The 204,459-nt window shown below is 43.4% G+C and overlaps 3 protein-coding genes and 1 long non-coding RNA gene across 14 annotated transcripts; 2 read left to right on the plus strand and 2 right to left on the minus strand.

Annotated features, from left to right (window-relative positions):
* Positions 1 to 9,471: 9,471 nt before the first annotated feature.
* STMN3 (stathmin 3) lies at positions 9,472 to 35,195 on the minus strand. Its single transcript, XM_020812435.3, has 5 exons — positions 34,617 to 35,195; positions 18,105 to 18,200; positions 16,558 to 16,733; positions 14,980 to 15,171; positions 9,472 to 13,927 (listed from the first exon to the last, which is right to left on the minus strand). The coding sequence occupies exons 1-5, from the start codon at positions 34,633 to 34,635 to the stop codon at positions 13,868 to 13,870; spliced, it is 543 nt and encodes a 180-aa protein (XP_020668094.1). The 5' UTR covers positions 34,636 to 35,195; the 3' UTR covers positions 9,472 to 13,867.
* An 8,192-nt stretch (positions 35,196 to 43,387) lies between these two features.
* On the plus strand, positions 43,388 to 138,833 carry RTEL1 (regulator of telomere elongation helicase 1). Of its 11 annotated transcripts, none has more exons than XM_078391966.1 (37): positions 43,388 to 43,501; positions 46,456 to 46,587; positions 51,789 to 51,987; positions 52,926 to 53,019; positions 53,387 to 53,468; positions 55,263 to 55,323; positions 59,240 to 59,315; positions 60,126 to 60,210; positions 62,541 to 62,606; positions 64,610 to 64,763; positions 66,925 to 66,963; positions 68,061 to 68,139; positions 69,279 to 69,376; positions 71,896 to 71,951; positions 80,750 to 80,824; positions 82,109 to 82,190; positions 84,259 to 84,391; positions 86,532 to 86,645; positions 89,731 to 89,771; positions 90,456 to 90,541; positions 93,148 to 93,225; positions 99,356 to 99,370; positions 100,575 to 100,652; positions 101,670 to 101,813; positions 102,649 to 102,764; positions 104,910 to 105,033; positions 107,062 to 107,212; positions 116,357 to 116,505; positions 117,632 to 117,727; positions 119,457 to 119,667; positions 120,844 to 120,981; positions 124,936 to 125,049; positions 125,833 to 126,078; positions 127,773 to 127,970; positions 131,680 to 131,814; positions 133,982 to 134,085; positions 137,848 to 138,833. In XM_078391966.1, the coding sequence occupies exons 2-37, from the start codon at positions 46,486 to 46,488 to the stop codon at positions 137,926 to 137,928; spliced, it is 3,900 nt and encodes a 1,299-aa protein (XP_078248092.1). In that variant the 5' UTR covers positions 43,388 to 43,501; positions 46,456 to 46,485; the 3' UTR covers positions 137,929 to 138,833. The 11 variants fall into 11 exon arrangements, with proteins under 11 accessions (XP_078248092.1, XP_078248091.1, XP_078248095.1 ...); XM_078391965.1 differs by having other exon boundaries at positions 43,452 to 43,582; XM_078391969.1 differs by having other exon boundaries at positions 43,452 to 43,582; positions 125,836 to 126,078.
* LOC144588689 (uncharacterized) lies at positions 120,397 to 125,641 on the minus strand. Its single transcript, XR_013544349.1, has 3 exons — positions 125,501 to 125,641; positions 123,734 to 123,799; positions 120,397 to 120,539 (listed from the first exon to the last, which is right to left on the minus strand). It is a non-coding gene; the product is annotated as an uncharacterized LOC144588689 (long non-coding RNA).
* Positions 138,834 to 146,668: 7,835 nt separating the features above from the next.
* Positions 146,669 to 166,137, plus strand: TNFRSF6B (TNF receptor superfamily member 6b). The gene is made up of 5 exons (XM_072996682.2): positions 146,669 to 146,742; positions 153,181 to 153,324; positions 158,459 to 158,834; positions 164,123 to 164,320; positions 165,709 to 166,137. Exons 2-5 carry the CDS (start codon positions 153,277 to 153,279, stop codon positions 165,993 to 165,995), a joined length of 909 nt encoding a protein of 302 aa, XP_072852783.2. The 5' UTR covers positions 146,669 to 146,742; positions 153,181 to 153,276; the 3' UTR covers positions 165,996 to 166,137.
* Positions 166,138 to 204,459: the final 38,322 nt, after the last annotated feature.

Below are 204,459 nucleotides of genomic sequence, written 5' to 3' on the forward strand. Positions count from 1 at the left end.
CGCGCGCGTCCGAGAGGCTTGTCGGGAGCGCGAGCGCGCTAGGCAAGTGCTTCCTTCCCCGTCGAGAGCGCGCGGGGGAAGTTTTCAGGTCGTGCTGGCTGCGACGTGATTTATCCAGCGCGGCCGAAAACGTCATTTTTTATTTTATTTGTTTATTTATTTATTCACTCGTTTATTTTAATTTTATTTATTTATGTTAATTTTATTCATTCACGATAATGTGATTTGTTTATTTTAATTTATTCATGCATGATAGATTTATTAAATATTTTGTTTATTCATGATAATTGTATTTACTTATTTATTTGATTGATTGATTGATGATCAATTGATTGAGATACCGCCTATCTAGCCAAGGGCCACTCCGGGCGGTTCACAACATAAATTATAAACAATAAGCAAACCTCAAACCCTACAAGATAAACCAAAATTTCAACATTAGTAGAAAAAAAAAACCTGAAGCAGAATAAAAAAATAGCATACAAAAACATTTGAATATTTTAAAAGGTGGCATTGTGGTCTTAATAAGATGGTAATTTCACTAGGTTCAGTTGATGAATTGCAGTATAAGGCCCATCAGAATTGCCAGGTATTTATTTATTAGTTCCTTTGATTTATATACTGCCCCATTAGTGCTGTAGGGCTCTTCTGGGTGGTTTACATACAGTTAAAACAAATTACACTGGGTGGGGAGGCTAAATACCGCACTGTTACAAAAGCGTAATCTAAAAAAGTAACAACCGATGCGCAAACCAGTTTTCAGAGTGAAACAGGACTGGAGGTCTTTTAAGAGCTTAACATGGATTATTGTGTGTTCCGGGGTTGCTGTTCACAAAGGTTGTGAAAAATTTTGTGCCTCACACAGATCTTTAGTAAATACTACCATGGCCAATTAAAGTGACCCATGAGTATACAGATATGGGCAATTTATAATTACACAGTTAATATTGAAATAATAATTAACTTATATTTTGTCAGTCACCCTAACAAAGCTCTCAGAGGGAAATAAATTTAATTAGTCTTAAAATTGCAACTATCATTGTGTTCTGTTTTTGTTTTAGTTTTTGCTCAAACAGATGAATGTGTCTAGGTTATGGAAGGCCACTCAGTACTGTATATTTTTAAGTAATTGACAACGTCTGGGGTTTATTTGTTTTATGCTTTAGAAATTGCACCTGCACTGTATTATTGGAAGTGTGCAGATTCGTGGTTTTGGATTGCAACTCACAAAGATGAAAAAAGTAAATATCTCAATGAAAATGAAGGCTAGAATTGTGTTAGAGAAAAACTGTAAATTGGTGATCCCATAAGCAGATGCATGCTAATTCTGAAATCAGACCCTGCTAAGGGGAGGGGGAAGCTTCTTGCACAGTCTACTGTTTCCATACGGTTTTCCCCAACAAGATTCTGAACAAAGTGTGTTGAGTTCCATTTACTAAAGGCTTTAAAAACTTCAACTTGTATGGAAGCATGCCACAAAGTGTTCACCATACTTCACATTTTGTTACCTTGTATTTTAAATAGATCATCAGATCTAATCAGTGACCAGAATCAGGGAGATAGGAAGCACTTAAATGACTTTTAACTAAGTGTTACTGATGCTAGCTGATAGCATCATCACCTTGCACCACAAAACTTTACACAAGGAAGATTTTGCCCAATATCTCTCAGCAAGTTGTTAGCACCTTCTAGCGGTGAGAGGTTCCCTCTCATACCTTTTTTTTTGTTGTTGCCAAGAACAGGAATTCTGTAACGGCTAAACGTTTTCTTTTATCAAACTCTGAAGAAGCACAAACACAAGAAAACGTGAACCAAAGAATTTCAGAAATGATGTGAATGGGCAAAGTTCTCTGGAAAACAACAACACTGTGCTGACAAATCAGTGACATTGATTTCATTGCAAAGGAGGTTTTTCTAATTACAATTTATTTTGGAGTTTGAACATTATCATAGCTCTTCTTATTTAACTATATATTAATTTCTGTGCCACCCTTGTCCTGTGGGGGGGGGGAGGACCTAAGATGGCATGTGGAGGTCAATATATGGCTGAAATAAGAAGGTTCTCTTATGTGTCTAATTTCTAATTACACCATATATGTAGAAAGTGAACCTGTTATGTGTGTGGGCACAGGCTCAGGCTGTTGGTGGACTGAAAAAGTCTTGGTAGAGTTTTACCAGCATGTGCCTCTTGCAGACTGTGCCCCCTTTAATTTCTATTATACACGTGACAGTCATAACAAAATAATAAATTGTTCCCACTACTGTCACCGCAGGTCCCAGGGCATTGAGAAGCACAGAGCCGAACAGTGTTGTGCCAAGCAGAGAATGTCACAGTGGTGATGCCTCTTTTTTGCTGGTAGAGCTCAGGTGCTTCCCAAGGATCCCAGCCAATGAAGGGAATACAGTATATACAGACTCTGACAGCATTATTAAGGTCAGGGAGGATTTACTCATCGGATGAGCTATAGACTGTAGGTCATCCCAGGTGGTGGTGGGGAAGATATATTTAATTAATATCCCATGCATGCAAGACCAACTGAGAGTGGGCAAGACAACACAGGTTTATTCTCCTTGGTAGTCCTTGAGAATAATACAGGACCACCTCCTTTGGGGGAGTGTAAAAGTCCAGCTGTACGACTTTTCGTATCCTTAGGGGATGTGAGGAATGTTCATGAATCTATTTCAGCCCTGCGTGAATGCTAAGAGTGGTTGCAGAGGGACTATCTTCTGGACTGCCACTGCACTTCAGCCATGACAAGTATAGGAGTTTGTTAATGCAAACCATGGAAAAGCCAGTGGTTGGGGGCAGAGGAGTTTGACAAGGAGGCCTGTGGAGGCTTAGGAAACTATTACTTCCAATCACACCTGACTTTGGGCAGCAGCAGTGTCATATCGACTGGAAGCCAAAGGCAAGGGATGCCCAGGGTGGAAATGGCTGTGATGATGATCAAAGGAGTTGAACTGCAGAGTGGAAGGCAACAAAACACCACCATTATATATATACAGTATATTATGGCTTGACAGAAAGCTTTTCATGCGGACTTCGTATATGTTGAAAGATTAGTTGAGTACTGGGTGATAATGTTAGGTGACTTGATTGGCCAGCAGCAGGAGGACAGGGTGACTTCATGTGAAATCATGAATTTGCTCCTATTTCCTTAGACACAGAAATTAAGGTGAGAGATAGCACTACGGTGTGTGTACTTCCAACTTGCCAATTTGGCCCAACTATTTATTTTCTTAAAATGCTAGGCTCTGTTTTCTGAACAGAGCAACAATATGCCTTCTTTTCATTTCTTCATAACCCCACTATCAGTTAAGTTTGGTATGGGAAATCTGTTTTCCTGAAACATGTTGTTTTTCATAGTGTTGTAGCTAGTTGGAACCAACCAACTCTTCATATCAACACTTGGATCACTTAGGTCACAGACATCAGAAAAGAAACTATTGTATTTTGGCAAAATACTCCATCTTTACTAAGGGATGGCGTTTTCTGGGTTCATGCTACCATAAACATGTAGAATGCACTCCTCCGTTTTTGTTTTCCTAATAACACATAATTAAAAGTTTAAAACTGTTCTCTCCCAGAAGTTGTATATGTGATCTAAAACCCAATTTTCTATTCAAGCTGCTAAAATGTTTTTCCTAATTTGGACTGTGTTAGATGGGTAGGTCAGTGAGTTAGGTATCTGGCTGTGAAGTGAAAGGTTGGGAGTTTGATTTCCCACTGCATGTCCCAGAAGAGCCAGCCTGTGTAGTCCTGGGCAAGCTGCACAGTCCTAGAGTTCCCCCATAGGAAAGGAATGGTAAACTACCTCTGAATACTCTAGAAGTAGTATTCTAGAAAAGGAAGATCTATTACCATATACTACCATATTGGAAGGGGATCCTCATATGGGTCCCATGCCAAACAAAGCAGCACAACCTTGGTGTGCAAGAAGTAGGTCCTTTGCTTACCCATGCTCTCTGCAACAGTTCTGTTGATTTATGGATGGCTGTGCACACAAGTGATGAAAGGGCATCCGTTGTGCTGTGCTGCTGCCATATGTCCATATCCAAAATTGGACCTCAACACAAAGAATATATACACAAGGATGTGAAGGGTGTGTAGCTTTGATACCCTCCCAAGGCATCAGGACTAAATCCAGAGCATTCCTCCAATTTTTCACCCTTTTTAGGTTGAAGAGAGGCCTCGGAAGGAAGTCTTAGGACACACAAATAACTGAACAAATTAGGGCATGCCAGCAAGTTTAACTTGATTCATGGCAGCCTATTAGAAGGAATCTACCAGCTAGTCATCTGAAGGCCTTGGAGGAAAACCACTTGGAAGACACTGCAAAGAGATCAGCATTATTAGATATTAATGAAAGCGGAGAGTTGTGGTTTCATACCAAGTTTATTTCTTAATTTCCTCATTAATCACTTCTTTTGCACAACAACAACTTCAAGTTGACAATGAAATGCATATGGTAAATTTAAAGGAATCAGATGAGGCTCTTCAAGAGTGTGAAAGGTCCATTCATGACACCATGACACTTACTTTCCTGTCTGTTTGCAAAAGACAGTGGTTACACGCTCTGCATCCCAAGAAGTGAACCTTGTGCAAGGCCAACAACATTCAGCCAGACTATCAGGAGAGAACAGGAGGGCAATATTAGGGAGAAAACTGAAACATATTCAGGGTTCAACATCTGTACAGCTGTTCTGAAAACATCCCATAAGCCATCTTCTCTTTTACACAAGGTGGAGGCACCTGTTTGAGAATTTATAGAATTCTGATGTACTGCTTCTCATACATTCCCTCAAAAAGAACATACAGTACCTCCGTTCTGTATACAAAAGTGCTACACTGCAACTCAGTCCCAACCAAATTTGCTCTTTATTCCTTTTGGTTTGAATAGAACCTAGTTCTGAAGATTGTAGCCTTAATAACAGGAAGCTTAAATGGCAGATGCCCCAGACATCTGCTAGCTACCGTATGAACTCCAGCAATCTTGCATCCTTTCTTTGTATACATCACTGATCTCTCCAGCATCCAGTGGTCACCATTCTCTTTCTATTTCATTCTGTGTATGGCTAGGGAGCCTCAATATTAATTGTTTTTTCCGCTAAGGGTGGAAAGCATTGCTTATTAGTGGGCTTCAATGTGGGATCATCTGTACAATAATGTCAGTAGCACCATAGACAGCCCATTCCTTTGTCTTTTGAGTGTGCCACATGTGCATCTTTAAATGTTATTTTTTGCTTATATGTTCTTCTTTGAATGCCTGCAGACCCATAGTCTTGCTAGGTCCCTGTGATAGCAAAGGAGGCTTGTGGAGTGGAGCCAGTTATCACTGGCAAACAAGGAAATACTGAGAAGTAAGGGAAGTATATTAAAGGAGCACCAGAAACATCCTATGTGCTATGGGCACAGCTTTGGGTAATGACCACTTAATACTGGAAGTTTAGGTGGCTCAAGATGTTCCCCTGCTTGGACTACAAACCACCGGTGGCTGGAAGAGGACATTTTGGGTAGACTGTTATGTTTAGAGATGGGGACAAATAAAAAAAATGGCAATTTGTTTTGATCCGTTATTCATCAAGGTTAACGGATCAACAAATACAAATATACAAATATTCTTCAACGGATTGATCTGTCGATTCATCTGCACTTTAAACTGCTATAAACTGGATCCTAAGCACCTAGAGACACCATATTTGCATGGAGGCTTTCTCAGAAGCGCACAGCCAGCCACCCCAACAGTCTACCCCCACACCCCTTTCCTTTCCCTACCTTAGCCCCCACCCCACTCCCACCAACAAATGTGACTTCATTTAGGGTAGGGAAGCTGCAGCCGCCATCTTTGCAAAGGGCAGCCGGTCTCCATTTTTACATGTGTAGCTCCGAGGCCAAAAGACCTCGGCAGCAGCGATTAAGGTAAGAAGGTGGGGGTGGGGGTGGGGTGGCATGGGGTCTAAGGTAGGGAAGGAAAGGGGGTGGGTGGTAGGCTGTGGCCTTGGGTGGCTGTGTGGGGTGGTGGCTGCCTTTCTGCCTTTCCAGTAGGCAAAATGGTGTTTTGTTTTTTAAATACGAAGGATGAATAAAAATTGGTAAATATTTGTCCCTTTGTATTCGTGGGGTCCTCTGGAACCTACAAATATGGATGGACAAATATTTTAACAAATTGACTGTATTCGTTGGAAAAAGCGATCCATTTTTATATTCGTCCCCATCTCTAGTTATGTTCTTAACATTTGAAATTAAAGTGTCCCGTATGCTTTTAGCAGTGCAGCTAGGTCATTTTAGAATCTGGTTCAGAGATTTTAGGAAGCTCCCTTTTGATATAGTTTTAACTATGAAACACACAGTTGACATTTTTTATCTCCCTGCATTCCACTTGCGACACTCTTCTTTGCAACTCTCATCCTCACGTTAAATAAAATAACCATAACAAGACTACTACCAGCCTGAATTAAAATACAGTAGTCCACTGAGCATTTACCGTTTTGCATTTTAAATTCACTTGTGTCATAAACACTATCATCGCTACAGATTTTTTTAAAATTGCCTCTGCTGTTCTGATTGCTTACACACATTTACTTGGGAATAAGCACTGTTTGGCTGTAAAAAAGAATGATCTTATGTTTTAATTAAATAATAATGTTAATGATCAGTTATCTGTAGCCATGCATGACTTTCAAGTGTCTTGTAAAAGGAGGAGAAATATTGTTGGCATGATCGGCACCAGCCTCAGCATGCCCATTTCTCTGCTCTTCACCTGTTCCTTTCCGGGTGGTCATGCAGGGAGTTTTTGGGCTGGAGTCCCTAAAGTTTGAACCCTAGCCATGTCACTGTATGCATGGACAAAGACTGTCAGCTTTCAGATTTAAGCTTGTTTTACTCTTAAAGTAAACCAGAATTACGTGTTCAGACTAGGATTGGAAATGCACCACTGTAGCCATTTGCTTGAAACTGAGAAGAAAAAGGTTTGCAACTAACTGAAAAATTTGTCCTCAAAGCAGGTTCCTCTGATGTGCATATGTAAGTATGGCAACCAAATGTTGAAAATGTGCTGAACCAATCTCAGATGCCTAAGCACTGTTTATGCCTTTTCTTTTGCAACCAAAATAAACTAGATTCTCCCTTCCTCCTGCATTAATTTTTGTTGCTGGTATAATTTGGCTCATCACATCTCAACACAAAAAAGCATATCAACAGGACTTCTAAGTATATGAAAAGCTAACATTGAATCTAGACATGTGTATGGTGAAGTCTTTCCAGGTTTGCCACAGGAAAGAAAACCAAAAATTACACCATTGCAAGCTGCGATGTAATGTACGCAAGATACTGTTCTCACCCCTGGTACTCATTTTATTATCCAACAGTCAGCCAGCATTTTGAGGCATCCACACAAGTATACTTGATTTTCATTGGACTGATTTTCCCCTCAAATATTTTGTATAAATTTAGCAAACCTTGGGGTTAGCTCACACTTGCTGATGTCTCTCTGTTACATATTGCTTGTGCACCTTTGGCTACATAAGGAGCAGTACACAGAGAAATGAGTTTGGTATTAGCTGCAAGGTGCAAAGCACAGAAGCACTTACAAAGGGAATGGTACAGAAAGGAAATGGAGGGATAGCAAAAAAAAAAAAAGCCTAGTTGTAACACAAACCACGTCATTATCGGCAGTCCTCTAGGAAAAACATGAACTTAACCATGGATTTGTGTACTGTAAATGAGCCTTCTTTGTCATTTATTAAATTGGGTGTTTGCCTGTTGATGTGCCCCACTCCAATTTTCATTCTAAAATGAGTACAATCTCCTTAAGCACACGTTTTAATTTAAATTAATTAATAAACATATCCAGTGGTATTTTAAAAAGCAAGTTTTTATGCACCCACTGATGCTGGAGAAATCCATTCCCCAGTGTCTGCCATATATTCAGTTGTACAGCCCCTGATACATTCGGTAATTTCTTTCAGACACTGCTACTATGTCAGAAATACATGACTGGTCAAAACTCCCTCCTGATAACATGTTCTTTTTCTTTTCCTGATAACATCCGCATCCCCTGAGCGCACCTTTTCTTGGATAGGCCTGCTAATTTTTCAAACACAGAAAGACTTAAGGCAAAGAAAATAAAAGATTCCATTCCTTATATCTAAGTGAGCACCGTGGGCTGCCTAAAGGCTAGTCCTAGTTAATCATTGGATTGAAATGCAACAGGATGACTTCCGTGTGTATATAGATGAGTCTCCCCCACCTACTGCTTCTGCTGATGGTAGCTGTAATCCAGCAACAGCCAGGGCCACCACAACGTAGCTGCCCTGACGAAGTGAAATCATACAGATCAGTCCTTAGACTGAACCATATGTTGTTTCCTGGGATTAACTGTGCCCCCCGCCCCCGTATAGAATCACGGTTTAAGTCTTCCAATATTTATTTCTGTCCTCAGAAGGTCAAATATTCAGTGAATTGATGCCCCCAATCAAGACTGTGATGATGCATCATCATGCAACATGCATGCTTTGGAAGTGGTGCATGGATGCCAAAGATCCAAGGGGACCTCCGGGGGGAAGCAGTCACAGAAACACAGGCTTGGCAACTGCAGGTGGAGGAACTGGAGAGATCACCAACAAACACTTGCTTTTGCTTTCTGTTCTATAAAAAGTCAGGCTGGATCATCTAGTCTAGGAGGCTGCCAGTTCCCTCTTCAGGAAATTTCCACCACTCAACTATTTTCCTCCCACCATGGCTAGATCAGATTCTCTCCATTTCTACCCAACAAACTGCTAAATCCTGCCTTCCTTTTCTTCTTGATTTTTATTAATGCTCTTAGTTGTTCTCAGCTACTCCAATAAGCAACAAGGCCAGTACTGTACAGGCATCTCATTTTTGCTACAGGCCTGGTCTTGCTGTCCTCAAGGTGGGATACGTGTGCGAGGGGTGTACCAGCCAGGTTGCAGGTTCTGGCCTACGTGACCGAATGCTGTGTTATGCATTCATGCATGCATACAGGCATTTTAACCTAGTTTTTTTTTAATGAAATGCTGGTTTTCTGTATGCAGAAACCAATTCTTTATGGAGGAGCATTCCAGCACTAACCTGAAGCCCGCAATGGTACAACTCAGACACAAGTTTGCCATCTCAGGGAAAACTAGGTCTTATTCCACCTGAGCCATGCCTGCCTCTAGAAATGCTTCATCCCCCCCTCCCAATGGATAAGTCCCAGAATATATGCTGCTGTTGAGCCTGTACTCATGAGTATGACCTTTCTGGTTGTCATTGTTATTATAATCAATATCAGCCATCGTAATCATAGTACTAAAAAAACAAAATTTACAGCAGGTCAGATTTACACACCAATCAAACACTCAGCACCACAGCAAGTAAGACATTATTAACACCTGGCAGGTATTTCCGCTTGTCCTGCCAAAGGACGTGGGAACTGACCTCTGCCACCACTTCTTATACACAAACTCTTATTTTTTTCCTTTAAATTTCCTTAAATAATTTTATTTAAACATTTTAAAATGCATTATCACTACTGTAATGGATGGGATGATTCTGCGTGATAGACAGCTGCTTATCTAGGACAGATGCTATTTAGAAACAGATTCATTAGCTACATTCAAGCCTGATTCTTCTTTCATCCCTACCTGTTGCTTCTATCAGTCCTAGTTTCCTTCTGAGTTTCTTAACAAACATTTCTGTTTGACTTGGGGGCTCCATTCTTTGGATACAAAGCTTTCTGACGATGGTTGTAAGTTTTTTGGGCTGTTTGGTTGTGTTCTTAGGTTTTCCTTATAGCCCGAAAAACCTACAACAACCATTGGATCCTGGCCACGAAAGCCTTCAAGAATACAAAGCTTTCCGCAGATGTCCTCCTACTCTTAAGTGGGAGCCAGGATATGTGATGGGGAGGACACGATTCCAACTGACTTCCAGCCAATTTTTGTCTTGATTGGGGTCAGCTGGTTGTGTTGACTCAGCTGGATCTTTACCCACCCACCATATCCACTTGCTATATTGCCTAATAGTTTACCCAATTTCTTCCATACTTTCCTTGAACTTTCTGTTTTAAGCACAGCATTCACTTTCCTGCCCTGTTGCCCAGCTAATTTTAACAGTTGAAATCAGACTACATTGTTTGTCAGTTCCACCTGGAAGGGTCACAGAGAAGCTGTACTCTATACAGTTGTAAATAACACCCCAATACTGTGCAGTCCTTGCCTGCCCCATTTCTTAACTGCAGAGAATAACCAGACAGTGGCCAGAGTCCTACTGGTGTTTCACATAAGGTTTGCAGAATGAACCATGGCTAATTGACAAAGCGTTGGGGCACATGCCAGATCAAATGACAGAGATGTGCCCTGGCACCTCATCCGTTAGTCATAATCATCTGCAGCAAGACACAAACATTGCATGGACACCAGTAGGATTCTGGCCAACATAGCTTGCCAAGCCAAAAAGGTGATATGGCTAATACTGGGAGGGAAATGGGGAGGGAAACTGGTGTTACTGAAACCATAGGTCTCTGCAGAATGGCATCATGGCCCATTAAAACCCTAACGCTTATGTTTGAGAAGTCACCATTCCGATCTGGCCAGGGAGCCATTAACACTAAGAATTATAGATGCAAGAGAACTTAAGAAAGGAGATACAAGAAAAAGAGCAGGAGATACTAAATTAGTACTGAGTAATACCTATACCTCCATGGGGTCACGAAGAGTTGGACACAATGACTAAACAACAACAAAATAGCTATACCAGTACTGAGTAATATCAATGGAAGATGTTAATATATACTCCTGTGGGGGCTGGTATTGGAACAGATTTTGAATCTCCCCAATTCAGGACTTAACATAACCCCAATAGAGCCTTCTAGAGACAATCACTCTCTGCTAACCAGCACAGTAACATTGTGAATAAATGGGGTTCCATGAGATAGCATGGGAGAACGCCATTGGAGCTGGTTGAAGGGGGCTCTCCAGGTGTCAAACCCTGGGACCCATTCTGTAGCAGGCTAGAGTAAAGCTCACTTTCCATGTCTTTGGTGCATTGCTGAGAGAGAGCCAAGAAAGCCCCTTCTGGGGATACAAAGAAGTCTTAATTAATTAATTATTGTCAAGTGAAAAGTGAATAGCTCCCAGGCTATTGAATAGACTTTGTAATGTATTAATAGGACTGAAAAAATTACAAGGCTAGCAAAGCTGCTAAGCCTAACATGTGGCCTGCTTTGCTTCTAGAGGGTCCCCGTGTCTGTTTCTGGTATCTCAACTGAGATGACAGTGATCATTTCACCTTTGCACTAACTACACTGAACCTTTTGTGATAACGGCAGTCACGCTAGGACCTTTTCTCTGGAGCATAAGTCAAAAAACAGTGCTGTTGCATGTTTAGCTGATGCCCCCGCCCTGTGGTGCAGTGGAGTGCTGCAGCCAAAACTCTGCTCACAGCTTGGGTTCAATCCCAGGTAGCTGACTTGAGGTTCACTCAGCCTTCCACCCTTCTGAGGTCAGTAAATTGAGTATCCAGTTTGCTGGGGTGGGGGAGAGCAATGTGTAACTTGCATAATGAAATTGTAAACCACCCAGAGAGTGCTTTGAGTGGTGTGGGGCAGTATATAAGCAGCACACTCTTGGTGGGGGAGGACCACGAATAGAGGATGTGTAATGCATTTACCTAAAAGTTGCCAGGTAGCAGCCAATTTAATGTACATCCTTGATCTAATAAAAAATAAACAGCACTGTGGCATGAGAGTATGCTCCTTATCTGTGCCAGTCTCTGTCCTTCTTACGGGGCACTGGCAAAAAGGACCAGATTGAGTGTAAATAGCCATTTTAGTTTCTGGCTTCACGTCTGTGGAATCTTACTCTTCAGGATGGGAAGTCCTGCAGGGTAAGGACCTGGATGTCTCATTGACCAAAGCAGACCTGACTGAGAAGACCAAAAACAAAACAAAACAAAACAAAAACCACAGATGCTGAGAAAGGAAAGCTGGGCTAGGAGGCAGACCCACCTGGATTCAATAGGAGTTGCTTTTACAGAAACATCTCCAGAGCTGGGCTTCACAAAAGCCAAACCATCTCGCTCAACATCTCCTGGCCAGCAGTTCTGTTTCTGTCCAGTTCCTCCAGGTTTTATGCCACCTGGGGGGAATCAGCATCTGCTCAGCCAAAGCAACCTGTATTATTATTATTATTTCTACAGTACAGGCAGGCCTATGTCCCAAGCACTTTTACTTTCTCAGTAGTTAAACAGATAGGTTTCTTACTGTTGTTCTGAATGCTCTCTTTTGTTATAATAATTTTCCTTTTAATTCTTTCATTGTGACTCAGTGGTGAAATAACAAATATTATCTGGCTGACACAGCAGATTGTTCCATGCATGTATTTTGTCATTTAAACATGGATAGTTCCTAAAAATAGAGTGTGAATTGGTTTAAACAGAATTTTCAGCTATCCAGGTGAACACTCCTGCCACTTACACCTGCTACTTTGGTGCATAATAGCAATCAGATATTCTGTGGCTTCTACCCTTTTATCACTGCAGCTTCATAAATCAATGCAAGATGCACACATTCCAGTACATTACAATTCTCTATTTATTTATTTCAAGCGGTTTCTTCCCTACATGTTTGAAGCTGTGACTATCAGAGTTTCTTTTTTAAAAGGCTCCTGCTTGCTTTGTTTTTAAAGAGAGACCCATAAACGTTACTCGCGTCCATCCCTTGAAATACTTCTCACAAGGTGCTGCTTACTATCCCCACTGGCAGTGTTTAACTAGAGCCTTCCAGGCTCTTGTGCAGGCATGCAATTTTCCTATGACCTTCGTGACCAAATCGAACTGGTGTCTGAAATGTCGAGATGCTTTTTTTTTTTAACAAGATGAAACCTGGGTGTTGCCATCAAATCTAGAACTGTAAGAGCTGGAGGAGACCCCCAGGGTCATCAAACACAGCTCCCCGTTGAAGCAAGGGGGATCCCCGAGCCCTGAAGAGATATTCATCCTAAAGGAACATGTAATTCTATAGCTATGATGATGCCTAAGGCAAAACAGAGCAGCGGATCATGCTTGCTGTGCTTCTCTTTTTTTTATGTGTGGCCTATTTGCTAAAGTCTCTTGTCCGCTAGAAATCAGTCAGTAGAAGAGAAAACAAACTAAGCTGCAAAAAGGCATTTTCCAACCAAGTCCCTCAAGCCTTCCAAGTCCCTCCTTCAGATCCTGAGAAAGCAGAGGGTCTCTTTGGGCCCATTACACTGTGGCCGGCCGGGATTGGCCATGGAAACGATGCTCAGTGCAGCCAATGGTTTGAGCCTATGGATGCAAGACACTTGTTTGCAAACACACAGTTGTCCTCATTCTACACTTCCATTGTACACTCAAAACAAACATAGGTGTATACCTAAAAAAGACGTGGTGGGTGAATCATCCTGATTGCCTTCTTTGACAAGGAAGTGCTCCTCTTGGTCCAATCCTATATCCTTCCTTGACCTGGGAGGAAAGATGCAGGAGCAGCAGGTGGTTCTTAGAGAACAACGCCGCTGAACGCATCCTATTCGTGGTCTTAATTCTTGTGCACTAGTTTAAGATTATTATTTTTTCTGAACAATAGCCCAAAGAGAAGCTGGTTTATGGATTCTATAGTTAATGTGTGTGTTAATTGCTATTCTGCTGAGAGAGGTTCATCTGAACCCCTCCACAAATTAAGGATACAGAGAGGGGAGAGAGATGTAGCTTGCTATACGGGAGGGAAGAAAGAGTAGGGGAAACAAAAATGGAGAAATTCGATGTTGCCTTATCTAGATTTAAAAAAAAAGTGTTGGGATTTGTTTGTTAGTTGTTAGGAAGCAGGTGCTAGTTGTGTAGAAAAGCCCTTTATCCAGAAATCTCTTCCCGTTGCTCCTTGTTTCTGCGCACCTCAGCTGCATGCAGTTCCTGAAAGACATGGAAATGATACCAGTTGTGAACGCTACTTAGAGTAGGGATAGATGAACTGATGGGCCAGGAGTTCCAGCAGATTTATAACTATAAATACTGAGGCTCCAAGACTTTGGCCATCTCATGAGAAGAGAAGACTCCCTGGAAAAGACCCTGATGTTGGGAAAGTGTGAAGGCAAGAGGAGAAGGGGACGACGGAGGACGAGATGGTTGGAGAGTGTCATCGAAGCGACCAACATGAATCTGACCCAACTCTGGGAGGCCGTGGAAGACAGGAGGGCCTGGTGTGCTCTGGTCCACAGGGTCACGAAGAGTCAGACATGACTTAACGACTAAACAAACAACAATAGGATCAGGCACTTCATGACCTTTTGTCGTTTGTGAGGGAAGAAATATAAATTTTGCAACAATTCAGCAGCAGATTAATTCCACTGAAATCTAAATTCAGTGTGCCTGATTCTAGGTTAGATCCATGATTGAATGGCCAATGGCTGTGCTTTTTTAAAGGACAGCTACCACTGGGGGTGTGGGAATCAAGGTATGGGAATCAGCACGGAGAGGGAAAGAGTTTAATGCTCTCTTCCTGTGCTGTATTCTTTTCCAAATTATTCCCTCCCAGAGAGGATAAGGCTTCCATCATAGTACCAATATGTTTTGCCTTGTGGGCCAGACAGCATCTCTGGGGAAAAGGGGAAGAGCTTCAGCTTAGAAAAATGGTGCAGAGTGGGAAACGTAACACCAGAAGGAAAGGATTTTTACAATCCCTTCTCTCTCCTATCCTATGGAATTTGCCTTTCAAAAGCCAACCGAAGATCTAATCAGAGATCCTCTGCTGTCTCGTGTAGTGTTTTTAACTGGGTCCAGTGTGTTCAGGGTGTGTGGCAGCTGCAGCAAGAACCTATTTTGTTAACCCTATTAAGACCTGAGAGCGGGAGTCCACTGAGTATCAGCTGTTCCGTGAGCTGAACTGGTTGCGTTATTCATATCACAAGTAACATTGGGCATGTGTGACTCTGGGGTTTGGTTAGGTGAGAGTTTCTAGCACTTGCCTTCTCGCGGAGTCGCTCCCTCAAAGCAGCTAGGTGAGCTTCGCGGATCTCCTTGCTCAGCTCCATCTTGTAGTTGAGTTTCTCCTCAGCCAGCCGGCTGAAGTTGTTATTCTCCTCCAAGGCCTTGTGAAGCACCTCCCGCTCATGCTCCCGCTTCTCGGCCAGCTGCTTCAGGACTTGGGCCTCCTGGCTCTACAAGGAACACAACAAACCAGAGGACCTTATGCAGCCTGTCCGTAGCCAATTCTTTGTCCCTCTGTCATAGGAAAAATCTAGGCATCCTTTCCCCAATGGATTCTCGAGCTTGGTGAGTTCAGTTCATCATCATGCCTGTCTGCCCTTTATGACAGACGCCCTTGTCCTCACCTTGAAAAACGCACAAGGAGTCTTGCGCGGCTGCGATGCCATCACCGGAGACAGGCCTTACATTCTTTTAAACAATAGGTCCCCCAATTCCCCTCAAACGTCTCTTATAGCTGCACGTTAAACCAAGATCTTTAGCCTCCTAATAAAACATAGGACATCTAGAAAGTTGTTCCCTATCAATGAACTCAATCATATTACTTTCTAGATTTTCTTTTAAATTATTACTGAGCTGCTTCTTCCCAAGCAGGTTCACACTTTATTTTCCTCCCTGGCTATTGTGATTACTTATGAGTCAACTGCAAAGGAAGAGGTTAGTGTTGCATCATCCAGTCACCGTTTTGCTGATAGACTTAGTGTTCATGACAACCATAAAGCTGTCTGGTAAAACAGTAATCACTTTAAATGCTTAAGACTAGATATGGGCTATTCACAGCACCACAGGTGCCACGGAGGCCCATTTCCGCCCCTGCCCCCCCCCCCCCCCAGAACTAGCCAGCCAGCCACACTTTGCTGCGCAGTGACTGGCTCCCTCATCATTGTTCTTGCATCAGTTGCAGAATACGCCTAGCCAACCCCTTCGGCATGGAGGTGGGATGGGGAGTCTCCCCACTCAGCCAGTGACTGGTTGGCTGTCTGGGGAGGCAGAGAAGAGCTGGTTGAGTTCCTTCTAGGATTGGCACAATGGCAGAGCCGAGCAATGTACGGTGAACAGTGCTCACCAAGTGAATTGGCTGGTTCTGGTGGGGAGGAAATTGGCCTCTGTGGTGCCATGATTCATACCCCCAGGGATGCAAATACAAATAGCCCATGTCTTACTTAGACCAAAACCTTATTGCAAGATACTACACATGTGACAGCATGGTTTTCACGACTTGTTGGTTGTCACTTGCATGCCTAGATTACAAGGTGGATGGCAGATGGCAGGTAAAATGCCTCTTATTGCTTATATGCTATTTATACAATCATGTGCTATGATTAGATTCTGGCTTTAATGTTACTGATTGAATATTAGTAATAAGTATGATTTTGACTGACTACTCCTCCAGTGGCATTTGCTTTTGCTTATACACAAAGTTCTGGAAATCTGAATGGCAATGTTCCAAAGATTTTTCCCAAAGCACCGTGTGATTTTAGTTCTGGCTTAGGCTCCAAAGCTCAGTTCGAGGAAGGCTCTAGACCAACTGGTGAGCCATTCTGTGGCCATCCCATTACCTTCCTCCTCTCTTCTGCAGCCTCCAACCTCTTCTGCAGCTCTTCCAGGGAGAGGTCCCTCTTCTTTGGGGGAGAGGAGAGGACAGGGCTCTCGGGAGACAAGTCAGAAGGTGACTTCAGAATCACTTCAAAGCTCTGACCAGAAGCCCTCTTGTCCAGCTGCTTGACCTCCATATCTGCACAGAAGAAATGAATCACAGTGTCAGTTCTAAGTATGGTTGTGTCATGCCCATTGCTGGTGCATAACTTTAAAAAAAAACACTGGTTTCTGGAACATATTCTAATAGTTCTCCAGACTGCCTTCTCACTTTCACTCTCCTTTCTGTGTGCAGAATTTTCTCTAGAAATATTAGGATTTGTGTATGTAAGTGCAGATTTGTTTGTAAGCATCAAGCCTAGTTCCTGATATGCAGCTGTAAGTAGCAGGATGTAATCTGATGGTATAAGGTATCAACTAAGGTGTGCGTCTCTGTGTTGTGCAATTGACTCACTAAATCCCCATGGATTCAATGGGCTCATTTCTAGTATGATTCACTACATTAAACAACAGGATTTGGGCCAAGAAATCACTATTGGTCTTACTGCTCCTTTAAAGGTCTCTCCTTTCCTCGGCCCTACATACTGCTACTATAAAGCTATGCATTTGACATGTGAAACCCATACAGTTTGAGAATAGTGAAAAGGCAGTTTTCAGTGCCACACAAAGGCTGCCTTCCTAAGGATATCCTACTAAAATACCATTGACTTCACTGGAATTTAAGCAGAATTATAATTAAATCACATGTAATTTGTGTGACTTGATTACTCCCTGGTAACTTGAAAGCAGATAAAATAACTTTAATCACTTATTTTTTTAAATTTGTTTCTCCTCTTCCTTTTTCAACAAAAAAAGTAAAGGAACAAAAGCTATATAAAAAGTTCAAGTGAAATCAATGCAGGCCCATGGAAGGAGCCTCAGGCCCCCACTCCGTTTGCTAAGCTGCAGAATGAATGGCCATTGGTGGTGGGAAACTGTGAAGGAAAGGGTTGGTGGTTGGATCAGGCAGGATAAGGGAATGGACCTTGCGCTCCCGTAAAGCGGCGACTAACCACTTAAGGTCAACTGAAAAACCTCAAAGCACCGTGAAGTGGCCTGTGTGTGTGGTTTTGTTCTGTATTAGAGCATTAACATGTGCAAGCCACCACTTCCTGCTACGGTCATCAAAGGGTGGACATGGATTTATGACCCAGTCCTGATCTGAACCACCAAATGTGAAAGCACTTCAAGCCAGTGGGAAAAGACAAGAGAAATTCCAGATGCTGAGAAAATAACTTCTTATTCCAAACTCAACTGTAATCCTAATTTGAAGACAAGATTATGGGCAAGAATCAACTGTAATCCTAATTTGAAGCTCAACTGTAATCCTAATTTGATGACAAGATTAAGGGCAAGAATCTTTAAAAAGGACACGAGATACCTTCTCCAGTATGAAACGGGATTGTGTATTTCTAGGCAACAGTAGTGAACTTGACGGCACTGGTTTTCTGCAGGTCTTTGTCTCACTTACCTCCATATTGGTAGATGGTGTTTGGGTGTGGCTGGGTGTGGAAGCAGGAGCAGATCAGTGACAGAAGGGACAACTCCTTCATTTTCTCTTTGTAAGCTGGAAAGACAGAGCCAAAAACGGATAAATTGAAAGGTCTAATTGTAACACTGTTATTTTCAAAGGAGAAAGGTGAAATGTTCCCCCTCTCATGCCTGTGTCTTCTGTAGGGCTTTTTTCTAGAGCTTTTTCCACCGTCTCAGAAAAGGATTGGTTTGGTTCGGGTTGGGTTTTTGGTCTGCACCATAAAGCAAAGTTCTAAAGATAGCTTTAATATAATGATAATCATATGCTGCCAAATCAATTTTGGCTTACGATGACCCTTTCCAGGGTTTTCCAGGTCAAGAATATTCAAAAGTAGTTTACCATTCCTTTATTTCAAGGGTGCCCTGGGACTGTGCAGCTTGCCCAGGGTCACACAGGCTGGCTTTACTTGCAAGAGGCACAGTGGGGAATCAAACCTCCAACAGTTACAGCCAGATACCTAAACCTATCAGAGGGCAAGAATTTGAAACCCTCACCAGCACATCTACGAGCAGAGCTTGTCCCTCGTAGGAAGAATAGTTTCTTGTAAGTCACAAGTGAGAAAAATAAAAGTTCTTCTATGTATATCAATGGAGCTTGTTCCCAGGACATTCCTAAGAGATTGTACCTTTTAGCATTTGTTTCGTAGACTGTGGTATTTGGTCCTTTTCTTCCTTATAACTTTCTGTCCTTTGTTCATGTGGTCTTCCTGGTGTTGCCTCTTCTAGCCAAAGTACAATATGCTTCCCCCCCCCTCCAATTTTTCTTTCCTTATACAAATCTAGCTGCTGTTGAATTGTGTGTCCTAAAGAATACAACGCTGAAGCAGCCCTGCAACTGGCAGAAAAGAGATTTGTCCAAGACAATCCATCTGCTTTCATCAATCCAGCCATCAGGACCTGGGTGGCTTCCCAGGTAGCCACTTGCCAGGATTGATTAATAGTTCTTCTTGGCTCCCTGCAGTTGCTGGCGTCACCCCATGAACTGCCATGTGAGAGATGGGACAGGATTGCTTTTGAATTTCTCTCCAACATAAGGCTAGAGGTATTTGTTTTACCCTTCCTCATAAAACGGAAACAAGGGAAAATGAAATGAAAAGAAGGCATTGCAAACGTGAGAACGAGGGTAGGGGGTCAATAAGTAATTCACATACAAATTAGATCTGGGTTACATGATCTGTGTAAAAGCCACTTCTGCCTGGTTTGGTCCTCTGCCCCTTTAGGAAGATATTATAAGGGGACATCATAATTAAGAACCTTTCCACTTTGTCATACACACAGACACACAAACCCCAAGGTAAGGGTTCTACGCTGCCATGGAAAGAAATCAAGGCATTGACTAATCCCCTTCGCATTGGCCTTAATGGAGCAAGGTGGGATTCAGCCACATGGAAGTGCTTCCCATATATCTCAGGCAATGTAAAAAGTGGCCCATGGTTCCCCCCCAAATTAAAGTCCATCCCCATTTACTGTGTGACTATCCTGTAAAGTGGAAACAGTAACCTGAATGTGCACGCATGTGTGTGCAGGAAGGACTGGCAAGGTTCTAATGAAAAGTGTTTTGCAGATTAGATTAGATTAGATTAGGCATCCTTCAGTCTCGAGAGACTATGGTAACATGCTCTGTATGGAGGACTTGGAATAGCGTCTAGTGTGGCTGAAAAGGCCAATTCGAGAGTGACCCTCCCTTCCACACTGAAGACAAATATAGTCTGTCCCCTGTCCTGCTCCCTGATTTGGCTGGACTGCCTCTTTGCCTCGGCCTGCTGGACAAGGGTCTCTTCAAATTGGGAAAACCATGTAACTTTAGATTGTATTGTCATATAGGTAAAGGTAAGGGTTCCCCTTGACATTTAGTTCAGACGTGCCCAACTCTAGGGCATGGTGTTCATCCCCGTTTCCAAGCCGTAAAGCCAGCGTTTGTCCATAGACAGTTTCCGTGGTCACGTGGCCAGCGTGACTAGACACGGAACACTGTGACCTTCGCACCGTGGTGGTACCTATTTATCTACTTGCATTTACATGCTTTTGAACTGCTAGGTTGGCAGGAGCTGGGACAAGCGACAGGAGCTCACTCCGTTGCGTGGATTTGATCTTACGACTGCTTGGTCTTCTGACTTTGCAGCACAGAGGCTTCTGTGGTTTAACCCGTCCCTTATTTATTGTCATATAGTGCAAGAGTAATCTTTATGAATGGAACTGTTAAGCAGAGACAGTGTCCTGTTGATTGGGTGGTGAAAATAATAGGGGGACATCACCCCTTATCTCTTAAACTGGCAATGAACCAGAGCTCTGGTTGGCTGTACCACCTTGCCGTTGCCTTGTCTCTGCTGCTTCTAAAATATTCATGACTAAACTGCTCACCGACAAGATACTTAGTGAAGTAAATCAATTAAGCAACAAAATGTATGGCATATGCTTAGAAATCTTGTACGAATTGCTCCAAAGATAACACAGGAAGCCGCAAAAAGCCAACGTGAGTGTCAGAAAACTGCAGATGTAACACATATGACAAATTTCAGAAGCACAGGAAACCCAAGCTTTGCTTTGACTGTTTGATCTCTCTCAGTTTTAAAAGGCATTCCACTCACCTGGACCTGTGTGTAGACTATAAATCCCTCTTGCCAATTTGCCCCCTTCCATTTTTTTGTGTTAATATCTGTCATTAAAAAAAGGGCATCTGAGCCTTTCTCTGTTTTGTCATTTATGAATTCAAGACAAGATATCAAATGTATCTTCCAGCCAATGGATGTTCTTAATGCCATTGGGACTGAACTTAATAAAAGTGATCTAAACCTCTCAGAAGAAATCTCCCAGCTCTGTGAGTTCATTCACACAGCACTTGCAAGTAGGCATTTATCTTATTTATTAAATCTACAGATGTCTGAGTGATATATAGAAAAATATGAAGGGAACAATAAAGTGTAATCAGAACAATACAACATTGCACATTTGACCCTGGCATTTGCAGTTAGAGGCAATAGATGAAAAACCGATCATGAAAAGCTGGGCTCAGCATCCTCTGCTGATTCAGCCTCTTATTGGGGGTTGCTTTCTAAAGGCTCCACCAAGTATCACCCAGCAATTTCATCATCTTAGCTGTGCTTGCTGGAACAGCCTTTCCTCTCACCCTCAACCTGAATCCCCCTGCTCCAGAAACCCCCCTGCTCCATCCATCTGGAGACAAATGCAAGCCAGCTGCTGTCAGCAGGCTAATGAGAGGAGAAAAGTGGGAGTGTACATCCTCTGGCACTTGAGACCCAATGGCTCCATCTTGGCGCCAGTGATCACAAGCAATTAGCTGCCTCCAGACAATGTGCATCACGGGGAAGGGAGGACCAGGTCTTTGGGTTTCAGATGTATCTGAGAGTCAGGAAGAAGCCACAGGGGAAGAAATTTGGAGGAGACTCTGCCTTGAACTCATCTCCTTGCAATTAAATGAAGTTGTAGCTGAGTCTCCCAGCTGGAGTCCATGTTTTGCCTCCAAGCAACTCAGTGAAACTGGAAAAGGGATTGAAAGAGACCGTCTTTACCCAGAGCTGATTTTCTAGAGCCACCTGCTGTTCACTACTCCCGCTGTTCTGCAATTTTTCTTCTCTCCCCCCCCCCCCCAAAATATAAGGCTGGCATCTCCTCAGACACATCACTTCTTGCACAAAACCATTTCAGTCCGCTGCTACTGGAATTTCTCTTTTGAAGAGCTAAAGGGTACAGATGAAGGAGCTGTCCTTTCAGCACTACTTTGGCCTGTATTAGCTCACAAGCCAGCCAGGCAGCCCATAGAAGATTTTACACTTAATGATTAAAAAAAAAATCTTTGCATATATATTTGTTTAAAATGACTGATATCCTGCTTTTCGCTAAGGGAGGCAAAAAAAGGCTGTCATTAGAAATTGTGCCTTTTGGGTGCTGATCCCTTCCTTATAGAATGGGATCCTGGCAGATGTACACCAGACCTCCTCCCTCCCATCTTTTAAGACACTGGTTCTTAACCTTGGGTTACTCAGGAGTTTTGGACTGCAACTCCCAGAAGCCTTCGCCACCAACTGTGCTGGCTGGGGTTTCTGGGAGTTGCAGTTCAAAAACATCCGAGTAACAAAGGTTAAGAACCACTGTTTTAAGAGGTGGTGTGTTTCAAGAGGCCTTCAAAGATATCCTCACCTGAGTCAAATTTGTATTTATACCCTGTTTCACTATCATTTGGGCTTTTTAATTATTCACTATTTAGTTTTTTACATGTATAAAGACTACATTGATTTTGGCTTATTTCTAATACAGTACATCTTGCATGCCGTATTAGCAAGACTGAGGGTCATGATACAAACTACAGAAGGATCCTAGAAAATTCATGTGTGTAAATCTTTTTAGATTCTGATTCTATATGTAACATATCTGTTCTATTTCTTTGCTCTCTTCATAGTTAAATTAAGCCTATGCCTATTAATAGGCAAAGAAGGCAAACCAATATTAAACTGAAGAGGATGTGAGAGGCTGCCATTTCTAAACCTGGCCAGCTTCTGCTGGCCAGAGTTATTTATTTATTGAATTTATATCTCGCCCATCTAGACATCGTGTACTCTGGGTGGCTTACAACAAAGTAGAATTAAAACAATTCAAACACTCAATACAACCACAATTTAAGCATAGTAATAATAGTGTAGCTCAAGATGGAAAAGCAATGAAATGAAAAAGTAAAGACAGAAAATTAAAATAAGAAGTAAAGCTCAAGTACTGACAATGGGGAAGGCCTGCCTGAAGAGCCAGGTCTTAAGCTGACTCTTGAGAGTTAATTAGGGGTTCTTTGATTTTCTATCTTGCGTTTGGACTTTAAAATTATTATTATTTCTTGTTGAATTTACATTAATGGGGGGGGGGAGAAAATCATGCAAGTTCTAGTTATGCAACAAGACACGATAGCTCCCAAGCTTCTCCTGACCTGTGTCCAACACATGTTATTTTTACCGCCAAATACTTCAGAAAAACTATAAATGTGACACATCCCCACAGGTGTAGCTTTCTGGGGTTCTTGTAGAGGGATGGGTCCTACCCCATCAGTGAAGCCCTTCTGTTGATGGAGGAACCTTCTGCAAGACCCTACTACTCAACAGAGGCCGACCGAGTCCTATGGCTGCAATCCAAGGAATCCTCAATCAGTCAGTATAAGACCATCACATTTGAGTAAATGTATGTTACTTTCCCTCAAGTCAGAACTGACTAAGGAACTCTAATAGGACTTCCAAGGTAAGTGAGATATTTAAGGAGTGGTCTTACCAATGCCATCCCTCCCCATCACCACGAAGTTTCCATGACCAAGTGGGGATTCAAACCAAGGTCTTCTGAGTTCTAGTCTGACACTCTATTGAGTACACCAGTGGTTCCCAACCTTCTGTAAGCCAGGTGTTGCTGGACTGCAAGTCCCAGAAACCCTGGCCAGCAAAGCTGATGGTGAAGGCTTCTGCGAACTGCAGTCTAAGAACACCTGGGTGACCCAAGACTGCGAACCACTGCACTACACCGTGCTCAGTATCCGCATATGAGTAAATATTCATATAATTGACACATATGTTTTCCTGGGTTTTAAGTATCTAATACTAATTCTTTAAAACATAATCCTCCACTTGCTAGCCTTCCTTTATAATCTTTCGTCTTCCCTTTAACACCGCTTTTAAATTTATATAATTCCATTATTGAACAAACTTGCTAATCTGCTTTAACGGAGCCTATAAACGCTTCCTAAAGCATATTAGCTTTGGAGAGGGGTATCTGAAAAGATCTTTCACATAGGGCTACTTCCAAATCCTTTGCCATCAATATGTAAGGATAATGGTTTGATTCTTACTATTTCAAGTTGATTCACTATCAATTTATCCCACTGCCCGAAGGAATTCTCCCTGTAGCAAATTATAAATGGAAGGCACAATCCTTTCTCAAGACCTTTTTGGCATTCTGTCCTTGCTTTAGAATTTAAGCTGCTATGCTGTGCAGGGTTGGCAAGAAGTAAATCCTATTAAAGCCAGTGGCTGAAATCTCTAGTATATAGTAGGCCCATTGAATCAATAGAATGTGCAAAAGTATTGACTCACCAAATCCCCATTGATTCCGTGGACCTACTCTTGTTGTGACTTACTACATATTACTGCCACTGTGACTATTTCAAGGTAAAAATATAAAACTGGGCTGCCAATGGCGTTCAGATCAAGACATAAAATGGAATGTCATTGAAACTGTATTTAAATGGTTGATTAGAATTATCCATAGCAGTCTCTGATTGGTATTAAGCCTAAGGCACAACTTTCTTCTTTCTTTTAGCAGATGCCCTCATACATGTCCTGACCTACCACTACAAGAGGTTGGATGTCTTTTGAATAACTGCCGTGATAGTTATTCAAAAGACAGATTCTTAGAGATGCCCTCCTGGCTTTCTAGCATCTTTCCCACCCTCAGAGGCAGACTGACCAGCCAGCATCAAGACAGTGAGCCTGCTTCTTAAAGTCTTTTCCAATTACTGTGCACTAAAGGGAACTTGCTGAATTAGCTGCAGCTATGTGATAAGGTGGGAAGGTCACAGCGTTCTGTGTCTAGTTGCGCTGGCCACAGGACCACGGAAACTGTCTACGGACAAAACCCTGGTTCTGCGGCTTGGAAACCGGGATGGGCACTGCGCCCTAGTGTCGGACACGACTAGACTAAATGTCAAGGGGAACCTTTACCATTACCTATGTGATAAGGTCTGGTCATATGCTTGGTACAGAACTAGACACGTGATCAGACCTCACCTCACAGCTGCAGCTGCTTACTTAATTTGTTTTGCTTGGAGATTTGAACAGAAGACTGAGCTAGAACTGATGGGAATTGTAGTCCAACTACATGTCCCCTTTACCTGTTTCAGGATTGTGTCCTAGGCACAATTAGCAAGAGGGACATACTGTAGCTTCTGAAAAGGGTGAGATATTTCTTCATTCTGAGATCAACTTCAAAACTATTAGCATTGAGAACCCTGAACATTTCAGCCAAATTAGAGGCCAAGCCCAAAGAAAGGATAGGACTGGGCGAGTACTGTCAGCCACAAACTTTAGAGCCACAGAACTAGCCCACCAGGAAAAAAAAACAGAAGTCCTGCTGAAGAACCACTTTGGTGCTGACCCTAGAAACAGGCCATGGTACAATAGATAAGAGGAGCAGTTCCAAAACGTTCCAGTAGCATGTCCCCATTTTGATCTTTGCCTTTCCACCTCTCCTTTACCATTTACTCAATCCCTACTTTTTTAAAAAAATCATAATTTAAAATTAAAGGTCTATACAGAAAGATAATTCTCAAAAAATGAATTAAAAATAAGCACTTTTTTTCTTGATAAACCCAGCCTTGGCAACAACATCTAGCACAGAATTTTGTTTAAGCTGAGAGTAATATACTTCTTCTCACAATCTCCCTTGAAATATCTTCACATTCCCCAGATTATGAACCAGTGGCTCAGAGCCCTTCTGATATGACAGAATCAAGGTAGAGCAATGGAAACGCTATGCGGGCTGTGTAGTGATCTTTGATTGTTAGTTGAAAAGAGATTGATCAAAGCAGTCTCAGGGGAGAACTCATTTAGGCTTCACTTTGTCTTCAGACTGATGGGCGTAGTAAGGACCACCTAGGAAGCTTATGTGATCTTACAACTGATTCCCTAAGTAACCTACAGAATACTCTTGCCTTGCTAAGAAATCAGTGAAGAAAACAACCCACAAACAGCTGACTCCAAAATGCAAGCAAGGTAATCAACATAAATTGTTAGCAAAGGGGCTTTGTTTGGTCCTAGAAGCTGCTGGCCAGGGGACTCATTTAAATTTGTAAATTTCAGCACCTAAAAACATCTCTCCCCTTCGGGATCATATGTATGTGTTATTTCCCCTGCTGCTGAAGCATTTGAGGCAGAATGAAAGCACAGAAAATAGATAGGATTTCTATCATAGCATTCTAGGATTCTCTGATAGAGATCTTGGCTCAGAGTCATCAAGCAGACAGTGGAAGACAAGATAATTCAGGACAGGCTCCTGAGAGAACACCTTGCAGCCATTCATGGAACCATTGCTGTCACAAGAGTGAAAAGTCTATTCTGGAGGAAATGCTAGAAGCCAAAAAGTAGTTCAACTTAATTATACTCTCCATTTAAACTAAGATCAGCTCGCGGAAGTCTAGGTTGTCGAGAGCCCCTACACAACTAGCTGCCCCTGTGTGTATTTTACCCATCTGTGGGGCTGCTTTGTAGGTTGCAAATTTGATGACTGCCACAATATTTGCCCCCTTTCTTCCATCTCTTAAGTCTTTGCCAAGCCACTCCACATCTTTTGGAAATATGAATAATATCAGGAAACAAATGATGCAAAATAAGTCAACGCATATCACATTTCTGTCTCTAAAATCTGAGAGGGTTTCCTGCCATATAGAATGTTCCTCTTTGCTTATACCTAAAAACCTCTCCATTACATCAACACAATAATACATCAGCCCTATTCAGTCGTGCTGTACTCTCTGGAACCATCAACATGGTTACAGGAGAGAAGGTAGCCAGCGCTCGCACCTTGTAGCCTTGCTCGTGCAAACAGTAATTACACCTGAAGAGAAGCTTCCTGTGCGAGCAGGAATGTCTTCTCTTTGTACATTTGATGCTCATGTGATCAAAGCAACAAGGGCGTGGGAAGACTAGGTTTACCCTGTAAGTGATATTTATGGATTACTGAACTGAGCAGGCTTCTGAGAGGCCAAAGTGGTAAACCTGATTTCACCACCATCAGCCTCCAACTGACCACGTGCTTCCCCCCCCCCCTTTTACGTTTCCTTCTTTTAAATCTATTTTTCTATCTGCCCGTTGTTATTTTAGTATAAGAGCCACTGTTTCTTTGTACTCTAAAAAGCATTAGGAACAAACGTGACAGCCAGTACATAAAACTAGGCTGTAAGGGATCAAGATATGAGTGTATTTTAACTTGAGGCCTAATCTACTGAGTGCCTCTATCGATCAGATCCAATGGCAGCTGAGAAAAATGCACACCACTTCTGTACGATGGAATAAATCATTTTATTTGTGATGATTAATTGATGCAAGAGCCAAAAGAAGTTGTTTTTAACCCCCTTGTCTTCACTTGGGGGGGGGGTTCCCTTCACTGCAAAGCATTGTCCCTGTGGCTATGATTCACAGACACCTGTGCACCCCCAGCCCCGTGACAAAGACCCACAACAAAATTGTCAATCGAGATATTCCATGTGATCTTAGATGCACCCGGGGGTTCCTAGGCTAGTTAAACAAAGCAGTCAGACTGGAGGTTCTTTTGCGAGCTCAGACCTGAACACCCAGCAGGGTAAAGACGTCGTCGACACAGCTCGTCTGATAGCTGATTAGATCTATACTTGGCCATCTATTTTCTAATCTATGCTAACAGCAAAGCTATCTCCCTTTCATGTCCATGACAGACGGTGACATGGCGTGGGTGAATATTTCATGTCCTTGTTTTCCTTCACACCGGTTCTAGCTATGGAATTAGAGACTGAAAGACTGCCAATCCAGTTTGACATTTCAAATGTAAACCAAATGATTGAATTTGCTCATGCTATTTGTAACTGCACTAAAAAGAGAAAGGCGTAACATTTTTTTAAAAAAGGTATAAATGCACTAGATGCTTCAGCTGACATTAAAAGATCCAAACCAATAATACTATAATGTTTAGGATATACCACAGGGACGCTTTTCTGTCATTGTTTTTTTTTTTCCTGAGGAATTTCTGATAGCAAAATGGCACGTATTTTGCAAATAAGGAGTCATGAATTTGGGGGCCTTGAAATGTTTTTACACTTCAACTCCCAGATGCCCCAGCATGAGCAGAGATAAGGGATTATGGGAGTTGTAGTAGTTTGAAGGCTCAGGGTTTACTACCCCAATATAACTAATACCACACTTACAGCATTTTACCTGGAGCTTATTAAGAGTTATCTTGGACAGGACAGACATTTAATATGGTCACATGACAACTAGTTCAGGAGACTACTGCCACCACTGAATGAGAAAAAAAGAAAGAAATTTGAGCACTTCTCCCTAGAGTTTTTTCCCCAGAACCTTGTGTACATAGAAACAATATGCAGGACCCTCACCTAGGGCCACAAGGTATATCTATATAAAGAAACTTATTCTTATCCCCCAGACAGATAATTTTCTATCTACTGCTATGGAAATGGCATTCATGTACAATAACACATGTCAGGGATTAGCAAACCCCTGCAGGGGTGGAAAACTAATTTACCCTACCCCATACTGCTTGGGTCAAAGGCAGGGCCAAGCCCACTTTCCAAAACATTATATATACATCTACACACATACGTGGATTATCATACAATAATTGCAGTGCCTTTTCTGAGAATGCCTTTTGCCTTTCAAGGAGCTTTCAAAAATCCCCGGAGACACGCTGAGGAGTGACATGGAAAGGCTAGATGTACGTGCTAAAGGCTCATGCATACTAACTAGGATCTCAAGTTCTCTCTCCTGTCCCCCTGTACGAACCCAGAAGCATAGTCGTAGGAGGGAGCTGGAAATAGGGAAGGAACTCATCAGAAAGAAAGAGCAATGTCACAACCTTTTCAATCCATCGTTTGATTAAAAATCCTCCCAATGAGCTTCAGTTTAAAGCCCCTTTCACTTCTTAAAAGGCAGGCAAATGTATTGCTTGTATTTCTTTAAAATCATATGTCAGTCAACATGAATAAGACAATGCCCTCTCTTTGTATTTGGAAACACCAACAATGTGAAGAGGTGACAGCTGGGAATTATTTGGAATGGTGCTTTGGACAGATCAGGGTCCCATTATGCAGTGTGCTTTTCTTTTGATTCTGGAAAGAGGAAGCATGAGATCCCTTCCTGTTCAGCTTGGTGAAGTTCATACCCAGCATCTCTGCCTTAAGGGGAGAATCTGATCATGGACAAAGATAGAGAGGGTCCAGGAGACAGAAGTTGCAGGATGGAAGATTGATGAATCTACAAAGCATCAACATTATTTGGAGAAGCACAGAAAAGAGGGGATGGAATAGTTTTTTTGGCCTTTTTTTTAAGGAATAAAGACAACTATGAAAAGAACTGCTATTTATACAGCATGTCACTAGCCACAAAGAGCAAAGAAATACTTGAAAACAGTAGAAATGGGAAAGGCATTCAGCTGGAATTCATTTACTGAAAAACATGCTTCTTAATAGTCCAGATGTTTCAAAAGCCTACAGACCTTTCAAAGGCAATGAACAGTGTTTTCAAGAAAGAAGAAAATACTCAGTAATCTCAATCTGTAACTATTCCTTAAGCAGTGAGAAGAATCTGCTAGCCTTGCCTTTCACGTTTAATGGTTTAACATCTTTGTCAAGGTGGGCAACACATGGACTGTCAGTCACAAACACCCCACTTATGGGGTCCCTATCACTGAACTTTCTGCCATCTAATAAAAGCATTGCTACTCACATTTCTCACCCACACATCAAGTTGCTTGATAACGCAACTGGGAATGCAAATTACAGGTTGTTAACTAGCAGCAATTTGCTGCCGCAATTTATGCAGATACCGATCCTAGGGTAAAGCCACGGCTGGTTTCTGATCAATATCTTTTCACTGGCAGAACCAGGATTTGTCCATGTAGAAGTAAGTTCTTTGCATGCATGTGTTGGTTTTCCAGGCAGAAGACTAGTGATTTATTCCCTGGAAAATACAGTTAATTTATCACTACTAATATGATTGCTCACTGGAAGGACAGATCCTGAAGTGGAGGCTCCAATACTCTGGCCATCTCATGAGAAGAGAAGACTCCCTGGAAAAGACCCTGATGTTGGGAAAGGGTGAGGGCAAGAGGAGAAGGGGACGATGGAGGACAAGATGGATAAACAGTGTCATCGAAGCGACCAACATGACTTTGACCCAACTCTGGGAGGCCGTGGAAGACAGGAGGGCCTGGCGTGCTCTGGTCCATGGGGTCATGAAGAGTCGGACATGACTGAACAACTAAACAACAATATGATTGAGTCAGAAGTTTTTGGGCATGCAACTTTATCACCCCATATGACAGGTTGTGCCTGACAAAATTCCTTTTCTACTTCTAAAGGTGAAGGAATACTATATGTATGTATGAGAGAGACAGATACTCTGAAAGGGAGAGATGCTATGGTACTATGGTTTTTTAGAGTTGGGTACACTGGGATTTATATAGGGCCCAGCTGATGAAGGACTGATCAGGAAGTCTAATTTGCCAGAAGAGACCAAGAATTTTAAAACAGGTGTGGAGTGTGGGGAAACCTCAAATAAAACTGAGTGTAGAATCCATTAGGGAACTGGACAGCAGAAGAAATAAGAATATCTGCCACAGAATTCTTGTGTTTTCTCAAGCAATCCAGCCTATCTCTGAAAGTATTACTAGGAACTCCAAGCTAATTGTAGAGAAGATCAGAGCCCCTATGGAGTATGGGCAGGAACCTACACGGATTATTTGTCAATTAGGATGATGCAGAACAATTCCATATAGCACAGACAGGTCTCCAGCTGTGACATACAGTGTGGATTGAATATTTCCCATCCACACCTTCCTTGCAACCAGCTGGACAGAGATTCCTTAGACTACCATCAAGTATACCATGATTTACCTTTCCTTGTTCAAAAAGAGGCAGCCTATGATATCTCTGTGTGTGTGTGTGTGTGTGTGTGTGTGTGTGTGTGTGTGTGTGTCTCTCTCTCTCTCTCTCTCTCTCTCTCGATAAATACAAACATGTCTGTTCCTATATGGGAATATACAGGAAGATACAGCAATATATAAGAAGATGAAGAGCCGGCTGGAAAAGTCATTGGATGTCTAGGTCCAATGTCTCTTTTCCCACTTTCTTTCTGAAACTAAGAGGTTTGGGGAAGTGAATGGGTTTGTTACAGCTGGAGCTCAGCCTCGGTTGGTCCTTGCAGACTTCTGTTCTACCATCCTGGCAGGTCTTCATGCCCTTCCTTTCGTGTCATCTACAAATCAGCCATGTACCATCTGATACAGTAAGATCCCTGGGGCATGGCTGGTGAGTTCTTGCCAAATACAAATAAATAAACCTGTATCTTGACAGAGAGACTAGAAGAATTTTGATTGTCGCCCTCGCTGCTGTTGCAAGAACGGATGAATACGTAGCTCAGTGGTTTAGACGTCTGGGTGCAGAGCTAGAGGTTGAGATTCCCCACCGCACCTCCTTGACAGGGGCTAGACTTGATGATTCATAGCGTCCCTTCGAGCTTCTAAGATGATGATGATGATTAATGCCATTATGAACTGTCAGACCTAAATGAAACCTGTGTGTGAACCCTTTGATGCATTCAGATGGAAAACCAGGATGTGGAACCTATTGTCAGATATTTGAACCTCCTTCACCTCTAACCTGCTCTGACTACCACTTACTTTTTAAACCTCCTTATGTATTTTTAAATGTATTTTGTGCCTATTTTGAATTTTTATGTTGAGTTGGGTTACGATTAATGCTGTTATTTTTATGTTGTAAAGGGCCCAGAGTGGCCTTTGGCCAGATGGGAGGCATAAAAATAAAATAAAATATATATTTCAGGAGAAATGTTGGAACCCAGTTATGCGGGTCCCCTGTGGTTCCTTCCCTCCTCTTCAGTCTTAATTTCTTAATCTAAACAGAAACCTACATTATATACAGTTATCCTGAAAGCTGCCTCTATGGGGAAATAGGTACTGTATGTTAAAAATCAAATAAATAATTATTTGTACCCCATCGGTTTATTTTGCCCATCAACTGTTTTAAAATATTTAAGAATGTCTCTCCCCTTCCTTTCCAACTTCCAAAAAACTTTCCAGTCTACACTCTTAACACTGATAGCAGTTTACAGGAACCAGAAAAGGCTCCTCCTACCACAGAGGATGTGTGCTTGGAAAGTCTTTCTCCTCCTCTGAATGCCACATATCAACGCCATCTTCAGTACGGCCAAAATATTCAGTATTTATAGGCATGGGGACGCTTCCTGAGTTTCTCAGATAATTGCTGACTCAGTGCACAGCCAGGATACCCAGTAGCTTTTCAAGAGCCAAATGTACAATTTGCCAAATGGATGGGCCAGCTGGAAGAACAGAAGGGTCCATTACAGAAGAAAAGTCCCAGAGGACTTGCAATACACCACTGCGTTGTATAATCCTCAGGAAAGGTCACAGCTATCCATTCCACATCCAAATACTAAATGGCCAAATCACTTTGTGGGGCAGCTTTGCATGGCCCACTTGGGACGAATACTCAGGAAGGTCTAGCCTACCTATGCAGGACTGTCTGGCATTGCGTGCAAGATCTCTGCCTGGACAGAATCCTTTGGCACATCTCAGCCACCACTGCAGCTCTGCCTCCACTGAGCATGTGCTGTTCTTTCCCTTGCTAGTTAAGTGGGAACAATACAGGGAAGCAAGAACAGGGCTCGGAGAACATGCTTTTCTTTTTCAGGTGCAGATTTTTTTTTATTCATTTGTTTTCAGTCTGAATTAGATCTTCAGAAAGCTTCTGTCACAGATGTAGAGGAAGACCCTTCTGGCTGCTCTCCAGCCCCCCTTTTTTTCAGTAAGAAGAGTGAAGGAACAAGGAGGTAGGAAGGAGTGGTTAGTTGAGAAACGCATTTACTGCCTAGAGAAAAAAAAATGTCCCCCCCCCCACCAGCTCTGTGGTTTGTAGGCTTACAACCAGGGACAGCTACCTGTCTCAAGAAGACTTCACTGGAGATGGCTCCATTCTAATCCTGCTCTTTTGTCTTCCTCACTCTCTTTCTTATTTCTGTCATACTCCTGTCATCCTGCAATCCATGTTATTCGGAACTAGTCTTATGCCAAATTTAATCCAATTGGAAAGCAAAGAGGATTGGAGTTAAAAAAGACCTCTGAGAACAGCTGCGCAGCTTTAAAGGTCCCTTCCTATTGTCAGGAAATTGAAATTTATTGTTGGTGGGGGTTAAAGGGAGAAAGTACCATATTGTTTCCGAGCACCATATGGGAAAAGCACCTGGTACCCAGACGTGTCCCTCCCCCCCCCACTCCTTCCCAGCAGGGTCTGTCAGCCTTTGCCTTCATTGCCAAGAAGCCCGAGCAACCCTTGTATTTCCATTTATATGCTGTAGACAAATTCTACATTAATAATTAATAATTAATTAATAATAAGATGGGGGTCACATATTTCTGAGGGGGGTTGAGAGAGAGTTCTCCAGCCTTACTGTTATTTTTGCTGCTTTTCATTCCTTTAAACAGAATGTTTTTTTTTTAATTTTAAGCAGGGGGCAAGCATCTTTTACGTCAACTTTCTGGCAGATCTCTCCTCTCATGCAAAGCTTATTTTGAACCGCCCCAAACATACAGGCAGGCAGACAGTCACATACATGGTCTCCTTGTATTTTAAAGGGCAGAAGCCCAGAGAAGAAATTGCAGATGTCACTGAGATGGGCAAACACAGTGAAAACAGCAGGAGAAGCCGATCTTAGTCATAGGGTATTTGATGCATTTATGCATTCTGTATGAAAACCATTCACTCCCCTTCCCCTCTTTTCCCCCCACCTAGGACAACACCCTCTGCCCCCCCCAACTGTGCCTGAATTTACAAAAGGTTCCCAGACTGACAGTGTGGGGTCTTCAAAATCCTCATGGGCAACCTCTTGTCTAGATTTTTTTAAAATCACCACTAACTCATTTCTTCCCCAATGATATCCATAGGGCCCCTGCTTCAGCCACGACAACAAGGGGAAAGATGCAGCAAGATGATGCTCAGGAACTAGAAAGCCACGGCAGCCACACAGAAAGCACACCAGCCTGCTGCTACACACAGCGAGCAAAGCTGTCCACACACCCCTCCAGACAGGCCCCGAGATCTGGGAGGGCAACAGGGTGCAGCGATGCAGTGGTGTCATAGCCCCTGCAGGAAAGGATGGTTTTAACAGCATTGGTTTTCTTTCAGCGCCATGGAGGGACCACTCCCTCTAAAGCAGCTTCTGGTTGTCAAACCTGCCCAGATTCTTTCTGCTAACCCAGAAGTCTGGTAATTTTTATATAATATGCTTGATTCTTTGCCCTTTTCTCTTTTCATCCTTTCTGCTATTGCCAGTTTGCAGTTAGAGAAAATTGGGGTTTAACCACGATAATCATGATGAGGATCATTCGAAATAGTGGCTCTCCCCATCCCACCCCATTTGGGCAAATGAGTCTGAAATCACCTAGAAAATGGAGAAGGTATTATTGGACATCCACCTATCCAAGAAGCAAGCAAGCATTCAAAAGGTGGAGAAGAGACAATGACACTTGTGTGTATAGCTTTGCCGGAAAGCCCCACCTTGAAAAAAGAAGGAGCAGGTCCTGGTTTCCAATGGACCATTCCGAATCCACTCATTCTCAGCCGAATAGCTGCTTTAGAAAGAAAAAGCATTGGTGGTTTTACCTGAGACGGTGCTGGCCATGATGGTGAGATGGGTAGCGAAGAAGAGACTGCAAGGGAAAAAGACAGAGAGGCGGAAGGCTGGCTTTCCTTGCTGGAGTGCTGCAATGCTGTGGAAGAGGAGGAAGGTCTGACTCAGCTCTAGGGGGCTGTGGCTATCCGAGAAGGGAGGAGAGAAAGAGCGATAGGAAGGGGGGGGGATGAGAAGGGGTGTGGGAAAAGAGAAAAAAGCTCGAAAGGCAGAAAAGCTTTCCAGATCACAGTATCAATTGGCTTCCGAGGGTTTCTTTTGATATCAGAATCTTTTCCAGCATCAGAGCGCTAGAAATGTACAGCCTGTGTGTGATGGGCAAAGGCAGAATGCCAGCAGACACACCCAAAGCGGGAGACTCGCCTCCCTCCTTTTTCTTCTCTGGCGTAATCTAGCTGTCTGGTGCTGTATCTTTTATTCCCATGAGTTGGAAACAAAATGAGAAAAGAGACTGCAAACCCTATTTTTGTTGGTTTGCAAGATTTAAAGAAGGATGAAAGCCAGGTGACTTGAAAGCCGCACCTGGTCTTGAGCTACACCTGGCATGAAAATGGCAGCTACTGAGTTACTCTGCCCTGTCACTACCATTTCCCTGTTTCAACCACAAGCAGAGCCATTCACAACCCGGTGCGACTACAGTACTGTATTGCAACTGAATTTAGCCCCACAGATTTTCACACTTGAATATACCAATAGGTCTCCAGCCATCACTACTTTGGAAAATATGTCCTTGTTTTTGAAACCAAAAGACAAATTCAAGTTGCTGCTGGAATTTGAGCATCATTTATTTATTTATGTTGTTTAGCCGTTTAGTCGTGTCCAACTCTTCATGACCCCATGGACCAGAGCACACCAGGCCCTCCTGTCTTCCACTGCCTCCCGGAGTTGGGTCAAATTCATGTTGGTAGCTTCGATGACCCTGTTCAGCCATCTCATCCTCTGTCGTCCCCTTCTCCTCTTGCCTTCACTCTTTCCCAACATCAGGGTCTTTTCCAGGGAGTCTTCTCATGAGATGGCCAAAGTATTGGAGCCTCCGCTTCAAGATCTGTCCTTCCAGTGAGCACTCAGGGTTGATTTCCTTCAAAATGGATAGGTTTGTTCTCCTTGCAGTCCAGGAGACTCTCAAAAGTCTCCTCCAGCACCACAATTCAAAAGCATCAATTCTTCGGCAGTCAGCCTTCTTTATGGTCCAGCTCTCACTTCCATACATAGCTACTGGAAAAACCATAGCTTTGACTATGCGGACCTTTGTCAGCAAGATGCTATCTAGGTTTGTCATCACTTTCCCACCAAGAGGCAGGCGTCTTTGAATTTCGTGGCTGCTGTCACCATCTGCAGTGATCATGGAGCCAAGGAAAGTAAAATCTGTCACTACTGCCATATCTTCCCCTTCGATTTGCCAGGAGGTGATGGGACCAATGGCCACTATCTTTTTTTTTTTTTAATGTGGGGCTTTAGACGATTTTTGTGCTCTCTTCTTTTACCCTCATTACAAGCTTCTTTAATTTCTGCCATCAGAGTGCTATCATCTGCATAAATAATTAATTTATACTTAAATTTATATTTTAAAAAGCCAAGACATTCAGTTCTTCAAAAAAGCTTCTGATTTATGGATGTGGGATATTGTTCTTCTGTATCCAAGATTCAAAATGCCAGGGAATGGCCCAATATTGCTGCACATTACCGTGGCCGCGTTGGCAGCAGGAAAAAAGCTGCCCAGTGTTCCATAGCCAAGGGCAGCCTGAATGCTGACGACACCCATGGCCGCAGTCAAGATGGTCTATGGGATGCCCTCTTGTGTTCACTACCATTCACAAAGAGACACCAAGGAGGGGAATCTGACTCTTTTTTTATTAGTTAACCACTTCTCACCCAAACACAAAGCAATTGTTAGGGATGTTTTCAAGTGCTTCTGCAAGTGCTTCTCTAAAAATGTTCTTGGAGTATGTATTTATTGAAAATCCGTGATAACAGTGCTCATCCTTGTATTCCTCTTTTCACCTCTATGCCTTCTGCCACCTCATCTTCTGCTTTCACTGTGGCCATTGCTACTGTGGTGAATCTCCCTTGTGGTGATTCTCAACCACCCTGTCTCATGATCAAATGACCAGAACTCCCTAGATAGTTTCCAACTGTCAAAAACTACTTTTCACTGTTGTCACAGCTTCTTATGCAGGACCTGCAAAAATATCTTCTGCTCATCCTTCAAGAGAGACATCTTAGATCAGTGAGAGACAAAGAAAAGTATTTCCCAGCTCCTACATAGAATGGGCAATCTAGTTACAGTAATTATTTGTAATCCCCCTTTGAACTCAGCAGGGAATGGAGAAAGCAAAGGTAACAAAAGGCAGAATCCTCCTCAATCATGCCCTGAGGATAAAACAGGTTGTCAGGACAGGACCTTTAGAGTGCCTATCAATCTCAAAGCAGGACAGGATGGGATAGGAAAATATCTGTTCTAAAAGTCAGAATGCAGCTGGTTCAGGAAACCTTATCAAGTCCAATCAAATCTTTGATTAGAAGCTCCAAATGTTCCTTCATCGTTATTGATGCAGGTTGCCAATTATACAAATTTCTCTGGAACCAAGATCTGTATTTACCAACAACATCATCAGCTTTCTCTGTTGGACTTTGTCAAAGGCTTTGTCATAGTTATTAAAGCTAAGAGAAATACTATGACACAAGCTTTTAAAATGATTTAAGCCTTATGCTTCAGATGCTTAGAATAAAACATCAGGCTTGGCTGGGAATTTAGAAGGCAGGAAGAGACTATAGATTGGGATCTAACATCTCTACATAATGGTGGTTGCAGTCTGGATAACTGGTGCTATTTAATCACCATATTCCAAGCAGCTTTCTGTGTAAAGAGCAGAGTATGCCAAATAAACTGAATTAGGCTTAGATCGAATCATTTCATGCAATGATCAGTAACTTTAGGACTATTGAAAGCTAACCTATAATAGGAACACTTCAAAGGAATTTTAAAGCTCCAATATCATCACTTCTTTAAGCACACTACAAATGATGTCTCCAGTAGAAGTGATGTAGCCCCACCAAAACAGGCTTGTGTCTTATGGTCTACAAGTGTGTAACTACTGATACAGAAATGTGGAAAATACTCCCTAGGAGTTAATGGAATAAACATATAGCAGCTGAAATCCAGTAGTTAAATCTCAGCTAAAGGAGACCCACTGAGTTATGTCTATCCTCTTGATCTCCTTGAAAGATATGCAAGCTGAAGATATCATTAAATAAATAACCTCCAAGAAATATAGTCATGTCTTGAAAACTTTAGGCATTTCTCACTTCTCACTCTTGCTAAGTATATGAAAGCCAACTACTACTGGCCACATTAAATGACCTCTGTCTAGTAGTACGATATCTGCATTCAGCATAAGTGACATGTAACTGACAGAAAAAGCAATTATTTCTATAATTATCTCAATATGCACCAAACACAGTTTCCATGAAACACAACAGAATCACATCCTCCTCTCTGTTTTCCTTAGCACATGCCTTTTCTCCTTGAATTTGTGGCTAGCAAAGGAGGACACGTTTTCTTTCTACTTAAGGAAAGTAGCATCTGTTCCCATTTTTGCCTGCCTTGTTTCTCTGGATGTAAGCCAACTGTGAAGGGCTAGAACAAGAAGCCAGATTGGGGGTTGGTGATGGAGCTGAGGTAGACTGCACCCAATGCAGCTAACATGGCCCTGGTAAAGGACCAGATAAAATCTGAGAAGATACAGATGGAGACTGACATCACATGAGGAGTACAAGTCTGATGGAAAATGACATTTTTGAAAGAACAACATTAAGCACACAGCAAACCACATAACACAACAAACATCACATAAACTCTATTTTTGTGGAGCAGTGGTGAAACCACAGCACTGCAGTCAAGACTAGGCTCATGACCTGAGTTCTGATCCCGACAGGCTCAGCTTGTTGGCTCAAGGCTGACTCAACCTTCCATTCTTCCAAGGTCAGTAAACTGAGTCCCCAGCTCACTGGGGTGGGCGGGCAACGTGTAGCCTGCATAATTAAATTGTAAATCACCCAGAGATTGCTTTAAGCACTATTGGGGTGGTACTTAAGCTGCACACCTTGCTTTAAATGCAAACACTAAAGATTTAAAAAATCTCTTTTAAATCACTTTAAATTTTAAATCTCTTATTCAAATAACCATGCTCTGGGATCATCTATTCCACAGTCGGCAACAAGGTCCAGACCGTCTCCAAGGTAAATGTAATATACGATTACTCAGAAAGTTCCTTTGTGCCTGAGTCTAGAGGATGTGGGACGCAATCAGACCACATCTTGGGTGTCCCTAACATCCTTAGGCACCCTATGCCACCCCAGTTCTTTGGTCTTTAGGACACATAAAGGGACTTTTTCAGTAGAAAGGTCTTTTTTTTTTTAAATAAATAAAGTGTTTTCAGCATAGACAGGGATGCAAATGCAGGTGCAGTCTTCCAAGTCCAGCAGTGGCTGGCTGAGACCCTTGAATCTTTGAAGGCTGCTCACCCTGATTTATTATTTTATCATATAATCCAGTACTGAGAAAGACTTACTTCCCAGCAAACGTGCCCAGGGTTGGGCTTTTTGAGAAGGGTTAACTTAATGGAGAATGAACAACTTTGAACTTGCAGCGAAACAGACAGAAAAATCAAACTGTGCTTGATACAGTCTTTGAACAGCAAATATACAGTCAAAGGGAAGAACCTACCCAATGCTGAGTCATATAAGAAGCTACAGAAAGAGCAGATTCTGAGTCATTGTATTTGCTGTTTCCTCTAGTAACCTTCCTGGGTCCCCCTTTTGTTGCTGGAACTGCTTTTGTCTTAATCACTGCATAACTGTTGTAAGGAAGACTGAAAGGTTCAGCCAAAAAACAGAAAGGGACAACCAAACCTAGCCTGTCCATACAATGACATTTGGTGTGATGTGTGGCTGGTGCTTAAAAGGTCCTTAGTTTCAGTACAATCTTTTTTAACTCTTGGTACCTGCCTGGGAGGAAGGTAGAACAATGACCTGTTTTGCATCTCAAAAAATTGTCCCAAGCCCTGTGCCAGAAAGATATGGGTCCAGCTCTTAAAGGGATCAATAATTTTAAGTAGAAACAGAAGTAGACTAGGTCTTCTTTTTCTGTGCCAAAAAGTGCTACCAGGAAACAATACACCATAAATGCTTGCTTTAGGTTTTTCTGGCTGTTTAGCCATGTTCTAGAGGTTTTCCTTCTTAACGTTTCACCAGTCTCTGTGGCTGGCATCTTCAGAGGACAGAACTCTGTGATCTGGTATAGTGTGTGGGATAGTAGAGTATTTGTAGCTGTGGGATCAGCTTTTTGTCCTTTTCAGGAGATTGGGTGATTATGGTGATCAGGGTGTTTTTTTGGTGTTGTTGTTATGGGTGTATTGTGATAAGGACGGATATGATCTGTCACTTTGATTAATGCGTCGTTAGCTAGTCTTTTGTGTGCAGTGATCACCAGTCCGTGTGGATCAATGTGATCCTTGTGTTATCACTGCACACAAAGGACTAACTAACAACATCCATCAATCACAGTGACAAATCAGACCCCTTATCACAACAATACATCTATAACAAAAAACACCCTGATCACAGTCATCACCCAATCTCCTGAAAAGGACAAAAAGCTGATCCCACAGCTATAAATACTCAACTATCCCATACACTACACCAGAACACAGAGTTCTAACTCCTGTCCTCTGAAGATGCCAGCCAGAGAGACTGGTGAAACGTTAGGAAGAAAAACTCCAGAACACAGCCAAACAGCCCAAAAAACCTACAACTAAAGGACTCCCACCACCATGAAAAAACACGGGAAGTAGCAGTTACCGGTTATAAGTCTTTCCTCGATTGGCATATAGAATGACACCAGGGGCTACTTCTGACGTTGGGAGAGGTCATTGCACCTCACTAGGTAGCTTGCCTGCCTAAAGCTGGGCAGTCCCCAGCCAGTAAGGTGCTACCTCGCCACAGTCTGTTAACCTCACAGTGTGTGTGGGGTTTAGGGTGAAAGCCGACAAGCAGATGGATAACCCTGCACCATGCAACAATCATAAGAAAACTTCTGCCCTAAAGTTGGGTACCTGGAATGTTAGCGTGTATACATTACTGAAAGAGCGATGTCTACGTTGGCTTGGGCATGTCATGAGCATGGCTGATGGTTGGATTCCAAAAATATCTCCTGTATGGAGAATTAGTGCAGGGAAAGCACCCCAGAGGGAGACCACAGCTGTGATACAAGGATATTTGCAAGCGGGATCTGAAAGCCTTAGGAAAGGACCTCAAGAGATGGGAAACCTTGACCTCTGAACGTTCAGCCTGGAGGCAGGCGGTGCATCATGGCCTCTCCCATTTTGAAGAGACCCTTGTCAGCAGGCCAAGGCAAAGAGGCAGTCCCGAAAGAACACAACCAGGGAGCTGGACGGGGGACAGACTGTGTTTGTCTCCAGTGTGGAAGGGATGGCCACTCTCGAACTGGCCTTCTCAGCTACACCAGACGCTGTTCCAAGTCCTCCATACAGAGCATGTGACCATAGTCTCTCGAGACTGAAGGATGCCTAACTGTTGAAGATGTACCATATCTGTTCTTTTCTCTGAGCAAGAAGTCACATTTCTGCAGGATAGAAATGCAAAGATGTTTTTCTCCACTCAGGCCCTTTCCCACCTCTATCCTGTCTAACGGATCTCCCTGATCTACGCTCTGTTCAACATGTAGCAAGGCTGGATGGCTAAGGGGCTTGATCCCAAGAGAAGCCCAGAAGGAGAGAACTAGAAATCGTGCCTTCTTGGTGGTGGCCCCTCGCCTCTGGAACACCTTGCCCCTGGAGATTCACCTAGCAGCCTTGCTGGGTGTTTTTAAGAACAAGCTGAAGACTTGGTTCTTCAGGCAGGCCTTCCCCCCCTTCCATTTCTTAATTTCCTAAGTCTTACCATCTTGGTCTTTGCTTATCTCTATGTTGTCTGATATTGTTTTAAATTGTGTTTTATATTCAAAATGTAAGCCGCCCAGAGTAGATTCATCGAATCTAGATGGGTGGGGTAAAAGCCGGAAAAATAGATAAATAAATAGTGTAGTTTAAACACTTGGTGCATGCGTATCCTTGTTTGTTTCACTCCTTCCCACTTATTTTCAAATAAGGACTTCAAACAGAATTTAGTTATGCCATCTGTTGTGGTGACTAGTATATAATATACTGCTACTTGCTGAATTTGTTTCTGGAACATACAGCATTGCTTGACTGACAGAACAGTAGCTGTCTTGCTCAGGTATTACACCTTATAACTTGTGGCTCACCCATTTCTTGTAGAATGATCCATAATTTCTTGTAGAATGATCAATGATTTTCCATGATCCACAGTTAAAGGCTTTGCTGTAATTTATAAAGCACAAACTATTTTCTTCTGAACTTCTCCTCTACTCCTCAATCGTCATTTAGTTGCATCCGACTCTTCGTGACCCCATGGACCAGAGCATGCCAGGCCCTCCTGTCTTCCACTGCCTCCCGGAGTTGGGTCAAATTCATGTTGGTTGCTTCGCAGACACTGTCCAACCATCTCGTCCTCTGCCATCCCCTTCTCCTCTTGCCTTCACACTTTCCCAACATCAAAGTCTTTTCCAAGGAGTCTTCTCTAGCCAATGTATATTTAGCCAATAGCCAATGTATATTTGCAATATGATCTCTAGTGCGTCTTCAGCTTCTGAATCCCGCTTGAATACCTGGTATTTCTTCCTCCATACATGGGGAACAATTTTTGTTGTTAGATCTTGAGTATCACTGTGCTGCATGAGATGTTAATGCAATAGTTCCATAGTCACTGCACTCCTAGTGTCTCCTTTCTTTGGGATAGAAATATGTATTGAATTTTTTCATTCTTTTGTTATCCATATTCATTGGTGCATTCTTATTTAGGTAGACTCTATCTCTGCAGCTTGAAATAACTCTTTAGGCATCCTAGTCATTTCTGGTGATTTATTTCTTACAAACGCTTTGACATCAGCTTTTACTACACTTTCTAGAATTTTAAGTTAATCAAAAAGACTTGTTTGAAGGAATCTGTCCTTTCCGCTTCTCTTCTGCAATCTTTCTTTCCTGTATTCCAATTCCCTCTTGTCTTTACTGAATCCTGATCTGATAAGTCTGTCTTGATCTTTTACCATTCCTCTTGCAGGATATACTTTAGTAATGCAAATCTGTTCTTTATACGGTCTTTACAGTCTTCAGGAATGTTACACTTATCCTATTATGACTTCCTTGTTCTTTAGCTTGACTTTTAACTTTTGATATTAACACTTTGTGACCTGTACTTGGTGGCCCACGGAATCCATATGACTAAAATGTCCAGCTGCCTCTTGTGGAGCTAATTCCGACCCACTTCACGGGGGCCTTTAGAAGAATGGAATTAGTATACAGTACAGGAAGAGCTATGAACCCCACCCAAAGTGATAAAAGGGAAGGCAGTTGGTTTTTTGGACTGCTCTGAGGGAGGCCATCCTCCTCCATCTCCAAGCTTTATGTATTTCTGAGTGGAATGAAGGCGGGACCCCTAGGGCCCGGCGACTCCTTGGTTGCCATGGTAACGGCAGCGCAGGAGGCCAGGCCCACTACGAGGAACCATAGGGCCGAAGAAGTGTTCCGAGCGCGCCTTCTTTTTTTCCCCGTTGCCGTGGCAACGCCGCGCCCTCGCGAGATGTAGCCGCGGAGCGGGGGGGGGGAATTCTCGCGCATGTGCGTGCGCGGGCGGCAGCGGCGGCTTAACCAATGGGGTGCTAGGGTCGAGGTCGCCTGACATTGCGGGCGGGATCTGTGAACGCTAGAGCGTTGGTGAGGTGAGCCTTTTTCTTCAGACCGAGGCTTGAGGCCTAACATTCCGCCTCAGCGGCGGGAGACCCGTCGTCTCTGCATCGGAGGTGTGTGTGTGTGGGGAGCCCTTAAGCGGCGTCGGGAGCGGCGGTATGTCTTTTCCCGGAGGCCTCTCCCTCGCTCCCAACCCGGCTTTCTCCAGGGGCTGCCCCGGGGGATTCTGGGAATCGTAGTCCGAAGCCCCTGGACGGGGTGGGTGGTTTGGAGCAAGCCAGGGCAGGGGGGTGTTCTCTTCCCTAGGTTGCTGGACTCTAGCTCCCATCCGTCTCCGCCGTCGATTCTCTTGACTGGGGTTGATGGGACATGTGCTTCGAGAAAAGACCTGGCCGAGGCTCCCCTCGCCCTGCGACTCCCCCCCCCACTCTTCCCTGTCGTTGGCAGCTCCTTGTCCTTTGGCAGGGAGTTCCGCAGGTTCGGTCCCTCGAGCGCAGCTGCTGCCTGGCGCCAGCTTTTGCTGGGTTTAATGGAATACCTTTGCCGTTCCAGTTGTGCCTCGCTGGACTCGACCGTTTCTGGACCGGGCACCTTTGTTCTTGATTGATTGATTGATTGATATATTTGATTTGAGATTTGATTTGACTTGAGATTAGATTTGATTTGAAATTTGATTTGATATGTGGTTCGATTTGATTTTTATCCTGCCCATCTGGTGTATGCGACCACTCTGAATCTTTGAATCCCAGGAGGAAAAAGGGACAGACTTTTTTTTTAACTGGATTGCGTTCTTGCTTTTTTATTTAATTTTGGCCAAATAAAAGTAAAATATTCTAAGAGCAAACACTGTGCTCCCTACTTATTGTATAATAGTACATCATTGTCACGTATTAATAAGGTTAAAGCATTTTTCTTCCTCGCCTTATCTTCCTTTAATAATCTAAACGAAGTATAGGCACACCTTGAGTGTAGGATTTTCATTACTGCTTTACAATCCACTAGAATCAAGCACAGAGAAGGCATAAACAAAGTGAGGATTAAAGAATTCTGAACCCAGGAGTTTGCTTTAAGTACCAGCACGGAATGGAACTCAAAAGTCAAACAGTCAAATCCTGATTTTCCTTCCTTGCTTTTTTTCTTAAAGCACTGAAGAGATTAAAAGCAGATAGATACTTATTTCATTGTTCTAATTGTTACACAATTGGAAGTCAGAAATCTTTGCTGATCTGCTGCAAATAGTTTAGATCCATGGTGGTTGTGGGTTTTCCACACTGTTTGGCCATGTTCTTAAGGTTTTCCTAACGTTTCGCCAGTCTCTGGCTGGCATCTTCAGAGTACAGGAGCTAGAACTCTGTCTGTGTTCTGGTATCGTGTGTAGGATAGTTGAGTACTTTATTTGTAGCTGTGGGATCAGTTTCTTGTCCTTTTCAGGAGATTGGGTGATTATGGTGATCAGGGCGTTTTTTGTTGTGGGTGTATTGTGATAAGGAGGAGAGATTATCTGTCACTGTGATTGATGGGTGTTGTTAGCTGGTCTTTTGTGTGCAATGATCAGGGTCCTTGTGGCTGGGTAGAGTTTATTGACCATTTGCAGGTTGTACAGTGGTGCCTCGCTTAACAAGTGCACCGTTTAATGACGAAGCCACATAGCAGTGAGTTTTTCTCCAATAGGAACGTATTAAATGGAGTTTAATGCGTTGCTATGGGTTCCCCCCGCATAGCGACGAATCCGGATAGCGACGATTTATCCGGAACTGATTATCGTCGCTATGCGGGGCACCACTGTACTTTTCAGTGCTGGGAGCCAGGCTTTGTTGAGTTTTAGACTTTTTTCGTTCTTGTTGAAGCTGTGCTGATGTTTGTGGATTTCAATGGCTTCTCTGTGCAGTTTAACATAATGATTGCTGCTGTTGTCCAGTACTTCTGTGTTTTGAAATAGGATTTCATATCCTGCTTGTTTTAGGACATGTTCAGCTACTGCCGATTTTTCTGGTTGTTTTAGTCTGCAGTGTCTCTCATGTTCTTTGATTCTGGTGTGAATGCTGCGTTTGTGGTTCCAATGTATACCTGGCCACAACTGCAAGGTATCCAGTGTACTCCTGCAGTGGTGAGGGGGTCCTTTTGCCTTTTGCTGACTGTAACATTTGTTGTATTTTTGTGGTGGGCTTGAATACTGTTTATAGGTTGTGTTTTTTCAAACGTTTCCCAGTGCGGTCTGTGACCCCTTTGATGTATGACAAAATATTTTATTTGTGGGTGGCTGTTTTTCCTCTTCAGTTTGGTGTTTGATGTCTTGGTTTGATGTCTCTTATTTTATTTTATTTATTTATTTATTGGACTTATATACCGCCCCATAGCGCTACAAGCACTCTCCGGGCGGTTTACAATTTTAATTATAAAGGCTACACATTGTGATTTCATTCTTGGAGTAGTCATTTGCCTGTAGGGCCCAATTCAGATGACTGAGTTCAGTGCTGAGAAACTGAGTTCCGATTTGCACAGTCTACCAGTGTTTTGATTATGCCTGTTTTTTTGGCGTGGGTTTTTGTATAGGTACCGGTCTGTGTAGGTGGGTTTTCTGTTGACCTTGTGTCCCAATAGGAGGTCAGTTTTGTGTATGACCATGACATCTAAGTTTAGATCCACCTTCTTTTAACCTACCAGAATATATGTACAAGGAATAGATACAACAACAACAAATTGATTGAGGTCAGAAAAATAGCTTTAATCCTTCTAAATGCTCAGACAAAACTGTGGGCTTGAGGGGTTCTGGGAGTTTTAGTGTCCCAAAAATGCCATTTCCAGGGTTTGGTTACAATCTACAAGACATAATGGGTTTCCTTCTTTTTAACAAAGGGAGGTTTGAATTCTTCAAGAAGTATCAGACTCCCAAGTAGGAATTGCGAGAGGAAGTTTGACAACAGTATCTTTGTTGGTATTTTTTTTTAAAAGCCATTTTCTTATGGAAGAATACTCTTGATTTCAGGTTCTGGAGTCCTGACATGTCAGATGAAATATGCCCAAAATACAATTAAACGGCATCACTGTGGATTTTCCATTTCAGCCTTACAAATGTCAGGAAGAATATATGTCCAAAGTGCTGGAGTGCCTGCAAAAGGTAAATATTCTAGGAAATCACAGGTACTACCCTGTTTCCTTGAAAATAAGATCTAGCCTGAAAATAAGCCCTAGTATGATTTTTCAAGATGCTTGTAATATAAGCCCTACACCAAAAGTAAGCCCTAGTTAAGTGAAACCTCACCCTCCACCATTATGCAGCAACCAGAAGATGATAAGACTGTAAAATAAAACATCCCCTGAAAATAAGCCCTACTGGGATTTTTGGAGCAAAAATTAATACAAGACACTGTCTTATTTTCGAGGAAACACGGTATTGATGTAACAGCTTCTACCAACAGAAGGATTCCTGATTCCTATTCCTGCCCTGACTACAACCGCCAAATACCCACTGTAGAGAGCTAGGAAAACTTCTAGATCTGGTTTATAGGGTGTCATGGAGAGAAGTGGTTGTGGAAAGGACTGTAGCACTGGATGTAACCCCAGTCATTTTTTTTTGTGGGGGGGAGTGTGTATCAGAAGAAAGAGAAAACACAGGGCTCATAATGCTAACCATGCTGAAATAACCATGGGTCAGCTTTTAGTTTTTCTAACCTAAATGTTTTGATGCCTCCCTAAGGTTGTTTTCTTGCATACATCAGCTAAGTTCACAGATGTGTTCTTAATAATATGCTATTGATAATATCCATAGGCTCAGTATAGCACTGTGTTACTGCTGACCAAGCTCTTTATTTGAAAACATTGGATGTTTGAAATTTATTGACTAATACACTATTTTAAAAAGGCCTCTTTTTCCCAGTGTGTGTTCAGTTTTGGCTTCAAAAGAATTCTATGCTAGCTTTTCACAGTGGATGGCATTATTCTGTCTGCCTGTGGAGAGGATACAATGATAGCACATACAGTGGGCCCTCGAGTTACGAACGGCCCTAGTTACGAACATTTCGGGTTACGAATCCGATCTCGTTGCAAGTAGTAAACCCTACTTGCGAACGCAGATCGGGTTACGAACCCAAAAGGCAGGGAGAAAGGACGGGAAATTTGAATTTCCTGCCCTTCCTCCCTGCCTTTGGAGCTTTCAAAAGGCTTCCTCTGATATCGGAGGAAGCCTTCTGAAACCTCTGAAGCCAAAAAGGCAGGGAGAAAGCGCGTGAAGTTCGAACTTCCTGCACTTTCTCCCTGCCTTTTTTGCTTCAGAGAGCTCCAAAGCTGCCCATCGCGGTGGCGGGGACCCCCAGGGAGGTCTCGCAGGGCTTGCACGCCACCATGGGAGACCTCCCTGGGGGTCCTCACCGCCGCGATCGTTGCCTTCAGAGGTTTCAAAGGGCTTTCCCCGACATCAGAGGAAGCCCTTTGAAAGCTCCAAAGGCAGCGGAGGGCCGGGAGGCTAGATAGCCTGGGCGCCTGGCCGCTCGCCCCCGCCGTGTGGAACCAGCGGAGGGCCGGGAGGCTAGAGCAGTCTGGGCCCCTGGCCGCTCGCCCCTGGCCGCACGGAGCCAGCAGAGCGCTGGGAGGCTTCGGACTGGTAAGTCCTTTTTTTAAAAAAAAACTTTTCTGTGTGGGTTTTGGAGGGTGGGTTTGGACTGGGGGGGGTTATGTGTCTGTGGTTTGTGTGTGTGTGTGTGTTGTGTGTGTGTGTTTTGCAGTCCCATCGTGGGACTTGCTCTTTTTATTTTTATTTTTTTGTTTGTTTGTTTTTTGAAATGCTGGAACGGATTTATTCCGTTCCCATGCATTTCAATGGGAAATGGTAGATCGACTTGCGAACTTTCCGAGGTACGAAGTCCTCCCAGAACGGATTAAGTTCGTAAGTCGAGGGCCCACTGTATGTGCATACTTGTGACCTGTTTGACTCATAATATTATGGAAAGATTACAGTACCAGTCTTTTAATTGAACAGGCTCCTTTTTGTGTTTTTCATGTTAAATGGAAATCCTGTTGCGTTTGTAACTGATTTTGCTCTTCCTCCACATGTTGGAATATCTGTTTCTCCTTTGTGTCTAATGTGTTAGTATCAAGTTGTGCTTAGAAATATGAAGTGTTATGAATTAGTAACATCCATGCCAGCTTACTCATGAAATGTATTCATGAAGGCTTTCACGGCCGGGATCTAATGCTTGTTGTGGGTTTTTCGGGCTCTTTGGCCGTGTTCTGAAGGTTGTTCTTCCTAACATTTTGCCATTCTCTGTGGCTGGCATCTTCAGAGGACAGCACTCTGTGTCTGGTGTATTAGGCGGGGAGTGGAGTATTTATGGCTGTGAGATGGGCTTTTGTCTTTTTCTGTAAATGGGTGATCAGTGTGTCTTGTTGTGGGTGTATTCTTGTGATAAGAAGGAGAGATTATCTGTCACTGTGGTTGATGGGTATATATTGGAACCACAAAACGAAGCATCCACACCAGAATCAAAGAACATGAGAGACACTGCAGACTAAAACAACCAGAAAAATCTGCAGTACCTGAACATGCCCTAAAACAAACTGGACATGAAATTCTGTTTCAAAATACCGAAATACTGGGCAACACCAGCAATCATTACGTCAGACTGCACAGGGAAGCCATTGAAATCCACAAGCACCAGCAGAACTTCAACAAAAAAGAGGAAAGTTGGAAACTCAACAAAACTTGGCTCCCAGCTCTCAAAAATACAGCGTGCAAAAGGTCAACAAACTCTATTCACTCACAAGGACCGGGGATCACTACACACAAAAGGCCAGCTAATGATACCCATCAACCACAGTGACAGATAATCTCTCCTCCTTATCACAACAATACACCCACAACAAGACACACTAATCACCCATCTACAGAAAAAGACAAAAGCCCATCTCACAGCCATAAATACTCCACTCCCAAGCCTACTACACCAGAGCACGGAGTGCTGTCCTCTGAAGATGCCGGCCACAGAGACTGGTGAAACGTTTGGAAGAACAACGTTCAGAACACGGCCAAAGAGCCCGAAAACGCCAGAACAACTATTACTCATGAAAATTGGTGCCAGTGAACAAGCCCAGCATAAAATTAATAAATGTACTTATAATGATGATTTTAGAAAGCTAAAAGAAGCATACTTCTAAACTTTTTGCAAAGATTACTGAATTAAAGTAGTCTGAAAAAATGTAATGTAAGCAATGGCTGTTGATTAAATATAATTCAGGTTGCAGTCTTACGTACAATCACTTGGAAGGAAGCTGCATCTGTATCTGTTTCCCAAAATGCATAGGAATAGTGGAATGTGTTTATTAATAAGATCTGCATAAATGCATAAAAAGAAAAAAAACATGTTTTATAGAGGAAAATATTTGTATACCTGTATATGTATCTGTTTTGTACTGGCCCAGTAAAGGATACTGTGTTCTTTTTCTTGGGTTTTAATGGTATTTTTATACTGTTCAGAACAGATGCATTTTGGACATATGAAACTTGCTTAACACTTCCTGAAAAGAGATTGTTTTGCAAATTTTCCTACTGTCAGTGCCAGACTATATGCGTTAGAGGTTTTTTTTTTGTAGAGAAGTGGGTGGATGGATTTTCTCCTATGCTTCTTGTTGAGGAAAAAGGAGAAAGAAGGAACTGAGTGGCCCTTATGTTCACTCAGTCTGTTTCTCAGTTTTAAAACCTGAGACAATGGGCAAAATCCTGTTGACACCAATGTAATGTAAATGTGCTGGATGTTGAGCCCCCCAACAAAGAATTGTGCACTTGAATTGTGTAATCAGTTGTGCAGCCCAAGTACAACCTATTGTGCATTGGGCTGACAGAAGTGCTTCGTGGATAGCATTTCTACCTTGGTACTATTTTAATTGCTGGTTGCCGATTGTGATAGAGCTGGGGAATAACTTCAGAATATTCAACTTACAGCAGAGTTTTAAAATAGCATTGACCCCCCAAAAATCTCTAGCTAATTTCATCCTAATGCCTTATGCAAATTAAACCAGATATAGAAAACTGGAAATAACAGTTCTTTAAGCTGTCTTAATCTGACTCTACTGTTCTCAGGTACAGTGGGGTCTCTACTTAAGAACGTCCCTACTTAAGAACAATCCAACTTAAGAACAGTTCCATTTGCTAAATTTTGCTTCTACTTGAGAACAGAAATCCAAGATAAGAACAGGAAAAAAAAACCTTTCCTGCTCTTTTTTTAACAGGTCATCTTAGGTTAAAAAAAATTCTCCCCCTAGTGGTAGAGTACGTATTAACCAGCTTTGCATTAGTTCCTATGGGAACTAATGCTTCAATGTACGAACGCACCTCTACATAACAAAAAAACAGCCAGAACGGATTAATTGGTTTTCAGTCCATTCCTATGGGAAATTTTGCTTCAACTTAAGAACGTTTCAACTTAAGAACACCATTCCAAAACGGATTAAGTTCTTAAGCAGAGGTTCCACTGTAGTTTCTATGGACGGAAAAGAGCAGATACGGATTAAATGGTTTTCAATGCATTCCTATGGGAAATGCAGATTCAACATAAGAACTTTTCAACTTGAGAACCACCTTCCAATACGGATTAAGTTCTTAAGTAGAGACCCCACTGTATTGTGCGTGTTTCATTCTGTGTATAATGGTAGCTTTTAGAATCTTGGACTCTTTGATTCTCTCATTTTTCTCTTGAGTGAGAAGTTATGCTATCACTACATATTTAGAAGCTGTCACTGCTTTCCTGTTACAATTGATCTCAACCATATCTGTTACCTTGGTCTTCTCAGGTAGGTCTTCCAGTCAGGGAGCATCCAGACAGTTTATGGCAGAGGCCTGTTTGTTTCTGGTGAGGTGGATGCAGCCTCTTTGAAGAAATATTTGTCAGTCATTGGTCACCAGGGTGAATATTCAGTTTTTCACTTATACTTTGGCCATCTGATGAGAAGAGAAGACTCCCTGGTTAAAAAAAACCTGATGTTGGGAAAGGGTGAGGGCAAGAGGAGAAGCAGACGACAGAAGACGAGATGGTTGGACAGCATCATCGAAGCGACCAACATGAATTTGACCCAACTCCAGGAAGCAGTGGAAGACAGGAGGGCCTGGCGTGCTCTGGTCCATGGGGTCACGAAGAGTCGGACATGACTAAACAACAATCTTAAGGCAGCCATTTTAGTCTATTCAGCAAAATGATCAAAGAATCCATTCATGTCTCAAAGACTAGTATATTTTATTTGACATAAATGTTCATGGACTGCAAAGCACTTAATAATATATTTCCCAGATATTGCTCTTTTCTTCTTCTTTTTTTTTCATCCTCTTTCCAGCAAGTGAATGGGATTTTGGAGAGTCCCACGGGCACCGGGAAGACTTTATGCCTCCTTTGTTCGACCTTGGCTTGGCGGGAGCACTTCAGAGATGCAATCTCTGCACAGAAGATCGCCCAGAGACTAGGTGGAGCAGAACTTTTCTCTGACCGACCACTGTCGTCTTGGGGTAACACAGCCCCAGGGACTGATGCCTCGGGTAAGTTGTGTGGCTTGTGTTTCCACATATGTTGCCTTACATTGACTTGGTGAGCCATGGAAACATGTATGAGTTCTCAGAGTGGGCTGTTTGATTGAAGCAGAGTGTGATCAGTGGCTGGATGCCGCTCCTTCTTGATTTCACAGCTGTGAGCATTCAGAGAGTTTCATGGTTCAGGAACGGGTGACTCATTGAAAACATTGCTGGCTGTCCTGACGAGTTACCTTAAGATGAGATAGAATCAGAGAGTAGGAGGAGGTCTTGGAAACCCTAGCTCAGTGGTCCCGACCCTTTTTACCCCGCGGATCGGCTGGGGAAGGCGGGGCACCCCTTGCGCTCATGCGCAGGCACAAAGGTGTGCGCACATGCTTGTGTGCATGCACGAAGGGCATCACAGTGCTTGTGCGGGTATGCACACTCTTGTGCACATGTGCAAATGGTGGTGCGACGCTCATGCAGGCGCGTGCCCTTATGTGCATGCGCAAAGGGTGGCACAGTGCTCGTGTGGGCGCATGCTTGCACACGGGCGCAGACAGCTTGTGTGTGTGGGAGTGCATGCACAGGTGGGTGTGGAGGTCTCTCTCCGTGGGCCGGTCGGGCTCAGGCCTCGGACTGGCACCAGGCTGTGGCCTGGGGGTTGGGGGCCTCTGCCTTAGTTTACATTTAGTGGAAGAAGGGCTTCTTTACTTAGGAACCTTACAGTTTATAAGGGCATCGACTTTTTCTGCCATTTATGACTACATTTGTACAGGTGCAGTAAAAATAAGCACTTTCAGTGTTTCCTGTAGGTAAGCAGTTGAGTTGTAAAATCCCCCTCTGCCTCCAGAGGGTGAGTTGTTACCATAGCACCAGCAGGAGAAAAGCAGACTGATGATATATTTAGTACTAAATCAGAACTAATTCAAAGCCCACCCCCACTTTCTCTCTCCACTTGACAGCTTATTACAGTGACATTCCCAAAATAATTTATGCCTCAAGAACTCATTCTCAGCTTACGCAGGTCATCAGTGAATTAAAGAACACAGTATACAGGTAAAGAACATTTAAAATATTGCTGCTCATTCCAAATCTGAAAGAATTTGCGATTTATAGATACCTCGTCCTCTCATTTTCAGTGATGTCTTCGTTTCTGGCAGCATTTTGAGAATGCTGATTAGCAGCTCTGTCTGACCTTTGCCACCATTGCGGGGAAAGTGTTACTTTCACAGAACATAAATGTCTTTAATGCTAAAAATGGCAAATGTTGTAATACCACCCTTGTTCCTCTTTTTCACTGCTCTTTTTTTCATATTTGCCATGCTTATTGTAATATGGCAATGTATATTTTTGGCAACATTTTCTTGGCTGGTATTTATCTGTTAAATGAGGGGTTCTTCATTCCTGTTTCTTATTTAAATAGGCCCAAAGTATGTGTGCTCGGTTCCAGAGAGCAGCTGTGCATCCACCCAGAAGTTAAAAGGCAAGACAGTAACCATATGCAGGTAAAAAAATGAATAAACTCAATAGCACGCGCACAGTGTCAATTGCTAAGTGAAAACTGGGGCCCAGTTCAAAGTGCTGGTCTTTATCTTTTGGACCCTTGGTGGGCGTCTTGTTTCCATGTATGCTTTTGCATCTTTTAAATGCTTTGGTGGAGGCCTTATTTAAGAACTACCTCTACTCTAAAATGAGGTTGTGGCCATTGGAGAGAGAGCACTTGTTTTACTGGCACTCCCAATTATGCACTTTTTCTGGCACTTAATCTTGTTATTCTCTGCATTCCAGGAAATACCTTTTTCTTATGCATTTTATTCATAATTGGAATTGAATTGGTTAGCTTTTACCTGGTTTTTCTATCTTGTAGTCTTGTATTTTTATGATATTTTCTATATTGCATTTTTAAATGATCTTTTATTGAAGGACAATATATAATAGGGATGCCGGTCCTTGTTTTTCTTGTTCTCATATACGAGAAGAAGCTACTGCAAAATTTTGCTTCTCACCTGCAGTAAAGCAAGGCATTTTCTTCAGGTCTAGACTGGAGTTTTCATTTGGGCAAGAATGATTTTGTGAAGTAGTGCTAATTGTGGAAAGCTGCTGTAGGTGCTGCCATGTTGCACATACTTTAAAATTCAGAAACATTGGGTGGGTTATTTGCATTTTTGATCAATCAACAGGTCTTTTTAAGCTAGCCCTATGTGTGCATTCTTAGGTTCAAAAGGGAAAAGATACCAGTTTTTGTGAACCACAGCACCCTTGAAGGAAAAAAAGCATGCATTGGCAGAAATCCTGTTGCTTAACATAGTATATTACGCTAGTGTACTCCCACTGGATTTGGTAAGTCAACTCTTCTGTAAATTCCATTGATTCAAATGGGGCTACCCTAGTTACAACTTAACTTTAGCACAGTACATTGCAACTAGAGTACGCTGAATTGACTCAATGGAATTTACAGAGGAGTTGACGCATCAGATCCCCACTAACCCAATGAGCCTGCTCTAATTTGACCTACTATGCTAAGCGACATGATTTCGGACTCGTGATAGAGACAAGAAAACTCTCAGGAGTGAACAAACTCTTAAGACACTGTTTTGGTAGTTAAGGTGCTCTCTGACAATTAGGACATTAGTGAAGTTTAATCACATTCCTAGCATGTAATATATTCACCAAATAAAACATGGATAAATAAAACCCACTAAATAAAATATGAATAAATGAGCTTGTTTTTCACATCATCTCAAGTGGATGGTTTATTGGTAAGGGTGGGTGGTGGGCATGTGCTACCTTATTTTGTGTACCCATTGCATCTGCTCTTGGAAGAGATAAAATCTGCTAGAGGCAAAAGCAATTATCCAAGAGGGAATGGCAATGTTTGTTATGGAGCAGTTACATCAAGCCATGTAGTTCTCGCCGTTTGCATGATCATCTTGCCCTTTCTTCTGGGTTAGATGTATTCTGTCCATTTTGTGTGCCATTAGAGGTTTTTTTTTAATGACCAAATAAGACTGCTGTCTGCTTCCTATCTGTGGACTGTTCCTCCACACACTCCTACCTTTTTCTCATACCTAGTTCTCACCTGATATCCTCAACTGGGACTTATTTGTAGTGGTGTTTTATATTATGTCGGTGATGAACATGGCATTTTAAAACAGGGAGTCAAATCCTTGCTGCCCAAAGCTTGCAGACTAAATTTCGGGAAAATAAAGGGATAAATTTGAGCAAGTGGGGTTGTGTGCATATTTTGCTTTGTTATCTTGTGTGATGAATTATACATTTGGTTATACATTGCCTTGCAGATTCACATGTGTCGTATGAAAGTAACAACTCGCACGTGCTATTTCTATAGTAATGTGGAAGGTATGAATAAATGTCTGTGAAAGGAGATGAAATGACTCCTGACTCACATCAGGCAGCCTTTATATATGACTTTGTTTTGCCCATTTAAATGTTAGTCTTTCTTCTTGGTATGTTTACCAGGCCTGCTGATCCAGCCATAATAATGTTATTTTGGTGGGCTTGTAGACGTCATTAACAAATTTAGTTTGTGCACCCCACTTACCTTTGGAAGTTCTTATATGTGCTTTGTCTTCAGGTTCTTTATTTTGTTTGATGTTCCCTAATGTATCTACTGGATAGTTGTTCTAGCTTGCTAGTCAGAATAACATGGACCATTTTGTCCAAAGCTTTGCTGAAGCCAAGATATATTACTCTGGTGGGGTTCATGTTTGACTGCTGAGGCTCCTCCCAATTCCAGAGCCATAGATGAAGAGTTGTTGTTGTTTAGTTGTTAAGTTGTGTCCGACTCTTCGTGACCCCATGGACAAGAGCACACCAGGCCCTCCTGTCTTCCATGGCCTCCCGGAGTTGGGTCAAATTCATGTTGGTAGCTTCAGTGACCCTGTCCAACCATCTCATCCTCTGTCATTCTCTTCTCCTCTTGCCTTCACACTTTCCCAACATTAGGGTCTTTTCCAGGGAGTCTTCTCATGAGAGGGTCAAAGTATTGGAGCCTCAGCTTCAAGATCTGTCCTTTTAGTGAGCACTCAGGGTTGATTTGAAATGCAACCCATCTAGGAGAAGGAAAACTCTGATTTCAAACCTCCACTGCCTTGTGGCTATATCCACTCGTGGAAAAGGCTTCAGGAGTTAACCTAAAGGCAAAATCCGGAGCTGGAGTCCCGAAGGCAGTTTCGTTCTGCCAACTCCTGCGACGTTGCTGGAACCAATTGTATTGGCTCTTGCCTTTCCATTGGACCATTTCAGCAATGTGGAGAGGGGGGATTTGCTCCTTGGGTAACAGCCTATCCTCCTTATTACTTTACCCAGGCTTCATGCTCTGGAGAGGACATTCCTCAATTTAGAGCATGTTACCATGGTCTCTCGAGACTGAAGGATGCCTATGAGGGTTGATTTCCTTCAGAATGGATAGGTTTGTTCTCTTTGCAGTCCAGGGGACTCGTCAAGAGTTTCCTCCAGCACCACAGTTCAAAAGCATCAATTCTTCGGTGGTCAGCCTTCTCTATGGTCCAGATGAAGAGTACTCAGGTTTAACAAGAATATCTTTGTTTAACAAAAGAAGCGCTGGCTCCACCACCTCTTGTATGGATTCCTCTTATAACATCAACAGATGGGACTTGTACAAACTGTCCTTAACAACATCAAAAGCCATCCCTTCAACTGTTGGAGAACTCCACCAAACCTCTGCTTGTCGGTGGGAAGATGGAGGGATTGGCATCTAGCTTCACTCAGGCTGCCATAGCAGGGTATGGTGCCCAGGCTCCTTCTAAAGTTGGTTCTTTTCATGGTCTTTCCCCTTTTGTTTCTCCAATCCCTAGGGAACTCCCCCTCTTCCCCTCTGCCACTCCCGCCATCCTCTTTGGATATTTTTTACCAGCAGCTAGAATCCTTCTCTCTCTCTCTCTGGCTTTCCCTCTTCCCTTAGTTCTCCCTCCCCCACGCACACTATGAAAGTTTACCTGGGGGTTGTCTTTGCGCCTCCACTTCCTCCCAAGGAATCATCAACTTAACTAGCTCTCATGACCAGGGCCCCCTCTTTCTCTACCCACGCCCAGCCCTCGGTTAACTGCTGGGTCTCTCTTTTTGGCTCCCTTGTCTCCTCAGCATCTTCCTCCTCCTTCCTCTTGACTCCTCCTTGTACAGTGGTGTCTCGCATTATGACGTTAATTCGTTCCAGTGAAATCGCTGTAGAACGACAGTGTTGTACAGTGGTGCCTTGCATAGCGATTGCCTCGTTTAACGATGTATTCGCGTAGCGATGAGGTTTCTGGAGCGATTTTGCGCTCCGTTTAACGATGTTCCCTATGGGGAAAATTTGCGTAGCGATGTTCGGGACCGTGCCTTGCTTAGCGATGACAGTTTTAGGTCCCCTGTTTTGCTTAGCGGTGTTATGTTTTTGCAATTTTAAGTGTGTCTTAAAAGGTTCAAAAATGGTTTTAAATGCTTGGAATCGTTAGTGCACCTTCTAAAATGTGTGCAAACTTAATTTGGCTTTGTTCTGATTCTTCATTAATTTTTGGTGAATTTTTCCCCCCATTGAAATGCATTGAACACGATTTTGAGAGCTCGTCTTGCGAGGCACCACTGTATATCTTCCTCTTCCCATTCTTTCTTCTCACTGAGCAATACCTTCCTTCGTTGTTGGCTCCATTCCTGGGCTTTCTTCCTTTGGTCCCTGGCTGCAGGCTCTTGTTGGTGTTTCCTTTCCCAGGCTCTCGGGAGCCTCTCAGCTTTCCGCCCACTCCCAGCCTTCCGCTTGTGGGGGTGACTTCAATTTGATAGCCAGGATCCCTGCCTCTCTGGGGGACCTCATGCTCTCATAGCTCTCCACTTCTGGGGGAAGAGGACGGCACACCCACTGGGAGGGTAGCCTGCCTGCCTGCCTCTTTTCTCACAATGATGTCCTTACAACATTTCTACAATATTCTCTACCAGGGTGTTACTTGATTGTTAAAAAAATTAGATAAGGTTAGTGTGAGGATTCAGTATTTTGCTCCAACACTTTGTCAATGAACGCACCCACTCTCCTCGGTTTAGAAATGGGGATAACATTTATTGGGGTATTCAACAACAGTCCAGTGTCAACAAAAGCATTCCAGACATTCTCCTCTTTTGACAACAGGTCTGAAGGGGGGTTGTTTCCAATCATCTGTTTTGAAAGGGTTTTTACCCTGGCTGTTCCAGGGCCCGGGCCACTCTGGTGGGGAGTCAGCATTCAGTAGTAATCCCTCTTCTCCTTCCAGTAGGGGGATTGTATCTTCCTCTCGAACGTCCACCCAGTCATACTCCCTGGGGGGGTTCCCCAGTCTCCCACAGGACTCCAGGAATCCCCTTTGCTGATCCTCCCAAATCCTCCATTCTAGCCTTTCCTTTCAATCTCTTTCACCTCTCTCTCTTTCCTCTTGTCAGCTTCTTCCTCCATTCCTTAGTTTCTCGTTCTCCCCTATATGAAGGTTTGAGGCTTAACTCACGCTGCCTCCGTGCGTCTGCTTCTTCCTTGGGGACCCACAGTTTCCCTGTCTTTCCGGTCCATGGATTTTCTACTCCAGAAATGGGCAAAGTGCGGCCCGAAGGCTACATACGGCCCGCAAGCCGCTTCTGTCCGGCCCGAGGACAGTTTTGAACATCAAAACCATTTTTGTCTAAAGTTGATCAGTTGCTTATCTTTAACATATTGCAAAAAAACCTCTTTAGTATTTGTGAAGATTAACAAGTTTAAAATAAAAACAAAAATAACATCACTGTTTCATTTTATTTTTAAGTAAAGTTGGTTTGACCCCCAAACATAGTTCAGATTTTTATGTGCCCCCCCCAAGAAATTAATTGCCCACCCCTTGGCTACCCAGATCCACTCCCGGCCTACTGGCAACTCTCCTTCCTCCTTCTATATATCCCCCAGTCCCTCCTCCACTATCTCCTGTCTTTTTTCTCCCGTGCCCACCAAAGTAATCCTGGGTTCTGCAATCATGAGTCCATTCAAACTTCCCTCCAAATTCCCCGGGTCATGTCCAGGAGGTCTCATCTTCCGGGGTGGGGGAACTGGTGGGGTCTGGCTCTCTTTCTCAGCGGTTGGTGGGAGGGACAGTACTCCCGAGAGAGGGTCTCTCTCTCCCCCCCCCCCTTCTTACAGTTAGTCTGGCAGGATTTGTTTTTGAGAATTCGCCGTTGGCTCCTGATCGTCATTGCATTGTTTTCAAGGTGCTTGCTGACTGGCTGCTTTATAATTTATATAATATCGCTTTTGTTCTCCACGTAGAGAAAAGCACAGAGAAAGAGCTAATAAACCCCATCATGGATATAGAAGATCTTGTTAAAAATGGAAGTAAACACAGGTAACTATTCTCCTCCAGTCTGTATAGCTGTAGAGGAGAGCCTCAAAAGAAAGCAGGCTTAGTGCTGAACTGAAATGGAGAAAATCCACCACCCCCTTCAAAAAAAAAATCACTTTCAGAATTTAAAGGTGGGACTCCTGTTTTGGTGACTTGGTATTTTGGGGGGATGTGTTGTAAGAAGACGATGTTCCCTATGGGGAAAATTCACATAGCGATGTTCGGGACCTTGCCTCGCTTAGCGATGACAATTTTAGGTCCCCTGTTTTGCTTAGCGATATGGTTTTTGGTTTTTAGAATGATCAGACCAAATCCATGCCTCCCGTAATTTCTAAACAGTGAACAATTCATCTTTGCCCCATTAAACACCTGATTAACAAAACAGATATTTGTTTCATGGGTAATAAAACAAATGGGTAATGATGGAAGAACTGATGGATGAGCCTGCTTCCTTTCAGTGCTTCATTGCAGAGAGGCCTCTTTCCGTTCAGGCTTTGCTTCTGTCTTGTGATTACTTCCTTGACTGGAAGTTTGGTCCATGTAGATGCAACTGAGTATTTTACAGCTTTGCCTTCCTACAGCATTTCTGCCCATATCTGTTTTGTGGGAATTGCATTGTGAAAGATTTGTTCTCAGCATTCTCTTTTATTAAAGGGAACAGAAGAGGGCCCCTGTAAATGCACGAGCTGATCTGCCTTTAAAATCTCATAGGCCAGTGGGAAGCTGACAAGAAACCCTTATTAAAACCCTCATTAAAAATGACCCAGGATCTAATGCATTGCGTGTATATTTTTTCTCTTTGTATTTAAACAGAGTTTGCCCTTATTATCTCTCCCGGACTTTGAAGCAGCAAGCAGATATCATTTTTATGCCTTATAACTATTTGCTGGACTCAAAGGTACGTGGTGTATATTTTTAAAAAAATATTTGAGTCTGTTTTACTGCGTATTTTAAAAGGATTTTAACGGCTGCGGCTGTAAAGGGAAAATACTTAGCATGTCAGGCAATGACATTACAAACTTAAACACTTACTGCACGGGGGAAAATATGGATATGTGTGGTGTTTCATTCAGAACAATTTACACTAATTTTTCTCTAGCATTTTGATTTCTGAGAACTGGAAATGTTTTTGTATTGTATTTCTTTTCTAGAAAGAGTAAGGTATTTTTTCAGTAGCATTCATCTAGCAATTAAGAAAATTTGTGTTTTGTTTACCAACTGATACTGAAAGTAATTGTGTAGCAGTTCTTGTTTAATTTCATCCTTCCAAATATGTTAAATATTGTATTCTTGAAGGCTTTCTTGGCCAGGATCCAATGGTTGTTGTGGGTTTTCTGGACTGTTTAAGAACATGGCCAAACAGCCTGGAAAACCCACAACAACCATGTTAAATAAATATTCTTTGGATTGTTGAGCCGTCCAGTGGGCTCCGCATACAGGGGAGAGTTCTGGTAGTTGCAGTTTATTTCAATCCAGAAATATCTCACCTGCTATAGTTCTCTTTTCTGTGACTATCAAGTAAAGCCACTTGATCCTGTTTCCTGTTCTGAGTCCAGCAATGTCGGCATAGTAGGTTTGAGGGACAGGGAAGTTAAAAGCCATGGACCTTTACCAAATAATAATGTTATTAAGTTGTTTAAGATCTGAATAATTCACTGTTTTAACTTTGATGTAGTGTTTTAATGATGTAAACTGTTTTTGGTCCTTTCTTAGAAGAAAGGCAGGGTGAAATAATTTAAACAAATAAATGCTGAAGGAAGTACTAACAACTACCTGAGGCCTCATCTCAGGATACACTGAGATGATACTGGTATACACCTGGTATCTTTTTGAGGCCTAGGAAGCTGTTCTTTCATAATCACCGCAGCATCTCATTACCAGATTGTGTGCTTCATATTAATAGGTACTTGGATATAAGTGATATGGATTAAAAGAATAGGTGTGTTTTCCTTCATTTATAATCTGGGTTTTTTATTCTTAGTTCCATATAAAACAAATAATGAGGAGAGATTGGTTCAGGCAATCAAACACGATTTTCTGCCGTATTTCCCCGATAATAAGGCAGGGTCTTACATTAATTTTAGCTCCAAAAATGCATTAGGGCTTATTTTCAGGGGATGTTTATTTTTTTTCCCTGTACAACCATCTACATTTATTCAAATACAGTCATGTCCTCTTCTTCTGGTTCCTGCACAATGGTGGAGGGCGAGGTTTCACTTAACTGGGGCTTATTATTTTTTTGAATAGGGCTTACATTCTGAGCATCCTGACCTTATTTTCAGGTTAGGTCTTATTTTGGGGGAAACAGGGTATTTATCTGTATTCCCTAAATAAAAAAGTCCTGTTTGAACCAATCTCTCCTTGCTATTTGTTCTATGTGGAACTAAGAACAGAAAAGGGATGTGGTGGCGCTACGGGTTAAACCGCCGGAGCCTCTGAGTTGCAAGGTCAAAGACCAGCTGTTGTAAGATTGAAATCCACGTGACAGAGGGAGCTCCCGTTGATCGTCCCAGCTTCTGCCAACCTAGCCGTTTGAAAGCATATAAAAATGCAAGTCGATAAATAGGTACCACCTTGGTGGGAAGGTAACAGCATTCCGTGCCTAAGTCGCGCTGGCCATATAACCATGGAAAACGGTCTACGGACAAACGATGGCTCTATGGCTTGGAAACGGGGATGAGCACCGCCCCCTAGAGTCAGACACAACCGGATTAAATGTCAAGGGGAACCTTTACCTTTAAGAATAGAAAGCCCATATTGCTAATGAAGGAAAATGCACTCATGTCATGGGAAATTGCACTTTATTAGAGTTTTATTTACAATGTCACAGAACACCTGAATTATTTGTGATACCAGTCTTGGGGCAAAGGAGGCTCTAGCTAGGACAGAATAAAAGGAACAGCCCCAAAATATTTGAAAGGAAGTTTTGGGAAGGGGGTGGTTCTTGCAGTTTAATACCTTCCCGAGTGGCACCAAAGTATAGTGGCAAGGATTTTAGATGTAAAAAAAGGTCCTTCAAGTGGTGCCTGTGACAGCCTGAGGTGTGTGTGTCGCCCAGCTGGCATAAAAATTGGTGGAAAGATCAATGGCTACTCGGCCCAAAATGTTACTTGTGCCACCTGTCAGATGGCCCTGTCACAGAAGGCGCTTCCAGGTATTTGCAAATAATGAAGAATGAAGTGTCCCTCTTGCTCCACTGCCTCTCTTTCTTTCTCTCTCTCTCAACAGAGTCGAAGAGCTCACAACATAGATTTAAAGGGAACTGTAGTCATACTTGACGAAGCTCACAATGTGGTAAGTAAAACCACAGCCGATGATTCTCCTTCTTTTTTTACTTTTAGCCCCACCTCCATGTTAGAATTCTAATAATTCTAGCTGGTTGCTTCAAAAAAAGAATCACTGGTGTCAAAAAGTTGGAGACTCAACTTTGAGTCAAACAGAATGTAAATATTCAGAACAAAAACGACGACGACGAGGGGTCAGAGGTATGGCTTCTTCACAGAGGGAAATGCATTTTTTACTCCATTGCCATGTGGAATTTGCATAGCTTCCTGTCATCATTCAGTGGTCTGTGAGGTCTATCTGTTAAAGAAATTCCCAACCTTATGGGCTTCTGTAGTTCTTAAGGCACATCACTGTTTATCGGCTGTGTTTGACCTTATTGCCCACAAAGTCTACATTGAAGGCTCTTGGACTACCTAGGTGCACAGTCTAATTTGATTTGCGTCATCTATTGAGGTCATCTTTAGCATACTGTGTTTTTTCAGGTTTTATTGCTGCCTGCAGAAGGCAGAAAGCTAGCAGTCACACAGGTAAGAGCTGAAGGAGGCGGCCAGGCAGTTCTGTTGGAGCAGAGATCTGGGCTTCTTCCAGACAACTTGTCTTGCTTCCAAATTGGCTGTCCCTGGTGCTGTTTTACAAGGTCACTGGAAATATGCATAGTCCAGTTTACAGAGCAGATCATTTTCATTCTAACTTGCATTAGGTAATTAAGCATTTTTCATCTTTCCCTATCATTGTTAGTTCTTGCTCATATCTTCTTTGTTTAAACAGTTACTTGAAAATTATTATCATTTTGAAAATTAGCATTATTATAGGTTGTTTTTAGTTTTAGAGAATAATGTGTACTCTTGGAAAACATATCAGCACGTAGTAAACACAAAGTGGACACGTTGCATGGTTTCTCATTTTCTCTAGTTCTGGTAACTACCCTCTGGAAATACCTATACTGTAGATCTGTGTTTCTGGGATTTTTAATTTACTATTTTTAGCCAGCAGATGAGTGAATCAGTGGATTCTGATCCTCCCAGATTTATTTATTTTTTATTTTATTAGTTTTATTTATATGCTGCATTTTTCCCAACAAGGGACCCAAAGTGGCTCGCAGCATTAAAATTCACACAATTTAAAGACACAGTAAGTTAAATATTGAAAGTTAAATTAAACAAAATAAAATAAAATAAAATTAAAGGATTAAAACATGCAAACATGAAAAAGATTAAAATTATCTGCTAAAATGGGGTTCAGGGATTCAGTTGTAACTCTTAAAAGCCTGCCTGAAGAGATGGGTCTTTAGTTTTTTTCGGAAGGATAAAAGGGAAGGGGCCATCCTGATCTCCCGAGGGAGAGCGTTCCATCGCCTGGGAGCGGCCACCGAGAAGGCCCTCTCCCGTGTTCCCATCAGTTGTGCTGGCAATGGGACCGAGAGGAGCGTCTCCTCTGCTGATCTTAAGCGCCGAGAAGGCGCATATAGGGAGATACGGTCCTTCAGGTAGCCAAGCTGTAGAGGGCTTTATAGGTCATGACCAGCACTTTGAATTGGGCTCAGAAACGGACTGGTAGCCAGTGCAGTTCTTGTAACAGGTGCGTCATAGGCTCCCTGTCGCTGGCCCCAGTCAGTCGTCTGGCTGCAAAGTTTTGCACCAGCTCAGGTTTCCGGACTGTCTTCAAAGGCAGCCCCTTATACAGTAATCCAAACGGGATGTAACTGAGGCATGTGTCACTGTAGCCAAGTCCGACATGTCAAGGAGTGGGCCCAGCTGGCACACCAGCTTTAGCTGTGCAAATGCACTTCTGGCCACCACCGAGACCTGGGCATGCAAGCTTAGGGATGAATCCAGGAGTAGACCGAAGCTGCAGATCTGAGTTTTCAGGGGGAGTGTAACTCCCTCCAGCGCAGGTAGTATTCCTATTCTCTCATCCAATTGGTTTTGTGTGTCAGTGCTATATTGACAGTACGTGTGCTGGTGCTGTTAATATTCTAAAATACAAATGCGATGTTTTGTTTTCTTTGTTAGGAGAGATTATGCGAAGAGATGGCATCATTTGACTTGACTCCTTACGACTTGGCTTCAGCAGTAGATGCCATCAACATTGTCTTGGAAGAACAAACCAAAAAAGTTCAGCAGAATGAATTCACCCTTCAGTTCGGCACAGAGCAAGGAAACTCGGGTAGATTGTCTGAATCCATCAGTAGTGGATAGAGTACAGGGAAGATTTTATCGGCTGCTTGCTCTGGATGTGATGCTGTGGTTCTTCAGTTAATCTTTAGGAAGATTGGTTTGATTGCTAGGCAGTTGATAAATTAGGGACACCGAGCAAAATCCTCTTGGTGCCTCTTTTTTATAAGCCCCTGTAGAAAGAGAAGAGAGAGGATGAAAACACAGAAGTGCTTTATAGTAACGTAGTTTGGGGTAATGCTGGTGAGGTTTTTGCAGAGCAGTGTGCTAGAGTTTTCTGGAAGAGCACTGTGTGTACTTTAAGGTAAATGAAAAACTAAAATATTGCCCCTAAAATCAAATGTATTATACTGTTTCTCAATCAGCCCATGTAATGTTGATTTTTATGACTTGGGTTTTTAAAAATTGGATGTGAAAAGTTTTTTGGAGGGGCAGGTAAGGAGGAGGAGATGTTAGAATGAAATGAAAAAGAACAGGATGTTCTCCCCCCCTTCCCATGCTGTTTTATTCATTTTAAAATGCACACATGTTCACATGCCAAACAGAGGAAAAGTGGATAAACAATGTGAATTTGTCCTCTCAGTCCAGTGCTTACCCTTCTCCAACCCACCCCTGGCAGAAGGGATAACAGGCCCCCTTTTCTCTCTGCTACCTCATTTTTTAAGAGGAAGAACAGGGGTCTTGCATCCTGGTGGGCTGTTGAAACAATCCCATCCCAAAATCTCTACCTGTTGTTCGCCAAAGAGCAGGCCATAAATCAGAGGTATAATAAACCCTCTAGAGCAGAGGTCCCCAACCTCCCGGTCTGCGGCCCAGTGCCGGTCCGTGGCCTGAGCTGGACCAGGCTGTGGAGACAGATCTCCCCCCCAGCCCCGCACGCACTCCCCCCGCACAGCCCCTTTGCACATGACAGTGCTCCTGAGCGCTGCCCTGCCCTTTGCACATGCGTGTGAGTGCCCGCACGAGTGCCGCACCGCCCTTTGTGCACGAGCACACCCATCTGCACGAGCACCCTCCCACTCCTTCGCACATGTGCACGAGTGCGGGGCGGGTGCCTCGCCTTCCCCAACTGGTCAGCGGGGTTAAAAAGGTTGGGGACCCCTGCTCTAGAGGGAGGCAGGCTTCTATTGTTCGTGTCATCCTTTGCGGTCCTTTTGATGACAAAAGTAGAGAGAACGGTACGGGCTGTAGACAGAAGGTTCCCGGTGGGGGCGAGCGATTTGGGGAAAGAGGAAGGAAAGGTACTGGTGTGCACCAGGAAATTGGGCCCCATGTGTTAGGGTGTTATATCGGACGAAAGGGCCAGAACCCTGTTTGTCTCACGGAGACCACCCAGATTCTTCTGGGAAATCCTCTCCCCATGGTTCCTTTCTAGTTCCTCTATTAAGTGACATCCTACCTGCGGCTGTGTTGGACCTTATGAAGGAGTGATCTTCCCACATGTCTTTCGATTAAAGCCTTGCTCCTCTCTTGCTAGCTTTAGCTTCCTTATTTTCTTTATTTACAAAAAACATGAGAAGATTACACAGTGATCTTTGGAGGGGAACTGACAGTAGAGCTGTCATAGGGCACCTTTTGAAGGGCCTGCATCGGTATACCAGCTGCTGATTGTCTGACCACTTAACAGCCAGGACTTAGTGGATTTCACCCTTCGTGAAGTATCCTGAGCCATCGTATACGGCTCCTTCGTACTTCATCTCAGCTGCCCCCTCTGCCAGGGTCTGCCAATCAACGGCAGTTCTAGTTTTGCATGCTGTTGTTCACCTTCCAAGCTGTTCGCTGAGAGTGAGTCATTGGCCCACTGGTCTTGAAGACCATGTGCGGTCTAAGTGAAATGGTGGTTTTCTCCTCTGATGAGCACAAAGTCTGGGGGCCAAGTCTGTAAATTCCCCATCACAGTGCTTTGCACCCTCCTGTGCCCTCTTTCCTCCCTCTGCTGCTAAGATCCTAGAATATGAAAATAAAACCCAGGAAGCACGCTGCTGGGGGCACGCTTGGGTTGTAGTTTGAAAAAATACATTAGTGTGTGCTTTGATACTCACTTCCACATGGATGCCTGAAAGTGTGAGGAGGAAATATTGGACAGCCGGGAGGACAGGGACCCGGCCTAAGATTAGAATGAATACAAATTAAGTTTTTTTTCCCTGAAACAGGTCTAAACATGGAGCTTGAAGACATAGCAAAGATAAAGAGTAAGTATTAGTTTCACCTTTTTCTGTAGAGCAGTTTTACAACGGGCTTTGGGAACGAGTCACTTGATGTTCAACTGGGAGGGTTGTGTAGCTGATGACTTTTCTATATGTCGGGTTTCATCTGATTGATGCCTTGTTTGTGCCGCTTAAATTAAGTGTCAGCTGAGACAGTAACTGAAAACTGAGTCTGGAACACTGTTCAAAGAGCCCAAACGGAGGCGTTTGGCGGCTTCTTTCATGCATTTATGGAAATAAAATGTACAAGCATGGATGTAGATTCCTAAACAGTAGCTTGAGTGAAACATCCATGGTGGATGAGAACGATTAGCCAATTTGCTGGTACCTTGTTGAATACCAAGGAGGCTTCATGTTTATGTATCCTGAGCTAGGGAGCTTATCTTCGTTTGCATATTTTAATTGCCTTTAAATGTAATTTGCATATCATTTTTATAACTCTAGCAGATGGCAAACCACAGGTCGACTTCAGCTCTGCTTGGTCTGTAGTGTTCTTATTGAAAAATGCGTTGCCCACAAATACAAGCATCTTTCATCATCTCTTGGAAAGGCCCTTCGTGTGACAATTAGCAAACATACAGAGATCGGACTTCGTGTTGCTTGTTAGTGAACCTTCTTTCATATGCCCTTTAATTTTTTAATTAAGTTTATCAGTGTCCTCACCCATGAGAACTAGAAATTACCATTTAAAATTCCTTAAACAAGGATTGGCTATTCCCGCCCCCCCAAAAAATACTAGCAAGCCAGTCAGAAACTCAAGAATTTCTTTGTGTTTTCCACTCCTAGTTTGCATGACTCCTTTGACCATTTTAAAGATTTGGTGGGGTAAGAGATTTGAGCTGTAATTTAGTTTATTCGCTCCCCCCCCAAAAAAAAATTCTATCCTACTTTTCAACAACCAAGCCTCCAAGATAGCCTTGCAGCATAAATGGAGCAGTTCAGCCGACCCATCACTTCGCTTCCGGAATTGGATCCACAGAACATTTTGGCCAGAAAATCTTTCAAAACAATGGCCCTCCCGTTATGGTGATTTTACCAGCCACATCTGTGCTCCCCTCACTTTCTCTTTGTTTGCCTTAAAGGGATTCTTCTTCAACTGGAAAATGAAATAGATGCTGTAGAGCTACCACCAACAGGAAGTGGACTTACTAAAGATGGAATGTATGTTCCAGGGATTGTAACAGTTCTCTTGAGTTCACGTTTTTTTAAAAAAATTATTATTGTGTGTTTGTTTTCAGACATTTGTGGTGCTGCTTGTCTTTTGTAGTACCGTTGGACCATGGTATTCATGAGGAATTATTTCCCCCCCTCCCCGCGAATGCCAAAAAATGCAGAAGTATATAGAACACTATAAATTGTGTTGTCCCTTGCTCCCTCTAGTGGCCAGTTCTGGTAAATACACCCTGGAAATGCTAGTTAATCCATGTTTATGAGGTTTTTTTATTTTAATATTTTCAGATAGTGAATAAGTGAATCATCAGATACTGATTCTGTGAATACTATGGTCCTACTATACTGTTTGTGTTGAAGATGGGAGGGGAGTGCCTGTGGGTGCAAATAGCCGGCTATTCTTCAGTTGTTGTTCATGCAAACAAGCAGTTGAGTTGCAGACAAAGGAAATTTCAAGTTGCAAAGGTTTTTCCAAGCAACAGGGAAGAGGATTAGACTTGGACCAATGAGGTTTGTTTTAACACTTCTGTTCAGCTATGGCATTCACTGAGTGACCTTAGCTGGACATTATACAGGGCTCCGGAAAGAATAGTGCTTAAACTAGGAGTCAGATTTCTCCTCGGTCATGAAATACCTTTTGCCATCACTTCACCTGTCCCACACAATTACTAAGATGTTGTAGAGGAGAGCATGTGTGGAGTAAATGTGAGATATAGGTGTAACAGAATTATGAACCTCCCCACTGTAGCAGGAAGGATCCTTCCTTGAAAGAAGTGTTGAAAATGTTTATCATATAATAAAACTAAGTCCCTTGACTTCAGTCAAGTTGCCACGTCTCGTATAGGAATTTTGGTTTTGAATTTAAAAAGTAAATTAGCCCTCATCCTTATGGAGACTTAAAAATCTAGCTGCTAGCTTTTCCTCTACAGTTCTGAGAGTGCGATAAGCCGTTGGTCCAACTCACTGTACTCTGGGAGATTAAAAGTTGAAGTATACCTGACAGATAGCTGGTTTATAACCTGTGCTTGAAAACCTCCATGTCTGAATGTTTAGAGTGAACCCATTTTCTTGCAGTTTTAATCCAGCTGTTTGAGTTACTGAAGATCAGGTGTTCTTCTTTGCCTTTACAGCTACATATTTGAACTGTTCGCAAAGGCTCAGATCACCTACCAAACCCAAAGTTCTCTCCTCGATTCGCTGGAACAAATTGTGCAATATTTAACAGGCCGTAAGTGTATTCTTCATTGTTTGGAAAAAATTGTGAGGCATGAGAAAGTTTGGAAATAATATTGTATTTTGAGAGAATGCAGGGTTACGTTATCTGTAACGAATAGGAATGAATTTCCTTTAAAGCAGGGGTAGGCGAGTGTGGTTGTGACTTGCAGCATCCTTTCCACTGCTTTGGATGAAGCTGATGGTAGTTGTAGTCCAGCTAGATCTGGAGGGCATACTTGCCCACTGCTGCCGTAAAGGATCATGTGCGCTCTCTGAGTTGCTAACTGATCCATCTTTGTCATTGGAGGCTGAGGTCAACCTTTGTGACTTGAGATCCCCTTGATCCGTTTGAGCAGGTATGCCAGCTGTAACCCCCCTGGAGTGAAACAACCCGGCTGTAGTCACTACTGTTGTAATAGCCTCCCGTTCAATTGACTGCAAGATGTGATCCATGGGTCCGCTTTTAAAGTCAGCTGAGAAAATGCAGTTGATCCAAAATGAGGATTAGTTGAAGAATTAACTGAGACTAGGCAGTTGCACCATAAGATGTCTGCTTTATTAGCTGAATCAGCTCCTGGACCACTTCAGTTATGAATTTAAAGTAACCTTTTACCTTTAAAATGCCTAAGAACTTAGGATCAGCTTACCTGAGAGATCACATTAATTTTTGTATACCTAATGTGGGAATGGGCAGATCAGAAGTTTTCAAGGGCCATTATTTAGGCTTTCCAGCATCTTGAAATTTGCACTTCCTGAGAAAATAGCTAAAGTCTGAGTGGTGTGACCAAATTGGCTAATTAATTCTTAATGTTGAACCCCAATAGCTAAATAGAAATTTTCATAGGTTACAATGATTAATTTGCTGTGCTTTTATTACCTTTTATTTTAAGACATAATAAGTTTGCAACAAGGTTTTGTTAAGGTTTCTCATTTAAATCAAAGCTTTAACAAAGGCTTTAATATGTTAAAGATTTTAAAAAGCAACAGAACTGTTGCTTTAATGGCTTCCCCCGTTAAAGGACTCTGATGCAGCTTTCTGGTCAGTCTTGCAGCTTCTATATGTTTAGTGTGGTTTCACTTACTTCATAGTTAAAGGTAGACTACCACTTTTGGTTTTTGTTAAATGTCCCTGTCCCTGTCCGTTAGTATCTTAATTGTATGGAAGCTTTCAGTTGCTATATTCATTTCCCAGGATGTGGCTCCTCTGTTGATTGGGTTGTTTCTGTTAGTTCCAGAAGTCTCATTCCAGGAAATAAACATGGAGATGGGTAATTAACAGAAAAGCCACAAATTGCAGCATTGATGCTTTTGTCTTTAAAAAGCCTTGGGAGGCCACTGAGAACGGCTTGGAGGGTTGGCTGTAGCTTGCAGGCCAGAATTCTGACCCAAGAGAATCATAATCCTCTTCCAAGGGACCTCTTTGTACCCAAAGGTCTTTCTGTGGTCTGAAATTTCACTGCAGGGTTTCTTGTTTTCATCCTGCTGGATCTGAATCTCTGTTAAAGCAACAGGCCTTGTACCTTTGTGAGTTCCCCTGGCCACCTTGTTTTTGCTTTTTCCAACACCTTTTCTGTCTACCCCATGTTGTTCAAAGAGTGGTGATTAGACCTGGATGCAGAATTTCAAGTGTACTTTGCATCATAGCTTTTGTAGAATGGCTGTGTGATATGGGTAGGTTTTTGTTTGGATACATTTCTTAATCAATCTCCAATATGAAATGTTGCTTTTTTCCTATTAGGTTGACATTTTCAACAACCTGTCCATAATAATAGCATCCCCTTTCTGGCTAGTTTAGATGCCATGAACATCTGTTGGGAAGTTGGGATTACATCCACCCTCTGCCTCTGCATAACTTTATGCTTGTTTACATTGAACCACATTAGTCATTTTAATATGTACCATGTTTCCCCGAAGACAAGACAGGGTATATTAATTTTTGCTTCAAAAATGCTTTATACAGTCATGTCATCTTCTTCCGGTTGCTGCCCAGTGGTGGAGGGCGGGGTTTGCCTTCACTGGGGCTTATTTTTTGGGGTAGGGCTTATATTACGAGCATCCTGAAAAATCATACTAGGGCTTGTTTTCAGGTTAGGTCTAATTTTAGGGGAAACAGTGTATTCCCCCAATTTGAAGGAATCTCTCTGAACTTCTGCAAATCCTTTTCATCCGTCTGAAAGATACGGTTGATCAGAAAACCTGGCAGCCTCTATGTTTACCAGAAATCCAAACTTTTTGCAGACATTCATCCCCAATACAGATCCTTATACTAAAGCATATTTGCCAGTATTTGTGAACTTGAAATTAATATTCAACTTTGTTGGCATCTAAAACACCTCACAAATATTGCACATCTGTAGATGACAGAGGCGAGATATATTGTCTTCTGACAGCAATTTGTGGAAATGTGAAATTGATATTTCTGTATGAAAATGTACATGGAGCAAATTTCTTATTCACCCCTAATTGACACACATCAAAACGTTTTATCACTCATATTTACTTCTCTCCCTCTTGTTTGTTCTCCCTCTCTAGGTACTGGGATATTCACCAACACGGCTGGGTTGCATAAATTAACAGACATAATCCAGGTAAATGTTTGCTGCTTCCCGTCTTGCAGAATGAGGGCCTGATCCAGCAGGGCTCTTACGTTCTCATGCTGTTCCGAGAGTAGCACAGACTCAGGGTTAATTTCTGAAGCTCCGTCATGGGATTCTGAAAGTACCTTCCTGAAGCTCAGGCTGTAAATGTGGGGGAAGGTGGCTATTAAGAGAGACTGGGATGGTTAAAATTAAAAGTTCTGGTGTGATCCCATATTCAGCCTGCTGAAGTGTGCAGCTAGGATAGAGTAGGCCTACCTGAACAAAGGACCTGTTGTAGCTGTGTAATGACATGACATACAGTATACAGTGGTACCTCGCTAGACGACCTAGTAAAACGACGAATCCGCATGGCGATGAGGTTTTGTGATCGCTATAGTGATTCACAAAACAGTGATTCCAATGGGGGATTTTCGCTGGACGATGATTTGGTCCGTGCTTCACGGACCGTTTATTCGCAAGACGACGATTTTTACAGCTGATCGGCGGCTTCGTAAAATGGCTTCCCTGTGTTTTCGGGACCCATGCTTCGCAGGATAGCCATTTTAACAGCTGATCGGCACTTGCAAAATGGCTTCCCTATGGGCAATCTTCACGGGACAACGATGTATTTTCTCCATTGGAACATATTAAATGGGATTCAACGCATTCCAATGGGAAAACAGATTTTGCATGACGATGATTTCGCTAAACAGTGATTTCTATGGAACGGATTATCATCGTCATGCGGGGCACCACTGTATATATTTACACAATATAATGATAGAGTTAGTGGTATTAAAGAGTTAGTCACTTGTGGTCACATGTGCCCTGATGACACATGACAGTTGCTTTCCAAAAGACCAATACATTGTTTTACTTGAGTTATTCTGAGGATTTATCGCAATCCAATGACCTTCCAGCTACTCTTTATTTCTCTAACCTGTTTCTGGACTTTAAAAGCAAATTGGAACATATAGAATTAAGGATTTATTTGAATCAGGGCAACCAACTGCTGTTAGACAAACAGAAGAGAAGACAAGGCAAATAAGAAACCAGTTGGCTACAAATAAAGCAAATAAGGAGCTTTGCAATACAGTTATATAAAAAATCTGGCCCTATAAGACCATTAACAGAATTTGAACAACACCGTGTACTGAAAAGATAAAAATAAAAGGATAGGATTGACGTCATTAGTATATAAATGTGTCATTGAGAAAGAACATGGTGAGGGCAGGGGAGGCAAAGCATTTTGCCAAATGAATTTAAACATTAATATACCTGAAGAGGTTTGGACAGGAATATGAAATAAATATCCATATAAATTAATATCAGCTAAAACAAACGGTTCTGAAAGTTGTTCACAGATGGCATCTGTATGCTATGAAGCTACATAAAATCAACGGGGATATATCAGATAAGTGCTGGAGGCTGTCTAAAAATGTCCCCAATTAATTGAGCAGCAGATCTTTTATTTTTTTGGATTACAGGTATTTAAAATAATTGCAAAGAGGTGTGCTTTGTTCCAAGTAAAAGAGAAAAGGGAATGCTTATCTAAGATGATGCAGGACATGTGCCCATTATATAAAAAGAGTATCGTTTCTTAGTGAAATTGTGGCTTTTCTGCGTGCAAAGGTCTGCACATATAATTGACGAAGATTTCTGTCATAGATTGATAGCCATACCGCATAAAATTTCCACTGGGTGGTGCTGTTCATCCTGCCTTATGCACAGTCCTATGTTCAGGTGTGCAGTTGTAGAATAGAAAGCCACCGTACACTTCTAAGCATGAGTGTATATTTGGGCTTTTTATTCTTTTCAGTTATGATTCCCACCAGGGTGACTTCAGCTTGGCTTTTCCCTGCTTCTTTACCTCTCTATGCAAATAGAAATCTTAGAAGCCAGACCAATTTTGTGCATATTTGGTAGTTGTTAATAAAGGCTTCAAAACCTGGTGTAGGAGCTAGTACAATGCTAGGACTCAGTGAATCGTAGTTCAATTCCCCACGGGGCTGTGGAAACTCCCTGAGGAGTGGCAATGTTAAACCACTCCTTGAATATCTCACAGACATACCTTGAAAAATTTACCGTGTTTCCTCGAAAATAAGACAGGGTCTTATATTAATTTTTGCTCCAAAAAACACATTAGGGCTTATTTTCAGGGGATGCTTTATTCCCCCCCCCCCATGTACGACAATCAACGTTTATTCAAATACAGTCCTGTCATCATCTTCTGGTTGCTGCCCAAGCGTGGAGGGCGGGGTTTCACTTAACTAGGGCTTATTTTAGGGGTAGGGCTTATATTACGAGCATCCTGAAAAACCATACTAGGGCTTATTTTCAGGTTAGGTCTTATTTTCAGGGAAACAGGGTATTAGGGTTGTTGTAAGTAAGAAGCAATTTGATGAGGGCACACAGTAATAAATAAAGATATCACCTAGCCATAGGTTTAGAAAGAAATCAAACCATCAAGATGAACAATGAAAATTAAAGTAGAAATGAAGCACCTCTTTTTGTTGGAACACGCAATTTGGAATTCAGAATTTGAAGTAGGAATTACAGTGGTGCCTTGCTTGACAAGGATAATCCGTTCCAGCAAAATCGCTGTAGAACGAAATCGCCATCAAGCGAAAGTAAAAAGCCCATTGAAATGCATTAAAACCCGGTTAATGCATTCCAATGGGCGAAATACCTCAGCGTCCAGTGAATATCCTCCATAGGGCGGCCATTTTCCGGTGCCTGTAATGTGAGGAATCCATCCTAAAACACAGCAGGGAGCCATTTTGCACAGCGCGTGGCCATTTTGAAAACCCGACGATCAGCTGTTTTGATCATCGTTAAGCGAAAAATCGGTTCCTGAAGCAGGGAACCGATCATCGTGAAACAAAAAAACCCCATTCAATCATCATTTTGCGATCGCAATAGCGATCACAAAAACTAGTTGTCAAGCGATTTCCTCATCTAACAAGGTAAATATCAAGCGGGGCACCACTGTACAGCACTTCAGACTCGTAATTTTAATAATTTGGGATTTTCAGAGATACATAACGATTGCAATCAATATGAAGACTATGTTGTCATTATTTTCCTGTTTAAAACACACACACAAACAGACAAGACATTTTTAAAGGATTCCCTGTGTCCTCCAACATCGAAAAGAGTGCACGCCAATAGCCAGTAATGTGAAGTTTCAGGAAATTGTAATAGGCATAGTGATTGAATCCTAAACAGTAGGAATACCAGCAGGAAATGCCAACAGCACTGGGGAAGCAGAGGAAAGATCACACTGGTGAAAAGATCTGACAGGTTACCAAGAGTGATTAAACCCTCTGACCATGATTCTTCCCCCCCCCCAACCTATATATGAACAGACAAACGTTACAGGCACCACTTTCAACACATTGTAGGTGACTATGAGGCTCTAAGAAAGAAGGTGAAGGATTTGGGGATACAGTTAGTTAATTCATCACAAAATGAATAACCAGCTGCACAGACAGTGTGCTTGGAAAAGATGCCATTTCTTGGACTGTGGTCAGTAGTTTGATGAAGATGGACTTCTAGACAGAGATGAGTTATACAGTGGTGCCTCGCATAACGTTTGCTTCGTTTAACGTTTTTTTCGCTTAATGTTTATTTTTTCAGAGTCAGATTGTGCTTCGTATAACGTTTTTCCCTATGGGCGATTTTCACATAGCGATTTTGGGACCATGCTTCGCTTAACGTTTTTGGTTTTAGGTCCCCTGCTTCTCTTAACGATGTTCATTTTTTCAATTACAAAAGTGTCTTAACATGTTGAAAAACGGTTTTAAATGCTTGGAATCGTTAGTGCACCTTCTAAAATGTGTGCATACTTAATTTGGCGTTGATCTGACTTTTCGTTAATTTTTTGTGAATTTTTTTCTGCCCCATAGGAAACAATGGAGCTGTCAGATTTTGACAGCTGTCAAAAGTTGGGGGGAAAAAATCACCATAAATTAACGAAAAGTCAGATCAAAGCCAAATTAACTTTTGCATCCGTTTTAGAGGGTGCAGAAGCTAATCCAAGCATTTAAAACCATTTTTGACCCTTTTATGACACACTTAAATTTGCAAAAATTGACTTCGCAAAGCCATTGAAATGTATTGAGTCGGCTTCAATACATTCCAATGGAGGAAACATTGTATCATTTAACAATGTTTCCTATGTCGTTTTTTCGCTTAAGGACGCCAATCCGTGCCTATTGGAACGGATTAACCGGTTTCCAATGCATTCCTATGGGAAATGGTGTTTCGCATAAAGTTTTTTTCGCATAAGGTTTTTTTTTGGGAACCAATTAAAAACGTTATGCGAGGCACCACTGTATCTCATAGGGGTGGGAAGAACAGGCTTGTTAACTGCCTCACAAGTTTCCTCAAAGGAGTTTTTAGCTGACAGGGCTACTATTTCAGAGCGCAAAAGAACACCAAGTACTAGGAACAATCAGATCTATGGTATGATGGTGTTGTGATGTGGAAAGCCACCAGCAAGCAGGAAAAAAAATACAGGGAAGAAGCTGGAAGGAATCGCCAATTGGAGCAGATGTTTCTAAAGCAGTGCACGGAAACAAATGAGGTGGACATGTGTTGGGGGAGAATATGATTTAATAGGCATGCCTTCAATCTGGTAGAATGAAGATCATGAATGGAATGTAGTAACTGAAGGTGTGATGTGTTCCAGAGGAACACTGCTGCTTAGTTCTAAGACAACAAATGTCTGTAACCAGAAGTAAGAGTCTATCAAGAATTGAGTAAGAGTGGACTCACAGATAGGAGTCTGGAGACAAGCTGTAAATCATGTCCATACAAGTCTGATGGCAGAGAGGGAGCAAACAGGAGCAGATTTTCTTTTGGAGTCTCCTCGTAATGAGGGTGAAAGAGGAGAGTGCAAAAAACGGTCTGAAGCTCAACATAAAAAAACCCAGTAGTCACAAAATTAAGAGACACTTGCTTCTTGGGAGGAAAGCTATGACAAACCTCGACAGCATCTTAAAAAGCAGAGACATCACCTTGCCGACAAAAGTCCGAATAGTCAAAGCTATGGTTTTTCCTGTAGTGTTGTATGGAAGTGAGAGCTGGACCATAAAGAAGGCTGACCACCGATGAAATGATGCTTTGGAATTGTGGTGCTGGAGGAGACTCTTGAGAGTCCCCTGGACTGCAAGGAAAAACAAACCTGTCAATTCTGAAGGAGTGCTCACTGGAAGGACAGATCCTGAAGCTGAGGCTCCAGTACTTTGGCCATCTCATGAGAAGAGAAGACTCCCTGGAAAAGTCCCTGATGTTGGGAAAGAGTGAAGGCAAGAGGAGAAGGGGACGACAGAGGATGAGATGGTTGGACAGTGTCATTGAAGCAACCCACATGAATTTGACCCAACTCCGGGAGGCAGTGGAAGACAGGAGGGCCTGGCGTGCTCTGGTCCATGGGGTCATGAAGAGTCAGACGCAACTTAACGGCTAAACAACTACAAATCAAAATGCCAAGCATTGCAGACAAAGAAAGAGAATAGTAATAGGAGACTTCAGCTACTCTAGTGTTGTTTTCAATCAAACTCTAGGAAGGACCTATGATTCAACATTTTGCTTGCTGACCATTTCCTTTTACAGAAGGTGGGAGAAGCAAGACCAGGAAGAACTGTCTTGGACCTCATTCATAGGGAAGACGTGGCAATGAGGTTGAAGGAATGGGACCCTTGGGTGGGAGTAACCGTGTCCTCTTGCATTCATTGTACAGAAGATGGGGGAAACTAAGTGTAGCGAGACATGCCCTCTGAGCTTTAGGAAAGCAGATTTCAATGAACTTAAGTCATTTTGGGGGGAAAAGTATTTGTTGTTGTTTAGTCATTAAGTCGTGTCCGACTCTTCGTGACCCCATGGACCAGAGCACTCCAGGCCCTCCTGTCTTCCACTGTCTCTTGGAGTTGGGTCAAATTCATGTTGGTAGCTTCGATGACACTGTCCAACCATCTCATCCTCTGTCGTCCCCTTCTCCTCTTGCCTTCACACTTTCCCAACATCAGGGTCTGGGAGAAAGGTATAGTTTTAAATAAATAAATAAACTTGAAGAAATCACAAGATCAGGAAAAAAATCAAATAATCCAATCGAATTGAGTCCACAGTGAATGGCCACCTTTTAAAAGGGGAGATGTTGAAGTCACAAATGCATACAGTTGACACGGAGAAAAAAAAGGGGGAGACCTCTAAATAACCTGTGGGTCGCATAGGGAGCTCTCACATGAATGGGAGAGGAGCAGGTATCAAAAACGGCAAGGGGAGCAAATTTCCAAAGGAAAGTGAAAAGGAGTAGCTGGTATTTTTAAGAAGAAGGTTACGCTCAGAACAAACTCAGACTTGCAAAAGACTGTTTTTATTATTATTTATTTTAAAATTACACCCCCCCAAAAAAAACCACCATCACACACACAAAAAAGCCAAATAGATAACAAACATTTTATATAAAAGTTATCTATTGACAACATCACCTACATAATGAACAATATAACAGAATGTGCTCCACTCCCCCCCCCTTGACCATTTGGATATATAATAATTTTGTACACCATGCAGAGTCTCCTATCCCTTTCAGATTCTTGCAGTGGTGCACCATCTTTCTCAATAATAATAATAATAATAATAATAATAATAATAATAATAATAATAATAATAATAATAATAATAATAATAATAATAATAATAATAATAATAATAATAATAATAATTACAAAAAAAAACAACCTTAGCACTGCAGAGCTGGAAGGGCCCGCCCCTGTCAAGGAGGCACAAGTGGGGAATTGAACTCCCAACCTCGGCTTCCACAGCCAGAGATCTAAGCCACTGATCTATACAGCAGTTATTAATACAAGAGGGCACAATTGAAAGTGTTGGTTTTAACCTGTAAAGCCCGAAATGGGTCCAAGCTATCTCAAAGACTGTATCTCCCATTATGGGCTGGCACAGAAGTTAAGACTCTCAGGAGAGACCTTTCTCTCCATCCTGCCACCTTCACAGGAGCATCTGATGGGAACTCAGGAGAGGGCCTTCTCTGTGGCTGCTCCCAAACTCTGGAACTCCCTCCCACTGGAGGCCAGGCTGACCCATCTTTGCTGTCCTTCCGCAAGCAGGCAAAGACCTTTCTCTTCAGGCAAGCCTTCCCTGAGTGTGATTTTTTTTAGATGGATTGTTATACATTGCAGCTTTGACTGAGTTTTTAGTATTACTTATGTTCACTGTGTCTCAGGGTGGTGCGTGTTTGTTCCTTTTTAGTATTCACACATTTATTCTTTTAGCTTTAATATTGCCTTTTAATGATGTAAGCTGCCTTTTACGTAATACTCAGTGTTCTTAGCTTTAAATATTATCTTTTGATGATGTAAACCAATGTTGCATACTCATTGTTTTTCAGCTTTAAGTATTATTTTTCAATGATGTAGGTTGCCTTGAGTCCTTTTAAAGGAAGCAGGCGGAGTAAAAATATTTTAAACAAACATGAGTCAACCGTGATGCAGCAAGAAGGCCATTCTAGACTTAATCAACAAAAGTGTCCTGATTTAAGGGATGTAATAGTACCACTGTGTTATGCTTTGATCAGACCTGGAACATACTGTGTTCGGTGGTGAGCACCTTAGTTTAAGAAGGGGTTTACCAAGCCCTACCTACGTGGAATGAGTGAGAGAAGGTGGGCTTGCTTAGCCATGAAAACGAAAGACTTGACAGGTGATAGGACAGCTGTCTTCGGAGATCTGAACGTCTGGGGTGTGGATGATGCAGCGAGCGTCGGATACGATTCTTCAGCTGTGTAGGGCTTTGGGCTGGCTGGCTATTCAGATCTTTTCAACCTCTGCAGTTCTGTCGTTCTATGAACGCTTGAAGGGGATGGTGGGGAGAGTTCCTTAGGCTTTCCAAAACAGGAAGTTCCATTGCCCGGGTGCCAAACCTGGAAAGGCTCCACCTCCTGAACCTTTCATGGCCCCAGAACGAAGGACGGGATCTCTGATGAGTACAGTAGCAGGCAGATCATTGGGAAGTCTGTTACAACCACTCTCCGGGGGTAAAACCATGGCCCTCACCCAGTCACTCACTCCTTTATTTCAAGCCTTCTCTCTTATGAACTAAAGACAGCCCCCCCCCCCCCCGGTAGCTCTTCCCTTTTCCCTTTTTAAAACCTTTGCAACTACCTGGTGAGGCTGAGAGGCGGCATCTTATGTAGATGTATTTATGGTCTTGTGCATTGTTATGTAAGAGCAATCCCATTTACTTCAGTTTTAATTTCACGGAAATGGCTATGATATGTAAAAGAGCATATAAAGGGCAACATTTTTTTTAAAAAAAAATTGGATACAAGAATAATCCATAGATTTGGATCTTCTAGTCTAAAAATTAGAATAAACAGCATTAAGGCATCTGCTTTTTCTACAGATAGTGGCAAAAGGAATGTAAAATAACATTTATATTAATAGCCTGATAACAAGAATTATGTTTTAATTCTATGCGCCCCTAAGTTTGCAGAGAATAATAGGAGCATGTTGGCAAAATGAGAGTTAGAATACCAGTAGATTCTTCACTTGTGTCCTTTTATCCTGGGCTGTGCTTTAACTTGGTTAATAAGTTGGCAGCCATGAAAAGGAACTGGAAAATCTAGGAAAAATGTGCTCTGTGTTGACATGTTGTTTCTTCCTCTTTTTTGTGGAGATGGCCTTCAGACGTGTAATCCATCTTAGGTAACTTGCCAAGAACTCTTAACTGTGATTTTTCTCACTTCCAGTTTGCACTTTTCTCCCCTCCCCCTTTGCCTTTAGACTGTTTTTAATTTTGGTCTATCGGAAGGAACGTCTAACTCCACGCCAGACTTCTCGGTGTCAAAATATTATAAGGTATATATTCTTCATATTGTTCTGAGGGAGATTTTCTCTGTGGCAAAGAGGCTTTTAGCTAAAAAAATTAAATAAAGAATTATATTTACAGCCCCATTTGTAAAATATTAATATTAGCATAATTTTTAATTCATTGTTCCTGCATGGCAGGGCGTTGGACTCGATGGCCCCTGTGGTCTCCTCCAACTCTGTGATTCTATGATTCTATTGTATTTTACTGATACCTGTGGCATGATAGTACTGTTGCTCTAATGCAGTGTATTAACAAATTTTAAAAAATTGCAGTGATCCTTTGATTATGCAATAGAGATTCACTTACTTGCTGTGGTGCTTTGGGGTACTGGGAAGTCATGGTTATGAATTATTTGCAAATCCTCATGATAAAATGGGAGTAAGTTGATCAGGTGCTGCGAAACTAGGTTAGCATGAATTCACGGCGTTTTAATTTAGCAATGTCAAATCAATGCACTGCCAAAATATGACAAATGCTTTTGCTTGGACTAATACAGTGGTGCCTCGCATAACAGGCGCCCCATTTAACGACAAATCCGTATAGCGACGATGTTTTTGCAATCGCTTTTGCGATCGCATAACAATGTTTCCTATGGGGGAAAATCGCTTTGCAACGATCGGTAAGCTGTTTCGCTTACCGATTTTCACATAGCGATGATTTTCCCCAGCTGATCGGCGGTTCCAAAATGGCCGCCGGGTAAAACGGGGACGGATTCCTCGCTTACCGGGCAACTAAAATGGCCGCCATATGGAGGATTTTCGCTTAAAAGGTAAGTTTTAAGCCCATAGGAACGCATTGAAGGGGTTTCAGTGCATTCATATGGGCTTTTTTATTTCGCAAAGCGACGAATCCGTATAGCGACGATTTTTGCTGCACGGATTATCGTCGCTTTGTGGGGCACCACTGTAGTTCCGTTTTGTGTTGATCTGCTTAACAGTCACTTCTAGGAACATCTTGTGCATTTTTATTCATTAAATAGAAATTAAAGCCCTCTAGTGTTACTTGTGGTGCACTGAGAGTTGCCTTGTATAGACTCAGATCCCTTGGGTGGTTTTGCCCAATATCGTTCTGACCATCAGGAACCCGTCAAGAGTTTCAAGCAAGGGTCTTCCCTTGCCATACTTGAAGAGTCGTAGCATGCCCCAGCTAGTGTTCCCTTCCACATATTAAGTAAGTGCTTAGATCCTGAAATCAGATGAAATCATTGTGTCCTGGGTGATAGGTGTCCTGTTCTTTGCCTTCATCCTTACAAAAGTGAACTGTTTGTGTAGGTCCACATCCATCCAGATGTTAATGGTCAAAAAAAGAAGCAGAGGACAGACCTGTGGAATGCCTCGGTAACTAAAAAACAAGGTAATGGAGTCAAGGTGTCCCTCATTTCGCTTAGGTCTTTTAAACCAGTTTTCTTCAGCTGCTTTTTTCCCCAGCTTTTGATGAGCAAGTTTTTCAGACCAGCTGTCTCCCAGAGGAGGAGCAGTCTGGTCTTCCTTCCAGCTAGTTTGTGTGAAACCACTGATGATTCAGTGATTGCATCTCTGATATTGTGGTTGGAAGACTCGATTCTGTGTTCGTGTGGGGCAAGGACTGTGGATAAGATGTTAAGACGGGTGCTAAAGAATAGAGATGAATTTGTTTGCTAGCTGCATTATCTTCATCTCCAAAATTTTCCACAGTAATTGCCCAAAGTAATTCTAAGAAAAGAATATTTATTTTACCCATGCCAAGTTACAATGAGGAGAAAAATCACGTACAGTACAGTATATGTACTTCACTGTGTAAATAGCATGGCTTGATCTTCATTTTCAGGAAACTCTTGCAGAAAAGCTGCACAGCATATGTGCTTTTCTGGAAGGGAAATATTTTTATTTGGTATTGTTTAGAAATTATGTGGATGCTGCAGAAAACAATGTACGTAATTTATACGACTTGCGTACAATATTACTGAGAATGGAAATAAGAAAGGCATTGCTTACAATCTCAGTTTCCCAGTCCTCCCTCCATCTTGCAAATTCAATCCATTAATTTGACTCCAACCCTCATGAATAGCAAAAACCGAGCTTGCTTCATCTTCTGTGTGACATCCCTTCGGATACTTGAAAATAGCTATTTGGTCTCCTCCTGTCAACCTTCTCTTCTTTGGGCTAAACAACTAGTTTGCGCAACTGTTCTTGATACGGCTTGGGTTCTTTATCCTTTTCCATGTTGGTTATCATCCTATGGACATGCTTCAGCTGGTTGATATCCTCCTTAAATCGTGTTGCTGTGAACCAGACACAGTATTCCAGATGAAATCTGGCCGAAGCAAAATAGGCAGTTCTATTAACTTCCTTTGATCTGTACGTGACAGTTCTGTTGATCCAGCCTTTGCTTTTTTGCTCTTGGATCACACTGTTAAACTCATGACCTACTTTTACTCTGAGAGCCTTTTCAAATACACATGCAAATCCAGATGTCACCCATCCTGTATTTGTACACTTGAGTTTTTCCAAGTTCTGGAGAAAGAAGGATGTGCAAAAGTAGTGGCCTCTGAGAATGATTCTCCTCTAAAATATGTGCCTTGCTTCATTGCAAGACTGTAGGAGGGAGAATAAAGTGGCATTCCAGTGATGTTTCAGACAAGAGGCCTGGAGGGGTACCCAAAAAAGGTTAGGGTTGTCTGTATTTTTTCTGGAAGATGCTAAAAGAGTTATATTTTTGATTGACTAAAACCAAAAGGCCTCATTTGCTGGTGGGGTCCATGTAAGTCTAATGTATCACTCTAGACCAGTGGTTCCCAACCTTTTTTTCACTTGTGTACCCCTTGGTAGCTAATTTCTAGAAATGCTACCTTTCATATTAGCCAGCACCAACACATTGGGGACATGGGTGGCACTGTGGGTTAAACCACTGAAGCCTCTGTGCTGCAAGGTCGGTAGACCAGCCATCGTAAGATTGAATCCACACGACGGAGTGAGCTCCCATCGCTTGTCCCAGCTCCCGCCAACCTAGCCCGCCAACCTAGCCATTCGAAAGCATGTAAAATGTGAGTCGATAAATAGGTACCACCTCGGTGGGGAGGAGCACTTTCCAATATTTTCCCTAATGGAGAACTCACAACTGTCTTCACAGATGATGTTCAGATAAGTAGCCTATCCTGTAACAATGTTTAAGTATGTTGATCTTTTTTTTCTCTCAAACCATCAACAATACCATGCATTTTGTTAAGAACTTGGGAACCACAGTGCGTTTACGAGCTTCTAATTTCTCCTGAGAAGAAGACTGAGCAGCAAGATCAATCGAAAAATGGTAGGGTGTTTGAGGTGAGGATGCCTTCAATAGCTGACCACAAGGAAGTGGAATATTTTGTGGCACAGCGTGGTCTTTGATGAAACCCCTGAAGAGCAAGTTTTTTAACCTTCTACTTACTCTGTTTGACATACAGGGAAAATCTTGAGCTACTGGTGTTTCAGCCCTGGATACAATATGCATGAACTGGTTCGTCACGGAGTCCGGACAATCATTCTTACCAGTGGGACACTCTCCCCTCTTTCATCTTTTACTCTGGAAATGCAGATGTAAGTTTCCTTCCTTCGTGCTTATGAAAAGAAACTCGGCAGTTAGAGCACAGTATGGGACAAAGGTTCAGATAAAGTACGAGGTTACACCAAAAAAAAGTGGAATTCTCAGTACAGTGGTGCCCCGCATGATGACGATAATCCGTTCCGTTAAAATCGCTGTACAGCAAAATTGTCATCATGCAAAAAAACCCCATTGGAATGCATTGAAAACCGGTTAATGCATTCCAGTGGGGAAATACCTCATTGTCCAGCGAATATTGGCCATAGAGAACCGCCGATCAGCTGTTTAAAATCGCTGTTTTGCGAAGCTTCTGTCCGTAAAATAGCCATTTTGCAAAAGGAAGCCAGCCATTTTGCAAAGGGAAGCCATTTTGCGGAGCCGGAAAAATCATTGTTTTGCGAACAAACAGTTCGTGAAGCAAGGACCTAATCAACGTAAAGCAAAAAAACCCCATAGGAAACATCATTTTGCAATTGCAAAAAAAGTCATCGTCAAGCGATTTTGTCATTTAGCAGGGTAAGCGTCTAGCGGGGCACCACTGTACATGTTTACTGAAGAAATCTAAACAGTTGTCCTCCGATCTTGCATGTCATGCAATACAAGCAGAGCCTGGGGTTATCCTCTGGGATCCATTTCCTTACACGGAGACATGCTATTGTAGAAGTCCTCTTTTGAATGATTTGTTTGCAGTTGAGCTGCGATGGTTTTGTATTTGTCATGGGTTCAGGTATTGGCAGGATGCTGCTTGAGCAACGGGCTCAAATAATAGTTATTTAACTTCTCTGGTACGTTTTCTCGTTTGAGTGGTTAAATGGAAGCAGAAATCAACCACACATGGAAATTCCCTGTATTATGAGTGGGGGATGTTCTGTTAACGGAAACTGTGGTGTGACCGAAAGCTCACTCTTCAAACTGTGTCCCATGGTGGGATCTGACTTTTTTGCTTCGGCTTGCAAATGTTACTTGTGCAGGCTTCATTATTGTGACGTGGTAACATCGTTCCGTGTCTAAGTCGCACTGGCCATGTGACCACGGAAGATTGTCTTCGGACAAACGCTGGCTCTATGGCTTGGAAACGCGGATGAGCACCGCCCCCTAGAGTCGAACACGACTGGACAAAAATTGTCAAGGGAAACCTTTACTTTTACTTTACATTATTGTGAGGAAATTATGCATCTCTTTTCAGATGTTTTTAGATCAGTTGTTTCAAGGATATATGCCCATGTGTGCCTGGATAGCTTTTTTCAAATACTTTCAAATGATAGTCATACTTTGAGCAGGCTCTGTTCTTCCTCATCCCAGAGTGCAGGACACCTAATAATGGGCTTAAGCTACAGGAAGCCAGATTTCAGATGAATATCAGGAAAAACTTCTCAGCTCTTACAGCAGTACAACCATGGAACCAATGACCTCAGGAGGTGGTGAGCACTCCAGTGCTGGAAGCATTCGAGAGAAAATTGAGAGAAAACCATCTGTCAGATCTGCTTTGATTTGGATTCCTGCCTTGAGCAGGGGGTTGGACTCAAAGGCCCTTCCAGTTCAGTTACCCTGTGATTATATAACTTTCTCAATTTGGTAGCAAGTCTGCTGTTGCATTTTTTAGAAATTAACAAGTCAGGCTGTATTCCTATGATCCTGGATGACTGGAAGTAGAATATAGGCATCTAGATCTCTTTAATGGAGAAAGGCCATTTATAACAGTAGGAACAAGTGCAGGATGCTTAGGCGAGAACAGCGGTCTCTGTGTGAGAATAGGAGACACATTTATCAAATGGGAAGCTAACTTGGCTGGAGATATGAACAAAGTTGGTGTCTTCCAGAGAAAGAGCTGTTTGCACAACTAAGTTTCTTTCTGACTATTGCAAAAAAAAAAAAAACTAGTAAGAGGTATTTATTTATTTATTTATTCTGTTTATATCCCGCCTATCTGGTCGTTATGACCACTCTAGGTACTGTATCTGTCATCCCTGTGTGTAGTGTAAATCGTAGATTTCAGAGGTCAATTGCCAAGGAATATCTGCATAAACATTCTAGCTGCTACTGGATTATGGTCTTGCTGCTCAGAGTTAAGCTGTGGCCCATACAGAATTGACAAGTTGATAACCTTTTGGTGTCTTTTTTTCCCCTTCTCCTTAGACCTTTCCCAGTTTGTCTGGAAAACCCTCATGTTATTGATAAACACCAGATTTGGGTGGGGGTAATCCCTAAAGGACCTGATGGAGGTTTGCTGAGTTCGACCTATGAAAAAAGGTGATTCCTTGCATGCAAATATGCCATCTCTGCCTCCCTCCCTCCTTTCCTCCCTCTCTCTTTGTTTTCTCCTCTTGCACATTTATTCTGTTGCACTAAGGACACACACTCAAGACATTCCTCCTCCTCCTTTTGCGGGTGTGTAGCAGCCGTGCTGATATGCATTAGAAAGCCAAGGTTTTCTAAGATGGGAATCTTAGACAGGGATGTTGGCAAGTCTTTGGCAAGTCTTGAGTCCCTAATAAAAACAAGCTTTTTCCACCCCCCAGGGAAAAAAAGGGAAGGGTGGATGGGTTCCGTGTTGGGAGTTGAGTCACAGTCATTGGGAGAAGTGAAATGAAGCCCCTTGTTAGAGAGCCTTACTCAGAGTGTTATATACCTGTGTTATAAGCAGATACAGTGGTGCCTCGCTAGACAGTAACCCCGCATGACAGTTTTTTCGCTAGTCATTGACTTTTTTCAATCACTATAGCGATTCGCAAAACAGTGATTCCTATGGGGGAATTTCGCTGGACAATGTTTGGTCCCTGCTTCGCAAACCAATTTTCGTAAACAATTTTGACAGCTTCCTCCGTGCTCACAAAACGGGTGTTTTCAGGACCTAAGCTTCACAAGACAGCAATTTAAACAGCTGATTGACGGTTCGCAAAGCGGCTTTCCTATGGCCGATCTTCGCTACACAACGACGATTCTTCCCCATTGGAACACATTAAACAGGTTTCAGTGCATTCCGTGGGGAGATGCTTTTCGCTAGACGATGATTTCGCTAAACAACGATTTCAGTGGAACGGATTATCATCATCTAGCAAGGCACCACTGTATTACAAACCTGTCATCAGACGTTATTGACAAATTAATTATTGGTTAATTTCAGATTTTAAATTCAGAATGTTCCCTTCTAAATTAGTTTGTTTGGTTGAAAACGTGAATGCATTTTTATGCACATTTCTCCTAATGTAGACATTTTTATACTTAGCTGTACCTCATTACACACTCTTCATGGGGTATCATTTTGTTATTTTGATAACGTTCATTTTTGTGTTCACTTTCACCTAATATTTATGCACACATTTTTTATGGGAGAACAACTGCATCACAAAATTTGGAAATATGTGTATTTGAAAGGATAACAGTGTTTCAGCTCTCATATTCTTCAAAAATGCAAAATGTTATCGTTTGTATCAAAAGGTAAACCAGTTTTTTTTCTTCCCTTTCTCCAGTCTTTATTGCTGTCCCACGACTGTGAAACAAACAGTGTTGTTGAAATAGGGATGGTAGCTTATTTGTTTATTTTGTTTATATGCTGCTTTTCTAGCAAGACTGGGACCCAAGGTGGCTTACAATACAGCTAAAAAGCAGTAGAGAATTAAAATACAAACTGGAGGCAAAAATTGACAAAATGGAGGCTGTCCTATTTTAGATACATCATGAGAAGGCAAGATTCACTGGAAAAGGCAAGAATGCAGGAAAAGTTGAAGGCAGCAGGAAAAGAGGAAGATTACTTACGAGGTGGATTGACTTCATAAAGGAAGCCACAAGCCTGAGTTTACAAGAGCTGAGCCGGGGGGTGTTCTGGACAGGACCTTTTGGAGGTCACCCTAAGTCAGAGGTGACTTGATGGCATGTAACCACCATGCCATCAAGTCTTGTTTAGTCGTTAATTAAAACAAGTTAACTAATGACTAAACAACTTGTTTAGTTAAGTCGTGTCAGACTCTTCGTGACTCCATGGACCAGAGCAGGCCAGGCCGTCCTGTCTTCAACAAGGTTACAGACTTTAAAATAGAATTACATTCATTATATTGTGAAAATACAGCGAATATTAAAGCCCTTTAAAATCATTTAAAAGAAATTGAAAACATCTGGAGTATATAAAACCACATGAGTCATTTGAGGCCATTTAATTGTAAGTAAGCTGCTTTTTTCTGATTGCAGACAGTCGCCCGTTGCTTTGCGAACAGTGGCCAGAATCCAACTGGTTATTTATGTCAGTGTAAGCACAGTGGCATGAATCACAGCAACAAATAACTGCTTATTAACAAGTTACACCTTGTGTTCCTCTTTGTCTCATATGTTAGTCCTGTGTGTTTATTACCTGGGGACCATTTGCTGCTGCTGCTTATCCTATGGAACTCATGCTGGTATAAATAAACAGTAGGATTCTGGCCACGATGAAACATTTTGTGGTGGATATCATTATAAGATCTTCCTGCCTCTTTCCCAACAACAAGAAGCTGGCAAAACGTCTCTTGAGTCCTCCTTTTTCTGTTCATGGCTAGCAGTACGCTAGATGTTATACAGAATGTTAAAAGTGGAAGGGATTGCAATTGTAATTTAATTAGTAGGTGCCATATGACATAAGTACCTTCCTTAGTGGGACGTCTTCAAACAGACGCAAAATTTCATGTTATTAATTGATGGGTTTTCTTGGGATCACATGAACAGGGGACTGGAAACCAAGCCCTAGGAGGAAAGACTGAAAGAACTGGGCTTATTTAGCCTTGAGAAAAGAAGACCGAGGGGTGATAGGATAGCACTTTTCAAAAACTTGAATGGTAGTTGTAGAGAAAAGGGACAGGATCCATTCTTGATCATCCCAGAGTGCAGGACACATAATGGGTTCAAGCTATAGGAAGCCATATTTAGGCTGAATATCAGGAAAAACTTATGTTTTGCAGTTAGTTATACAATGAGATTTTATCTCCACTGCCAGAGATCAAGGGGTCCATTCCACAGAATTCAGTAAACATGTATCGTCTTGAAAGATGAGACACACACAGCATTGATTCTCCCAACACTGTGTTTTTGTTGTTGTTTAATGACTCTGATTTTTACTGTTTTATGGACTTGCCAACATGCTTTCCAAATACAATATGGCAGCATTTTTAAAAACAATAGCAGGAACCTGTTTTTTCTGTGAATCAGTTTTACACGAACAGCTAGACAAACACCAGGAAGAGAATGAGGAATGGTGGTTGTCATGCCCAAGGGTAGAACATGATAAACATCTTTTTTAAATTACATTCGTGGAAAATCTTAGCTACTTCCCGAAACACTGAGGATTTTTGTTTGTTTTAAATTGCAGATTTTCACAAGAATGCCTCTCTTCTCTTGGGAAAACTATAGGTAAGACAGAAAGCTCTTATGTTACAATTATGTCTTAAAGACCATAAGAAAGCGGGCAAATTCCAAGTTGGAGACAACTGGGAGCTGAAGCAATAGAATAGACAAAGGTCACACACAAGGGTGATGGGGGGGAACACTGGATAGACACTACAACAGAGCTTGACATGGCAACAAGCAGCCAGAAATTTAGGAGACTCCTGAAAAGACTGGACAGTGATCAAAACTAAACAATTCTGTATGCAAATATAAACCCCAGGCAAATAGCACGCCAGCTGCTTCTGGTAGAGAAGAACAACCAATGCATAATCAAAACATAAAAGGTTAGTTCACAGTGAATTCAATGAACTTTCTACTGCCTTCATATTGGCAGAGCTGGAGGAAGCCATAAAATGATGCAGGAATGGCAAAGCAGCCGGACTCAGGGATGTCCAAATCAAGCAAATTAAACAGTTGGGGCAAAAGGCAAAGAAATGGCTCCTCCAGCGCTTTAGTAACTGCAAGACGAGCAAACGGATTCCAGAAATATAGTAGAAGATGAATATAATCTCTGTACTGAAACCAGGCATTGAACCATTAGACCCCAAAGTTATAGGCCTGTCTCCCTACTACAAAGTGTTTGAATCAATATTGAAGTCAGGATGAACTGGGTTTTTATATAATATATGTGTTTATGTTCTGTTCCAGGAAATCTTGTTCGTATCGTACCACATGGGCTACTTGTCTTCTTCCCATCATATCCTGTCATGGACAAAACTCTGGAATATTGGCGAGTAGGTTTCCATTTGGGAGATCATATAAGATCTTATTTTGCACTTAGATTATTTAGTTGACATATCAGAGCCGTAAGCATTACTCGGTTTGGTTGCCATACATAAATCCTTTCCAGACAGCTATATTAGCAATAGATAAAAGAGTGTGGTATAGCGAATGGAGTGACAGACTAGGACTCGGGAGGCCTGAGTTCGAATCGCCACTCAGCTGTGGAAACTCAATGGAACTGGTGAAACCGCTCCTTAAATATCTCACTTCCCTTGAAAGCCCTATTAGGGTCCCTAAAATTTGGTTCCAACTTGATGTCATATAATAACAATATGTGCATTGGAGCTGGGATGGAAGGCTGTGCCCACTTTGAACCAGCGATCTGCGCCTGTTGGGATTGAAGTCAGATCGTGAGCAGAGTTTTGACTGCAGTACTGCAGTTTAACTATTGCACCACAAGGCCCAGGCGCATTGATAATTCATGTTTTCTGCTTCCAAAGAAAGGGGGGGAACTGACTGGGGATTTGGCTTAACTGTGGACTGAGTTGTGAGTTGGTCCCGGTTCCTGTTCCTGCAGCAGCGTAAGAGCTTCTTTTCGTGTGATCTCAGTCCAGCTGTTCTGGTTCTTTACTGCAGAAGAAACCTTGTGGAGCAAACGTAACACAGTTTCCATTGATAAACTTCTGTGGTCCAGTTTGGGGCCTCACCACGCACAAAGCTGCCATGCCATGGTAACAATATGTGAATTCATCCCAGGAGTACAGAACAGGAAAATATCCTACATCCATTTTAATCTCTTCTGCACACTAGTCAAATCTCTAAACTCACGAGTTTCAGCCTGACCTTCCCCCGCCGCCCATTGAAAAACATGAGTGGTTTTTTTGAAAGAAAAAGGTAAATTGCATTTTCAGAAGCCTCTGGGGTGGCGGCGATTCACCTTTGGAACCAACTAAAGCCCTTCCCCCTTGCATCCTTTAAACATAAAAACACATTTTTTAAATCAAACCAGAGATGTATATCTGCCTGTTTCTGGCTTTTTTATCTTGTGTGTGGGAGGATGCTTGGTGTAGTCCTTGGGGAATGAAATGGGGTTCTGGATCCTTGGAACCGGCCTCCCCTAGCGTACAAGTTGAACTGTCAATTGAAACTCAATGCCTGGGTATTCTTGCGAGAAAGGACTTCCTTTCTCACAACTGCTTGTTGTTTTCTGGCTGCCTGAAAAGGAATACACATTGGTTGGGGGAAAATGCAGATTGCTTTGCTTACACTTGTGACCGATAGGAATAGGGAATAGGGATTTTACCCGTGTTGGATGGGATTCTGTTCCCCCTGGAATCTCAAGTTTTCTGGCTTCCGCACGCTCCTGGATTATTTTCTGAGCCTCCCTGCCTAAGTTTCAGTAGTGGCCAGGAGTGCATTTGCAGTTAAAGCGGGTGCGCCTGATGCGGCCGTCCCTTGAGACATCTGACTTGGCCCTGATGATGCCTCCCATGCTTACCTCCTGCTGGGATTCCTGTGATAAGCTTTACGCAGGGCGGTTTGGAAACATCAGCTGATTTACAATGCTGCAGCCAGGTTGGAGGGAACATGTATGTCTGTGCACACTGCCCGCCGCGCACGGAGCCCGCTTCTCCAACCGGTTGGGGACCAATGATCTAAAGCAATGGTCCCCAACCTTTTTGGAACCGCAGCTCAGTTTGGGGGGGGCGGGTTCTGTGTGCCGGTGCGGGGGCACCCCTGCGCTCACAGTTGGGCATGTTGCACTCACACGCATGGGCGCGCCCTCTGCAAGCCTAAGACGCCCACCGCCATCTAAAACAGAGGTCTTCAACCCCCGGTCCATGGCCTGAGCTGGACCGGGCCGTGGAGACCGACCTCCCCACCCTACCCCTGCATGCACTCCCCCCCTGCACAGCCCGTTTGTGCCTACGCACCCCCATGACTGCTGTGCCACCCTTTGCGCTTGCGCATAAGCATGTGCGTGCCCACACGAGCAGCCCCTGCTCCTTCGCGCATGTGCAGGGGGTACCCCGCCTTCCCCAGCTGGTCTGCGGGGCTAAAAATGTTGGGGACCGCTGATCTAAAGGACTGTATCACTCCATATTAGCATGTCCTGTTTCAAAGCCTTTGGGGAATTTTTTTCTTGGTCGTACTGCCTTCACAGGCCCGTATGGTGTAGATGCCATTTCACTGCCTGCTTCCAGCCTATGGAACTCCCTTCCATAGGAGACTAGGATGGCTCCTTTCCTGCTCTCCTTCCATCATCAGGCAAAGACTGTTCTTTTAAAGTTTGTTTTTGATGTATGAACTGTTGCTCAAGTTGGTATTTTAAAGGGAGAGAAAAAATTTAAATTCTCTTAAGACATAAGACATAAGACATAAGAAATTTATTTGTCATTGCGCTCACAAGTGGGTGCAACGAAATGAGGGAATTTTATTTAGTACCTTTAAATAATGACTATGCTTAGTTGTTTTCAGTAGTGTACTTTGCTGTATTGGTAAGTGGTAAGTGTCCTTGGGTCCCTCTGGAAGGAGAAAGATGGGGTAGAAAATAAATAAACTAGTAAGTAAATAAAATCATAAGTGTTTTCTTCACATATTCTGTCTGCTTTCACAGGAGCATGATTTTGCAGGAAAAATAGAGGCAGTGAAACCATTGTTTGTGGAACCAAGAAACAAAGGAACATTCACAGAGGTTTGTAAGACTTTACACAATGTTAAACAGGGTTTCTTTCTGCAGCATGTCACATCAGTCCCCCCCCCCCATAGTTGCTTCCAATTGCCGGAATTCCCTTTGTATTGGCTCAGTGTAACTTTTATGTTGGTCAGTACTTGTAAGATTAAAAAAAGTCATCCAAACACTCAGCAAAATTGCTCTTTCTTCCTCCTTGCTTAACCATTTTTGTTCCCTGAAATAATGTTTCAGGCAATAATAGAAACAGAGCACATGGCTCTGTTTAGTGTTTACATTACGATAAACTCTGTTTCCGTAAAAATAAGACCTAACCTGAAAATAAAACCTAGTATGATTTTTTCAGGATGCTCGTAATATAAGCCCAACCCCCAAAATAAGACCCAGTTAAGTGAAATCCTGCCCTCCACCATTGGGCAGCAACCAGAAGAAGATTACATGACTGTATTTGAATAAATGTAGATGGTTGTACGTTGACTACACTGCTATACTGTAGTGATTGAGTACACTCCTGTACTGCAGTGAGTCCTGGACCCTTTTGTGCACGGCAGGAGAGGAAGCTGAACACTTTCCATATGTGTTGTCTCCGATGCATTTTTGGTATCGCCTGGCAAGACAAAGTTCCTAGAATGAGCTGGAATTTTTAGCATGTATACATTACTGAAACAGCGCCATCTACGTTGGCTTGGGCATGTCATGAGAATGGCTGATGGTCGGATTCCAAAATATCTCCTATATGGAGAATTAGTGCAGGGAAATTGCCCCAGAGGGAGACCACAGCTGCGATACAAGGAGATCTGCAAGTGGGACCTGAAGGCCTTAGGAATGGACTTCAACAGATGAGAAACCCTGACATCTGAGCGTTCAGCCTGGAGGCAGGCGGTGCATCACGGCCTCTCCCATTTTAAGAGACCCTTTTCCAGCAGGCCGAGGCAAAGAGGCAGTCCTGAAACCAGCAAAATCAGGGAGCTGGACAGGGGACAGACTGAATTTGTCTTCAGTGTGGAAGGGATGGTCACTCTTGAATTGGCCTTCTCAGCCACACTAGATGATGTTCCAAGTCCTCCATTTAGAGCACGTTACCATTTAGTCCGTCACTATTTCAGTAATGTATACATGCTAAAAATTCCAGCATGTTACCATAGTCTCTTGAGATCATTGTACTCTGTTGCTTTAAAATCTGTTTTTAGTATTGATTTTATTTACCATTTTTAATATGATATTTCTTTGATGCTTTTTAAGTATTTGTATGCTTACTGTTTTTATCTCCTGTATGGAGATAAAACTTTGTCCATTTAAATGAAGCCTTTTTAAGAAGAAAAGTGGGGTTAAAATATTTTGAATAAATAAAATGTATAACAGAATAGTTACTGTATGAGTGACATTTAAAATTCTTTATCACTTGTGTCCAGAATATTTGAAGGATCACATATCTGTATGAGAGTCTCTCCTGGGATTCAGAACCTTGAGGAAGGCTGTTCTCTTGTTACACAAAATATTTGAATTTATGTATATATCATGATATATGATGTGGTGTGGTGGATAGAGTGATAGATTAGGACTCAGGAGGTCTTGAGTTCAAATCTCTGCTTAGCCTTGAAAACTCACTGGGGGTGTAGAGCTGGTAAATCTCTCATTCTCCTCTTATAAATAATAATAACCATATGTTGCCAAGTCAGTTCTGGCCTATGGCAACCCTTTTCAGAGTTTTCCAGGTAGAGAATATTCAGAAGTGGTTTAACGTTTACCTGTTAGGGTTGCTAAATCAGTTCTGACTTGGTAGGTAAAGGTAAAGTTTACCCTTGACATTTAGTCCAGTTGTGTCCAACTCTAGGGCACAGTGCTCATCCCCATCTCCATACCGTAGAGCCAGAGTTTGTCCGTAGACAGCTTCTTTGGTCACGTGGCCAGCATGACTAGACACAGAACGCTGTGATCTTCCCACCGAGATGATACCTATTTATCTACTTGCATTTGCATGCTTTCGAACTGCTAGGTTGGCAGGAACTGGGACAAGCGACGGGAGCTCACTCCGTCGTGTGGATTCTATCTTACGACTGCTGGTCTTCTGACCCTGCAGCACAGAAGCTTCTGCATTTAACCCGCAGCGCCACCATGTCCCTAAATGACTTGGCGGCACATGACAAATACTCCACCTTTCTGTAAGCCAACTTAGATCCCTAACAGACAGTAAAAGGGACAAGAATAGTTAGGGATGGTGAAGCAGTGGGAAAACTCTGACATCCTGTGATATATGGCAGCCTATGAATGAATGAATCGGAGGAAAAGTGGATCAGCATTCACAGCGTTCATTCAACTGTCATGCCCTGATATATTTCATTTCTCTTGTGCTCTGGCTTCGTTCAAGGCAGGCTACTGAAAAGTCGCTATTGCATAGTCTCAGTTAAAGTGTTTTTCTGGAATGGGTTCTTAAATGCCAAACAAGGGGACCGGTGAAGGTTCCCTCGGCCACAAGAGTGGGATCTCCGCCTCTTGGAGAGCAGTGGCGGGATTCCCTACCCACAGGTCATCTGTAAACTAGGACTTTGGCGAGGGGGGACGACACTCTCAAGGTCGCAGATGCGGCCGTGGTGGGACTTGGATTTAAGGAAGTGGGGGGCAAACTGGAGAGGAGGGCTGTTGGGCAGACATCGTAGACTGGGAGGCATGCCAGGCCCAGGAGGTGCCGCCACTACGGGTGGGAGACAATCCTGAGACGTGATCCTGAGACCGGCTACTAGATTGAGCGGCTTGTGCCACCAGAGTCCGTCGAGACCAAGCCAGGCTTGCTGCTGGCAGACAAAGCCCCAAAGGCAGGCTGCCTGAATGGAGGAACCCTACAGTCAACTTCCCTCCTGGTCCTGAGAGGGTCAAGCTCCCATTCCTCCCCATCCTACGCTTCGCTAGGTGAGAGATGTGCCAGCTGGGGCAGGGCAGAGTTTGGCGACGCCTCTCAGGAAGACTACCCCACGCACAGACTGGTGGCTGCAAGCCGGGTCTACGAGGCTTTTGCGGAGAAGGAGCTTTTGCCACCTGCTTCCAAGGGCACTTAGCTGCCCTGCAGCACCCTCTGGCTAGCCCACCTAAGAGGGGTCCTGGACTTCAGAGAGGAGGCAGAGCTCCAGAGGAGAAGACCAGGATTCTTCCTTTAGTCTTTTTATCCAAGAAGAAGAGTTGCACAAACAGAAACAGATGCTGACATTTTGAGTCTCCAGATGACTTCAATTGCACATAACCTTGTCAGCATCGCTGCTCAGCTCACTCCAGGAATTCTGTGAGCCAGTCCAGGCTGGTGGAGCAACCAGGAAGACTTTGCTCATTAATTGAATACAGCTGGGCTAGCCAGGAGCATCTCCAGCCGAGCAGCAAGCTGTGTAGAAACAGGGCGTCTGTGTTAGTTGCCTTGACCATATCTCTGGCTAGAAAGCTAGAATGTAAATATTGTAATACTATTTACAGAGTCACAGGGCAGTCATTTGGAGGAGATTATGAATCCCCCCATGATGGGGATGTATAATCTCCAGGCTTCAAACAAAGGTATGCCAGATGCAGGGGGGGGGATCAAGAGACAGGGATCTTGTGGGCTCCCAGAGGCATCTGGTGGAGCTACTTGTGAGATACAAGGAGCTGGACTAGAGGGGCCCTTGGCCTGATCCAGCCAACAGGGCCCTTCTTATGAGGAGGCAGCTCATATTATTATCATTACCATCATCGTCTCAGAACTGCAGAGCTGGAAGGGATCCTAATAATAATTGAGTCCAGCCCCTGCCAAGGAGGCACAGTGGGGAATCGAACTCCCAACCTCTGGCTCCCAAACCACTGAGCTGTGCAGTAGTTCAGTTTAGATGGAAATGATCTCAGCATCTTCTGTGGCAGTGTACATGATCTTTCCAGTGCAGCTAGATGAGCTGTGTAGATTGGTGTCATCTGTAATACGCTGCACAATGTTCTGTGGTTTGGATCGGTTTTTCTCGAAGTTTCAGATTTGACTCAGAGTGAGTAATGTGGATTACCTCCTTAGTTACAAGTGCCCAGTATCACCACGTTCTTGATCAAAGCAACTGAGCAGCTGGTCCCACACATCTGCCCAAGTGCCCTGTGGGACGCTTGGCTCAAAACCTGTTTCTTTTGAGACAGGAGAATTTCAAAGTGGGTTTGGGATGTGGGGTGCTGTAAAGGTAGTTGCAAATGAGATAAATGCATTCCATTGGCTAATGTAATTCTTTGGAGCTCTCTCCCTATGTAGGTGGGGACTCCTCACATTTCCATATATTTTGTTAGGCATGTGATGAGATGGGTTTTTAAGTTAAAATCTTTTAAAGGCATATGGGTTTTGTAATTATGAAGTGAGCCAGAGAGGTTCCATTTTGTTTCTTTGTATATAGTATCTGTGCTATGCTGACAAGTTGTTTTCTAGGCGAGCAGAGAGAATGTTATTCTGAAGGCCTGAGAAAGGACTCTGTGTGATTAGATAGATGGGAATTGTTGTGACTCTTTGAGAAACCACCGTAACCCAAATAACATCTGCTGTGTATGAGAAAGAATTCATGTGATGTAACAGGACTGTTTGCCTAGTAACGAACTCTGATTGGATGACATCGTGGGAAGGTGCATTAGGCCCTTGCCAGTTACTCTTGAAAAAGGAACTTTTTACCTATGGACATTGTCTTTCCATGACCGACCTTTCAGTGTTTCGTCACCTACACTTCAGCCATTTGGGACTTACCCTGATGTCTTGAGAGAGAGTTTGGTGGCCTACCTACATGGACTGGTTTCTATGCTTTGCTGGATTACTTTTGGACTTATGGGATTTTTCCTAAGGACTATGCATGGACTATTTTCTATGGACTGTTACCTATGGAATATTCTTTATGGACTTCTTTTCTTGGAATACTCCATATGGACTATGCTCTTGTAATTTAGTAAGGACTATGGTATATTTACTGGATTTTTCTTTTCTAAGGACTATGGGACATATAATGGATTTTTACTTTTGTTTAGGGGTTTTTATTCTATAGTATCACTGAGGACTATAGCCTTTTTATAACGAACTTGGATTATTTTGGTTTTTACTAATGATTTCTTGTTCTGGAACTGTTTTGATTCTTTTTAATGTCTTTTTGTATTTTTAATAAGGTTTTGGAACTCTTTTATATTTTTCATGTTTTCTTTGCCTCACTACATCTGTGTAACTAAACAGCACAATGCTAGTTTATTTGTTTTGGTTTAATTTGGCTTAGTAACATGCTTTTTCTTTAATAAAATAAAGATTATAAAACTCATTTGGTTTCCTGAACAGTACACTTGTCATAGGGTCATCTGAGAGTGCTGCCTCGGCCTAGCTTACTTAGAGTCCTGTCAGTGGTGCAAGTTAAGTCTAAGGACTACAAAGCCCACTTGACCTTTTCACAATAATATCTGAGAGTACCAGGGTGTTCTTATGTGGGCAGACCTGCGAGAAGGAGTGTTGTAGTATGGCTGGCTGAATTGGACTCTTTCAGCCCATTTTAGCATGTGCAGACTCCTGATTGCTCTCTGTCCAAGCTTACACGTGTGTTTTCGGACCCGTGTTCGTCACAAGGCACACAAAGATTTCTCCATCTTCTGGGCCTTTTTAAAACAACTGATAAAAAAGTTCATGTCTGCATTCCATGACTAATAGGAGAGTTCGTTAAGAAAAAAAGGTGCATGCATTTTTTATTAAAATATACGAAAAGGCGTACGATTATCAAAATTAAAACAAGATAAACAGCAAGGGCTGCAATCATACGTGTACGCCTCTTGAAGTAAGCCACATCGGAGTAAGCATGGCTAGAATGGTACTGTAACAGTGCAATGCACCCTTAAAAAATTCACAGCTTTTAAAAAATTAGTTTAATAAATTTCAAGGGGTTGAAAGTGATTTGGGCATTTGACCTTTGACCTTGTTAAGCAGACAGGTGTGTCTGTTTAACAAGGTCACTTACTGAAATCTGTGAAACATTCTTGTTTAAAGACAACATCTCAACAACCATTAAGTTGCATGTATTTGTATTTAATATACGGCTACTGGAGGCACCCTTTTTTTTAAGAGGAAGGTGTTTCCAGTATAATGAATTCTCTTCTTCTGCTCGTTTCCAAATGCTTCCAAAAGACAGGGATACCAAGGGTGAGGCTTCCTTTACTTGCTTGCTTTACACTACAACTCTCTTTGTCCGTTATTCATGCTGTCTTTCCAGTGAGATCATCTGAGTGTGTTCAAGGAAATATAGTGCATCATTGCAAATAATTTTATTTACAGACATAACAACTGCATCCTATGTGTGTAACTTTGCGTGGCATGAGCTGATGATGTAACATGTATTTTAAATTAATTAAATGCTTCCTGTTCCCCACCTTTGAGATTCTGAGGCTCCCAAGGGCATCCTTTTGATCTGGGGAAGCAAACCTTTGGGAGTCTCAGGACTGGGGAATGTGGGAGCCTTTGATTGCCAAAAAAAGCAGTTAGTTCGCCACCCATAGTCCTGATCCCCATGGTGGCAATTCAGCAGCAGTTTGTGGCAAATAACTCCCCACCCCATGGCTTCCAGAGAATTTCCCAGGGCAAAAGGGAGCTCTAAGGAACATCAGAACCTCAAAAGGGGGTTGGAGGGATGGGAAGGATTTAATTAAAATTAATTTTGCTAGCATCAGCTGATGATGTTATCAGCTCGCACCATACTAAACTCTGTGAAAAGAGTTTGGACTATTATGTTAAAAATATGTATTCAGCAACCAAATTGATCCATAAATAATACCATCTTTTTTCTATTCCATTGAAATCCTAATGTTTTTTTTTTCCACATCTTCATGACTTGCATTTCATTTTTCTTCATTACTGTCATTTGTCTCGTCTTGAACACAATTGGTCAGAACATAAGAGGTCTGAAAAAATGAATGCTTTGTTTTCTATTCCATGGAAATTGATGTCATTAAGTGCTACCCCATGAGGTTTCTCTTAAGAAAGGATTATTCATTTAGTTAATCCCCACACACTGGGATTTTAAAACAGAGACTGTAGACTATAGACTGTGCCGGTTTTGGGATAGTTACATCCCCAGCAAAAATTGGGAATTTGTGGGGAGGGGGTATAACCAGCCCCATGTCCAAAGGGATATTTGCATATGCAGAATCAAGTGTAATTGCCCCAGATGCAAAGAGCAAGAAAACACAAGATAGAATAAATTCAAATAAAATCAGATGGAAATAAGTCCTTTGAGCACAAGATCCCACTTGATGCATAATAAATAGAAACCTGGAGTCATAGTTACTGCGTATGTCATTAAAAGCAGAACACACACATCTGTATTCATGGATCAAAGTTTTTCTCCTAGGTAATAGATGCCTATTATGAGAAGATTGCCTGTCCCAAATCTAATGGTGCTGTTTTCACGGCGGTGTGTCGTGGAAAGGTATGTTTCTGAAAACTAGGATCTGTACATAAGATATTTGCTGTTGATTAATGGGACAAATTGTAAATGTTTCAGTATTTGCCAACCTTTCTTTTAAACGGAGAACATTCCCATAGAAAGCCAGTGGCAAAACTGGCCACTGCTCCACTACATTGCTTACTCTGGAGCAAGGCATTGTTGACATTATGAATGTTCTCATCATTGCCAGCAGGAAAGGGAGCATCTCAAAGCGAAGAAGAACCAAACATTGCTGTTCTTTCTGGTGTGGATCGTGTGACCTTACTTCCTGCTTTCTCTCTGCTACTACCTCTCTTACGATCTTCGTTACTGCTTCTATTTTTCATTTATTTTAAATCTCACCTTGTTTTCATATGATTTATTTTTATGAGTATCTGCCATTCTGAAAACCTCATTTTGGGGCAGAAGAGTTGCATACAACTGTTGTGGCCAGAATCCTGTTGCTTGCATCTGCCTGCATAATGCCACTGACATAAATCTCAGCAGCCAATTGCCACAAGTTAAGAAGCCGGCATAGGCACTTCTTCTTCGTGGCCTCTGTAAATCACACTCTGGGTGATCCGCACATGTGCGGAACTTTGTCGAAATAATTCTAGAATTTCTGCGATCAGAAAAAGACACATTAGTACATGCCCTTTCCCCCGGTATATGTACCTTGACTTCAAGGGCTCTTCCTTCAGCATGAGAACGGGTTACATTCAGTCTATTCCTAGGCAGTAAACAAAAAGCTGCTGCTGCAGTTCTTCGGAGTGCCAATCCGTGAATGTGTGCCCACCCCGAAGTATCACGGAGGCAGCTCTTTTATTTACTGGCTAGGACTGGACAAAGTGTTATGATCTTTATTACTGAGCAACAGGATTTCAGCCAATATAAATCAAGATATAATAAGTTTCTCTGTGGAGATGCAGGATAAACGGGGAGAGAAGGATGCATGCTGAGTCGTGCAGCAATTTGTTTCTGCCAGGAACCCATGTCACTGACCGGATTGTTTATCTCCAGGCCAGTGAAGGGTTGGACTTTGCTGACAGAAACGGACGGGGTGTCATCATCACCGGCCTCCCTTTTCCTCCTCGCATGGACCCCAGAGTCATTTTAAAGATGCAGTTCTTGGACGAGATGAAAGCAAAAAGTGCGGGTGGACAGGTAATGACCAAAAATCATAACAGATTGCTTGAATGCTTCTTCTTCTTCTTCGTCTTCTTATTTATTCTATTTACACCCCACCTATCTGGTCATTGCGACCACTCTAGGCGGCCTTGTAGGGTTTTTTTGTGAATTCTTCTTGTCCCTCGTAGGGTTTTGTTTTTTTTTTTGTGAATTCCCCACCCCACCCCAATAACTTCTTGAATGATCATTAGTGTGGCTGAAAGTTTCCAAAATTGGCAGGATTATTTATACGAGGATTGCTAGAAATGTGGTTTGGGTCCATTAAAATATAATCAGATTTATTTGTTCGAAGCTGGCAGCAGACCAGACGTAAAGCGGTGCTAACCCATTATCTATTTATGCATATCTTTTGTTTACCTTGGAGGGTCAGATGAACACACCGCTGTGTTTTGATCAGTAATTTGTTACAAATTTTACTTCGGAATAATCCGTCCGTAGACCCAGTATTAAGGAAGCCTCTCTCTGCCCGTTAAGTATGTAAAGATGATTAAATAAATATCTCAAACAGGTACATCAGAGATTATTGTAAAATGGGTTTATTGTGGTTTGACTTTGATTTTGTAACACAAAAATCCTCTGATCCATTGTTGATTTTTTACTGACTGTAAACTGAAAGCATAATATATGCCCTGATGGCAGACAGCTAAGGGACTATAAGTACGTATGCTTTGCTAATCTATTTTCAGGCCACATCGTTCTTTAAAGGGCAGCATTCAATTTTGGTCCTTAAAAGTGGGGAGGGGTTGGGCTCAAAGCTGTGAAAAAGGGAACCCTTCAAATAAAAAACAAAACACTGTCTTCCCCCCATCAGTATTTATCTGGGAACCACTGGTACAAACAGCAGGCTTCTCGCGCAGTAAACCAGGCCATAGGCAGAGTCATCCGGCACCGACAGGACTATGGTGCCATCTTCCTCTGTGACCACAGGTAACTATCCTTCATGTTTGATTAAAATTTCTAGAGTGAACTCCCTTCTCTTCCTTCTGCTTGAATCCTTTGCACCCAATGCCGCTTCCTTGCTTTCCTGCCTGAGATGTTATGCCTGGAAAAGTAACTTTGTTTGTGTTCTTTCTTTGCGACATGTTATCTGCATGCCAAGGAAATTGCAATCACAGCAGTTCAGGTGTACTAAAAGTTTGTAATCATTACATTTTTCACATGTAAACATCTGTGCTGAAGGGGAAGATTGCTGTGTGGTCAGGCTAATTATTGAAGTTCCTTGTACAACTAGTATTCTTCTTTACAAGTGATTTGGTCCACATGCAAATAAGTACCTTGACAGAATACAGTGGTGCCTCGCTTAACGAGCGCACCGTATAACGACGAATCCGCATAGCGATCCCATTTTCGGGATCGCTAATGCGGAGGCATAGCGTCAGCCCCGATGGGCAAAACTCGCATAGCGGAGATCAGTAAGCGTTTCGCTTACCGATCTTCGCTTTGGGACGCCCGCAGATCAGCTGTTCGGCGGTTTCAAAATGGCCGCCAGACGCCTAAAATGGCCGCGCCCAGCGTTTTCGCGCCCTCGGTAAGCGAGGGGAGGGCGCGAAAATGGCTGCCGGACCCTGAAACTTCACTAAAGGGTGAGTTTTGTGCCCATTTGGAACGCATTAAACGATGTTTAGCGAAGTTTTCACATAGCGAAGCTTAATCCGGAACGGATTAACCTCGCTATGCGGGGCACCACTGTACTCATAATGCAAATCACTGATAGCGCAAGAGGTGAATGGCCAAAATCGTATTGCTTAATGTAGTAATTTGCACTAGAGTTTGCTCACTGAGGCAATGCGGATTTTGTCAGTCAACTCCAAATGGGCCCACTCTAGTAGTGATTTGTGCTAAAATAAGCAGCCACTGGAGTAAACCCATTTGAGTCAATGGAACGTATGGAGGTGATTTACTAAATCTCCATTGATTCAGTGCACTTACTGTAGTGTAATTTACTATACTAAGCAACAGGATTTGGGCCAATATTTGTCATTTGTTCTCATGTACTGCCATCTAGTAGAGTAATTGGTACATGGCTCATAACTTGATTTCGCAGGTTTCAACTTAGAATTTATAAACATATGAGAAAGGCAACTTGTGACCCATGAGATTCATTTTACGTGTACAAACTGCCAAGTCACAGCTCTTCCGTCCTATACTTTTCCCTTTAGTCAGAATCTAGTTGGGTTCTTATGGGAAGAAGCCCATCAGAGAATCCCAAAGCTAGGAGATCTCCCTTTGTGCCCTGTGTATCTGCTGCAGAGGATTCAAAAACCCTTCCAGACATTATTCTGAGTTCTGCAGAGAGGCAGGGGAGAGAGAGAGAAGGAGAACATCAAAGATAGCTTTGTGGTTTAGGCATCTGGCTGCAAAGCCAGCGGTTGGGAGTTCAATTCCCCACTTTGTCAGGGAACTTGATGATTCACAGGCTCCCTTCCAGCTCTGTAGTTCTAAAATGATGATGATTCTGCTGTGAGTGCATTGTGGCTGCAGGGAGGAGATTCCCTCCTCTGATATTGGCTGATGGGACTGCTTCTGCAAGGTCAAGGATTCAATAGGATCCTAGCTCACACTGAAGTACATTGGTGAGTTTCCAAAGTGCTACAATATTTTGCACATACACAACACGATACTGATGATTTCTGATAATCTCTAACTATTGACTATCCTGCCTGGGGCTTATACCCTGTTTCCCCGAAAATGAGATCTAACCTGAAAATAAGCCCTAGTGTGATTTTTCAGGATGCTCGTCATAGAAGCCCTACCCCAAAAATAAGCCCCAGTTCAGTGAAACCCTGCCCTCCACCCTTGTGCAGCAACCAGAAGATGACATGACTGTATGTGAATTAATGTAGATGGTTGTATATGAAAAAAATAAAATAAAACATCCCCTGAAAATAAGCCCTAATGCATTTCTGGAGCAAAAATTAATATAAGACCCTGTCTTATTTTCGGGGAAACACGGTAGTAGTCCGAGACAAAAACTTCTCTAGGCACCAGATTGCCTACCCTCGTCTATGCAATACCATCTTCCTAGAAATGGCATTTGTAACAAAGCTGGTTCTTGTTTTCAATTCACAACAGGTTCATGAATATAGATACAAGAGCCCAGTTACCTTCCTGGGTCCGACCTTACGTCAAGATTTATGAGAATTTTGGACATGTAGTCAGAGAGGTGTCTCATTTCTTCCGTACTGCACAAAATTGCGTAGGTATCAAGCAGTGATATATGAAAGCTCGTAGTTTCATGGCTGACTCCAGGGTACCATACTGGCAGTGTTTCTGAGCAAACAGCCTGCTTTTCACAGATTGCTATTGGGGTCCAAGATGCTTTGTTCTTAGTAGCTCCTCTTGGTTCATAAACAGATATTCATAAAAGTGTGGCATCTTTAAGAGGAAATGATTTATGGTAGTATAAACAATCCAGGTAGTGTGCATGCCATAATGTTTCTGTTAAAGGTGCTGTATAATTCTTTGCTGTTTTGGTGCAAAGACGTTAAATCAATTGCTCCCTCTTGGAAAATAACAAAGTAAACCCCCATCCATTGGATTTAACTTGTAAAGTCATGGAACTTTTTTGCAGTAAATAAATAAATAAGGCCCCTCCAGTTTTGACTCTACTGATTTCCAAAGAATTGGACAAGTATCAGAGTACCAGCCGCTACTAATGGCACATGAGAACTGCTTTTAAAAAATTATATCTCTGTGTGTTTCTTTATTAGTTCCTTGTCATCACGTTAATGTTTATTGTCTCATTTTCTTGCCTCTGGGTATATCCTGGAACTCAAAGAAAACAGGAAAAATTGGAAGACAAAAGTTGGTGAGACTTCTTGGCCTCTCGCCAAAAAAGAAAAGCTAAAGTATAGGGGATGGGTACACAATTTAGGGATTAGGATTCAAGAGGCCTGGTTTCGAACCTCCGCTTAGCCATGGAGCTCACTGGCGGTGTGGAACATTCCTTAACTACCTCACTTACCTTGAAAACCCTATTAGGTTCACTGTAAATCAGTTCTGACTTGCTAGCACATAACAACAAAGTATGGGTGAGATTAGAATGTATAAATAAAATTATAGAGTATGGAATGAGTGAATTATGTTTTTTCTCTGAAGTCTGACAGTATTAGAACTTGAACTTCAAAGGAAATTACTGATGGTAGGTGAAGGATCTTCCTCTTAACATGGTGGGTGGCTTTGAGTGTTGGGGAAGCTGAAAGCAACACTGTCAGGAGGCTAGTCTGGACTTGTAAGAGGGTCAACCAAGAGTGAAACCAAACTAAGATGCATCCACCTTTCTCTAGACTAGTGGTCACTTCAGTAGAAGATAATAGTTCCAGTGATATTGGTGGCAGAGAAACTCCTGAAGGGCAGCTACTGGGTGGTGGCATGAGGAGTGGAAGATGAAAGTAGTGGATGATCTTTCACAAACAGTGGCAGAGAAACTCAAGCTAACCGAAAAACCCACAACAACCATTGACAGTGACTATTTCGACACATTATGAGAACACAAGATTCACTAGGAAAAAAAAACAGTAATGCTGAGAAAAGTTGGAGGGAGTCGGAAGAGTGCCAAATATAAGATGGGTTGGCTCAGTAAACAAAGCCATGGCTTTACATATGCAAAACCTGCGGAGTGCTTTTAATGTGAGGACGTTTTGAAGGTTGCTAAATCATAACCTTGCCATGCTTCAGAAGTGACTTGACAACACATAAAAACAAGGTGAAAGATGAACAACAGGCATTATGCATTAGTAATTTACGACATTCGTATCTGCTGATTGTGGAGATGACTTTCTAGCTTAGAATGGTTAGCCAAATATACAGAGGATAGGTTAGTTTAATAGCTACTGGATGTGGTGGCTTAGTAAAACATTCACATTGATGGTTGCTATCCAAGCCTGTAGCTTTCTAGAAACATTTGTTGGGCACAGGATGTTCCAGTGGGTGGATTATTTTTAAATTTGATTCCGCAGAAACTTTTGTATTTCTTAAATGTTAACAATAAAGTAGTCACAGGATTTGTTTCCTTATTTAGGAACTTTTTGGACATAATAGCGTGGAAGAGAGATATCTGGGCTCTGCTGCTGTTGCTAGTAATGTGTTAACTGCTCTAAACTTTATTTGGCATCGTTACTACATTTGGATGGGAATGGTTTTCCACCCGGAAGAGATCGTTCCTGAAATTAATCATTTGGTGTAGCCCTTTAAGAGGTTTTTAACACTCCCGTTCTGTCTACAGATGCCTGCTCCACCAATTCGGGATCCCTCTTGTGCTGCTAATAGAGAAGAAGACAACGTTACGCCTTCTGCTTCACATGAGCATTTCCTTCCTGTATCAAAAGCCAGCAATTTAGATGACCATGTTCCTAGTTTGAAAAGGAAGAGAACTGGTATGTAGGCCTCTTTTCCTACAAGGAAAAAATAAACCTTGGTATCCTCTCCTCTCTTAAAGAACCTGAAAGGCTCTGCCTGCCTTGGTGTCCCAAAATTTCAGCCAAATGAATTAGTTTTTCTAGGGGTTGCTGTCTTGCTTTCAAATGCAACTACCAGGAAATTTCCTCCATTGAAACTTGGTTCAAAAAACACTAAAAATTCATGTATTCGATTTACATGCCATCCCTCTAGTGCAGGGGTCCCCAACCCCTGGTCCGTGGCCCGGTGCCGATCCGTGGGCTTCCCAGGACTGGGCCGTGGAGACGGATTGCCACCTCCCCCCGCACGCATGAACGGTGGGCATGTCGCGCTTGTGAGGTGTCACACTCGTGGGGGGGCGTGTGCCGCCTCCCCGTGCACGGAGCCCACCCCTCCCAACTGGTCCGCAGCTCCAAAAAGGTTGGGGACCGCTGCTCCAGTGGATGCACTACAAATTAAAAACTTAGAACCTCACACAACCCCAAGAGTGATCTTGTGGTTCAACAATATAGATGTAAAATTAAAAGAAAAGCACAAGAAGAGGGAAAAATTTTAAAATTCTTATTACGGGCATCAGGGGAACAAGTTCCTGAAGGCAGCTTGGCATGTTTCTTTCTGTACTAATTTCCTGAAGGTTAGGAGGGAAGGAGCCTGGCATACCTCAGTCGGGAGCCAACACCAAGAAGGCCTGATTCCTTGTTGCCTTTTTGACCTCCTTTGATGTGGCCATTTTTAGCAACTTGGATTGCGAGGAGCAGGTGAAACAGGAAGCAGTTTTCCATGAAAGACATTCCAAAAAATCTTGAAGTCCTAAACCGTGAAGGGCTTTGTGAGTTGTAATCGGCACCTTGAATTGAGCATGGAAACTGACATGGAGTTAGTACAGGTGAGCCAAGACTGGGGATCTAAGGTCAAATGTACTCATCCCAGAAATCAGTCTGGCTGCCGCATTTTCGACCTGCTGAAGTTTCCGCACTGTTTTCAAGGGCAGCCCTATGTAGAGAGCATTACAGTAGTCTGTTTTTGAGATTACCAATGCATGAATCACTGTTACTAAGCATTTCATATTCAGGTAGGGGTGCAACTGGGCAATCAACTGAAGTTGATAAAAGGCACTTTTGGCCACAGCCAATATCTGAGCCTCTATAGAGAGTGCTCGGTCTAGGTGTATTCCCCAAAAACTGATAACTTGGACTTGATCCATCAAGACTTGATGGACTTGATCCATCAAGTCCTACATCAACTGGGTTTTCCCCCCAGAAAAAACAAGGAGTCTTATGGCACCTTAGAGACTTAAATTCTATTTTTTATATTTTTATATGTTTCGTAGCCTACTTACTGATCTACAACGTCCAAATGCATCTAAAGAAGTGGGCGCCAGTCGCTGGACGATGATGGGGATCCATTCTTGGAGATTTCCCTCACCTTGGCAGTATTTAGTGGTCTCAATGGCTAGGAGAGGTCCCCCCCCTTTGGTCAGGGTTGGCTGGTTCCTCATTGGTTGTGTCCGTACTGGAAGAAAACGGATGTACCTTCAGTTACACACGTCCTTCTCACTTCCAGACTAGATTATGGTCATGAAAGACAGCAGGGAAACTTTTTTTTTTAAATACAGAAGTCAACTGTCAGGATATTCTAGGGGCTTGACATGGATATCATATTATATCATCTCAGTACCAGTTGTGTAGGTTGGCTTTCGATTCCTAGGCTCAGTTCGAAGTTTTTCTCTGACCTTTAAACTGCTGAATGAGTTCAGAGCACCTGTTTTTGAAAGATTGTCTCTGCCCCTATGAAGCCACCAGGTCCCCGTGCTTGTCCTCAGAGACCTTGCTGGCCCCCCTCCTGTGAACTGTCAAATTGTCAGGCTGTAAATACAGAGCTTCGGACAGTTTTTGGTATTGTTTTCCTTTGAGAGTTGCATGTGGTCCCAAGAAATTTAAGCAGATTTTTGAAACTGTTCTTGTTTCATGCAACTTTGTATTGACTGCTTTATTTGGTTCCATGTTTTATTTCTGCTGTTTCAGTTGTTGATTTATAATTTAGTAATCGATAAACTTCAATGAGAGGCAAAGTAGCTGCCAATAAAGAGCGTGATCCGTAAATTAGAACACAGAATTGCTAACTTTTTCCCCATCACGCCCCCTTCTTGATTTTTTAAATTTCAAATGAAGAGTGACCCGTGGGCCATAGTTTGGAGACCCCTGAGCTAGAGGTATGCAGATCTTGTATTCTGGACAAGAACTCTCAGAATCGTGGAGGGTTGTAGACTGAAAACTACTTTGTACACCTCTAGAGTGAGCATAACAATATGCTAAATCCATCCATAACTGAGCAGGCTTCTGACAAAATCCTCCACCTCCCACAGATCAAACGGTTTGGAACCTCGCTACCTAACCTCGCTACCCATCTAGTGGCAAGGCCACTAGATGGTGTAGTATTATAATATAATAATTAAATGTGTAATAAATTATGGGTGGCTTCCACATGCCATTATGACCATCTGCTTTAAAAGTAACATCTCAAGCTCCGCGTCTGCTGTAGTAAGTTACTAAAGAGTAGCTGTGTTAGTCTTAGCATCTTGACACAATGACATAGAGAGAAATGGAAAGAGCGTGAGAGAGAAGGAAATGTGATGTTTGAGTAACAGTTGCTCTTCTTCGTGGTCTCTGTGAATGCAGACGAATGGGTTAGTTCTGCGCCTGCGTTGTTTTGTTGTGAGGTTTCACGGATCAAAATCCCCTTTTTCAGACACATGGAATGGTTATACCATATCGTCTATATTTACACATGGTGGTGGGGCCATGACTTGATGAGGATACAAACAACAGACAAAACTAACAATGTGTTATTAACACAGGAGTGGAATCCTTAAGATGTTAAAAAGACAGGGCAAAAAGATCAAGAGAAGTTGAGAGGTACCAAAGGATCTGGAGCCAGTGGGACAACGGGATTTGAGCGGGGGAGCCTGTGATACTAGCTATATTGCACAACTTAGTCCTGCTTTTGATTTTCTAGCACTGTCTACTGCATGGAGGCATGTTTTTTGTGTTCCCAAGCATAGGAGATTTCTCTCCATGTGAGGAGATGAGCAAAAGTGATGACAGGCTTGTGCTGTCTCCTTGCGGTTTTATTAAGCCTGCGGGGCTAACATCTGAACACGATTATTTTCAGCAACAACCACCTAATTTAGGTACGTCCCTGCTGTCATCCTAAGAAGTCCTTGTGACAAACCCAGACCTACTGGGATATGTCACACAGTTACACTAAGCTGCCACCAACCATTCCCTGTAAGAAGTCACACAGACCAGGGATGGATTTTTAAACAATAAAAAGAATAAGGTTTATTTAAATACTCACAGGGATAATAAAATGATCAGGTGAATAACATAAAGTAACGTGGCTTACTTTCACTCATACATGCATACAGTTTGGTTCACACAGAACCCTTAACTTGAAGCACAGACCCTGAACCTATCAGTTCTGGCTAACCCACAGACACCTGAACCTATCAGGTTGGTACTCTGACACACAGTAGTACCCTGTCTGACACACAGACTCCCACAACAGCTTCTTCTTCCCAGCTGCTGCTTCGTCACAACCCAGTGTCTCCCAGCTTCTCTCAGTGTGACCTCTTCACCACACAGGCATCACATATTTATACAGTACAGCCCCTCCTCCTGATGTCCCGCCTTCCACTCCCCATAGGATGGAACTTTCCCTCCAAACCCATGACAGACAGGTAACATCAGTGCTGTATGTAACACCTCCCCTCTTTATAAGTTGTTTTGTAGGGGGAAAGCTAACGTGCTTTTCACCAAAAAACAACCTGGGTAAAATACACAACAACAATTATACATTCAATACCATATAATACTCACTTATACTTACATTCTAAGTTAACCATAGCAATTTAGGCATTTAAACATTTACCATATACATTACATCAATTTACCTTTATTCATACAAACCAAATTCAAAAAACAGGTACATTTAACTTTTGTCATCATTATATACACATAGTCCATGTTTCTTTCGCCGTCTTCATTCTTCAGGTCTTCTTGATAAGGCGTCAGCAACACAGTTCACTGACCCTCTGACCACCTTCACTTCAAAGTCATAGTCCTGTAGGTTTAAAGCCCACCTCATAAGTTTGCTATTGTGGGTTTTCATTGTCTTTAACCATTGCAATGGTGAATGGTCAGTACACAGAATAAAATGTCTTCCCCAGATGTAAGGCTTGGCCTTCTGGATCGCGTAGACTATGGCCAAACACTCCTTCTCCACGGTTGCCAAATGTCTCTCACCTTTTTGAAGTTTCCTACTCAGGTAGGACACTGGATGCTGGTCACCATTCTCATCCTCCTGGCACAGAACTGCTCCTACGCCGCTGTTAGACGCATCGGTGTAGATGATGAACTCCTGGTCGAAGTCTGGAGCCCGCAGGACTGGATAGTTGATTAACGCCTCCTTCAACCTCTGGAACGCCGCCTCACAGTCGCTGGTCCACGGGATGCGGTCATCAGCCGTCTTCCTCGTCAGATCGGTCAGCGGAGCCGCAATCTCGCTAAACCTCGGGATGAACTTTCTGTAGTAGCCCACCAACCCAAGAAATGATTTGACTTTTTTCTTGGTGTTGGGTCTAGGCCAATCACGAACAGCTTCTATTTTGGCCTCCAGGGGTTTTATCATTCCTCCCCCTACCATGTGACCCAAGTATTTTATTTCTGGGCTACCCAGCTGACACTTGCTGGCCTTTACGGTTAGCCCTGCTGCACTTAACCTCTGCAGCACTAACTCCAGGTGTATCAGGTGATCTTCCCAGGTATTACTGAAGATCCCTATGTCGTCAATGTAGGCCACTGTAAAGTCACTGAGCCCTGCCAAGGTCTGGTCCATCAGCCTTTGGAATGTGGCTGGTGCATTTCTGAGACCAAAGCTCAGGACTCGAAACTCATAGAGACCAAAAGGGCTGCAAAAGGCAGTCTTTTCTTGATCCCTGGGATCAATTCTTAATTGCCAATATCCCTTTACCAGGTCCAATGATGAGATGAACCGACAACCCCCTATGGTTTCAATCAGGTTGTCTAGCCTGGGCATTGGGTAGGCATCAGGAGTGGTTACACGGTTTAACTTCCTGTAATCGACACAAAACCTAATGCTCCCATCAGGCTTGTCCACAAGGACTATCGGAGAGGACCAAGGACTAGAAGAGGGGACGATTATGTTCTCCCTCAGCATTTCGTCCAGCTCCTTCCGCACCTTGTCCCTATAGGGTCCCGTTACTCGGTATGGGGATACTGCCTGCGGGGGTGCATCCCCTGTGTGGATCCGATGCATCACTCCCTTCACTATCCCCGGCTTGTTGGAAAACACCTGTTGATATTTACTAAGCAGCATTTTTAGTTCTTGCTGCTGGTCTTGGGTGAGTGCAGGACTGATCTTTACCTCCTCTGGGTTGTATTTTACTTCCCCTCTACCCTCCCAGAAGGGTAATTCAGCTTCCTCACTCTCAGCTGCTTTTATCGCGAATAAAACCCTCTGTTCCCCTCGGTAGTAGGGTTTTAGGGCATTCACATGAACCACCCTCCTTGCTTGGTTCTCCTCCTGCTCTATTAGGTAGTTCAGGTCTGACATCTTGGAAATGACCCTATATGGTCCTGCCCATTTGAGCTGCAGTTTATTCTCTCTGCAGGGCCTAAGCCAAAGCACCTCCTCCCCTGGGTCAAAGTGCCTCTCTCTAGCTTTGTGGTCATACCAAGTTTTCTGTCTGACCTTCTGAGCTTGCAGGTTTTCTGCTGCCAGCTCTAGATTTCTCCTTAGGTCATTCATCAAGGTGTCTATGTATGTCACAACGTCTTGTGGGTCATCCTGGGTGACCTGCTCCCAAATTTGTTTGATCAAATCAAGGGGCCCTTTCACCCCTAAGTGTGCAGCAAACATGTCAGAGTGCCCCCTTTGTAAGATCATGGGGCGATACTTTTCAGGTACCACCAGCTGACTTCTGATCCCATCTCCCCCTTTTGAGATATTCCTCAGGGTTTCTCTATATAAAACCCCCTTTTTCTCCAGAAATCTCACTGGGGTTTCAGGTGTTAGCTGGGCGTCAGTCACCTGTTCAAAACACTTTTGGAGAGTGGCGTCTGCCTTTTGCTCCTGTCCAAATCTGCTGTCTGTGGTTAAGGTTTCCACCACAGCTTCTGAACTCCCCTCTGCTTCCGTCTCTGGCTCATCATTACCCCCCTGAACTGTCCCTGTGGTGGCTTGTGAGCGTGTGATCACTAGCACCCTTTTCACATGTTCAGCCAGGTCATTTCCCACGAGCACGGCTGCTGGCAGAGTCGATGAAATCGCTAGCCGCCAAACTCCCCTCCAGCCTTGAAAGTTGACAGGTACCTCTGCTACTGGCAGAGAGATTACCTGCCCCTCAATCCCTGCCACCTTCATGCTCTCATTTGGGATTATAAGCTCCCTAGGAATAATATCTGGATGGCACAGGGTTACCTGGGAACAAGTGTCCCGCAGCCCCCTATACTGACGGTCAAGTATTCCTACGTCCACCCCTGCTGTCTCAAACAACTGAGAATCTGTTTTCACCAGCAAGCAGCGCTTTACCTCTATAAGAGGACCATTTTCCTCAGCCTGATCAGCAGCGGTAGCTGTTCCAGACTGAGTAGCCATGGCAACAGGCTCCCTCAGTGACACTGAGCCTTGCTCTTTCTGGACACAGAACACAGCTTTTGGCTTGGTCCCACTAGCATTCTGAGGCACCATTCCTTTTAGCTGCTTTAATTTCTCACACTCTGAGATTAGATGACCCTTTCCCTGACAGAAATAACATTTTCTGGTGTATTTTGATTCTCTCTCATCTTGTTTTGGTTTTCCCTCCAAAATCTGAGGTCTTAGTTTCATGTCTGAGGGCTTCCCTTCACCATGGGCCCCTCCCCCTTGCTGGCTTTTCCCTGGTCCCTGAGAGTACTTGCTGTAGGTTTCTTTGGGTTTACCTACAGATTTCCCCTCACCCAAGGGCTTTCTTATTTGGGAAATAAAATCTGCGATCTCTGCGGCTGCTGCCACAGATTTCGGTTTCCTTTCCCTCACCTGGAATTTCAATTCCCCCTGCAGGACTGAATAGAACTGTTCCAGTGCTATCAAGTCTTTAAGCTGCTCATAGGTCTCTGTCCCCTCCTGCGATAGCCATTTCTCAAGCAGCCTCACCAATTGGGCCCCCACTTGGGTAAAAGTCTGCTCTGGCTTCTTGGTGAGGGACCTGAATCTTTGTCTCAGCTGCTCTGCATTTATCCCATGTCTGGCAAACACCAGTTTTTTAAATTCTGCAAAATCTTTCATCAGTTCCTCAGGCATCTCGGCATAAACCTCAGCCAGGCTACCACTGATTAAAGACCGCATGATGGTCATCTTCTCAGTTTCCCTCACTGAGAAGTCCACAAACGCTCTTTCCACTAAGGAAAAGAACACCTCAGGACAATCTCCCTTGTGGTACACAGGGAATTTCTTCAGGTCAGCTTTAGACAGTTGGCCTCCCTCAGAATCCCTATTATTATTATTGTTCTGATTCATCAGTTCCAGTTTTTTTAATTCAAACGCCATTTTCTCTCTCTGCAATTCCAATTCAATTCTCTGTCTCTCTAATCTTTCTTCCTTCTCCATTCTCTCTCTCTCTCTCTCTAATTCAAATTGCCGCTGTTTCTCTCTTTCCCTTTCTTCTCTTTCCCTTTCCTCCATTTCAAATTGCCTCATCCTCAGTTCATGCTGTTGGGCTAGGAGTATTTTTCTGAGTTCCGGGTCTTGCTCTCCTGTGCTGTCACCTTGCACTGAGCCAAATTCCTCCTCAGAACCTTGGTCAATCTGGGGGTCTTTCACTTCACTCATTTCTGCTACTTGGCTTCGAGTCAAGGGCATAACCCCCCCTCAGAACAGGCTGCTTTAAAAAGTCAAGCCTCAAAATAAAACGACCACTTTTTTCCTCTTGCCTCAGAACCAGCTTTCCCTAGGCTGCTGTTCTTCAGCACTTAACTTGCAACAGTATCGAGTCAGAGCCTACCCCCCTCTGCTGGGCCTCTCAGCTGGCAAGCTAGCTCACTGTTGCTACGCAGTTTTGCCTCAGCTTTTTCCCGCCAAAACTAGGCTGCCTCAGAGCACCTTAATCTAAGTCTCCCCAGTTGGCACGTTCTTCCACTAGCGCACCTCCCCGTGAGGTACACCTAGAAGATTACCTACGCGCCTCAGACTGTCCCTGACTAGACCCCCCTTGCTCTGGGCACACTTGCCAAGGCTTTGCTGGACCACTGGACAACTGGACCAGTCGTATCCCACACGCTGGACACCAATCAATGTGACAAACCCAGACCTACTGGGATATGTCACACAGTTACACTAAGCTGCCACCAACCATTCCCTGTAAGAAGTCACACAGACCAGGGATGGATTTTTAAACAATAAAAAGAATAAGATTTATTTAAATACACACAGGGATAATAAAATGATCAGGTGAATAACATAAAGTAACGTGGCTTACTTTCACTCATACATGCATACAGTTTGGTTCACACAGAACCCTTAACTTGAAGCACAGACCCTGAACCTATCAGTTCTGGCTAACCCACAGACACCTGAACCTATCAGGTTGGTACTCTGACACACAGTAGTACCCTGTCTGACACACAGACTCCCACAACAGCTTCTTCTTCCCAGCTGCTGCTTCGTCACAACCCAGTGTCTCCCAGCTTCTCTCAGTGTGACCTCTTCACCACACAGGCATCACATATTTATACAGTACAGCCCCTCCTCCTGATGTCCCGCCTTCCACTCCCCATAGGATGGAACTTTCCCTCCAAACCCATGACAGACAGGTAACATCAGTGCTGTATGTAACAGTCCTAAGCAGAAATAAATTCTCGAACGCTTTCATGGCCGGGATTTGATGGTTGTTGTGGGTTTTTCGGGGCTCTGTGGCCGTGTTCTGAAGGTTGTTCTTCCTAAGGAAGAACAACTTTCAGAACACGGCCAAAGAGCCCCGAAAAACCCACAACAACCACCGGAAAGAAATGAGTTAGAACATTCCACATGTATGTTTTAAATGTTATTATTCCGTCTTTTGTCAGACAACGGAGTGACCAACCTGTGTACAGAGTATGGTCAGGTTCCGACCACCTCCAGAAGGCAGCCTGCTAGTCTCTTGGATGCGCTAGAAAACAACGAGAAGAATGTAGGAGAGGCAGGTGAGGAAGACAGCTTGCCAGGAGAAGAAAAGGTATGGACACACTATTTAACAGGCGTTTTTGATACCTCAGATATCTGAAAAGCTGCTCTGTGGAATATGGAGGAAACTGTTTTCTGCTGCTCCAAAGGGTAGAACTTGAATCTATGGATTCAAATAACAAGAAAGTGCGAGAGGAGGTCGCTGTGTTGATCTCTGTTAGCGTATCAGGCCAAAAACAAAACGGAAAATTAAAGAGGGCAAAAATGTTGTGGCGCCTTAAAGAGTAATTGCTATATTATAATGTGAGCTTACATTTGAGGAAGTGGACATAATCCACAAAAGCTCATATTAAAACATAGCAGTTAATCTTTAAGGTGCCAAAATGTTTCTGTCTTTTGTTTTTTAATGATTTTTAAATTAAATTTGATTTGTTTACATACAAAAAATCCCCCAAAACAAAACAGTAGTACATCCCTCACCCCAGGAACCATCCGTTAAGACAGTACATAGCTATATTTTACAATAACATTTCCTTCATCTTTTTTTTAAAATACATATATACATATATTCTTGACCTGGCTTTTGCTCTTTACCTTTATTCAATACGGCATTTATAAAGTCAGTTTGAAGAAGTGACTTGCATGAGTAGCGAAATGGTTCAAATTAACAAGGAAGAAGTCTAGTTGCCATGACTCAACTTCCAGATAACACATTTCATAGTATTCCAAACTATATTTGTATTACTACCTCCATTTTCATTGATCTGCCATATTTCAATGTATTTGCGAAGGCTTTCACGGCCGGGATCTGATGGTTGTTGTGGGGTTTTTGGGCTCTTTGGCCGCGTTCTGAAGGTTGTTCTTCCTGACCTTTCGCCAGTCTCTGTGGCCGGCATCTTCAGACGACTGGAGTAGGAACACTGTCCTTGCTCTGTTGCTGTTTGTTGGATAGTTGAGTATTTATAGCTGTGGGAACAGCCTTTATGTTTTTTTTCAGGAGATAGGTTGATCAGTATGTTTTTGTTGTGATCAGGGGGGAGAGATTATCTGTCACTGTGGTTGATGGGTGTCGGTCATTGCACAAAGAAAGACCAGCTAACGACAGAATACTTGCCTTTGTTACAGAAAATTATCCAAAAGGAAGCAAGGATACTGTGTCAACTCTGTTATCTTTACAGGCAAAACGTTTGTCAACTCTGTCTCTTCAATATGAGAAAAAACTGATGGATGGGCAGAAAGGAGGCAGGAAGAAAATCAAGATATTGAGCACTCTGGTACGTTGTGCTGGAGCATAGAAAGAAAGGTTATATTTGAGATCCATGCATCTTGTGTGCTGCTGTTTAAAAGTCTTAGGTACTGTGCATCCTAGCAATATTTTTAGGTATCACACAAGCCAAGTCTTCTCTAATATATAGACTTCTCTTTCTCAGTGTCTGGGAAATGTAGAGTGAATCAGGTTCCGGGGTGCACTAGGGAATGGTCTTTACAACCCAAAGGTCATGGCAGAACCCCATGTTCCATGTACCGAGATGGCCACATTTAAGCACTAACATACCTAGTTTAAAAAATAATTATAAAGTCACCTCTGATTTGGAGAAAACTCTTGACAAGACTGCCACCACAGTAGTCAGCACCTGCCTTGCTGAATAAGTAGATTAACCTGATAAAGAGCAGATTTGTATATTTTTTCCAGAAAGAGGTAAAAGGGACTCATTCCTTAATACTAGGTTAAAAACAGTTCTCTCTCTTTGCCCTTAGAAGTAAAATGCATATGATGGTGGAGCTCCTTCTCGCTTGCTTGCTCACCCCACCCCACCCCCAAACACACACATACATGAATGCATATACAGTACAGTATTTTTTTTTCCTGGGCATGTAGATGTACATGACCTGAATTTTAAAAAAACAGCTCATCAGCATATACTGTTTTCTTTTTCTTTATTCACTAAAAGAGGCTCCAGTCTTAAGTTTGCAAGACCTGAATGAGAGATGCTAATGACGGGACCTTTCAGAAGTCACTAATTCATGAGATCACCACAAACTGTATCAGAAGACATTTGATGGCACAGAGCAATGGCATAAATGTTACTTCTGGAGATCATTAAGGAACTGTGGAGCATACAATGGATTGTGCTTAGACATGTTATTTAGTAGGCATATGAGAGAGCATTAGAAGCAAAATTCTGGAGTTTTTGTCCAGTCCTTGAAGGTACCATTCAGAGAAGGCATAATCCCTCCAAGGACAGACATATAAAAAAAGGACAGAAATTATTCCCATGTCATTTTATTTGGGAATATAACAGGGAACTGTTAGCACAGCCTGTGTTAATTTTAGTTCCATACTACGTACCACAAAATTTGCAAAAAAATATATGGCTTAGAAATAACTTTTCTACTGTAAAAAATGGAGATGGGAGAAGCGGTCAGTTCGTTAATTTCCCTGTAAGATGATTGAAGCTGTTGTAGCTTAATGAGTGCTAGTAGTCCTACATCTTCCAGAGGTGAAAGTATTTCTAAAGGCATTTTAAAAAAGTGAGGATCTGGAAGAAATTGCAGCAGGTGGTGGAAATGAGGGGCTCCCCCTCCCCACATTACTTCCCCACCATCACTCTACCAATGACTATATTGTTGGGGGGAAAATAGCATTGACCAGATCCCCTACATGAATCTTTATGGCTGGCGTTATTGCAGTGGGGAGAAGCGTAGTCGATAGGTGGTGCTCAGTGATCTAGATGCTGCTCATGGGCCAGTGATAGAGTGATATCACTGGCCCATGAGCAGCACCTAGATTCTAGAAGACACACATGATCTGTTCTCCTTTCTCTGGGTAGCTTCAGAAAAGGGAATCATCAGCCGGTCTTTGTCCCCATATCAACTGTTGTGGAAAAGGGCTTTAGTTTAGCACAATGCACTACAAGAGGTCTCTGTAAAAGAATTTTCTCACAGATCTTGCGCTGTACACTCTCCCTCCCTCTCTCCCCCCCCCTCTCTTTTGAATTACAGCAGACTGGCAAGGCGCCAGATCCCTCTGAACCAAAAAAAGCAAGGGCTGCATCTTTTATTGCAACGGTGAAACAGTCCCTAAGTCAGCTTAATTTCGACACATTCTCACGAGCCCTGCAGCAATACAAGAACACAAATGACTTCAATGCGATGTTCTCTCAAATGAGCACTCTTTTTGCAGAAGACCAGGAAAAGCATGTCTTGTTGCGAGGTATGGTAGCCATCTGAACATCTCGTCTAAGAGTTTGTTGCACTTCTTGCAAAAATTGCTACTGTTCATAAAAGGGTACCGTTTTCGTCTTGTGTTGTTGTTTAGTCATTTAGTCGTGTCCAACTCTTCGTGACCCCATGGACCAGAGCACACCAGGCCCTCCTGTCTTCCACGGCCTCCCGGAGTTGGGTCAAAGTCATGTTGGTCGCTTCAATGACACTGTTGCTTCGATGGTTGCTTCTTAGCAGCATTTTATTTTATTTGTGAAGGGTTATAAAGAAGCAGATGATATTAGGAAAGTGTGAAGGCAAGAGGAGAAGGGGATGACAGAGGACGAGATGGTTGGACAGTATCACCGAAGCGACCAACATGGATTTGACCCGATTCCAGGAGGCAGTGGAAGACAGGAGGGCCTGGCATGCTCTGGTCCATGGGGTCACGAAGAGTCGGACACGACTAGACAACAACATACAGAAGCAGAACTCTTGGTTTAGCTGCTTTGACATCTATTAAAATGTATTTCTTGAACTGTACAACTTTGAAAGTTGGTGACCAGGATTGTCATCTTGTTACAGGGAAAATGAAAGTTAGGCTTAATTTGAGGTGAATTATTAGTTCTTGATCATGGTGTCCATATATGCAGTTCAGCACCTGCACAGACCTCGCTTTGGAAAGTTCCAGAGCCTCAGAAATAAAAGTGGCTCTCTTATCTATACTGCATGTTCACAGCCCTGCTTTCCTCCTTTTTTGTCTGATGCTGCAACAGCACACACAGAGGACTGCTCTGGAGCCTCAGCCTCATATTTGTCATTATCCCAATAGGTTTTCTGCCTTTCCTTTTTTTTTTCTTCCTCCTCCTTTTCTTCTTTTACCTATTTTTTTTTAAAAAAGAGGGGAATGGGGGGAGAGAGAGTTATTTAAGTAACGTTTGAGGGGACCCTCCCCCCAAACCCGGCTTTGCCGCTCCCTTTTCCCCGATGATTTATGGCTGCTGCTTTGATGAAGGAGTGTCCACTTGTGGCAAGAAGATCCCACCATCGGACAGGCAAGAGTGGTGATCCATGTATGCTTGGGGGAAAGTGGTAACTGAAATAATGCCCCCTGTGAAGTACTGTATATTTGATAGTATAAATTGCCACTCTGGAGTTCACCCTTCTTTTTCTTTCACTTTGCCAGAGTTTTACCAGTTTGTGCGGCCACAGCATAAAAAACAATTTGATGAAGCCTGCTGTTCTCTGACTGGAGTGGGCTGCGGGTATAAACCAGAGCACAGCCTTCTGCGAGAGGAGAGATTGTTGCTGGCCAAGAATGCTGGTGAGAAACAGCTGTACTTCAAGGAGCGCGCAGACATCTTTCTAAATATATTTCCTGGTCAAGACAAATAAGACCTGTGTTGGCTGGGAAATTCTGGCAGCTGTCGTCTCAGAAAAGGGCAGATCCCGAAGATGCATTGTTAAGACCTTAGTGGAAGTGGGTGATTGCAGCTGTCACTCAAGCTTGCAGGGCTTTTTAACAAACTAAGTGCACTGCGTAGAGGGGCCGGATTGAAAGTGAACTTCGTAACATCGGAAGCATGATGTATGGGGCCTTCCTGGAGATTCCAGAGGGAACCTTTCAGACGTTGCTGCTTTCAAACGGATCCGTTAAGTGTCTGGCTGTGCATCCAACTACTTTTTAAAAAAAATCTCCCTAAGTACAACATGACCCGTTAAATAGGAGAACATTTATTTATGTGGGGCAAAAGCTGTTGGCTTTTAGATATAATAAATACAGTGGTGCCCCGCATAACGAGCAATTCGTTTAATGACGAATCTGCATAGCGATGTGTTTCTTGCGATCGCCAAAGCGATCAAATAACGATGTTTTTAATGGCAAAACACAGCATTGCGGTGATCGGTAAGCGTTTCGCTTACCGATTTTCGCATTGCGATGTTTTTTCTAACAGCTGATCGCCGGTTCCAAAATGGCCACCGGGTTAAATAAATGGCCGCCTGCTGTGTTTTCGCACCCTTTCCTCGCTTACCGGGCAGCGAAAATGGCAGCCGCATGGAGGATCTTCGCATAACGGTGAGGTTTTTGCCCATAGGAACGCATTAAACGTGTTTTAATGCATTCCTATGGGCTTCTTTGCCCCGCATAGCGACGAATCCATATAGCGACAATTTTTTTGGAACGGATTATCGTCGCTATGCGGGGCACCACTGTAAGCTATAACCTATGACTTAGTAGAATTTATGTGCAGCCACTGGAAATGTTTTTTAAAAATCACTTTTGTAAAGTAATAAATAACTTTTATTAATTTTTATATATTATGTGGATCTCAGCTCCTGCCAGCCTAGCAGTTCAAAAGCATGTAAATGTGAGTGGGAAGGTCACGGCATTCCGTGTCTAGTCATGCTGGCCACATGACCACGGAAACTGTCTACAGACAAACGCTGGCTCTACGGCTTGGAAACAGGGATGAGCACCGTGCCCTAGAGTCAGACACGACGGGACTAAATGTCAAGGGGAACCTTTACCTTTACCTATGTGGGTCCCTCTCACAGTAGCTGACATTGGACCCTGTCTGACAGTCTCCTGGCTAACACTGGCTTTTATAGCAGCTTGGCTAATGACAGATACAATCTGATGGGTTAAAGTCACATTCCATGCTAATAACACATTCTACTCTTAGCAAACACTATAAACATTCACATGCACACATATATACAATCTGTGTTGCAAAAACACATGTAGCAACAAAAGCAAGCCCTAGGGAAGCCTCAGAAGAAAGAACAGGGATGGGAGGTGTTTGATTAATTTAAATTAAATGTTATTGGTGGAAACTAATGACATTATCAGCTTCCGCCATATAAATTTACACCAATAGGATCTTGCCCGTTTTCTGCTATTCTTAGAGAAAATCCCTTCCAGGTTACTTTTCACTGGTGTTTAGCTCCCATGAATTTACATTAGGGTTTTGGGCAAAGCCGGTAGTGATTGGGGTAACGTACTTGTTGAACAAACCCAGAGGAGAGGAAGTTGTGAGTTCTTGTAGCTGGTTTAACAGGAAACGAGGTGGTCTTTTGAGTCCTTAGCTAAGCTTGCTGATTAAATAAAATCAGTACTAAAAACATATTTAAAAGCAACAGATTACTCAATCCATTTACAAACACCCTCTTAGACCACCAGTCATTAAGGGAAAGAATTTAAGGTAAGCATCTTTACTTTCTGAAGGGTAGCATTCCATGGAAGGACCTTGATTTGTTTTTAGATAGAGAGATAACCAGACAGGCCAATGAACTGACTCCTTGCTATGCTGATACTCTTTGTGTTGTTGTTGTTTTGGTCGGGTAGTGGTGGTGGTTATGCTGTTTCTTATTTTCTCTCCGGAAGGCTTAAAGTTATACACAATACAGTACAGTAGTTTTATCAAAATGGTTTTTCAAAAAAGAAAAGTTTCCATGCGCAAGGGTATTTCCTACTGTGATTGCTCAACTGTTCTCTCTGCAACATTTTTGGGCAATACCCCATAGGCGAATCCTCTTTCACTTAGCACTATAAGTGGATACTGCTTTTGATAGAAAAGGCCTGTATAATGTATCTAATCTCCAGGTCAGTGTTTCGACAACCTACTGTGAAATTTTCTCTTTGGATGGCAAGAATCCTGTTAGTTAACACTGCTTCGTTGGCATAAATTTTAGCAGTGAACTGTTGTGAGTTAAGAAGCTGGTGTAAGCATTTGCTGTAGCACACCAGTTGTATGACTCGGTGGAGTTAGGTAAAGGTAAAAGTTTCTCTTGACATTTAGTCCAGTCGTGTCTGACTCTAGGGCGCGGGGCTCATCCCCGTTTCCAAGCCATAGAGCCAGTGTTTTGTCCGAAGACAATCTTCCGTGGTCACGTGGCCAGCACGACTTGTTCTGAATATTTACATTCTGTTTGACTCAAAGTTGAGTCTCCAACTTTTTGACACCAGTGATTCTTTTTTTGAAGCAACCAGCTAGAATTATTAGAATTCTAACATGGATGTGGGGCTAAAAAAAAAGAAAAAAAGAAGGAGAATCATCGGCTGTGGTTTTACTTACCACATTGTGAGCTTCGTCAAGTATGACTACAGCTCCCTTTAAATCTATGTTGTGAGCTCTTCGACTCTGTTGAGAGAGAAAGAAAGAGAGGCAGTGGAGCAAGACGGATACTTCATTCTTCATTATTTGCAAATACCTGGAAGCGCCTTCTGTGACAGGGCCATCCGACCGGCGGCACAAGTAACATTTTGGGCCGAGTAGCCATTGGTCTTTCCACCAATTTTTATGTCACAGGCACCACTTGAAGGACCTTTTTTTACATCTAAAATCCTTGCCACTATACTTTGGTGCCACTCGGGAAGGTATTAAACTGCAAGAACCACCCCCTTCCCAAAACTTCCTTTCAAATATTTTGGGGCTGTTCCCTTTATTCTGTCCTAGCTAGAGCCTCCTTTGCCCCAAGACTGGTATAGCAAATAATTCAGGTGTTCTGTGACATTGTAAATAAAACTCTAATAAAGTGCAATTTCCCATGACATGAGTGCATTTTCCTTCATTAGCAATATGGGCTTTCTATTCTTAAAGGTAAAGGTTCCCCTTGACATTTAATACGGTTGTGTCTGACTCTAGGGGGCGGTGTTCATCCCCGTCTCCAAGCCGTAGAGCCAGGATTTTGTCCGTAGACCATTTCCGTGGTCACGTGGCCAGCATGACTAGACACTGAATGCCGTGACCTTCCCACCGTGGTGGTACCTATTTATCGACTTGCATTTTTATATGCTTTCAAACGGCTAGGTTGGCAGAAGCTGGGACTATCAACGGGAGCTCCCTCTGTCACGTGGATTTCAATCTTACAACAGCTGGTCTTTGACCTTGCAACTCAGAGGCTCCGGCGGTTTAACCCGCAGCGCCACCACGTCCCTCTTGGAGTTACACCAGCATAATTAGTTAAGGCTGAGATGCCATCATACCTTGGGTACATTGTGAGAAAAGAAGACTGACTGGAAGAAACAATAATGCTGGGGGAAGTTGAAGGCAGTAGTGGAAGTGGCAGAGGCAGGTGTGTGTGTGTGTGTGTGTGTTTTAAATAAGCTCTCCATGAATCAACCAATATATTCGTTATTTGTCACTTCGTGAGGGCAATTTCATACTTCGGGACGACTTGCCAAAATGTTGAGTTGTCCCCATCTCTATGGGGATTCTGGGCCAAGCTCTCTCGCTTCCACTTAATCAGTATCTGGTTCTGTTCCCTTTTATCACAGAGAAGGAATCTGAGAGGCAAACCACCTTTTCAGAGAGTTCCTCTAAGCAGCTTGACTCTCAGCAGCACTTGAACAAAGGAGGGTCCCACCTAACTTCTGTGTCAGATGCCAGAGGTACGTTTGCGTCATCCAACAAGTGACGTACCAACACTAATAACGGAGATCAGGGTATAGAAGCTTTCTGTTTCTGAACATCACAGAACAAGATGCGTTATGAAAGACATGTTGTATAGTCCCTGTAGAAAAAAAAGTACACCCTCTTTGTATTCTATGGTTTTGCACATCAGGACACAATAAAAATTATGTAAAATATTTTTTTAAATAAATCATGACACGTTGTAATATGTCACGTGTTGTTGTTCATCTGAGGTTGTATTTACCTAATTTTCAGACCCGCTGAGGACCAGATGATTTTTATTATGTCTTGATACGGAAAACTGTAGAATTCAAAGAGGGTGTACTTTCTTTTTCACATGACTATCCATACCGTCATCCTCATGTAGTCCAAACATTGGCACCTACAAAAGAGAGCACTTGTAAGCATTCAGCAACAGGTTATTCTTACCATGTTGGCCTTCCGTGTAGTCTCTCTTTTTAAAAAAATGCTTTATGCGTCAATTCTCGTGTTCAGCAGAGACACAGTTCAACACTGGTCCATGTTTTGATGTCCTGTGCTGCTCCCAGTTGACAATGGATGATACGCTGTCACCATCGGCACCGGGTTTTCTGACATCATACTCCTCCTTCTGAAAGAGAGACAGCGGTTGTGAAACGTAATCAGTCTTTGCTCTCCATTTAAGTGTTCCAAAGAAGTTGCAGCAGAACACAATGGCTTAAAGGGGGGGGCTTGCCTCTTCGTTGTGTCCTTGCGTGCCCTAATTTCTGGGTTTTTCTTAGAAGGAAGCCAGGCATGCATAACCAGTGAACCTTTTGAAAAGCCATCCAGCTCTCTAAAGGAGAAACACAACCAGATAATCCTGTCAGCCTACTTGAACGACCTCAGGAAGTGTCTGGATAAAAACAGCTACAGCAGCTTCCTTTCGGCCCTCTCCACGTACAAGAAGACAGACGACTACGATGCCATGGTTTCCGTCGTGGCAGCCCTCACCACAGAGAAGCCAGAACACTTCCATCTCCTGCAAAGCAAGTACCTGCCTGTTGTTTTTCATGGGGCTTCGCTGGCTTGTGCCATTGTGCTCTCCTTATTCATGTGCTTCTGTCCGAGGCAGGGTTCACAGTTGCTTAACAGTTTTACCGTAGTTGCCCTCCCTGAGAACCAGCACAGCAGCCACGGCTGAATTTTGTAGGGACAAAAGGATATCAGAAGGTATTCAACCCATACTTGATTCAGAGCTTTGTGTGTTTTGGGGGTGGGGGGGCAGCAAGTCCTAAGGTTCTCTCTTGCATCCTCACCCAAAAATGTGTCTGTGAAGGCAACAGGAACAAAGAAGGACCTCCTCCCAACGACCTTAAAACCTGTGTAGGCTAGTCTAGAAAGAAAGGTTCCTTCAGACGTTGGCTTCCCTTTGAAGATGACTTCCTTTTGTGCTTAATGAAAAGCCGTTGGAGTCCCAATTTAGCTGAGGTTGCCCGCAGGACCAAGGGGATTTCTCTTCTCTCGGGGGTTTACGTGTGTGTGTGTGAGGGGGGGGGAATCTTTCCATGCACAGAAAACTGATTCTGCAGTTTTCTATATGAATATTCTGCTCAAAACCATGAATGGAACAAAACACTACAAACTTGACTAGAACCCTGCCAGAACATATTTTTAAGAGGTTATGGTTTCCTTTGTGGTCTACAAGTGGCCAGCAATTTGAGTGGCGTTCTAAGCCACATTTCTCTTGCTTGTGTTCCTTCTATCAAAGGTTGGACGGGCATCATCATGCCTCGGCCGCCCTTGGTGGCGCCAGCCCCAAGCAAGAGTCCTGTGCTGCCTCCAAACTGGTCTTCAGCAAAGATGATGCAGTTAGATATTCTGCTCCTGACAGGGGAGGGTTTTTCAAGAATTCCAACTCATAGATACGGAAGAGCAGCCAAACCCCACAAATAGTGTGTTTTTGAGGAATAGTTTTGTTTTGCTCAGGGGTTCCTGAGGAATTTGAGCTTTTATTTCTGCAGGGCCCTCCTGGGGATATTTCTTCCATTTCCTCACTGCTGGTTCCTTTTCTTCTGGACATGCTCTCTAGTCACAAGGTTGCCTATAAAGCCAATTTAGCCGTTCTTAAGCATTCTGCAATTTCTAGGAATCTGGCCTGGAATCCGGGGTTATGCCTTGCCTACTCATGCCGAAAGATCTTGAGCCCTGCTCTCTGGAGATAGGAGTCCATGGGTTAATCCACTCCTCTCCCACAACTTGAACAGCTGGAAAATCCACAGCTCTGACTCTTTTCTGAAAGGGGGTTATCTCTGGCTCCACCATACCGTGGCACTTTTCTGTGAGCCTCCACGATCTCTCTTGTGGCATTCCTTATAGCAGAGGAGGGCAGCACACACTGTGTTTTCCTTGTGCCTTCTCCATGGTTCCTTTCCCTACACCAAGTGGCTACTGAAGAACATGGCAGGCCACCTTGTACTGAGCTGGACTTTGTGTCCATCTAGCTGGAAGGCGGCAGGAAAGGAGGAAAACCACATATGAGATGGATTGACTCAGTAAAGGAAACCATGGTCTTGAGTTTGCGGGAACTGGGCAGATCTATTAACGATGGGACCTTTTGGAGGTTACTTCTTCATGGGGCCACCCTAAGTCAGAGGGGGGGGGGGCTTAACAGCGCATAACCGCAACATAACAAGCCAGCTTTTAACTCTGTACATGTTGTGATGGTTGTTTCCGCTTTCAGGGTTCTCTCTGTTTGTGCGTCCCCACCACAAGGAGCGATTCAGACAGATGTGCAAACAGCTGACTGGAACGGGTTGCCCCAGGGAAAGCGAGGAGGTTCTGTTGCCCGCCCAGGAGGGAGGCTCTGTGGCCGCGGGGGGTTCACACCACCCTGAGAAAGAAAGCCAAACTGGGGACGAAGTGACTGCAGAAACCCCAGGTTTGTGACCCTTCCTTCCTTAGAATGTTCACGCTGACCTGACCGTGTCAGTCTCTCTCAATTTGAGGGTGTGAGTGTGATGCAGTGAGCCAGCGACATGGACAAACCAGCCTCCAAGCATGTTCTGTACTTGCCCCGATAGATCACTGGCCCTCTCTCTTTCTGAATGATGGAGCCCTAGAAACACTGCAGATACGGAAACGGGCTTTGAGAGATGGGTTCAGTCCCTACAATGAAGTAGCCTTTCTTTTGCCCCCTCAAACAAGTCTTTGAACTCCCGACTAGAGACCGGGGGGATATCCGTATAGGAATGTCTCCGTGCAGCTGGACTTAACAAGGGTCCAGCCCCTGGGGCCGTCCGCTCACGCCTCCGGTGGCGGTGGCCTCTATCATCCTTCCCATCGCACCCGGACCACCGCTTTCCTCCCACTTGGCTGGCCACTCAGCGGCCGTGCAGGGAAACCCGTCCTCCTTACCCCAATGCCTGGAGTGGCCAGCCGAGCAGGAAAAGAGCGGTGCTCTCGGAGTGATTGGGACGATGAGCAAGGCTGACGCTTCCCCACTGGAGACATGAGTGGGGCCGGATCCTCACTGAGTCTAGCTGCGCGGGGATCTTCATATACGAATACCCCCATCTCCGCTCTTGACTCCTTGACGGGAATTCCAGTCCCCGTTAGCAGCTCTACAGAATACAAATCATCACTTTCCCTCCGCTCTCAGATCCAGCTTCCTTTCCTCAGGCAGGGATTTTTACTGGCAGGAAGCTCCCTTTCTGTTGGAAGACAGCCTGGCAAGGATTTATTTTCAGTCAGAGACCTGAAGAGAGATGCTTCCTGAAATAAGGTGTTGACGTTTAATAATTAAAAGGCATGAGTTAGATATTCCATCTTTTCTGCCTTAACATGCTTTTCTGGAAGTGGTGTGTAGGAGGGCTGCATTTGAAAGATGGTGATTTTTAGCTCACCTGTCCAGCCACCACTTTTCTCTGGTTAAATTTTGCAAATGAGGCAGTGAAACAACACGGTGGGAATCTCACCCGGAAGGACTGTAGGGAAATGGTCCTGTTCTCCCTGTTCTTCTCCAAAGACTTCTGTGGCTTCCCTGCAGGAGCTCTGTCCTTCACGGACCTCTCGGTGAATAGCACACCATGTTGCTAATCGGGAGTAGGAGTTAATGAAGGTTAAAAACATGTAAAAATGAAGCATTTCCGCATGTATCTTGTGTGTTTCCTGTTCTTGGCGTACACCTCACACATTCATCATAGGCATCCTTCAGTCTCGAGAGACTATGGTAGTGTGCTCTGTATGGAAGACTTAGAACAGCGTCTAGTGTTTTGACGCTGTATGCGAAGCTGGAGTGTCTTCTCCAGAGTATGAAGCCTGGGTAAAATAATATGGAGGATAGGCTGTTACCCAACCAGCAAATCCCCCCTCTCCACGTCACTGAAATAGTCCAGTGGAAAGGCAAGAGCAACGTCGCAGGAGCTGCCAGAATGACACAAACTGCCTCTGGGACTCCAGCTCCGGATTTTGCCTCAAGGTTAACTCCTGAAGCTTTTTCCATCAGTGGATATAGCCACAAGACAGTGGAGGTTTGGAATCAGAGTTTTCCTTCTCTTAGATGGGCTGCCTTCCGGGGCTGAATGAGTCCCACCTACCCGGCTAAGCTCACACATTAAACATTATTAAAATGATATAACCTTATTTTGAGCCACAACACTATGATGAACAGTTTGGATATGCAGTGCAGATAATCACCATTACTGATTATTATATTTTCTCTGGAACTAGTTCCTGTCAGGTACTAGTTCCTCTCTATTGGCACTGGTTAAGCCTCACCTTGAGTCTTGCATCCGGATCTGGACACCACACTTCAAGAAGGATGTTAACAAACTGGAACAAGTTCAGAGGAGGGCAAGAAGGATGATGATCAGGGGGCTGGAAACCAAGCCTTAGGAGGAAAGGCTGAAAGAATTGGGCCTGTCTAGCCTTGAGAAGAGAAGACAGAGGGATGATAGGATAGCACTTTTCTAATATTTGAAAGGCTGTCCTTACAGAGGAGGGGCAAGATCTTGATCTTCCCAGAGTGCAGGACACACAACAATGGGCTCAAGTTAAAGGAAGACAGATTTCGGTTGAATATCAGGAAAAACTTCCTAACTGTTAGAGTGGTATGACAATGGAACCAACGACCTCGAGGGGTGGCAAGTGATCCAACCCTGGAGGCATTCGAGAGAAACTTAGCCACCTGGCAGATCTCCTTTGATTTGTCTTCCTGCATTGAGCAGGGGGTTGGACTTCATGGTTTTATAGGCCCCTTCCAACTTCACGATTCTGTGATTCTATGAATCCTGATCTCTTCTCTCCTAAAAGAGAACAACGTATCCTTTTGACTTCCCGGGGGGGGATGCACGCCCATCCTCCCTGACCAGTTTTGCCTGATGGCGAGGAAGCGTGATGGGCGTTGGCTTAGCCAGAAACCCTTACCAAGGACGTTTCCAGGAAATCCAGTGCACCTTCTGCTTCCTAGCCTTTGCAGACAGATTGCTGCCGATAGATTCCCTCCTCTGCTTTCTGAACATCTACATGACAAATCCTAGAACAGACCAGCAAAGGGCAGAACAGCATCAGGCCAGCTGAAAGAACAGGACGAGAAGTCTCATGCTGGACAGAATGGTTTTGATAATGGCTCGCAGGCAAATAATTAATTTTATAAGCCATTGAGTGAAAAGCTCCATGACAAGCTGTAAATATATAAACAAGAGATAACACTATTAAAGAGGATACATACAGAGAAACAGATGAAATCATCAAACACTCTTGCTGTATGTAGAACTATAGGCAAAATGGAAACTCCCTTTAATACTCCCAAAGAATCACAATAACATTAAATTTTTCAGTCACTGTAAAATTTACTATATAATCTAGTTAAACCTGTGTAGGTGCATGCCCCCATCCCCTCATATACAAGTTAATAATCCCTCTCCCTTTAAGGAATCACTTATCCCAGGCAGAAAGACTGACGTGACTGATCTGAACTTCCTTCATATAGGTCTGTGTACATCCTTGTAATTTAATACTAAAGGTAAAGGTTCCCCTTGACAATTTTTGTCCAGTCGTTTTTGACTCTAGGGGGCGGTGCTCATCCCCGTTTCCAAGCCATAGAGCCAGCGTTTTGTCCGAAGACAATCTTCCGTGGTCACATGGCCAGTGCGACTTAGACACGGAATGCTGTTACCTTCCCACCGAGGTGGTCCCTATTAATCTACTTGCATTTGCATGCTTTCGAGCTGCTAGGTTGGCGGGAGCTGGGACAAGCAATAGGCGCTCACTCCGTCAGGTGGATTCGATCTTACGACTGCTGGTCTTCTGACCCTACAGCACAGGCTTCTGCGGTTTAGCCCACAGCGCCACCACGTCCCTACACAATTTGATACTGGTGAAGACCTATTTCATCTCAAACAGTTACGAAACCTATAGACCAGCTGTTCCCAACCTTGGGTCCGCAAATGATCTTGGACTAAATCCACTGCTATAAACAGTTACTAACATGTTATTTTACAGAACACTGTGATTTTTGAATTGTGGTCTGCTGTTCGTAGCGCCTAGGGTTATCTCAATATATAAATAACATGAAATAAATAAGATAGAATAACCTATCTTCATAATGGTGTGTTGTTTGAGATGTGTTTTCGGTATATTGTCTGCAGACCTCCATGAGAGTGGGACGCTACAGACTATAGTCTCTCCTGGAAGCAGCTTGAAATCACAGAAGACTATAGGTAGTTCCAGCACTTTACGAGCAGTCACAAGTTCTGATACTGTACCTATCTCACCAGTCGGTGGTAAGTATGTATGTAGGTATTTATGTATTATGTATATATCAAATGGAAAATCTTCTTTCTAAACAAGGGAAGCTTCACCTGTACAAAAAATATATTATGGATGCTGTAACTCAATAGTCGACTGCCTGTTTTAATTCAGTGAATTCATGGTTGAGCATCTCTAGCTCAAAGATTTCAAAGAGCAGGACTAGGAAATATTTTTCTGCCTAAGATTTTAGAATACGGCTGTTAGTCAGTGTAGCACAGTTGTAAAACTGATGTGCGAATGACCAGCGTGTCGCATCTTCAAGCTAGAAAGTATTCCAGACTTAATAATAATTGCATGCTGTCAAGTTGATCCCGATTTAGGGTGACTCAGGGATCGCCCTTCAGCCCAGCTTTTGTTTTCACTCACTGGGGGGGGGGGTGTCACAAAACAGGACATAGAGTGACTCTTCATTTTATAAAGTTTTATAAGAATAAATGTTGCTGCTTTCAAAAGCAGCGAATCACTAAAACACACACACACAGTATTTACGTAAAAGGAGTTTTACTGACTAACGAAACAGTTGCTCTTTAGTCTACATGATCAGGAAATGTTCTAGCTATTGTAATGCTAGACCCGATGACTATCTATTGGACTTCAAAGTCCACCTTCTCTCTCTTCCCTCCCAGCCCTTTCTGGGGTTTCCAAGGTAATGGATACACAGAAGTATTTCACCATTCCCTTCTTGACGCACCCTGTAATTGTGCCATTTGCTGTGACTACACAGCTTGGCTCTCCTCCTCCTTGGGGGAATCAAACTCCCATCCTCTGGCTCCACAGCCATAGACCTAAACTACTGAGCTACCCAGCCAGGTGTACTCCAGCTTTACGATCTTCTGTGGTTCCTTTCTTTAGCTTCTCTCTGCCCACGTTTTCCTTTCATGGCGCAGTGGTTAAATCGCTGTACTGCAGCTAAAAAACTGTGCTCACGACCTGGGGTTCAAATCCCAGGTAGCCGGCTCAAGGTTGACTCAGCCTTCCATCCTTCCGAGGTCGGTAAAATGAGTACCCAGCTTGCTGGGGGGGGGCAATGTGTAGCCTGTATAATTAAAACTGTAAACCGCCCGGAGAGTGCTTGTAGCGCTATGGGGCGGTATATAAGTCCAATAAATAAATAAATAAATAAATAAACCACCCATCTCTGATTTTGTGTCTTCCCATTCCTTGTTTGCTTCAAAAAAATTTTCTTAAAACAACTTGATGTTCAGGTTGCTCTTCAGGAGCAAAAATATATTGTATTTTTTTAAATCTTGGTTAAGGTGCGAGTCATCTCAGTTTAAAAAACAGACACCGAAAGGGAAGGGTGTAGGAGGAAGAGATGAAGATGAAAGAGTGAGATAAATTCTTTGAAGAATGCGAATGAAACAGTGAACAGTAAGTGGGTATGGACAGCCACCTTGAGTGGCATTGATGTCCCCTTACTGGTATTTTCCTTTGAATAATTCAGGTATTGACAACTAGTGACCCTTGAAATGTTCTTGAGCTTCGCCAACATGAGGGATCATTTAAATCAAAGCACGAAAACCTCTAGAAGGCTATCGTGACCCACCTCCATAATAGCGGCTGTCAACCTTTGCTCAGCGGTTCCCAACCTTGGGTCATCCGGGTGTTCTTGGACTGCAACTCCCAGAAATCCTGACCAGCACAGCTGGTGGCGAAGGCTTCTGGGAGTCTTAGTCCAAGAACATCTGGCGAGCCAAAGATTGGGAACTACCACTTTAGCGGATGGAAGAAACCACTGTGCCTTTTCCCCTTGGCGTCTGCCACTGGCCAGGCATTTGGCTGGTGGGACCACGCGTTCCTTCTGATCAGGAAGTGGGGGGACTGCTGCCCCTTCTCGAGCCCAGTAGGTCAGGCCAGAGGATGCTCGGATGTTCTTGCTGGGAAGTGAGAAGGACAGTGCCTGAGTGGCTTTTGGTCACCTTGACTAGTGGCGAAGGACAGTGTGCTTTCTCTTAGGCAGTCCCAAGGCAGCTGTAGTATTTCTGCCTATTAGGACTTGCCTTTTCGGTTCTCACGCAAGTTATTTGTGGAAGAAAGCAACACAGGAACTATAAAAAGACTCTTCAAGGTCCAAAGGTCAATCTTTCTCTGAAGGCGAGTGTTCTTTCCCTCTCTCCCCTTGTGTCTTTCCCGTATCAGGAGGATTCCAGTGTGTTGAATGCCAGTCTGAGTGGGGTGTGCCTTTTAAGTGCCAGCGCTGTGCCTTCACTTGTTGCAAAACATGCTGGGAAAATCTTTTAAAGGTTGGCATAAAGTTTTGTTTCCCAAATTGTGGATGCTTTTTTCTCGGTTTTGTTTTCTTCTTCCCTCAAGACACAGATAATCTTTTCACCAAGTATAAGAGGGTAATTTAACAGATGACGTTGATCTATTCAAAATACGACTTTGCAGAGAAAGGCAATAAATAGTTTCCCATGTTTCTAGCACCGTTTTTTTTTCTTGGTTTGATTCAAACTTACATGTTACATTTGCTGACTTCCCTTCCCCCCCCCAAAAAAAATGTAATAAAGAAATTTTGGAATGAAGGAATTTGAGTAAACTCTGCACAGATCAGCTCCATGTCCATCTATAGAGAATTGAATGAGCTAAGTGACAAACGTTGGCTTTTCTGGTCTCATTCTCTTCTGTGAGTGCTGTCAGCATTCCACGCATGAAACAGAGCTGGTGCAATCCTCTGCTCACATCAGAGCAAGTCATGGGTACATTGTTAAAATCTGGCTTATTGTGATATGTGACTCTTTGTGAACAAGCCATGGTTTATCAGCCAGCCAGAAATTGCAATCTGAATCCATTTTTTCTTATTGAATAACAAAATCTGAATTATTTCATCTGTGGCTTGTTATGACATTTGAATCTTTAGCCACAGTATGTTCCTGGCTTATTCCCCCTGCTCCCTACCTGAAAGGAGAAAGTGACAAAAGTGGGAAGAGGAAAACAAACCGGAATAAAAAAAGAAGTTATGATTTCTTCGATTGTTTCTTGTATAAACCATAATTATCCTGGGTGGGAATGTGCCTAATGTAAACTAAGGCATTCAACAAATTTTTACTCAGTTCATTATCAACCATATATAATCAGATATTTCCTAAAAATAGAAAAAAAATTACAATGCACAATATTTTGTCGCGATTATATCTGTTATGTCATCAAAGCAACCCACATGACTTTGACCCAACTCTGGGAGGCAGTGGAAGACAGAAGGGCCTGGCGTGCTCTGGTCCATGGGGTCATGAAGAGTCAGACATGACTTAACGACTAAACAACAACAAATATCTGCTATACTTTGAACATGTGCATGTAAACATGTACTAGTAGAAACGTTTTAAGCAGATTCAAGAAAGAATGTGGGTCCCTGGAGAGAACTGGTGCAAACTTAACAGAAGTCAGTGCTCTTCCTTTGCCTCTGGATGCAAAAGTCAAGACAGGTCAAACTTAATTTAGAATAATACTCTGTATTTACATATGTAACTTAGACAGCTTAGCTTCAGCATAAAGGCTTAACATAACAGCATCACATGATCACATAACAGCATATTCATATACAGTAAACAGTTACTCACAACCCAGTATTGCACAACAACATGAATACAGTGGTGCCTTGCTAGACGATGATAATCCGTTCCACTGAAATCGCTGTTTAACAAAATCATTGTCTAGCGAAAAGCATTTCCCCATTGGAATGCACTGAAACCTGTTTCATGTGTTCCAATGGGGAAGAATCATCGTTGTCTAGCGAAGATCGGCCATAGGAAAGCCGCTTTGTGAACCGTCGATCAGTTGTTTAAATCACTGTCTTGCGAAGCTTAGGTCCCAAAAACACTTGTTTTGCGAGCACAGAGGAAGCTGTCAAAATCGTCATCTAGCGAAAATCAGTTTGCGAAGCAGGGACCAAACATTGTCCAGCAAAATTCCCCCATAGGAATCACTGTTTTGCGAATCGCTATGGCGATCGCAAAAAGCCAATGTCTAGCAAAAAAACCTGTCATGCGGGGTAACTGTCTAGCTAGGCACCACTGTACTCCTATACAAGAGCAGCAAAGAAATGCTCTCCCAGAGCTACCTTTATACAGAGGAAAAGCCTCTGTAGTCAGCAACACCTGGCGACAGCTTCTGACTCTGCCTGTTAACCAGCAACAGGTGTATGCTTGCACTTTACATACAGTCTTCATTACATACTTTACTTTCATGAGTACATTTCATACGTTCAAGACTTTAATTTACAATATAGTGACCTGCTCCATTATAAATATCTTGACGTATTTTAGTAGATATTTTTACCAGACCTGCTAGACGATTGACAAAAATGTAGTATCAAGCCTTGTTTCTGTACTGGGATGTTTTCATTAAATCATTAGGTGCTTTCCATTTTATCATTTGTATTGTTTGGCTTGTGGCCTGGGGCTACAACGATAAGCTCACAACTTGCTTACAATGACAGTTGTTGAACCGCATCAGATAGCAAAAGGAAACCAGTAAATTGACCTTGGAAAATTCGCAAGCAGGGTATGAGGACCTTGGCCACCCTATGTGACCCTTCCTTCCCACTGCATTTATTTATCATGACTAGCCATTGCTATAAGAGCCGTCCTCTATGAATTTTTATCTATTGTTGTAATTCTGGTTGGTTCCCAAACAGAAGGGGGAAAGAATACCAAGGGACTTCCCTCTTAGGGGGTTGGACTTGATAGCCTTATGGGCCCCCTTCCAACTTAACAATTCTATGACTCTGTGACCATTAAATCTCCATAAGCTGAAACATTTTTTTTTTGCGATAGGCATCATTAAGAGTTCATGATTTCTCAACGAAAACCTGCAGATTTTTGAATTTCAGATAATTTTTTTAAATGAGTTTTGATAGATACCATTCAAATTCAGTTTTCAAGAAAAAAACTATTTTGTATTTTAAATCTTTTTCAACCAAATTTTGGATCAGGGCGAAAGGAGAGATGAGCAGCATGACGGTTCCTCAAAAATGAAAAAGGGGGTGTGAGGCCCAAACATTTCAAAACTATTCTTCTGATATAAAGTGGCCTAAGGCAAGAAGATTCCACTGTCCAAGCAAGGGCATGGCATGGCATAAGCGTACTGTTAAAATATTTTATATGAGCAGCTAATCACTAAATAAGTCACCTTCAGCTATTAGTGTGTTCTGTTTCTGCTTGGCCTGCCAGTGCACCCTTCTTTTCTACAGCTCGCCTACGCTCACACACTCTTTATTCCTCCCCAACCGTACTCTGAGTCTTGCAACCTGTGCCCTTCAGATCCGCTTTGTAGTGTAACATTTTTTCCTTATAGCAAAAACATTTAGTTGTTTGAGAACATGTTGCTTCTGACTCAGACATAACGGGAAAGGGATGGGTTACAGTGTCAGAACACCTCCAACCTAGAAGAATCACAGAGTTCACCTGTTAACTTATTACTCTCTTCAGATAATTTTGCTTCCTTGTTTCCTAGACAGGGACTGCATAAAGGAAGCAGGATCCTGGAAATCAAGCTGTTACTGTAACTTGGGTTCCCCCCCCCACAAAATTAACCATGCATTTCTGTTCCTTGAACAAGCTTTGGATTTCCTCTTATTGCATCTTATCTTTCTTCTATGAACTTATGTCCATTCCAAAGGAGCCATCTGCGGAGGCCCTGTTTTCCTTGGGCCTCTGATGTGAAAGGCAGGGGATTCTGCCACTTATCCTTGCTTCAATCTCTGTCGAAATCAGGGAGACTGCCAGTGACTTGTTTAGCGCCCCATTTAGCTTAGCCTTTGGCTCTTTAACATTCTAGGCAAAACCATGAAAACAATTGGGCGTCATAGGATGCTGTTTCAGAGGCAGAGCATAGGATCGCAACCACATTTCTGGGAGCCACTGGTATTGTGTCTCAATAGCTGGAGGGGAGGTGGTGAGGGACAAATCGCTCTTAAAGATGCGCTTTAGAAGAGTTGCCTGCAGGAAAAGAGGAACGTCTGCCCATGTGCTATCTTCCTGTTGTTTTCTGTTCGTCTCTCCCAGTTTGCCAAGAAGTGCCCGAGATGCCAAGCTGATACCAAGAGGAGACATTTAGCCCTGTCTTATTGGCCAGATCCACACTGAAAGATCTTCACAGGGAGAGCACCAGTCACTTATCCAGGGAGACATTACTCATGGCTCACACGTGGGACAGAAGCAAGGCATGCTTTTTTCTTCTTCCCTGGGGTTCTTTGTCTTCCTTGTGTGGCTTTCTTTTTTGGCAAAACATGGTCATCGTCAGATCTTCCGAGAGGAGCAGCATGGTTTCCAAGATTATAATTACCCAGATATTTTGGAACGGGGACTTGGCACAGCCGTTACACTTCGCTTGTTCATCAAGGGAGCTGAATGGACTCCTCTAGGCTCTGTTCAAGCCAAAATGAGCCATTATTGAATCATCCAGCAGTGTGCATATTTATGAGTATCAGTATTGTACAAAAAGTCATTCCTAAATCATTTCGGACTGTACTGCCCTTGGACAGTTGTTGTTTTTATGCTTTCTTTATAAAAACTTGCCTTCAGCCTGCTTTCTGGGAAATGAGGTTTTAAGCAACTGAGAAAACGGAAGTTGGCTACCTGCTGTTTAGATGGTTTTGCTGATATTGAGATCAAGGTGACTCTGGCCAGTTCTCATCCGGGCCAAGCCTCCGGTGATCAGATGAATTTACTTCCATTCCTCTTGGGATCTTTTGTGTTCTTAACATCGAAAAAGAAGAAAAGAGATTATGTTCTGCCTACATTTTCTGATGCTTCCATTTTCAAAAGGATGTCTTAACAGTAACAGTTTTGTTGCAGTGAATTGATGAGCGCGCAATTGAAGTCAATCAGATCAAGAGACTAGTAGTCCTTTTACATTTTCATACCCTACCCTTTGTTTTCTTTGCGAAATTAAAATTCTTTGCTAAAATAAAATAAAAATGCCATTTTCTAAAAGTGGATAATATTTAGGATAAATTTATATAAATAAAAAAGTTTTTGCATTTGTAGAATGATTGTCATTTTGTAAATTTGTATACATATTGGTAGCAAATGTTGTAATGATGCATTGATACGAGAGAGTAAATCTGCCTCCTTAGAACTGCGATGCAAATGATTTGTGTTCTAAGAGTTTGTTTCAACTGGATGGCATAGATTGAGATCTTGGACACTGCAGTTGCAGGTAAGTAAATTGTGATCATGAGGGCATGTAAACAGTGGTTCTTATGTCACCTGGGAAATGAAACATATGGGAGTGAGGCATATGAATTTTGCAACATATGTAGAAGACAAGATATATATTTTCAAACATCTGACTGATGGTTGTCATCCACTGATCTTGGAAGATGGCATACGCTTCCACACATGTCATTTCTTGACTGGAATTTGCTACTGCAAAAATGTGGACAGTTTAGACAAATGGATGGAAAGCAGTGTCTCCCAGTAGCAGTTGCATGGGGACACGGAGAGAGATCTGTTGCATTTATATCTTCCTTGCGGTCTCCCTTTGGCATCTCCTCCTCTCCATAGGCCTTGGTATGATCAAGACTTTCAAAGTAAGTGAGATATTAAGGATTGGCTTTGCCAGTTCTCCGGTGAGTTTCCATGGCAATACCATATGAAAACCCAATCTCTGCTTGCTTAAAATAGGCCACGCTCTTAGATTGTTGATTTAATCCTGCACAGAAGTCAAAGCTTTGGAAACAAAGAGTTGCAGATAACTAATCACTTGAATCTCTCTTTTGAAGTTGCTCAGGCATAACTAAAGTTACATCTAGAACTTAACAAGGATTAGTCACTCCTTGTATAGCGTAGCCGTACAAAGGTGTACAGTTACTTCTGTAGTTATGGGGAGTGGTTTTACTAAATGTTAGAGGATGAGTATCGCCTGGTTCAAGTGCTAGTTTGTGCTGCACCTCACGGGACTGCCTTGTGCTCTGTTGTGGGCATTGGATTATGACAGAGTGGACAGGAAGGAGCGTCCTTTGTACCACAGATCAATGGGTTGAAATATTCAGGTGGTACAGTATTTTTGAATGGCTAAAAAGGAATGTTTAGTTGTTCTTACTAGGTAGAAAAATGATGGGTTAACATGATTGTTTTTTAATTGTAAGTTTTCATGCAACTAACTACTTTTGGGGCCATGAGACTGAAAGTGTAACTTGGGACCGGGCAGTAACTTGAGATGGCCTGGGTACCCATGATCTGCGCACCATCCCAACTACGAGAGGTGGCGCCACCCCCTTCTGCCAAAATTGGAAGCAACCGGAAGCCTGCTTCTCATTTAAAAAATAAACCAAACATTTTTTAAAATGTGAAAGATATTTGTGTTGTTGGTGGGTGTTAGTTAAAAGGAGAATCACAGTTCATGGAGGTAAACTTTCTGTGTTTTAGGGCGGGATGGGCGGGCCACAAAAATGAGCGGGAGGTGGCGTGTGGCTCCTGAATTGGTCGTCTGTCGTGTGACTTAATGCCCTCTTAAAAAGCAACTTTCTGCACTGTAATATTCAGGGCATAGGTCATGTATTCCCAAAATTCAATTCCACTTTTTTCTTGAGGATGTGGATTTTCCAGGACAAAGGAGAGTTCCACTCATTTTAATGGAAAGCTGCAGAAAATGAAAGAGCTCATTGTCTGGTGCTAAAAAAGCATAGACAAGTCTTAGGGAAAGAACTTTACCAACGTCACATTTCTGAAGCCCTCCTTCAGTCTCCATGCACTTAATGACACGTAGGAGCCTGTAGGATGGTACCTGAATAAAGGTGTATGAAGAGCAACATTCCCTCTCAGCTGCGCGGGTGCACGGCTGTGCAACACGGCATCGGTGTCACACACCCACAGCCCGTCTTCCTGCCCATTGGGTTCTGGTTGTGGCCGGACCTCTACGTGGGCAGGGCAAGTGTCCCCACCTAGCTTTGGTGAAAACTTAGAGGGAATGTTAAGAGAAATATCAGGCCCACTTGACTGGAGTGTCAAAAATGCGAATGGTCTCCTTTTAATTTTTATGACAGAATGCATTTTTGCTTCTGTGATCCTGCCTCATAAAGTTAATTAACCTTTCTGTTTGATTTGAAATAGTTGGGCTATCTAGTGAAAGCGCTCGGATGTAGTCTATGCTGCCTTTTTGCAGGACACACACCATAAAACCCGAAATATTACGACTGGTGGTTGGAAGACTTTACATCAAATGTTTCAGTTCTTTGAAACAAGGGGACGCTTGTAGTCCAACGTGGCTAGACAGTCAAATAATGGCACTCTTCCTATTTATTCCCTAATCCCCCCCCCCTTACGTGTTCAGCTTTAGGTGTCTGAGATGGTCTACTGAACAAAATAATATCTACAACTAAGAGATCCCTTTTTTCTTTTTACTTGCAACACTATACAGTGCAATGAAGTAAATAATAGTTGCAGGAAATAATTGTTATGAATGGGAAGACAATGCCATACCTCTAGTCCTGTTTTAATTATGATTGCTGTTCTGGCTCACCCTGTTATGACGAAATTTCCGGTAAACCCGTGGCTTAAAAATCCATGACTTATTTATAATTTGATGTTTGCTTAAAATCGGTCAGCCATAGACCAGCTTTTCTTTGCATGCCACAAAAATGATTGGTTTCAAGCTCAAAATTAGTCATGTTACTGTCAGTAACAGAGCATCCTTTTCCTGTACCCTCACTGACCGAAATCCTGTTGCTTAGTGGAGTGAATCACTAGTGGTCAGACTTTGGGGCTCCTTCCTACAGGAAGAGCAGGCTGGCCCCATCCTTGCTGTCCTTCCTCAAGCAGGTGAAGACCCTTCTCTTCAGGGGCTGGCTACCTGAGTGTGGTTTTTTTAATGGATGGTTAACTGCTTTGAATATGTTTCTCGCATTGCTTTAGTTGACCATTTCTTAGTGTGGTATTTATTTGATCCTTTTAGTATTTGTTTTTAGTTTTAAATATTGGCTTTTATTGATGTAAGCTGCCTTGGGTTCTTGTAAAGGAGAAAGGTGGGGTAAACAAACCAACAGCACAGATAAACATGGTTGCATCTTCTAAAAATCCCTACGTTTCGTTGTTTCAAATGTCCAGTTGCTGCTTACTTTAGCATATTGGGTCAAATGGATTAGAGCTATTTGGATTAATGAAAGTGATGGAGGTTTTGACTTTCCCAATTTCCACGGATTCCATGTACCTACTCTGGTGCCACTTACTACATTGCACAACTGGATTTCTGCCACACTAACCCTGTAAAAACCTAACACACCTGGTTTTGAGAGAGAAATACACACATATACTTTAATGGGGCGCTCTTTGTACACATGGTTTATGAGCAGATAAAGAATCAAGATTAATTTATTGCTACTAGTTTATTTTCTGCTTTATGTACTATAATTTGTCCTCTTTCTAACACATTTGGGTATTATGATGTGAGTTGCCTTGAATATTTACATTGGCAATGCAGATTTTTAAAATAAATGAAAGCAGTAATCATCACGCATGACAGTCAAGATCTGTGACTATTTGCACAAATATAGCTGTATTATATCTAATCTATATACTACCCCATTGAGGAGACCAGAGTGATTCTCCTTCCCATCTTCCTCCTTTCTTTACAACACCTTGATTTGAACTATTCATGTCTTGTGGCTTACCAAACTGGGCCCTCTTCTGAGGATGAAGGCACTTTATTATTTTATTATATATATGTTTACCCTTCTTTTCGGGTAATAAATTGCTTCCCTAGATTAGCTCACATATCTTTTTAAAAGGGGGTGTTTTCTGCTGCTATCAGCCTTAGAAACAGATTCATAGAAAGCACATCTAATAGAAGGTACATCTAACAGAAGTCAGAGCTGAAATCTGCCCTCCCGCCCGCCGGTGACTGACATAAAACAGCTGACTAATGTGAATGAAGCTGAATCCTAAAGTATCCTGTGAAAATTTGCAGATGTGATTTTTTTTTCCTTATGTATTTGAAATGCATTATGTATTCTGCCTTCAAGAGAGTGAAGTCCAGTAAAAAAAATAAAGAATGACAAGGTTTTCCTACGCCCGATGATTCAAACTTTCAAACGAAATGCTGCTTTTCGGTCAAGGGCAGGATAGCCAAGCCTGGCCCATTCAACTTGCTTTTTTGTAGCATGATTAAGCATGATGATATCCCTTTTGGTTGTGTCTGTCCTCCGCTTTGGCACTGGACCCACAGCCAGCCTGGCAGAGAAGCAGATGTTGCCCAGCCAAACCATTTGGAGAGGGAAAGTGAAGTGAAGTGGCGTCCGTGAACCATCTTGAGGGCCAAAGGGATGACTCAGCTAAATTTACAGTTTTGTGCAATTTTAATGCAAGACTCAGGAGGTCAGCATAATACATTCTTTTGTAAGCATGCACAGAATTCCCCAGCGGAGGGACCTCGTGGCGCAATGGTTAAAATGCGGTACTGCAGCCAAAACTGCTCACGATCTGGGTTCAATCCCAGGTAGCCGGCTCAAGGTTCACTCAACCTTCCATCCTTCCAAGCTCGGTAAAATAAGTACCCAGCTTGCTGGGGGGGGGGCACAAGGGGCAATGTGTAGCCAGCATAATAAACTTGTAAACTGCCCAGAGAGTGTTTGAAGTGCTATGGGGTGGTAGATAAACAGCACGCTTTGCTTTTTGCTTTGAAGTTCTAACTGACATAAGTCTTCTAGAGCAGTGGTTCTTAACGTGGGCAATAATGCCCCCCAGGGGGTGATTTCATTTTTCAGGGGGGCGGTAGAACGAAAAGGGGCAGTGTGGGGGCGCTGGAGCAGAAGGAGGGCGGTAGGGGGGCGCTGGAGCAAGCCAAACCTGTGAAGATGGCTGCAGCCTTTTTACATTGTGCATGAATATATATTTTCCTCCAATTTTAATTTAGTTTCAGACTTTTTGTCTTGAAATTTTTAGTTCTTGCATTTGTTTTTATGCCCTTTTTATATTTCTTTTTGCATCTTAAAATCCATTTGCAACTAAATCATTAAATGTTACTTTTTGGGGGGCATTTCATTTTCTTGGAATTTAATTTTGTTTTCAGGGGTCATTGGATTTAAGTGTCTTAAATAAATAAATAAATAAATAAATAAATAAATAAATAAATAAATAAATAAATAAATAAATAAATAAATAAATAAATAAATAAGATATCATCACCACGGGGAGGGGGGCGATGATAACTTCCTCAATGGCTCAAGAGGGCGTTTCTTTCAAAAGGGTTAAGAACCACTGTTCTAGAGCATAGAGCACTGTGTTATCAAAATAGATTAGAAACATCTGTCATGATTCATGTCACCAGCTTTGCATCAAACCGGTATATGTGGTAACCAGCTGGTCACATGATCTGGGTTAAAAACCATGAGATATAAACCAGGCAAGACAGAATATTTTGTCAGATGAATCACCACATCATTAATCACCAGATTAATCACCAAGAAGAAGATGTGCTTCTTGGTACTGGGAGTAGAGTGAGAATACAAACATAGTATAACAAAGTGGTTCCAAATTAAACCAACTTAATTAACAAGGATACAAACAGTTAAAAATGAAAAAAAAAAAAGGTTTAAACTACTGGCAATATTGCTCTCAGCTTCTCTGCGACACACAAATATTAAGATGTGCTGCCAAGAGAGAGACCCATCTGGCTCCAAAGAGTTCTTTTTTTGTTTCCAGAAAGAATTGAAGCTTGCTTTGCTTTAGGCAGCCTCCATTATTTGTCTTGCTGGTGGTTCACGATACCCTCAAAGCTCTCCTTCGGCACCACATTCTGAATGGAGTGACCACTGGCGTAAACAGACCACTTGTTGAATCAGTATTATTTCTATCCTGAAGATACAATGGAATAAAGCAGGCACTTTTTGCAAACAAGGCATGTGTCTTTTCTCCCACCGGGCTTGGGAGTCCCTCTTGCGGCTTCTTACATGAACAGCCTCTCCCTGAAGGGCTGGCGCATAGCCTGATGAAGCGGGATTTTTGCCACGAAGGTTTGTAATTCGTTTCATTTTCTTAGAGGTCCAATAGAGGTATCAACCTACTGTTACAATTATCTCTCTGAATGTTTCTTGCTGATACTGCTTTAAAGGCTTAAAAAAGGATGAGAGGAAGTCTGTCCATGATACAGCTGTCAGTGCAAATGTTCGGAAAATGACATTTGGATATGTCGAAATACGAATTTTACTTCTTTCCCTTCTTGCGGAAATGCTTTGCTCATAATCTGTCCTCATTTCAGTGACACATTTGGCAAAATTGTTGGCTATGGGATCAAGGTCAGGCTTGGCTTTGGCCAGGGTGTATGTCCAGCATTTTTAATCAATGTTTCAGAAGGAATTCTTAACATATGTGCTGATGACTAAAAATAAATAAATATAATTTAAAAAAACTGACAGCTGGGAGAAATAACTAACATGACCAGAGTCAGAAACCATTGAGATAAAGATCATAGTGAGGAATATTCAGTAGAGATTAAACAAAACGTATTTCTGCTTTATGGGGGCATTTCACAAAGGAATGGTGAAAGAATGCCAGTTATCTGAATTAGGAAAGGTATCTGCAATATGACTTCCAGGACTGTTGTAAATTGCAAGCTGACATAACTAAGCAGCAACATGTCACTGCAAAACAAGTAATTAATTGGCACACAGTTTAGGGGTCATTGCTAGACCAAGTGTTCGAACATCTCATTTGTAATCATGCCACTTTATCCCGAACTGACAAGAGTTGGGCACCGCATTCAGTTCTAGACGCCACAGATTTAAGGAAGACCGAACCAGTTCAGAGAAGTATGATAAATGAAAATCATGACTACAGACATTCGCAACGTTAATACCGAGAAAGAATGAATTGAAAATGTTAAAAGAATTTGCATACCTTGGTTCAGTCGTTAATCATCTATCCACAAGGTGACTGGATCTAAGAAATCAGAAGACCCAGACTCGGAAGGGCAGCAGTGCAGGAACCGGAAAAATCATCAAGTGGAAAGATGTATCCCTGGAGACCCGTTCAAAGATCATCCAGAGTATTGTATTCCCAATTGCTATGTACAGGTGTGGACAGTCAAGATGTCTGACAGGGCAAAAAAACTGATTTGCTCTAAATATAGAATCATTGAATCACTGAATTGGAAAGGGCTTACAAGGCCATTGATTCCAACGCTGTGGTCAAGGCAGGATTCCAAATCAAAGGAGATCTGACAGAGGGTGGTCCCATTTCCTCTCCAACGCCTGGCGCTGAAGGAGAGCTTTCTGAACATCCATGACCTGCGGAGCCGACAAACAAGTGGGTTCTAGATCAAAACAAGCCTGAAAGATCTCTGGAGGTTTCATAAAAAAAAATGATGGCACAGAGGCTCTCCTCACTTTGGGCACCTCGTGAGAAAGCAGGGTTCCCTCAAAAAGCTGGAAGGCAGCAGGAAAAGAGGAAGACCCCCAACGTGCGTTGGATTGACCCCCATAAGAGTGATCGGAGCCCTGAGTTTCAAGAGCTGAGCAGAGCCACTGAGGGACAGAACTTTTGCTGGGGGGAAGAGGGACCCCCCCCAGGTTGGCGCCCCAGTTCAGTGAAACCCCTGCCCTCCACCCTTGTGCAGCAACCATAAGATAATGACATGTAGTCATCCTTCAGTCTCCAGAGACTATGGCAAGGTGCTCTGAAGATGACATGACTGTATTTGAATAAATATAGGTTGTTGTACGGGGGGGGGGAATGCCCTGAAAATAAGCCCTACTGCGTTCTTTGGAGCAAAAAACAACAGAAGACCCTTTCCTTGGTTTCGGGAAACGGGTAGTTTGCAGTCACCCAGTTGGGTGGGGCTTGAAACCGTCCTATAAAGGGGAGCCGGCGAGGCCCGGGCCAGGAAGAGCAGGCGCCCCAGCCAAAAGGAGGAAAGGGGAGGAGCGGTCCCCGCCACCGCCGCCAATGCCCCCAGCGAGCGAGGTAAGGGATCCTCCGGCGGGTGGCGGTGCCGGCCGCGTGCTGGGAGCAGCGCTGGCACCAGCCCCGCCGCCGGACGCGGGCGCTCGCCTCCCGGCCACAGGCGCTCGCCGGCTGCGGCTGGAACTTTGGGGGGGGGGGGCGGCTTCCAAATTCCTGGCCAGCTGCTCTAGAGGCGCCTCGCTTCAGCTCCCGGCAGCGGCGGAGGTGGCGAAGCCGGTGCTGAGGCTGAAGCGGGGGGGGGGGGCGGTCGTCTGCACGCGCGCGACCCGGGGATCCGCGGACACGTGTGTCGGGGAGCGTCCGAGGAGGGAGCCGCGTCGGTCGCCTGTGGCCGGCAGATCGGGCAACACCCGAAGGGGCGGAACGATGCGGAAAGGCAAAACCCGGTGGCACTTTAAAGGCTTACAGTATATATTCTATATACGCTATCTATAATATATTGTTATATATACTGTTCTATTTTAACGTGGGCTTCGGTCGCGTCCGTGAAAGCTTACATTAAAGTCTTGACCGTTCGGCTAGAAGGTGCGCCCACTTTCCGCCTGTCTCTTTCGTTCCGTTTTTTCGGATTTGCGCCTTTGGGATGCGGCTTCTGCCTCTCAATAGCGCGGCTCCTTACGCAGAATAATACTAGAACGCCTCCATTAAAATGGTAGAGTTGGTTTTTAAGGCGCCCCCCTGTTTTGGGTTTTCTTTTTGTTTCTTGGGATTTTGCCGCATCTGCGTGCCTTGGGAGGGTGGCTTCTAAATAATTCTAGGAAGCGGCTTGGCTTTTCAGAAACATGCAAAAAAAATCATCCGCGTCTCTTCCTTGGCTACGGGGCGGGTCTTGGCGTTGGCACGCCGCCTTGTCTCTGAAGGTCCCGCAGGACAATCTGGCGGCGGAGCGACGCCCTTGCGTGCACCTGCGACCGAGAGGCTCAGGTGCTTTCAGGTGCTTGGACGGAGTCCCTTGTCAAAGCGGGGGGGGGGGGTCTATCTTATCGCAGTCGTTGTGCCTTTTATTTCCTCCCGCGACCCGCGTTGTCGATCCTCTGCTTCCCTCCCTGGGAGTGAGCGGGGAAGGAAAGGTGGCAAGAGTCCTGGGAAGTGGGGGGGGGGGAGGAAAAACAAGTAGAGTCTCCGTCAAGTCGCTGGGATGAGTTAAGTCCGACTTGACAACGAGTCCCAGAGACTCGAGTCTCCCTCCCTGGATGATTGAGTCCTTTGAAAATCACGAAAGGTGTCACAAGAAGGGAGAAGGTTCAGGACCTTTTTTGGGGGGGGATACAGAATCGATGGTCTTGACTTCAGCTCTCTAAACAAAGAACCCAGCAGTTACACCATGAACTCCTTCCACAGAAGCATGTGGCGACAGAGCCATCATCACGCTAGCAGAAGAAGAGCCAAGCAGGGCTGTTGAGATGGCTCATCCCTACGATCGCCATACGTTGGAGGAGACTTCACAGGACGTAACAACAATAGAAGAGATTAAGTGGTACCCTAGCTAAGGGGAAAGAGTTCGAAATAAATGCATAGACACTCCAAAGAGGTGCCCCCTGTTTGGGTTCTTCCAGGACAGGGTAGGTTCGGCTATCCATGGTACCCTACACTTTGCATTTTTTTTCTTCAAAATCTGCAGCTTCGCAGCTTGTCCTCCATCCTCCTTGGCCTCACTCTGGTTCCTGATGTTCACATCTACAGCTGGAGTTTTGAGCACCAGAAACTTGTGGGTTTTTTAAAGTAAGAAACTTTAAAAAGCCAGTTTACCCAATACAAGACTGCACACTGATGAAATATGATCATGAAATACACACATTCCTCCTAGACTGAAATCTTGCCACTGAAACCATGTGGATGCTACTGTTAATACTGGTAATACTCCCTTCATTACTCTTGGGCATGTCGTGAGAATGGCTGATGGTTGGATTCCAAAAGATCTCCTGTATGGAGAATTAGTGCAGGGAAAGCGCCCCAGAGGGAAACCACAGCTGCAATACAAGAATATCTGTAAGCGGGATCTGAAGGCCTTGGGAATGGACCTCAAGAGATGGGAAACCCTGAACTCTGAGCGTTCAGCCTGGAGGCAGGCGTTACATCACGGCCTCTCCCAATTTGAAGAGACCCTTGTCCAGCAGGCCGAGGCAAAGAGGCAGTCCTGAAAGCAGCAAAATCAGGGAGCTGGACGGGGTACAGACTGTATTTGTCTTCAGTGTGGAAGGGATTGTATTACTCTCGAGTTGGCCTTCTCAGCCACACTACTCTTGGGGAGTTTCCTGTCACCTTGGCACGGAATTTGGTTGAAGCTCTGGTTGATCTCTGGAATGGGGAAACAGTCAGGGCTGTGGACACCATCGCTCCGAAGTGCGCACTCCCACAAAGCGAGTCAAACTGGCCCCCTGGTTGATTGGGGAGCTGGTGGTGATGAAACGAGTGGGACGCAGACTAGAGCAACAATGGTGGAAAACTTGAGAGTGAATCCGACCAAACACAGGCTAGACCCCTTTGGGAGGCCTGTTCCCTGGCAGTGGTGGAAGTGAATACAGTAAGTCCCTTTTTTTGCTGCCACTATTGCATCTGCACCGAGTCACTCAGCAGAATTCTTCCGAGTGGTCAGTGGCCTGTTACATCACGGCCCACAGGACGGTAACGCTGACCACTTGGTAGCTCGCTGTGAAATATTTGCCCAACACATTGCAGGCAAAATTGCTCAGATCCGCTCTGACTTGGATGCTGTAGAGGTCCTGCAGAGGTAACTATAGCTCCTGCTTGTCCTGTGTTGATGAATAAGTTCCAGTTTTTGTAGCCTGATGAGTTGGAACAGGGTCCTTGGACCGGTGAAGGCAACCCCTTGTCTCCTAGACCCTTGCCCATCCTGGGTCATAAAAGATGCCAGAGAGAGATTGGCCGAGGGATCCAAGGGAGAGGAAATGCCTCCTTGCAGCAGGGTAGGATCCCAGCTTGCTTGAAGGAGGCAGCAGTAAGATGATTATTGGGGAAAAAACCCTCCTTGGACCCCACAGTATTGGATAACTGCCGACTAGTCTCTAATGTCCCATTTTTGGGCAACGTGCTGAAGCAGGTTGTGGCTTCTCAGCTCCAGGGATTCCTGGAGGAGATGGATTATCTAGATCCACTTCAGTCTGGCTTCAGACCTGGTTATGAGTTGGCTTGGGTCGCTTTGGTAGATGACTCACACTAAGAACTGGACAGGGGGAGTGTGTCCCTGTTGGTTCTGGTGGACCTCTCAGCGACGTTCAGTACCAGCTACCATGGTATCATTTGGGACCATTTCTCATTCAGGACGGGTCTGGGAGGCACTTTAAAAGAGATCCTCTGGTTCTTCCTGGAGGAGGGAAGCCAGCGGATGGTGTTGGGTAGTGGTGCTGGAGGACCCATGCTTGACACCCTGGCTCTTGGGGTGTAATGTCCCCCAATGGTTCGGTTTTGTCTCCTGTGCGATTTAACATCTGCATGAAACTGCTGGGAGAGATTGTCTGGAGTTTTGGGGTTCGGTTTCACCAGGACGTGGATGACACCCAACTCTCTCTCTCTCTTTTTCCTTGCCATCTAAATCAGAGGATGCTCTGCTCCAGTGTCTAGTGTCAGTCATGGACAGGATGAGGACAAATAAGCTGATACGTAATCCGGACAAGACGGAGGTGCTCCTGGGTCAGTCGAAAGGCAGATCAAGGAATAGAGCACGCCGGCTGTGCTGGATGGAGATGCTACCCCCTCTGAGAACACTGGTGTGCAGCTTGGGGGCGCTCCTGGATTCGTCTCTGAGCCCGCTTGCCCAGTTTTTACTGGTGACCACGCGTGCCTTTGCACAATGAACACTCGTGCGACCGCTGTGCCTGTTTCTTGAGAGGTCTGATTCGGCCACAGTGACACATGTCATAGTTACATCTGAATTGCTATTACACACTCAATGTGGGGTTGCCTCTGGAAATTGTTTGGAAACTTCCGAGGATCCAAATTGCTGCCACTAGATTGCTTACTGGGGCTAGTCACAGGGATCACACAAATCCCCCCTTTTTCAGCAGCTCCACTGGCTGCCGATCAGTTTATAGGTTAAAACCAGTACTATTTGAAGTGCTGGTTTTAACCTATAAGGCCCTAAAGGGTCTGGGTCCAAGTTTTCTCAAAGACCGTATCTCCCATGATGAGCTGACTCAGGTGTTAAGATCATCAGGAGAGACCTTTCTCTCAGTCCCACCACCTTCACAGGTACATTTAGTGAGTATACGGGAGAGAGCCTTCTCTGTGGCTGCTCCCGGACTTTGGAACTGCATTCCACTGGAGGCCAGGCTGGCCCCATCTTGACTCTCCTTTTGCAAGCAGGCAAAGACCTGTCTCTTCAGGCAACTATGAAACCGCTCCCCCAATCCAGATGGAAAAGATGTGTTGTGTAACTCATTATAGTAATGTTTTTTAAAATCACACAATGTTTTCACATCATCTCTTTCTATTCAGACTTTAGCACGCCGATGTAATTAAAAACTTGTTTACCGCAAACCGTAGTCATAGATTTTAACAACTGGCGTCACCGTAAATGGAATGCTTCGTGCTCTTTGACTGTGTTGGAGTCTTACTGGAACCCTCAAAAGAAAAACAAAATGTGTTACAAGATTTTATTACATAAGGAGCTGTTAGCATACAAGGAGAAGAAGGAAGTGTGAATTGTGATGACGGAAATCCAGATTTTATCTTGGTCAAGAACTCTGCCTGCAACACCTTGAATCCTAGGGTGAAGTGGTGCCCAACCACGGATGCTCAAATACATCTGCAATTCATTCTGTTCCAATCCCTTCTACCTAACTCTCAGAGATATTGGGACAGCGTTGTTAAAATTCGTGAAAGATTGTCACGAGGAAGAGAAGCAGCCTCTCTGCTCGCTGGAGGCATTCAATCGAAAGAACTGGACCTGTTTAGCCTTGAGAAAAGAAGACAGAGGGGAGATAGGAGACGACTTCTCAAAGACATGGAAGGTAGCCAGCCATATAGAGGAGGGGCAGGATCCGTTCTCGATCATCCCAGAGTGCAGGACACATCATCATGGGCTCAAGCTACAGATTTCAGCTGAATAGCAGGGAAAACATCTCAGCAGCTAGAGCAGTACAAACATGGAGCCCATGTCGTCCCGCAGTGGTGAGCACTCCCAGGCTGGAGGCATTCAAGAAGAAAAAAATTACACCACCCTCTGTCCGATCTGCTTTGATTTGGATTCCTGCCTTGACCGCGAGGTTGGACTCGATGGCCTTAGAGGCCCCCTTCCAGCTCCATGGTTCTATAATTTGGATTTGTTAAATAAGAGGGAGTGAGGGAGAAAAAGAGATACGCTCAAAGCACAGCCACCGCTGGGTGATTTATTACACATTCCAGTTAGACCCTGGCGCTTTTTGGTTGCTCCTTAAGCATATACATAAAATACACAGGTATGGGGAGCATGGGAATGTGCTCCATAATCACTTCCAATGCCCTCCTGTATGGAGAGGACAGATTTAGCACACGGAACCCCTTCTCAAGTATTCATTAGACACAGCTGAAGGACTGCATTTAGGTCTAATATCTAAATCAAGAGACGAAGACGAAGATCACCTCCGCTATCGTATTTATAATGACTATGTATGGATAGGAAAGCTGGACAATAAAGTCAAAGTTGATAGGAACAAAAATATTTGTTTGAAATGTGGTGCTGGAGGAGAGCTTTACAGATCCCCTGGATGGCCACAAAGATGAATAAGTGGGCCCTAGATCAAATCAAGCCTGAACTTTCTCTGGAGGCAAAAATGTTATCCTACTTTGGGCACCTCCTAAGAAGGCAGGATCCCCTGGAAAAGACTATATCATGTTGAGGAAGGTGGAAGGCAGCAGGAAAAGAGGAAGACCCAATACGAGATGGGCTGACTTCCTAAAGGAAGCCATAGGCTTCCAAGAGTATGCCAAGAGCTAAGCGGGGCTGTTAAGGAGAGGATGTTTGGGGGATTACTCAATTATGGGTTTGCCACAAGTCGGGGCGACTTGATAGCACATAACATGGACAAATAAACTCGATGGCATTCTTCTCTGACTATGCAAGAATGCTGTGAGGTTTTGCCACATGTGGAGAAGGGATCACACAAGTGTCTCCCCCCCCCCCCCCAGGGCTGCGTCTTCCGTGATCAGACACGAGACCATTTGCACAACTGGGGCATGACCGAGCGCATAACAGTGAGCTCACACAATAGCATGCTCTTCTGTGCTCGAGGACTCCGACGGGATTCTAGGCTAGGTAGTTTATGTCATGGGGTTTTGACGAAATTATTTTACATGCACGTCCAGTAATGTTGAGTGAAAGTAAAAACCAGCAAACCAACAAACCAAACTTAGCCAGTGGCTATAAAGATCTTCTAGCGCTTTGTACAAGGTGATTTGTTAAGAGTAATAATAACTCAGCTCTTTGTTTATTTGCCGCAGAACTGCAGACAGAAGATTTGAAAATTCTTCACCGGATGAGCCACACAGTTGGAGGCCAAGCAAGAGACGGAGCGATACATTAAAACACTCAGCAATATGATATCCATTTATAAACGGATGTCCCTCCGGACAAACTTATCAACGGTAATATTCTCAGCCACTTTTGTTTCTGGGTTGAGGACGTCTGCGAACCTAAATAAGCTTGAATGGTACAGAAAGATTTGGTGGAATTATTGAACTCTCTATCCCATGGTGTAGCGGAGCCAGGGCTCACAGGATCAACGTTTCTGGGAGTTTTTGCATGACCGGGATTATGATATTAATCACACATACCCCAGATGTCCTTGTTCCCTTTGAGCTACAATAGTTCAGTGTCACTCACAGAGAAATGGTTTTCTCTAGCAACAGCATGTTATTGAATGTCATCTCTGTTGTAATGCAAAGTATTTCAGGATGCCTTGAAAGAGCCATCCGGAGTCATAATCTTTACAAAAGAACCGCCCCTTAATTCTTAATGTGCACCAGTCCAGTGGCCTGCGCAACCGGACATTTCTTATAAGGTGGGGATGTCACAGTCAGCAGCTGCACCTCCAGAGTTCCTACACTCGATACTACTGAGTCTTTAGTCTGCAAAAGGGGTACATCTGTCAAAAATTATATATTTTGACAGCTCTCTCTATCTTTCTCTTTCTCTCTCTGGGTTCAGAAGAGATTTGCCATTAAAAGCCGGTTGGCTGCTTATGTAAGAGAGGGTAACCACAGAGGAAGACCGGTTTCCTCGGTCTGTGCTTGTGGGCTTTTAGAGGCGCACGGATGGCTGTAGTTTAAATAAAACAAGCAAACAAAAAACTTCTGGATTTGGGGGAAAAGCTAATTCTCTATTAAATTAAAGTCAAGAGGGAGGGGGCACAATTTGTTCTAGAAGGGAATTGCGCCACACGAAAATGCAGTGGCCAAGTGGGTGTGGGTGTGTCATATCCACCCCCTATTTTAGATATCCCCTCCCTTTGCTCATCATCAGCTGTTGATTGTTGCACTTTGAAACGCCCCACACAGAGTGTGATCTGTTCTGATAATCTGTGCCAGCCCTTTTAAGAAAAACAAGACCAACTCAAGAGCGCTGCTAATTTTCACTTGTGATGAGGAATATTCTAGTGGCTGTCAGTTCCCAAGGCAGCGGATGGTATGTAGTTAGAAATGAGGAACCTCAATATGCTGAACCGTAGAAGACCAAAAAAAAATTAAAAAAAATGCAGTAACTTGCTCAGAATATTTATGAAGCTTGGAAAAAACCCTGCGGGCAACCACACTGGGTTTCTGGATCTGTTCTAAACTAACACTACAAAATGCGGTAACTTCAAAGTCTTTTTTTTTCCTTTGGCGTGGCATTTCTGTGCTCATCTGGCTTGTTTTAGCTGGAGATGGAACTTGTTAAAATGACCTTTTTAAAAAAAATCAATCCCAGCTGTTTTAGTAGACTAAAAACCACCAAGATTCTGGAAAAGATATCAAACCCAGAATCATCTCAGTCATTTATGAATACAGAGTTTATAGAGATTGCTAGATAGCTCAGTGGTGTTGGCCTCTGGAGCCAGAGGCTGGCAAGATTATTATTCTTTTATTGCTTTGTATTTATACTTTAGGAACACGAGGAGTGACGACTTTTCAGTTATTAGCTCAACAATTAATGGTCCATTTAGCTTTGAAGTTCAACACTAAGATCTTTCCCACAGCTTGGAAAAGTTACTTTTTTTAATACAACTATTGGCCTCGCTACCGGGAAATTCTAGGAGATGTCCTTTAAAAGCAACTTCTCTGAGCTCTCTGAGGTCTTCCAACAAACGGATGAATTGGCGGAGTTAACTCTTTGTTAAAAATGAATAGATGGTTTTGCTTTATCTTGAATTAAACCATTCCTCTGTCTTTCCCCAAATGATCTTGGGGAAACCCATTAGCTCCTGGGTTTTGACGGATGACCAACCCTCAGATCCTTTTTTAACTTGCAATACTGATTACAACAGAGTGATGTGGCTTTGTCACTCTGAACCCTTCCAAAAAGTGAACAGCCCACGGGAAATGGAGCAGAGGAAAAGACCAGAGAGTTTCTCAAAGCGAAAAAGCGATTTATTTTGAGCTCAGAAATCACAAGTGCAATTGTGAGTGCTCAAAAAGCAGGGGATCTGGAACAAAGGATGGCTAGCTTTCTTATATGATATTCAGTCCTAAACTTACATAAAGGCAAAATCTCACTCCTCTCATTTCTTATTCCTTGAGAGGCTTTCTACTGTTCATTAAGGTGTCTGCAGTATATTCGCTTGATGCATCACATTATCAAGCTAATTAGCGCAGTGGGCTGCCTTATCAGAAACAGACGTCCTCTGGATGTCTCTGTCTCATCTTCTAAGATATTGTTGTTGTTGTTTAGTCGTTAAGTTGTGTCCGACTCTTCGTGACCCCATGGACCAGAGCACGCCAGGCCCTCCTGTCTTCCACTGCCTCCCAGAGTTGGGTCAGATTCATGTTCATAGCTTCGATGACACTCTCCAATCATCTCATCCTCTGTTGTCCCCTTCTCCTCTTGCCTTCACATTTTCCCAACATCAGGGTCTTTTCCAGGGAGTCTTCTCTTCTCATGAGATGGCCAAGAGGATTGGAGCCTGAGCTTCAGGATCTGTCCTTCCAGTGAGCACTCAGGGTTGATTTCTATTTCTAAGATATAGAACCAATTAAAAACAGTTTCAGCCGGGCTCAGAAAAGCCAAAAAAGCCAACTGGGCGAGGAGTCAAAGCGTTGGTGTTTAGCTAAGGTAAAGGTAAAGGTTCCCCTTGACAATTTTTGTCCAGTCGTGTTCGACTCTAGGGGGCGGTACTCATCCCCATTTCCAAGCCATAGAGCCAGCGTTTTGTCCGAAGACAATCTTCCGTGGTCACATGGCCAGTGCGACTTAGACACGGAACGCTGTTACCTTCCCACCGAGGTGGTCCCTATTGATCTACTTGCATTTGCATGCTTTCGAACCGCTAGGTTGGCGGGAGCGCTAGGCTGGCAGTTTAGCTAGCTTAGAGCTAATGGCTAAAGCCTTATATATTTTGTACGTCTTATTCACTTCCCAGCTTGGTAGGGAATCCTATGGAATGTAGACACGTTGGAATGTTCAGCCAAGTTTTGGTTTTTTTTAAAAAAATAAAGATTATTTGGATGAGCTTGGTCTAGGAGATCTTTCAACTGTGCCCTTAGTTCATTAGTCAAGGGAGATGGACCTTAATTGTTACCACACAGTTTTAATTGGTAGGACTTTTGGCTCTCAGCCTTTGTTATTTTAGAGCAGGAGTGGGTTTTGCATGGTCCACGGCTCTCCTGTGAACATTCAGCATGCATTTTCCCCTGAAAACCCCTTGAAACCTCTAGGAGGTGTGGGAAGGACTTTCCCCCCCATGTTCAGTGGTTGCTCCTAAATCCCTCCAAAGAGGTTTTTTCCCCCCCCAAACTGCCACTAGAGTTTTTAAAACACCAGTTTTATAAGGAAAAAAATTGAGGGAGTTGAATCATGGCGGGAGACACAGGTCCCAAACCTCGCTGGGTCATCTGCAGTAGATTTCCAAAGACTTCTGTCTCGTACTTTGTTTTAAAACTGCAAATCGACCAGCCCGTCAACCTGCCCCAGGTTCCAGGCATTGTTACTGCTTTCACCCTGAGGTTCAGGAGAAATGAAACAGAAACCTTTCAGATTAAACAGATTTATTTCACTGTGAACTTCCCTGAGTCACAGTCCAATTCTTTGAACACAGCTGAATGTGTCACAAAAGCTGGAGATAAATGGGTTAGTCTTAAAGGTGCCACTGTTTTAGCTTTGACTGAACAAGACGTACCCAGGCCTCTCTTTGAAAACTCCGACTCATTTGGGTTTCACTCTGTGAGATCAGCGTATCCGATGATTGTCAGCTGGTTGCTGTCTGAGCTGTATTCACTTTGATATAGATTTTCTTCAACAGAAGTACAGTCTCCAGATCCCATAACGTGCTAGGTAAAGGTAAAGGTTCCCCTTGATAATTTTTGTCCAGTCGTGTTTGAGTCTAGGAGGCGGTGCTCATCCCCGTTTCCAAGCCATAGAGCCAGCGTTTTGTCCAAAGACAATCTTCCGTGGTCACATGGCCAGTGTGACTTAGACACGGAATGCTGTTACTTTCCCACCGAAGTCGTCCCTATTTATCTACTCGCATTTGCATGCTTTCGAACCGCTAGGTTGGCGGGAGCTGGGACAAGCGACGGGAGCTCACTCCGTCGAGTGGATTCGATCTTACGACTGCTTGGTCTTCTGACCCTGCAGCACAGGCTTCTGCGGTTTAGCCCACAGCGCCACCACGTCCCTGAATAAGGTGTTTCTTCTCCTCTATTCAGCACCGATTAGGTCTCACCTTGAGTCTTGTGTCCAGTTCTGGACCCCACATTTCAAGGATGCTGACAAATTGGGACAAGTTCAGAGGAGGGTGACGAGGAGTATCAGGGGGCTGGAAAGCAAGCCCAGTGAGGAAATACTGGAAGAACTGGACATGTTTAGCCTTGAGAAAAGAAGACGGAGGAGAGACAGGAGAGCACTTTTCAAAGACTTGAAAGGTTGTCCTACAGAGGAGGGGCAGGATTTGATCTTGATCATCCCAGAGTGCAGGACACGCAACAGTGGGCTCAAGTTACAGGAAACCAGATTTCAGTTGAAGATCAGGAAAAACTTAACTGTTAGAGAAGTATGACGGTGGAACCAGTTGCCATGGGAGGTGGTGAGTGCTCCAACACTGGAGAAATTTAGCCAACCACATTGCAGATCTGCTTTGATTTGGATTCCTGCCTTGATCAGGGGGTTGGACTCGATCGCCTTTTAGAGGACCCTTCCAACGCCATGATTCTAGGATTCTAAGCCAGCTCATAGGGCAGGAGCCGGTGTCTGTCTGGAATGGGTTCCATATCTTAAGTCACCATGTTACAGATGGTTCCACCAGGACTTGGAAACATTTATTTTTTGGTCTTCACCTCCCAGTATCCCTTGCTGACTGGGGGAACTTTGGCAATTGTAGTCCAAAAAAAGAGAGGAAGATTTCCAAATGCTAAGCTCCACCTTTTGAATTGCCATTTTCCAGGATCCCCTCCATCACTAAGAGGGACACTAGCCAGGCGATTCTGGGGGGTTGTAGTCTGCAAAATAGCTCCCAGGCTTTAAGGGAGTCTGGGCAATCCAGGTGGCCGGAGCGTTTCCTCACTCGTTTTTTTTTCTTTTCCCCTCCAGTGGATGGTTTTCAGCCTCCCTCTCTTGAGTTTGCCCGGCATTCTCTCACAGCCCACCTACAAATGGAAAGATCACCAGACCAACGAGATACACGAGTGCCAGCAGTGCCCGCCGGGGACGCACGTGGCCGAGCCCTGCACCGCGGGGAAGCAGACCGTTTGCAAGCCGTGTCCCGAGAACTACTACACAGAGTTCTGGAATTACCTCGACAGCTGCCTCTACTGCAACATGTTCTGCAACAGCCTGGAAGAGGAGGCCCGGCCGTGCAACAGGACACACAACCGGGAGTGTCAATGCAAGCCGGGCTACCACGTTGAGTGGGACTTCTGCCAGAGGCACTCGAAGTGTCCTCTGGGAAGCCGAGTCATGGCTGTGGGTACGTATGGTTGTAGCAGGGGTCATCTGAGAACTGAACTCTTGGGCTCATGGGTTCTGGTGACCAGGCTCAGCCCTAACTTTTTTCTTTCTGAGTTGTCTTGTGGAGGTTACGTTTGGTATGAGCTGCTCTGCGTGTCGTTCTTCGAATCAAGCATGGGCCACCTGCAGCCTCCAGGCAAAATGGCTCAAGGAGATTTTTTTTTGAGCAATATTTTGGGCAATACATATTGCTCAAATATATATATATATATATATATATATATATATATATATATATATATATATATATATATATATATATATATATATATATATATATATATATATATATATATATATATATATATATATATATATATATATATATATATATATATATATATATATATTGCTCAAAAAATATATATATATTGCTCAGAAACAAAATCCCCTTGAGCAATTTTGCCGTGTTGTCAGGGTGGGCCCATAGCCTCATGCGTTCCTCCTTATTTTATTTTATTTTATTTTTAATTTGGGCATTTGGAAGCAAAACGGCCTTCTCCAGCCTTTTTCTTAAATAAAAAACCAAAAATACTGCTCTTTTTCAGAGTCTGGGAGTTGCCCAAGGTCCAGGGTTGGAGCACAAGACGTCTGGAGAACACCCATCTCTCCCTTGAAGGTTCATGTGCTCCATCTCTGAAACTAAAGAGTCAGAATCTTTTGTTGGGCAAGTAGATGCATCTTGAGGTGGGTCAGGATGTGTGGAAACTCCTGAGCATGAATGGGAAGGTTCTGTAATGCACCGTCTGCTCCTGCACACAATCATTTTGCACTGGTGATAATAGAGTGTTGGACTGCTGGAGAACTCAGTGGTTTAGGTGTCTGACTTTGGAGCAAGAGGTTGGGAGTTCAATTCCCCACTTATGCCTCTTTGACAGAGGCTGGACTTGATGATCCAGAGGGTCTCTTCCAGCTCCGCACCTCAAAGATTGTTGTTGTTTAGTTGTTAAATCATGTCTGACTCTTCGTGGCCCCATGGACCAGAGCACGCCAGGCCCTCCTGTCTTCCACTGCCTCCCAGAGTTGGGTCCAATTCATGTTGGTCACTTCGGTGACCCTGTCCATCCATCCCATCCTCTGATGTCCCCTTCTCCTCTTGCCTTCACACTTTCCCAACATCAGGGTCTTTTCCAGGGAGTCTTTTCTTCTCTTCTCATGAGGTGGCCAAAGTATTGGAGCCTCCACTTCAGGATCTGTCCTTCCAGTGAGCACTCAGGGTTGAGTTCAAAGATTATGATGATGATAATGATGAGTACACAGACTTGCACTTAGATGTTCTTGAGATGAAAGAGTCAGCCTTTTCTGGGTTTTATAACTGTATGAGAGACAAGTAGAATACATTGATTAGAGCTTAGGAACACACCTTTTTGAGACCAGGATCCTAGCATGGCTACTGCTGTCCTGGCTGGGGGATTCTGGAGCTTGTAGTCCACCTGCCCCCCCCAAAAAACCCTACAAACACTTCCAAGCTGCGCACTGATAGTGTCACAAAAGAAACACCTAGGAATGGTCAGTGAGTAGCTGCTGATTTTGAAACAAACAAGCAGGTGGAAAGTGCACTAGGATTCTTAGCAGCTACCGCCTTTCCCTTAAGACGCATCGTTCATGCTGCAAATATTTCAGAGGAAAGGAAGGAAATGGACGCTACTAGTGCTCGTGGTGCTGATCTGATGATTGCTTTTGATTTTCTAGGGCTGATTAATGGTGTACTGAGATTTCCATCTGAGGCCGAATCCTGGCCATTTCCCCCCTCAGTTGTCATCACCTCCTTCCGTTAGCCTGCAGGAGAACCGGCGGCAGTCCCAGGCTGGTCCCAAGAGTGCATAGCTTTGAGAACTGTCTCCACTTTCACTGGTGCTTTTGCTTTGCTTTCATGGCTGGGGAATTCCCTCACTTCCTGCACTCCGGATAAAAGGAGAAGGCTGTGTATTACTCTCCAAGGCAATGGTAGATTAGCAGACACCTAGAGGTTTAGATTCAGATCTTGGCTCGGGTACTGACTCCCACCCCGGGCAACTCAGAAAATTCCCCAGGGACGCAAGGGGTCTGAAATTAACAAACAAGTTTCCTTTGAGATCAGCTGCTGTGATCTGAAGATGCAGGCTGCTGTCTGCAAGAGTTTTTAGCCAAATAAAAGCTGCAGCCTTTGAGACGCCACAAGACTCTTTTGCTGGTTGTTGGAAGCTCAGGATTCCACGCCCTTTCTTTCCAAACTCAGTAGCACTATGCTCCGCTTCACAACGGTTTCTGGTGAAGCTCTGCAGGTGGAAGAGAGAACTCGGGGCCTTAGAAGCACGGATGTTGGCCAGTCTTTGGGTTCAAGCCTCAGATCTGAGCCCGAATCCTGGGTGCCAAGTCCTGACTCCCAAGCCCTGATTCTGATTCCCTGTTAAAAACAAGCTTTCCCCCCTCAGATAAATGGGGGGGGCAGGCAGGTTTCGAGTCTGAGTATTAAAAAAACTTGAGTGGAGTCACAGGTGTGACTTAAGTCTCACTTGACATCGTGTCCCACAGCTCAAATTCCCATCCCTTCTTAGAGGTGCTTCAGAACTGTTTGTGACAGATACACACAAGGAAACCCACAGGCGGTCAGTCCTCTCCGCACAGCCATCTCTGTTGCACCTGCAAATCAGTGGCCGCAATTTCCATTCAGCCGCATCTCTAGTAAGCAGCAACCCTCATGTTTTGTGATGTGCTCGTTAGATTGGCCACTGGTCCCATCACCTCCTGGCAAGTAGAAGGGGAAGATCTGGAGGCAGTGACAGATTTTACTTTCTTGGGCTCCATGATCACTGCAGAGGGTGACAGCAGCCATGAAATTAAAAGACGCCTGCTTCTTGGGAGGAAATCAATGACAAACCTAGACAGCATCTTAAAAAGCAGAGACCTCACCTTGCCAACAAAGGTCTGCATAATCAAAGCTATGGTTTTTCCAGTGTATGGAAGTGAGAACTGGACCAAAAAGAAGGCTGACTGCCAAAGAATGGATGCTGTTCAATTGTGGTGCTGGAGGAGACTCTTGAGAGTCCCCTGGACTGCGAGGAGAACAAACCTATCCATTCTGAAGGAAATCCACCCTGAGTGCTCACTAGAAGGACAGATCCTGAAGCGGAGGCTCGAATCCTTTGGCCATCTGATGAGAAGACTCCCTGGAAAAAAACTCGATGTTAGGAAAGTGCGATGGCAAGAGGAGAAGGGGACGACCGAGGACGAGATGGCTGGACAGGGTCATCGAAGCAACCAACATGAATTTGACACAACTCTGGGAGGCAATGGAAGACAGGAGGGCCTGGCGTGCTCTGGTCCATGGGGTCACAAAGAGTTGGACACGACTTAACGACGAAATACACACACACAAAAAGGTGGATTGCATTTGGTTGACATGAATTGAATTCTTTGTCCTGCCCCAAAGCAGAGGGCTGCTAATTTCAGAAACCCTTATGCCTGCATGGATGGGAGGCTTTATTAAGTGAACAGACACAATGCAGTATTTATCAGCCAGACCATCAAATGGGCTTGACTTGCAAGTTGGATGACTGGTGTTTGCACACCTGTGATGCTCCCTTTCTCAAAGGGCACATGTGTTTGTCAAGATCCTAAGTGGCGTATCAATTGTAATGCAGAACTGGTGCACCAAGAGGTAATTCTTACCCTTTAAAACAATGGAATGTGTTTGTAGAGTTATTAATATTATCCTATTTACTGAGCTGGTAACGTACTCCAGTGCTAACTTGCAGAAAGTGTACAATCAGATTCATCAAAGCCCTGTTATCTGCTTCAATGGCCATGGGTCAACCTTACCGTTGACAAGAGACCTGATCTGCTATGCTAGCAAGGCTCATGGAAAGTTTTTATCAGATTCTATTGAAAGTAACCTGCAAACAATGCAAAATTAGCCAACAGTTGATGGAAACAGATTACAAGTATAAATAATAATCATCATGGGCTCTCAAGTCAGTTCTGATGTATAGCAACACCTTTCAGGGTTTTCCGGGAAGACCGTGCTCAGAAGTGGTTTTCCCTTCCCTTCTTCTGGGAATAGGCAGCTGGCCCAAGGCCACACAGGCTGGCTCTACTCACAGGAGGCACAGTGGGGGGGGGGATCAAACTCCTAGCCTCTACCTAAACCACTGAGCTATCCAGCCAGCACGAGTATAAACAGCAGTCCTGGAATGTTAGCAGCCAGGGTGGGAGGCGTACCTATATTGGGAAGAGACTGAGCTGGGGGTAAGAATTTATTTTGTAAATTTATGTCAGTATGATTTTGGGGGGGGGGTGTTATGCATTTGATTTGCCAATTTCAGTCATTCTGTTGCGGCTTATTAACGGAGAATTATTAACACAGAATTCCGAAGGGTTTCACCGTAGCCAAGTTGATATGAGTCCATGTCTGATATATTGTATTTAAACCTGTATCTATACATTTCTAAGAAAGAGTCACAGTTTTCAGTGTATTTTTAAAATAAAAAAGGCGGCCATCAGGTTTTTTTGTTTTTTTGTTTTTAAAAGAAAATTGGGCTATCAGTCTGGGGGGGATAACTTGAAAGATCTCGAAATGAAGAAGCAAGAAAGTTAGAGTAAGGGTGCAAATTTTCATCCTGGTTTGTACCGGAATGAACTCTTCATTGGGATAATGCCAGCTGTGAAGAACACGGGCTTCCAGTTTTCTGCTTAGAGGTTCTTCTAAGTTCTGTACGACTCTTTAGGGAAGCCTGGAGTGTTAGATTCTCTAATTTGACAGGTGAATCACAGAGAAGGCATATTCTACTTTGACCCTCTTGCCCGCCTTACAAAACTGCAGTTCCTTGATCTTTCTTTGGAGCCGTATCCTTAGGAAGACTGGAGCGTTAGGGGAGTAAGCGGGGCACAGCGTTACTGCCCTCCCCACTTGAGCTATCCTGCTGTCTCTGTTGAAACAAGATGCAGTTGCTCACCCAGCTGGCTTTTGGTCGTCATCCCCTCTGGCAGCAAAATATCTTGGGCCGCTTCAGCTTTGGAGAGGAAAGAGCAGTAATGGCCAGACACGGCAAGTACTCAGTGGAGCCGATCAAAGAGTGTTCAGCATCGATGAGGCAGCCGTTCCCCCAAGGAAAGCTTTGATCATTATTATGGTTAGATCTGGCAAAGCCATTGCAATATGTGGCTCATTTTATACAGTGCCCAGCGTTGTGCGCCTGACTCTCGTTGGCCTGGATAGAGAGGCTTCGCTTTGCTGACGCCCGTCTGTCCTGGTTATGTCTCATATAGGCAACCCTCGTGAAGATACCAAATGTACGCTGTGCCCAGCCGGGACCTTCTCCTACTTGGTTTCCAGCACCGAGCCGTGCCGGGTGCACCAGAACTGCTCTGCGCAAGGCCTGGAGGTCAACGTCCCCGGGAACCGGTTTCACGACACCTTCTGCACCTCTTGCAAGCTCAACCAAGAAGACGGAGGAGACAGACCAGGTGAGTCCTTGAGCCCCAGGTGCGTGGGGTTCGTAACACCTTTGGAAAGGGCACACATCTCGTTTCGGGCCTTCGCTGAAATCCTGCCCAACTCTGATGTTGTGAGGATGCTGAGGGCTCTCTGCTGGACTGCCCCGCGTCCTTCACAGAATAGAAATCTCCCACCATCACTTCCTTCAAGAACTCTGGCCGTCAAAATAAAACTTGATTCCTGACCGCTTCCGGCAACGAATAGGGGATTGTATCACTGGATTTCCCACACAGAAACCATCATCCCTACACATAGAAAACTAACATGTCAGGGAGCAAGGCCCTCTCCTTGTCTTAACCCTGCTATCCTAGCTTTCTGTGTGCAGGGAATGGGTATATGGAGTGTGCCATTGCACGAGCCTTCACCTGCAGTCGGAAGGGGTCCACCAGAGGAGATGTGGTGAGGGCTAGTCCTATGGCAGTAATAAGTTATAGATTTGTAATATAGATGCCTCTTGGGGTGTGTGTTTTAACATGTAATTTGATTGGCCTGAGACAGAAATGCGGTTCTCTTCCAGTCCATATAGGAGAAGCAACCCTGTGTGTTGTTCTTCCTGTGTTGTTCTTCCTGTGGATGCTAAACAGCAGACCCAGAAGAGAGGACAGCTTTGCCATTAGAACCGGAGCTGCCTTATGCAGTAAAAGATGTCTGAGAATCCTCTAGTGCTCTTTTGCCACTTTGCCAGTTGCAAATTAGGTTGCTGATGCCGGGTGATTGCTCACGCCAAGGTGTGCGCTGCAATATACACCTTGAGTGGGCCATCACAGGCCATTTTAAAAAACAGTTGGATCTGCGGAGTGACAGCCTCCTACCTTCTAATTGTGAAGCTGCTGGCTGGCACCAGAGACCAGCAGGACAACCTTTTTTTAAAGGCGGAAGCCTCACAATCTCTACCCTATGAGACATGTCATGAGTTGTGTCTTTTGTTGTGTAATTAGATTATCTATGGATTTTTAAACTATTCTCTCTCTCTCTCTCTCTCTCTCTCTCTCTCTCTCTTTCTCTTTCTGTCTTGGAAGCCACTATGAAAAAAAAAATTTTGTTTGAATAAAAGCTCAGATATTAAATGCTTACGAATTTAAATTCTGGTCTAGTACCCCTGGTTTTTAAATAGGCACTCAGGATGGCAACCTAGAGAATCAGGAGGAGTTGGAAGAGATCATCTTATCCACTGGTTCTTAACCTTGGGTTACTCAGGAGTTTTGGACTGCAACTCCCAGAAGCCTTCACCACCAACTGTGCTGACTGGGGTTTCTGGGAGTTGCAGTTCAAAAGCATCTGAGTAACAAAGGTTAAGAACCACTGATCTTATCCACAGTCACCCTCTCATCCTCTATTGTTGTTTTGCCTTGTCCAGGAATGGAGGTCTGCCAGGAGGCCCTCATTGACTTCGTCCCTTACGAAATCAAGTCCATCAGAAGGTTGAACCGCTTGAAGCGGATCATCAGCAGAAGCCTCCCCTCCGGCATGAACCAGAAGACGAGTTACGAGGAGCTCCAGGTGGAACTTCATCGCTACCTCACCCGGCTTAAGGACACCGAAGGGGCAGATTCTGTGTTTAAGAAGCTCTGGGGAGCCATCGGACGTATGAGCCTCCAACACTTGCAAGAAAAGATTAAGAAGCGTTTCCCAATAGGGTTATGAGATTAGCAGTGCAATCCTAGGCATTTCTACTCAGAAGTAAGTCTCACCTGATTGAGTGGATTCCACGGCCAAGTGGCTCAGTTCTCTGGCTATGGAGCCAGAGGTGGGGAGTTCAAATTCCCCACGGTGTCTCTTGAGAGAAGAGCCAGCTTTGGGCATGCGGCACAACAGTCCTGGAGCACCCCCCTGGAAGAAAGGGATGTGGGAACTCACTTCTGAGTATTTTTAACCTGGAAAACCCTGAAAGGGGTCTCTATAAATCAGACTCGACTCGACGATGAAGATAACGATGACGATGTATAGGATTGCAGACATAGCATTTCTGTGTTATTTATTAAAATATCGCAGAGATAAAATGTAAATGAAGTAGAGTACATTAATATATAAATATACTATATTAATATACTAAATATACTAATATTTGGATTGCTGCCTCAAGCATTAGAATTGATAGCATTATAGTCCTCTTGCAATTCCATTACTACATGATTCTACGAAATACCTCTGAGAAAACAAGAAATGAACTTCAGGGCTGCTCAGGAACTTTTATTTGTTCCCCTTCTGATCTGGAATGAAACTCGTTTGAATGGGTATATGCTGCCTGAACTTGGAAAAGTTACTTGTTTGGTCTACAGCTTCCAGAATCCCCCAGCTAGGAAGCCTGCTTGTTTGTTTTGTTTTGTTTTTTTAATTTCCCTTTATTATCTTGAAACGAAAGTTATAAAGAAAATGAAAAACAGAACATGGAAATGTTTTGGAGTGGTGGGTTTTTTGCACCACGACTATGGTCAAATTGGCTAGGGGATTCTGGGATATGTGGTCCAAAACCTGGTGCTTTTCATTCTGTCCCTTTGAAGACCACAAAGGGGAAATTTAAGAAGGAAGAAACCACTATAAAAATCTGGGATACTAATTTTTTTTTTTAAAAAAACTGAATTTACTGTCACCCATACAAACCTGAACGTTTAAAATTTAAAATATTTCGGCACATTGTTTACAAAAAGGATATATTAAAAGGCAGAGAGTCATGAACACCCTCCATGAAGTATCCTAGCCACAAGTGACAGATGAGTTTCAACCTTGCAAGATTTTTCAGTGGCAAAAGAGGAGAGGGTGTGTGTGTGTGTGTTATCAGGTTCACAGTAAGTAGACCTAAACCCAAACACACATAAATAAGAGGTCATGTTCTTGAAATAACTAGTATCACATTTCCATTACTCTATGTACAAGGTTTTCATGCAGTGCAATATTTTGGGATAATCTGCTATGGTAACACCATGGAAGGGGGAAAAAGGGTGATCAATCTGTAATTCTGAATTTTCTGTGAATGTGTATGCCCGCAATTTCACGGACCTCCTGACATTGAGGGAGTTTTTTTAGCATTGAAAAAAAGACCACAAGTTTGACATTCCTCATAGAGACACAGAAATCTCCCTAGTCTTAAGAACTGTGTTCTGAGTTGGACCAAATAGCCAAACTCATCCTTCCCAGGCCAATGTTTGTAGCCTGAGCGCTGGAATGGGTTAATTTTTTCCACCAACCAAAAACTGAGATTCTTGGAAAGTTGTTCATTTTATTTTTATTTTTTTATTATGTCAGAACGGCTCCTGTGTTTACAACACAGAGACGCCACTGACTGCCTTATCTACACTCCTACAGAGCCCTGGCAGGCACACAATGCTCGTAAAAGTTGCAACACCGATAAAACCCAGTATGTTTCTTCCATTAAGACATGATGGGCATTTTCCTACCACCACCCTCCCCCTTTTCCAGCAAATCAGGAATCTTTGCACTGGTGCTTTGCAAGTACAGCAGAGCTGCTCTTAGTTATTTAGAGCAGGGGTTCCCAAGCATGGGTCCCCAGAGGGTCTTGGACTACAACTCCCAGAAGCCTTCACCATTGGCTGTGCTGCCCATGATTTCTGGGAGTTGTAGTCCAAGAACTTCTGGGGAAACCACCGCTTGAGAGGAACGGGGTGTGAACGGGGACATGGAAGGTGAGGAGAGGGTAGGTTCTTTCCGTCTGGGTTAAAGCCCTTGCCAGAATTCTCCACCTGCACCCCAAATTTCTTTTGTCCTAGAGAGCCGAGGCAGCCACTCATCATCCTTTCCATCCTAGGCTGCACCGGGGGGTCAGCTGCCTGCAAGAGGCGCTGACATGCAAACCAGAGACAGAACTTTCCACCTTCTGCTCCAGAACTTGGGAGTCTTTCCTTCTAGGGGGAACTGCACCTCCAAGGATTCTGGGAATCCTGGAATTCTAGGGGATTCTGGGAATTGTAGTCCAGAAAGATACGTTTTCGCTGTTCTGAAGCATAACTACGGAGCCCAGGCTAGCGCCGCCTTCTTGGCTGATAACTTGGTTCTAATTCTTGGCTCCTTGTCCGACTTCTCCTCTCTGCTACGAACACAGATCCTGATGGCCTGTGGTTAGGTGGTTAAGGGGCTCGCTCCGATGCCTTGTAACTAAGCTGTGAGCAACATAACATTGTAGGTCAACTTTACGCCATTGACTGTGTTATAATTCTTGCTGTCCCACTCCAGGCTGAAGGCCAGATAAGTTTTTTTTTTTTTTTTTTGCATTGCACGTTACAGAAGAGGAGAGCTTTATTGAGCCAGTCTAAACACGGAGGCGGGTTGATGCTGTGTTTGTGAAAATATGTCGTTCTATGGTTAGAGTGTATATTTTCTATACCAGATCATAAAGTCCTTGTTTTACAATGGAATTTTGTATGTTTTTAAACCACAATTTCTACTTACCAAAAATCATTAAAGTTATTTCAGTATTCTTATATATGGGTCTGCCTTCTCTTTTCACGTTAGCGGGTGCCGGCTCTTGCGCTGTATCAATTCCCTAGCAGGAAAAAGAAGACAGTGTTCAAATAATAAGAAAACACAGTTCTCATGTGAATCGGTGTGACATACTTTTCCACATGTGTGTTTCAGTTCTAATAAGTCACATCTGATTTATGTTGGCCCTAGTAGAGTTGTCAAGGTATGTAAGATGATCAAGGAATGGTTTTGCCAGGGCTTCTCCTTAGTGAGTTTCCATGGTTGAGCAGAAATTTGAACCCAGGTCTCGCGAGTCTTACTTACTTACTTACTTACTGACTTACTTGTCTGTCTGTCTGTCTGTTTAAAATACATTTATCCCACCTTTCTCCTTAAAAGGACCCAATGTGGCCTACATTATTAAATGACAACATTAAAGCTATCACAAGTGCATATATACTTAAAAAAACATCAGCAACACCAAAACACATTCAAAGCAGTTAAGACACAACAATCCATTTGAAAACCCCACTCAGGTAATCAGTCTCTCAGGTGACCTGGAGATAGAGGGCTTCGCCTGTTTGCGGAAGGACAGCAAAGATGGGATCAGCTTGGTTTCTAGTGGGAGGGAGTTCCAAAGTCTGGGAGCAGAAACAGAGAAGGCCCCCTCCCATGACCCCAATAAACTCACCTGTGAAGATAGCAGGACTGAGAAAAAGCCCTCTCTATCCACTATACCACATGCTTGCTGTTATATCGTGATACCTCAGCTAGTTTTGTGTAGGCTAGATACACAATTTTGCCACAACTTCCCCCAAACAGTCTTCATTACCAGAGGTCTGCTGGGGATCTAAAGTTACAGAAGTACAGAAACCGCAGTTGGAGAGCTTTGTGGCATTGCATCGATGTATGACAGAATCTGTTTGTTTCTACTTGGATGTTATTAATTATGGGGATGGGGAATGCCTTGGGAGGATGACGTAATCTTTGTAAGCCACTGTATGTCGCAATTTCCAGATGTGCTTGACTTGTTTATGTCATCAATGTCCACCTGGCTTTTGAAATGGGACATTTCTGAGGTTGCTTGCCGTTTAGACGTAAAACCAAAATCCAAGAATAATCACTTGTAGAATAAGCAGAAGGGAACCCTTAAAGCTACAGCTGTGAATCGGCGGGTTAGGCTGGTCAAGAAGTCCTAAACTAGTGCATCCAATCAGTCGAACAGAGGAGGAGTCATCCTTGCTGGGTCAGGTGCCACCACAGAGAAGGTCCACACCATTGCTGATCTCCTCGTTTCTGGTGGTGGAACCCTCAGAAGAGGGTTTCTGGTCTGAGGCTTTACACCCGTGGCCATGTGGGAGAAGGCAAGTCTTCCCTCACTAAGCCCACTGTGTTATGTACCTCTTGTCATCTGTCTTGGTCAAAGGTTGGGCGGTATGAAGCAACCTCCAGCTGAGCTACTTGAAGAAACTGGAAAGAGAGAGAAAGATTAGAAGAGTGGTTGAAGAGAAATGGGGGGGGGGGGATACCCAACACGTGGTCCCATCCATGTCCCCCTCAACTTTCAGTGGGGGTTGATAACCCATGAGGCTCACTATTTGTTGATAGGATGATGAAAGCATCACAGGGAGAGTACTGTACATGCCACGGACGTGGAAAGCTCCAACGGCGACACCTATACAAATGGATGAAGGGTTTTTGAGGTAAAGGGAGAAGCATAAAACTATTATTTTGGCAAAGCATGTCGGGGTCAAGAACCTTAACTAGAAAGAAGAGGGATTCATGGAGATACTGAACTGACCAGTGAAAAATACCGTGAAGGAAAGTGCATTGGTTTCTATGTTCAACAATATACTGTAATTTTTACTTAACCACAATCAGATATTGCTCATATATTACAATTACATATAGGTACACATATGTAGGTGTTTATAAAGAGAGCTCTGTTCTTATGAAATTCTTATAATGCTGACTTTTCTTTTGCTTATCTGTCTGTGAAAATGATGAAAGCCATTGCTTTCTTAGATAAACTCTCAGAACTTTGGGTAACCTCCCAACAGTTTCCCCAGCTTGACTCTCTGGTTCATGATCTTTATCTATGGAGTGCGTGAATTCCTTCCCAGAGAAGGATGGGTTGCTTCTTATAATTAAGAGCCTAAGAAGATCCCTGTTGGATCAGGCCAAGGGCCCCTCTAGTCCAGCTCCCTGTATCTCACCATGGCCTCACCAGATGCCTCTGGGAGCCCACGAGAGACCTGTCTCCTGATCCCCCTCCCCTCTATCTGGCATTTTGAGTTCCCTTCCTTTTAAGCTTAGAGATTATACATCCCCATCATGGCTTGTAACCTGTGATGGACTTTTCCTCCAGAAATCTGTCCCATCCCCTTTTCATCTAGGCCAGGTGCCATCACCACATCCTGTGGCAAGGAGTTCCACAGTCTAACAACACGCTGGGTCAAGAAAGATTTTCTTTGGTCTGTTCTCACTCTCCCAACACTCCATTGGAGTGGATGTCCCCCGGTTCTAGTATTTTGTGAGAGGGAAGAGAGCTTCCCTTTATCCACTTTATCCACCCCCTGCATAATTTTAGACCTCTCAACCGTGTTCCCCCGTCAGGCTCCTTTTCTCTAGACTAAAGAGCCCCAAACACTGTCGCCTTTCCTCATCAGGGAGGTGCCCCAGCCCAGTTCTCATTTGAGTCGCTCTGTTTCTGCACCTTTTCCAGTTCCACGATGTCTTTTATGAGATGTAGCGACCAGAACTGTATACCAGAACTGTAATTATTATTGCTGCAAAGCTAATACATGGAAGGTGTTATGTAAACACAAGTAAACATTGTTCTATGCAAGATTCTTATCAATTGTAGTTACACACAGGACACTTTTAAGTCCCTTAGTAAAGGAAGAACTGTAACACAGCCTCAGCTTCATAGGAACATTGAAACAACAGGAAATACTCTATACAACAGCTCTGAAGGTGTTCAGAGTAAGTTTTTCTTTCACTTTATTTGTGAGAAAATAATGGTTGAGAACCCGATATAAAACAATATGTTTAGATAAGCTTTCCATGTATTCATTTTGAAGCTGTAGTAATTATAAAAAACAGCACACCCTTCTATGGGAAGAAATACGTAGCTTTTCTTGATAAAGATAATGAAAGAGAGACTCAGAACCGTGAAATTTTTGGGTGGTTATCCAACTTGCTGGATGTTTATTGAAACTTGCGTAATAAGGAAGCAACAGCAGGGATCACTTATGAAGGAACAAGATAAGCAAAAGAAAAGAATGTGTTATATCCTCTTTATAAGAACTGAGCTTTATTTATTTATTCCTACATATGCGCAACTAGCTGTAATACAAGTGCTGTTTGACTGTGGTCAAGTTAAAATAATGTTGATGAACAAAGAAACTAAAGCGTTTGCATTCACTGTATATTTTACTGGTCTGTCGAGGGGTCAAGAAACCTGGCCCATTCCAGGGAGAGAAGAAATCTGCTGATGCATGCCTCAGGAGATAGTCTCCAGGAATTGAAAAGGCTAGAGACCTCTAACTGTCCTACAGAGAAATACAAGCTATTTCAGGCCCACCTGGAATCCCCATCTGAACAGCCCTTGCTCAGATCAACCTCACTTCCTCTAGGCATTCAAGCCCTCCCCTTCTAGCACAGTAGAAATCTGGATGGGGAAAAACTTTGCCTGGGAACTGAAGTCCTGATGTCACCTTGACCCCAGTGAGAAAGTGCCATTTGACTTTTGTTGTTGTTTAGACATTAAACTCACAAACTTAGGACTATAGGTGGGAAAGCAGTATTGGAAAATCACTCCTCTGTCCCTTGGCTGTGCATCGGATATAGCAAAAACAGCGCAGTAATTACCTTCTGCGGGTAGCTCTCTGGGTAATTTGGAGGGGTTTTCAAACTCCTGATTGTAGAAAGACTGTTCCTCCTAAAAAAAACAATGGCTGAAAAAAAAAAAAAACCAAGACTGGGGAGCCGGGGCAAAGGAACCAGATGGGTTTCATCACAGTCTGACCTCCACCGGAGCTATCCAAAGTGCTGAAAGTTACCCTCAGAATAAACAATCTAGCTTGGAGTGGATTTCTGGAACCACCAAAATTGGAGTCAGTGGCTACCACTGGCTTCAAGTCCTTAACAGCTTGGGTCCAAGCTATCTCAGAGACCATATCTCCCTTGATGAGCTTACCTTAGACTAGATTAGGCATCCTTCAGTCTTGATAGACTATGGTAACGTGCTCTGTATGGAGGTCTTGGAACAGCGTCTAGTGTGGCTGAGAAGGCCAATTTGAGAGGGACCATCCCTTCCAAGCTGAAGACAACTACAATCTGTCCCCTGTCCAGCTCACTGGTTTTGTTGGTTTCGGGACAGCCTCTTTGCCTCGGCCTGCTGGACAAGGGTCTCTTCAAATTGGGAGAGGCCGTGATGCACCGCCTGCCTCCAGGCTGGACGCTCAGATGTCAGGGTTTCCCATCTGTGGAGATCCATTCCTAAGGCCTTCAGATCCCACTTGCAGATCTCCTTGTATTACAGCCTTTTCCCTCTGTCCCACTATCCTTACAGGGGCGCTTGGTGGAGACATGGGAGAGGGCCTTCTCTGTCGCTGCTCCCAGACTATGGAACTCCCTCCCACAGAATGCAAATAATCTTTGCTCTCCTTCCTGAAAGCAGGTGAAGATTTTTCTCTTCAGGCAGGCTTTTCCTTAGTGATAGACTGTCTAGGAGAGGTTTATAAAATGGGATGGTTTGTATTTTGTTGCTTCTAAATCTAGTTTAGTAATGCTTTACATTCTTAACATAATGTTATGAATGCATTGAATAATTAGCTGTTTTTCACTTTCATGTCGTGTTTTCATGATGCAAGCCACCTTGAGTCCTTTCTTGGGACAAAGACAGCATACAAATATTTTAAATAAAATAAAATAAACAGATCTTCTTGTGAGAAGGCTTGTAAGGTGAATTCTGCAGCTGAGCACAGATTTGTGGGTGGGTTCAATGCTCAAAAATGGCAGCTATGTGGTGTCTCTGGATCGGGAGAGAGGTAAGGGAAAAAATCAAGAAAACTAGCAGAAAGGGAGGAAAGAGCACTCAAGTCATTTTACAGATCTAAAATTGGCTGGTTCCTTTCCCCCCCCCTCTCTTTTTTCTTCTGCTCAAAGAAGTCTATTAGGCGTGATGTTGACCTCTGATCTTGAGGTTGGCAGATGTAAATAGCAAGAGGGTGGAATTGTAAGCATTGCATGCTCAAACGATGCAAACTAATCAAAACTGCAACGATCCTGTCTGGTAACTGGATGAGTCAGCATGACTTAGCACAGAAAAACTAAGCTTAGAAACTTCTGTATTATGTATTTCCATCTAGAGTACTAGAAAGTAAATATCAGGGTTTGCCAGTCGCTAATCAAGCGTGTCCTTCCAACAAGGTGGAGAATTGAAAGTCCTGATCATGTGCTCTCAAAGTGCTCCTTCTATCAAGATATTCAGAAGGATCTCCTCCAGTTCATGGTGGCAACCATTTCAAGGGAGGTCCAGAGAATTTTACGTTGTGCTCTTACTCTCAGACAAGAAATCTGATATAACTAAAGCAGTGGCGAAGTTTTGTGTGGCAGCAACGGAGTGTCGCTCTTCCTTCCTTGCACTGATTAAAGCCATGCCAGATGTTTCGTAATGGCGTGTATTGGCCACTTTATATGCCACACTACTTAGGATGATGAGATCGGAAGCGGTACGAAGTTTACTGAATTGATTTATTGATCTCCTCAGTCCTGTGAAACAATGGAGATTCTATAAAATTTAGTCATATTGTAACAGGCTGTATATTTTTATTGTAGTTTCATGTTATATAATAATAATAATATTTGAATATATCTGCTGGAGACTGTAATAAAGATCAGAAACATAAAACCTCTGTATTAGTGTGGATTCTGATGCTTGGAAAACTTCAGTTTTTTTCCAGTGTATAATAAATGTTGAGTGTCCAAAGGTAACACACGAACCTCTCACTGAAAGGTGGGGACGAAGGGGGATTCCACCACCTGAATAAGCAGACGATGTCCCATTTTTATTTTTAAGGAAGTCCCTCTGCTCTGTATACCAACTTAAGCTCAGCAGCTGGGATCCGTTTGGGTTAAGTTGTCATTCCTTATGAAATGAATTTCCCCGGTAGTTTATGTCTTCACGGCTCATAGAGGGATGGGAGACTACTCTCTCTAACCAAAGCCAACTTCTTCCTGGCATTTCAGAGAATCCCACGAAGATGGCTTGGTCTGGCACACTCTTAAGAGCAGAAGGAGAGGAACCACCAAGCCACGTGTCATCCACGCTCTGCCATCGTTCCTCCATAATGATGTGACACTCTTCATTTTTTTCAAGCCACCTTCAGCTCTGTTTAGGACAATGGTGGGGTAAAAGGATTTTAAATAGAGAGAGAGAGAGAGAACAAGAAACCGGGCCTTCTTGGCAGTGGCCCCTCACCTTTAGAACAGTCTCCCTTCAGAGATCTGTCTGGCTCCCTCACTGGGTGTTTTCAAGAGCAAACTTAAGACCTGGCTCTTTAGGCAGGCCTTCCCTCCTGTCATCACTTGAATATTTTTCCCCATCTTGAACTACATTACTACTGGGAAGGGAAGGGAAGGGAAGGGGAAGGGGAAGGGAGGGAGGACAGAGAAACAAGGAAGGAAGGAAGGAGCTGACAATAGATAGAAGGAAGGAAGGAAGGAAGGAAAGAAGGAAAAGGTAGATGGAGGGAGCAAGGAAGGAAGGAAGGAAGGAAGGAAGGAAGGAAGGAAGGAAGGAAGGAAGGAAGGAAGGAAGGAAGGAAGGAAGGAAGGAAGGAAGGAAGGAAGGAAGGAAGGAAGGAAGAGCTAAATAGAGGGAGCGAGGAAGGAAGGAAGGAAGGAAAGAAGGGAGGGATAGAGGGAGGAAGAGGTAGATGGAGGGAGTGAGGAAGGAAGGAAGGAAGGACGGAAGGAGATAATGATGGATAGAAGGAAGAAAGGAAGGAAAAAAGGAAGGAAGGACAGAGAAACAAGGAAGGAAGGAGCTGATGATGGATAGAAGGAAGGAAGGGAGGATGGAGATGATGATAGATAGAAGGAAGCAAGCAAGCAAGGAAGGAAGCCAGCCAGCCAGCCAGCCTGGATCATGGGACAGTCCCATTGAAATATCTGCCAAAGGGGTTAAGATTAAGAGGAATGGGCTAAATGCCAAAGTTAAGTTGACGGTTGGAGTTTTGGTCACTCCCCTGTCTAAGTTAATAAGCCCACCTGTTTTCAAGCATCCCATGTGGCCTGTCTGGGATTCTAATATGGAGGGCAGGAATTTGGGGCTACCTGGAGCCATTAGGGACAACTGCAGCCATTAGGGACATCTGAAGGCGTGCACAAAAAGTTTTTAAGAATAAAAAATTCTTTTAGAGGTGCAGTGGAGCATGATGTTCCCATCATGTGACGTAAGGCCCAGTCCCCAACATGTCCATGGCACAGTCAAAACCTCTCCACACACTGGGTGAAGAAAAAGGCAAAAAAGGATGCAATTCGGGCATGTGTGATGAGCGATTACATGCCTGTTTGCAGCTAGTCCGCAGTGAACACGTGTTCTCCAGATTATTGCGAAGGTGCAGTTCCAGTAGGAACTAATCATCAAGTCTTACACGATTGGATGGTGGGGCAAATACGGAAAAAATCTGTGCTGAACGTGGTACTTTCAGCTGGACAAATGCAGTGCTGGATAAGCCACCCATTGATGAAGCTTTACAGCTGCTTTTGGACGGGTGCCTTTCTTCCGCCATAATTGTTTTGTACCGGCTTGACGGAGACTTCTGAATAACTCATTGGCTGCATTTTGCACCCTTTCAACAAAAAGATGGCCTTTGAGCTCTGAGTCATGGATTACTGAAAGCTTCTTTGCTTCTGGCCCAATTCATTGTTTGCTACCGTTTCTTTCCAATAGCTGCTTTTTCTCATCATGTTTACTGGGGGATTTTTTTCCCATTTAGTCAGAACCTGTGACAACCTAATAAAACAAGATAGGTGTGTGTATTCACTTTGGAGCCACATACGTGATTAAAGGTGTCCAGCATTTTGTCTAGTATTTCCTAAAAGTTGATCGGGCCTCCCAGGGGTTTCCCACAGCCAGTGATCAAAGTCACACAGGTTCGACGATCTTCAAAGGCAATTCATTGTTCTGCAAGGTGAGTGACCACGCTCTGAGTCACCTTGGGAGTGTTTCTGGTTCTTGGCTTCATGTTTCCTCTCGAAAAGCCTTCACGGTTTGCAGGAAAACCATACTTACAAAGGTTTCTTCATAAAACATCTCAGCTGACGGCTTGCTTTGGTATGCATGCATCGTTGAAGGCTTTCTTGTGGAAATTGTATGACCACCCGCTTGAGTTTCAGCCCTTCTTTGTTTGCTTGTTTGGTGGGCGTTCTCTGTGGCTCTTGAAAATTGGCCTCACAGCTCACCAAAGTTGCTAATCTTTCCTCGGGCATTGTGGTGTGAAGGACAAAGAGCATCTTTCACGCTCCCCTGTGCACAGTTTAGCTTCTGTTCTAGTTGCAAGTCATTTGTGAACGTTTTCATTATGTAATTCTGCAGAATAAAGGAGAACACATGGGTTACAAGCCAAACGACGTGTCTCCAGGTTTATGGATGTACGCTGGCATTTATATACCCTACTCGTCATGTATCACTGACTTTATCTGCATTCTTCATCCGGCTAGTATAATCCTGATTATACTGGTAAAAGAACTGGTATTTGAACTATGTTTAGCTGCAATTGCACCGATGTAAAAAAAAAAAAAAAGATCACACAATGAAGTCTCTCCTGGACTTGTGTTATTCTCTTTGGAAGTGTGTCATTTAACCTTCTCCTGGTTGGGTCATTTAATTTAGCTCAGGGGCAATGCCCCGAATTGCCCGGTGTGCCATGATCCCCCACCATCAATTGCTCCCCGCCTGACCACCCTCGGCCACCCTGCTCCTTGTCCCTTGTCCCCTCGCTCTCCCTACCCGATCATGCCTGCCTCTTTGGGTAACCAGCAGAAGGGGGAGCGCTAATGTGGCAGTAGTAACAAGAACCAGGAGGAGCAGGGAAGGAAGGAGGGATGAACAGATGCAGGGAGCATGAGAGAAAGGGGAGGAGGAGGCCATTCCAGTGCAGGCTTGGAGGAGCAAAGAGCTGTTTTTGGCCAACAAAATGCATCAGAGGCACAGATCTTCATGGATCCCATGATGTTGATATAGGACCATACCCTATGAAACACCAGTCATAGGAACCATGGTTGTTGTGGGTTTTTCAGGCTCTTTGGCCGTGTTCTGAAGGTTGTTCTTCCTAATGTTTCACCAGTCTCTGTGGCCAGCATCTTCAGAGGACAGGAGTAGCACTCTGTGCTCTGGTGCAGTTTGTTTGGGAATTGAGTATTTATAGCTGTGGGATCAGCTTTTGTCCTTTTAAGGAGATGGGTGATTATGGTGATCAGTGTGTTTTTGTTGTGGATATATTATGGGATTATGGAACCATCTCTGTCCACCAATTGGACAGCAGTTTGGTGGTGATCTCATTTGAAACTCATCCGTGTGTTTGCCCTGCTGTAAAGCCAGGCACCCTTGATTTCTGTGGTGTATTCTGTGGGTCCAAGTGGGAACAGCTGGAGCATCCTTAAAGGGGGAGAAGCACAAGCCGTTTAGCCCATTTTCTCCCTCCTTCACCTCACCACAACTGTCCGGGCGAGTGGCCAGTGTGAGGGCAGAGCAGGGAAGCCTCAAATGGGACGATTTGAAAAGCCCATGTAGCCCCCTACAATGGAGCTTAAGAAGTCATTAAAAGTTTTCCCCAAAGAAGCAGAATGAAAATGCAATGCTTTAGCCACTATATGAAGGAGAGGCAGAAAACAGCAGGCGGCGACTCATGGCCTCATGCCTGTCACAGGACTTTCAAACTGCAGCAGAAAAGCACCTGTGCATGTCACGGCCCTAGCTGACGTCCGCCCTCTTTGCAATATATGTTTAACCTTCTCTCTAAATTTAACATTTTCTGTTTAACACACCCTGTTCTTGGTTCCCTTAATTTTTTTTAAATAACACATTCAACACATTCCTTATGCGAATAAAGGTCAAGGGCCTGATGGTTCCAGGTTTCCTAATATCTAACATGGCAAGCTAAGACAAAACAGTGCTCCTTATGCTAGGCATTTCTTAACAATGTTGGAAAGCCAGGTTAAAAGCTTGTCCAGATGGGGCAACTGGGGGGCGTCTGGTTTGCCTTTAAAAGGCTCGTGACTTCAGTATGATCTGTTTTAATCTCTCACTTGATCAGTATTTATTCTACCATGAGAAGGGTCTGGACAGCTCTTTGGATCATTGGTTTACTTGTGAGTAAGGTTTACCCACTTTACCCACAAGCAAGCTGACAGCAGTGGTCCCAGGGATAAAGGCAGAAGGGGAAATATTGGGGTGAAGCCTGGGGGGGGAAGGGAGGCAGTGGGTTACTTTGTTCCGGCACTGATTTATTAGTCCCTGAGCTAGGTTTCTCTCCCACCCCTTCCCTACCCCTGGATTTCCAGAAACATTGTCTGGGCAAATGCTTGACATTCAATATTATTATTATTACTTCTCAAAAGGAGTCTCATTCTTACTCTTGTTGAAAGCAAACGGAGTAGCTCTCAGCAGCTTCTTGCTGCTAATCAGTGCATGATGATGAAAGCGACCATTAACTCATGTTATGAAGTACTCAGGATATGTGCGAGTGTTTAACTATGTGGAGAAAAACAATTATCTGGGAAGCCCTCAGCACACTTGTCATTATGCCTCTATGTCTGTATTTTTGTGGCCGTCTTTCTCATGCACTCACCCCCTACGAGCCTGCAGACTATGGTCACTGTGTTGTTAATAATTGTTTGTACGCAGAAATGTGACATGGGTCTTAGATGTTGTATGTATGTATGTATGTATGTATGTATGTATGTATGTATGTATGTATGTATGTATGTATGTATGTATGTATGTATGTATGTATGCATGCATGCATGCATGCATGCATGCATGCATGCATACATACATACATACATACATACATACATACATACATACATACATACATACATACATACATACATACATACAACATCTAAGACCCATGTCACATTTCTGCGTACAAACAATTATTAACAACACAGTGACCGTAGTCTGCATGCATGTATGTATGTATGTATGTATGTACTTCTTCATGGATTGCTGCCTTGTCGTGGCGAAGGGGCTTGAGTAACTCAGAGAAACTATGGGCTATGCCGTGCAGGGACACCCAAGACGGACAGGACATAGTGGAGAGTTCCGACTAAACGCAATCCACCTGGAGTAGGAAATGGCAAGCCACTCCAGTATCTTTGCCAAGAACGCCCCATGATCAGAAACAAAAGGCTAAAAGATATGACGCTGGAAGATGGGCCCCTCAGGTCGGAAGGCGTCCAACATGCTACTGAGGAAGAGCGGAGGACAAGTACAAGTAGCTCCAGAGCTAATGAAGTGGTTGGGCCAAAGCCGAAAGGACGCTCAGCTGTGGACGTGCCTGGAAGTGAAAGGAAAATCCAATGCTGCAAAGAAAAATACTGCATAGGAACCTGGAATGTAAGATCTATGAACATTGGGAAGCTGGAGGTGGTCAAACAGGAGATGGCAAGAATAAACATCGACATCCTGGGCATCAGTGAACTAAAATGGACAGGAATGGGTGAATTCAGCTCAGATGATTATCATATCTACTATTGTGGACAAGAATCCCGTAGAAGGAATGGAGTAGCCCTCATAGTCAACAAAAGAGTGGGAAAAGCTGTAATGGGATACAATCTCAAAAATGATAGAATGATGTCAATACGAATCCAAGGCAGACCATTCAACATCACAATAATCCAAGTTTATGCACCAACCAGCACTGCTGAGGAGACTGAAATTGAACAATTCTATGAAGATTTACAACACCTTCTAGAACTGACACCAAAGAAAGATGTTCTTCTCATTCTAGGGGACTGGAATGCTAAAGTAGGGAGCCAAGAGATAAAAGGAACAACAGGGAAGTTTGGCCTTGGAGTTCAGAACAAAGCAGGACAAAGGCTAATAGAGTTTTGTCAAGAGAATAAGCTGGTCATCACAAACACTCTTTTCCAACAACACAAGAGGCGACTCTATACATGGAAATCACCAGATGGGCAATATCGAAATCAGATTGATTATATTCTCTGCAGCCAAAGATGGAGAAGCTCTATACAGTCAGCAAAAACAAGACCTGGAGCTGACTGCGGTTCTGATCATCAGCTTCTCATAGCAAAATTCAAGCTTAGACTGAAGAGAGTAGGAAAAACCACTGGGCCACTCAGGTATAATCTAAACCAAATCCCTTATGAATACACAGTGGAAGTAAAGAACAGATTTAAGGAACTAGATTTGGTGGACAGAGTGCCTGAAGAACTTTGGATAGAGGCTCGTAACATTGTCCAGGAGGCAGCAACGAAAACCATCCCAAAGAAAAGGAAATGCAAGAAAGCAAAGTGGCTGTCCAACGAGGCCTTAGAAATAGCAGAGAGGAGAAGGGAAGCAAAATGCAAGGGAGATAGGGAAAGTTACAGAAACTTGAATTCAGACTTCCAAAGAATAGCAAGGAGAGACAAGAGGGCCTTCTTAAATGAACAATGCAAAGAAATAGAGGAAGATAACAGAAAAGGAAAGACCAGAGATCTGTTCAGGAAAATTTGAGATATTAGAGGAACATTTTGCGCAAAGATGAACATGATAAAAGACAAAAATGGGAGGGACCTAACAGAAGCAGAAGACGTCAAGAAGAGGTGGCAAGAATACACAGAGGAATTATATCAGAAAGATGTGGATATCCCGGACAACCCAGACAATGTAGTTGCTGACCTTGAGCCAGACATCCTGGAGAGCGAAGTCAAGTGGGCCTTAGAAAGCCTGGCTAACAACAAGGCCAGTGGAGGTGATGGCATTCCAGTTGAACTATTTAAAATCTTAAAAGATGATGCTGTTAAGGTGCTACATTCAATATGCCAGCAAGTTTGGAAAACTCAACAGTGGCCAGAGGATTGGAAAAGATCAGTCTACATCCCAATACCAAAGAAGGGCAGTGCCAAAGAATGCTCCAACTACCGTACAATTGCACTCATTTCTGACGCTAGCAAGGTTATGCTCAAAATCCTACAAGGTAGGCTTCAGCAGTATGTGGACCGAGAACTCCCAGAAGGACAAGCTGGATTCCGAAGAGGCAGAGGAACTCGAGACCAAATTGCTAACTTGCGCTGGATTATGGAGAAAGCCAGAGAGTTCCAGAAAAATATCTACTTCTGCTTCATTGACTATGCAAAAGCCTTTGACTGTGTGGACCACAGCAAACTATGGCAAGTTCTTAAAGAAATGGGAGTGCCTGACCACTTTATCTGTCTCCTGAGAAACCTATATGTGGGACAGGAAGCAACAGTTAGAACTGGTCATGGAACAACTGAGTGGTTCAAAATTGGGAAAGGAGTACGGCAAGGCTGTATATTGTCCCCCAGCTTATTTAACTTATATGCAGAATACATCATGCGGAAGGCTGGACTGGAAGAAACCCAAGCCGGAATTAAGATTGCCGGAAGAAATATCAACAACCTCCGATATGCAGATGATACCACTCTGATGGCAGAAAGTGAGGAGGAATTAAAGAACCTTGTAATGAGAGTGAAAGAGGAGAGTGCAAAAAACGGTCTGAAACTCAACATCAAAAAAACTAAGATCATGGCCACTGGTCCCATCACCTCCTGGGAAATAGAAGGGGAAGATATGGAGGCAGTGTCAAATTTTATCTTCCTGGGCTCCATGATCACTGCAGATGGAGACAGTAGCCCTGAAATTAAAAGGTGCCTTCTTCTTGGGAGGAAAGCGATGACAAATCTTGACAGCATCTTGAAAAGCAGAGACATCACCTTGCCAACAAAAGTCCGAATAGTCAAAGCTATGGTTTTTCCTGTCGTGATGTATGGAAGTGAGAGCTGGACCATAAAGAAAGCAGACCGCCGAAGAATTGATGCCTTTGAACTGTGGTGCTGGAGGAGGCTCTTGAGAATCCCCTGGACTGCAAGGAGAACAAACCTATCAGTTATAAAGGAAATCAACCCTGAGTGCTCACTGGAAGGACAGATCCTGAAGCTGAGGCTCCAGTACTTTGGCCATCTAATGAGAAGAAAAGACTCCCTGGGAAAGACCCTGATGTTGGGAAAATGTGATGGCAAGAGGAGAAGGGGACGACCGAGGATGAGATGGCTGGACAGTGTCTGCGAAGCAACCAACATGAACCTGACACAACTCCGGGAGGCAGTAGAAGACAGGAGGGCCTGGCGTGCTCTGGTCCATGGGGTCACGAAGAGTCGGACACGACTAAACGACTAAACACACACACACACATATGTATGTATGTATGTATGTATGTATGTATGTATGTATGTATGTATGTATGTATTCATTCATTCATTCATTCATTCATTCATTCATTCATTCATTCATTCATTCATTCATTCATTCATTCATTCAATGTGCTGTCCTCTAACCAATGGTTTATTTTGGGTGGTTTACAACAATCACAAGGCATCGAAACAACATAATCCAACACATTAAGTTCATTAAATAAATTAAACAAATGTTAAATTCAAAATTGGCGGCAGTTGAATTAAAGACTGGAAGTAAGCAAATTCCTAAACCGGCAGCTGTTGAAAAAGGCCTGACAAAACAGATGTATTTTTAAATGTTTCTTGAAAGATGCCAAGGAGAATTTCAATGGACAGTTCATTCCAGAAGTTGGCTATCTGGCGGGTTGGCAAATGACCAGAAAACCTACATGAAAGTTGCCCTTGATAAAAGCCTTCAGCCTTTAAAACTTTCACTTTACTAATGTATTTATCAATATAGTCTAAAACAATTTGAAATGGTTTATGCTTGATAAAAGCAACGCAATAGTGGGAAACAGCAAAAAATCTTTTGGTGAGTATCCCTCTGTAGCCATGGGGAGCGAGAACAAAAGTCTGTACATGCTTAGCCCTGGTCGCAAAAACAAAGCAGAAAAGAAATGTAGAAACAAGGAGCAAAATGTTGAGCCATCGCTTGAGACATACAGTACAGGGAATGAAATCAGTTGGCATGGTTGAGGGTCACGTCAAGAGGGAATACAGACAATGTATCTAGATTTTCTCCTTTTCTGAATCAACAGCTGGATTTTCTGTTTGAGTGTAAGTCACACTGCATAAGGTTAATGATGTCAATAGCAACAGCGGCAGTAGTTACTGGGTTATGTTTTTAAAATCTAACATTTCTGAGTTCTGTCTCTAAACTCCCAAGTCACTCCATCTTTCCCCATGAGCTACCTCACAGGGTTGTTGTGAGGATTACATGCTTCGACTCGGATTCCTGCCTTGAGCAGGGGGTTGTGCTCAGTGGCCTTATAGGCCCCTTCCAAATCCATGATTCTAGGATTCTCTGATTCTGTGGGGTCTCGATTGCGTGGTATGCGCTTGAGGGGGAGATGAATTCATCCAGTCTCTGGATTTTAGCTCTTGTGGGGAGGGTCTTGTGGGGAATCTTCTTAGTCTCCATTGACAACCCTTCCCATTTGGAGAGAGAAGCACGAGGGCACTATTGCCAGTCTCCCGTCGCATGGCCCAATCCTCATCCTATCAATCCGTGGCCAAAAGGCAGGCACATCCTTCTGCAATGAGGTGTGCCCCCCCCCAGGTTTCCTTGTGTGTAGGGGAAGTGGGAATGGATCTAAAGGGAGGAGCCAAGACCAGGTGATGTCAGGTAAGGGGGCAGGGAAGAGTGGCAGGCCCTACCGAAAATCACACTGGGGAGTAAGCCTAGACATTTTGCCTCTGGGAACCACAAGTGGCCCGTGGGTTTCTAACAATTCTGGACTCCAACATTTCCCAAACTTTCTTCGACACATAGCATCACGGGGCTGGAAAGGGCCTCAAAGGCCATCAAGTCCATCCGGCTGGTCAAGGCAGAAACCCAAATCAAAGCAGATCCGACAGAGGGTTGCCCCGTTTTCTCTTGAAACACCTCCAGCGTTGAAGCGACGTCTTCCAACGTTGGTAGGATTCGGAACCGTTTCTCATCCTGGCCTGTGCTACCTTGGCAGAAAAGGTGCGGTGCAAACAGAAGGAACCACAACCGACAAGGTGGGAGGAGGCTGCAAGGCATTCAAAACGAGACCAAGCAGCTGCATCCCAAGACAAAAGCCCTTTGAAGCATGAAGGTGGGGTAGAAAGGGAGGAAGGAGGGTCCCATCTTTTCCCCAAAAGTGGGGCAGAGGAGGCAGCCCAGAATACTTCTCCTTAAGGTGAAACTCTGGACCGATATGGCCCCTGATTACCCTGCATGAGTCACAAGGATCCTTTTACCCCCTTTCACCCACAACCATGACAAGCATTCTCCATGGTTATCTTGCCAAAACCTCTACCCTGGTTTCGTTGTTTGTGGATTAGATTGTTAAAGCCTTGATTTATTAGTCACTGAGCTAAATTTCTCTCCCACCCCTCCCCTTCCTCCGGAATTCCAGATACATTGTCGGGGCAAAGGCTTGACAATACAATATTATTGTTATTTTATTTATTTATTGGATTTCTATCCCGCCCATCTAGACCAAAGGTCTACTCTGGACGGTTACTGCTTCTCAAACAGAGTCGTCTAGTGCAGTGGTCCCCAACCTTGGGCCTCCAGATGTTCTTGGACTACAACTCCCAGAAGCCTTCAGCACCACCTGTGCTGGCCAGGATTTCTGAGAGTTGAAGTACAAGAACATCTGGAGGCCCAAGTTTGGGGACCACTGGTCTAGTGGTTACTTATGTGGAAAGCAAACAGGAGAACGCTCAACGGCTTCTTGCTGCTAATCAGTGGATCCCCTGCTTGGATTTTCAGGTGTACACCAGCCTGGTGGGTTGGCCCACAAGCCAAGATTCAAGGAAGAACTTGACAATTGCTAATGAGAAGCTGCTGCAAGTTACGCTGTTTGCCTTCTGCAGGTATAACTACACAACAGGATTGGGGCCATCGCTTCCCAACAAGACTCCGAGCTATAATGATATGGCAGGAGGAGGAATCCTGGAGCTTCTAACTTTTAAAAAGCTGAAAATGATAGTTTTGAATGATAGTTTTCTATCATGATTGCGACAGATGAAAAGACTTATTTGTATAGCTGAAAGCTTTTTGCCTCCCCCCAATAAAACTGAAAATAATAATTTATAGAATATGGTTTTCAATTTGGCTCTGCTATGTCATAAATAACTGTGCCATCTTCCTAACACAAATTTCAGGACAGCGATCCTTACAGATTTTAATGCAACATCAGGGATTTATTGTATCTCTGCCAGTGTGCATTTCCTGTATATAAACTATCCTTTGTATCCCTGTACTCTGGTTTAAAGTGAATCCTGGTCTATGCTAAAGAGGAAATCAGAGGAGATCACCTCCAGATGAAAGAAGTTCCACTCTTGGTTTGTCATAAAGGATCACAGGCTTACCTGGATTCTCACCAAAACCTCAGTTATAAAGCAACTTCCCATAAAACTGTTTTTGATGCAGCTTTAAAAAAAATTCGGTAGTTAAACTTCACTCAAAAAAAGAGAGAGACGGTGTCTGGGAACTGCATTTTCACGAGGAAACCCCCTTGGGCAGCTCTGGATCATGGTCTGAACATGTTTCAGAGCAATGTTTTTTCAATGCTTGAGTGTTTAAAGGTTGTGTTCCTAAATAGTTGTAAATATATTTTAATTGTTTTACACACCTTTGCAATCCATCCTGAAATCCTATAATATAGGGCAGGCTTTAAATGCATAAAGGAAGGAAGGAAGGAAGGAAGGAAGGAAGGAAGGAAGGAAGGAAGGAAGGAAGGAAGGAAGGAAGGAAGGAAGGAAAACTAATTTTTGGAAGAGTAGACCTTTGGTCTAGATGGGCGTGGTATAAATCTAATAAAATAAATAATAAAAATAAATAAATAAATAAAATAAGAAATCAAGAGTTTTAAAATAAAAAATAGACCCGTACTTTAAAAATGAGGGGAAATTGGAAGTCATGGATTTTATGAACAAACTGGGACAAACCCATTTGTGCCGATCTCTAATGCGAAGAGAAGAAGGGAGGGGAAAGGGGGACCATTTGCCCCAAATAAAGAATTACTAATTGACTGGCTTTGAATGAACAGTGTGTTACAACAAAACAGTGCTAAACAGGGTAATGTGAAGCAGGGTATCCGGGTATTCCGCAGAGGGTGATGTTGCAGGCCAGATCCCTACGGTGAACAGCTATTGGTACCCCCCCCCCCCCCGGCTTCCAACAGAATGGGGAATTCTTTCTCCCTCCTCGAAGCCCCTAAAAATCTGTTCCAGAGGGACAGGAAAGGCCTGAGCAGAGTTTGGCAGGGATGAGGACTTGAGTCATGGGACTTGCTAGCAAGTCAGACTTAAAAGTCTTGAGACTTGACTCGGGGTTTCTCCCCAATGACCCGGACATGACTCCTGAATCAGAACTTACCCACCCCGTTTTTTTTTTCTTTCTTGGAAGAAAAGGCTTGGTTTCCATTTCCCTGATCATCCTCGTTGCCCTCCTCTAAACTTGCTCCAGTTTGTTTGGCATCCTTCTTAAAGTGTGGTGTCCAGAACTGGACCCAGTACTCTAGGCCAATGGTCCCCAACCAGGGGCTTCCAGATGTTCTTGGACTACAACTCCCAGAAGCCTTCACCGCCACCTCTGCTGGCCAGGATTTCTGGGAGTTGAAGCCCAAGAACATCTGGAGGCCCAAGGTTAGGGAACCACTGCTTTAGATGAGGCCTGGTCAGTGCTGAATAGAAGGGAATTAGTACCTCACGGGATTAGGAGACTATATTTCTATGAATGTAGTCTAAAATAGCTTTTGCCTTTTCCAGCTCTACAATTCTATGATTCTAGGCATGTCCACTCCAAAGTAGGCTGTTGAAATGCATGAAATGTATAAAATCAAACCAAGAAAACCACAGTTGAGAACTTCAGGGATTAAGAAGCAACCCTAAGAAAGACTGTTTGAATAGAGACATCCTCAAATGTCAGCTGAACGTGGCCCGTGGCTCAGAGTTTGGGAGCTGGTAAGGTCTCAATTCGGAGAAGAAGCAAGACTCAGAGATCCGTGATCAGCCATGAAATGCATGGGACCTACCACCTTTGGCCAGTCTTCCCTCGCCCACAGCCTTTTGAACTTCATGGGGTTCTTGCAAAGATAAAATTAGGCTGGAGGACCATGTGCTTCTCAGCACGATCTTCTGGAAAAAAATAGAATAAATAATAACCATGTGCTTTCAGAAGGGTAATTAAGTCTGCTGCACTTTGACCCTCCTGCACTAGGCCAGAGTTATGCTTTTTTTTCCTGAATTCACACACAACTGAAGTGATCAAGTTGGCATTGTGCAACATCATCACTTGAATGCTGGAAGTGGTGCCCCAAACTCCAGCGACAGGTCATGTTTTTATTTTATTATATTGCTTTTACTTTTATGCCTTATTGTTAACTTCCCAGAGTAGACTTTGGTCTAGATGGAAGGGGTGTAAATTGAATCTATATATATATTTTAATACTTTATTACAGTCAAAGACCAGCAAAACCAAAACTATATAAAATAGATACATATAATTATAGTTTCATAAAGCCAGTCAGGGTAATAAAATTCCATTACAACATGATAAAACAATCCCTTCTTTCCAGTTAATAACATCATATATCCTTAATATAAGTAAAACCTGTATATATGTATATGGAATATATGGGGCAAATATGAATGCTCAGAACTGGGGGCATTAATGGTTGGGAAAATGCTGCAATACGCTTCCTGAAGCAGAAGTTCACACTGTTTCATGGCAGTTCTATCTTTGGGGTGATTTTTTTATTAGTGTTGATGAAGTCAGTATAACTGGGCTTGGATTCATCATCCTCTTAGAACTGCAGAACCAGAAAGGATCCTGTGGATCCTCAAGTCCCACCCCTGTCGAGAAGGCACAGTGGGGGAATCAAACTCCCAACGTCTGGGTCCACAGTCAGACCTAAGACCTAAGTCACGAAGCTATCCAGGGGTTCTCCTCTCTTGCTTCTGGGTGACCACATATCAGGGATGCTGGCAAGCCTCAGCATCCAAGTCCCAAACCCTAAGCCCAAATTTCTGTTAAAAACAAGCTTTCTCCCAGAAATAAAAGAGGAGTGGGTGGCTTCCAAGTAGCAAGTTAAGTCATTGGTGTGGGGGGGAGGGGAGCTGAGTCTTGTTGTTGTTCAGTCGTGTCCGACTCTTTGTGATCCCGTGGATCAGAGCACACCAGGCCCTCCTGTCTTCCACTGCCTCCCAGAGTTTAGTACCAAATACAGCTTGGTCGCTTCGGTGACCCTGTCCAGCCATCTCATCCTCTGTCATCCCCTTCTCCTCTTGCCCTCACACTTTCCCAACATCAGGGTCTTCTCCAGAGAGTCTTCTCTTCTCATGAGATGGCCAAAGGATTGGAGCCTCAGCTTCAGTATCTGTCCTTCCAGTGAGCACTCAGGGTTGATTTCCTTCAGAACGGATAGGTTTGTTCTCCTTGCAGTCCAGACTCTCGAGAGTCTCCTCCAGGGCCACAATTCAAAAGCATCAATTCTTTGGTGGTCGGCCTTCTTTATGGTCCAGCTCTCACTCCCATACATCACTACTGGAAAAACCATAGCTTTGACTATGCAGACTTTTGTTGGCAAGGTGATGTCTCTGCTTTTTAAGATGTTGTCTAGGTTTGTCATGGCTTTCCTCCCAAGAAGCAGGCGTCTTTTAATTTCACGGCTGCTGTCACCATCTGCAGTGATCATGGAGGCCAAGAAAGTAAAATCTGTCAATTCCTCCATATCTTCCCCTTCTTTTTGCCAGGAGGTAATGGGACCAATGGCCATGATCTTAGGTTTTTTTATGTTGAGATTCAGACCATTTTTTGGTCTGAAGCTCAGCATCAAAAGCTGAGTCTAGTCTGAGCCAAGTCACCTGTGCTACAGGTCCGACTTGACAGCCATTTCTGAGGAATACATGGATCAGCTAGAATATGGTAAAATGATGGCAAAGGTTGTCTTGTTCATTCATCATCACAATTTCTCCCTCTCTTCCCTACCTCCTGAGCTTTTGCCTGGAGCAGCTGCAGTTTAGATCTGCTTCTTGCATTGGGTCCATTTGGGCAGAAGAGGGAGGGACGGAGATGTTGCAGACACACCAGCCCTCCCCGCCACTCAGCACCCTCCTGCTTCCCAAACCCACAGAAGTGGTGTCAAGGACCACCAGGCTCTGCATGTGGAGGAGAGCGCTCAACACTCCTGCAGAGGTTGACTCATCAGGAATAGTTCACGAGTTCATGGCCACTCTGAAAACAACGAAGATTTCTCCAGTACATTATCAGGCGGATACATGCAATCTTTTCCACAGATAATATCCTTGGCTAGACAAGGAGAGCATGAATGATTTCTCTGTAAGTAGTTTATCGAGGATGGGTCACGTCTTGATTAGCTTTAGCAGTCTGGCTTAGAATTTGGAACAGTGGACTTTTTTTTTTGGACTCTGTCCCCAGAATCAATCCGCAGGTATAGTTTGACCTGAAAACCTTCTCTTTCTAAACATCAACACTATCAAAACCTATGCTTCAGGCCAGCTTCTTTACGCCTCTTGTTGTGCAAGACCTATTTGGGTGGCAAGACCTATTTCTTCCAGGAAACGCAAGAAGTCAACACCACAGTTTGATACCCGAAAGAGAAGCAGCAGAAAGTCCACCTCCACCTAATTAGGATTAATTAAGCCTGTCAAACACGAGGAGACTTGGTTCTCTCAGATATTGATCAGTTGGGCTGGACTAATGAACAGCATGAGACTGCAGTGAAAAATCTGCTCGATTCGTTTCAGTTCTTTTACAAAACTAGTGATGCACTGAATTAGAAGTGTACTAAGTGTACTTAGGCTGTGGTGTTTGAGGTAAAAGTTATGGGATGGGAAAGAGGTATTAAGGCGCTCTTGATTTGAGTTAGAAAGGGCAGGTGGTCTGTGGCTTGGCTATCCTTCCTGGAGGGATAGAATCTGCACCATGATGTTTTGCCTTAAACCAAAGTTTGTTTCTTCGTTTTGTTTGTCTTGAGGGAATTTCCTAGCATTTTGAAACATAGGAACACATAGAATTGGGGAGATAATTTAATAAACTCACTTTTGTTGTTGTTGTTTAGTTGTTAAGCCATATCCGACTCTTTGTGACCCCATGGACCAGAGCACGCCAGGCCTTCCTGTCTTCCACTGCCTCCTGGAGTTGGGTCAGATTCATGTTGGTGGTTTCGATGACACTGTCCACCCATCCCGTCCTCTGTCGTCCCCTTCTCCTCCTGCCTTTACACTTTCCCAACATAAGGGTCTTTTCCATGGAGTCTTCTCTTCTCATGAGATGGCCAAAGGATTGGAGCCTCAGCTTCAGGATCTGTCCTTCCAGGGAGCACCCAGGGTTGATTTCCTTTAGAACGGATGTTTGTTCTGGTTGTTCTGGTTTTTTCGGGCTCTTTGGCCATGTTCTGAAGGTTGTTCTTCCTGACGTTTAGCCAGTCTCTGTGGCCGGCATCTTCAGAGGACAGCAACCTGTGCTCTGGTGTAGTTGGCTTGTGAGTGCCAACTACACCAGTGGGGGGGTCTCCTCTAAAATGAGACACCCACTCCCAAAGTAATTTTTCAGTACAAAATGCACACTAAGGACCCTGAGAGTAAAGTTTTTTTCCACTTCTGGTTTCTGCCATGTCACTGTATTTCACTGGATGTTTGTTCTCTTTGCAGTCCAATAAACTCATTAGGTTCTGGCAATTGAAATCAGGTTAAAGTCAAAATAATATTCCCTAGTGGTTGCAGTCCCACTCTGCTGATGTTGAGAGTTCATGTGTCTTCTTGTTGGTATGGAGGGGGGCGGGGGGTGGCAGCGGCTATGTCCTAGTATCCTTGTGATTCCATTGGAAGAAAAGGGAAGCCATGTGGTCCAAGCCAAATAAAAAACAAATGCAACAGGCGATACCTTGATAGACCACTTTGGAATCATCATACACTATGTGAGCTTTTGTGGATCAAAACACCACTTTTGGACTTAAAGTCATCATCCTGGTACAGCCCAACAAAGTGCTTTTCTGATCCACAAAAGCTTGCACATTGTATGATGATTTTAAACTATTGCCTGTAGCATTTGTACTTTGTATTTCTGAATGTGTGTGTGTGTGTGGGGGCCCCCTCTAAAATGAGACACCCACAGCCCAAATAATTTTTCAGTGCAAAATGTGCATGAAGGACCCTGAGAACAAAGGGTTTTTCCACTTCTGGTTTCTGCCATGTCACTGTATTTCAACTTTCTGTCCATATTGGTGCCCATGAGTATTGGATCAGTTGTTAGACCTCCTGATGGTGTTCAACTCTGCTCTGGAGTAAATGTATTTTTTCTAAAATACTTTTTAAAAAAGTGCTGTGGTTTTCATGTGACATGGAGGTAGTGGGTCAGTTGACAATTAGCTCCCTGCTGGGATCTGTTTTTTAGTCCATATTATCAGAGTTAATGTTTTTGTCTGTAATCCATTTTCCAGTTATCAAAGTAAAAGATTTCAAAACAAGGTAAGTATTTCCCGTAAGGCAGCCACATCAATGTGGCAGCTGAAATAACAGGACTTTTACAATAAGCATGAGCAGACATTTCAAAGTGCTGGGAATTGAGCAGAATTCTCTCCAAAGTTGCAAAACTCAGATTCATGCAATGGGTGTATTCTGCTTGATGATGTAAGGAAAAGCAACAGACGATATGAAGAAAATAATCTGAATGTTTAGGCTCCTCTAGAACAGCTCCAGTAAAAAGGTAAAGGTAAAGTTTCCCCTTGACAATTTTTGTCCAGTTGTGTTCGACTCTAGGGGGCGGTGCTCATCCCCATTTCCAAGCCATAGAGCCAGCGTTTTGTCTGAAGACAATCTTCCGTGGTCACATGGCCAGTGTGACTTAGACACGGAACGCTGTTACCTTCCCACCGAGGTGGTCCCTATTTATCTACTTGCATTTGCATGCTTTCGAACCGCTAGATTGGCGGAAGCTGGGACAAGCGACGGGTGCTCACTCCGTCGCGTGGATTCGATCTTACAACTGCTTGGTCTTCTGACCCTGCAGCCCAGAGGCTTCTGCAGTTTAGCCCACAGCGCCATCACGTCCCACATGAACAGCTCCAGAGTCGTCTGAAACTCACACTGGGAACCAACCAGTTGGGATCGTGAATGACAGGTAGATCTCTGGATGACATGCAATAAATCAGCTGGTATTTCTAACTCCCAGAACTTTAATAACAACAACAAATGAACAGGGTTATTAAAAGGGTTGTTGAGTGTAGATGGAACAAGCTTGTTTTCTGTAACTCCAGAGAGTCAGCTTGAAGTAATGAATTCAAATTATAGGACAGGACATTTCAGCAAAACGCTAGGAAGAACTTCTTGAGAGTAAGAGCTTTCCAGCCTTGGAACGGACTGCCTCCTTCACAAGAGGTTTATAAACAAAGGTTGGGCGGCCACTTGTCAATGATGCTTCAGCTGTGTACCTCCTGCTTCATGCCCCCGCTCAAGGCAGGAATCCAAGCTGAAATATACCTAATAGAAGCCAGTCTTACCTTCTTTTGACTGAGGGCCGATATTTAACAGATACTCAGGTTTTTTGGTTAAAACTTGTACCTGTTATATGCTTTTATGATTTCGATAGTCTGTGCCTGGTATTTTTGAATAATAATAATTTATTTATTTATTTATTTATTTGATTTTTACCCCGCCCCTCTAGACCATAATAATAATAATTGCATGCTATCAAGTTGATTCCAAAAAGTATTCCGTAATCCCTTAGGATTCCAATTTATGATGACTCTTTCCAGGATTTTCTGGGCTGAGAGTAACTCTGAAGCTGCTTCCCCTTCCCTTCTTTTACGAGCTTACCCAAGGCCAGCCAGGCTGGCTTTTCTCCATGGAAGCAAAGTGGGAAATCCAACTCCCAACCTCTGGCTCCACAGCTATCCAGCCAGATTTTTTAAATGCACCCTCCATAATCTTCCTTTTCTTTTTAATTAAAAAAAAATTGAAATTTCTTTGCTTGCATTGGCAGGTGCAGGAGCTATAAAACGACAACAGCTATTGTCTTTTCCTGTTGAGAAGTGAACCCTTGACAAGTGACACTTGACACCTGCACATCACACAGATAGATTTCGATGACAAGAGGGGATTTCTTAAATGTTGATAACATCCGATTGTCACAGGAAGGAGTTTTCCTGCTTCCTGTGGTTTGCAGATTGACTTGTTTTTATAGGAATGAGGGGACTTTTGCCCATTTAGATTTTCTTTTTTTTTTACTCTCCTGAAAGACTGCACACTTTGTTCCTGTGTTAACTTTTATTTTCTGTTTTGCTTTCCTTGAAAGGCTGCCTTTTGGGCATCACTCACCCCGATGCGATAAAACAAACTTCTTGTTGCTCTTAATCATTCAATCCTACTCAATCCCCTCTTTCATCCTGTTGACACGACAGCCAGTTTCGTGCCTGAGAGAAGCTGATGAATGTCATTCTTGTTCATTTTGTGTGCTCTAGACCAGTGGTTCTCAAACTGGGGTCCCCAGATGTTCTTGGACTGCATTTCCCAGAAATCCTGGCCAGCAAAGCCGGTGGTGAAGGCTTCTGGGAATCGCAGTCCAAAAACATCTGTGGACCCCAGTTTGAGAACCACTACACTAGAGATGTATGGGAGTGAGAGCTGGACCATAAAGAAAGCTGAACGCCAAAGAATTGATGCTTTTGAATTGTGGTGCTGGAGGAGACTCTTGAGAGTCCCCTGGACTGCAAAGATCCTGAAGCTGAGGCTCTAATACTTTTTGGCCATCTCATGAGAAGACTCTCTGGAAAAGACCCTGATGTTGGGAAAGTGTGAAGGCAAGAGGAGAAAGGGATGTCAGAGGACGGGATGGATGGACAGGGTCATCAAAGCGACCAACATGAATTTGACCCAACTCTGGGAGGCAGTGGAAGACAGGAGGGCCTGGCGCGCTCTTGTCCTTGGGGTCACAAAGAGCCGGACACTACTAAATGACTAAACACAACAACTCTAGAGAGCAACCAGGTACACATGAACCCTGGAATTTCCACTTAGCCATCATAGCCGGAGCTTGGAAAAGTTACTCTTTCAGAGTTACAGCTCCCAGAATCCCTCAACTAAAATGGTCATCAAAGTCTACCACTTTTTGAAAACAGCAAACCCACTGATCATCGCAGGATCTTATGGCATACATTAAATCATATATGGCATCAAAAATGAATGGCATTCCACTGCCCAGACCTCACCTTTTAGTAGCAACGTATGCATTTTTCTTAAAGATGGCTTTTGGTGAACAGGAACAGTAGCAGAATTATAGATGTTCTTCGTGCCTCGAATGGTGTGTGTGATGTCTGTCTACAACTTCCAGATCTTCAAAGCACATCACAGATAATCTGTTTATTTATTATTTTATTTCAAATGTTTTTATCCCATTTTTCTCCTTAAAAGGAGCCAAGGCGGCTTACATCATTAAAAGACAATTTAGTTAGGCATCCTTCAGTCTCGAAAGACTATGGTAACATGCTCTGTGTGGAGGACTTGGAACAGCGTCTAGTGTGGCTGAGGAGGCCAATTCGAGAGTGACACAATCCCTTCCACACTGAAGACAAATCCAATCTGTCCCCTGTCCAGTTCCCTGGTTTTTCTGCTTTTGTGACTTCCTCTTTGCCTTGGCCTGCTGGATTAGGGTCTCTTCAAATTGGGAGAGGCCGTGATGCAGTGCCTGCCTCCAGGCTGAACACTCAGATGTCAAGGTTTCCCATCTTAAAAGACAATACATAGAGCTTAAAAACGGTTCATATACAAATACGCAAAAAAAGGATCAAATGCCTCCTTCAAAACCGAAAAAAACCCAAAAGCAACACCAGAACCACATTCAAAGCAGTGAGGCACAATGATCCTGGAAAAAAATGCACCAAGAGACAGGTCAGAAGAATGCCACGGCCAATGGTATTGAAAGCTGCTGAGAGATCCAGCAGAACCAACAGGGAAAAACTTCCTTTGCCTGGCCGGTTATCCATCAAACCTGTTTCCCTCCCACGGCTAGACCTGAAACCAGATTGAAATAGGTCTGGATCATCTCCTGAATCATCCGAGAACTCCTGAAGCTGAGAAGCCACCACCCGCTCCAACATCTTGCTCAAGAATGGAATATTAGAGACTGGCTAGTAATTATTGAGTATTGTGGGAGCTAAGGACGGGGTTTTGCAACCATGGTCTAAATATTGTCTCCTTCAAGTATGTTAGGTTCCTACTTGGTTTTAGGGAGGCATTCAATCAGTCTTCGTAGACACTTGACCATTTCCTTTCTGACAGCTTTTAGAAACCAGGGAGGGCAAGGGTCCAGAAGACATGTGGCCACGGTCACCTCTCCAAGAGCCCTGTCCACAACATCAAGCAGCAGAAGATGAAACTCATCCATCAACACAGGGCAAGCAAAGGGGCACCATTAATATTTACAGGACCTCCGTCAGCTACATCATCCAAGCCAGAGCAGATCTGAGCAATTTTGCCTACAAAGTGCTGTGCAAACTTTTCACAGCGAGCTACAGTACGACCTGCATTCTCTGCCTGTGGACCAGCGTTTAGCAGGCCCTTCAGCACTCGAAAGAGCTCCGCCAGGCAACTTCAGGTGCAGTGGTGGCAGAGAAGAATGACTCTTTTTTTGCTGCCATCACGGCCACGGAATAGGTCCACCCATGGGCCCCAGCCCATGTTTGGTCAGATGTGTTCTGAGTTTTCCTCCATTGTCACTCAAGTCAACAACCTCATCGGTCCATGGTTACCAGTAAACCAGGTGGTCCATTAGGCGCTCCTTTGTGGGAGGAGATGTTTAGGAGCAATCCTATCTATGGTTTTTGCCATTTCCCTATTCCAGAGATCCACCAGGGCTTCAAGAGAATCGCCTAGCAAGGTGATAAGAAACTCCCCAAGAGCCACGAGGAAACCATTCGGATCCACCAGCCTTCTGGGATGGACCATCTTTCCTCCTGCAAAGGCTCTGAATTCCAGTGAGCCTAAAGACCTCCAGATAATGGTCTGTCCATGACAATGGAACTACAGAGAGTTCTTCCGCACCCAGATCACTAACTTCTACCCTAGTATGGAAGACCAGGTCTAAAGTGTGCTGGGGGGCAGATACCATTTGGGACAGACCCATGGTCTGACCGCCGAAGAATGGATGCTTTTTAATTGTGTTGCTGGAGGAGGCTCTTGAGAGTCCCCTGGACTGCAAGGAGAACAAACCTATCCATTCTGAAGGAAATCAACCCTGAGTGCTCACTGGAAGGACAGATCCTGAAGCTGAGGCTCCAATACTTTAGCCACCTCATGAGAAGAGAAGACTCCCTGGAAAAGACCCTGATGCTGGGAAAGTGTGAGGGCAAGAGAAGAAGGGGATGACAGAGGACGAGATGGCTGGATAGTGTCATCGAAGCGACCAACATGAGTTTGACCCAACTCCGGGAGGCAGTGGAAGACAGGAGGGCCTGGCATGCTCTGGTCCATGGGGGTCACAAAAAGTCGGACATGACTTGACGACTAAACAACAACAACATCGTCATCATGGAGGTCATGAAGTCCTCAGCCACTCCTGACAGAGCTGCCTCAGCATAGACCTTGACATTCCCCCAGCACAACCAGCCGAGACCACCCCTTATAACCACCTTCTAAGAGAGACCAATGGTATTATCTTCATCATGTAACAGATTGTCAAATGGACCTCCTGGTGAGCTGCTCAGAGTGGTATAATTATACCAGATGGGCGGGATATAAATAAAATAAAATAAATAAATAAATAAATTTATTAAGTTCAACAGCTTGGCTCAGTTATCCTGCCCCTGCTACTCAGGTGGTGTAACAACATACATTACAAGATATTAACTTCACTAGTGCATCGCTTCACTGTTCCTAAAGTGAACTGGAAAATCTGGATAGACTCTGAACTTAAATCTTTACAACTGCAACTCTGGTTTCTCCCTTTCTGAGGGAGGCCAATGTAGTGTGATAAAGCAATGTGTGGACTTCCTCAACTTGTGACGAAAAATGTGACAGAACAGAAGTAAGGGTTTTCCCATTCTCCCACAGTTCCCCCTCTGAGACAGCCTACAGAGTTTGCTTTCAGTTCAGAATCATTTTTTATTATAAACAAAGATGATGTAATTCATAAGCTGGAAAGGAACACACAGTGACCATGCAAAAAATCTGTTCTGCCATGTTCGGTAGGATTCACCAGTTAGAATCCTACCGTCCAGAGTGGTAGACTATACCAGATGGGAGGGATATAAATCAAATAAATAAATAAATAAATAAATAAATAAATAAATAAATAAATAAATAAATAAATAAATAAATAAATAAATAAATAAATAGAACTCCAAGTATATTTGGAGGTGCTGGCTGGGCAGAGGTCAGTGAGATGGAACGGCTGACGTGATTCCCCACCGCATCTCCCAAAAGGCTAATTCAAGCAACAAAGAATAATGTATCTTACAGAAGCTGAAGTAACACCCACAGGCAACCTTGAAAGTCCAGAAAGTACCAAAAAATGTGAAGTACCACCCACTGAGGCGAAAAATTAAAATAGTATGGAAGCAAGACCAGGTCACTCTCACATACTAACGTCAGCAAATAAATCTTTGGTTATCCGCTGTAAAAACTGCCACGAGTTGTCAATTGCTTTGTGAAATTCAAAAATCAGTGGCCTTGCAAGTGTGTCATCAAACCCATAGATTTTTAGGACTTGCCTCCTAAGGCTTAGTCTTCACCCTTTGATCTGACCCTGTACTCTCAGCAATGCCAGGGATAAAAAGTAGAGTAGTAGCAGCAGCAGTAATAAGGGGGAGGAAGAGTTGGTTTGGAGGCAAGAATCAAAACCAGATGAAGCTATATTTATTTATTTATTTATTTATTTATTTAATTTATATGCCGCCCACACTACCCAAAGGTCTACATAACATATTGATGTTATGGCTTTAGTGGGTGAGTAGGACTCAGCAGGTGAGTTCAAATCCCCACACACTCCTGAAGCTCACGTTGCATCAGTCATACCCTCTCTGGGCCCGACATGCTCAAAGTGTTGTTACAAACACAATGCAGGGAGGAGTACGCCACCTTGAGCACATATGAGGAAAATTAGGAGAGAAATTATAAGAAACGATACATGGACCGGATCAATATAAATGCAAAGTCATTGGCTGCTGAAACCACATATCTGAAGGAATGGAAAACCAAGTTCAAAATAACAATTCCATCAAGTGATCTGAGTCTGTCATCAAAGAGATTGCACAAATGAGTGGACACATACGGAACATTGTTTTCTGTGCTATTCAGGAAAAGGTAATTCCTGCTCTCCCCTGGCCCTACCTTTCCGAAGGGGATTAAGGAATGTTCTAAAGTTGTGGCAGCAATTCAACACTGGTTGCCAATTTGGCCAGCCTCTCTGAAATCTTGTCCGTGCTAGAAGGGATTGCAAGAACTCTGTCCTGTCCCGTATAGTCCTTGTCAGTGTGTTGGACGGAGGGTTTCCAAGCACGGAAGGAGCTGTTCAATAGCACTGCCAGTGGGAATAGCACATCAAGAGCAGTAAGGACCATGAAAACCACTGAATGGCCACCTGCTTCCCACTAAAGGTAAAGGTTCCCCTTGACATTTAGTCCAGTCGTGTCCGACTCAAGGGCGCGGTGCTCATCCCCGTCTCCAAGCCGTAGAGCCAGCATTTGTCCGAAGATAGTTTCCGTGGACTCGTAGCCAGCGCAACTAGACACGGAACGCCGTGACCTTCCCACCAAGGTGGTACCTATTTATCTACTCGGATTTTTACATGCTTTCAGATGGCTAGGTTGGCGGGAGCTGGGACAAGCGAAGAGAGCTCACTCTGTCGCGTGGATTCGATCTTATGGCGGCTGGTTTTCTGACCTTGCAGCACAGAGGCTTCTGTGGTTTAACCCACAGCGCCACCATGTCCTTTTGCAGCCCTTCTCTGGATCAATCTGCTACTGCCAGCTAGCCTTGTATGCCCATAAAAAAGGAACCCCTGTATCATCGTCTTTCCAGTGATCTTCGCTAGTTCTCATGTGACCGCTGCATATTTATCTGTGACTCATCGAATCCACATGCACCATCTTGACACTCAGCATAGATTTCAATCACTTTCTTTAAAAAATCCTTTTAGTTATTTTTAGTTAAATGGTTTGTACTTGATTTTGATTTTGATTTTGATTGTGATGATTATGATTATGATTATGATTATTTTGCTTTGCTTGTCATTCATGATATGTGGGTTAACCGTGTAAAGCACCCAGAGTGGGCTTGGTATATATAATATATATATTATATTCCTCCTCTGACCAATATTTTACTATCTAGCCTGAAGAAGGATAAGGAAGCTTCAAAGTTTGCATGCTTTTGCATATCCCAATAAAGTACGGCCTCCTTGTAGATTTTTGGATTTTTGTTTTATTTGCATGGATTACTATGGCATCTCTTGTTTTTGGCTTCCTGCTTTGTGGAATCTGAGGGTTAAACTTGAAAAAAGCATCTCTCCCCCCCCCCCCCCAAACTACTTCAAATAATTTAGCTGTGTTCGTCAGTCTCAACATGTTGGCAAAAGACAAATTAAAAAAAAAAAGGCAAAACACACTTTAAAAATGAACAGTTGTTTTTTTTCCAAGTGAGCTTCTGTGGATCAAAATCCACCTCCACAGACAGGAGGAGTTTAAATAAATGTATTTGTCCATGGAGGTCGTCCGTGGTGTCCCAAATCAGGTTCAAGGTTTTGACACTCACACACAAAGCCCTCACAGTTTGTGTCCACGTTACTTGTCAGAGTGTCTCTCCTTATTGTCATCTGCCCGACCCACAAGATTATCCCAGTTGATGTTCCTTTGGCTGGCCACCCTGAGGGAAGTCCATAAATCCTCCACAAAAGGCAGGGCCATCTCCTCCCCCCACTTTTTCTTTTCCCTCCTCTTCTTCCCTCCCCTCTTTTCCTCCATTTGTTCTGGGATTAGTCAGTGCTATCTGGTTTTTTAGGATTATTACGGTTGATTTTAATATCTCCATTTTTATTTTTGCTTTCTATTTTATGAGTTGTAACCCGCCCAGAATAGTGCTATTCATGGGAGTGGGATACAAATTGAATAAATAGATAAATAAATAATAGTTAATGTTCATCCTTAATTTTGGAAGACCCTCTGAATCAGACTCACTGTTTAGGGGAAAAAAAGATCATAGAATCATGGAGTTGGAAGGGACCTATAAGGCCATCGAGACCCATCCCCTGCTTAAGTCAAGAATCCAAGTCAAAGGAGATGTGACAGGTATTTGCCCAATTTTCCCTTGAATGCCTCCAGTGTTGGGAGTGCTCACCACCTCTCGAGGTAGTTGGTTCCATTGTCATACTGCTCTAACAGTTAAGATGTTTTTCCTAACATTTCCAGCTCGATGTGAGTGGTTAAGGTAGAGCAATAGTTAACTAACCCAATACGAGCCTAGAAAATATGAAAACGATGGGGCCAAGTTAGCTGATCCTCGGACTGTTGTGCTATGGATATATTTCATCCTTGGTTGTTGTTGTTTTCCACTTCTCTCTTCCGTCTTGGTACGTCTTGGATTCTTTTTGTTTTGACTTCTTTAGCCCCCTTGGTGGACAACATTTTGCCCAATATTCCAGATCTGAGTGAGAGCCTTCCAGCTGACATGGTGAATATTAAATTCTTCAGTGTGGTCTTTAGTACATCCATGAATCATGTCTTTGTCCACCATCTGCATCTGGAACAAGCGTTTCATAGAAAAGATATTTCGGGAGACGGTCGTCCAAGAAGTGCATTATCATGCTGTTAATTGCTTTAGTTACCAGGCCCAGGCCAGCTGAAGGTCAAATGACCTTCATGTCACAAGAATGGCACTGGAACCTTGCTGGAACATCTATATTTGGGTACAGTACTGCCCATAATTAGAATAGTGACATAACAACTTAACTTTCCACTAAATATTTCCTTTTAATTCAGCACTATTATAACAGTGCAAAGAAATAGAACAACAAAAGAGCAAAAAGAAGATATCTTCCAAAAAAAAAATCCAAGAAATCAAATCGGAAGTTCGAGCCTTGGTTAGGAATGTGAAAAGACAAATGGGGAAGCACACGATCTGTCAGGGATAAAATAATGAGAAGGAGGTACAATACAGTGAAGAGATAAAAGGATGACAGATTCCTTTGAAGAAGAATCCAATGATGAAGAAATTCCAGTTCTAGAAAGTGAAGTGGACACTACTCTGAAAGCATTGGGAAGAAATAAAGCAACCAGGGATAGATAGAGTACCAATAGAACTATTTCAAACCACAGAGACCAAATCTGTCAAAATCCTGAAAAGCAAAGTGTGCTGCCCCATGCAGCTAAAAGCACTCTCGGGGTGGTTTAAAATTTAATTATATAGGCTACACATTGCAAGAATATGTGTAGAACGTACTGTCAGGATCTTAGTGGTGGCAGGGCTTCCCCTGCACTACCACCCTGGCAGCTGCAAGATTGGGGCCAGCTTGGTCCCAGGAAGAACCCAGCATTTGCAGGATCAAGCCATGCTGGGGCAGCAGCTGCCAGGGCTCTCATGAGGTCCACCTGGGAGTCCTGAGGGAAAGCCTACTTAAGGAAGGACTCTCCCTCCCAGAAGCTGCCTGAGCAACGTTTTGGCTGTGTTGTGCTTACTGTTCCTAGTGCCTTGCTGCTCCCTAGTCCCTGTGTTCCTGCATCTGCTCCTGTTCTTGCCTTGGACCCTGTTCTTGCCTCTGCTTGCCATCTGCATCCCGGTGCCTTGTTCTGGCTGTGTTCTCAGCCCTGTGCCTCCTGCCTCTGCTTGGTCATGACCAGCTGCGCAGTGAGTGCCTTTGGACTCAAGACCCTGCGTGGTGGACGGGGTCCTGGTGCTCTTGCCCCCTAGTGAGAGGCTGCCTGGGATATCTTGTAGGGTGACATACACCAACAAATATGGAAAACAAAACCATGGCCCACAGATTGAAGATGTTCAATATACATTCCATTTCCCAAGAAAGGAGATGCCAAGGAATGCGTTATAGGACCATACATCTAGTTTCTCATGCAAGCAAAGTGATGCTTAAGGTGTTGCAACAAAAGGCTTTAACCTTATATGGATAAAAGCCTGATGTTTAAGATGGATTTTGAAAAGAAGAGGCACTTGAGATCATATTGCAAATATCGGCTGGCTACTGGAGTGCACCAAAAAAATTCAGAAGATCAGTCTGTTCTTTATAGACCAAACAAAGCCTTTGACTATGTAGATCGGGGGTCTCCAAACTGCAGCCCGTGGGCCACATCCAGCTTGCCTTGCCTTTTTATCTGGTCCGGTCTGTACACTGGGGCTCCCTTTGGCCCTTGCAGGGTGTGTAGGCTTCCTGTCCTGGGGGTGGCCCCTTGCTCCTCCGTGCTGATCCCTCCCCTTATTTTTGGTGGTGGCAGCAGTGGAAGAGAAAGGCTGTCTCTCTTGCTGCTGCTTCGCCAGTTCTCAATTATTCATATTTTTCTTACCTACTTCCCATATTTTTCCATTTATAAGATGCCCCCGTTTATAAGAGCACGCCTTTTCTAACCCCCAAATTAAAAAAAAACAACTTACTTTTCACCCTCTAGGCTCAGAATGGTAGGACATTAGGAGTCCCTGTTGCATCTGAGCCTACAAGCTCCACCTCCAACAAGGTGTGTTCCAATTGGTTTGTACAGCATCAGCTGACACCAGTTCCATAAGGCTCATGACTGAAGGAAGCTAAGTCTCCTGACTGTAGGAATCTAAGTCTTGTGATTGGAGGAAGCCTGTTCACAGAGGCAAGGTACAGGCTATTTTGTTCTCTCCACAGCTATCTCAGTTTATTTCTGTGTATAAGATGCACCTCAATTTTTAGTGTAATGATTTTAGGAAAAAGTAGTGTCTTATAAATGGAAAAGTACAGTATGCACTGTTCACCTAATGCTTTTTTAAAAATATGAAATGACATTCCTGGACAGTAAAATGTGTGTGGAAGTTGATAAAAGTAAACAGAAAATTGGCAAGGAAGACACACACAAAAAGATAAAAACAAAACAAATGGGTTGGGCTTTGCTGATTCTAGACATGTTCTAGATGGGCAGTATATGTCTAATAATTAATAATAATTATTAATAATAATAATAATAACAACAACAACCTCGCTTCGGCAATATTTTGAAATTAAACAAGCAGTTCTATCATTCCCATTAATATTGTAGTAAGTTTGTTAATCCAAATAAAACTTCTTCATTATAAAACTGTTTCTTTCCCCGCGTTTCGGCCCTCAAACATGTATGAAATATATGATGTGGCCCTCATACTGAAAAGTTTGGAGACCCTGGTGTAGATCATGAGAAGCTACAGATTGTTCTGAAAGAAACGAGTGTCCCTCAGCACTTTTGTCTTGATGAGTAACCTGTATTGTGGACAAGAAACTATTGTTAGGGCAGAATATGGAGACAGAATGATTTCCTTTAGG

The sequence above is a fragment of the Pogona vitticeps genome, chromosome 4 (genome assembly GCF_051106095.1).
Source record: "Pogona vitticeps strain Pit_001003342236 chromosome 4, PviZW2.1, whole genome shotgun sequence".
Classification (NCBI taxonomy): Eukaryota; Metazoa; Chordata; class Lepidosauria; order Squamata; family Agamidae; genus Pogona; species Pogona vitticeps.

Excerpts from the sequence above, each read along its gene's own strand:
- STMN3 (XM_020812435.3), bottom strand. Across the intron at positions 15,172-16,557 it reads CTGCAGAAGAGAGGAGGAAG|AGCCAGGAGGCCCAAGTCCT; the intron begins GTAATGGGATGG and ends TGTTCCTTGTAG. Across the intron at positions 13,928-14,979 it reads GGGAGCGACTCCGCGAGAAG|GAACTGCATGCAGCTGAGGT; the intron begins GCAAGTGCTAGA and ends CATGTCTTTCAG.
- RTEL1 (XM_078391966.1), top strand. The coding sequence starts at position 46,486 with ATGCCCAAAATACAATTAAACGGCATCACTGTGGATTTTCCATTTCAG. Across the intron at positions 60,211-62,540 it reads ACTATTTGCTGGACTCAAAG|AGTCGAAGAGCTCACAACAT; the intron begins GTACGTGGTGTA and ends CTCTCTCAACAG. Across the intron at positions 117,728-119,456 it reads TCAAGATATTGAGCACTCTG|CAGACTGGCAAGGCGCCAGA; the intron begins GTACGTTGTGCT and ends TTTGAATTACAG.
- TNFRSF6B (XM_072996682.2), top strand. The coding sequence starts at position 153,277 with ATGATATCCATTTATAAACGGATGTCCCTCCGGACAAACTTATCAACG. Across the intron at positions 158,835-164,122 it reads AAGCCGAGTCATGGCTGTGG|GCAACCCTCGTGAAGATACC; the intron begins GTACGTATGGTT and ends TGTCTCATATAG. Across the intron at positions 164,321-165,708 it reads AGACGGAGGAGACAGACCAG|GAATGGAGGTCTGCCAGGAG; the intron begins GTGAGTCCTTGA and ends TGCCTTGTCCAG.